The following is a 288,358-nucleotide window of genomic DNA, read 5'->3' on the forward strand; positions in this document are numbered from 1 at the left end:
TGAAAATCCTCAATAAAAAAGCAACTTTTTTCTAAATGAGAATTCAATTAACAGATGAAATCTATACCTAGATCTAACACATTATCTCACGCTTCAGCCTTCCAGATTTTCACAGATGTATCTGGTCCTCTGGCACAAAGTTTGGCCCATTCTTGCTATAGGTTGTAAGATAAAATCCTTAAAACAGATTTTTGAGGAATAGTGTGAAAAATATTTACCTTTTTAGTTTCTGAAATGGTCAGTAAATTTGGATTACTAAATCCCCATGGGATTGGGCCTTTTCACTTCTGGCTCCCCATATACTGTGCTCTAGGTGGTTTTTTTAGAGGTGATAGTTACAGTTTGCTCCTGGTTCCCTTAAACTGCTAAGCGCTTCACACTTTCTGTGTTTAGGCATTTTGTTGCTCCTTTCTTAAGGAATGTGCACTGAATGCAGTACAGAAGTACCAGAATACAGCTTCAGAGTTTGTTTACCATGCAAATCCCTTTTAGCTGGGTCTCCCCTAGGTCTTGTAGTGTTGGTTATCTCTGGTTTCTATCCTGAACTGCCAAGTTTGAGGATAGAGGTGTTCTCTCCCGTAAGACACCCCCTTGACGTGTTATTTGTAAGCATTATTCTCTGGGAGCAGAAGTTACGCTTCACATGGTCAACACGATTTTCACTAGCTGTAGCTTTCCATGGAAGTAGAAATGCGGGAATACCATGGTTTTGTTGGGAGGGGTGTGTGGTGGGACTTAGTGCACCAACTCTTTCTTCCTTCCGTGTGAGCTCTGAAGGTAGGAGGGACGAGCCAGCTCTAAGCGCTTTGTTATCAAGTAACGCTCCCTGCCACGTACAGCCGTGGCTGTCTCTAACGCGCCCCGCGATTTCCTCCTCCGAGGAAGGTAAGGGAGTTGAGGGGCTGAGGGGGGACAGGGTGGCGGCAGTAGCCTTGGTCCCCCCCCGGCTCTTTCCCCTTGCCAAGCGAGCCGTTATCTCGTCGCGTTACAGTGTCATGGCGCTGGCCGGACCCCACGAACAGGCCCCGGCCTTGCAGGGGGCGCCGGGGCGCCGAGAGTCCGTGGCTCACCATACACCACCCCCACCTCCGGTGCCCGGTGGCGCCCGGCGCTGCGGGAGAGAGAGCGGGGGCGGAGCCGGGCCGGGGAAGTGTGGTGGTCACGTGGCGGGGGTCACGTGGCGGGGGAGTCGGGCCCAGCTGCCGCCGCCGCCGTCGCCGCCGCTGCTGCTCTGCTGATCCGGTAGCGGTGAGAGACGGGTCCGGGACAGCGGGAGGGGGAGGCGCGCGGGAGCGAGCCCGGGGTGCGCGCGCGCGCGTGTGTGTGTGTGGGGTGCGAGTGGCCGCCGCCCGCTCCGCCGCCGCGCCGAGGTGAGTGCGGGCAGCGGTGGAAGGGCCGCAGGGTGGGAGCGCCGCCGGGGCCGGGATGGTCCGGGACTAGTTTGGCTTCGGTTCCTTTGGGCACCTGCTAGGCCGCTGTGCGGGAGGTTCGGGGCTCCCGGGTGCCGCCGCGACGTGCGCCTCCGGTGTGTGCTGCGTCCGCGCTGTGGCAGTTACCCCTAACGGACACCGGCCGGGATGAGCCCCGGCGCCGTTCCTGCCTCCACCCCATCGCCCCTCTCCTTCCCTTGTACCTGCAGCTCCGGGAGCCGGGCGGCGGCGTGTGTGTGTATGTATGTATGTATGTATGGCCTTGGCTCCAGCATCACCTGTGACTCGCCGGCACTGCCTGTAGCGCTGCGATTTTTTAGTGTTATTTTCTTCCCCCCCACCCCCTTTTTTTTATTACATCCCCCCCACGGCCCCGCCTTTGTCGGGGTGGGGGGATACGGAGCAGACGGTCAGGAAATGTCCCCGGCGATGTGGTAAAATTTGCCCAGCGAGTGCAACTACTTCTCATTCTTTTGTGTTGTGTGTTCACGTCATGCAGTCAGTAAATGTCTGCGTGCGAGCATGTTCGAGCACCTTGGCTTCCTGAAGGTTTCTCCCAAAACGTGTAGGAATCGGTTAACAATACAGTACTTGAATTTGACTGAAGCATTAAAGCATGCAATTAAAACAGCTGTATGGGGTCAGATCAAAGATCCGTCGAGTCTGGATTCCTGTTTTTGCAAGCAGTACATAGCAGATGCTTAGGAAACACCATAACAACAGGGTGAGCATGCTGTGAAGCTTTGGGAAAGCAGCCAGGCCTCCAGCAATTTGAGGTTAGGGGACTTCCTGAGTCAAATGTGATGGTTTAGTATTTAAGAGCCCTTTTTCTTCCATGCCTTAGATATATATGTTAAAAAAAAAAAAAAAAAAAAGAAGACAAAGGCATCTTAAAGGAAACGTTCTTTTCTTTGCCTCCTTAAAAAATGTAATTGTTGTCATAGGTAATTTCATTTTGCCAGGATGAAATTTGCCTTGCCAAGAATTACTGGTTCATGAGTAACATATTGTGTTTTAAATAGGTAAAGGGTATTTGCAGTGGGTATTTTCTACACATATTGGAGCTGTAAATAGTAAAATTGTTCTTTAAGGTCTGTTTTTACTAATCATTTGTGAAATTTAAGTCTTAAACCCCAAAATAACTGTTTAATAAAATGCAATGTAGTAAGTACTTAGTCAAAAGAGTAAATGTTTTACAGTAATATAATACTGACAGCTTTGAGGATGATTATATGAATATGAACCACTAACATTCAGCTATTTCTATTTAAGCTTAAAGAGTTAACTTGTATAAAAGGATGAGGTTTGTTAATAGAACAGATTTCTCATTACATCAAGTTTCTGATAAAATTATTTCAGTAATACCATCATAGATTTATTTTTTTTTCCATAATGGCAAAATCATGGCGTTCCCTAGGGATGATAACTATCACTTGATCTTGCAATCCTAATTCGAGAAACAGCTTCATGCCAAGAGCTCCTAACCTGATTGCTCTTATAAGTAACATTTGCATGAGTGGGCCTCATTTTTCACAGGCAATGTGAATGTCAAGTGAAGTAGAGCTATTTCAAAACCAGCATATCCCCACACACTTCCAATGGAGTTTTATAAGAAGGTCATTATCAGCTTCTTGGGGGCTGAAAGGAGGTAGTGGGTTGGTGTGTGTGTATATAGATAGATATTTATAAGATTAAAAATAGCTTAGAAAGCTGACAACTATAACTTGTGAATGACTGTCATGGAAAGATGCTGGGGTATTTTTTTTGTACATCACATCACTGCTTCTGACAATGGACTGTGGAATTTGCTGTCACCTAACCAACAGATGTTTATTCTAGAACCCTCAACATATCTCATTATTCTATAAAAGCCCTGCACAAGTTGAACTATACTGAGCTCATGATGGACAGTTCAGATTACTCAATCCATTTTCTTCAGTAAGGGATGAATACATTTCCGTGGGTCTATTGTAAGCTTACACCAAGGAAGCTGTTGTAGTGCAACTTCCCTTAGGTCACTGAATCATGTTTGTCATAAAAAAAATGATTGGTTCAGCTGAACTTTCAAATAAAAAGTTTTGTTTATAACTAGACTCTAGAAAAAGTTGTACTTGTTTTATGTAATGATTAAGCATATCTATAGTACACAGCTTTTAAGCAGTACTTTTCATTAGTAGGTCTCAAAGCACCTTACAAAAGAATTCAGTGTAATTATTTTCTTCTTATCTAAGGGCAATTATTGTTATCTTATCTAGTGCTCATAAAGCGATGATTATCTGCCTGTGATCTGTGTAAGAAAATCTATAAGGTCTACCAATAAAATCAGACTTTTTATTTAAATATCTTACAATTTAAACACCCCCCCCACACACACACACACACTTTTGTGTGTGTGCAATTTTATGTTGTAGCATTTTTATTTCACTTGATGGTGCTTGAGGTCATTTCATACTGTACCTCCCATACCAATGTTGTAATCTAAGCCAGTACTTTAAGTAGAACTGACTTTTCTTAGTGTCAGACCTTGCTGAAGGCTTAACCAAATTCATTTATGAGTTAGAGAATGATTCAGGACAGTGTTTAAGGTGATCAAAGTAGTAACGTGGCACACGTCTCCAGTTCAGTTACCAGGGCTTGACTGCTAAGAGAGCTTGTACATAATGTCTCTTGGTATCTGTCAGGAAAAAATAGAAGTGTGTGCAAGTGAATGAGTGAGTTACATGGCCAGTATTCTCATATCTGTCTGGTTTTCATTCATTTCCATCTTGCAGAGCTGTTAGAAATGGTACAGAATCTCGCATTCCTTCGGTGTCACATTTTTGTAATGCATCTGGTAGCCGAACAAACCTCTGATGCTAGAGGTGCATGAAGTACACATCCTTAAATTGTTGTTTTCTGGCTACCTCTATCAATTGAGGTGCACAGATAATTGTCACTCATTTTAGTAGTTTAGTTTGTGCCTTGAGATCTTCTAATGTGTTGGTATTTTCCAAAATAGGACAGAAAGCCATTTATTTATTCTAAGACAGCACATTAAAGCATTGTCATTTAGGGGTAACATGAAAGTTAGAAAATGTATGAAAGATGGACAATGGAAGAATTACAATTTGGGAACTGTATAGTATACTATATACCAAATAGAATAGGAACTGTATTCCTAGATATTGTAATGCTGTCCTGAGACATGAGTTCATATAATTTAGATCTAAGTTGTAAACCTTTTATTAAAGAGGATGAAGGCTTAGCTACTGTAACAAAATGCTTGCCAGCAGTCTTACAGGTATAGTCAGTGATTTCAGTTGACTCTCTGTATACTTCAGTTAGATTGGTGTAGATTCAGATGATTTGGAAAAATGGTCCAAGAGGAAATGTTCTGAGATGGCCAGTTTCAAGAAAAAGTTGTCTTGCCTATTTCTGTCCTCATTGTTTTTGTGTGACTCATGTTTTGACACATACTTTTGTATTTGATCCATTATTTCTGTGTTGTGTTATTTTAAAATAATGCCTTCCTCTACATCATTTTACAGTACTTAAAGCTTCGGTATCTTTGAAATGGTCTATAATAGTTCTCACTTTGTGGTAATACCCATGAAAGATCTTAGTATTATTCACCTGCACATCATATCCTTGATTATATTAAAGCTGGTCTGGAGAGCCTCCCATTGGAAAGCTGGGCTCTTTTTGTAGTGTGGAGGTCCTGATTAATTTGTGTTTGTTGCCTTCTGCATAGTTTCAGAGCTGGCAGAGCCAGCCATACACTTTGTGAGTACCTTAGGTTTGAATAGTATCCAACGTCCTTGTCTGGTGCAAAGTACTCTTTGTCAGGCATGTACCTGAAGATTAACTCTTCCATTAGAATATAAAGATCTAGCATTTCTCAGTACTAATATCAATCCATTCTGTCAGTTCTTCTGCTGCTTTTTGCATGTGGTGCGATAGATTCCTCTTGTTTGAAGACATTCTTCTCACTAAGTATTTGGTGAAGCAAATCCTGCAGCTAAACTGATTCCTAAATACAATCTTCATATTTTTCATTTCACTAGTTTGAGTAATATTTGCAAGGTAAAATTTGGAAGAAGGCCAAACCCATTCACACAGCCATTTAAAGAAAGTTACTGCAAATACTTTACCAATGGTATCTGGCAACATTTAAGCAGCCAAAAAACACAGGCAGGACCCATAAATGTTTGACACAATATGAAAGAAAAGACTCTTTCTGCATATGTATTACAAATATGATAGAAGAGCAGTTTTTTGAAGATAAGTAGCAAATAAAGTCATTGTGAAAAAGGTTGTCTGCCCACTGTGATTATGATGGATCACAGTCTGCAGGAGGCTCTTTAGTTTGGAGAAACACCATAGCAAACAGAATTCTTAAACTGGGAGAGGAACAGAGTGCTCTCAGTTTTGTTATGTTTTGGGTTCAGTGTCTAGTACAGTGAAAACTCTGGTCTGTCAGGCATCCAGGCATTACTTGCAATGTTATTGCTGCCTGTGCCTGATAAAGAACAGGTCTCCCTATTCTAATGGAATGGTAGAATGACTTCTAGGAAATTCTTTCAGTTCTAGAATAACTAAAAAATAAACCCCAAAAGAGCTACCTCTGTAAAATCTGGATAAAATACACGAAAAGGAGATCGACTAATGCAAATCCTGTCTTGAAGATAACATAGGCTGTGGATAATAGTTGATGTTGTATGAAAATACCAAAAATGTTACTCATAAAGCTATTTAAAGTACTAAACAGAACTCGAAAGGGGGAGTGAATTCAGCTACAGGAAAAGGAGGAAAAGTTATATATTTGTGGTGTCTTCCCCAGCTCTTATGAGTGATGTAAGTATATTAAGAACTGTTACTATATAAATATCTTGGCTGCCATACAAGTGCCCTACATAGTGTTTGGAAATGAGGGAATTGAAGAGTGTAGGTGTTGAACCAGCTTTAGATAGTTTACCTTCCTTTTTCCCAGGCACAAAAATAGGGACCTAAGAATGGTGTGTCAGCTCAGACCAGAGCTGTTTCTACATCAGTATCTTGTTTTTAACATTGAATGATATGCCTAGGGAAGAGTATCATAGGACATGCAAATAGCTGAGTGTCTGAAGGGCAGTGTTACTGGTTTCTAGCAGGATGCAGTTTAGGGGCCTGAGGGCAGATGATTTGGTATTTAATCATTTGGGTTATGATGAATTTGTGCAGTCTTTTTGAACCCTTAGTAGCCTTAGCATCCGCAGTATCATCCTATAACACAGGAAGTGTCTGTTTTTAGTTAGACTGTTGCCAGCTTAAAAGTTACAATACTCCACTCCTGTAATTTTGCATGATGTACACCCCTGTTTTAATTTGTAAAATTTGATATGAAACTTCTCTGGATAAAGTTGAGAACTTTATGTGTACGTATGGAATATCAGGTCTTGTGTGCAGACTCTTATTTACTGAGAAATATAAAAAAAGAGCTGTTCATAAAATCTTCTCACTTCTAGTAACGTCCAGCTTGTTTGTGCTGTTTCTCTCAAAATGAAACTTGAGAACCACTTATAGCCAGTTTTGCTCTTAGCAGTGTATCTTTTTATAAAGACTGTGGTGTTCCTATCTGTGTATGAATTTTATCTGTAAAAACATTGTGAGTGTAAAAAGCTTGCTTTTGAAAAGTTAATTGCCAAGCTTGTGATTGTTTATTAGATTGGGGAAAGTTTTAATTGCGATTTTGGTGTGAAGTTTCTGAAGTTAAGTAGCACAGGACAGGTATTAGCCACCTATTTATCGTATGCTCATCCATAAAAACCCATAAGACATTCAGGAATGATATGGAAAGAGAACAGTGTGTCAATGAAATGGCTCTTTCCCATGGTCAATACTTGAACTTTCATTTCATCTATAAAGAAATGGTGATATTAATTAAATGTGTTTGATTTGCCTTTCCAGACTTGGATTGCTCTGGAGACTGCTAAGCATTTTTCCAATTTGATATGGAATTTTCCCTGGCTTGGATTCCTCCTTGTGCCTGTCATGTGTTAGGGTTTGATAGCAGTTCCTTAAGGATGCTTGATGCCTAAGGCAAAGGATCCTTTATGGCAGTGTGTACATGTATAATTTATTTATTTTAAATTTGTCAGATCAGAAAATGGGGCTACAGCTCCCATTGTCTGGTAACTCTTAGTGAATTTAATTAGATAAAGCAATGAAAGCGGTTGAATTGTAGGAGAGAGATTTAAATAAACACATTTTAATCTCATAATGATGTGTCTCAAGCTGCGCCAGGGGAGGTTTAGTCTGGGTATTAGGAAAAATTTCTTCACCAAAAGGTGATCAGGCATTGGAACAGGTGGCCCAGGGAAGTGGTGGAATCACTGTCCCTGGAAGTGTTCAAAAAACGTTGAGATGACGCCCTCAGTGACTTGGCTTAGTGGTGGTTTTGGCAGTCCTGGGGTAATGGTTGGACTTGATGATCTTAAAGGTCTTTTCCAGCCTGGTTGATTCTACAATTCTGTGATTGTATGGGAAACTATGCAGTGAAAATCTGCTATCTTGCATGAATGATGAAGGGATAAAATTAAATTAGCTCATGGTACAGGTACATGATTTGGAACCATTTGCAGCTCTTCCGAAGTGGAGATGAAGATTTAAAAAAAAAATGATTAAAAATATGAGAGGGACATGGTTCTTCTAAAGATACCTATAGCAAGCCCTGTTATGAATTGTAATAGACTATGATGAGCAATAATTAGTCTGTTTCAACAATAAAAAGTTTAGTGCAGCAACAGGCTTCTATTAAGAGCAAACGGAAATCGTAGGATTAAGTGTTTAAGTCCTTTTCCTCTGAGTTACAGACCTTTCAGAGATGGATTCCTTGCAGATTTTGCCAGCCTGCTGAGAAGACCTTCTCTCTTCCTTTATACCAGTAGAATAACCCTAGGGAATAGGTCTTAATACCAAAATCTGTTATTTCCCAGTCTTGCAAAGAGAGTTTTTGAATTCTAAAGTCTGTTCACTGGACCTTTAGTAAGACTGAGGAAAGTATACTGTGTAAGAAAGTATAATTTGAGCTCAATACTAGTGCGAAGAGTATGCCTGTATAGTTTTAGACCCTCCCTTGTATTTCCGGGTTAAGTACTTCTTGTTATTAATTGAGGAATTTGAAACGTCTCTTTCTTCCAAGGGTTTAAATGAGAGACCACTTGATTAGGGAATGATATAGCTTGGGAGATGAGGAAGATGATTATATGGAAAATTCTTATAATACAGTTTCATTTTCAGTTCTGTGTTGGTGGGGTTTGCAGTCATTACTCATGCAGAGAGCAGATGACCTGAATAGTGGTTGTTCTGGGCTGAATGACCTGTAATGCCAAAAGATTTCATAAAAGATAGTGTCCTATTTTCACAAGATGTGGCAAGAAAGTCTTTTGTCACTGTCATAGAGAGATTATATTCCAAAGGCTGGGTAGTCATTTAATTCAGTCTCTCCCTTCCCCCTTTGGAGTTTGGTTTGAATACTTCTGGTGTGAGGAAGCTTCTAGTTGGTTTGGAGAGAAAATACTTGTGTTTCAATTGTCTAGTGCTGTGGTGCCAGAATGAGCTTTTGCTGATTTTAACATAACATTGCTCATTGAGACTCCAGAAATACTGGGAAACTTTTTTCCCTAGTTTGGATTTGAATTTGTGTCCTTTGTTGTCCAAAGATGAGGACAAAAATCAACAAATGTCCAGCATTTGCTTTATGTTGGGCAGAGAATGAAAAAAATCTAAGACAATCAAATGAGCTCTGCATAGCAAATGATAAAATGTTTTTTTGTAGTGTCTCCAGGAGTAGATCTGCTACTAGTTGTCCATTTTTGGTTAAGGAAGGTATAGTGGGACGGATGTGTCATGAGGACTTGGATCATGATGATTCGCCTCCAGCTGCGTTGTCACAGTTTTGACAAATAACGTGGCTGATGACTGAGTTTCCGTACTGATGTGCAACTGTTTTCACTTCTGTTTACTTCTGCTTTGCTTTGTTTGTGTATAGACTAAGAGCTCATTGCTTTCTGAGCTTAATACTTGCTCAAGCTCTTAGCATAACTTCTCTCCCTTTGAGTATCTTAAGAAGTTTAGGTTGTTGTCTTCTTCACTGACGGGACTAGTGTGGAAGCATTGAATGAAGGATCTCTAAATGCTGACAGTGCTCAGTTCTGTTACTCTTTTGATTGCCCCAAATGGCATTTTTGGGTGTACCTCTCCATGTGTGGGCTGATAATACTATTGATAAGAATAGGCCTGAGGTAATGCGGGTTGAATGGAGAGTGCTGGAGAGTGTGCTAAAGAATACGTGATTTCTTTGAGTTTGTGTCCTTGATTAGGCTGTTTTTTGGGGGTGGTTTATTTTTTTGGGGGGGTGGGGTGGGGGGGGAGGGTGTTGTTTTTACAACTTTTAGCACAGTTTCGTCTCATATTTCTGGTTAAGAGTTGTGACTGTATTTCCTGGCTGATACTGTTATTGTCTTTGCATTAATTGAAATTTAAAATTTTGCAATTTTGTAGTATGTGAGGCGAGACTCTGTTTTGTTACTGCTCTCTTTTTGCCTCTACATCATCATAGCAAATATAGTCAGAAAATAAATCTTGGGTTTTTCTTTTGTTGTTGTTTTTGTCTTTGTTTCGTTCTAAAGCACTTCATTATGGTAGCTGATCTAAACTATCTGGAGAATCACCCCAACTTTAAAGTAAATAACAATTGCATGCAGACATACTTGGCTGCACAGCAAAATCTACATTTAGAAAAGTGTTGTGTCCTATTTTCACTTAATGATCTGGAGTTTTACCTTCATTTAAGAAATCCTAATGAATTTTGGCATCTTTTCCAGGCCTCCCTAATAGGTAAATGAATGAGTTCTCTGGATCAGATTTCAGAATCATTGTGTAAGGGAAGCCCTGCTTACCTGTCAGATAACCTAAGGTATTCTAGTAATTCGTGGTGTGTTCAAAGTTCTGCCTCTGCTTGTTTGGTGTTTACTCTAGCAGGGTCTTGTGGTTAGAAAGATGAAGTAGGCTGTGGGAGGTTGCTGCCATATAAATGCAACATCTTAAAAAGCAGCTGCAATCCCATGTAGATGAGTGTTCTGTTGCAGTGCTGGTTTTGATTTTTAAATGAAACTGTGTCAGTCTAAGTTAACAGTTACATTTGAATTTTATTTTTGATGTGCAGTACTTGATGAGTACAGCAGCAAACTGGGAGTCAGAGCTCCTGTACTTCTCTCTCAGTTCTGTCGTGAGCTTCTGTATTGAGATGATTGTGTTTTATCCAGTGTACTGGGAATAATACTATTTTCCTACTTTTCCTAGGATCACTGAGGCTACTAGAGTACTTCTAGGACACCAGATAAAAGGTTCAAAGTTCAGGGTCATGTTAAATAATCATGCAGTTGAAAATGAGTCAGATGTTCACTCAAGTGAAGATGACTAGGCTAGGGAAAGGTTAAACTGAAAAAGTTGCAGAAAGAAGGGCTAAGCTATAAATATTGTGTGACTCATTATTTCCTTGTTTTCTTGTTGATTCTTGAGATTGTGAGCTCTTGGCTTATCACTTGATATCTGTAAACCATCAGACACAGCAATGGTGCAAAGCAATGCTACTTTAACATAATAAGGTTGGCTAAAGGGCATGTCTGGATGAGGTATCTGTGTAGGGCACATATTCAGACATATCCACATAAAGCACTCTTGTAGCTGAAAGATTCTTCCACTTGTTTGTAGCAGACAGTGAATCACACGAAGAGTCCACAGTGTTGCTAAATTAAAATCTGTTGTGTTGAGAGTTTTGGGAGTTAGCGGCGACAAGTCTGTATCTCCTTCATTGGTAAGGGTACATTTGTGACAAAAAGGTTGATTCAGCAGCTTGGTGCATTTTTTCCCCTGTGTAATAGAAAATACATCTGTAGACTATTCAGCTTTATCCATAGCGGTGGTTTTCGGCCACATATCTTTGAGTTAGCTTGTGGGATTTTTCATTTTCACTATCTTGTGGCAATGTCTGTGTTTACTGAAGCAGTATGAATAAAACAGGGGTACTCTTGTTGAAAAGTCTCATCCTACCTGTTTGGGATTGTTTCTGGAAAACAGACTGCTAATCCCCATAATAACTTTCTTTAATACTTAGCTACTATGCCCCAGATTTATGTTTGAACAGTGTGGCGTACAATATGGAAAATACAATTTATCCATGTCATAGATTTGTTAGAGATGAGAATTAAACATTAAAGTCATGTAGCCTAAACTTCTGCGCAGCACCGTCTTTGCATTATATGTGAAGTTGGGTGCTTTCATCAAACTAAAGCACTGTTCTTTTCAGAAGAAGTAAGACTTAATTTCATAATACAGGTATGAAGCTGGTTCTCTCATGAAATCAACTGTTAACAGGGCTGTTCTCTTCTTGCATCTAGGTATAGGTAGAGACCTTGTGAAGAGGAGAGTTATACTTCAAGGCAAAGAGGCAAATACAAAATTCCTTAGGTCACAGAGAGCGGGAAGAAAAGTCAAGAGGGTCCTTGCTTTTTGTTTGGAGGCTTATCAGTGTTCTGTTGCAGATGTTTGTTCAGAAATTTAGCTGAACAAATGAAAAATGCCATGAAAGATGTGATAAACAAAATTGCATTCTTTCATGTTAATTTTCTTCTCTAGGTTTCTCAGGTTATGCTGTGAGGCTTCCTGGAGGTCTCACCTTGAGCTGCTTGCCACCTCTATATGTAATGTTCTAGTTTACCTGTCTTTTTCCTTTCTATTTTTTGAGAGACTTATTCTCTGTCTTCGGAGGTTTACTTGCCTTCTTTGACTAGCTGAGTAAATTCAGAGATCTCTCAGGGATTTACATTTGTCAAAAGATGATAATGCTGTCATGTTTCTCTGCAGTTTTGAGCTTTCTTTCAGGACAAGTTCCTGTGGCTATGTGATTGATACCATACATAGTTGCTCAAAGAGAACCTGTTAAGGTTTCTGCTCTCCAGACTCTGATGTTTGTTATGTGGTGTGTACCATGATATTCAAGCCTTCTTTTTCAAGCTTTTCTTGTAGATTATCTCAAAGTATGAATAAGTGGTAATAGGGAGGGAAAAGTTGTGGGAGGTGCTGGTTTCCATATAAATAAATAAATAAATAAAACTCACGGAAGTACACAGCTTGTTTGGCAGCATTAGGATATCTGGTGCACTTTGCAGCATGCTTGCTGAGAGCTGAGAGCCAAAGACCTTTTTGTTCACTGTTTTGGAAAATTTCAGGTCCAGAACTGTGGTCAAAAGACTATTCAGACAAAAAATGATATAAAGTCACTGCTGGGAAAGTCGTAATCTCTCTTCTTATACTAGGGATTTCAGAATTGATGTTAGATGTCCCATACTCTCCACTGTGTGAATGATTAAAGGCTTAAGAAATGTGATACTTCAGATTGTATTTTCCCTAGCACTTATTCACGTGGAGTAGTTTCTGTAGATTTTTTCTAGTATTTACCAACAAAGTGGGCAAAAGCTTAGATTTTCTTTAAGTAGGTTTATTTAGTCTGTGCTTTTGTGTTTTGGTTGGTTTGGGGTTTTTTTCTTGTCCTCTCAATTCTGAAATCCTTACTGGTGAGTCTGATTATAAACAAGACACTCCCTCATGCTGGTGGTAAGTCGAAATCTGCCTTGGGACAATTACCTCTTTCTTAGCATGATGTCAGTGGAAAGCCTGAAAATGCTGCCACACAGCAGCTTGCTTTCTCAGCTAGAAATGTTTATTGTCAGTGGCTTGTTAGATCCTGAGTATTATAGAAATTGATTGTGTCGTAATATCCTTCAGTCAAATGCCTTGACTCTTTGTGGTTATACCCACAGTCAGCAGGGTATCACAGTGTGTTCATAGCTTGAGCATGTCAAGACATATTTTGCTGAACCTAGGCCTTGATCAGCTGGAAAGGTTGCTTTCTGCTTTCCATTGCTGGTTTTTGGTGCATGTTTGTGTCATGCAGAAACAAAAATGAAACAAAGGTACTGGTATTATATACAGGTTTTGGGCTGAGACAGGCGTACGGGTTGTCAAAGAGGTGATTTTGTGTGTCATGTCCTATTGCCCCAGCCCCAGTCAGGGGATGTGATTACAGTACTAGCAAACAATGTCCGGAAAGAATCTAGCATGAGGATAGTACTCTCTCTTCTCTCAGGAGTTTGCAATCTGTATTAATTTTTATTTTTATTTTTTTTAAGGCAAATGCCTATTGTGTACTTCTGTCAGTTGCGTCTTTATGGGAATAGCATGAAAAGAATCACTGTCATCCTATCTTTGTCATCAGCATTTTGTCTGTTTAATGTAATTGCTGATTGTTTTTATAGCAGCACACTCCTATATCCTTATGTGAATTTAGTGTGAAATATATTGAGACAGGACTGTCTTGTATAGTGGATTTTATGAACATGTCATTTCTCATGTCAAATATTTTAGCATTTAATTGTCATGCTAATAAAAGCATAAATAACTTTGGGTTTGTTTTCAGGGTTGAGCTTTTTCTAAGTGTGTTTCAGGTATGCTGTTGCTAGACTGAAGGACGCAGATTCTCCCACCCTTCTCCCCCAAACTCTCTATCCCTACTAAGCTAATTAAACATGCCTTGTACTAGATGGCAGATGATGCTCTGTAGTATGTATGTACGTGCTCTTGGCCTGTTTTACTCAGTCCAGGAAGCTGATACCATGCCCAAAGTCTGATTTGGGCCTTTTGCCCAAAAGCTGTAGCACTATGGCTTCAAAATAAAACTGCGTGAATTCCACGTTTTAATCCAGTGCCCTTTTTGCACCTCCTGCCTGTTCTCAATATGACCTTAATTCACCCCATCTTCCCAGAAAGAAACTTGCTCCTTATGTTTCTGTTTTTCTCTTAGAAGAATTCCTTCCAGCTCTGTCGTTGCATGATGGGGATAATGTTTGTCATGACCTGCTGTCAGCTGGAAGGGAGGAGACCAGGCACTGGTCAGGTTTAAGCACTCTTCTAAAGATTGACCTGCTGCTCCCGTATGACACTGCAGGGTTTGGCAAACAGTAATGATCATTTTTCTTCTCATGTGTACATATATAGATGGCTTGGAATGAAGGGAAGTAGAAATACTAATTTCTGCATAGCTTCTGTATTATGAATTTGATATATGCATTGTTCATGCCATATTGAATCTGTCTGAAATCTTGTGTATGTTGAGATTCAAAGTATGAAAACTTGTATCTAATCATGAAGTTTTGAAGAAATAAAACTAGACAAAATATGTTGAAGTCTGGCTGTGACTGTTTGGCGTGTCTTCTGTTGCTGTACCTGGTAGAGACTATCACCAGTCCCCTGCTGAAAGATTAGAAGAGAATGTGTGCCTCTACCTCATGCAATTTATTTTAGAATTTGGCTTTTTAGCTTGGTTTTATCTTCAGTGTCACCTTTGAAACTGAGATTCGGGACCTTTTTGTGATATGATGGGAGTGCAGATATGGGTCCATAGTGGAGGAGAAGCCTTTCTTACAATACAATAGTCAAAAGTCTTTTTTTACTACAATATGCTAGCGAGCATTTACATGTAGCTAAAAATGGATATAAAAAGATACTATTTTTAAGTGGAGCTTTTTGTCTAAGTCTATTGTAGTAAATTTAGCCTTTAAATAAGTTGTCAAATTTAAATAAAATAGCTTTGCTAATAGGTAATGTGAGTACATAGTGCTTGAATATTTTTTGCTGAAGTTTTAAAGTACATCAGATCACTGAAATGAGGGAAATTGCTGGGTAAATAATTGGATTCAGTTTGCTGAAGGAGCAGATCAGCTTGGAACAGATTTTCTTCAGTAGGCATAGATGGAAAATTGTGTGTTCATTTCAGTATAGTTAATGTCAACTATTTTTTTACAAGGAGAAACTGAAAAGGGTTGTTTTTCTCTTACAAAATGTAAAAAAAAATGAAATGTGATGCTGAGATCAGCTCGCTGTTGATGTAGTGATGCCAAATCCAGAAAGTCAGCTCAGTTCACTAGCCAAAGGTAATGATTCTTTTTATTAAAAACACCCCAACAAATTTCTTTTTCAACGCAAATGTGATTAGCAGAAGCATATAAATCCAAAATATCTAGTGTAGTTTTATCAGTAACTTTCTCTAATCTTGCAAAACTTGGGAGATATATAAGTGGAATTCCAGGTTCCTTTGAAACTAACTTGATACACTTGTGAGTTTGGAAGATAATGCTAAAATGTAATACTGCAAAATATTGCAGCTTTTTATTTGCTATACCCAGCAACATTGGTGACATGGAGTTGCCTATTGGCAGTAGGACTTCTGTTCTAAGCTGGGTCTTGTAACTGTTCAGGGTATCTTGTGTACTTGCAATGTTCCGTATGCATGTACTTTGTGTCACTTGCGCATATATGATAGCTTGGAGAGCATTTGGTCCAGAAAATGAGAAGGGCTGTTTATCATTCTTAACATCAAGTATGAAAATCACTGATCTGAATAAATGTGTTTAAATTATGTAATTGCTCCAATGTGAATGTATTATAGCATTAAAGTTAGCAAAATGAAATATCAAATACGAGGTATAAGCTATATTTACTTGCAAATCAACATCAATTTAAGATTATCTCATAGCAAGCTTTCTTTCAGAAAAGGAATAGAAATGCAAAATCAAATTAAAACTGTATATTAAAATCAAGTTTCCTTGCTTGATGATTTGAGATAGTAACTCTTTGTGGTTACTATAAATCTTTTTGAATTAACCTGGCCTGTGTATCTGTCCATCTGCAGTGAACTGCTGAGGTGTTTTGATACAAGATATGTTTCACCAAATGTTGATGGATATTGTCAAATACTATCAAACAAAAAGTGGAGTGTTGGTTATGGCTTTTCCTGTGAACCCAAAACAGGTTAAGTGTTGAAGCAAGATTGAAATGGACAGAAAAACGTCAGATGAGTGAATAGGATCGTGGCACAGACTGGAAGCCATTAATGGTAAATTCTTCACTCTTATTTTGGTGCATTCTTGTCCTTCAGTATTAAGGAGGGTGCTCCAGCTCTCTCATGGGGAAGTTCCATGATGCAGCTGAGCTGGTCTAGCATCTTTCTTGTTTCTAAGAGGTCTCCCTGCACCGAAGTCTTGTGGGTCCTGCCTGCTCCTTTGCTTCAGCTCCAGCACTCATCTGACCCTTGAGTTGATCCAGAAGACCACAGAACACTCCCTGCCTTTTTAATATTTGTTTTTTTATGTTTTAAGAAACTGAGTTTGCCTAAGGAGATGTCAGAACGACATCCAGCAGTGGACAACCAGATCTAGGAAGGCAAATTGGAGTGGGTCATAGGGGCGGTTTGCTTGTGCTGCAGGCCTGTACCTTTAGTTTCTTCATCTGTTATGACAGAGATTGTAACTTACCTGTCTTACAGGGTTGCTAAAAAGACTTCAATGTGTGCATTCAAGGCATTGTAATTGGTGAGAAAGATCTTGTAGAAGCAATCCTGCCTTACTGTATATAAGTACTGAATGTACTGCTACTTTTGCTATAAAAATTTATTTTTCTAGAGATGTCATAAAGCTGTTGGATTACCATTGATAATGATAATTCTGCCAGTCACATATGAGTTTTTCTATTGAGGAATGATGCTGCTCTCTTAGTATTAATAATTTTGTGGGAAGAACAGGGCTAGCAGTCTGAATCATTGAAGGCTGCTATGAGAAACCTGATAGTGTTTCAATAGGGCATACCAATGTAATTATAGAAGCTTCTTTGGAAAATTGATAGTGTCAGTTATTTGTAGCTCTTCTACAGAGCAAATAAAACAATAACATATGTTGAACAGAGTGGATGACCTGCTTGTATGCTGATTTCCTTTGCAATTGCACGTGGCCTTTCAGGAGATAGGTTTGGGGTTTGCATTTAGCCTGATAGAGCTCTGGCTGCTATGTGTATAGTTCTGAGAAGCAGCAATAAAGGGCATTTGCTGTCAATCCGTAGAGTGGCTTTGTACTTTGGCTTTTGGCTTTTGCAAGGAGAGCAACAGATCCAAGAATCACAGAACACATTGCATGGGGCATTGTTATGAAACTGTAAGTGCCTTGCTATGCTCTGCTTAAGAATTTCGATAAGTTAAAATGTTGAAGCATTGCGAGGGAATAATCCTGCAACATTTGTAAGGCTCTATTTAAGAAACAAACACTTTTATTGTAGAACATCCCTGTGTATGTGCTCTCCAGCCCAGTGGGAGACTGACTGCCTAGCAGCAGATATTGTCTGTAATCAGATCCGTGCAGCTCTGCATTGCTCTAGTACATCTGTCTAGAATCTTGCAGTGTCTTGCTTGCTTTCACTGTTCATATTGCTCTCTGTGAGATGGATTTCTTCATCTGAAGTGAAAATTTGTAAACATGTAAGTGCAAACTAAAGCATGGGAGTTGCATTTCTAAAACATTCCACATTACTGGTTTCAGTCAACTGATACATCAATGTAACTTGTTTTTTGGATGTGAGCTTTAGCTTCTCAAGCTGTAGTCAACATAAGACATGAGATGATAGTATTAGCTCACCAGCCTTTTTTGCTTGCATCTGTTACAAGACTTCAGAAAGTACTTTGCTTCAGATGATAATTGTAGTTAAGAAGCTAAAAAGAAATCTGACGGATTGGAGATGATATTGTTTTATGGATATTGTTCCCTGAAGGGGGATGGGGAAATCTATGAATCTTGTTAATACTGTCTCCTACCTACTTGATATCTGGTAGAAATAACAAAAAAATTAGTATATGCAAGATAATTAAATGGACCTGATAGGCATAGCAGACAATTCATAGCTGTCTTGCAGTACCGAGGGTAGAATGCCTCTGTCTACATGGATGGAAACAGGAAAGAAGTTTTAGAGAGCTCCTAAGACTTAATTCTATACTTTGATCATTCTTGAGAGCAAGGGGAAGAAAATAAGGTTTGTTAGCATCCCCTTTAAATACTATGTTTGCTTAGGACCTTTTGGGGTTTAGTTGCTTAAGGACTTTGTGTCCAGTAGGGATGGACAGGAAAGGGTGGAATATTTGTTTTAAGGTTTTAGTGGTTACCCATCAGTACAATGTAGTTTACTCCTGTTCTGAATGATAGATTTTTGATGGGTTACTGTAGGAGTGATGTTGTGGGGAATACTTGGAAGATACTGACACACTGCAAATCTGTCAGGTACATTAATTTGTGAAATTATTTGTTCCTGTATGATAATCATCTTTGGGGACTTGCTTTTTTCAAGATTACTGTGGTGACACATTTATCCATTCACCGTCCATGTTGTAGTTACTTACAAGTATATTTAACGTGTTTGGAATGATGTATAACATTTCCTTATGCTCTGTTACGGCTTTGCAGTTTTATGCATGCACTGAAATGCTCATGCTGGGAACATTATGAGTTGGTTACTCATCCTTCTCGGAGATAATCCTAGTAGACTTTCCATATTCACTTTGACCAGCGGCACCAGCATTATAGAGCTTCTTGTATGAGAGAAATACATTACAGTATGGACACAGGGAGAAAGAGCAGAGGCAGCAATACAGCCATTGCTGTGATGGCCTACTGTTACAAGCAAGACAGGATGTATATATATAATGTCTTGTTTTGTATCTTTTTAGAAAGAGATAGACTGAGTTCAGGCAAATGTATAATATTTGGATTACGTATGAAGTATAACAGATTTTTTAGTTTGTTTGTTTTATATCTTGCATCATTTTAATCAACAGCCTAGTACAGAGTTGGTAGGTTGACAATCCAGTGAAGTCAGCATCTGTATCAGGCATTATTAGTTTTAGAATAACTAATTAGATTTCCCCATATTTAATTTAGGGGTTTTTATTCTTTTGATAATTAGGAATAGAGTTTTTGTATTCTGATATTTGCGTTCATTGGCTTTGTTTTGTACTGTCATTCAGTAGAGCAGTCAGTGAATATAATAAATCATTTTAGTTATTGGGGTGGAATTTTCTTATAATGCCATTGTTGAGTTACTTAATTTCAGAAGCTTTGTATCAGCTGTATGAAATACTGTATGTTTTACCTTCTTACTGAAGTAATGTTTGTTTTGTGCATCCATCTAGTGCAGCTCAAATGTAATGGCTGTTTCAAGCAGACGCTGCAGTGTTGATTTTGTTGCAATTAGCTAGTATAGACAACAAGAAAGCATATATTTTTCTTCTAGTGAACTCCTGGTATTCTGTGGTCTGTGCATAATAGCCAGTTAATGGAGAGAGCATTGAGGTGTTATGGCAGCATTAGATACTGAAGTAGTATACTGTCTTATGTTCCTTGAATCTAAAAAGAAACTAGAATATACTGATCCTCTTAAGCTATAGAATTGAGATCCTGAAAAAGATGTTTTAATGTGTTTGTTTTAATAGACTTTGTAAACTCAAGGCGACCACTGACACTGCAAGATTACGATGTTATCTTGCCAAGCTGCTTACCAGGAAAAGCAGCTGAATTTTCCTTGAGCAGTTTGCAAGCAGACTTTTTGGACACAGAAGAACCTTTGGTACAGATGTTGAGTTTTAGAAGTTTTATAATCAGGGTGGATTACAAGTTACCAGTTTTGGTCATAGTAGGTTTTTTGTAGGTATGGAGGTTTTTTGGGTTCCCCCCCCCCCTTCTAATTGTTCCACTTTTTCACCCCTTCATGTAGACATACAGAAAAATAGCACTTACTATAGTAAATATTGGGCTTTTATATAGCTCTGGAGGTACTTTGTGAAGTACTTACTGAATAAAAAAATGATTGTACTAAACCAAGTTTGTCTAAATATATAGTAATTCTAGGCACAGAAGGAAAAAAAGTGACTGTATGTAACAGCTTTAAAATTTTAGGTCAAAATTTTTTATTATCTCAAACTGCTTTTATCTTCTTATTGTTACTTTTGGCTGGAATCTGCAAACATGATGGAACCCTAAGTAATTTAGAGTCATGTTCAAAAAAGAAGGCATCGTATGCATGAGCAAAGCATGAGTGCCGCAGGGGTATGACCTATATTTGTCAGATTTAGCAGAAGAAACCTGCTAAGTACCACCTCATCTACTAAATGCAATCATACTCCTTTCCAAAATCCAAGTTTTCAAAATAAAGTAGGAAATATATGAAGCTGACATTCTTCAGTCAAGTCAGTCTTTCTCTGGCTGTTTTGAAAAGTTTCCCATCTTCATCTGGAGATCCTTATTCTCCTTGGGAAAGGCAGTAAGGTGAAACTTGGCAATGGCAAAGAAGAAAATCCAAAGAATGACAGTGGGTATTTTTTTTCTTGGTTAATCATGGATAACTTTATCTTTGTGTGTATGTGAATACATTAGCTCTGTGTGAATATTTATCTGAAAGGTATAGATTTAACTGTGGTAATGTTTTTCAGATTCTGAATCTGAGCTTTACCAAAAGAAAAAAAAAGAAAATCTCATAAGTACAGGTTGGGTAAAGATGCACTTAAAGAGGCATTGAGAGCTTTGTGTTGAGGAAGAGAAGTAATTTGGTCCAAGAAGTTTGAGTTAGTGCATTAATACAGCTTCCTGAGAGAAAAAGGTAATAAAATCAGTGACAGGGCTAGCTGGGAAGTAATGAGAATATTACTTTAAAAAACCCAATATGCAAATTTACAACATTTGTTTACTTTCTTGGTGAAATCTGGATATTCAGCGGAAGAGCATTTTCGTAACTTCATAGAGATTATAATTAGAAGCAAGCACTGTCTGCTAGTTGTGCAGAGTTAAATGAGTTACACAAAATCTGGCTGTCCTGAGAAGCTGCCATGTTAAGAAATAGATGTATTAATAGAATATAAAAAGGTCAAATTTTGTATTTAAAATGATACCTTTCAAAGGCTTGCTCTTTCCAGATTGGGAAGAACTGGCATCTCAATTAATTTTTAGGTAATTATAGAAATGAATTTTATAAACAGAATTTGAGTACTCTCTTTTTTACATAGACAGCATTAAAGTGGAATGTTCAGAATTCCTAGTTAAAATAACTTGTGTTGCTCCATGAATATACTTTTCCAGAGTTTCTGAAAATCTGTTTCTGTTCATTATCATGTGTGATCATTTTAGCACTTACTTTTGTATCATATTTAAGAAAACAGAAGGCACAGTCCTTGATAGCTGTCCTTCCATTGAATACCTCTGTAATCAGCAATTTTTGCCTATTACAGAATTCTTACTAGAAAGGTGATAGTGTCACAGTTATGCAAGAGGAATGATAGAGCTGTTTGCAACTACAGCTTACTGCTGTTTCTTATCCCTGCCTCACAATTTTTTGTTTTATCTGTGTACATCTTGCATATGTCTAGAAGTAGCATCTGCCCAGGATGAAGAGAGAATCGTGATGGTGAAGACCTCTGCAAAGTAAAGCTATTTGACAGAAGACTGCTGTGCTAATTTACTTACGGGCAAATCTGCCTTCCTGCCTTCAGCTTACCCACTAGAACATGACTTTCCATAGAGTATGCCTGCTTCTTGCTAGCCTCCTTGCTTCAGTCTGTCCAGATGACCTGTCAACTGTTGGCATATAATTTAGACAGAGCAGCTTGGAACCATCATTCACGTAATGGGGCACATACGTCTGCCTTCTAAGCCTTGCTGGTGAAACAACTCACTTCTGTACAGAAGTCTTTACTTTGCTGCAAGCGTCCATTTAAAGTTCCTGGTTTTTACAAAGGCCTCTTCAGTGGCACTTACTTGTCAAGGTTGCATCTAAAGCAAATCACTCTTTGAGTCTTTATTCATGATATTATATGCCTCTTCTAACCCAGAAACCTTGGCACAACCTTGAGGAACAAACATGGAACTTGAAACAAAAGGGGGACAGGTATGGGAAGGAGATGAAGCTGTTCATTAGCTTTACATCTCCTTATTGTGGGAGCAGGAGTATCCCTCCTCTGCATCCAGACTTCTAAGCAGTGGTTGTGGGTTGGGTGCAAGTCCTCCAGCACATGCTGAAATCTTTAGTTACATCACATAGGAGGGACGGTCAGGACTAGAGTTAAGTTCTTAATCCCGAAGCCAAAGACTGAGAAACCCGAGTTCTTTGAAAACTGCAACTCTTGTCTTTTTGCATTAAAAAAATATAAATATAATAATTAAAAGAATCCAGCCCATTGAAGGTCTCCTGCACAGCTCTAGCCAAGCAGCCTGTGGTGAGCAAAGGGCTGTGTGGTGGGAGGCTCGTACTCACAATCTGCTTCACACCTGTAATGCGGCATCACCAGGAGCTCCCTCCCTGCAGTCTGACGCAGTGTCCTTCCCTGCTGCAACACACCACACTCAAACTGCTTCACAGCAATTATCAGATTTTTGATTGAAATATGGCTTGCTGTCCGTCAGAAATAACTCGTTTATGAGGCTCTTCTGAATTATAAAAGCTGGTGGCTTCTGTTATTTTCTCCCTTCATATTCCCCTCCTTTTTTATTTCGTATTTTGTTTACAGTGTTGCAGTACCTATGTCACATACAACGGTGTATTGGGATTTTGGGGAGGATATCCAAACTTCAGTGTATGTTCACATGAGAAGTATTCAAAGAGCCTGTGGGTAGATATTGGAGATAATTAGGAACTAGCTGGAACTGCTGCGGGCTCAAGGGATGTTTGCAGGCTGCAGAGCGTTCCTATGGGAAGGAAATTGCTCTGTAATTACAGGCAAGGTCAGTGCAGTCAGTTCAATGGAAAAGATATGGTAAGAGCTGGGGCTCCTTCCCTTGAAGATCTTTGAATGTCATTAATGAGGCACAGTTGTTACCACTTTCTAAGCAGGTGTCCCCTGAAGTATACATTGTGGAGTGCTGTGAGGATTGCAGCTGTTTCTTGCAAGAGAAGATTGACACTTGTAAGAGAAGGGAATTTCTTGGTTGCATTTTACATTTCTTTTAATCTCTAAAGATTTTGAATGTGTGTTTCAGTGGTGTAAATGTCCAATTTATTTAAAAGGCTGATATATGTTATTTGTACATTTGTCTTTTCTGAAACAGGACTTTCAACATCTATCTGAAGTGTTTCCGCCCACTTCAGTTTATTTGAAAATGAGGCATATTTGCGTGGCTGATGGGTGGCTTTGGCTCCAGGATGTTGTGACAGCCATCTTAAATTCATCCTCAAAAGGCAAACTCTGCTTTCCTCCCTTCTGAGGGTTAACCCTTGAGTTCAGAAGTATTCCATGCCCAAAATTTCTCGTCAGAAGCCTTCATGTGCCAGTCGTAGTTGCAAGTACTCCTCCCTTCTGTTCCTCATTCGTGCTGTACAGCTTCACCTTATGCATTTTGCCAGCTGAATGTGGGGCTGCGCTGGGACTGTGTTGGGGTTTGGTTCAGCTTACAACAACAACAAAAAAAAAGCTTTTGAGCACAGTTCAAAGTGATTGAAATCTAGGCTGCTGTGGTACCATGCCTCCCACTTGCTTTCTTACATTGACAATAGTGATGCTACATGTGCATGCTGAGTTCATGAAGGGAAGCTCCCTTAAAACTGATTGCTGTTTTGGAGGGTAAGTTTTCGTCAAGATCAGCTTCCTGAACTGCGTGATTGGAAGGTTGCTGACACTTGTGTTAGGAGAGGCTGGAGGGGTATGGCTTGTCACAAGGGAAGCTGAGGGTGCACCTGAATTGGGCAAAGCAGATTTATATTGTGAATCTTCATTTTTGAAGTTTTTAATTGGCTCATTTCTCTGATGTAGTTCAGAGTGTAGCATCCTTGAATAATCATCCTAGTTTAAATGAGGGGCATGGTGTGATGTGCTAGGTGTTGAGGAAGAAGTGAACAGAGCTGTGGGAGCCAAAATACTTTTATTTGTCTTGCAGCTGAATGCTTTGTATTGTGAAGTTCAACCTTCAATTATTTTTCTGGTTTGCTTCCCTGACATACAAGCATAACAGATCCAGCAGTATTTGACTCAGAAATTTCCCATGTGTGTTTGCCCAGTAGCTGATTAACTGGACTTAAAGCAGTTCTTTCACAAATGGACATGACATTTATTCACCTAGAGTATACGCTTTCTAAAGAAAGTGTTTAAAAACCCAAGCTAAACCAAAACAAAACCCCACATCTAAATTAGGTTTTCTCTTTTGGTAGGTTCTGTTTAGCTCATATACCCTTAGTGTGGAAGTTGAGTCTGCTTGGCAGTGCTTTTACCTTTTTTAACTTCTTTCCCTGTGAACAGCATAATTATTTACCTCACTTCCTACACTTCTAACAATTTACTGAATTTCATGTCTTCATGCCTCCATCTTTTGGAGAATGTGTCTAAATTTGACAACTCCATTAATAGCTTCTGACAATTTTCTTAAGGATCCTTGGTGTTTTTCTTGAAAATATTTTTCCTGAAGGCATCTTAAAATTTGTTTCTTGCTCATTCTTCTGAAATGTATTTTTTAATTTAACTCCCATTTAATTGGATTGTGTAGCATCAAGCATTGAAAGTGGAGTATATATAATAGTTCCAGAAATAATAGAAGTATTTCCCTTCTTTTTTGTGTAGGAGCTATACAGGGAAAAAGACCTCGCGCTTTAAAAAAATGTAAACAAGATATATACATTGCCTTCTTCCCCATTACAAGAACCCAGGAGGGTTTCAGCACATCAGAAATACCAATCAGCTACTACTGTTTTTTATTTTCACTTCTCTGAGAGCATAATTTGGTGGAGGAGATGGTTGTACGCTTGTCAGAGTATTGCATTGAAATAAATTTTGTCAATATTCACAAGGAATGTCTGCTGAACAGCCACTAATACAAGCTTCTCTTCTATCAATATGCCAGCAGATACATTTTCTGTCAGTTTTATTTGCTTAACAATATATAGGTGCATATAACTAGCATTACAGTGCCTGTATTAGTGGGCTGGCAGTTACTATCACAGTGCCTAGGATTACACCTTTGCTACGTGTCTCTTTCTGTACAGCTATAATGGGGTTACAGATTTCTTTATGTCTGCTCAGCGTGACTGACTGTCTTGCCCAGGCCATGCAGCCATCCCTGAGTAGGGGAAAAGCCTCCAGAATTACTCAAGGACAAATGTGGAGAGAAAACCATTTAAGAACAGACAGAACAAAAATCAAGCATCTTCGAACTTTTTTTTTCCCCAGGGGTGCAGAACAAGCACTAGTTAACTTATTGGTATTTATTTAGAATCATGTCCTCCAAATTAATTTTGTATTGTTGTGTAATATGAAAGAACGGTGTTAACCTCAGTAACTTATACCACAATGGAAGGTGAATAAAGCAAAGATAATTAGAAGATATGAGTAAAAGAAGAGGAAAACCAGTACTCATTCAGGTCAAAATTACATTTTCTCCCTATGGAATTGCCCTTTTTTAAAAGGAAATAAACATGTTTTTGCTTTCAAACTAGTTATCTTTTCTTGTGTGTACTTTAGCCGTTTAGGAAATGAGTAGTTAATTGTGTTAAATGGTTTTCTTTCCCTTTGGATAGGATTATTTAATAATTTATGTTACTTTATAAATTGGACTAAATAAACAACAAAGTGTGTCATCTCGCCAGCTTCTACTCTTTAGTATTTAGACTATAATATAATGACTGTATTGCAGAATGTGCCAATTTTGTGGTATAGTGTTCAGTAGCAACATTGAAGACTACTCCCACAGTCACCATCTGATAGCTGATGGGATCATCTGATTGTGCAGAACCAGCTGTGGTTTGATCCTTCAGAACAAAATACAAATTTGTGGCCTCTCAGTTTTTAAAGTATCTTGCTGTCTTCTTGGATACTGGTTTATTTTTTTTTTCCTTTTTAGACTATAAAGGGAGGGAAAACTACAATTTCCTTTGACCTCATGCAAGTCTGACAGGAAGGAAATCTGGTTAGGCTGAAGAATCCTGGAATCTGGTAGCCTGACTTTTCAAAGACTCTGTAGCTTCCATTTCTTTCCATAAGATGTTTGGGCAGTCAGAATCTTCAAAGTGCAGGATGTGAGTCCTTTTTTGTTTTGGTTTTGAATTTTTTGAGGATATAATTTAGAAATAGTGCGTGCTCACCTGAATTTTCCTTCCCTGCTTTCCTTCTTCTCTGTGTCTCCTTTTATCCTCATCTTCAGATACTCTGCTCTGGAGCCTTGATGAGTAGGGTATTGAATAAACATAAAGTACTGAAGAGCTTGCTGCAGAATTGGTACACTTGGCTGTGCATGACTTCTCTCTGTCGACAAAAGAGGCACTTCAATGAAAGATGCATGAGAACAAGCAAATATTTTCCTGGTTGTCCAGCTGTGGCTTAGCACGCTTTATATGAATTAATGGAAACAGGAGATAAAAATATTGACATTAAAATATGGCAACCACTGTTAATAAGTTCATTCTCTTTTCTTAAAATGAATATCTAAGTTTATTTCTGTAATATGGAAACTTCTTGCTGGTTTTGCATTTGAGAAGAGCTACGCTTTCAAAGCAAAATCAAATGAAATATTTGTGTTTCTTTCCTGTGTTGCAGGTCTAATATGTTTTTGTCTCATTAGGTGCCTGTGCTTAAGAAATGTTTTACAACACAGGGCTTAAATTCAAAACAGTATTAGAGGGTGAGCCCAAGAAGGATCTCCTTTTCTTGAAGGGAAAATCGAGAGCAAAGATATTTTCAGCTGCTCTTTTAAGTGAGACTAAAAGCAGGTAACTGCAATGTGTTGATATTTGGTGTCCTAGTACTGCTAGAAGTAATTTAACAGCAACAAGGAATATTTTTTCTGGAATCCAGTATACTTGTATGGTTAGCCCTTGCCCTGCTCTGGAAGAAAAGATGCATAAAGTTTGATTATTAAAAAAAATGCCATTAAAAATTTAGTTGGGATGAGTTTCATCTGGAAGACCAAGTTCTCTTTATGTGGGAAGCCCAAATTGAATTCAGACTAATGGTCAGATTGTGCAAATAGCTCTTCTAAAATGCTTTTTATCCTCAGCTTTTACACATGCTTTACAATGGATGTAGCAGCCATTATGCTTTTTTTTCATGGCGGGGAAAAAAATGGCAAAAAGCCTGTTTAAACATGTGAAAAAGAACGGAACTGTGGGACTGCTGTAAGGGCAGAGGAAGGAGGGGGTGGCTAAATTAGTTACTGATTTTCTTGAGGGAAGACTGGCATTCGAATCTTTTAATTATTTCTTAGGAAATACTGAGAGGGTAGAAATGAAAGAGAGGGGAACGGAAAGAATTAAATCTTAATGTATAATATATGTAATTTTAATACAGCCTGTCTTTTGAGTGTTTGACACTTCAGTTTTAAAAGTATTTTTTAATAAGTGCAACATAAAGGAAGTGTTGACCCTCAGTGACTTAAAGATAAAATAATCCTGTAGGGTGTACTGTGGAGGGAGAGAGAGAGGTGTTTGAATAATGACTGACTTTATTCCTTTTGTAGCTATTTTAGATTTTCATCTCTCCCTGTTCAGCATTCCTAATGCAGCTGGGATATTCTTATAAGAATATAATTATTTTTAAGGAGCTTTTGGTTTGTCTGATCTTGAAAGTGATGGTAAATGGGACTGAGGTGAGAGAGGATTATTGGCCAAGATGCAGAAGAGTCCTTTTCTCAAACCTGTTAATTTTATATGCAGTGAATAAGGACAGAAATTGCATACAGATTTTGTGCAAAACCACTGCATCTACTGTTGTCTGTATTTTAAAATCCACTTGTGAAGTCATGGTACTTGCACAGTTCGAACATTTCTGTTCAATGCTTACCTCGTGCTGCTCTAACTGGTGTTCCAGATGCTTTCTCTTTTCTCAGTAAACCATCTTTTTTCTGTTTCTCTGTAGGCTTGCATCATAATAGACATGCCACTAATATATAATGTCAACATTTGAATGTAGATGTTTGTTAGTAAGGCTCCAGTGGGTATGGAAATAATAATGCTGATACTTGACAGGATCAAGTTTGTATATAGGAGAAGTGCAGAAATTCTTCCTCAAACCAGTGTGTTATGAAAGTTTGAAAGTTTTTCTGACATTTCCTTTATAGGAACTTTCTTAGGACTGTAGTTGAGAAACAGCATAAATCTGGAGAGTACAGGTGACATTTCTTATATGCTCGTCATGCTACAATGAAAAAAAATGGTAGCAGCCATTACTTTTAAATCTTCAGTTAGTTGTAATGCTGAAAAGTTCTGGCGGTGACTCACCAGACCTCATGGGCAGTGCTCCTGATAAGTGTGCTAGCCGAATAGTGTTGTAAACTACTTTATGACTTCACCTTTGTATCTGTGAGTTTTTCTTATAATTTCCTCTTTTTAAAAAAGTCTTATTGATAACCCTCAAAATGTGAGGTTAGTACAGTGCCATATGTAGTATAAACAAGATGATTTTTACAGCTTTGAATATCATGACTGCAATTGTAAATTAAAATGAGCTCTCTTTAGCAGTAACCATATAGATGCGATAGCTCTGCGTATGTATGCACTTTAGATACAACTTCTGGGATACCCTGGACAGCCTTTTGCTTGGTCTCTTCTACAATATTTACACTCTACTGTATATAACTGACTTTAGGGAGTTTCACTTCTTCTTCAAATAGAGACTTTTGAAATCTAGAAAAGTCTTTTTAAGAGTAGTCTTTTTAAAATTCATCCATATTGAGTCAAACTCCTAAAGCTTTAATTTTGGAGTACCTTAGATCCTTTAAAGCAGTAATTTAAGCCCTGGAGGAAACTTCTCAATCTCCTTTGAGACTATTAGCACTGTACTTTCATGGTTTGGAGCATCTTTCATATGAGGAAAATCTGAGAGAGCTGGGACTGTTCAGCCTGGGGAAGAAAAGGCTCAGGGAGATACTTGCAATTTGCATAAACACTTCATGGAGGGAATGAAGATGAGGGAACTAGGACCCTTGCAGTGGTGCCCAGTGGCAGAACTAGAAGCAGTGGGCACAAACTGAAACACCGGAGGTTCCCTCTGAACACTAGGAAACGCTTCTTTACTGTGAGAATGATTGAGCACTGGCACAGGTTGCCTGGAGAGGATGTGAAGTCTCCATCCTTGGAGAGATTCAGAAGCTGCCTGGATACAGTCCTGGGCAACTGGCTGCAGGCGACCCTGCTTGAGCAGGGTGGTTGGACCAGATAATGTCCAGAGGTCATTTACAACCTCAACCATTCTGTGATACTGTGTGCCTTGGGGTCTGACTCTGTTTGCCCTGTCACTGAGACCTCCCTTCCCTACCCTCACTCCAGAGTTGTGGAATCTTTGTTTGAGAGGTTACCCCAGTGACTGTGGCCAAAAGAAAGTTCCTTCTCTGCCACTGCCCATGCCCTATTGTATCCTTTTTGTATGCGTTTCATTAGTTATACATGTCAATTGTGAAAATTTGGGAACATTGGAAGTGTGTGTGTCTGAATATTGCATGTGTCTATATTTAATGCAGGTGTTTTATAGGAGTCCAGTCTAAAGTCCTTAATCATAGTGCTTTGATTACTGCAACAGCAGTCCTTGTATCTTTGTTTTGTGGCTTATTAACTTTTTTCTTCTTTTTTATGTGTGTGTGCGTTGTCTTGCAGAGTTGGAAGAATCCAGGGATTTCAAGCTTTGAATAACAGGCATCTTGCAAAATCACCACAGCTAAACTGAAAAGGCAGATGCATCTCAGAGTACCTGGTTGAGTGAGCTGGTGTGTGCACCGCATGTACATGAAAACGCACATGTTTTTGTCATCGCATAGACTTACTCCTGCATATTCCTGAGAGCTTTGCAATTGATGAAAATTAATTTGAGAACCAGATGGAGCACCTTTACAGCACAGCAATCAGTAACCCATGGAAAGACACCTGCTAGTAATGTTCAACTTCCCACATGGTCTTCACGGGTGAAAACAGTTTGCAAGAAGAGGAAGAAAAAACACCCTCTGCACAGAAAAAGCCTAACAAATACCTCCACAATCTAAATTATTAGCTGTGAGGAAAACAAGAAAAATATAGAGGGCAGAGGAAACTGACTTTGTTATTGCAGAGGAATAATGTATGGTCTTTGGCACGTTTTGCTTTGGGCTCAATAGATTGTGAATGGACTAATAAATCGTGACCACATGTTGAGTAATGATGACTGGAAGTAAATAAGTTGAGGAACTATGGGACAACTCTGGGCATTGAACTGAGCAAACCTCATCGTCCTTCTTGAGTTAACCAGTTCATCAAACTGGTGCATATTCTTTCTCCCTCTCCTTTTTCCTCTTTTCACTTAGTGTGGTATAAATACTAATTAATTGAGCTCATAAATGTTATTCAAATAAAACGATTGGAATACTTCATATGTTTCCTTCTTGTACAGCTGCAAATGTTGTGTCTGGAAATATGAATCTGTGCTGTAGACAAGCATCAAGAAGGAAAGATCCGATCAAAGAAGCAAGGAAAATACCTAGAGAAATAGCGAACCCAGGAAGTCAGATTTTTAATGCTGCTTCTCTTTCTTTTTTAGATGATTATATTTCTTCCTTCCTTGAATTTTAGAAGATTTTGAAAGAGTGCTTACTTGATGTGCTTTAACTGTGGCATTTGTTTTTTATGATAGGAGGAAAAATCTGTGATTCCTTGTAGCAGAAAAAAGGGAAAAGTGAAGGAAAAACAGCTTGACATTTTAGCCTGTTTCAGAGGAGAGAGAACTTCATGGTTCACCTGAGGCAAACTTATCTGCTTGAAAGCTAAAAGTTTTAGAGCATTTTTGATTCTGCTATAAATGAAGAGGGGGTTTCTTTTTCATTCGTGTGTGGCAGCAAAGAGTGGGAAAGCAGGCAAGATAGCGTCATAAACAGTTCAGGCTATGTTGGGTCTCTGGTGGAAAAAAGTGCTGCAATGAAAAGTGGATTGGCTTTGGATTGCAAAAACTTTTGAGTCCAACGAGCGGTTCAGTACCAAGAGGGATTTCCCAACTGGCCTGGCACACCAGTGTCTGCACAAGTTCGGGTCTGTTGTTTCGCACGGTTTGTGTGCCTTTTTTTCCCTTTATGCAATCTCTTTCAGCTTTAGCAGCAGAAATACATCAGATGGAAAAGATATGCCAGAGGGCAGCTTGGAAAAGATGAATGTCATATATATACATATATATGTATGTGCGTGTGTTTAAATTTCTGCAACTGAACTTTTGAAGAAAATCTGTCTGGAGGAAATCTTAAAAGCCTTAAGTTACTTGAAACCTACACATTTGCAACTCTTTGTCTCTGGAATTGCATTACGCTAAACTGGAATCTCAGGCTGTATAAAGATTATATCAAGTTGAGCAAAAAGATGACTTAACCATTTCTTGAGCGCCTCTTATGAAGTAGCTGTTTCTCCAAAGGATAAGTGCACCCTCACTCTACAGACTCAAACAAAAATGAACGTGATTTTTTTTTTAAGTGTTACTTTTTCTTAGCCAACTGCCATCATCTTTTATAGAGGAATTTTTCACTATGCATTTGGTGGATATTTATAAACACTGACCCCATCCTCCTCCCTTTCAATGATCTATCCCAGGTCAGTCTTATCAATAAAAAAGAAAAAAAAAATTGATTTAAATTTTGTGCACTAGACATATTACTTTCTTATGTCAAAAAATAAAATCTTTCAAAAGCATGTATGCAGCAGTGGAACATGGGCCTGTTCTCTGCAGCGATTCCAACATCCTCTGCCTCTCCTGGAAAGGGAGAGTCCCCAAAAGTGAGAAGGAGAAACCAGTGTGCAGGAGGCGGTACTATGAGGAAGGCTGGTTGGCGACAGGCAATGGCAGAGGAGTTGTAGGTGTCACTTTTACTTCCAGCCATTGCAGGAGGGACCGGAACACCCCTCAGAGAATCAACTTCAATTTGAGGGGCCACAACAGCGAGGTAAGCAAAATGTGTGTTACGCTTTGAAGGAAATGATGGCAATGTTTTTTGTGTAATATTTCTACTTTAAATCTGACGGGGTGGTATGAAGGAGGTTCAAGACTAATCCAGATGTGATTGGGGTCTGTTGGAGTCTTTCTGATGAATTTGAGCACATGAGGCTGATGATGGGGAGGTTCTCTGGAAATTAGTCTTGTTTTGGTCTGGCCTGTTTACTCCTTCATTCTCACGGCCTCCCACTTTCCAGCCAAATTGAACAAATGTGCGTTAAGGCGGTTAAAATTTGATAGTTGATTGCTTTTACACAGTATTAAAGTTGGGCTTGGAAGACTTATGGAAAGGCAGGGGAGTAGAAGATTTGTTCAGTAAAGTCTGCCAAGTTTTTTGGAGGCTGCAAACTGAGATGGCATGCGGCAGGGGATAGTTGTCATCTCTAGAAAAACTTTTAGTTTTGTCAGGAAAAGGAGTAAGAGGGACTAATCAGAAAAAACGTTAAGATGCCCTGCAGTGAAATGCTGTAACTTCAGAGTGCAAGCATTGTCCTGATTACAGTGATGCAAAAACTTTTCCGTTCATTTTTTCTGAAAGGGATGAATAAGTTGGTAAAAGGTTGTATTTTAGCTGTGCTTTATCATCATCTTGGTACCTGTCTTTCTCCACATAATGCTTCATGGAAAGTGCAGGTGATGCCCAGTAGCATGCAGTGTCTCAGTGAGGACTTTATTTTTGCTTTTTAGTTAGGCTGCGTTTGGATGTGCTCCTTGAAAAGAATCTGTCCAAATCAGAGCTTTGTTTTTTCGTTTAGTGGGTGGAATGACATTGTATATACTGAAATTAAAACCAAAGATACAATGTGGTTTTTCTTTTATGATACTTACTTGTTGGACTCTTAATATATGTTGCCCTTTTAACATAAGCTGCACCAAGGATTTGGAAGTAGGTGGTTTCGGTTCTTTTCTAATATTAGTAACAATCTTCTTTTTAAGGAAAAAAGGGAGCAGAGGATAAATGTTTAGTCTAAAATAACTGCTTCCACAGGCTTTTTTCTATATGCAGGCATGTGGGTGTATTGCAAATTATAGAAACTTTTTATATTTATAGATGAGAGACAGATTCATGTATGTATCTGTATAAGGCTCATTCAAGAAATTACAGCCGACTTTTCCCGAAGGGAATGATGATGTTTGAATCCAGCATTTTGTTATGAACTATCTCTAGTGGTCAGCATAATTTTCAATTGCAGATTGCATTTTGTGTTTGGAATGTGGCATCACAGTGATCACTTTTCTCCATGTTTTGTTCTCCAACTATTCTGGGAACCTGGGCACCCATTTTTCCCCTTTTACATAGTAAGTATCTTGGAAACCCTGGAGGAAGTGGGAACCCTGGTCATGGGAATGTGAAGTCTTGTTGCAGAACGTGGAAATATGAGACTAGGTTTAAGAATGTGCCAGTTAAATGGAGAAGATGCTGATGTGCATGCTGCTCTTTGGTTTTGGCTAGTTTGCTTTGTTTACTCAGTTGGCCATTAGAGTCTCTTTCTGGGTCATTGCATCATTGCTGTGTGGATTGAGCTGTGCTGTTTGTGCATCCTTTTACTTACCAGTGATTGGTATGAGAGAGACTCTCAGATGAGAGGAAACTGTTCTATTTGATGTGGGGAGCACTTAAAATGTGTAGGGTCAAGCTTGTCATTAATAAAGAGTTGTGTTTCTGTGAAGAACTTTCCTGATAGCAGAAAATGTGTGAATGATCAGAATAGAGACTGCCAATTAATTCCTCTATATGGCACTAGAGAATTGGTATGGTTGGATCATATGGAAGAAAGAAGTAGTTTTAGTGCAGCTAGCTTTCTGTGGTGAGTGTGGCTGCTATCAGACTTTCCTGCTGGCATATTTTTTTGAGCATCAGTGTAGATGAAAGTTCAGTATTGTAAGATGGTGTGTTATATAACACTCTTCACCAGGCTTACTGAGTGCAATCCTTTTATAGGAGAATCTTACTGATTTTGGTAGAAATGAAACTGTAATACAGGATTTGTTTGTTGTTAAAGGTGAATAGTTGAGTTTTTAAAATATTTTTTTTCTTTAGAAAACACCTTCTAAATCTGTCTGCTGAAAGATTTTTTGAAAGAAAGAAAACATTGAACAGCACTGTTTATTGCTAATATTTGCATAAGAAGTAGTAAACATTTTGTTTTCCTATTCTCATGTTAAAAAGCAAGCCAACAACAACCTTGTCTCCTCTGTGTACTGTTACACAATGGAAAATGCAAATTTTTCAAACATATCCTGCTATATATATAACTGATTAATGTTATGTTTGTGGCACAGAATGTGCCCAAAGGGATGTGATTGAATTAAAATTTTAAGATCCTGTGTGTTTCACATGTTATATTGCCTTCTTCCCAGAAATGGTCATTTATACCTTTACATATTTTGCTTTGGGATAAAGCTAGGGTGACAAGTCGAGTTTATTGCTTTTCTGACAAAGATTGCTGCTTTGATATTAGTATGCATTTAATTATAAAGTGTGAAATGCTGTAATGAACAGAGGAGAAGAGTGAAAATACAGAAGCTAAATGCTTTCCTCTTGGGGTATAATTAGCAATATGCTGTGGGCAGAGCAGTACATTGTATTTCAGTTTTAGGGTGAAAATCTGGAAGAGGTAATGCAGCAGTGCTGTGCTTTTGGCAAGAACGTGAGACTATTTTTGAGTCATGAAGGTGGATGCTAGTGATGTATTTTTGTGATGTTTTTATGATTGCTGAAGAGAATTCAGCTTTTCCTGCTGAAACTTTTTTTTGTACACAGGTCCTTTTTGACATAGCACACCTGTAGCATATCAGAACAAATAAGAATGAAGAATCTCCAGGATTTAATTACTGACACGCATATTGCAGCGGTGAACTTGAATGACTCATCTCATTGAACAATAATTGAGAATGAAATGCTTTGTAGCATGAGCCAACGCTTGTGTTTTTACAATTGCTTCAAGTTTGGTTTTTAGAGTTTGAATGAGGAAGTGGCTGCCATATTATTTTAATTAACAACCTCAATTTTTTGTAGTTTCTAGGGATAACTACAGTGATCAAAATAAGTGTATGCCATTCTGTGGCAAGAGGTAAAAATACTGCATTTGGTGATAAATCCTTTTTAACTTTGGCATTGCAGTTACAGTCCTGAATCTCATTTGTGTAAATCTCAGCATTCTAAAAATGAAAATTTAAATGGGCATGTATCAAAGGCAGAAGCAACTATGATGCAGAAGGAAGGGGTAACCTGTGTTGCACAGCAGTGACCTGTTTCAAGTGCCATAGGAACCTGTTGCATTTCTGACTGTGACGTGGGAGGTGTCTGTATGGGTTAGTAGTGGATGGAGCAGATGTGAATGACTGCAGAGGCGCATTGTTCAGTTTGGCTTTAGAGCATTCCCTTGGTTTTAGAGAATAAACTGACGGGCTGGATGTTGGGTTTCTTTCTTCAATGTGGCAGAAAGGTTAGAAGGCAGGAAGATGTGCTGTTGTACTACAAGGTGTGAATTAGCGTCTAGGGAGCAGAGTTGCGGTGGTCTAAAATACCTTTCCCTCCACTGCATGTGTAAACGTAATGCGATGCAGACATTACAGAGTGAAATTTAGAAGTCTTTGATTTTGGCCTAACTTGACTTTCCTTGGCTGCACTGGGAAATGGTGTTAGGAAAGTAAATGAACACATTCCTTTATGACTCTTACTAGTTCTGTAATAAAGGATTAAATGAAAAATACCTGGTCACTTCAGCAGGGTCAGGGTTTAGTGCAGCTAGCAGGCTCTGGAGCATGCCAGTCTATTTGTAATACCATGGAGACACTGGCTTTCAGCTTCTGGTCCATCCTGAGATTTCTGGGGAGAGATTTTCAAGGGGATCTGTGAAAGGTAATGAGAAAAAAAAGCCCCAACTTATCCTCAGTGGGCTTTAGTTAGCCTTACAGGGATCTTCCCCTTCCAGTGAAAAATTTACAGGATGCCTGCAAATCATATTGGTTGGACGGTGCTGCTGTAGGTGTTGCTTTTAATGGGTTCTGTTGTAGCCAGTATATTAAGATGGTAACAGTTTCTATGCCACTTAATGTTTCTTACATTATTAGTGTTTAAAAAAAATATTTTGCAGGTGTATATTTTCACTGTGTTAAGTAAAAAGACATCTTAGATATATTTAATAAGATTCAGTATGTTAATTGCTGGACTGAAGCATTAAAGAAAGAATATGCAAATTCAGATGCAGTGAATTAAGTAACATGCTGAATACGTTATTGAGTATGTATAATGTTTTTTACTGTAAACATAAATAAATTGCTCATTTATTTACATTTGGCATTATTTAAGTCTAATAAGTGCATGACTACAGCTGCAAAAACCACCCTGTTTTGTTTAGCACAGGATTTAGAAGTAGATACGGATGTAAACATATCTCAGCTGGACTGTCAAATGAATTAGTTACAGCTTTTCAAAGGAATGCTGTGATTTAAAAATACTCAATAAATGTTGGCTTTTCATACTACATTAATTATGGAAGGTTGCACAGTTCTTGGTTTTGTTTTGTTTTAGAGTGGAAGGACATTACAAATCGTTTTTCCCCTTTTAAAAAGAAAGCTTTTTGTTATTCTTTCTGCCTTTCTGAGCTTGTATATGAAAGTTCTGAGCAGTTCTGGCAGAGCAGGTTATTTCCAGAAGTGTACTGCTTCTGTAGGAAATAAATTAAAAAAAAAAAAACCACCCCAAAACCAAATAAACCTTTTCAGTAGTGTTTCTGGAAGTGTCACTGGAAGAATATAGGAAAAATACAGAAAAAAAACTTTTTTTTTTTTTTTTTTTTTTTTTTTTTTTTTTTTTAGAAAAATCTTTGTCTCCTTTAATTGTGAGTGGCATTTGAACCTAAATGTGATTTTTTATTATGATTCCTGGACAGAAAAAGCAAGTCAGCATCTGAGTCTTGGCAGCATGTGTTACCTCCTGTCAACTGTTGCTTTCAGACGCAGCTGGAACAGTTGTTACTGGTGAACACTTAAAAAATCTTGAGGTAGAGTGATACAGTAACGATGCCTTTTGGCTATAGAAGCCTCAGTGGTACAAGGCATACACTGATGTAAACTGCAGTGGTACTGCACATCTCTCCTCTTTCTTTTCTGTCACTGCACACAGAAGACAAAACATTTGTCATTTTTAAAAGCAAGGTTCTGAAGGCAGACTTGTGTTTCTGAAAGCTTGCCTGATTTTCACAACCCTGCTAGCTGATACTGAATCTGTCTACAAACCATGCCCTTTCTCTGTCCTTATGGCTACAGAAAAATAGTGCTGCAGAGAGAGGCAGAATTAGTGCTTCTGTGGGAAGTGACTTGTAGGAGGATAGGTCCTGTATCCAACTGGGCTGGCTCTGTTAAATTTGTGTTGTGACTAGTATTGCTAGGCTCTTCTGACTACTTACTTTCAGAAAGGAGAAACACATTGAAATTTCATGCAGGCTCCTTATTATATCTTCTTGACTGTCTACTCTGCACTTGGTCTGGGTGCTTGAATGCTTTAATTTCTTAAAGGAAGTATTAAGAGAGCCAAAATAAATTTAAACCTCTTTGTTAGTCTTTTTCTTACCAATGCTCTGGGGATGAAACAAGTATCTTTCATAGCCTTCTCTTAAGAGAATTAGTAAAGAAAATTAAAGGAGTTGGAAGGGATTGGTTCTCTTCCCTTAAGCGACAAATAGCAGTCCTCTGCTCACTATTTCTGTGCCCTGTATCAGTCTGCAGCCCTGAAGGGATGGCCTAAACCCTACTGGAACGCCTTCTGTATAGTTTGTTCACTGTTAAGAAGTGTGACCACTTTCAGTGTGTCTTTTCTTTGTTATACTGTTGTGGGTTTTTTTTTCCAGCCACATTCAGTATCTATTTCCACAAATATTTTGTAGAATCATAGACTGGTTTGGGTTGGAATGGACCTTAGAGGCCATCTAATTCCAACCCCTCTGCCATGGCAGGGACATCTTCCACTAGACCAGGTTGCTCCAGGCCCTGTCCAGCCTGACCTTGAACACTTCCAGGGATGGAGCAACCACAGCTCTGGGCATTTGTCCCTTTCTGTCTATCTGTCTATCCGTCTTTCTCAACTGCCTTGGCATCCCAGCCCCTCTGTGAGCTCTCCAAGTTTGGGGAGGTGGAGGGAGGTTAGCTGTTCAATGCACCCTTCTTTTACTAAGGTACAGGATTACATTTGTGCTTGCATTGTCATGCAGTTTTGAAGCAAACCATCCAATATTGCTACAACTATTGTTGATTAGTGAGAGTTGGTAGTGCTGCACTGGTGTGGTTCTTGAAGGTTGCTTTTGTAGGTCAAATGTACACAGTGTGTTTCCTGCAAAGGATAATTTTAAATTACAGTTTTTCTGTTTCATTCTAATGAGCATCTAGAAAATCAAGGCTGGGTAAAAGAGGAATATATGAAATGGGAACAGTATTTCCAGCTTTTAAGAAAAATTAATAGTACTTGTAAGTGGGTCATCAGTGCGGTTCTGCATTTTGCCATCCTGTAACATGTGGCTACAGTTTTGTTGTTAGATAATTCTCCTCAAAATGTTTGAAGTGGAATCAAGATCACCTTTATCAGAAATGAACCCTAAGCTTTTATTCACATTAAATTGTTGAAAGATAGCAACATGCATATTACAAGATAATGATATGCTCAAGGGGCCTTCTTGCCTTTTGAATTAGAGCAAAGATACTCTATTGCTCTGGATAGGATCAGTTGTTCAGCATGATAATTTGGTTGTTAAAGGAAAATAAATGCATTTTCTTTAACAAAAGTTTAATGATGAGGACTTACAGATGTAGTGAATAGGTGAGATTGCTACTGACAATTGATGCCTAAGCCTGGAATATGAGCACCTTCTGAATAAGGAAGGTCACAACTCCATATGCAATTCTGAAGGCTGTGTATATGCATAGTACATGCTGAGCATTTGAATAGTGGAGAAATCAGGTTTTATGATGGCATTTTTGAGCCATAATAATCATTAAGGACACTGCCTTGGTTTAAGCAGTTCCCAGAGGAATTAATTGAATTACAGATAGTCTGAACAGATAAGACACTCATTACAAACCATAAACATTTCACAATATAATTGAAAGTAGAGCACCAAGTAATTGCTTGTCAACTACAGCTAGAATGTAGTAGGACAGACAAAAGAAATGTTATAGGCACTTGTCCTTGGGCAACCATCATCTCTGCTCTGATAGTGATCTTTTATGTATGAACATGTATGAACTTCTGAGGGAGTTCTTAGTGTTCTCTTTGCATTAGAAACTTCTTTAAAGAGAAGGAAACCACTTGTAAATGAAAAGTGTTACTGGAAGTAACAAAAATGAAGTGGAATTGGGGATTATTTTTTTGTGTGTGTGTGAATTTTCAAAAAGTCTGTTTTCAAGTATTCAAACTAGAATTGTGATGTTCCAGTTCTAGAATTATTTGACAAATTAGTGCATTGGAAAATAGTATCCTTATGCATTCCTCAATTTTTTGCATTTTAACAAAATGAAATATATGTGGATGACTCTACTAATGAAGAAAATACAGCTTTGTTTAGTCTGGCCAGTAGGCAATGAAACTGCAAAGTACAGTGGTATTTAAAAGGGACACTCTGTCAGGAGGGAACTCACATCCCTTGCCCTGATTAACAGCACGGTTCTCAGGTTGTTAAAAGATATGTGTCGGTGGAGCCTGATTTGGCAATTTTGGTTGTTCTCTTCAGATTCTTACAGACAAGCTGTTGATGTACAGGATGGATAAGCAGACAGTGAGGTGTATTGAAAAGTGGTTGAATGTGTGGTCTCGGAGGGTAGTGACCAGTGGCACAAACTCTATTTGGAGGCCAGGGCCAGTGATTAATGGTGTACCCCTGTGATCAATACTGGGTCCAGTCCTGTTTGACATCTTTACTGATGATCTGGATGATGGGGCAGAGTTTACTCTCAGCAAGTTTTCAGGTGATACCAGACTGTGACAAGTGGCTGATACAATGGAGGCTTGTGCTGCTGTCCAGAGGGACCTTGACAGGCTGGAGAAGTGGGCTCACAGGAGCCTCATGAAATTCAACAAGAGGTGCAGAGTCCTGCACCTGGGGAGGAAGAACCCTAGGCACCAGTATATGGTGGAGACCACCCAGCTTGAAAGCATCTTTGCAGAACAGGACCTGCAGGTCCTGGTGGACGCCAAGTTGAACATGAACAAGCAGTGTGCCTGTGTGGCAAAGGTAGCAAATGGTGTCCTCAGCTGCATTAGGAGAAATATTTGCCATCAGGTTGAGGGGAAGGATCCTTCCGCTGTGTGCAGCACTGGTGAGGCCATACCTGGGGGACTGTGTCCAGTTCTGAGGGGCTTCTCAGTACAAGAGACATGGACATACTGGAAAAGGTCCAACAAAGGACCACAAGGATGATTAAGGACTAGAGCACCTCACACATAAGGAAAGGCTGAAAGAGCTGGAGCTGTTCAGCCTGAAGAGAAGGCTCAGGAGGGTCTTATTAATGTATATTTCTATGATTCTATATAAATACCTGAAGGGAGGGTACAAAGAAGATGGAACCAGGCTCTTTTAAATGGTGCTCATTGACAGAGGCAACAGGCATAAACTGGGCTGCAGGAGGTTCCCTCCGAACATCAGAAAGTGCTTTTTCACTGTGAGGGCTACTGGCCTAGGTTGCCAGAGAGGTTGTGGACTCTCCATCCTTGGCAATATCCAGAAGCCATGTGAACACAGTCCTGGGTTCCAGAGGTTCCTTCCATCCCCCAGCCATTCTGTGGCTCCATAAATCAAAATCCATTGCACCTAAGCCAGTGCAGCAACATCAGAAAATATGACTCTAGAAGGCAGGCAGAAAGTGCTAAATATGCAGAAGTGTGGAAGGAAGCCTTTCAAGTTTGGCTAAAGCGAGAGAACTGATGTGCTGGAGGAGGCAGAGAGCATTTTTTCTGCGGATAAATCCAGATGATATTCCAAGTAATCAAGCAGTTAGAGGTCATAGTCATATTCCTCATGAGGAGTTATAGGCAGAGATAATTAAAATGCAGAAGAAGATCTGAGCTGCTGGATGTGAGGCTAACTTCGCAAGAGAAGCAGAATTTGGGAAAGAAAGTTGTCACTAAGCTGAAGAGGAGAGAAAACTGTTTAGATGGCACAAGCCATGCACCTTGGAAAGAAGTTTTAGAAGAAGCTGCACAGTGTAAGTCTTGTGAGTGACAGAAGTCTGCAATTCTATAGAAAACAAAGTAATAAAAAATGCTAACTGTAGACAGTGAAAGATAGACTTCTGAAATGACCTGCAAGAAGTGTTGAAGTTAAGAAAGAGGGAGTATTTCAACCTGTTGAAGAAGAAATCTGTCATCTGAGTAAGACTGAAGAAAGAGAGGCAGAGGATTCTTCCACCAAGGGGAGAGACAGCTCTAAAGCCTTTAACCTGAAAAGAGCTAGGGGTAGTTGTGTTTCACAGAAAACTAGATTCCACCAAAAGGAGTCAGTCAAGGTCATTCTTCCAACAGAGACACAACAGAGAATTGTGTAAATGGAAGAAGAAAGGTAGGAAGGAGACTCAAATAGGCTTGATTATTCAATTACAAAATACTAAAAATAGACATGTTTGTAATTTCTAGCTAACCTAACCAGGACCTTTCTCTAGGAATGACCTCATTTTTAAAGGGTGCACATGTGAAGATGCTGTTCTGAGCATACAGTGAGACAGCTTTATGATGTTTTGCTGTTGGGAAAAGGAATGCTGGTTGCATATCAGAGAGGCTAGTTTATAAAGGATACAAGCAGACCTTTACATTAGGATTATTGTAAGAAAAAGGGATCCTATTTCTTATTCTTTTAATTTCTCTTCATTCTCATTTGGTCCTGTGAAATATTTCTTGAGCCTGGTAATACACACATACCTTGTTCTTCAGAAGTATTCTGAGAGCATATGATGAAGCTGTGTTTTCTGCTGCTGCACAGAATTTAGAATGTTAAATGCCTGGTTGATTGATAAATAGTATTGCTGGGGAGGGGGTTGCATTTACTGTAGGGAATGGATGCTTAAAATGTGGTTCCTTGAAATAAGGTGTCTTAAATGTATGCAGAGCACTAAGTGGCTACGAAAGGCTGCAGTTTGAGAGTACCTGCCACTTCTTGTTCTGGTAATATCTTGCGTTAGGCATATACTTCGTGACCTAATTGGGACCAATACTGAATAAAGTGTATAAAATGGAAGAACATTGGATGTTACAGTTACAGGTGCAGATTGCTTTACTGTACAAAGTGATCCATAAATAATGTTTATCAGTGCATAAGATAAATGCTTTCTCATGTATGTTAGCAGTTCTACTTTTGGCCACAAGACACCCCACTGATCACAGATTAACGTTAGAGTAGGAATTGCTGGTTTTCCATGGAATGCCATGAATAATCTGCATGTTTCATTTAAATTTCATTGCATTTCCAGCATTCTTACCATTTCCAGAATGATACAATAATACCCTCAATGGTTTCTTTAGATTTAGTAGGCCTTTTACGAATTAGGGAACCCGGGCCCTGCACTCCACTTGTGAGGGAAGTCTGTGTGTTATAAGCTTTCTTGAATATTAGCGATATTTATGCAAGTTATAAAAATGATCAACCAGAACTTGTTTATTGAGAAATATGTATTGGAATTTATATAAGTTGGTTTTGCTTGAAGGAAATTTGAAGTCTTTTGAAGCAGTGTTTCAAGTTAAGAGTAGCTGTTAAGGAGAAGATTTGTCCTGCTTTATGTACTTCTTCACAAGAAACAAATCCAGCAGGGAGGTTAACAAGTTAGATTAGAATATTTTCATTTTAATATGTACTACTTATGCAACCGATTATACCTTGTTATTATGTCTTATGGCTGCCATAAAGTCATTCTGTTGGTTAAACAGATTCAAATTAGGCTTTGACACACTGTTATTAGGTATCATTAGGCCCTACCTGGAGCTGGAGTTTCGTTGGGTTAACTGTGGTAACAGTTTCTGTGGTCACTGGGTATGTGTTAAAATGGTCCTCCCTCAGCCAGCTTCCTGCTCAGTACTCTCAGAATGAAGAAGTGAGATGTGGTTGTGATTACACTGGTCAGGAAAATGACTGTTTAATGGCTGGCAGCAGGTGTCAGTAATTACAGGTCTGGGTCACTTCTCCATCCTGAAGGTCCCAAGTTACTGCTAACAACTAAAATGCTACCAACTAAAACCTTATGCCTGAGATGGGAGAGGGAGATGCATTCTCTAAAAATAAAGAACCTAAACTACCATTTGAGGCAAATACATGTATTTTATTCCTGTACTTATTTTTATACATGCCTAATTTTTATTTTAGTTGCTCTTTCTGCATCTTTGATGTATAGTTGTGACAATAATTGAAACTTGTTTGTAAGACTTGAAGGACGTCACCTTGTTCATACGACTAGAAAACCTTATGTAAAGAAGTTTTATTTTGCATGTGTATATATGTCTTAGGAAAGACATGGACCTGTTGGAGGCGTTCCAGAGGAAGGCCACAAAAATAATCGGGGGATGGAGAATATCTCTACGAAGAATGGCTGAGAGAGCTGTGGTTGTTCAGGCTGGAAAAGAGAAGACTCCAGGGAGATCTTACTGAGCCCTTTCAATACTTAAAGGGGTCTTACAAGAAAGACGGGGAAAAACCTTTTAGCAGGGCCTGTTGCGACAGGACAAGGGGTAGAGCTTTTAAACTAAAAGAGGGTAGACTTAGCCTAGATACAAGGAAGGAATTTTTACAATGAAGGTGGTGAGAGGATGGTGCAAGTTGCCCAGAGAAGGTGGTAGGTGTCCCATCACTGGAAGTGTTCAAGGTTAGGTTGTACTGGGCTCTGAGCAACCTAGTTTAAGATGTCTCTGTTCATTGCAGGCGGGGTTGGAGTAGATGATCTTTAAAGGTCTTTTCCAGTCCAGTTGGTTTAGTGTGAGGTGTCCCTGCCTATGGCAGGGGGTTGGAACTAGATGATCTTAAGGCCCTTTCCAACCCTAACTATTCTATGATTCTAATCCAAATTGTTCTATGCTTCTGTGATTGATGTATACGTAAACCTTAAAAGGTTTGTAGCATGTATTGCCAGCTAAAATAAATTATTGTAAGTAAAGCTGTTGAAAAAATAATAGCTGTAGAAAAGTTCTGTTCCACAGAAAAGGAAGCTAATGAAGAATTTAGCCATTTGACCTGGGGCCCTCATACAGTCTCCTAATGTTTTATACTTTACTTTCAGCAGACTTCACAAAATATAACCCAAATTTTCTATATTGAGCTGAAATTCATATGGAGCTTGATAAATGTGCAAATAGATGAGACATACCATACCATAACATATGAAACTATTTTAAATGAAAGCATAGCATTTTTTTTTATAGTAACCTTTTTTGAATACTCTGATTTTCTAACTAACAATTCTTCAAATCTGTTATGACTAGGCACGAATCACATACTAACCAAAGAATAAGCTTTCTGTCCTTATATTTTGCCTGTTCAGCTGTGGTTTTTGAATGAAATAATGTCAGCTTTTACTATGGCTGTTCATGTGCTTTCAGTGTTTCTTTCCTACAAGTTCCCCATTTTTAGGGCCATGAATACTCAGTGATAATAATAGCTGAAACTAAACTATATGCACCTTTTTGGTATATGTGCCCAAGATAAAAAGTCTTGCTGTGCACTAGGCATTTTATTATTTTGCTTGAGATATCTTTTCAAGGTAGTTTCTGAGCATGACTTCTGTACTGAAATACACAGAGCTTTAGATGCAAGTGTTTCCCCTGTGAAAATAATAAGATACAGATTTAGAAGATTTTAAACTTGATGTTTTGGGGCAGCTGTTCCTTTTAAGTTTCTTGTGGCCTTGCTTGTAATCTTCAGGACAGAAATTTGAAAGCTTTTTAGTACTGAATGCACTCCTGTTTCTTAGGTTTTTTTGTTTTTTGTTTTTTTTTTTCCTAGTATTAGTAGTAGTGTTAGAAACACCTTGCAATTAACATTTCATTTTTAAATTACTGTTGCAAAGTGGTAGCACCTGAATTGTTAGCCTTATTTCTACTCACTCTCTAAAAATGATAAGCTTTCCAATACTGCTATTTTACTGTTGAAAAATAGATAATTTTACATGAGAAACATCCATTATTATTTTTACTGGCATTTATTCAAGGAGAGGGGTTTCCTAATTTGATGTAGGGATCTAGTACGTAATTAATTACATGTTGAATGGTAGCAGCATCCATAAGACCAGGGGAAGCACTCAGATTTTCGGCTGAAGTGGGAATGAATGGGCTCTGGGGAGCAGGGCAGCCTGAATGGTTGGGTGGGAGTTTTGGCTGTTTGAATGCAAGACAACAGGAGTACCTGGAGGGGAATTGGAGGCAGAGAGACGGCAAACCTGCCTGCCGCTTTTCTAATGAAGTTTTATGCCAGGCCCTGGGGTTGGACTTACAGTTCTGAGGTCCTGAATTCCCCTTCATTCATAAACAGCTATCAGATGTGGTCAAAATATCTTCATCCTCTGCAGTGAGTGATCCAAACCAGAGATGACAACTTTAATAGCTGTTAGTTAAATGTAGATAGTAGATATCAGTCCTGCTTAATGTTTTGTGAATTGATGGTGGGTGTCAGGAGCAACATGCAGGCTTTCCTATTTCTTTTGTAAAGCCTGAATGATTTGACAGGCAGCCATTGTGTATCAGAAAAAAAGATTAAGCTATCAGAAGTTGTGAAATGTCAGTGTTACCTGCACTTGATTTACCATGTCAGTTCCTTTATTTGAATGTGTTGGTGCATACATAGTATGATTCAGTTTTCAATTACCTGAATATGTACTTTCGGTTTTTTTGACTCCCTGGAATTCTCATCACTTTGATGCCTGTGCAGTGCCTGTGGATGAGGGAAGGTTGCCTGAACAAGCTCTATATTACTTGTTTTGGAAATCATGAAGTATGCAGTGAAGGGCACGAAGAAAAGTGAAGTCCTACAATTGGGCAGTGGAATGTTGCTGTGGAAGATTGTGTTACTTTAGGGTTTTTTTACTGAGTTTTTCACCATAACCAGATATATTTCATTTTCTGAGTAACAGTAGCAATCATTTTACTATATTTGGAACTGTGAAGATGAATTAATTAATTTTCATTAAATGCTCAGATATGATAATTCTCCACAGGTAGCCAGCATTTCTTGGTCTTAAAGCATTTGTTTTTGTCAGTCTGATCTTGATGTTCTTTTGGGGATCTGATTTCACAAGCCAATTTAAAAATATTCATGACTCATCCTCAGAGTTTGATCATGAGTAATATTTGGCCCCACAGCATGTGGGCAACAGTGCAGTCTTTTTTTGGTATATATCTAGCTAATCTTGAGGGATTCCTTCTTCTTCAGGTGTATCGCAGTTCAGGGGATTTTTAGTTGTGTTTTACATCCAGCTTATTGTGGTTCAGCCAGTTCGTCAGCTAAGAAATCACCTCTTTGGAGTTTCAGAACAATTGTAATGATGTGGACTGTGCTCAGAGGATATATAATACGATTCCTGTTAATGGGAGGTTTTAATAATTGAGTTCAGTGTTGCTGATGATAGCAGTAGAGATGTTAGATCTGACTTGTCCTGTCGAGCTTGACTTTTAAAGTGTTCTAAAAAAATTCTGTGATGTGCTTATATGCTGCAGTGATTATTAAGACTGAGAATCACAGGCATTTAATTGAATCGTGAAACGTGGTTGTGTGACTCCCTTGGGTAGGCGTGAAAGCTAGAAGAAAGCCAGATAATACATGGAGTGAAATTTCTTATTGTCAATTAACTCCAGAATCGCTTGAGAAATGCAAACAGTTCCTCAGCAAACTTAACTGTAGCCTCACCAATACTGCAAACACGACTGCAGTCAAAGGCAAGTTGAGCCTTTAATCCTCACCAGTAATCAGGGTTTTGTAGGTTAGCTCTCCTGTATCATTTGTCCAACATAACAGCTCCAGTAGGTTTAAGTGGGTATAATGGAATGAACTGTTGTATTTATGAGTAAAGATACTCCTCTGGTTGTGAAAGCAACAATAACATGTTATCATTTCTCTTTGCTATGTTAACTCTGCAGTGTTAACTTTTCATCTTGAATGTCAGCAGTGAAGTTTGATTACATATGGTGAACAAATTTATTGAGTAAAGAGTTGCCACTGTTAAACAAATCACCCTGAAGGCTGCATTTTAAAGCCCTTAAATATTGCCAGAAAGAGGCAGAGGCCCTTAAAATGCCCTGCATAAGGTGCACAAACTGTAAAGGAGGCTTTAAAAAGGGGTTAAAATGTCTTTTTAAATGCCCTTTATACTTCCAGGTGGTTGCGGAGAGTGCTTTTCTAGGTTCACTGTTCAATGTGATGATGAAGAATAATCTTCCAAATTTTTTTAAGTGTTCTTTAGCAACAACAATTCCATCATATTGACAACAATTCCATCATACTGTACTGTGGTACTCAGAGGTACCTTCTCTCAGTATAGATTTAGCTGCCGTTGTGAAATTGAATTTTTCCTTCATAGTTTTCATTATAGCAAAAGACAGACTGTTATTTTTGAAAGTATTTTTGTGGATGGCACTGGTTTTAGTAGAGCATGTTAGATTATGTAGAATGTTAAGCTAGTCTGGTGATAATGACTACTCTCTATTTGTTTGCTTTGGGTTTTTGTGGTTTTTTTTCCTAAATTGAAAGTGTTTGAACTTTTTCATATAATTTTCAAAAGCCATTTTGCCCACTGCTCTTAATCTCTGTAATTCTGTTCTAAGAAAGTAGTCTGCTGCTTTCTTCATTCACCATTTGGGATATGTGTGTAGGGAGGGGAAACCTCAAAAATCCTTCAAATGAAACTGAAGACACAGATTTTCCATTTTGTGAGGCAATATTGGTCTAAGTTGAAAATAAGAGGCTTGTTTTTCAGGGGTTTTGATCAGCTGATTTTTTTTTTTTGGAGCACCTCTAATCACGACAATCACATAATTGTTTGACAGAAGGCTGCTCACTGATTTGTATTCATTTTTACGTGGTTATTAGCAAGCTAATAACTCTGGATGCTGTTTTGAAATTTCCTGTCACTTCTTGTCAATGTCACCGGAAGCAGTGGGTGTCATTCCAGGGGATCAGCCTGGCATTTTGTACCACATCTCTCACAGGCAGTGACGAGGAGTGCAGTGTATCTAAGCTGGTGATGATCAATCTTTATACCCAGATGAACTGATACCTTATTCAAATGTTAAGAGAAAATTGTGTGCTTTGGCTCCTCCTCTGCCACATGAATGGACTTTGTGTAGGGCACTATAATCATGTACAGTCCAGATGCAATAAACAGGTAACTTGTACCAGTGGATTGTATTTGGCCCTCAGAGAGCAGCAGCTGTAGAATTTGCTCATTACCATGTTTTTCTGCAGGTGGTACAAATGAGGATAGCAGCTGCTTTATCATGGTTGTGCTTAAAGGAGATTTGGCTGCCCTTCTGGTTTGCTTTGTTACCACCAGCACTGATAAATTGTTTTGCCTTACAGAGCTGCAAGAGACACTGCATGTTTATAGGGGTAGCACTTTGTGCAGGTAGCTGGAGCTGATCTGTCACTGGAAACGGGCTGTTCCTGAAGCTGATTTGCAACATAAGCTCTTCATCCATTTCCCCTGTTTTGCAGGGTTTTTGTCAGGGAAGGATCCCAGCAGCAGGAGACTTAGTCATGCTACAGAGCAGAAAAGGCAGAGGCAGGATCACAGTTACAAGGATGCCAAACCATTTGACATCAAAAAGCTGTAAAAACTTACAAGTATATGACAAACTGTAGTACAGATAGCATGCTGGATCATCTAGAATATTTATCTATTTTACTATCTCCCTTTTATAAATAAAGTTACATAATACAGTGCTCCAGGGTACTTTCAGATGAAAAGCATTACATAATGGCCCCTTAGATGTTTACCTCTTGTCTGGTCTGTTAATCCGTTTATCACTGAAATGCTTTATATCAACAACTCTGTTCTTGCCTGTGTGTGGTATGAAACCATTTGAATGTCATCCTTATTTATTTTAGTTCATTTGTGAAGCATCTATGGCCTGAACTAAACCAGTATTAAACACTAAAACTAAGTCTCTACATAAAACCACCAAACAAAATACATAGCCAAGCAAGATTATAAATAAATAAATAATCAGACGCAAGGGCAAGCCCAGCAGACCTCTTGCAAACCACCCACAAAGGGATTAACTCCCAGCTACTCAAAGGAATGGGAAAAACATGGGTAGCAGATAAACGAGCAAAGAGAGGGGACCCAAAAATAGATGAAAATAGCTCAGTTGAAATAAACAAGTCCAGCAGTAAAGCCAGCCAGAAAAGGGCAAGAAAAGAAGTAAATGCTGAAATGTTACACAGAACCATGAGTTGTTATACAGGGGTGGTATCCTGAGCCTGAATCTGATCCAGAACAGGCAGTGCCTTGCTGGCACGAGGCCTGCAGGCTTCTGGTTGGTTTTGCCTGCCTATTTCAACGTGCCCATGAATAACCAGTGTCAAGGAAGGGGACAGCAATGCTGATGGAAGTCAGAAGGCTGCTCTTCCAAAACACAGGTTTGCTTTCTTTGGTTGGAATTACAGTGTCAGGGCCTTTATCTGTTAAGCACAGAAAACCCAAGTACTAAAATGTTTTTTTTGCAGGATGAGGTCTAGAATTTGTAAAAACATGTGCATTCTTTTGAGGTTGTGGGTTTTACTGGCTTGAGTGATTTCTTCTCATCCTTCCCAAGAAAAGCCTGTTATAGCCAGCAGAAGGCTATAGGCAAATGGAGACCACCAGCAAGGGCTTATCTAAACCACCCCCTTTTAATAGTGTTTTTCTCTACAAATGGATCGTACTTGTTATAAGAGCATTTAAATGAAATCTTTGTTTGTAATCTGAACTGTAATCCTACATGTGTGCCAAACTGTTGTCCCCAAACAGGTTAAATTATTGAGGGTGGGAGAAAAGTCTGACTTGTGACTTGGCATTTTTGGTAGGGTTCACCCATGTTTCCAGCTCTAAACTTCAAGAAACACACCTTGAACGTGCTGCTGCTCTTTTATTATACCTTCTGGCAACCTGTGGTTGGTTCTGCTTTGCATAGCTGCCACTTCATGGGATTCTTATTGATGGTATTTTTTCCACTTGGCCCATTTGTTTAAATGGTTCAGATAATAATAACAATGAAGAAAATATATCTTTAGTTCCACTGCTGTCTGTACAGCCTTCTGTGAATTTGCCTAACTGCTTTTTGCATCTATGTAAGATTTTGACCAATCCTGTATAGTGAGTTGTGCAATTTACCTGCGAGTTACGTGGAAAAGGTATGTTCTTTTGTTATTTTATAATCCATCCTTCTGATTTCATTCAGTGACTTTTTTTTTTTTCCCCCTACACCGGAAGAAGCAGTAGCATTTGTTACCTATTTACTTCATGCCACTCCTGATTCAATAGATCTGTATGCTACACTTTTATAGTAATTTATTTTCCTGATTTAAATAGTGCTAGTCAGTTGCTCATACAGAATCTAATCTATCCATACATTTGAATCATCTTTTTTTTCCTGTCCTTAATGTCTTTTCAAGTTGCCTTATATGCATTTTGAGACTAGAGGAGCAAGAACTGCACAGAATAGAAATGAAAACGCATACAGTGGCATAATGCTGGTTTCTGTTTTCTGTTTTCTCCTGCCCTTGCAGTTGCAAATGGTGGCCTACATAATAATGGCAATTGCCACTTGTTAAGGCTGATGAGTTCCCTTGAAAGAAGGCCTAGCAGGGGACATTTCAACGGGTGATGGATAGAGGCCCTGATGTGGAGTCCCAGTACAATTCTTGCTTCTTTGTTCCATGTAGTATTTGTCAAAACATTGGCGATGCATGATGATACGTATTCATTTTTTTTCCATGTGAAGGATGGCTGCATTCAGCTTGCACGCACGCAGATAAAAGAAGTTGAACAGCTTTAAAAGCTGTCTCAGTCAGTCTGTCAAAATCACTTTGGCAGACCTGGATTTCTGTAGGTACAGATGGGACCTGCAAGTGAGATCTGTTTGCTGATGGGTGGAAAGGGAGCTTGGTTTGACAAGTTTTCCACAGAGAGCTGCTGGCTTCCCTGGCTGTGACCCATCTTCACACGCCTTGCAAGAGGCTTGCCCAGAATCTTTCATTTCTGCAGGCTCTGTTTCCCTCCTGGAGGTGTGCAGCCTCCGTGCATCATGTCCTCCCTGGGGCACCAGCCACCTTTGTAGCCCCAGCCCTGCTCCCAAGGGCTCCCTGGGCCACTTGCTCCGCAGGGGGCTCACACAAGGGGTGAGCAGGCAGGAGAGCTGCTGTCACAGTTCTGCCTTTGCCCGTGTTCTGAGGGGTCCGCAGGGAAGCTGTTGAAGGAACAGAAGCTACTTTTCCATGTCAGGGGGCTTAGGGAAGAAGAGCGCAAAGCAAGCAGGGTGCAGGCTGTGAGTCCTGCTTGTTCTTTCAAAATAAGCCTTCCCTGGGACCTGCATTCTGGCTGCATTTTGTGGTGAAGAGGTGAGTGCATGTGCTCAGGAAGCCCGTCCTGAGGAGAAATGTTCTTAAATTGCACTGAGCCTTGAAGCTAGACAGAAGTTATTTACCTGTTGAATAGAAGGTTGGTGTTTTTTTGTTAGAGGGTTGGCAGTTCAGAGTAGCTGTTCACCTGCTGAGTTAATGGAAAGAAGTGTGTTTGAAATGCTGGGACAGTCTTCTTTCTGGCAGCCGTAGTCTTTATGTATTTGAAGTTTTCATGTAATCGGTCATCCATACCCTATATTTTTTGTCATGAGAAATACAGTAATATCTATTTGATTTAAAATGTGAGCATTTAAAAATTTGCTCATGTATACAATATACTTAATTCATCTCTCTTGACCATGTCATAGATATGTATTATTTTGCGAGGCTGGCTCCACAGAAAGCTCTCAGGCATTGAGGGAAAGACTTGTGGGTCTTATTAGAGTTGTCTACCTTCCTGACTTTTACCAGGTTGCATACTGTGGCCTAAGAACTGTATTTCATGATAAGGCTACTTCAATTTCAGCTACCAGATCACTTAATTGAGTAACATTTGTCCACCTTGAAAATGGTGGATATTTTTTAAAGCTTTAGTGAGGAAGATACTAAATGTCTAATACCTGTATTGTTGGAGTAAAATAAATATATGGAAATGATGCATGTTCCCTTGGGAATATACTAAAATGCAGAGTAAGTGAAGGACACGGGCATCTACAAATGAGATCAAATGTACAAAGTAAAAAAATTCTCATGAGACAAAGATTTGGAAAGGATAGAAGAAAGCTAGTACACAATAGTAGTTGGAGGGCTAAAACCTATAAATGAGTTGTTATATTAGGAAGTGGAAAAAGAGAAGTTTAGCGAGTGAATGCAAACGTTTACTTAAATGGCAGTCTTGCAGCCGTTAACTGTTACTTAAATTTTCTTTATAAATTCCAATTAGGCCTATGTTGTTATAGATGATAATATTCAGAAACAACTTTGGTGGGAGGTTGTTACAGCACTGGGTAGGTATTTGGTGGTTATGACTCACTAATGTATTCTTGGGTGAGACTTACAGACTTTTGTCCAAAAAATTATTGTCTGAAATAGAAGCGCAAAATTAATGAGAGACCAATTGTTACTCAACTTGGGTTATTTGGCAGAGCTTCATGTGTAAATCCACTGGCATCAGCACTGTATGTAAAATGATGATGGCATTGATACTAAAATGTAAAGCACTGGCATTTTAAAATGACTCACTTTAGGGAGAAATATGATTTTAAAATCAGTCCTTCAGCCTGAGCTGCAGGCTGGGGAGAATGGTATTTACTTTTGATAAGGGATATGAAAGTAAAACACTGATTGAAGGTTTACTGAGAAACAGAATTGTTGCAGGCATGCAAAGTTAGACAGGGTAAAGCACTTTGGAGAGGACTGTAGAGGAGAAGCCTACTTTCAAAGAGACAGACTAGGCAGCATGATCCAAGAGAGATACAAGCTAATTGGCTGACTTTACCATATTTTCTGTGAGGTTCGGCTTGAAAAGGAGAGACTTAACTTTCAGTGGAAGGAAATTTTGTGTCTAATTTGAACTTCATTCTGTGACTTGCATTTGTAATTATTGATGTAGCTTGAGCTGAATTACAATTTTTGCAATAGCACAGAGTTGTTTGGGGGTTTTGTTTGTTTTTTGTTTTGTTTGTTGTTTTTTTTTTTTTTTTGGTGGGTTTTTTTGTTGGTGGTGTTGTTTTGTTTGAGTTCATGTTTTCCCAATGTTTTTAATGTAAGAAATGCTATATAAGTGCAAAGTGTTGTTATCTCTTTGGACTGCTTAATTTATTTACTTGCATGAATTTGTGCTCCAATTCCAGTCTCCTTGTGGTTTCCATTTATCTTCTACAGCTTGTGTTGCTTGGGATAGATGTTTTAGCTGAGAATAAAGCTGAATTTTTCAGCATTTTTCTCAGAATCACTTAATGAGTCTTTGTGGCACTGGTTTCCTTAACCGATGTATTTAATTTCTTTATTAGTAGTATTTATTCCCTTTTCTAAGAGTGTTCAAACCTTCAAGTTGCTTCCCAATGTCTAAATCTAAATTTTAATATTTCTTTACCTTTTTCTGAATTGCAATGGGTATCTTTTTATTACTTTAAAAATAATCCCCAAAAAGCACACCTAATATCAAATGCTGCCTTAGTTTCCTGATATGTGATGCAGCAGTAATCAAATACATTGTGTGTCATTCTCTGTATCAGAGATTTGCATAACGCTTGAGTCTTCTGTGACTGAGAAGCTTAATAAAATTTAAACTGCATCTTTGCTTTGATGCAGAAGTTACTGTTTTTCAAGATAGTGGATTTTGTTTCTTGTGCTACCTCCCCATATCACTTCAGCTGATGGATGCAAATCCGTCTGCAGTTCAGCTGGCTGACTGTTTTGCTGCATACTGCAAGATAAATTTTATTTCTATGAAGCAACTTGAAATAATACTTCAATAAAAAAAAAAAAAAAAGCTTAGGAGAACGAGATTGCTTTTTCTGTCCAAGAAACCAGACTTTTATCTTTGTAGGTCTCTTTGAAAGAAAGAAAATACCGTAGAAGCTGAAGTTCTTAACAGTTGAATAAATCAAGGGAAGGGAATTCAACTTTCCATTGGATTAAGCAGGAAATTTCTTAATATTTAACAGCCTGTTTGGATTTCAGTATTTATGGGAAAAGATGCTGTGTACAGTTTATAAAAGTGGAACCATCCAATTGTGAATTCTCTACTGATTAATAAATGGAAAAAATTCAAATAGTTAACTGCAAGTGAAACTAGTCAAGTTGGGATTAGATTGCTTCAGTTGGTGGAAAAAAGAGACATTTCTGGGGAATCTAACAGATGTTTACTTAGATAAAAAAAAGTTGGTGGTAATAGTCATGTCCATTAGCCAAAGCTGTTAACAGCAGGAACTTCACTTAGGAAGTCTGGTAGCAAGCACAGTCTAGTTAAATGCAGTGACTTGATGGAGGAGCATACAGGATGCTATCTCTGACTGCCCTGCAATTGCAACAGTGTTTGAGTGTGGTGAAAGAAATGAGGTGGAAGAACAGAGCAGAGGGAGGAAGGAAGGAGATGGAAGCTGAACCTCTCACTGTAATAATAATGAGAAATTAAATATCCAGCAAGAGCCCCTTTCTCTTTGTCCCTCCTCGCATTTGATGGTGTTGACAAGTAGTGTTTTCACTAGAGCAGGGAATGGCCTGTCTTTTCAGCAGATGTCTTCCAGGAATTTCCGGTAGAGAGTAAATAGATCTGCTTATGGACAGGAGTGGGTGTTTTCTTTTTATAGGCAGAATCTATTTTTGTTGTGACCTATTTATAATGCTTTACTTTCTTTAGTTCACTGGAGAAAGCTAGCTCGTTTTTCATCTGTGTTGTCTTTTGGTAGTCACTTTTTCTGTGGCTTTGGAAGCCTCTGCTCAGCTGTTTTGAAAGTTTGGGTTTTTTTTATTTTTGTTTGAAGACTTGAAGCTGCAATAACTTCTAGTTAGAAGGCCGAGCCGTTTCGTGGTTAATAGGCTTGTTTTAAAATCAGGTGATTGTAATTTTCTTGGAAGATCTGTGATGAACACTGCTGTCTAATTCTCTCACTATTTGTAGAGCATGGGTTTTGAACATTTTCTTCCCGGAGTCCAGTGGGAAGTAAACTAATTGGCAACTCTGATTTTTTGCAAACATTCAACATTCTTATTTTAAAATAAAAATAAAAGTTTGAAAGCTGCAGGAGAATGCAGATGTACTTTAGAGATTATTTCATCAGGACAAAATTGGTACTAGTATTTATTTCCAGCTCTTTGTATGTCAATGCAAACAGTGATAAGTTCTTCTAATCCTCATGTCAGTGTCTGCATTGTGACTTAGAAGAATGAGACTCTTCAAATCTGTAAGAGCCCAAGGAAATAGGGGAGCAGTGCAACATCTAGTCTGGCCATCAGTAGGTCACAAACAGTAATACCAAGCTCAGTGCAGAATTCAGTAACTTGAAAATCTGGCACACAACCTGTATCAGATAAAAATCTTCTCTTGGGGTTGAAAAAGTACCTTCCTTTTGTCCCGGATGTTGCTAGTTTCTGTTTCATTGAGAAAATGAAAATTATAAGCCCTTGCAGTATTTTTTCTTACCTCTAAGTAAATATCCAGTGGCAACATTATTGATAATCTGTAAATGCTTCGAAGTACTATGGAAATACTAACCTTCTCAAATGTAGCTGTCAAGAGAAATGCAGAGTACTGCTTGAGGCAGATTAATTGGTAGGAGTTAATGGGACCTGGAGGCAGTCTGGTCGTAGCGGTGCACAAAGATAACAGGATGTTCCTCTCCCAGTATTGTCTTTCTCATTACTGTTAGAAGTCTTTTTAAGTGTCTGTCACTGCTCTAATGAAAGACCACAGAAATTTAACAAAATCACAAAAAAATTTTAGTCTCTTCCTTTGGGGAAAAGGGAGACCGAAGTACTGTTTCATGCTATTGCTGAATTGCTACCAAAAGTGCCCCAAATCAGTCCTTTACATGAAAAAACTTTTCAACACATGCTTTCATTTTTCAGCTTGTGTATGGACTGTGGAGAGATGAAAGTATAAGAGCAATGCAGCCGAGTTACACCTTTTAAACATAGAGTGTGAAAATCACTGAGGTTGTTCTAAATTCCTAGAAAATGAGTGCACTCAGGTTGGATTATGAAAAAGAAAAAACTTGTCTGCATAATGGTTGTTCTTGGAAGCACGCACTTGGGTGAAATGGTTGGTTGGGTTGGGTTTTTTTATGTTGCCTATTTTCTAGAGCTCAGTACAGATATGGAGATTGTCACCTATGATATTTTTAGGTTTTAGGGCACATTGTAAAGGAAACAAATATATAATTAAATCTGAGCAATAACGTAATTTGTGAGGAGCTCAGTGAAAATCTATTCAGTTTTTGCTCATCCTACTTAAACTTGATTTGTATTCTGCCTGTAGGGGAACAGTTACTACTATGCATTTTAATAGTGTAAAATAAGTTATTAATTTTGGAGTGTTGACTTACAGCATTTCTATGCAATTACTGTTTCTTACGAGTTGGTCGTGGTTCTTTTTAATATCTCACTCTAGCATTGGGATGGGACTTGCTTCCGAGCCTGTCATCAGTGGTTCATGTTCAGGCAGAAGAGTGGCAATTGAGTTGAGTGCTGGGCTGAGAGTGCAGTTCCATAGCCGTTCCAGCTCCCATAGTACCAGGCAGACGGACTCAGAGAAAGGGAGACAAATTTTACTCTCGGAAAACCTGGAGGAATATCAGTGAAGCCATTTGGACTGAAGGGGCTGCTTCATACCTCTGTAAATTAGGTTAACTGTTCACATGTCTTCTTTTGGGCCATACTAAACTGGCCACTTCTGCACAGTCTGTATGTTGACAATTTCCACAGAGAAGAATAAGAATTGTATTTCTAACTTTCTTGCCATACATTGCCCAAGCAAATCACAGGAATTGGCTTCAGAAGCGCATGAAATTTTTCAGCTCTCCAGGAGCTTTGAGGGAGATGTGAACCTCAGATTTTTGGGTCAAATCTTGAGCCCACTGAAAACAAAGAAAATTCTCTTCTGGTTACAGTAGAATGAGTCATGGTTTTAGCTTTGAAGTAAATAATGTATTTGTGAAAAGGTACATATCCTTAAAAGTTATTATGCCTAGCAGTTGTCTTTTATGTATTTTCTTCAGGAAAATGAGCTAGTAGTAAAAGAAATGTTGCTATATTATTATATGATCTTTTATTGCATTCACCATATGAATGACAGATGGCAATTCTCACTAATTTATTACTACTGAAGAAACAGCTCTGGAATGAACGTGGGTTTTTTTTTTTGTTTGTTCTTTTGTTTGTTTGTTTGTTTGTTTCTTCATTACCTTTTATTCTAACTGAGAGGGAAGTCCAATACCCAAATTGTGTGGTGTATTGAAGGTGAAAGCATCTCTGCTGGTAAGCCGTCTTCTCACTCACTAAATGCTTTCATTTCATCTAAAATGGGATTGTACTGGGCTGTTGCCTGGTATGTTGCACCTGTTCTGGTGTTGAAATGAGTGGGTATGATATATTTAAAAAATTGTGAAAGAACACTCTGACAGATGAAATATTGAGTGCACAAATGTCACAAAATCCCTGAATTACATTCGGCTGTGTGACATCAGTTCTCTACTTTGTGCACAGGCATCAGGAACAAGTCTTGAATTACACAACCACATAGTACAGTTTCCTCTCTTTCATACTACAGAATACCTGGTCTGCTTGCATTGACTCTGGAGCCTCCAAAGACAGCTTGGTGTTAAAGCTTTTGATAACAGTTGGTGCTCAAAAGTAAAAAGACGTCAGAAAGTCTAGACAGGAGAGGTGCCAACCCATGTTAAGTGCTAAAGTCATTACTTGTTGCCTCTGATAGTGTAGAATTCCTGACAAGCTGTTTAAAAATTAATGTTTGAATCCCCTGATAGGCACGCATTAAGGGGTTTGTTAACAATGTTTAAAAGCTGCTAGGAGAGTTGTAGCACATAAGCACAGAAAAATTTCAGGTGATTTGCAGCTATAAAGAGCCACGCCCGTTTCACATACCAAACTGGAAGGTGCTCAGAAATAAGAACGTGATTGTTTTCTACTCTGTCATATTTAGAGAAACTGAAATCTAAAAAAATATCAGTACATGCTAATGCTGAAGAGTGAACCTGAGTAGGTGTTAAAGGGTTAGAATTGCACTGCTAACAGACAATAATAGGCTTTATTCCCACAGTTGACCTCATTTTGAAGATACTGGCAATGATCTCTTTTCTGGAGCCCATTAGCAGGCTGGGGCTGTATTCCCTAGGTGCTGCAATGTGGCAAGCCTTTGCACAGGCTCCAACACAAGCACATTAGGGGAGATGAAGAGTTGTGCAGCTCTCCTATTTACGGTCATTTTCTGTGTGCGTGTTCTTAGCCTGCAGCAAGTGTTAGATTATTTGTGTTATCTCATTGAGCTTCCTCATAGTGACTGAAGTTATTTACTAATGCTGATCTTGGACACTAAAGCTAAGATGATCTTAAGGGGCAAGGAGGCAGTCGTGATCTCACCAGTTCCTCTGCATCAGATCTAGTGCTTAGCAGCTCCAGGGAGGGTCATCTGAGCTGGTTGAGCCCACAAAAAAGTAGTTTTCTAGAGGATTTAGTGCCACTTCTTCCCTTTCTGAGGTTGCTGTCAATTCTACTTATTAGGATTATTGTGTATATGAGCTATTCTTTGTTTCTTTCTTTCTTGGGGTTGTGCTTAGCAGTTTGTCAGCATTTCAGTTCTGCACACTGTAATCTGCTAAGCTCATCATATGGATTTTATGTGGCAGTGGTTGAGTTTTAACATAGCCTGTGTTAGTTCTGAATGCTATTTGAGGAGGAAAGGAGAAACACAAAAATCACTGTATGTTTTAGAGGGAAACAGGAAAGGAACTGAAAGAAGGCTGCTTGTGGAAAGCAGTTTTATAGAAGCTGGCATTTTGCTTGCTCTGGCTGTTGAGAGTAAAAGAAAAAATGAACTTCTGTTGCTGCAGCCTGGAAAACTGAACTTCAAGGCTGTGTGGGTTAAGAATGCAAGAACAGTTAGTCAATAAACTAAATTGCCAAGGGAGACAGTAAAATTGTTAATGTAAGCCCATGTAAGCATATGGCAGATCAGGCTGTCATCCATTAGGGCTGCCTTAAGGCCAGTGGCAAAATTTCTGAGATGTGCCAGAAAAATATGTGGTTGAGCACCTGTGGAGTTTTAAAACTGAAAAAATAAAACATTAGATATTGATTGTTTAATGGCTGTAGTAAATATAAAGTAATATAGATTAAACTCCTGTTGATTTAGATGCTGTCATCTGAGTTGCATCTTTGGTGCCAGTTCAGCCGGGCAAGTTTGGCTTGTAGGAAATGGAGAGGCATTGCTTTCTCCAGTCTCAATTTTAATTTTCTTTTTGTGATTTGTTGAGATGTTTTCTCCGTCATTTCCTTGCAGTGAATTGTTCCTGCTATTTTAATTTGCGGATAGGATTATATATGAATAAGAGGTTTGGGTTCTTTCAGTCACTTTGAAACCTTGTTCCTTTGTGACCAAGAAAGCTTCTTCCTGTGTAGTTGGTGACTACAAGCTCTCAGCACCTTTGGTGTTCCTCTATGAAAGCTCACAGAGGAGGAGGACAGTCTTGCAGTGAGCAATAGCTGGTGATTCAATGCCAGCACCAACTGTTCAATCTTTTTTAAAAGACTTTTGGCCAGTCATTTAATCTTTTTCTGCTTTGGTTTTCCCTTTGTAAAATGGGAGCAATACTAGTTCTCTTTTAGCACCCTTTTGTTCATATGAAGATTCTAAACTTTTAGGACTCTTTATTATAGCATATTTGCACAAAATCTGGCACTGTTGGATCCTCATTTTAGCTGAAGCCTCAGAGGAGTATCATAAGTAGTGGCAGGAATAATAAAGCTCCATTTCCTCTTTATCCCAAACCTTAAGACATGTAAGACAGCTCTTGAGATTGGAACTTAGCATGAGACCCTGCAGATTGGTGAAGGTTTTAATCAGGAAATTGTTATCATGTGAACTCAGCAGAACAAATTTTAAACTTATGAGGGAGTTAATTTTTCAACCTTATATTCCTAGTGTAAACCCTCATTCAGATGGAATTCATGTTCAGAACATATGCAATTCGTTCAGGTGAATTTACAAAACTGTTGTGAAGACTGGGAACAGTATAGCCTCAAGCTGTACATAGTTAAAATGCATGAACTACTAGTCTTCCTTCATGCTCTTTAGTGATCAGCAAGTTGTGACTGTGAATAATAGTATTGTGTTCCAGCTCAAATCAGGCTGATTAATTAAAACACATAGAATCTGCATTTTCTTTCTTGTTTATCCTTAGTTTATAGCTAGAGAGCAAAAAGAAAGCCTTGCAGGTTGAATAGCAAAGCTTTCTGTGTGGCATAGTTTTTCCCTCATGGAGGGTGGTGTATGTTTTTGAAAGAAAGGGGCCATCATCTTTCCTAAGGCCATATTGCATCACTAGTCCTTCAGGTATACGGGGATGTAGCTGTCCCATTGCGGTATGATTCTTAATGGAATTTTCTGCTACAGAGCAAAAGTCATCAGTCCCTGTTAATTTAGAAAGAGTGAGGAAAGATGGCATGCCCATTAATCCTTAAGCAGATAAATAGGCAGAATTTTTGAATGATGCATGAGATTTCAGGGAGCTTTTACAGTATGTGAGAGAGTCTTGCATTAAAATCCTTTGGGACACCCAGATGATTTAAAGCAAGACCTTCAGCATTTTAGTAACCTGCTTTTAATTTAATTTATATCTAGGCTTACTGCTGAATTCTGTATTTTGTGCAAGTATTGGACCTGCTGATGTTGGTATATACAGAATTATTCATATGCAACTGTGGCTGCATCTTTGGTTACTTAAAAAGCCTTACAACATGTAAAAATGGTAGTTGGTATTTCTGCAGCACCAGGAAGATGAGAACTTGGCATTTGTACTTGAAGATAGATAGCGATATAGATACTGTCTCCCCATCCCCCCAATTGTGTTGTTATAGACGAATCTTGAAATACTAGCTATGGTTAGCACCTGCTGAGGAAAAACGTGTTAGTAAACATTTCATTTTCTGATTATTAGCCTTTTCTTATAATCTACAATTCATAAATTTGCAATCCAGTTTTGTTTGCTTCATTACCAGCCTCATTTCTTGCTTTTAAAGACACTGTCTCCAGCTGAGTTAAAATATCAATTGTCCAGGGGACAGAATTGGTTAGGCAAGCACCTGGGCAGACCTTCAGTGTATCTACTTACTTGAAAGACAGAGGCAATCTGCTGCAGAAATAAAAATAGCATCTGAATTATCCAGAGCAGGCACAGAAAGAAGCTACTGGATTAGAATACTGCTCATTTGTATGCAGATATGCTCTCTTTCTTCCTGAATTTGATCCTTCAGATCTGTTAATATGGAAGACTAAGGGATGAAAAACATTCTTGGAATGTTAGTGCTCTGTGGCTAAGCCATGATGTACATGTTGAGGATTATCTGAAAAAAATCTGTATTTGAAAAAGCCTTGGGAAAACGAAGCACTGCATCTATGGTTACTGAGGTTAATGGTCCTACATGACTTCAATCACATGAAGACTTTCATTTGATAGAAAATTTCAGTGCCTAGAAAATCAAGTGGTGAATGCCTGCATTTTTGCTATTAGACATTGCTGATTACCTGTGAATAAACATTATCCAAAAGAGTGTAAATATTTTGGTGGAAGGAAATGCCTTCCCCCCCCCCCCCCACGACTTGATATGGGGGTTTTTTTCTGCAGAAAATTGAGGGAAAGAAAGGAGGGGAGGGAAGAGACTCTGCCTTAGAGGCTACGATTACAGATAAGTCTGCAAATAGCTATTTGTATATTTGAATCTTTACTGCTCTATTCAGTTATCTGAAGTGTAGGCTCTGTCAGCTAAGTTCCACGCACTTTCAGTCTGTGGTAGAGTTTGTCATTTTGTAGATTTGGTGGCAAGGAAATGTGTGTAACTTGGTCTACACACTTGGCTGTGTGGGCTTTACATTGCATTCTGTCCATACCTAAAATTATATAGACTCAGGGTTTTTCATTTTCCATGTTTTTTCTGCTGTCATGATTACCCATCATATCAAGAAAGAGCAGCTTTGTGTTTTTCTGTAGCAAGAAAAAATAAGGAAGTAAAAATGAAGGAATACAAAACTGTTCACTTGAAAAGAAAGCAAGGATATGAGATCAAGAAATTGAGAATTGATGGTAGAACTAAGGTTGTTAGTCTTCCTCAGATTATTTCTGCATGTATGTTATGGCTATCTGATCACAGAGATACTACATTTCATAGGTTTTGTTCTCTGGGTCCTTTGCCTTCAACAGGGCACATTTTGAGTGGTACAGGATAAGAGAGAAAAATTCATGAATTTATGGCTCTAGACTGACACTGACAGGCCCAGCAGTGTGCCTCAAGACACTTTATGCCGTGTTGGGCATGAAGGAAGTGTAGTGCTTAGTGCCCGTGCACAGAATAGCCAGGAGAAGGTCGCTTGCTCAGTTGTGCTATTCCAGTGGCAGGTTTCCTACAGCCAGGGAATGACACATTCTTTCAGCTTGGAGACTTTTTTTTTCCCTGAATTTATGTAACTTTTACAAGTTGAATCTGATGTTCTGAAATTTTGTGAGAGAGATTATTTACAATATTTTCTGGGTGCATTGGACAATACTATTTTGTCTTACAGCACAGAATACTAAAAATACGTTATTAGGCAAACGACAGGGTCAGAACTCTTTAAGGGCTTGGCATTTCCTAATGCCTGCATTATTATACATTAGCTTAAAGTTGTAGTCTTTTTTGCTTTTACCCATGCTTAATCTGTTTAATGAATAGCATTTTTTATAACTTCCCATGCAGTACTTGCAACAGTCAATCTTTAGCCATTATGCTCCTTGCATAGCCTCCATGTTTTGCAGTATGTTAAAAGTGGTTATTGATCTGTAGCACCTAGTATAAAATTGAGAAAGGTCATCTGAAAAAAATTGTCTTGGAGGAAGAAAGTGTGCTATGTATATAGTTGGTTTTTTTGCTAGTGCTCTTCATAGTCTGTTATCTCTTCCATTTGTGTGACTTATCTCCCACTTAATTTCATCTTTCCTTTTACCTCCTCGCAAATGCAATAAGCCTCAGCTTAATGATGAGCAGCAGCAGCAAAAGTGAAAACAAATATATATGTATTTATATATATATATATGTATCTTCTTTCCTACCTTTCAAATTTAGAATGGAAAATAGAAGCTAGTTAATATCTACTGTTCAGAAGGAGAACAAAAAATACGGTTTGGGTAAGAAGTCTGGATATACTTCAACATTTTTCTATATTATGCTTTTCTGTAGTATGGAAAGAGTTTTGTGAAATAATTTTGGAATTATACTGTCAAGAAAAAGATAAGCAGGAAGATAATTAGCTCCTGGAAACACTTTATATATAGCTTTTATTTCAGTGAGACTTCAGAGGCTCAAAGCTAAAATATGCTGAACTATTTGCAGGATGAAATGTGTGGCACATTAAAAGCAACATAGTGCATGCAGAATATTTGGAGCCCATCAAGGCTTGAAATAACATATCCACCTACTGCTGTTTAATAACTCTGCCGTCAGTGCAGAAGATAGCCTTCTGGATACTGCAGCACAATTTTGTGTTTCCACTGTCACTTGGGTGGGAAAACTGGAATATGTTGTCCAGAGAGGCTGTGGAGTCTCCATCCTTGAGATACTCAAAACCTGACTGAACACAGCCCTGAGCTCCCTGCTCCAGCTGACTGTGTTTGGAGCAGGGGATTGGACTAGGCGATCTCCAGAGGTCCCTTCCCACCTCAACCATTCTGAGGTCAAAGAAGAATAGCTTTTAGTAGAAAGTGCTGAAAGTGTTATGTGCACAGACTGCAACTAAAAAGGGAGCTGGGCTTATCTGAGGGCAGCTTAGAAAATGCTGGCAGATCATGGCCATGGATGTTTCTGCAAAACATCTCCAGAGCAACTGTAGAAATAGTACTGCTAGTAGGTATTCACAAGGGGGAATGAGGAGCCCAAAGCTAACTAGGGGATGGATGTGACAAGGGTGTTAATAATAAAAATTATCTGCTCAGGAGCAATACAAACCAAATGTAATAGAAGAGTTGATTCAGTCAGTTGGGAGCTGCCTACAAGTTTTGAAAATGAGGAATTGGTTCCAGATTGTTCATGGTTGGAATTTTCCATATACCGAACAGTGTTTTTACCAAAGTGAAAGGTGAGCAAAATGGTTGTCTTAGCATTGCCTTAATGTCCAAAGATCGAAGGGTTTTTATTATTATTTTCCCCTTTTCTCTTCTGGAAAGCCAAGCAGGCAGGGTGGCAGCAGAAGCAGTACCTTGCAGTTGGTACCTTATGCTCCCCTGACAGCTGCCTCTAGGGCAGCAGCATGATGGGGAAGCCAGCTCTGCAGGGCAGCTGGTGGTAGGGGCTTGCTGGTGGCAAAGCTGGTTGCATCAATGGGCTGGGAACATGGGCTATGACAGTTCTGTATCCAACACCACCTCCCTCATCCGTCTCAAGGGAGAAACTGTGAAGGTTGTATTTTCTCTCAGGCTGTTTCTTGGCTAGAAGTGCACGGACATTTGAGGTTAGAAAGGACCACTGCAACCACTGCCATCTTTTGTACTCTAGGCCTTGGGGCATCTTTCACTTGCTGTATTAATGAGCTCAGACATGGATTATCTGTTACGAGGAATTTGATAGATCAACTGTAGTTTAGCCCATAATAATCATCACTATTACACATATCCTACTGATTTTCTTGCCTGAATTTAACCTGTGTAGAAATTGGCTATTGCTTGTGGATGTTTAAATAAAAAGCTGGAGGAGAAAGTATGGCAAAATAAAACATACATCCAGGATTAAGTAAGTAGTTAGAAAATGCTTTCAGGAAAATTCATTTTGAGAGGTAGATACATAATTCTATAATCCTTTACTATTTATATTCACAGCCATGTAATTCGAAGGCCTTATTGAAGAGATTTAGGCAACAGTGGTGATGACATCATGATTATAAGATAATTGTCTACAGTACAGTGACACCAATCTAGTGACTGATTACTGCCACAAAAAGCAGGCTCCTCTCTCCCCCTGACTTTTTTCCGTTTGTTTTGGTTTGGGTTTTTGTTTTCAAATTTTTATTAGGTTTCTTTTCTTTCTCATGGTTCCTGCCAGCTTAGCTGCTAAAGTAGGGGTTATATGAGTGCTAGGAGAAGAGGTTTTGCAGCAACCACTTCTTTCAGGAGTAGCCCTTGGTTAGATTGGCTCGGCAGGTCATTCAGATCTAAGGGGGCGTGATGGACCCTGGCAACCAAGGGAACACTTGGAAGAATATTGTTTAAAAAATTATCTTGCAACATATTTGAAAAGAAAAAAAATATGTATATTCTGAGATTTGTTAAGATTTAAATGTTCTGGCTGTAAAATATTAAATTTAGAATATAGAATATGACCATATTAGGGTATTGCTGTAAGAATATGTTGCTGGTGTGAACCAAGCACCACCACTGAAGTTACAGACTTGACATTGGCATGCACATGAGTTGACAGCACCCTCTGAATAATGCATGTCATGGGTATAGGTGGTTCGATGCACTGGTGTTACGTGATTGACATGTACATGATTGAGAGGAGAAGTTAGGGCACGAGGTCAGAAATGCCCTTTTGCCTCTTCGGCTTCACAGTCTTACACATCAAGAATTGCAAGAAAGAGGAGAGAAAGTGCTATGGTGCCCTTTGGGTGTTGTTAACACCTTAATGTTGTATATGTCTGAAGCAAGCTTTGTCATCTTGTCTCATAAAGTGTTTCGTTAAAACTGTGGTGTGCTTCTACAGATGCATCTGTATTAGGGAGTTTGGTAACACAGACATGTTAAAGGCAGTTCTGCATCTAGGCTTTTTCTAAGCAAGCTATTGGCCTGAGCTGGACCTTTCTTTAGAAGATCCTGTAGGAGAGAAGAGAGCAGAGTATTGCTGGGGTGTTTGTTTTTTCTTCATGAATATATTCCAAAGTACCTCATTGTGAAATATGTTTAAGACTCCTCTCCTTCGAATATACTTAAAAATGTTTATAGAGACGCATAATCACTTTTTTCCTTGCTTTACTTACTGATTGCATTAGAGAACCATCTAATTGGCACTCTTTCAAACTTCTTGAAAAGTAGAAATTGCCTGAAATGTTAACAAAGAAGGGTTTTCTCTGGAATATTGTCCAGCTTGTATTTGACTGCACTTTATCAGTAATAAATAATGAAGAGTTTTATACACTGGGGAAAAAAATAATCTTCCCTTTTCAGTGTCTGGTGCTCATATGTAGGTGTATCATTTATGGTGTTATAGAAGGCTTGGTAGTTCTGATATAAAAATGTGTGGGATATTTTAACAATGCAACACCTCGCCCCAAATAATGCTAACCGTGTTAAAATCAAACCACTTCATATTTGTGTGCATAAATATGACATGTATAATTATGTTTATAATAGAGCAGAGTAGCCGTAGTGGTTTTCTTCATGTCTGTTCGTATTTCTGAGCAACGAAAAAAATAAACCCACAAAAACCACCCAAACCAAAACATCCCTCCCCGCAAGAGGTCCCTTTAACCCCTGATCACAGAATAATCAGGGGGGACCTCTGGGTGTTGTCTAGTCCAACCCCTGTGCCTAAAGCAGTCTCAGCAGGAGCACGCCAGGACTTTGTCCAGTTGGGTTTTGAGCATCTGCAAGAATTGTGACTCCACAACTTCTCTGAGTCTTGCTACAGTAATCAGTTTATGTTTGGGTTTAGGTGCAGTACTCAGCTAGAGCAGTTAGCAATGTTTATTTTCATGTAATGGTGCTTTTGGTATTCCTCACAGGTATAAAACCTAGTTTTCAGTCACAGAAATCAGATGGACAATTGTCAGTTCCTGCTGTCTTATTGCATACGCTTTTAGTTTCCTGATGTTAGTGCAAAGAGCTGCCTTTGAACCCAGGTACTACTGTGTATCGCTATGAGCTTTGGTCAGTTTTATTACTAGTGAATAGGACTATGTTTTCATTTTTATTACTACCATAATATATAGAACTGTAGGCATTTATAATGTTCACACACGAAGAGGTGTCATGTTATTTATAACTGTGTGCAGTTATTCTTTTTTTATGCCATAAACCATCTACAGAAAGCCTTTGAAAGAGTGATAAGGCTGTAGCAGGCATGTGCAATAATTTTGTCACCCTTAAATTATTTTTGCAAAGCCTTGCTTCTCAAGCTGTCATGAGGGATACTTTGATCTCTTGCTGGTGGCATTCACTTTGTCTGCTTTCAGGGCAGCCACAGGCAGACCTCTTTAGAAAAACAGATGAAGCAGTTTATATGTTATATAGGCTGGAGAGTATGGGACTCTGTCTGGGGACAGGTGATCAGTCAACAGAGTTTGTGGGGGTCAGGGTTAAAGGGAGAACAGCGATGGGGGGGACATCTGTTACAGACCGCCTGATCAAGAGGATTCTGTGGATGAAGTGCTGTATAAAGAGATAGGAACAGCCTCGTGCTCGCAGGCCCTTGTTCTCATGGGGGACTTCAACCACCCTGATACCTGTTGGAGGGAAGGTACGGCCCGGCACAAGCAATCCAGGAGGTTCCTCGATTGTGTGGAAGACAACTTTCTTCTGCAAGTAATAGAGGAGCCGACAAGAAGAGGTGCCATGCTTGACCTTGTGCTCACTAACAGGGAAGGGCTTGTTAAGAATGTGGTACTACAGGGCAGCCTTGGATGCAGCGATCATGAGATGGTCAAATTCGAGATCCTCAGGACAGTGAGAAGAGCTTGCAGCAAGCTCACTGCTCTGGACTTCAGGAGGGCAGACTTTGGCCTCTTCAGGAACCTGTTCCATGGGATATAGCCCTGGAGGGCAGGGGGGCCCAAGACTGCTGGTTGATATTCAAGGATCACCTGCTTCAAGTTCAGGAGTGTTGCATCCCAAAGAGAAGGAAGTGCAGCAGGAGGGCCAGGAGACCTCCTTGGATGGATAAGGAGCTGCTGAGGAAAGAAAAAAAAAGAGGGAAAAAAAGAGGCTTATAAGAGGTGGAAGCAAGGACAGGCGGTCTGGGAAAAATACAGGGATGTTGTCCAGGAAGCTAGGAACCAGGTTAGGAAAGCTAAGGCCCAGTTAGAATTAAACTTGGCCAGGGATATTAACAGCAAGGGATTCTGTAGGTACGTAGCAAATGAAAAGCAAACTAGGGACAATGTGGGCCCTCTCCAGAAGCTGTCAGGAGAACTGGCTACCCTGGATTTGGAGAACGCTGAGGTTCTGAATGACTTCTTTGTTTCAGTCTTCACTGGCAAAGGCTCTGACCGCACCACCCGAGTCTTGGAAGGCAGACGCAGGGACTGTGAGAATGAAGACCTTGGGCCCACTGTAGGAGAGGATCTGGTTCGAGACCATCTTAAGAACCTGAACATGCAGAAGTCCATGGGATCTGATGAAATCCATCCACGGGTCCTGAAGGAGCTGGCGAATGAAGTTGCTAAGCCACTGGCCATCATATCTGAAAAATCATGGCAGTCAGGTGAAGTTCCCGACGACTGGAAAAAGGGAAATATAACCCCCATTTTCAAGAAGGGGAAAATGGATGACCCAGGGAATTACAGACCAGTCAGTCTCACCTCTGTGCCTGGCAAAACCTTGGAGCACATTCTCCTGGAAAGCATGCTAAGGCACATGGAAAACAACAAGGTGCTTGGTGACAGCCAGCATGGCTTCACTAAGGGGAAATCCTGCCTGACCAGTTTGGTGGCCTTCTATGATGGGGCTACGGAACTGATGGACAGGGGTAGAGCAGTTGACGTCATCTACCTGGACTTGTGCAAAGTGTTTGACACTGTCCCACACGACATCCTTGTCTCTAAATTAGAGAGACACCAATCTGATGAATGGACCACTCGGTGGATAAAGAACTGGCTGGACGGCCGCACACAAAGAGTTGTGGTCAATGGCTCAGTGTCCAGCTGGAGACCAGTAACTAGTGGTATCCCTCAGGGATCGGTGTTGAGACCGGTCTTGTTCAACATCTTTGTTGCTGACATGGACAGTGGGATTGAGTGTGCCCTCAGCAAGTTTGCCGATGACACCAAGCTGTGTGGTCCGGTTGATACGCTGGAGGGAAGGGATGCCATCCAGAGGGACCTTGACACACTTGTGAGGTGGGCTGATGCCAACCTTATGAAGTTAAACCATGTCAAGTGCAAGGTCCTAAACCTGGGTTGGAGCAATCCCAGGCTCAGCTACAGGTTGGGCAAAGAAGAGATTCAGAGCAGCCCTGTGGAGAAGGACTTGGGAGTGTTGGTTGATGAGAAACTTAACATGAGCTGGCTTCAGTGTGCGCTCGCAGCCCAGAAAGCCAACCGTATCCTGGGTTGCATCAAAAGGAGCGTGACCAGCAGGTCGAAAGAGGTGATCCTGCCCCTCTACTCTGCTCTTGTGAGACCTCACTTGGAGTATTGTGTGCAGTTCTGGTGTCCTCAACATAAAAAGGACATGGAACTGCTGGAACAAGTCCAGAGGAGGTCCACGAGGATGATCAGGGGACTGGAGCACCTCCCATATGAATACAGGCTGAGAAAGTTGGGGCTGTTCAGCCTGGAGAAGGGAAGGCTGCGTGGAGACCTCATAGCAGCCTTCCAGTATCTGAAGGGGGCCTATAAAGATGCTAGGGACTGTAGTGATAGAACAAGGGGTAACAGGTTCAGACTTAAACAGGGGAAGTTTAGATTGGATATAAGGAGGAAGTTCTTCATTGTAAGGATGGTGAGGCACTGGAATGGGTTGCCCAGGGAAGTTGTGAATGCTCCGTCCCTGGCGGTGTTCAAGTCCGGGTTGGACAGAGCCTTGGGTGGTATGGTTTGGTGTGAGGTGTCCCTGCCCATGGCAGGGGGGTTGGAACTGGATGATCTTAAGGTTCTTTCCATCCCTAACTATTCTATGATTCTATTACAGAAACAAAATATACAGTGAGAAGAGGCAGAGTATGGAAGTGGGAGAGACATACACTGATAAAAGAAATGAAGTGTCACAGCCATTAAGTAGAGGAACAAAAGTGGGGAAAATACACATGCTGTAGAAAGTAGAATTTTAAATTGATACCAATTTATATTGCAATGTCAGGGTTATAATTTATAACTGGAGCAAGAACTCTGTCATAAATCCAGAATAATCTGTTTGGTCTGTAAGTAATGGGCTGAGGAATGACTCACTCCCTGTCTGAATTTATATGCTGTTAATACAAGAATGTGTTGCCCATTATACTATTTGTAAATGCAAGTGTTTTCCCAAGTATTTTGAACACCATGGGACTTCCGTAGTCATGATTTCCAGTGAGGAGGTTTTCACTGTCTCATGCTTTGAGCCCGCTTCCTGGAATACCCTAGAAAATGTGTTGAAATGCTGTCTGCTACCTCCCTTCCTAGGCATTCCTTTAAGTTGCCTTGAAATTCTCCTTAAGTCAGGTTAAGGTAACAACAACATTATACAATACAGCTCAAAAAATGTGAGCAATGTAAAAGAAAGAAAACCACACAATTATCTGCCTGCTAGGTTGAATCAAGATATTCCTCCTAGCCTGTGTGGAGTGGCTTACAGGGTGCTGGAAGCTGACGTCCCTGTGGCTGAGGAGACATTTTACAAGGAAGTCTCTGGTCTTAGGTTGTAGCAGTAGAAGAAGGTTGAGGTAAATATAAGCTGTTACACCCCAACCATTTTTTTGTTGTTTGCTTGGGTTCCATTTAAATCTCCTTTACCTTCTCCTTCATTCCTACGCTCATGTAAGAAGTACTGATTCAGTTTTAGATGCCTTCCGAGCTGTTAAATAGTCTCGCTTTCTGGAAATACCAGCATCCCTTTGGTTAGATTTCCTGTAAGGCAGCAGGCTGCCTTTTTGGTAGATGATTTCCTGCACTTGAATAAACTGTTACTAAAATGTTAATTTATTGAAGAGGAGAGCTGTCCTCATCTTGTAAGGAAACACAAAAATCTCAGATTAAAGCCTTTTCATACTCTGGATGTTGCAAGCCTACAGATACATAAATCAAGATTAATGTGAACATTCCTGGCTCTTGAATGAGTCTAGATGTGACTTTCTATAGGCCACTTTGGGGTGAAAATGGGTTTGGGATGACTGTCCACATTTTCTTTTTTACTCTTTAGAGAAACTATTTACCGTTTTTTCTTTGCTCATTTTCCTCAAAGGCATAGGTCTGAGCCCATTGCCTCTCATGCAATGGCAATGAAAAGCTGTGATCCCAGTTGTAGGCTTGGGTTCTCAGTCTGTGATGTTGAAGCTTTTCTGATATAATGGTGAGTCATCTCTGACTGTATTAACATATGGCCAGAGCAGTGGGTGGTGCACTTGTATACTAAGCTTTTGTAATTAAGGATACCAGGTTTTATGTGGACTGAAGATTGTTAGAATGCCACGGTTGGTTTCCAGGGGCCTTGTAGGAGATATTACCTGAAAAATGTGGTGTCTTTGCATAGCTACATGATTGAATTCAGTAGGTTTGCCCTTTGCACTTTGAAGGGAATAATTCTCGGTTTACTATTTTTAATCTTGTACAAATCTTTTGATTTGCCATTGCCTTAACTTTAGTAAAGTAGAGCTAATTATAACTACTCCTTTGCAAGGAACCATTATAATAATTGAAGGGGGGGGGGGGGGGGGGAAGAGACTGCAAAGTGTATTGCCACTCTGAGCTATAAATACACTATGTGTATGTGAAGTGTCATGCATAGATCTGTAGTCCTTCAGGGTAATACTAGCCTTTGATGGGTCCATTCAGTGAAACTGCATTGTGGGCAGGTTTTTAAATTTAAGATTATGAGATTTTAAAATAGATTTTAAAATAGAATTTTAAAGTAGAATAGAATAGTGTTTGTAGTAACCATTCTGACTGAAATGCTAAATTCATCATATGTCAGATTTATTTTTAACACCAGTTTGCTATCTGTAGCAAGCAAGTCCCATCTCCTGATATTTCTTAGGTGTCTTGCTGAATGCATTAGTGCTTTATGTGGTTGTGTTTTGATATGTTCCCTATCTTGTCATTTGGTGCTGTCTTGAAAGGAAATGGCTGCGTGCCTCAGTGATCCACCTTTGCCAAACGAGTCCTTGCTCTTTTGCTCACAACCGGTGTGGTGAGGGAGTGATGTTGGTGAAGGAAAGCAGCTGCTGTTCTTGCTGTTCCCTTGGGAAGTGTTACGTGTTTCTAACAGTAATGCTAGAAGGCAAGCAGGACTTCTTCAAGCCAACAAGTTTTCCCCTCCATTAACTTGATTGTGGGCTGTCCTATAGTAACCCCAGTGTGCTGTCTTATTAAGAAGGGCAGTATTGCTGAGTGTATTTTTGCTATCTGGAAAAAAACATCCCACTTGAATGACTGATGGATTTGTTTGTTTATTTTTAGGCACACTGTTGAATGAATGACTGCCAATGTCTCAATAACTGGCTCAGCAAAAAAGCACCCATGCAGTTATTTGCTTAGTTTTGGAAAGGGAGAATCCAGCGTTGTTTTATTTATATGGTTTAAATCCAAAGCCCCTTTACTAGCTTCATTTGGTGTGTCTTTGAATGTACTTTTTCCTTCTGAAGGTTTCTGAGAGCAAATCACAGCCTATAATTTAACAACAGAAATACCCTTCTGATAAAACTTTTTTAGAATTAATTCACTGGCATTGAACTGGTAAATCGGGACTTCTTTACATTATTTGGCATAGCTTTTATTTTGATCTACAACCAGTGAATGCTGGAAGTTACTTAATACTTATGCTAGCAAAAGGCAAAGAATAAATCAATAGCTTAATAATTTCCTCCCTTAATTACTTTTTGCTCTCTTTTTATACTTAATTTTACATTGAATGTAGTGTTCCTTAGAGTAATTCAGATGTTGATTAGTTAAATAGATTATTCATGATGGAAAAAAGTTTTAATTGAAGTGAAAGCAAACATCTTTGCGTGTGTGTGTACAAATCCAAGCCCTATTTTTTCTTTTAAAGCTTTAACTTTTAAGCTGATTTACAACAGGAATATGACAGTGTTTGCCAGTTGAGGAGATGCCTCTAATAATGTTTCTCTTACTAAAGCTACACTTGCTTGATTGGAGATTTCAGTTGGACTAATAGAAATAATAATTAAGCCATACATCTTCCTGAAAATCTGTGACTTCACTGTCTTCAAACTGTCTAAAATAGTGGGCCAAGTGGGCTTCACACACGGTTTGTGCTTAGGATTTAGTGTAGATAAGTGCAGAAAGATCCTGTTTACTAAAGGTTTTCTCTCAATTTCCAATGGCTGACATGAGCTGAAATGCTTTTGTCTGAAAGTAAAGCATGTAGAGTAAATGGACCAGGTACTTAGATGTATGTGACAGTCCATAACTTAAAGCTAGGTCTGCTCACAAGGTAGCTTTTGTGATGTGTGTAGCTACTGTTATTACTTGGGAACAAATTTTCTTGAATTATTCTGGTATATGGTGGCTTTGCAATAGCTGCTTACTCGAGAGGAGCTGCTGGGGAATAATATGAGCAGGATTGAAAGCCTCTGATTTCTTAGCACTCAGCAGGAACACAGTCTAGGAAAAGAACTAGTTATACAGTAGATGATGTAACTGCATCAAATGCTTAACCTGCCATGGGATCTTTATGGTGATTTTTCAAAAGCCTTTCTTTCTCTACGCCAAACTTTTGCCAGCAAAGAGGGGTCCTTGCCTCTTCTTTCTCCTCCTCCTCTTCTCAAGATCTGGTTGTTAACCTACCTGGAAGGCAGAACTAAATAATTTTAATTTCAGAAGGGTTTACTGTTACACAGTTTTACAATTAATATGTCTAAAGACTGACAGTTGTACAGGAGTAGTGCGTGAACCAGACACTTGGTACAGTTGTATTTAGCCTAGAAAATCTGTATTGTGAACTTTATGTGCAGACGATCTATTTCAGGAGCAAAGCACGCGTGGAATTGTTAGGTAGCATGTGAATCACAGAGAGGAGAGGGTGCAGCAGACATGCTCTCTACTGCTCCTTGGAGTAAGTACAGGTAGGGTTAGCAGCATAGATTTTGCTGGGAGAATTATATCTTAGTGTCCTGTGTAAAGCAGTAAGGTACTCCCTTAGGTAAAAAGCCCTGCCTGTTACTGAGGTTGTCTGACACCTCTCGTTAGGAGGCTGTGTTTTACAGTGCCTACAAGTTTGTCAGCTGGAACCACTTTGGCTGCAATTTTTACAAGTTGTTTATCTAGCTCAGTATGATAGTTCTTTTTTTCTTTGAATGCTTCTGTTACCTCTGTATTGTGGAATAGGGATTTCTGTCTCAGTATTCCCCAAGTCTGCTTTTAGACCAATTTATAACTCCTTGAAATGACAGAGGCAATTTAAATTTTAGCAGTTAGATCTTTGAAGATTTCTTCCTTATTGAGTATCTTCTCATCTTTCCTCTTGCTGGTCAAATTGCACATGCTCCCATCCCACAAAGTGGCTCAGTATGATGGTGCCTGATCCTACGGGGATGAGATTGGACTGGTTTTGCTTCATCTACGTCTGCACTGAGACAGCCAAGCTGAGAGTGGGAAAGCAGAGATCACAGGTGAGATGGAAGCATTGTGGACAAAGTGAAGACAGGAATGGGTGCAAGGGGAGAGCAGAGTTTGTCAGGAATCGCTGTGTGTGGGAAGAGAAGTGAATTTGTCTGGGAAAGGAGATTGGAAGGTGAAGCAAGGCATAGCTGAAGGGGATCTGAAATGGAAAGCCCACCAGGGAGGCTAAGAGTGGGAACTGGCAAGGAGGAAATGGTCGGGAGATGGTTCTTTGCAAGGACATGAGAAAGGAAAGGAAAGGAGACTAGAACGATGTCAGACAAGGATCTGGTGGTGGGGAAGAAATAGGGTGGGCTCAAGGACAGTTTGGATAGAAAGGGGCTAAGGAAGTTTAAAGGTGGTGTAAAAAAGCAGAAGATAACAGTATTAAACACCATGGCCTGCCACTGCTGTGATAAGACCTACATTCATGAGTCTGTTGTTAGCAAGTATCTGCAAAGCCCACTGGTAAAATCTCCCAGAACTGTGTAGGGAAGGGGTCTAGGGGGACAGCAGGCTGCTAATGTTACAGGTTGCTCTGACAGTTCATATGCCAGAGATACAGGAGATCAACATAGAGATGTCATAAGGTAGGAAAATCAGGTGTGCAGGGTTGTCAAAATGAGAGAATTCAGGTGGTTCTTTTGACCCAGTGTGACATACAAGAACCTGAAAATATCAAAGCAGAATCACCACCACTTTCTCTACTCAGTGCCATTTAAAGGCCAGCGTTTGCCCTCTGGTACTCTTAAGCAGTGTCAGATTTTCCTTATTCTCCCTGTATGGTTAATGTAGGAACCCATCACATTTTCTTTGGATCACTTCCTCTCATCTGTTTTGATACTGATGGTTTGGGACACCAGATGAAGAGGTTTTAATCCCAGTTTGGCTACTCACAGGCTGTATGGTCTTGGACTAGTTAATTCACCTTCATGTGCTCTGTTTTTCTCACCAATAATTTGGGGGTAATAATGTTCTCTAACCACCCTCTGCAGAGGCCCTTGAGCTCTCTGAATGCTGCAGTTCCAACAAGAGTTGAGAGATGCTGGTCGTGTTATTAATGACAATTTCTTTCTGTCTGACTGGTGACTGTTTCATTTTTCTCTTTGGGTCATTGTGTGACTGTGGTATGACAGAAATTGAGGAGAAAGAAAGGAACTGCTGGGGATGATAGGTACAGCATAACAGGGACAGCTTTCTGTCTGTTATCCAGACCCACTACTTAGCCAACACTGGATGCATTTGTGTCTGCAGCCATACTGACTCAAACTTTGTAGCGAGTTGTTTCAAAGACATACGCACCTCCCTAATGACACTCATTTATATGAAATAATTTGGAAGAATCTGGCTTTAGTAAGTAACTGTGAGTGACTTAGAGCGTGGTGCTGAGTACTCGTTTTGTAGCTGGTGTGATAATGCTGCTCGTGCTGTGATCTTGTGGGCTGTGGGATCAGGCAGCACCACGGGAGCATGGCAGGGTGAGAGACAGGGCTAGGGAGAGACAAACTGCAGAATAGCACATTTATTTTCATACCTTTCTACCTGAATGTTTTAAGAGCTTTATACAGCTGCCATTCATTTCAATGAGATGGCTTTTTATCTCATGTTTGTTCTTGCTCTTGCTATTCACAGTTCTCTTTGAGCATACAGAGTGCCTCAGTGCTGGAGATGGCTCAGATGCTGTTTTACAGCGTATATCTGTAACTATGAATTTGGAATTGAATTCAAATGAGAATTTGTTTCGATGTCATAGGTATCTATCATTGACAAGCAACTGCATCTCAGTGTTTTGGGTGCTATATTTAGTACAGCTGTTATGAATATCTCCAACCCTTGTCATTCTGTCAAAACTATCATTGAGGAACAAGCTCAGGTCATAAAGTTCTTGGTATGTTTTATTGTTAGAGGAGAAGATGCTATCATATGTGGCATAGAGATAAAGAAATGCCTCATTTACTAGTAGATTTTGAAGTAGAACTCGGTGCATTGTCTCAACCACAGGAGTCTATGAAAGCAGTCATGTTCACAAGGCAGTTGGCTGAGGAAAGTGCGGAGTTAATTGTTTCAAGCTCTTGCTGTAATACCACCTCTCCCATTAGATTAAAATCTTTCCTTCTTTCCTGATTTTTTAATTGTTGTTTTTGTTCTTGAGGTTTAGTGTTTGTGAGAGTGAGCCCAGCTGGAAGCCAGCAGGCTGTAGACTGGCTCTGCAGCCCAGCATCCATGCTGCTGCTTTGCTCCCAGAAACTATTCCAAGTTTTGTCCTCAACCAAACCTCCAGACGCTGCTGGGAAGGCAATACGGGAGCAGATTAAAGTGCTCAGATGTTCTTTTCAGGAATAATCCCAATTCAGCTGGGTTTGAAGAGCCAGATGCTTCTGGACTTCAGAGGCTGATACCTTTCTCAGCTGCAGTATTCCTTTCAGCTTCTTTCTTTGGTTGTTTCTGCACTAGCTGCTGTTGTGTAACCTGTTATTGTAAGGTTACGCAAACCAAGAGTTGGATAAAATTATTTTGACATTTCTTTTGTCTGAGATCTGGATGAAGAGGTACAGATACAGATTTTTTTTTTTTTTATTTTTTTTTCCAGGGAAAAGGAAGTTCCACAAACATTATATTGGAAATATATACAGTAAATCCCATTTTATACTGCATTTCCAGATAGTGTTGCATTACTTTGAGAGTGGTGTTGTTTATGTGCTGTATGACACAGTTCTTCCTTACAAGCCTGGCTCAGTGGCTGACATTTCTTACCATATGCCTTCAGTTATGACTTCTCTGTCAGTTGATGTGGTTGCTTTTGTGATGTTTAACTATCGTTATAATACTTATCTCAATGCATTGCAGCTTGAAATAGTCCCTAAGCCACTCCAGATTGTTCAGTCCAGTACTGTAGAACGGTCAGCTTTGTGCAATGACCTCTTATTACACTAATGTTTTTGTAGGATCACCTCCTCTCATCTACTTAGAGAAAAGAGAGGGTGGTAATTCCTGAATGTTATTAATAATTCCCAAATTGAGAACTTCTGTCCAAGAATAAATACTTCCAGTGACACTCTAATGCACTGTCACAGGAGCACTGTGTTGCCTGTAAGTCGGTTGTTATCAGTCATGAGATACCCTGAGTAGTGAACAAATACAGTGCTGTGAATTGTGGATATTATTACACAGTGGTGATACAAAGTGGATGCCAAAGTGTAGATAGTATATGCTTCAGGAATAGAGATTGTAATTAGAAAAGGAGATTTGACTGCTATAGATTTGTTTTGGTAAGAGGAGGAAAAAAATCAAGAAGAGTAATGAAGTAATCTTAGTCTGTGATCTATAGAAGCCTTTTAATCTTTGTTTTTCTTCTTAGGCATAACATTCCTGTCCTCTTAGTGTAGTGATATCAAATAGCAGCAATTTAAGACTAAAAAAAAAACCAAACCAACAACAACAAAAAAAAACTTGTAAATTTTATATTTTTGTCAATTTTACCCTTATTTATGGAATTCTTTTTTCATTTGACTGGATGCTGATAATTCCCTGTGAAAAAAAATAAAGTTACTGATGTCCCACATCCAGAGAATCAGGTTCTAGACTCTGAGATTAACCAGAAATGGTTAAAAGTATCATGTACACTTCAAATGCTTGGGCTGTATAAGCAGGGATGAGTCTCAGATGAGAGCCTTGTTGAACAGTAAGAGTATGCACAGCTTGAGTCTTAGAGCAGCGTGTACTTAGCTCACAGAAAGTCAATTTGGAAGAAGAGTTCTTTACTGTGGATGAATTATCATATCCTCTAGATTTTGGGTACATGCTGGGTGGGTGGATAAGTTAACTTGGAACACTTAGCTGCCCAAAAAAAAAGTTTGGGGTTTTTTTAGGAGCTGCTTGTGGGATATATATTTCTGGCCTTCAAACCTTTTTAATTCACTTTACATGGGAGTTGTGCATTATTTATAGTGAGTGTAGGATATGGAAAGAGTACTGTGGAAGAAAGAAAATAAACTTTTCAATCATGAATTTTGTTTTTGACCGTGATGCCAATTTGGGGTAAGATTCCAGTCATTTTGCACCCAAAATAGAAGTGCTAAAATCCCCCAAAATTCACCAGTCTCACTCATGATCTGAATATTTTCTCAAATTATAGTTAGGAAGGAAAGCGCAGAGTCTTGAGGCAGGTGTCAGCTTCATGATGAGAAGAGCAGCTCATCCTCTTTTACCTCATTAATGTCTTCCTGCTGCTTTGAATAGGCTTTAGTGGCCAGAGGTGTGACCTCTGTGTTTTGATGTTGTCAAGGTTGCTGGGCTATGAAAACAAACGGCAGGCACGCATCTTGGGTTTTGTATTCGCATATGCTTGGTGCTCTGAGCTGTGGGCTGTGCATTGGCAGCAGGCTTCCTCTTGGCTCGGGTAAGGTGTACCAAAAGCTCCCCCAGAAGGTGCCCAGGTTTTGGTAGCAGTGTAGTCTTTCTTCAGCTCTAGAGTTGAACAAGCCAAGTGAAACTTGTGCAGGAGCTGAGCTGTGTTGGCCACCAGAGGCCATCACAGTAAGATGAACGTGTGCCACTGTGCTGCCAGCCTGTTTCTGTCACTGCAGTGGTACCAAAGGGGCATGAATGCAATTTCATGGACAGTCTTTTGGTGTCAGAACTTATTCAAGAGGTTTATTTTCCTGCACCGTAGTTCAGCAACATTTAATCATTGAGAGAGATTGGTTCTGTGGTCTGATTTACCAAATGTAGCCACTCACACAATTGCACTGGCACAACAGGAACAGTAAGATGGGAACCAGGCTTGGGAACAAGCAGGGAGTTTTGCCCACTGAAGAAAATGTATACAGCAGCTTTCCTGGGTCTCCTACAAAGCACAGTGCTTAGCAGATCTGACTCAACGGACCTGGGGGTGTTTGTGTAGGACCTAAACACTGCACTGGCACTGCTCAACAGTATTTTGTTGAAAGTATCCATACGTACCATTTCACGCATGCCTTGTTTCACTTACAGCTGAACCACATTCATTTGTGGTTTAGCGCCACAGTGAGAATTACTTCAAGAGTCACAACCTTGTTGTTCAGAAAACTGGAGTATTGCACAGTGCAACTGTCAAGTCAGGCTACTTTTAAGGGAAGGCAATGCCCTGGATTGTTAAAGGAAGTCAAGTATCGTTTATTTTGAGCCTGGGAACAGAGTAGCCTAATAAATACTTGTTCAGCTTAGGTAACACGAAATGAACTACATGATCTTTAAGGTCCCTTCTAATTCTAGCCATTCTATGTGTTATACATATAGCCATTATATAAATGCAATGAGCAGGGCAAAGAGTAAGAGGCAATGATTCAGCCTGAATCTGCTGTGAATGTATTAACTTGTCTTGTAGGAAAAGGTAAGAGATTAAGGGTCCACAGGCAATCATCTCATTAACTGTCTTGTGTTTCTTAGTTAAGGTCTTTAGTGTTTGTTTATACAAGCATTTGAAAGTCATGTCTCAGACCCAGAATTTATTAATTATTTAAAAATATGGAAGTTTTTCAGCTTTCTGTTTTTGAAACTCTTAGTATTTGTGATTCTACTCTTGATGACTGCAGAAAAATAATTTTTTGTGTATTAAACTATAAATGAGATTACTTTGTCACCTTCTGGTGTGCTTTGAGCTCTGACAAACAGGGATAAAGCTACAGTAAAAATGATCCCTTACACAAGCCCATGCACCAAGAGCAGGTTTTTTCCTGTAATTCTGCAAGTGAGAGAAGCAGGTAAAGGAGAGGCTTGGCAGTTCTCCCATCATCAGCAGCTCCCAGGCAATGCCTCTGCCCTGAGACCCTGTAGCCGATCCAGTAATCAGATGGTCTTTTGTGTGCACCTTGCCTGAAGAGAGCCACTGTCTTCATAAGGTGCTCAGCTGCAAGACTCTTAAAGGAAATTAAGCCCATACAGTAATCCTACAGCAGATAAAAATGGACCCAAAAGACTGAAATGCTGATAGAGGAGCACATGGCTGAAGGAACAGGAACAAATTACAGAGAATGCTTTCAGTGAATGAGAAACTAGAAGTTGGTGAGACAGCTGGTGGACTTGCTGGGTGGTTTACCACATGCAAAGGGAGCCACTCAGGAAAACAGAATATTGCAGAGTTGTTAAATTATTTATTAGTACTGGTCCTCACTGCAGATACACATCCAGATTTGTTGAGAGTGCTCAAGTGTGAGATGGATGAAGTGTTAAGACAAATATGTACAGTTTTATTAGAAATAACAGTGAAAAAGTGGAACTGCATGTGTTAGAAGGCTCTAGGAAGCATCTGGAGAATTATAGCCCAGTAAGCTTATACTGGTAGTCAGTAAATTAGCTGAAATAGTAGTTACTGACAGGTCACAATTCGGAGATTGCAGCCATCAAAATTGCACAGAAGAAAATTATGTCGGTGTCATGCCAAACTGAAGGTGAGGAAGGTGTTTTGACAGATGGAAAATCATTAGATTTAACTGATGAAAGCTTTTAGAAAGTTTTATTGTCCTTCACAGATGGTTATTAAGAAACATGGCACTACTAAAATGAGAGTCAGTTTGTTGGCACGATTCAAAACCTGTACTGGAGACAAAAGCAAAAAAGCACATTAGCTGGTTAGACCTTCCAACAGTGGTACGCTGATAAATCCCCACTTAAAACTGGTGGGCACTGTTCTGTTCTTACAGGCATGAAGCAGCACCAGTGTGGGATTCTTCCTGCCCCACTAGCCCTGCCAAAAGGCAGAACTGGAAATTATCTGAACGGTGTCTTATCCGTGAGCATGGAGAGCTATGAGGCTGCAAGTCCTACACCCCTCCATGGACATCTCCGTTTAGCAAAGACCTGGACCTGAGAATAGCAAGCTCTTTCTTGCTATGCAGCTGACTTGAAAAATACAGTAGTAAAAAAAAAAAAATCACAGTAATTTTTGAAGCATATGAGTAAGAATAGGAAAAATAATGAAGAATAGCATGGAGAATGTTACCAAAAGTAAAAGCTGATACATGAAGAACGCCCTCATCTCACCTCACAATAGCATTCAAGAGTTAGTGGGAGTTCTGGGAACACGAGATGAAGCTGAAAAAGGATCGGGGAAATCTCGGTTGTGGAGAGTGGCTGAAGAATGTGGCTGTTTACCTTAGAAAGCAGTGAGTCAGAGAAGAGATGTGCTAAAACTGTGTAAACCAGTAAATGGTAATAGAAAAGGTAGATTGGGGTAATTTCTGTTTTCCTTGTCTTAAGGCACTAAAGTAGGTGGGTATTTAAAGGAATGAGAAGGTTGCAAATTCCAAAACTGATGAAAGGAAATTCTTAATCAGATCTGTGACTAAGTTATAAAAGTCACTAAAGCAGTAAGTTGTTATGCTGATGAATTTAACAAGGTTTTAAAAAGATTATTTTGTTGGATATCAGAAATATTTACAGCTGCCATAATCCATGCTGAAAAATTTTGAGGGGGATATTAACCCTCACACATGTGATTTTAAGGCAATCTTGAGCTGCTAGAGGTATCTTTCTGTTCTTTTGCTGGTTGTTCTTCCTTCCTAATGTAAAGTGTAGGACTTTAGTGGTGTAATTTGTATAATATTTGTATAAAAGGTGTGAAATCAGTTCTGATTCTCAGTAACATCCTATAAAGAGCATTCTGTGTGCGTGATACCTGAATTCAGAGTCCTACAGTCTATTTTCAGGCACTGGCTGAACAGCGTAGCCTGGGAGGATGATTAAGGATGGTTCCCAGCATCTCTTGAAGTCACCAAGGTCTGTGGCTAAATAGAAGTGTGCATGTATGAATTCCAGAAAGTAATAACATCAGGAACTGATGCAATTGTAATTCAGGTAGAAGGTGTTGGGTTGCTTCTTTTTGGTCATACATCCATTACGTATATGAGTAAAAGATCTTCATCTCTTAAAAGTGCCGTTAAAGCAAGAGCACTTTCTGCACTTGTGTTCTGGAGTTCATTTCCCTTAGAGTGACCGGAAGGCATGATGTAAGCCGCTGCTGTTGTCTTCTCCTGATGTCTTCAGTTGAACTGTTAAAATAAAATAGGCAAACCTAAACTAAGGGAAAATTTGTTTGCCTACAAAAGCACATCTCCTTGGTGTGGTTCCAGTATGCATGGCTTTCATGGATATGCATGACAGTACATGATATGTATGTGATACATACGTGAGTACAGGGTGATGAGCCGTTCGTCTTTTTTGATAAGGTTTTGGTGGTATTAAATTACATTTGTCCTTAAATGAATTTGACACTGACACTTAGACAGACATCAGACAGTTCATGTAGTCCTGCTATTTCACATGATAGTCCCCTCCTCGGGAATTGTTCTTGTGGTCTTACAAGTGTGTTCATCTTAGTGTTGGTGTATTTATTCTGAGTTGTGCCTCTTCTTAGGTGACATATTTAAAGATAATTCGGAAACCACCAAACAATAATTAATGATGTTGTCTGCAGATCTGACAGGTCTGAGATAGATACTTGAAAGGACTTTTGAATCGAATCCTCTTCAGAAGGGATAGCTATAGATACAAAAAAAAAAAATAATAATAATTTCTGTGTAATGGCCAGAAGGTAGGGTAATTCCAAAATGGGAATGGAAAATATTGATGTTTGGCCTTCAAATGGCAAGCGTAACACAAACCTAATGATTGGAATCGGTAAAATGGCATGGAAAAAACACGCCTTACTGGAGAGTTGTAGGAAATCATGCATATGCCTATGTAGTAATAATAACAGAATTTTTTAAAAATGAAAAAGGCTAGCGTGATTTCTGTTAAAATAGTATTAACTAATTGGATTGTAGATGCAAATAAAGCTGATAACTTTAGATGGCTGGCTCATAGTTTGCAGTATCTCAGCTATCATGGTTTCACTGCATAACAGCAGTCTCTCCAGTGCATGAGTCTGCATCACGTGGTTTTATTTTTAGTATTGATAAATCCAGTATGTCAAGATCATGTGAGACTGGGAGTCATGCTGGGCACCAGGGGCTGCTCAGTAGCCGCCTCTTCTGCATTCCCTTGCTCTCTGCTGAGAGACAGACTGTCCAGGACTCCCCAAATTGTGCTTGTTCCCCTCTACAAAGGTGTCAGCTTTGGCAAACAGCACATTAAGACCAAATCATTCTTCTGAGTTTGAGATTTGGTGATGCATGCAGTGCCAGAAGGGTTGGGGGCATGATTGCAAGCCCGGCAGTGTGCCCTGGCCATGGCTCATACAAAGCAGTGGGCAGGTGTCAGCATCATGATACCATGGGTATAATAAGGTACAACAATGGAAAAATGGTTTTGTTGGTATTTTCCACAGGAACATACTTTGAAGGAATTACTGTGTAGTAATGGTAGCCAAGTGGGATATAACTGCAAGGATGTGGTAGGTGCTGACATGGAGGTTTGCTGAAAAACTTCTGTCTGTACAGGTGGACCGCAGAGCGGGAGGATGCAGTGATGGCCACAGGCCACCTGTCCACCTTCCAGATGAGGCTCTGGAACGGGGGATGGTGCTGAGAGCTGCAGCTGTGGGGTCCCTGTGCTCCACTGTTTGGTGATGCTTAGCTGGATCCTTCTCAGCCAAGCTTCGTTTCCTGCCCTGTGCTTGGCTGCAAGTCAGCTTAACAGGGCTTCTTCATACCTGTATCTAAACACTGTGCTGCTTGATGGTCTACGTAGTATCCTTGAGTTCTCCACAGAGTGCTCTTTGGTACTAGGTAGAGGGCTTTGCTTGGTGAAAATCAGTTCTTGTTGGATCTTGGGTCCCATTTCTGACTCCATGCTTTTGATCTGTTACCCTAATGCTCCATCTCTTTTTTTGGGGGGGAGAGTGAGACACTCTCACTTCTTTGTTATATGATCCAGAGTCAGCACCACCTCATAAAATCAGGTCAGATCACTAGCTGCTTAATAATATGAACAAGTAATTTCCAAATAGATCTCTTTGATCATCATGCTGGTGCCGTAACTGCTTTGTTACTAAAGGTTTATGAAAAAGTGAATGACACCCAGCCTGTCTCACCCCATCTGTTGTTTTTTAGGGAGGCGCTGTACTCTGCAAATGCTAGCGGACTAACATTTCAAAGTGTAACGAGCGTACACAGACCAAAACTTACTGGAATGACTGATTGCTTGCAGATCTGCATGCAGACGTGAAGATAGCTGCAGACCATCTAGGCAGCCATCACCTCTACCCCCAGCCTATAGACAGACACAAAAATTGTGATTTAATCATAGCTATATAGAGACACAGATACTCCCCTTTACCCTATGCACAGAATAGGACTGTATCTTTCTTTTTATCACATATTTACCATATTGAAATAATGTGTTTATTCCATATATGCGCTACACTTCAGCACTCAAGTGAGCTTTACTGTGATCCTGTTCTAGAAAACAATAAGAAAATGAAAAATGGTTTCTTGTTCTATTTGTTAATAAAACATCATTCTTATTCCTTAAGTCTCAGTTAATGAGTAAGAAAATACTGTTTTAATAAGAGAACCACTGAACTGCAGTAACCTCATGTAGTCAGGTAACACACAGAAAAAACAAGTAAATCTCTTCAGTGTACATTCTTATGCTATGTGCAAGTTTGTATGAAGTAGTTCCAAAGGCTGGCTTTATTCCACCGTTTCTTTTAGAAGACTGTTCAATCATATCTTCCAATGCTGGAAGCTTTACTTGATATTTAAATGAAAACGCAGCTTCCTGAATTCTATACTGTTACTTACAGTAACATTTAATAATGTTTTACCTTTCTTTTCTATGTCATTCCAATAGTTGCTGACTCTTTGCATGACTCCACTTTGCCGGTATGCTTTTTTTTTCAATTGTTTCTCTTTAATCTATCATCTCAAACCTTTAGTTACTTTTCTTGATTTTCTAATTCCTTTAAGAATGTTAAAAAACGTTACTTTAAAATCTGCCAAGTATCTAAAGAAAAGAAACCAAAATTGTGTGTAGAGTGAAGACAAGTGTTTTCTTCAGCCCAGTGTGAAGTAATGCCATTGCTGATCGATAAGGGGATGTCCAGTGGCAGTGTTTTCTGCTTTTGAGATTGAACTCCATGGAACCAGTCAGAAAGCATAACCTGTAGCACTTGTGGGTAACCTCTTGCATATTGTGTATTTACAGTTTTAAATTCTTCTGTGATGTTTGTTCTAGTTTCTTGCAGAACTGTCTCATTGCACAATTATTCTGGTTAATATAAAGGTGTGGGGCTTTTTTCTCCTCCTCAAACAAAGGCATCAGAAATGATGCAGATGAATAAATAGTAAAAAAACCCCAAACAACAGGGTTTGTAAGGAAAATGCAGAATTGAGGGCAGGGAGAATCAATTTACACTGTTGTGTACACAGTCTCAAGCCCTTCTCTGGAAATACCTAATACATAGAAATATAAGACTTAAGCATGGAGAGTGTGTTGGCCTGAAGAGTAGGAAGAAGGCTTTGTGATGAGAGGAAAGCTGCAGTGGCTTAGTGTGGAAGGCCTGGTAGCACAGACATGGGCAGGCTCTTTAGGTAGAGTAGGGTAGCACCTGGTCATATGTAAGCTTACTGTTTGGAACAGTTATCAAGTTGGTAACTCTAACTTTTCAGGGTGTTTGACAGAAACGTAGGAATTATGAAGTCAAAAACTGTTTAAATACTAATACCTTTGCTTTGAAATAAAATGGTCGAGAAGTGTCCTTTTTAATTTAGATTTTTCACTTTTGGAAAGATTTGGTAGCCATCTGCTTCTGCTTCTTTGCTCTTCCTAGCCAGAATAGCTCTCGTTTTACAGAAGACCTGAAAGGAGACACAGTTGCATTGAGACTTGCACGTGACAGGAAAGAGGGAAATGATATCTGGATAACATAGCAGCAGCGCACAGGCAAACATGCTTGCCTTACTGTTCATTTCTTCACTAGGTTTTTGTCTTGGTTGTATTCCAGATGCTTGTTGACAAGAAAGTGACTTGGGATAGAAAACATCTGCTTATTTTGCCTGTTGAAACTTTAAGGATTTTACTGGGGGAAAAAAAGAACAATGTACTGCTTTTCCTCTCTCTTTTCTGAGCGAATTGAAGGATAAACTATCTAAACTATAAAAATTGCTTTCCAGTGATGCAGTGCTTATAAGCTAGCTGGCTCAGGCTCTTGGATGCAGATCAGACAATCTCTCAGTCTGTGTTCATATACTGGCTGGGTTGTTAAAGGTTGAGTATTGTTGCTCTTTGGTCTCTTAGAAGCAAGTAAGTTTCAATTCAGTTCCTTGAAAACTGCTTTCTGTACCACAGGTAATTAATGTCTGTTAATATTTGCATTAGTTGAGGCCAAGTGTTGTCCTAGACAGTCAGATACGTGTTTCCTATCACCCTTATGGCCTGTGATCTGGTAGCCTCATGGTGATTCTTACATCCCATTAGGGTGCCTACGCATCACTTTCCCAACCTATAGTTCAGCCCTGTAGAGTACACTGAGCAAGTACAGCCATTTTACAGTTCTGTAGAGCTAATATTCCCCGCAGTGCTTCCCTAGCCTGCTTTTAGCTTTGTTTTCAAGGCTAAAAACTTCAAGGCATGTCGTTGTTCATAAACTGTGCAGTTCCAACAACATGAGGGTCTCTTCTGGTTAGGACTTCTTTATGCCACAGTGTTAAAACACAGCGGTAAAAAGGAATAGTGGGATTTGTGCTTTCCAGGGTTGTCCACTTTGCGTGTTGAGATCCTTCTATCTAACTGATTGAGCCCCTTATTTAGAACTTCCTCGTGCCCTGCAAGTCAAACAAGTAACATTATTGATCACTCCGCAGACTACATCGTGGGACAGTTTTTATTTTATGAAGAACTGAGAAATTTAGATAAAAATGCTTACAGGGGTTTGGTCTGAATACAGTCTGTGCAGAATTGCAGGCCAGCCAAATCAAGGATGGCATTTTCAAAATGTGCTCTTTAGCATTTCGTAGGGTATGGCATTTCTCTAGCTAGTATTCACTTTTATCAGAAGTTTGTATTGCATCGCTTGCAAATTAGGTGGGCCAGTGTGTCTCAAGCCTGAATAAGAGCCTTCATGGGTATAGTATACACATTAACAATATTAGGGAATATTAGGGAAGCCTCTGTGAGTCATGCAAGGCCAGTCCAGGCAGTCCAATAAAGATTATACTCACAGAAACGGAGAAAAGAAAGCATTTGTAATTTACGGTCACCAGTGTTCCTCAGATGGCGAGCAATGTTCTACAATTGAGCGGCAAACAGGTTTTACGTTTGGATGTGATGATCATGATAACAATAGTTGAGTATTTCTTTGGGAATTTGGGATAGTACAGTAATCCCACTTGAACAGTGAAATGCCTGGCTCTGCCATTTGTCTGGAGTCTGCCTTATAACTCATCTTAATTAGATTGATGCACAGGTATTATCACCTGGGAAATGTTAATAGATTTGAAGGGCTGATCTGTTCTCTTACTGAAGTTTGGATTATTTTTACTTTCTTGTGTTTGAATAGAATAATTAAGGCTGAAGTGTTTATAGCCATCAGAGAAATAATCATTTTTGGACAACACTTTTTGACACACTGAATTTTAAGATCTTTCCGGTTTACATCGCTGATGAAAATCAAGCTTTTACCGCAGTTCAGTAACAGGGGAAATTCATCTCCATGGAGAGGACTTGCACAAAGCTTGTGCTGCAGTCAGGTGCCACATAAGACTTGTTTGAGAGACCGTTACAGTGATTTCAGCTAAGCAGGTGCAAGCTAAGTTGTAGTCTACCCTGTAAAATCATCAAGAGAGTCATTGCTCAGCTTCTGATTATAAAATCTCTACCACAAATGCTAATGGAGATGTTCAGTAACTGGGATAATGTTACTGAATTGCAATGCTGTATGAGTTGTGTCCGACCAGCAAAAAATTATTTGTTACCTTAGTATATTTGATGCAAGCAGACATAAGTATACTTATGTGGTCATGAGACACCATTATTTTTCTGGCACTTCTCAGAATAGACACCAGAAGGTGAAGATCTTGGGTTGCCTCCTTTGCATGCGTTTAACTAGCACAGTTCTATAAAATAACATCTATGTTACATTATAAGAGTTTCTGTTAAAGCATCCTAGTACTGCAAGTGGTTTTGTCTTTTCTTGACTGTTCTTGTGCATGCATATATACGTGAAAAGTTATGAAACTATATTTCACTACTACATGAACACTTCATCAGGAATTTTTAGCCACCAAACTGGGAAGATTGAGTATGACGGAGGGCAGCTCTGTCATAGTCACTTCACTGACTTTTTCCAGCAATTCATTACCCTGAGGGTGTTTCCAAACAAGATTTTTAGCATTTACAAGATCCAAAGATACTATAGGAATTCCTAAGTAGCTGCTGTTGAGAAAGCAGAGTAGAGCTAGTTCATTTTGGGTAGGCATGGGTTTTCGTTAGTGTTTTTGTTATCCTGTCTCCTCTGGGTTTGGGTTTTGGGGTGTTGTTTTTTTTATAATTATTTAGTTATCCATCTTTTAGGATATAATAACTAACCAGTTAACCAAACAGCATTTTGTCCTTGCTTGTGTATTTTTAAAAAGAAGAGGCAGAATAAAAACCATAGGCTCTGCTACAGGGTGTCTGTGTCTCTCCGTCCAGTATATTTCTGTTATTTTAGCCAGGGGAATAAAACAAACAAAAAAAAAAAGAAAAAAAAGAAAGAATTTTAAATCTGTCTTATGTAGGGAGTTTTGGTTGTTTTCTTCCCCCCTCTCCTTGGAGCTTCAAACAAAGATGTTCATGGTGTTTAAATTCATATATGGTGATGATGCATATGTGGATGTCAGTGAGTGTTATTCTTGTTTTTAAAGTTTGACTTGATTTTACACTGAGCTTATTATATGCAGCGCCAAAGTGAAATGTAAATGTGGAGGTTGTAAAATGGTCCTGATTTATATCATCTGTAACGTCATTTTGTCAGACCTTAGTGAAACGAGCATTAGGCTCATGTACTTTTAATTTAATGTAGGCTAAATACCAGAGAATTCTAAATCTGGTGCTTTTTTTTCTTGCGGGACATAGATGCTCAAACCCAAGGAACTTCCAGCTCTGCAGTGTTTATTGCATGCGTCTTAATTTTAACAGCAATGGATCTTTCTAATGGTGCTCAGCAGCGATTTGAGAGGAAGAACTATTTTGCTCTGAGTATTTTGATATTAACGCAAAATGGTTGCTCATCTTTAGCTAGAACAGTCATCCCTCCTTTCTTTATTATGGTGTTTTTATCTGTATGGAAACTAGAACAAAGCAAAATCTTTCTTCTTGTAAGGAAGGTGGTGAAAGTACTATTTTATCCTTTGCTCATCCTTATCGACATTGAAGTTTGATTTATTTTTAGTGAACTTGGGCTTGCCTCTCCACTTCTAGGGAGTATGTATGGGCAACTAAACAGAATTATCCTGCAGGGATGCTTAAAAACAAGAAGACTATCAATAGGAGATGGTGGTAGTAATGTACATGCTATAAAGGAAGTGAGCATGGCACAAGTCTAAAAAAGATTCTTCTGTGGAAAATGTTCTCTGTGAAAGAGCTTTTGGGACTTAAACATCCTTGTGAAGGGAAGGGATTCAAAAGCACACCATACTCTCTATCACTGTCACTCTGTTGTCTGTGAGATGAGAGATGAGCAGACCTCCACCTGTTTCCCTTCTGAGAACATAGCTTGCAGATATCTTTGCATATGGGTGATTGACTTCAGGCCTTCACTCTTTTCATGCCTTAATTTTTTTCCTTCAGATTACACCCAACTATTTTCCTTAATAGCCCTAGAAAGGACATTAAGAAATACATTCAAATGAGGACTGGTAACCAGATACCAACATCTTATCATCCACGTAAGGTTCATATCGCCTGTCATTTCTGTTTCTCACGTGCAATTTCCAGTGCTGACGAGTGACCTGTCAAAGATTCTCAGCTGCCCAAACACATTTCTCAGATATACTTTGGATACAGCTTATTTCTGGGGTTTGTTTTGTTTTATTTTGTGGTGGGGGGTTGTTTTTTGTTTGGTTGTGGGTTTTTTTTTTTTTTAATGTTTGCTACAACTACAGTTATTTGAAGCCACAATTAAATGTCTTTTTTCCAAAGAGAAAAGAGTAATCTCTTTGGAGCTGGCCCTGTGAGCCACTTAGTTTGTAGGAGCATAATGCTGTTTCTTTGGTACCTGTGAGGGTGTTGGGGATGCTTTCCCCTAAGGTAGGTGATCAGATGGTGTGTTTTGTGTTCTGTGAACATATAAAATGGTTACATGGCAAATCCTTGGGATTAATAGACTTTGGGAATGGATTTCTTAAAATGAAGTGTATGACTTGAGGAACATATGAAGATTCGTAAAGCTTTAGAGCCTTTCTGTGTCCTTGTCTTGGCAGTTTACTATCAAGGCTCCTAAATGTATTCAGTGAGATGTTGACAGTCTAGGTATTTTTAAGATGACATCTTACTCACGCTAAATACATTTCCTCTTGAAGTAGTTAGCAAAACAAATTTTCCTTGCAGTTGCCTATTTGCCAAAATCATCGCCTAAAGCTCTGAAAGGTCAAAATGCCTTCCCTTGAGGTTTGGATATCAACCATATAAAACCTTTCAAAAATAGGCATATGTGGTGGTATATATATAGCTGTATGTGTGCCAGCCTCAAGACACCTTTTAAATATAGGCATGTGTGGCGTTCATTTGCAAAGCAAATAGACAAAACTTGCTGGGGAGCATCAACACTCTTCCTAGTGGGTGAGCCAACCACACTGTTACTTGCAGAGGGTACCAGCCGCTCACATGGAAAGTGAGCTCTGGGTGAACGGTTACCTCTCCTGCAATAACTCAGAGGGTTATTGCTGGTCAACTGCACTGCTCCTACCTAGCATTTTCTAGCAGATGATCTGAGTCTTTGTCAGTCTGATGCAAGTTCTTAGCACTATGAAAACAAATGCGAAGGAGAAAGGGGAAAGAAAGTAGAGCAAGCATATTGAACAAAGCAGCACAGAGCTTCTAATGTATTCCTACATTGTACTTAACTTTAGACCCTTACCTGAGGTGTTTGAATTAGGGATATAATTGCTTTGGAGTAGGTTTTCACATGAAGGCCACAGGGAAGTCTGTGGTCAGAAGAAAGTACAGAGTTGGACCTGGACTTTTCAGATCTGTTAAGGTCAGCACCTTATTACTGGTCCAATCTTACCTCTGATTTCAGTTAGTGCAAGGTTAGGTACCCAGATGACACAGATGTCATGCTTAGCTTATTGATAATGTTTTACCATGAAATCAGATTTCCAGTTTAAAAAAAGGTGTGGCGGGAGTGCTGTTCAAATTGGCCCTTACATGGGTCTTTTTGTATCTTTAAAACCCCATAGTTAGTAGCTTTTATGTTCTCTCTCACAAGAATGTTGTTATATTCGTTTAAATAGTATTTATAGAATTTATAGAAATTGAAGCTCGTTTCCAAAGAGCAGAAAAAGCAAGATGACAGCTGCTGGCAGAGTAATACATGGTTTTCAAGGAAAAAGTAGCATCATGGGATAAAGCAGCAGACCTCTAATGTACAAGTGGCAGCGGAAAGGGCTGCCCGTGGCAGCAGCAGAACCCCCCAGGAGCTGCGAGCAGCTGCAATGCCATTGGCGCACATCACCAGTGACCGCAGCTTCTCTTGTGGCAGGGGTAAGGGTTATTAAAGAACATCCATCCCTGAGATACCTGGAGGCTACTCCAGTCCTTCCATGAAAAGAGTTTATTTTCTTATTATTTGGACAAAAGAAACATGACGGATTTGCACAGTGTTTTCTGTCTCCAGAACTCATTCGCCATTCATTTACCAACTATGTAACGTGCAGCCCCTGTTGTGAATTGGCAGATTTTCCTCAAGAAATGTAGACACAAACTATTATAAATTTGCTGATCTTTAGCTGCAGCACAGTGTTTGTCATTAATAGGAGTACTTTCTTCTTGATGATTCCTTGATGGGTATCATAACTTGGAAACTGACAGCTCTGTAAGTAAACCCATGTGTAATGTTGCTGGTAATAAGAAGTCAAAGTTCTGCAGGTGCGGGAGAGACAACAAGCTTATCATTGGAGAATGCGATGAGAGACAAGTAGGACAGGAAGATAGGTGTGCAAACTAGCTGTCTGCCCTGTCTGCTGATTTTTTGTCTACTGTTGTTAGTAGGAAAAATACTTAGTATGATGCTCTTTGTCTGCGGGATTACATTAGTTTGAATGGAGAGAATTATCCTCACATTATTGTCATTCATGAAATGAGGGTCACAAGTGAAGTTGAAAGTAAGAACAATTGCAAACAATCTGCAGCATAAGAAATTAGGAGAGACAAACTTGATTAGCTTTTATTTTAAAAACATTAATATTTTTAAAATAGTTAAACTTTATGTTTCATTGAACTAAGCATAACCAGAACCACTTAGAACCAAGCGCTGGTTATAGGGAAAGTAAAGTGAAAAGCAACAGCTTCTTAACTGCAGCCCTCCTTCTTATCCTGAACACCTGTTGCTGCTTTCAAATTGCATTTTAGTTCAAGAAATAGCTTTAGTAAAGTAACTTAAGTCAGCAAATGTCCAAAGTTGGCATGGTTTCCGCAGGGAACTAACAGGGATGTGTATTCATGCACACACCCATGTTATATGTATATAATTTGTGCGCATATTATATGTGTTTACCTCTGTAATGAGAGAGACACTGAACTGTATTAGCAAGTCAAGGTGGTTAGTGGTTTCTCTGGTTCCTTTACTTTTATGTTTCATTTCTATTCCTCGCTACACACTATTTTTTTTCTTTTATATACTTACACATCTCTTCATCTTTTTTGCCATTAATAAACCATAATGTGTGCCACATATGTGTGTATGCACATATTTCTCTGTACTTGAAACCATGAATTAAGTTCAATCTACTTGTTAGGGATTGCATAATAGGGTTGCTTGATACAGCAGATAGGTGATGCTCAGTGATCTGAGGTAGATTGTCCAGTCCCCTTTTCCAATGCTTTTTTCCAACCCTTGTATGTCCCATTAAAAACATAAATACTTTCAAAAACACAGGATTGAAACAAGCCTTCAGATAGACTGTCCTGTACTCTGCTACTGTAGGCAACAGCCTAATCTCCTTTATTAATTTTTCTGTTTCTGTCCTAGGAACAGTTCAGTCTTTTGCCATCACTGCCTGGAAGGTGGATTCACATCAGTGCTTTCAGTCACATTAGAAATGTAGTACGATTTTTTTTTTTAGGGAGGCAAAAAAGGGCAGCAGTTCTGTAGGTTGTTCAGTATTGTAAATGCTCAATGGAGTTATAATGCATCACATCCTGTGCACCCTGCAAAGATGGCTAGTTACTTGTAGTTTCAGAAATGCTTATGCCAGATAAAGGAACGTGACTCTCCAGATGTAGCAAATCGTGCTATAATCAGATAGTTGCGATCAAGTATTCTCTACTCTCTATTGCTGTGAAAGTCTGTCTGCAAGCACATCTCCATAGCATATGTGAAAAGAAATGCTGGAGAAGACCTCTCTTCAGAGCATATGCCTGCTCCTCAGTAAAATGGATGGAGGATCAGAGATTTAAAAAAAAAGACTCACTGTGACTAGCTACAGTGTTTCAGTAATAAATCTACCTAAATTTGGCATGGAACTCCAGGAAACAATTGTCCTAGTTATTTAGAATCATGGAATCATAGAATAGTTAGGGTTAGAAAGGACCTCAAGATCATCTAGTTCCAGCCCCCCTGCCATGGGCAGGGACACCTCGCATTAAACCATCCCACCCAAGGCTTCATCCAACCTGGCCTATTTACCCATTTAGTTTTCCTAGATGTTTGTCTCTCGCCTCTATAGGAATTATATACTGTATGTTTTAGGAGCTACAGAGGTAGGATTTCAGTAATGACTGGTGAGCTGCACCTTGAATGCTGTGTTCAGTTCTGGGCCCCTCACTACAAGAGAGACATTGAGGTGCTGGAGCAGACATAGAGGGACCAGAAAAAGGGCAGCCAAGCTGGTGAAAGGTCTGGAGAGCAGGTCCTGAGAGGAGCAGCTGAGGGAACTGGGGTTGTTTAGCCTGGGGAAGAGATGGCTGAGGGGGGACCCTATTGCTCTTTACAGCTGCCTGACAGGAGGTTGTAGTGAGGTGGGGGTCGGTCTCTTTTCCCAAGCAGCAAGCGACAGGACAAGAGGTGACAGCCTCCAGCTGCACCAGGGGAGGTTTAGATTGCATAGTAGGAAAAAATTCATAGGGAGGGTGATGAGGCTTTGGAACAGGCTGCCCAGGGAAATGGTGGAATCACTGTCCCTGGAAGTGTTCAAAAACCATATAGATGAGACCGTCAGAGATATGATTTAGTGGTGGTCTTGCCAGTCATGAGGTAATGGCTGTACCTGATGATCTTATAGGTCTTTTCCAACCTGGCTGATTCTGTGATGCTGTGGAATTACCAAACCTGTTTTCTGTTGGGAAGAGGTCACATTTACCATAAATCTCATATTTGCTACTCCAAAGATGGCAGTTACTCAAAATTTCTCGTCTAAGATTTTAATAAATAGTATCATTGCTAGCTGCATGATGGTCTTTCTGTGGCAGCGTCTTTCAAAGAAACGTGATGAGCTTCCAGGCCAGAGTCTGGTTGGACTTTGTTGTGTTATTTGCATTAGTGGACCAAAAAGCAATAGTGAATGAAAATGGAAATTTAAAAGCATAACAAAAATTAAATTAGTGTCTGTTGTGTACAGCTGTTTCCTTGCCACAAGACTAGGCCTCCTCCAAATGGAGCATATGTGAGGATAAGAAGCACAGGGAAGTAACTGTGGTTCAAAAACTGTAATTGTGTACTGAGGTTCATAAGATGTAATAACTGCACAACATTTTTAATTGAAAGAAAAAAAAAATATAAGAAGGAGCTCAAAGACCCTGATGTAAAAGCTCATTGAACTTCATGGAAAGCATCCTGTTTGGGGGCAATACATTGTTGTTTACATTGTACTTAATATATTAGGCCTGGAGTTCCTTAAATTTTATAGGCGGGAGATCATTTCCTGTATAAGATAGCAGTTCAGAAGCTGATTAATGTCTGGGATACAAACACAATTTGTGGTTTTTATAGTATTTAAAAAACAAATAATAAATGAACCAAAATGATCAAGCAATATACGGAAACTATGTGGACCATAAATGGGTCACAGACGACTTTCTCTGGCACACCAACATTTTTGCTCTTTCAATACAAAACAGCTTAGTCTTTTAGCACTTTGTGTGAAGATGCTAAGTAGAAAGCAGAGAACCAAAAAGGCAGAAGTAAAAATGAGTCCCCTGTGAGTTGAAACTGTTAGTGAAAGTAATGATAGCTTTGCGTTTATGGGTTAGCAATAAAATTCCTCTTTGCAGAGGAGTAATTCAAGCTTATGCATTATTTAAGTGTGCTATCAATGGGGTGTGTTTTCATATGCTTTACATTTTAGCCAACATAAAAGCCAAAAGCCATCTTAATACTTAGGGCAATCCTTCTTCCTTTCTTCTCTGCTTCAGTATGTTGTTCTAAAATGAAATTGGACATAGTCAAAGTAGCTGTGGACTGAACACCTGTAGTCAGATGTTAAATGTAAATGCTGGAAGCATCTTTAAAATGACCTCATAAAATGATAACATTTGCTCTGTGCTTACGTAAATTGAATTTTCAAATAACAAATTTGCTTCCTAATGAGGCTGTTATCAGAAGGCATATAAAATCATTTTTTATTTTCATTTGTGATTTTTATTTTGAAAGTTATCAATTTGTATCTAATGGGGATGGAGGGAGGGAGGCTTTAGTTTTGTTTACATTCAAATGTACGCTTGGATGTTTAATCTGAAGAAAAAACAGGTTGTACAGAATTTGAATCAAAAGTTATCTTCAAGTTTTAACAAGATTCCTATTTAAAATAGGAAAGAGCCAAATTACATCAAGGTAACTGTTGTCACTTTGCCATAATTCGTATCATTAAGTGAGCTGGTATGGCTAATCTGTAAATTCATATGCTGTCTCAAGTCTTCACGAGATGAAGTAGGGCTATTTTATAACAGGTAGCAGCACCTTTGATGGTGGTAGCTAGAAAAAAACCCCACTATGTTACTTGAACAAGTATCTTTTTTTCCTAAATTTTCTCTAGTAGTTTGGTCTGTGTGATCTATGAAATGTCCAACATGAGCAGTGTCTAAGCATTAAAGGTCTGTTTTTTAGTGGTGATTAAGTACCTTCTACTCCTCAATAGTCATCGTAAGTCTTAGTGGCTCCTAGCCTTTGAAGGTGAAGCTATTTCAGTGTTATCCTCGGGATTTTCTTCACTTCTTTTGTAATATTGTTAGGCATGACTGGCAAGTACAGTTATGTTGTTGCATTTTGCCTCAGGGTGGGTGAAATGATGGCTCTGTGCATGGGAGTTACATCAAAAAAATTTTGACAAATCTGTGCTATTCTTGTTTAGGTGGAAAGGACAGAGCAAAATCTCTGCCAGAGTACAGCTGCGTGTATTGCTATGATGGAATATTTTATTTACTGCTCTTCCAATAAAGTATTTCTTTTAAAAAAAGCAATATATGATACAATCCATCTAGTGGCACGATATAATCTACCCGACTGGAGACAGGACTAGTGACTTGGAGTGCAGCTGCAAGGCTATAATCAAGTAGAAGCAAGTGGTTTTTTGCAAAATCTTAAATGGGATTTTTAGCTATGTAATAACAGAGAGGTGGTTTGTCATACTCACTTCTCCCCTTGATCTTTGTGCATGCATGAAGAAACAGTTTGCTTGTGGTTGTATAATAATTCGGAGGTTGATGATTCAGGATGACAAGCTCCACTCATCCAAATGTTCTGAAGTTCTGACCCTAGACTCTCTGTATAGGTGTAGCACTCGCTAAGTAAGTGTAAGATCATATTCTTCAGCTGCAAGTTTAGGTTTCATGTATGCATGCTTATATCCTAATTCTGAAAATGACTGCTGATTTTATTGTGAAGCATGGACCGTCTACTCAGAGCCCATCTTAGGACTGGAGTCCATCTCTGTGGGAAGCGTATTAAAAGAATATCTTCTCTGTCTCTTTTAGATGATTATTTATCTGTTTAGGGTTATGTAAAAGCACTGTTAGATCTGGATGCCCATTAAGTAATTAATTTAACACTCTACTGATTGACTAATGTGTTTTCTTTGTTTGTATATGCTTTTGTCTCAAGGCCAGGTTGGACAGAGCCTTGGGCTATATGGTCTAGTATGAGGCATCCCTGCCCATGGCAGGGGGGTTGGAAGTTGATGATCTTAAGGTCCATTCTAACCCAAACCATTCTATCACTCTATGAAAACAGCTAGGGGGAATCTTCTTGTGTATGAGTGTAAGCATCCCATATATATCTGAATGTTTTTTAAATCAAACTAATGAGGAAAAAAGGTTTTTAAGATAAAGTCACTAATGGTAAATGGTTTTGCTGCTAATTTCTGCTGCAGGCACTAGGATGACATGCTTTTTTCAGTTTTATACTGAGGTCTCAAGAGATACTGTATTTGTTAAATTGATATTAATTAAAAATCAGAGGGCAAATTGGTAGGTTTAGACTTGATTAGTTTCTCCAGAAAAAAAACCACAGATAGTTCTAATGTGAAGAGAGGAGTCTAAAACCTCTTTGTCTTCCTTCTACACTCAGTAGCAAAGCAGCCTTGCTGTGAAATTTCTATTTTTTAGTAATTTGGGACTCTCAGTTTTTGTTTTCATGTCGCTGTTGATATGAGTATTCAGATTCAACCTGATACCAGTGCATGCAGCTTCATTTGAAGACAGCAAGAGGTGATGATTTCACGTACAGTCTGATGGTCTCTGAGATTATGGTGGGGGAAATAATTGAAGAGTGTTGGATGGTCCCATTCGCTACTTCTGTAATGAAGTCCTGCATTCCAGTGTAGAGTGTGATTTTACTGAAAGCATGCAATGCCTTCAAAAAAAGGCCTGATGGGTGGGAGATGGTGCATTTCCTGACAACCATGACAAAATGATTCCAACTGTTCCTGAGCAGCACCTAATGCTGTGCTGAAAATTGCTGGTTTGTACATCTTTAGGATTTAAATGCAGCAATGCCTGTTTTGCAGTATTGTTTAACTGGTTCTTGTTAAGTGTTTGTTAGCACAACACACAGTTTTGGTAATGCTGTTTCTGTTTGTAATCTTTTGAGGTTGTGCTGGTGAGATGGAATGAACCATTCCAGAAATTAGCAACCTGCGATGCAGATGGAGGAATATTTGTTTGGATACAATATGAAGGCAGATGGTCAGTGGAGCTTGTGAATGATCGTGGGGCACAGGTTGGTATGCATGTTTTCTCTGCAGTCAAGAGATCTGTCCTTATCAAGCACTGAGAGGCAAAATAAAGAGGAAATGGTGCTTTATACATTTCAAAAAGCACAGGAGAAAATGAAACATTTCTTTTTCAAAAACAATATGCAAGAATTGTTACAAAGACACTTTGCAGGGACAGTTGCTTTATCCTATAGCCATGACATCAGAGCTGCACCTAGGCTAATAGTTGCCCTGTCAAGTCCTGTGCAGTGCTACCTTTTGTTAAAACAACAAAAAAATCCTATATGGCCCATATATCTATTTTCTTATCTTTGATATATTAAGGTAAGCGACTTTACATGGAGCCATGATGGGACTCAAGCACTTATCTCCTATAGAGATGGATTTGTGCTGGTTGGTTCAGTCAGCGGACAGAGACACTGGTCTTCAGAAATAAACTTGGAGAGTCAGATCACCTGTGGCATATGGACTCCAGATGACCAACAGGTAATGGCGCTTTTAGAGGTATTAATTGTGTTGCATATATATGCTATAGAATACATCTCTTAAAAAGTTGTTAAGTGGTCACTTTGTAAGAACAGTTTCCCTCAGAACTGGTGCTCCCAGAGATACCAAAAATTTAATTAATCCTGTCATTCTCATTAGGCAGATATGGTAATGTACCAAGTTATCATTACTTTTCACCCCAATTCACATGCAGCCTTATTCAAAGTTAATTGTTTGAGGCAGGAATCTGTATTTCTACCCCTAATTTGTTGATACAGCTATCTTGAAACTGTATTTGAGCAGAGATACAGCCTGGACTAGTAAACACTTGACTGGTCATTTCTGTATACAGCTGGCTAGTCTACACTTGCAGCAAAAGCAGTTCCAGTGACAGATACGGTTATGTTTTGCCTTCACATGAGCAAACAGATCCAATTGGTTGAGTGTCAGAGGCACCTCTCAGCCTTATGCAAACAACATAATTCAAAAGAAGGCCATTTTTCCACTGCTGAGCCTAAAACTTGATGAGCTTTGAAAAATACGGTTAAAAAAATCTTTAGTGTTTTTCTAAAGAAGCTTATGATACTGGTCACATCACCATTTATAGTGGGGCTTCAGCTAGCCCACTGGTTTCGTGTGTAGATTTTACGATGGTCTTTTGCCATTCACCATTGAACTTACTGGAATGGTCTTTCCTTCCAAATGCTTGCTGCCGATATGGTTAATGTGTGTATAATGTTCGACTGAAAGAAAGTATGGGGGTAGGATAGTGCAAAGAGGGACTGTGTTGCGATCACAACGGGATTATTTTCTGTCCTTCCTTTTACACCGCCATGAAAAGGTGCTGGTTCAAGATCCAAGGTACCACTGACTTTAATGTAGAATACTATAAATCCATCCAAGATAGAGTTATTTTTAGAATTGCTAGTGGAATAAATAGCACTAATAATACGCATTTTTGCAGCAGCATCTCATAATTTTAGAGCTGTGCAAAGAATAATGAATTAATTATTGTAACACTACTCTTTAAAGCCAGGGAGCCTAACTGCCTCTTTTTGAGTCTGGGGAAGTGTAAATAAATAATTTACTCAAGATCAAGAGGAAAAGACAAGAAGCAGAAGCAGGAGGAGAAACTAAGATCTAATAGCTCTCAGTCCTATATTTTAAACATGAGGCTACCCCATTTGTGTGATACTCAGTTGTTGCTGCAGTATTTGGAAATATCTTCGCTTTGACTGTTTAATTTGGGGTGACTGACTGCCTTTAATTCAATTTAGGCAATATGTTTGTGCTTTCTAAACTGGATGCTTTGTAAGTGGTTATTCCGGGGAACACTTGTTAGTGTCCAGAAAAGTACATTGAAACATAATGGCCAATTCGAGAGTTACAGACTCTGCTGCTGACAAACTCACTGAAATAGAGACCAAAATCAGCTAAGAGCTTAATGTTGCTCTGCACCGTCTCGTAGCTATGGGGTTTGCATGTTAAGTGACAAGGGATCTTGGTACTGTTCTCCCGAGTTGGTGCAAAGAAGTGGTCTTCTGAAATGTGTTTAGATATATTTGCCTCTGGAGGCACAAGGACATACGATTTACTGAAGCACTAGGTAAGAGACTATGCCCAGTTCAAGCTAGTCAGGCAGGGGGGGAGGAAGGACATTGCATATATTGCACACAAATAAGCACACACAGAAATGGATACCCTTACTAACTTACCTCCTGATCTAATTTCTCTATTGATATGTAACTGTGCAAGTAAGAACAGAATATTATTCTAGCCTAAAATAGCTTCAGCATCTTCCCTATTGCCTAATGTAAGCTACTTGTCAGTACAGCAAACGAAAGATAAATGTCAACATTTAGGTTTATATTTTCATATATTTCTTTTTGCCACCCCTTTCTGGCACTGTGAAAATTGCTAATAAAAATATTCTTGGAAAATGTCCTATGACCTTTTAATACAACTTGGAAAGTTAAATTTCAAAGGGGAATGTATTGTTCAGTATCTGTTTTCTATTGTCCTGATTAAAGTTTACTCACTGTAGTCTGTTTACCTCACTCTTAACTTCCTCCCTCAGCCCCCTGCTGCATCCGTCCTCCTCTTTTCTTCAAATTTCATCTTCCATCTTTTCTCCTACCTGTCTCTTCAATACCAGTAGGCTATTACCTCTGACACTCCTCACCACAGCTCTGTGGCATCTCTGCCACAGGGGAGGGTAATTTCCTACAACCATCTTTCTGTTGGAGGCAAGAAATGGTTGGAGCTACATTATTGCCAGCCAATTCTATCTTGTTTGATAGGATGTTTGTGGCCTCTGGGTTTGTGTCCTCGTTGTGCATTGACTCAGACTTCTAAGTAAAGCATCTGAGGTAGTGGCTGATGTCACCTGTGGTTGAATCCCCATAGTTAATGCTTCCCAAGGTCTTTTAAGAGCCTAGACATGGGATGAGAACTAGAGAGATGGCCAGGGTGCAGCACAGTCCTGCTGAAACTGGGCATATAGTTGTATCTTTTAACTGATTGGTACGCACTTTGCCCGTATGAAGTTATTGGCTGATTTTATTAATACTATATGCAAGTGTTCTGCATTTTCTTGTAGGAAGAGAGTGGTATCATTCTTCTTGCAGCTCTGCCGTTTTCAGGATCTCTTGAGTTCTCCTTATCTCCTGGGGACGAACTGATCATGAGTCATAGGACAGTTGATACAACCTGGTTGACTGCAGTGCTTTCTTTCTCAGCATCCTATGTCATCAGATGATCTTCTTGTAAAGGTCATTGGCAGATTTTTACTGTGGTCAGAACCAGGTCCCGAATCTGGACTTCAAGCTGTGAGCTTCTTCAGCTAATTCAAGACATAGGCTTTGTGATTGTGGTTCTGCATGTTTATTGTAGAGGACTAGAAGTTAATTTTCTCACTTCAGTGTGTGTCTGTAGCTTCCTCATTTAGGTGTTTCCTGCTCCTGTACAGTATAACCAAAGCACATGTCTGGCCAAAGCAGAAAGCCTTGTTATACCAATGACCTCTTGAGGATAATAAGTAAATACACACAGCAGGAAGACTCTGCAGGACTGAGTCCTTCCTTTCACTGTTTTGAAATGGGGTTTTTTTAGGGCTACAAGAAGCTGTAGTAGAGCCTGCTTCCTCAGGGTCATGTGAAGTATTTTTCTGGTGAGAAGACTCACCTAGGATCATGTAGGGATAGGTGAAATGTAAATTTGAAATATCAGGGAATGCTGTACCCTGTCTTGAGACAGTTCTGTGGTTTCCAAAGAGGGACTATACATACCAAGTAAACTGAATGACTTCCCAAGTGAGAAAAACTCAAGATTTGGCTTGCCAAAGGGTTTATCATTATACAAGCAACATCAATAAGTAATTGAAGATTTTTCCTAAGCCCACAAGTCCTGTAAAATATCTTTCCAGTGCTTCATGTCCCCTCCTGTGGGCTTGCTCAGCTCATAGTGACATTTTTCTAGCGCCTTCTGCCTTTGTGCCATCCTCTTCTTCTCCCAGATTTTACCTATTAAAGAGGCTTACCTCCATTCACGATGGGGAAAGGCACAGTGTCACAAGAACTGGGTAAAAACTGTAGAGGGGTCTGATTATCCTCTTGTTTATAGGAATATAGTGCAACTCCCTGAACTTCACTGATGGTGTTTCCGTTGTTGTTCCTGTGTGTGAAAAAAGAATCAAAAGGAAATCACTCTTCAATAGAGGGAAGCCTTGATGAAAAATAAAGAATTTAATTCATGGATATCCCAAGAGATGCTATTAATCTGTATTTGTTTCCTCTATCTTATGTAGTGTAAATTACTAGGTTTTTCTGACAGCTGTAACAATCCGTATCTATATTCCCTGCTCCTCTTTCCTGTTGTAAGCTTTTCTTTGTGGAAATTCAGGGACTGGCCAGGACATGACAGACTACAGGTACATGTGAACTTTGCCCACATGTTTCCTTCTGTTTCCTCTGAAAATAGGCATACCTAATTTGATTTGCATCCTGCTGGGTACAACATTAATTCTTGTACGTGGTCCCATTGCAACATTTCATGCATTAGTACTAAGAATGTGTAAATACAGGCCCCCAGTTTCTGTTCTGTGTTTAATCCTACAAAATTCTGCTCATGGCGGAAGAGAAAAGCAGTACTGTGTTAGGAACAGATACTGTGTATACTGCCGGGTCTTACAAGACGCTGGAAGAAAACGATGAGACCTGTAGCAGATGAAACTGCTGTCTCAAAACACAGGGGGTGGGAGGTGGATGTTGTTCGTTTGCTTGTTTCTTTAGTGTTTTGTAGTTTGTAATAGCTGTGCAAGAAGGCAGTTTCTGTGCTATTATTCACTTCTGCTCCCAGCCCTTGCCATCCCTACTCCCATGGCAAGCACAGATGCTTCAGCATCCTTTTACCTGACAGGCACGAGGCAGGGGCAGGCTTCAGCTCCTTCACCCTGCCTGCAGCACCCTGCCCGCAGTGCTTCAGGGTGTAGCCCAAGACCCAGAAAGGATTTTTCCCATGAAGAAGGGGATGCATACTACTTTCTATGTTCAGCAGTGTAGTTTGATGGGATCTGTGTGCTGGTACCGCATTTGGAAATAGTTGTTCTGAACAATTCTAAGATGAAAACAGGGAAGGTAGCCTCACCTAGCTTCCAGAACATGGCTTAAAAATAAGGAATTTGTAAACATTTGGAAGTGTTGCATCTGTTTGGGCCATGATGTCATCTTCTCACCTGTGTCTTCTCATCACCTGTAACTCTGAAAGGGGGCGTTTGTGCTTCCATTCACTCTACTGTTTCAATCGGGCATGGTTCAGGCAGTCCTTGCTATTGTGGTAGTCACACTGATCAAGTTTAATTATGCTCAGACATCTAGCTGTGTGGAAAAAAATCCTGAAGACAGCCTTCTAATGAGTTGACAGAATGATAAAAGGGAGCTACAAACAGGCAACTGGGGCAATACAGGGAAGGCAAATATTTACCTTAATTATTATGAATGGAAGGAAGGACAAAATGAAGAAAAAAAATACAGCCTGTTAAATTTGAAAGTGTAAGCAATGGCTTTGGTCTTTATTAGAATATTTCTTGTCCCTATGCAGTATCTTTACAGGTTCACATAAATGAGCCTTTAAAATGCCACGGAATGTCTGTATTTTTGTGTCTTAACATATAAAAATGCTTCCTTTCCCCCCATTAGTTCTGAGTGCAGAGACTATCAAATTACTTATGTTTACAGTGACTAGGGACACTCAGAATTGCACTGTAAGGTACAGTCTTTGAGGAAGAACTGAAAGACTTTTATTGATGGATGAATTACTCAGATTACTGGGAAAAATGGCTAGAGGCTTTTTATAGCATTGAAGAAGTGTCATTAATTAACTAGGCAGTTTATTCAAACCACAAGGGCTGCAGACAATGGTTAAATCGCATGTAAGGATTTTAACATTGCATGCTGCATGATTGAGCAGCACAATTAAAATGCAAAATGAGAACGGGAAAGAGACTTCAGTTGTCTTTCAAGATAAATCCGCTTGTTATATAAACCAAACAGATAAACAAAACCCACCACAGCTTAACTGCCTTTAATATTTTGGGCTATTTTTAGAAGCATTTCAAACCTTTGTGGCAGACTTGCTATTAAAATTAATGATTTCTGCTTGCCTGTGCTAAGGGTTCTGTGAATGTTTACTATCCTATGGTAGACTATCCTTTTATAGACAAAATATGTGGGGCTTTATATATACTTAAAAAGTTTAAATGTTTTTGCGTAGACTATGTATTCTTGTTTTATAGGTTTATACATGCTGTTAGCCAGTAACACTTTGGTTTTGTTTTTTGCTTGATGGCTTGATTTTTATGATGACACATAATATTGACAGATTTTGTGTGAAAAAGTAATGTGGATTTTAAGTGCTAGTTAACCTTTCTTTTTCCCATCTCTTTTTATTATGTTGGTTTAAAGCTCCATTATGCAGCTATTTCTGAAATAATGGATTTCTCTGTTTTTTCCCCCCTAGTGTCTATACATAGTTTTATTAGCATTTTCTTTCCTTTGCCTTTTTCCTGCATCATTCTGCTGACAGAATGTCTTCAAGAAGAAGGCAAGAGAAGAGTTAAATATCACGATGAAGTGTGCCGCTTTTTAGTTGTGCTCTCCTTTTCTCACTAGCAGTGAGCAGCTACGCTGCAGATTTCCCTACTAAGAGGAGGACTTTGTAGGCTTTGCCTTGAGTTTTGGAGAGGGTAGAGAACAAGGGCATTCTCCTTGGAGCCTCAGAGGTTCACCCACAGCTTCAGGAGCTGTGGCATCTCTGCAGATTTATTCCAGACTTGATTATTCCTGCCAGAAATCCTAGCTGATACTGTGCAGTTACTGAGCCAATAATTGGAAGGAGCGAAGCAACAAGGTGATGCTTCAGTATGCTTTCTTCTTCTCACTTGCTTCATCTGTGCCTTGCCTAATCTTTCCTTTGATGCTCTTCATCCAGCCTGTAGAGGCAAGAGACTAAGAGAGCTGATGAGATGGTGCCATTTGTTTCAGTCATGAGGGCTGTAACATAGGGGATGTTTATGGGCTGACAGCATCATAGTAGCTCCCACAGTGTTTCATGTCAACGCTGTTTCAGATGAGTCTTGCAAAGAAGTTTTTCCCTTTATGACTCTGAAAGGAGTAATACAACTGTTTTAATGTTTTGCTTATCCTTGTAGACAGGGTATTTTGATATTTGTTGCTGTGAAAAACAAATGACTGAATGGATTTCTGCATCCCCCTGGATGCGAAGTCTACTAGGACATACAGATCACCTTCAGCAGTGTATCTTATAACTCTTCACTTTGATCTGATGTTACGCTAAGATAGGTTGCAATATTCTTATGTTAGTGGACCAGAATCTGGGGTTTGTTAAGCTCTTCTCCACTCTACCACATCTTCCCTTCCTTCAAGAAAGGAAGGATGTCAATGGCAGTGACAAACCAGATGTGGAGAGAGAGCTGAAGACTTGTGCTGATCAGTTAATGTGTCTACTTAGCATTTTTATACCCAGTGCTGTTTTGCATTTTGGGGGTGTCAGTGTTTGAGTCAGCAAAGATGAGCACAAACAGCAACGCAACTAGTCTGTGTGTGTGAAGTGTCAGGAAGAAAGAAGCTGTTTGCTTCTCCTCTCACCTTGCTGGCACTCACACAGTAAGATTTGTTCATATAGCCTGAAGTCTTTAGTTCTCTGGAACAGGAAGTAGTAACTTGAAACTGTTTCTGAAAAGCTCTGTGTTACGCTTTGAGGCAGATAGTAAGAACAAGGTTTTGCAGTGCACCTGTGGAAAGCAGCAGAATGTACCTGGGCTACTTTGGAGGCAATGCAGGAAGAAACATGGATCCTCTTGCATGGAGCGGCTCTCTTTATAAGAAGTCGTATGTAAGGTAGGAAAATTGCTTTAATTTTTTTGTTCAGATTTTGCATTGGTCAGGAACGGGCATGTGACTGGGACTGGAATTCTTAGAGAGGGAAACCCCCCTGAACTGTCAAGGCTTTACAGCATTTTTCAGAAACAGTCTGTGTTATTCCATTGCCAAAGCCACTTGGCTGAGAATGCTTCGGCCCCAGGGCCCTTTTGATTCATCCAGAGCTTTGTGGTCTGTTCAGTTCAAAAGAAATGTAGCTTTCAGAGTGGCTGATTTAAACTTTATTATCATAGGGACTTGATCCATCAACTTTTTGGAAGTGTAGTAAGACCAGGAGCCAAATGAGGCCTTGAACTTGGATCAGATGTGTTCAAGCCTGAGAATAGTCTGAAACGTTGGTGCAAGGAAGGAGAATTAAAGGGACTGAATCCGGAGGAGATTTGTGGATTTCTGTGCTGGGTCTTTTCTGGGAAAACAGGGTGGCCAAGTTTCATAGTAAATTGGACATGAGAGGTGATATTTCTGGAAAGAGATATGACATGATTTTGTCAAAAAGCGATAGTATGCCAATGGAAAGTGGGAGCAGTATCTCTTTATTCTCCAAGACCTTTCCCAGCAGCATTTCATCCTGTGTGGTTTCCATTTGAGCTCTCTGCTCTTTGTCCAGGAGCCAGTTTCTTGTCAGTGTTTGGATGTTGTTGGCGACTGCATTGGCTGAGAAAGGGATTACTCCTTCCCTGTCTTCCTTGCTTTTAGGAGGATAGTCATTCTTCTTCAATGCCTCTTTTGGTAACAGTTTATTAGTCAGCCTGTCTCCATGTTGACACAGTTACACTTGACCTCACCCATTCTTCATATTTCCTGACCAAGCTGAGTTACCCCTCTCTGCCAGCACCCAAGACTTAGAAGGAGAATGCAGAAGTTGAGAGGCTGGCTTCCATTAGCATATAGCTTAACCCAGGAGCTTCTCAGTTTTCCATCATGAAATTCAAAAGAGCAAAGACATTGCTTCTAAGCTCCTTTGTGTTGCATTTTCACTGGTCAAGAGTGCAGTCCTTGTTGCTAAGGAATACCGTTTTCAATTAGGAAAAAAACCAAACCACAAAACCCAAAAAGAAACTTTCAGACTTCTGAAACTCTGAAGGAAATTTTAGCTTCAGCAGTCAACATATCTTTCAGGAAATAACTGAAACCTGGCTTGGGAACAATGCAGAAGACTGCCAAGTGTATCAGTTGACTTCTTTGCTTGATTGAGTGGTTGTTGTTAAAACTGACTGCTTTTTCCCGCCTAACAGTACCAAACAGTTGTTTTTGTTGCTATATATAATTGGATACATGTGAAGAATATGTGTTTTTGTAGACAAGTGTGCACTTTCCTGGTAAAGTTTAGTGAGAAAACTGTAGTGCTGCTTGAAGAGCATTCCAGAATACTCCGTTGTGGGAGCTCAGTGGTCCACACTTGGAGTCCTGTCCATGTTAAAAGCCACAGATGTTCCTCCAATGTATTACTTTGTCTTCTTACTTGACGGCTTTGTAATAGTTTTCTAGACCTTATGGACTTCGTAAGAGAGAGAGGGAACAAGCCTGAAAGTAGGTAACTAAACCAGTGCTGCTTTTGAAAGTGTTAATGGCCTCAAATGAGAATTTCACTGCTGTGTATATATACAGTTAGCTGGATGATCTTGTGGTGTATCATCCATGTGTGCGGCTGGTAACTCCTCATGTCCAAAGGAAACGAAGACTTTTCTTAGTTGTTTCAGGCATAAAGGCAGTCAAAGAAAACATAGTACTTCCCCCCTGAGCTCGTGTGTGAATTGTGGTGAAGTCTTTTTGTGTCAGTTCAAGAAATCGTTTTACAATGGCTGAATTTTTAATGGAAATAAAAGTATTCAGCAGGAGAGCAGCTGTCTCCCTCTCTCTGGTTCTCTCTCTCTTTCTCTTTGCATTTTGAGATTAAAAGAAGGAGAGCCACAAATACCACACTGACAAAAAAACAAACTTTCAATTTTTAATGTATTCTAAGAGGCAGCTGCTTCAGTGTCTCCTGCCTTGTGATGGAGAAACAGTAAGGAATTCAAAATGCTAATATCACAACAAATGGACTGTAAAATGTTGTAACTCAGCCTTTGCAAGACTGGCTTTTTTTTTTTTTTTTGTTAGACTAATGAAAATGTTTAAAGGCAATAATTTTCCACGTATTTCCTATGTTACTAAGCCTACCTGCATAAAGAGAAGGTTGAGCCATCTTTTTGTCTATGAACCAAATTTTAGTTCGGTTAATTTTGAATCAGCAATATAGATTTATCTCTATTAGTATGATGGCATTATGGTGACAACTGTGAAGGCTGTTCCTATCATGAATACTAATGTTTGTCCAGACATCTAAATCAGGGCAGACAGAACTAATTCAGCTTCCTTGAACTGCTCAGCATCTTCTGACAATGCAATCGCAGTTGGCCTTGTTAGCATTTTTGCAGAATGTGATTTCTGAGGTACTGTGCTGACTTTGTCCTTTGGGGTGAGAAGGGGGAGGAGGCTGAAGGAAAAAGTGTAAGACAGGTCTAAACTTTGAAAAGGGAAATGTCAGTGAAACAGAACATCAGACGAGGTGGTTGCAAATGCAGAGGTATGCAGAGTGAGTTGTTAGTGGCAGCATTCGCGCTACCTGCTACAAGGGCAGTGAGATTTCAGCAGATGTGTGTGCCAAACAGAAAAGTGGAAGAAAATGTAAAGATATGCTGAAAGAGCAAGGACTGGAAAGTGGGTAGGTGGAAGAGGAGTCCTTCAACTTTGGAAGTGCAGCTCCTGAGGATGATAAAAAATGTAAGTTTTTGTGAGATCAGTCATGGTTTACTTGGTCACAAGATGCTGGTGAGATATCTGCCCTGAGCTACGACTTCACTGTTATGAGACTCCTCACTTAGTCTGAGGAAATTAAAAGGGTGTCCTAGAAAAGGTTAGTTTGAAATCAGCAAGCCGCTCTGTCTGACTGGTACATCCAAAGATTATGAAGGATCTTCAATATGAACTTAGCTGCCAGCCCACATAATCACATCTCTCTCCTAGAAGAACAACACTGTTTTCCTGCAGTACATTTAGAAGAGGGTTTAGGAGCATTTAAGAAATGCACAAACGAAGTTTACATCTGCAGATGTAAACTGCTGCATAAAATAATTACCTTTGTGAGATAGCAACATTTACATCTGCAGTTGTAAACTGGTTAAAGCAAAAATTGAACATGGTTTAACAACTGGTTAAAGCAAAAACTGAACATGGAATAACAAAACACCTGTAAACTGGGTTGAAAAGACCTAGGTAGGTTGATTCTTCCAGAGGGAGATCATGACTCACTGGTCTCAGAAGTCTTTGGATGTGTCATTAAAAGTGATGGCTAGAATAAAATAACCAAAGTAGTGTATGTAGTTCTGAAAGTTGACACATTGCAACACAAATAGGCCCCCCCTTAGGATTTCCTGACAGAAATACCTGCATGTGCACTTTGGCATAGTGGGGATATATCCTCTGCTTGTATGATTTGGCAGGTATAGAAACCCCAGCAAATTTAAACTATACATATTTTACTTCCGGTGTTTGGATGGATTAGCAGTGCAGGGAGAACTAGCCAGGAATCAGTTGTGAAAAGGAAGACTAAGTAGTCAATTTGCATTAATAAGATGGGGGCAGTGGATTTGCCTTTATGTTACACTCAGTTTTAAATATTTGTTCATTTATTTATTTATTAAGTTTAAAATATTGCTGCATGAAATAATTACTGTTGTGAGATAGCAGCATTTACATGTGATGTACAATTATTTGCATGACTCGGGGCTGTAGAAGTCTTGAGTATTTCATGTCCAGTAGTGTCAGTTTGCTGGACTGGTCCAGTATGCATATTCTAGGAATAACTAAGAATCACCACAAGCTTGGGTTTCATGGAGAAACAGACACTTGTGTTCCAGGACTGATCCTAACCTTCCGCTCTTGGTATGCTTATAAAACCTGTGCGGGAATTATCCCAATGCTGTTTATCAGAGTTTTCCCTTCAAAGTATACAACATCAGGGCTACTGGAGACTGCTCTGCATTTGTATGACCTTTAGTCAACTACAACTTCACTGACATTCAGGGTTCCTTATGTTTAATATGTTTTGTAAAGAAATACTGTATTCATGTTGTATAACTGACTCACACTTTGAGTGCATTGAGTGATTTTAGGTATTGTTTTACCAGACTATGCATAATCCTACAAGTGGTAATGCGTGTAAATACAGATGAAATAATGAACAGTACAAATGGAGAGGAGATGAGAACAAAACAAGGGGCCAAAGAATCTCTTCCAAATAAGTACTTGGGATTTTTTTAATTACCATTGTTATTATTTAGCTTTTGTATTCAGGAGATAAAAAAACACTACAACTTGTTCACTGACTTTTTCCAATATTCCCTTAGACCTCTTAGATCTGCAAATACCCCCAAAAAATGAACTTAGGCATCTAAAATACCTTTTCATTTCTTCACTGGATCCTTCAGGCATACCCTATGGCTCAACCTTTTTTTCTGAAGGTCAAGAGAGTTTTATTCATCTGGCATAAGTAGTTTGAGTGTGGCATTTATAACTTGAGTAATGTTATGGATAATAATACCATTAGACATTTCTACAGCTTCAGCAGGAGTTCAGCCAGCAGGACTATCAGCCTGATAAATGCTTTAATCTTAAAGGTTGTATTGCTACAATAACCCTGAAACTTAAAGCTGCTCCTTGAAACTATAGCCTGGCTAAAGAGATGAAGAGTGCCCTCTGACATTTCTGGGTTGCTAAAGAGCTCTCAGGCTCCACATGCAGCTGTTCTGATTTGGAAATTACTGTAGTACTTCATAGTTTTAAATGAATTGGGGGCAGTTCTACTTAAAAAAATTAACTTTAGATTGAGATGAGACTGGACTCTGGGTAATGAGTCCCAACATTTTGTTCCTACCCAATTATAAAGTGTTTCTACAGGATTTTAGGACTCATACTGCTATTTTTAGAAACAACAGTGAGTTTCATCTCCTCTGTTTAGGTATTTTGCAGTTATAAAACCGCTACACGACTGCTAGAAAAACTAATCTATAGAGTAGGCTGAAAGTGGTGTAAGAAGCTAGCAATGATAAGTGGTACGATTTTGGCTTTCTAGAAGAAGTTTGTTTTCTAGAGATCTGAAAGAGTAGTTATGTTCTAAAAGCAGATAGTGAAACGGATGCTTTTAGATCCTGTTCACGGATTATGCATGTTGAGTAGTTAAAATAATGGACAGTGTGAAAGGAGGCGGGATGATACAAGTGGAAGAATAGAATACAGGACCACAAGGGAAGGAAGTTTGAGATGAACAAAGGTCAAGTTACAGCTCTTATATCTAAAAATAGTAATCTGAGGGTTGTAGCAAACTTTAGCGGCTGTTTTATCCCAGCAGCTATTTAACACAAAAATATTTGTAGCATATAACAATTACAGTTAAGGCAGCCAAATACTGTTTTTCCATCTCTTCTGATGATATGAAACAGCTCCATTGATTTTAAGATTATAATGACTTATCTGGAGTTCCTCTGTTAAACTGCTATTCTAGTTTACAACCTTCTGTGTTTCCTGATATCACCTTGATCATACAAAAAATTTTAGTGCTTCTTGTTTTCAGTAAGACCTTTGAAGCCATGTTTCTTTCTGAAACTTTCAAATGTGCAGCCATGACAATTGCTTCCTAGCTGAGTACTATTGTGTAAGTGTGATACAATGCACAGTCTGAATGCTTCAGACCTGGCGTGACATCTCAGAAGGAAGATAGAAAGGAAGACATCTGACAGCAGAGGTCAACGAGTGTGATTGGAGGCTTTGAACAGCAACTGTACAGGGAGATGCTAAATAGGCTATGATTCTTCAGCTTGGAGAAGAGATGACTAAGGGATTAGGTAATAGAGGTCTATGAAGTTGTGACCAGTATTGAGAATGTAAGTAGGGAACAATTATACTGTATTTCTTTTAGTGTTAAGAGGGAAAGGTTACCAAGTGAAACTATAAATTATCAAAGAAGAGGGAATACTTTTTGTTGGAAGCTACGGAAGTGTGCAAGGGAGGTGTCTGCTCAGTGTGTCATGTTCTTTTACTCTTCCCCAAACACTTCACCACTATTAGAGGTAAGATACAAGGCTAGATGACTTTTTAATCCAGGCATATAATTTTTAGAATCGTAAATTTTACGAGCACTGGAAATAGGTATGACTGAAGGGCAAGTATAAAATTTGGCCTTCCTTTTAGCTTCATTTTTAATGCTGGCTAGTTTTCAAGTTGATAAGTGCATTTAAACTTGCTTTAAAACATACTTGCTTCATATGAAATTACGTGATAGCAGCAGCAGCCATAGCTAATGCATTTGGTGTTTGGTGGGTTTATTAATCCTTATTTCCTAATGGTTTTTTTAATTCATCAGGTATGCAGGATCTTCAGTTGCTTAGAGCCTCAAGACTGAATATGCTTATAAAAAGAGAAATTGTAGGTTCCAGTCAGTCTGACTTCAGCCAGAGTATGCTGGCTGCATAGTAGCTTGCATTATCCATTTTGTATTTGAAATGGTGGGTAGAAGCTCTTCTTCATCTCTTCCTGAATGTGTAAAATATTGCCTTCCTCCTGGGCTATAATAATCTACTTCCAGTTGACTGATCATATTGCTTTATGCCTCTGCTTTTGGAAGATGTTCTCCCACCTTCTCTCAGCTCATGAACTGAATAACCTGTCTTCCTCTATTCAGCTTTCTATTTCTCACAAGCTATTTGAAATCTCTGCTAAGACCTCACTTTTGTCAGCTGTTCCTTTTTGATATTTTGATATTGTTATGACTGACACATACCTCAGTTTCTGCCACCAATTTTAGAAGTTTCTGTATAATCCAAGAATACTTTAGACTCTGTGGTAGCTCTTCTGCCAGCTTGCTTTAGTTGTAGTAATGGCCAACTTCAAATAAAGAGTAATGTGTCATATTAAAGTGAACAAAACACACCCCACTGTGGAATGTTACTTGCTCACAGATTTTAGGAACTTAAATCTAGACTCTTCTGCTTTAACTTTATTCTTTGTGTACATCTTTGGGTGTAGCATCCTGTTGCGGCACCGTTTCACTTCCCTGACCGCTTTGCTTTCAAGGAATTTGCAGCATAGCTAGTTAATTACAACATGTGTTTGAAGGAGGGAGGGTCCATGTTTGGCTGATGTTTGGTGGGACTGAGGTCTGCTCTGGTATTTTCAGGTACTGTTTGGCACTGCTGATGGGCAAGTTATCGTCATGGACTGCCATGGCCGAATGCTGGCCCACGTGCTCCTTCATGAATCAGATGGCATCCTCAGCATGTCCTGGAACTACCCTAGCTTCCTGGTGGAGGACAGCAGTGAGAGCGACACAGACTCTGATGACTATTCCCCACCACAAGGTAGCGTTACGTGCACATCCTTCTGCTTCATCTTTGCAAGCACTCACAAAGACATCTTGAACTCCAGGGAGTTTTCATGCTGTATTTAAACAGCAGGATGGCCAACGTTTCAAGCAGGTACAGTCTGAAAGATGGTGCGTTGCTGCGGAGGTAGCATGGGGAATGGAGCAGAGAGCTGGTACAGGAGAGTGGATTTGTCTCCACCTCTGCCACCAGCTTCACTGCATGGCTTACTGCTGCTCATACCTCATCTGTGCTGCTCTGCCTCCATTTGCACAAATGAGATAACAACACAAAGCTCAAAGCTTTTAGTGGGGGTGAGTGAAAAAACACTAGATAGCAGGTTTCACTAATAAGCAGATGTTGTGAGGTTTTGCAGTGGTCCATATGTAAGAAGGTAGTCAGAGTGCAGCTACAGAAGTTAATGCATTATTATTTAGATTCATGTGAAAAGACACCAGTACTAGACATAGTGGAAAGTACTACATGTTTAATTTTGTCTGTTGCATAGGATTTTTTATGTTTCTCATAATAGTCCCATTCTTGAGAGTTCTGACATAAAAAGCTCACGAAATTCCATAGAAGGATTGGAAAGCAAAGTATTTCCTCCAGTTACACAGTGTAAGAAGAAAGATGACTGGTGCTGTCTGGAGTTAGTAATTTCCATGCTTAAGAGCACATTGACAATTTGAGGGTCAGGAAGAAATCCTTCCTTCCACTTAAGTATAAATATAACTCATTGGGAGATACGTTTTTGTTTCAAACTCTTTGGAAATAATCAGTGGCAAAAACCTAGGAGTCATAGGTATCATGCACAGTCAGCCCCATCCTTCTTATTCGAGTAATGCTAATACTTCTTCTTAATGGTGTTGATTAGTCTAGAAGATCTAGGTAAGATGTTTTTGTGTTCTAGTGTATAAAGTTTGAACTAAATTAGTATCTAAATTAATAAAACAGTGATTGTACAATGAAAATTTAAATATAGAATCATAGAATACCAGGTTGGAAGGAACCTCAAGGATCATCTGGTCCAACCATTCCAAGCAAAGCGTGACCTGAACTAGATGGCCCAGCACCCTGTCCAGCCAAATTTGCAAACTCTCCAATGCTGGGGGATCCACCATTTCCCTGGGGAGATTATTCCAATGGCTGAATGATCTCATTGAAAAATTTTCCTCTTTTGTCCATTTGGAATCTCCCCAAGAGTAACTTGTGCCCATTACCCCTTGTATTTTCCATGTGACTCCTTGTAAAAAGGGAGTTTCCATCTTCTCTGTAGCCACTCTCTAAATACTGGAACATGATGATAAGACCTCCCCTGAGCCTTCTTTTCTGGATGCCGAACAAACCCAGTTCTCTCAGCCTTGCATAATAGCTAGAAATAATTCTGAACTACCATCTTAGATCTGAACTGCTGAACTGAGAACTCTTGCAGTTTTAACTGTAATTTGGATTCAGTCCAAAAATCTTCCTTGTCCAGAATCGTGTATATATGTCAATAGAACAAGCATAATAAGCATATGTATTTAACAAATAATGGTAGAAGATAATGTGATCATCTGATAAAACGGTAATGTATTTTAAAACTGAGTTTTGGTTTGGCATTCATGCCTCACTTTTGGTACTGTGTGAGATTTCTTACCTTAGAGGAAAAGAAACAAACTTCAAATTTCCTAGCAAGCTTCTAAAGCAAGACAGAGGACAGCATTAACTTGATGTGTTCATTGTTTAGGGTTTTTTTTAAATGCTGAGTTTCCAGTTGGAGGGTGGTGAAGTTGCAGAGTACACAGATGAGAACTTAAATGATCCAAATGTGCTAGCTCTTTCTGAGTCAGTCAGGGGTGGGTGGACTCGTTACAAGCCTACAAGCCTATTTTAATAGTTACCCAAACATGATGTGTTTTCTTTAGAGCAGATTGCAGCATAAACTTCTCAAAGGTGACAAGCCTTTGACTCACACAGGTGTGTAGGAAGGACTGGAAGTTTGATGGGTTTTTCTTACTAAATTATATACACAAAGAAGTGGTAATTACAAGACGTATTTCTCCAGAATGCTTTCTGATCAGCTTTTTTGCAAGTTCAGGAAGCTATACCACTCTTAGCTGGCTCTGCCATTTTTGTTGACTGAAAAAGATGCTGGCTGGGCCTTGAGGGGTACTTTAACAGGGCAGCAGCATCTCCCGTCAGAAACTGTAAACAGAAAGAGTTAACTGGCGAACACTAAAGATGATGATACTGTTCATGCAGTATTTGAACAAGGGAATTTCAGGGAACACTGAAAAAGAAGCCCAGAGGAGCAGAGATTTTGTATAAGTGTCCTGTCTTTAAAACCAGCTGTTCCATTTGGGCTCACCTTTACATGCGAGCGCACTGGATTCTCTTAAGCAGTATCCAATGCCTGTCTCTTAACATTTAGAATACAGTGATTTGTGAAAAGTCAGTACGTTCTTTTAGAAGTTCTTATAATGTCCCTGTGTGACTCTAGGAGGAGTCCCCAGCACTTGCCCAAGCAGAAAGTGTAACTAACAAATAGCTTTTAATGTGGTTATATTGTTTATTACACTGGTTTTCAACTTGGGTTCCAAGGAAGCTTCCAAACCACTGGTTTTCAATTTGTGGACACTTTGAAGAATTGACAGTGGAGACAGATTGAAAATCCTCACTGTGTAAGGTAATAGTATATGTATAAATCACTTTGGATATACTGTGGTAGAAATTCACAAAGTAAAAACACTGGGGCTTCACAAAACCAGACAACTCACTGGCTAAACCTGCTTTCCTTTTGCCCATTGACATTGCAGCAATAAAGAGGTAGAGTTTGAGGCTTGGAAGCACTCCTGATGGTGGCAGCCTGAAGTACAGTTATTTCAGCCTGAACATAATTCCTTCTGGTTGGTTGCCTTTTGCTCACTCTAGAGCCTTGTTTTTGCAGATGGACCAGCTGCGTATCCAGTCCCAGTACAGAATACCAAGCCACTACTTACTGTCAGCTTCACGTCGGGAGACATCAGTTTAATGAACAATTACGATGACTTATCTCCTACTATCATCCGCTCAGGGTTGAAAGGTACAAAAGGAAATCACTTCATCCCCCTTCCCTATTTTCTGCTTTTCTTGTATTTTTAATGGTGTGTGTCTCTCCTAACCCAGAAGCACTCTGCCACCGTTATTGCCGTTTCCAGCAGTGACACCTGCTGGTGGGAGAGCAGCGCTTGACTCATGGAGTTTTTGTGTTTAAAATAATGTTTCCATTTTGGGGTGGGGATCGTGTGTTTATGGCAGTTTTGTAGAGCAACTGATCCATTTGCTCTTTTCCAGCTGAATGTGCTAATATATTTATGCTTCTTTGTGTGAATGGTTCTGCTACATAACACCTCCTTTGCACCTTTAATTTGCAAGGTCTCCCCCCATGCTTTTGGTAACCAGGTACGAATTACAGTGCTACTTTGACTTTCACAGATATTGAAAACTTGCTAGAGTTATTAATTATCAGGAAGCAAGTTATTCTGAGAGAAGGAAAACTTTACTGATTAATTACTGTACATCTTGCTAAGTGATGTGCATGAAATGCATGAATGTTTGTACAATCAGTATTCCATGTAAAGTCTTTAATTCACATTGAAATTTTTACTGTTCTTACCTATCAAAAAATCTCTTACTTTGCCAGAGCTCTCAGTGCAATTTACAGTTCCTTGCCTGCAGAGGCGTTTTCATTCACTGCAGCGCATAAGCACATACTTAAATATAGGTTCCACTGATTCTTTTTCAGCTCCACAGGTAAATTAGTTTTATATTAGATAAAAAAAAAAAAAAAACACAAAAAACAAAAAAACCAAAAACAAACAAAAGATCTTTGGAGCAGACTCTTGCCTGTTTTACAACAGTGGGATATTTTTGGTGAAAAAATTGCACTAACACTATCCTGATAGTTTCTGTGTAATCCATTATGTAGGGTAGTCTTATAGCATAAAAGAATCACCTTTGAGGTTTCTTTTCCACTCTTGCTTCCATCTGTGCCAACACAAGAAGTGCATCGCTGGCAAATTATAGCATCAGAAGGCAACCCTATGATCCAGAAAAGCTCTTCAGCCAAAAGGACACCTAAATTGGGAAAATTGAACAAATATGGGAAGCTCATGTCACATCTACCAATGGGTCTGCCCAGCATCTTCACTGTATTATAGTAGTTAGGGTAAGGGTAATCTTGAGTGGTCATTTGGTCTAGCTTTCAGATGGAAATGGTAAGAGAAACAAACCCCATCTTACTATCTGTTTAGAGTTGCAGGGCTCTGTCTTGCTGGGGATGTCTGTCCTGTTTCTCTTTTCCCCTGACTGTCACAAATGGAAAAAAGATTTCTTAATTGCATCACTCTCCTTTAGGAAAATATTAATGTGCAGCTAGAATAGAAGTATTGTTATGAATTGTAAACTGGACTACGTCGTTTTCATCAGTAGACAAAGAATGAGCAACATCTTGCTGGATTGGGGGTGTGAGATGGAGACAAAAAAGGTGATTGGGATGTCACTGTAGTTTTGAAGCATTGTACAGTGGAAAGTATTTTACGTATAGCTTTATATAGTACATATTTTCTGTATCTGCTTGTAAAATTTTTTTTAAGAGACTGTAATTTTACTGGTTTTATCACATGCAAGAATTTGCAAAACCACCCAGCTCAGGGTTGCCATCCTTTCCAGCCACTTGGTATTCTGCTGAGGGTGAGTGGTCTTCACTATTGTCTGCAAGTGTTAATTCAAGTGGCTTTGTCTGAAATCCTGAAGTATTGCTTTCTGGTCTCTTCAGCAGATGTCCTTGTCTTTATGGGGTGCTATAGAGTTCTCAATGTATTTTTAAATCAGGCAACTGTAAAAATATTTTGAACAATAACTGTATTATTTTTGTTACTGTGCTAGCTGTGCAAAGCTGTAATTTACTTGAAATATTTATATAAAATTGATACAGAAAAACTTTTGCTGTTGGATGAGAATTTGATTACTCAAATACAAGTTCTTCTTTTCACCCAGCTTGAAAACTTCTGGACATTTTGTCAGTTCTAGTAGAGGTCCTGAACTGTTCAGTTGTATCCTTTCTTTATTTGCACCTTTTAATTCAGTGATTCACAGTGCACTGCTACCTGCGGAACTGCTGAGCTACATCTACTAGTTATATTAGTTAGCTACAACTACTGCCTGCAGAGCTATTACATAGTTAGAGAGCTCTCTTCAAGGTTTACTGAGGGATGACTCTGATCCACTGACTGACTTGCAGATCATTACCTCATTTTTAATCTCTGTGCTTGCTCTGAGACCAGGTGATGAGTTGAGCTATTTTACGTCAAGGTTCAATAATCATTGAAGACACTGTTGGCAGTGTAAGCGTGTTGTAGAACCATGCAGGATGCTGCAGCCCACGTTTGCCTGTGCTTTACAGCAGCCCCCTTTACAGCAGCCTAATTCTACGAGTTTTGTGGGAGAGAGAGGGAGAAAACTGTTGGAAACAATAATCACTCCTCTCCGTATGGGGATTGACTGAAAGCTTTACCTGAAGTCATGTATCCAAAGACATGTATCATTTTGGTAGCTGTGTGGTTAATCCAGTTACCAAAAGTGGAATTGATTAGCTTGCCTCTTTAGCTTGCCATTAATGGAGTCATTAGCGTGACTACCATTATACTCTCTGAGAAAGATGAATTAAATCTCATCGTAGACTACTTAGAGAGCTGAGAGCTAAGAGAAAAAAAAGGGCCATACAGAGCCTAGCTGAGGAAAAATTATCTTGAGAAACATGTGTCTTGTCTCTGATATGTGCAGAAGCATAATTCCCGTGAGAAATATCAAAAAGTTGAAATAATACAAAACCATTTTAAATTGCACATGAAAGTCCCAGAAAATGACAAGTTGACAACTTGAAACAATTTTGAGATCCTTCCTGCCAACTCTTATTTCTCTCCTGCTTCTTCATTTGAAGACAGCTTCTCGCCCACAGATGTCTTCAAAAGGTTCTTGGCAGATTGAGCATCCCAGAGCACAAAAGTTTTGTCTTTACCTTCACTTTGTCTTAGCACAAAATAGCTGCCTTTCACCTCTGGTTTAAGAGTAAAAAGGTTTAAAGACCAGCTCAGTATTCCTTGCATATGCAAATCCGCCTCTGAAACACAAGCAGAAACACAAAATACTGTCTTAATGCTTTTCTTGAAGTCTGACAAAGAGCCGGAAGATGTAAGGGTTTGAAATTAGAATCCCCAAATTAAGCTATGGGTGTTCCCCACCCTGAGGTGCCTTTAGAAGTACCTGATCATATCTGTGTATATGAGAGACTAAGTAATCCCTGCGTGCTTCCGCCAAACTCCTGCTAGGCAGATTAGTAGATTTTCAGAGGTCAGGTGTCAAAAGAAAACCTATGACATGGAGACCATATGTAATTATGGACAAAAGTCCAAAAGTATTTCTAGTTTGACATTAATATTAAACTGTAATTGAGTAATGCCAGTGAGAACACGAGGCACCGACAGCTATGCTGCTTTTTTTCACTGTAGGCATTTCCAGACAAATAGTCTTTTCTGCTCTCTTAGTAAGATTCTTCATATAATCATAGAGTCATAGAATAGTTAGGGTTGGAAAGAGCCTTAAGATCATCTAGGTCCAACCCCCCTGCCATGGGCAGGGACATCTCACACTAAACCGTGCCACCTGAGGCTCTGTCCAGCCTGGCCTTGATCACTGCCAGGAATGGAGCATTCACAGCTTCCCTGAACAGCCCATTCCAGTGCCTCACCACCCTTACAGTAAAGAACTTCTTCCTAACATCCAAATAATATATCCAAATATATATAATATATTTATATTATAATATATATTTATATTATATATATATATATATAAAATATCCAAATAATATACCCAAGCTTCTTCCTTATGTTCTTAAGCTCTGTTATTAACTTGATTCCACTTACTTATCCCCAGAAGATGTGCATAGGATCTTCCACGTAATTTTCAACATCTCTAATAAATTTTTGTCCTCATGTACTTAGGAGAAAACACTGATTACATTCTAGACTCACCATAGAGACAGAAAAATGTATGTGTTTTCCACATTTTTTACAATGTACAGAATAAAAAGACTCATTCTTGGAACTGCAAATATGTGGCATATTTGCTACTATTTCAGTGAAAGGATTTAGGTACTTAAGTAACTTTTGAGAGCATGATTTAGTTGTCCAACTCACTTTGCAGCATCTGGAAGTGCCATTCCTACATTCTAAGCAGTGATCATTGCAAAACATCTTTGTGATTTCAGATGTGGTGGTGCAGTGGTGTACACAAGGAGACCTACTGGCAGTAGCAGGCATGGAGAAGCAAAGCCAGCTGGTTGACCTAAGCAATGGTTCCCTGTTGAAAAGCGCACTTGTCAAGTTCTACAATGTGCGTGGGGAACATATCTACACTCTGGAGACACCTGTGCAGGTAGGAGGTATTTTTTAAGTCAGTTCTCAATGCTTTTCCGACATGTTTTTCCCACATTAGCTGGTTGATGTAGACCTGTAATATGAAAACAGTTGCAAAACATCCGGAACACACTCTAGTATACACTATAGATAAAAATGCTCTATGAATAATTATTGTTTGCATTAAGGTAGACATCCAAGAGTGCATCTGAGTCAAAAGACAGCTGTGCTAGTTTTTGTGCCAAGTATATGAGAGAAGCAGTCTATTTCCCAAAATCACTGGGCCATGAACGCGCAGGATAGAAAGAGGAAATTCTGTTGTTTTGGAGTGATTAAGGAGAAAAAAGCTAGATAACTCGCTTGATGTTGAAGTAGAGCCAAGAGCTAGACAAAAATATTCTAAGTCCAGTGTCACAACTACAAGATTAGTCTCCCTTTGTTACTGCTGTAATTTTCTAATGCACAACCAGTAGATCTGATGCAGTATTTAAATTTTTTATGGCATCAGATGGAGAAGGTTGAATCGGAAGATCTTGTTTCTGTTCCCGCTTTCTGTACAGACTTTCACTGTAACCTAGGTCGTTCGATTGACAAGTAAATGTCAACACATGGTCTGTGTGCTGCTCTAGGAGCAGAAGCTTCATAGGTCTTTGCTGGTATTTCAGAACGCAGCTGAATGTATCTCTACAGCTTATTTCATTTTCTGCAAAATAGGGATGACTGTTCTGATTTCTGACTCTTACTAGTGAAACTTAATGAATTTATGATAGTTTTGAAATCTAAAAGTGAAGGAAAATGCTGTAGATATATTTACTTAATTATGTTTAATGGTGATACCCTTTATTACAATTTTTTTTCAGTACCCTGATCTGGGATGAATACAAAAGGATGACGTAGTAAACCAGCTGCTAAGCTTTTGTGTTTGCTTATATTTAGCATTAACCCGTGCTTACTAACATTAGCACTCTAATTTAGATAGAATTCTTTAATTTTGTAATATTTAAAGTTATGATCTCTAAAGCCAACCTAAATACGTACAGTGACATCTGATGTTGATTTAGGTACTTAAAGCACAGCTTTCTTGTCTTAAACATAGCCCTTTGAGCAAAGTACTGCAAGTCTTTCCTCTCTGGATCAATTTTGGAGAAAACGTATTTATACCAGTGTTGCTTATTTCCAGACCAGCTAAAAAGCACACCTTGTTCTCTTCCTTCAGTACCAGAATACAGTATGTCCATATTAGCTGTTGTAGCAGTGTAACACTCTAGTGTCAAGCTGTGAAGTCAAATTGTGGTTTAAGCTTCCGTTGTGGTTTAAGCCCAGCCAGTAACTCAGAACCACTCAGCCACTTGCTCTCCCCCTTTCCCCCTTCTTCTCCCTCCCTCTGGTTGGGATGAGGAGGAGAATTGAAAGAATATAAACCCCACAGGTTGAGATAAGAACTGTCCAATAACTAAAGTATAATATAAAACAACTACTACTAATAATAATGATAAGGGAAATAACAAGGGGAGATAATATAAAACTAAAAAGGGAAATGAAAACAAAACCATACAATAAACACAAGTAGTGTACAGTACAACTGCTCACCACCTGCCAACCAATACCCAGCCTGACCTGAGCAGTGAACTGGCCTTCCGGGTAACTCCCCGCCAGTTTATATGCTGGGCAGGATGTGCTGTGGTATGGGATACCCCTTTGGCTAGTTTGGGTCAGGTGTTCTGTCTCTGCTTCCTCCTGGCTTCTTGTGCCCCTCCTCACTGACAGAGCATGAGAGACTGAAAAGTCCTTGATCAGGGTAAGCGCTACTGAGCAGCAACTAAAACATCGGTGTGCTGTCAGCATTGTTCTCAGACTAAAGACAAAACAGAGCACTGCACCAGCTACTACCTTCATCTCCTCTCATTTCTCCCCATATCACTTCAGCTTCTTTTCATGTTTTCCGCTCTTCTGAGTTCTTCTCTACTTAATCATCTGGGAGAAAGCACATACTGTGGCATATGTAAGGGCTAATTATTCTGCCATTGTATAAGTACTTTTAGGACAACTGACAGATCATACAGAACAGGTAACTGCCAAGTCCATACTGCAGTGTCTCTCGTAGTGGAAATATTAACATGAGCTTCTATGCTTTTTCCAGCTGCTAATTTTCACTGAAAATGCAGTATTTTAGTATCATGAAGATTTCTTTCCCCATTGTCAACTTGAGGTGAAAAGCCAGCGGCTTCGGAAGTTGTAAGCCAGGTTGGAAGTGAAGGAGAGAGGGGCCAGGGGGTAAATAATCACCCCTTTAATAGCACCATCATGGAGTCTTGTTTCTTTGGGAAAAAACTGTGCATAAACCTGCCTAAAATTAGAGCCACTCCTCTTATTAACTCAGTGTTTATTCTCTCTATTAGTGTGCATAAGTTCATATTTACTTAGCTTCCAGAGGAAGTGAGGGGTCTTTCAGAAGGACATGTGCTTCTGCTTATGTGGACTTTATGCTTCTGTGTATTTGAGTGCTGGTCTGGCAGCATTACCAGCTAAGTGACAGGTATGCTAGAACATTGCTAAGTATTTGATTTACTAAAATAAAAATAGATAAAAACCACTCTTGAAAAAAAATTGCTAGTAACTTTGTTATGCTCTGCCTCTACTCCGAAGATGTGTGTGCAGAGATGACAGTGAGTCAGTGGTTCCAGTAATTCGTCAGAGTAAATTAATTAGTTTTCTGTACCATGATAGACAGCCTTGTAATGGGATTTTATAAAAGTCATCACTGGTTACTGAAGAAATTAATTGAAGAAAATAATTTCCTCATCTCAAATTCTTCCTCCAAAACTGTTTCTTCTGAAGCAAGCAAATGTGACTGGAAAAGCAAGTTTATTCTAAATGAGCATTGTTCTGAATAGTCAGAAAAAGTAAAGGAGCAACAAACATAGAAAGTAGTAGGTTACAGATGCACAACTGATTTTCCGTGTGGTCCTCTGTCCCAATTCTTTGATAAAGCAGATGTCTGAAAATGTTATCGGTAAAGTATACTGAACTGGTTTTGATTATGCTGTTTGTCTGTCCTGTCTTTGGTAGGATATTCAGGAAACAAGAGATTTTACTGTTTATAGCAAAACTCAATCTAAACTGATGTAGGATTTATATGCAACTTGGCTGGAATGTTACCTAACATAAAGTCAGTGCAGACCCCAAGGTAGAATAGATTTGGGTACTGCAGATTAGTCATCTTGATGATGACTGTTGTCATGGTTCCCTTCAAGGTGTTTTATACACCATCTTCCCCTCCATCTTCAAGACAGCTTTGGCATCCTTTGTCTCATTTGATTAACTCGCGTAAGCTCTTACCTTCAGTATAGGAATTTATAGTTCATAAACCTAGTTTGCTGACTATAAAACCCTAGATGGGGAAATCACACTTTTTTAGAAGTATCCAAATGAACAACGCTTTGCATGAAAAATAACATTCATAAACAGAGTGGTAAAGTTATAGTATTACAGCCTCTCTTCTTCCCTGGTCTGAGGCATCAGTCTCCCACCCTGACATGCTGTGAGAATGTATTTGCAGAATGTAGTAGAAAGAGCTGAAAAAGCTGAAAGAGATGGAAAAAAGGTGTGGGTTGGGCAAATATGGAACTTCTGCCTCATGGAATCAGACTGGTTTGAACCTTGAAAGAATGAGGAGAAGTATTCAGAAAAGTCTTCAGAAAGTCACACAAGACTTTTATCTTATAGTGAGGGGTGAGGCACTGGAACCCACTGCCCAAGGAGGCGGTGAAAGCTCTATCTGTGGCAGTGTTCAAGGCCAGGTTGGACAGAGCCTTGGGTGGCATGGTCGAGTGTGAGGTGTCCCTGGTTGGAACTAGATGATCTTAAGGTCCTTTCCAACCCAAACCAGTCTGTGATCATATGATTCCATGATCCTATTGGAAGTAGTTCTATAAAATTGCATCTATATTGTGATTCCAAAGATTCCATACTGGTTACTTATTTAATACGAAGAGCATATCTTAAAGGCTGTTGATCAGCTGTTAACTATTCAAAAAATATAGTATCAAATTCTGTAAAACTTAGCTCTTACTAAACTCACCCTTGCGTACGTGAACACCAACATGATGTACCAAAAGTATACCCATTTCTTGTAGCTGGCAGTTTTTTCATGATCCTGCTTTTTCAACGTTTAAAATTGTGATTACAACAGCATTATTATTTTTATTGGAGGTATGTTGGTTTCTTCCATTATTTGTTAAACCCTCACAACCTTTCCCTGGCATCAAGCAAGGATGAGAATAATCAACTCATTCAAGACTGTTTTACAGTCTTGCTAAAATGCTGTGACCCAGTTCTGTCACTTCAGAATTTCTTGTCAGATGTGCAGGCAGGTCTTTATTGTATCAACTAACTGTACCTGCTGGTGGTTCTGAGTGGATACAGCTGCTTCCTGTCTTCCCATTTAAGCTTTAAACAGAGGAGTTTCCTACAGGATCACTTCAAAATTACTTAACTGCCAGCTTTAATAAACCTGGGAAATTTTTTTGTCTAATGGTTCAAAGTTGTAGTTTATATTTTGGTTCCTTCTTCATTTTTTATGATTTCCTTTTTTATATGTCCCACGGAAGACCAGGGGAACCAGAACATGGATTTAGAAACTGTGATGCTGATCAAATCTGTACACGTATAATTCTACAGTATATTTACATTAGCTTATGATTTTATACCACTATGTAACTGATGTAAGAACATACTAAACCTCAAGTGCAAAGAAGGATGAGAGTGAGCTGAGCCTGGCATGTTCCGGAATCAGTCGTATAGGCAACAGGATTAGATGCAGAAAAATTGTAATTGCATTTTTATCACTGTAATATTTTTAAACCCTAATTCGAAGTGGTGTACCAAACACTAAATCTTTATTCGAGATGTCTCCAGGAGTCTTTGAGAAGACCCTCTTGCTCTAAACCTGCTGTTCTCAGCAGCAGCCTTCACAGCATTTCACGGCTGCTTCTCAGCTGGAAATGTCCCAGCATCTGAACGGATAGATTTAAGATGATGTGATCCTGCAGAAATGTGGTAGTTGTGTAAAAGCTATTTTATTAAGGCTGAGAAGGAGGATGCAATTTCAGGTTAAATTCAGATCAAAAAGCTTTGAGATAAGAGGCTGCCTTTTATGTTAACTAGCTGAGCTGACCTTGCTTATTTTCTCTTCATTTATTTCAGATAGAGTATTCAGGTTTTGTTGCTTCTGAATTAACATTGCCTTGCATTTGTATCACCTGAAATTAATCCTATTTAGTTGTTATTGGATGACAATAAAGGTTCAAGAAGAGTTTATTTTCTTACAGGAACAAGAGCAACCATCTAGAACTATGTGGTGAAACATTCTTTGGGATATCAATAAGGACTGTGATATTTTCCATATAGGCCATAAGGTCATCTCTGATTGCTGCAGAAATGGATTGTGATGAGGACTGGAAAATGGAGACATTTGTCTAAGCAATGACTCATTTTGCTACAATGGGATCTCAATGTTGTATTAGAATCTTTAAAAAGACCCAAAACAAAAAAAAACAAAAAAACCCCAACCAAACAAAAAAACAAAAAAAAACAAAAAAAACCCAACCAAACAGAGGCTATAAGAAACATCTGCATAAAAAAATCAAACAAAGCCACAGAGCAGTGTCATTTCTGACCACATCACAGCCTTCATTGTTTTTAGGACCTTCAATCCCTAGTAGTGAATATTATTCCCACTGTTAATGTGGGGAACAGAAGAATGAAGAAGTTACGTTACTTTTCAGCAGCCAGCAGTGAATGCTGTGGCAGTACAGAGATGTGCATGCGCAATTCAGAAGAGCTGTGTGGGCACTGCAGCTGTTGTACCTTCCAGCTTCTCTCTGGGAAAAGGAGAGGGAAGAATGTTCATCTCCACATCAGCAGTCTAAAGTGAGAGTGAGCAGGCAACAGATACCAGAGTTTTACTTACACATACCATTCACTACATACTATTTTGCAGTTGGGTTCTTTCTCCTGAGAAAAATCCCTCTTGTTGCTAGGCTTTCTGCCCTGGAATACCGTTTTTCTTTCATTACCAGTGGGACTCCCAGTGTCAGAAGATAAGGGATTAGTTCAAGCAGCAGCAGGCCCTGTGGCTCAGGATTTCTGAGCTCAAAGCAGGCAGCACAAATCAGCTTGAACAGTGTTTTCATTGACTGAACTGCATACAAGTGATGAAAGCCATATAAATTGTGTTCTCTCCTGAAGAGAGACAGATGAGTGAATTATGAGAAGCAACCACGGAGCTTTGAGCAGGAATATCCATTCCCACGTGCTTTTCTAAAGGGAGTCAACATCCCAGCTGGGGGTAAAGATTTGAACAGATGTAGCTGACTTTCAAGCCCACTCTGAAAGAAAAGGTGAAAGAGCTGCCCGTTGGCCACTTTTTGAGATGGGTTTTCAGTCAGCATTTCTCCTGATACAACATCTCATTTTATTGTCCTTTAGCCAATTATTTCTAATATATAATTGTAATAGAGCTGAATCCTATCTGTATGTAAAATTTCAAGGGGTTTCCATGTCTTTTTCTTACGTGTTTGTATTTAAACCCAGGAATTCAGGTATATTACAGTTTGTGCTGAGATTTTTGAAAATCTGACAAGATATTTATATGCAAAGTGAGATTAGAAATTCTCAGTAGACATTATATTTGTGGCTGCATTTCCTTGTTCCTAGCAGAAAAATAAGTGTGCAAACATGGAAAGTAATTTGTTCTGTGCTGGGATCTGCTTGTTCATTTTCTAACAGATACAGTATGGGTATCAACAACTTTTTTCCTTCCTTTTTTGCTTTGCTAAAACAGTGCAAATAAACGGATGTTTTATGTTGGATGTTGGAATTCAATTGTTTTTTCTCAGCAGAGTCTGGAAGGAAAGCTGTGGCCAGCTCATAACTGACTTGCTGCAGTAATTGATTCATACCCCTGTCTGTCAAGGGAAAGAGTGGGAAGCATAGTTATTGAAAAATATTATTTGAGCAGTACATTTAAAGGTCAGGCGAGATCTGGCATTTGGGTGATCTTTTCTTTCCCCAAGCCTGTAATGACAGACTAATTTTCCCTGAACCTCATCTTAAATCTTAGCCCTTTGCCATAAAGGAAATGTAGCTGGATGTTAAGCTTGAGAACTACTGTGGGTCCCACCATCCATAGAAAAGGTAGGCAAGGCATCTCTGAATCAGTAAATGAAGACAATCCAATATGGTACAAGTGCTCTTTGATGAGATTGAAAATATTAAAACATGTGAGGTGTGTAAGAAGCCTAAATATAGAGTAGAGATGCCATGTTTTACAAACAGTACAACTCTTGTAGGTATTGTGTGTGTGTGTATTTAAACATGCAGCCACTGACATATTGTTTACATAAAAATCTGTAACCAAACATAAGGGAATCAGATATTCAGAAGCTTAAAAGATGGCTGAACTATGGTTGCTTATGGTGAAATCATGTAGTGAGGCCATGTCTTTCAACCTGTAACTTTCTACTCTTCTGAGCTCCACAGTGCTGTGTTGCCAGAGGTGCTACCCAGTGTTTCATAGCTTCTGAAAAACCTCTTCCTTGGGAATATGTCTAAGATTGCAAATGTTCTTGCGCTGGTAGTATCTGCATCTCTGCTGTTCTCTGCATGCAGCAGTAACCTGAGGAGAGACGTGGTTTCACTTGACTCTATTTGGATGAAGAGAGGCCTGCCTGGGTATGATATATTGGGTTATAGCAGCTGCAGTACTAGACTTCATGGTAGGGCTCTCTGGGTGTGCTATATTGGATTATGCTAGCTGGGATATTAGACTTCTGGCATTAGACTCTATCCAGTAATTAAAGATTTGTGTGTGAAGTCACATCCTTGTTTGTTCCTTCACTGTACTTTTAGGTAGGCTTTACTTGATGCAAGGTGAACAGAAGGATGCAGCTTGGATCCCATGGTAATGATCAGGTCATAGTTCTGCCTGTGCAGAATTCAGTACTTGGAGAAATCAGGGTCACTTCTACTAGTGCCTTTATCAGGCTGTCATATATGAGATATGGCAGGTACCTAGCTTGTGTCAGTGCCTTTTCAATTGCATTCATTTTGCAAGCTTGAACTGTCTCATTACTGCCCAACAATATGAGGGCTGAGCCAAACTCTCAAATCATGAAAATACCAATCAGTAAGGTATCCCTTATGTGATCTCCCATCAAATTTAAGGCCCTGTCCCATAGATTATGGTTATGAAAAACTGTGTAATAATTATTGATGGTACTCAAAGGATTTCTCAGTTCTTTTGAAGTTCTCGACTACAAAATGCCTTTAGCAATTACTGTGAAAATCACATGGTTCACACGTTGCTACTTTCTCTTTGCGTTATCAGTCAGCCTGATGGTTTGTGCCTCCATGGAAGTGTGTGTGTGCTGTTGCCTAGATGCAATAAAAATGAAGCTTCTTCATTCCTCCCACTTTAAAACCAGTGTTTTCCTTGAAATATATATCTAGGATAAGATGAGGGAGGGAAGGTCTTTTCTCTCAAAAAGTTATTTTTTCCAATCCTGTATCTTGATGATATATATTGATATAGTACTGTGCAGCTGCATTTTGCTTCATATCATTCACATAAAAACATTTTGTCCCAGTTTCTCACCTTTAAGCATCTTGAATTTGTTACTGAAGGGAAAGCTTTCTTCTCCAGATGAGATTGATAACTTCTAGGCTGATCTAACCCAGCTATCTGGGTATCATATTATTAGAGAGGAGTGGATAAAAGTTGCTCTAGATGGTGCCTTTACCCTTGTCTTCTGTATAGTTAATTCTTGGTTTGTGCATCTGGTGAAGAGCAAACATTTCGAAGAGACCTTGACCTTTCAGTAAATACAGTTCATAATTCAGATTAAAAACATGTTTGGTTAAGATTTGGAGTGTCACGGATTATGAAAAGGAGGGAGCCCTCTACAGGAAAGAGCAAACCTTTTGTAGTTCACTGATTAGAACCTGCTGCACAGTACTCTTCATGACATGAGAGTTCTTTGTTTATTCTGTGTTGTTTATTTGTATAGAGGTAGCAGTTACGGGATTGAAATTCCATCCAGTTTCTGTGTATATATGCAAATGCAGATGCTTTGTAACAGAAAGCAAGAGATGAGAGGTGGATGTAGCTAACACTTATGAAGGGCAAAAGTAATAGTGTAGTAAAAGTAATAGGTTGTAAGAGGTCACAACAGACTGGTGCTTTACATGAAAAAGATGGGGTTTAGGAGGAGAGGTTAAAGAGCTCCTTGCAAGCACAGCTCAGTATCCTCACATGAACTATTGATGTTCATGCAGCAGGGAATAATGTCCAGAACAGCATTTGAGTTGTTTATTGTTAATTCTGCTCCATGTTCTGACACTTAGTACCAGTCACTCCTGACTGGTTTTGCTGTCATGAATTTAGACATTTCTGAGTGTAGCAAGCAAAAGACAAAAGGCCATTCTCTCTTTTGTTCCTGGTGCTTTTCCACATTTCAATTCCTCTGGGAATAGTTCAGAAGAGATACTGTGCAGCGGAAGTCTCAGTGTAAGACAAGAAAGCTGTCTATATTTTGTCCAGTAGTTTACTAAGTGTCTCTGGGTATATAATTTAACTTTTCAGTTGTAAAATGTGAGCCATTACCAATGGATGAGGATTGATTAGATGAACGAAAAAAGTCATCTGGTTATGGCATCAAAGGATTCTGCTTTTTAATATCGTGTGACTTGAAAGTCACTTATCATAGAATCATATAGTGGTTAGGTTGGAAGGGACCTTAAAGCTCATCTGGTTCCAACCCACCTGCCATGGGCAGGAACACCTTCCACTAGACCAGGTTGCTCATAGCCCCGTCCAACCTGGCCTTGAACACTGCCAGAGGTGGGGCAGCCACAGCTTCTCTGGACAACCTGTTCCAATGGATTTGATAGACAATTCCTTGTGTAAAGGGCTTTAAGCCTTGTGAGTAAAAAGCCCTGTATAAACATCAACCACTGATATTGATAATTTCAGATGTTTACATCCTTCTCCCTTGTTTTGGGCAATTGTATGCATTTTTAAGTTTCTGTAAGACTTGGGGTAATGTGGCTGGTGTCAAATTCGTGGGGTCACTTGCTGTGTGTGCAGCTATCTCTAAGCAAGTACGGGCTCTTTTAAAGTGGTATCCTTTTCCTTTCCACGCAGCGTCCCATCATCTCCATCTGTTGGGGTCACAGAGATTCGCGCCTGCTGATGGCTTCCGGACCTGCATTGTACGTTGTCAGAGTGGAGCACAGGGTCTCCAGCCTGCAGCTGCTGTGCCAGCAGACCATTGCTAGCTGCCTTCGGGATGACAAGGATATCAGCAAACTGACCCTGCCCCCTCGGCTCTGCTCATACCTCACCACTGCCTTTATACCAACAATCAAGGTAAAAGGAAAGAAATGTGTGTGTGTGTGTGTGTGTGTGAGGAAGAGGAAAAGGTTGCTTGCTTTCCATCCCATGGTGCTACTAAGTGGCAGTGGCTAAATGATATTACAGTTACCATAATTATCATTTTAAAAGCTTAATTAAGGGTCATTCCTGTCCTCTTCAAGAGCCCACTAATCTATTTGGTGCCTATTAAAATCTCAACAGAAGGCTCACACATGCTGATCTGCTTTATTCCATGGGGGATGGACTGTCCAAGGAGATCCCAAGGGTAAAATATGCTGGTGACTCAGAAAAACTTCTGAAGCAGCTCACAGTGATTGTAAGGCTGTGTCACAGTCATAGGAGAGATACACAGCTGTAAAACTGTTGCTTTCCTACTTGTTACATGAGTCCTTATGTTGCCAGGAAAGTTACACTTTGAGACCTGTGGCTGCCCAGACATTTCTGCTGACAGCGAGCTCTGCTAAGGGTACTCTTACAACAGTGTTGTGGAAAATGAACTGGATATTATGCCTTTTCCTGTACCACAGGCAGAGCCATCTGCTCAGCCCCTTTGTTTCATGGTTTTGCCTGCAGTCGTATCTCAGGATTTCTGAACTCTTTATCACAGCCTATAAACCAGAGCATTAGCTGGTAAATGCCCTACATTCAAACATACATTTTTGTGTTAGGTATTTTCTGTATATGTGTTAACAGCATTCTCCTGAGCCAGTTTCAGATCCTTGTTAAAACAAGGCAGAGCTAGAATAACTAATTTGAAATCAGTGGAGTTGGCCCAGCTAAAATGAGAATAAATTATGCCTGTAAAATAATGATCCAGCACAGTTCCATTTGGGTACTGCTAATGAGGGCAATTTGTGCAACTGTGAAACATTTCATTTGCCAGAGAAGAATAAATGCCTTGTTGTAACCGTAACTCCTCGATCTTCAAATCAAATGCAGAGCATTTAACACACCAGTGGTTCTCAGTTCTTTCTAGCATGCCTGTTTCTCCCCAGGATGCTTTCCATGTTGTCCCAGAGCCAGCCCTGAAGCTCTCTAGAGCTTCAGTGATGCTTGCTTGGGTGTTGGGGAGGAGATGGATGGGATGGGATGGGATTGGATGGGATGGAGGCAGCTGTTGGCTGTAGCAAGGCTGGGAGCCATGACAGAGCTCAGAGGGGAAGAGGCAGTACAGCAGAATGTACTTGCCAACAACCCTTCTGTCAGCTCCTAGAGGGGGGCTGCATAGCTGAGAGGCTGATGCAGGGTTCCCAGAAGCCACGTGCCCCTCCCTGCTGTTTCGTGGGTGTTTCTGGAGCCTCCTCAACACTGATCCATACTTTCCCTGGCTTTCCCCCAGGCACATACTCCCACCAACATTGTCGGCTGTGCCTCCAGTGCCTGAAAAGGCACTGTCTTCCCTGCATGCATTCCTCTTCCACCTCCAGCTTGAGCACTACATCATAGATCACTCCTCAGCCTATATCCATCTCAGCAGATTAAGGAGGCTCCTTTTTTTCCCCTCCTTTTTTTCCTTGTACTTTCATTTTGAAAGGAACTGTGTTGACTTATACGCATTAGTGCTATTTGTGTCACACAGGCACTATTGTTATAGACAAAAGCAGTCTACTGCTTTAGGACTGAGCTTTTTATGGATTAATACAGTGTGTAGGCAAGCAGGGCAAAGTAACCCACCCTGAGCTTTGTGTTCTTATTTCTTCACGTTGCACACAAATAGGCCCTCAGCAAAGGTGGGTCATGTGCTTGGAAGTGATATAAGAAGTACAAGCTTCTTCCACAGGTGACATTGTAGCATAGTGGCTTAGCATGTACTGGTGCTAACCAGGAATGGGACCTGAGTGGCCAAGTTCACTTGGAGGACCACCAAGAGACAAGATATTCTGAGACTTAGGCTTGACCATATTACCCAAGTTAAAAAAGAGAAGCCAAGGCTTGAAGACACGTTTTTTGTCTAATTCAGTGATCTAATCACAGGTCCAACCTTCCTTTTTCATGTAACTAGTTCCAGTTTTCTGTGTACAGCTGCTTTTGGCCTAACTAAATAACACACAGCTACTCTGTCTTGGATGTGGGTCCTGCATAACTCACGCAGTAACCTGTACTAATCTTGAACTGCCAAGTTAGAGATGGGTTCATATTCAGTTAGTTGTGTTGGGATTAAGTCACCACAGGAAAAAAACCACAATAACCTATAGGAAACTTTCTCTTTCTTCATTTAATTAAGCCTCCTATCCCAGACCCAAACAACATGAGAGATTTTGTCAGCTACCCAACAGCTGGTAATGAACGGCTTCACTGCACGATGAAGCGGACAGAAGATGACCCAGAGGTTGGTGGTCCATGTTATACTCTGTATCTGGAATACCTCGGGGGACTGGTGCCTATACTGAAGGGACGTCGCATTAGCAAGTTGCGGCCAGAGTTTGTCATCATGGATCCTAAAACAGATGGAAAAGCAGGTATCACTAAATTGTTGCTCTGTATAAAAAAAATTATGTAGAAAGACTTAGATATTAAATCCTCAATAGTTAAAGAAAATCGTAGCATGACCTGGGCTCAAGCCTCTGAAATTATACTATTGTCTCTTCTGTTTTACAAAAGGGAACTTCATCTATTTTGAACAGTGGGGAACAGATTGATAATCAGCAGAAAATATTCTTTAATATCAGTTTTGAGTTAAAATTCGCCCCTCTGAATCATGTTCACTTAGGTTCAAATCATTGTGAATTTAGAATTTATACTAGGCAGGGTGAAGAACGGCAGGGTGAAGAACGGTTCATTTTTCTCTGCATGGTTTTATCTCAACTGCTGCCTCTGGATTGGATTTATGCTTCTGATGGTTGATGGTTGCAATTGATATCAGTTTTCTGAAGCACCACTCACATTTTCTGGGGTCTGTCTTGATAGATGAAATCTATGGAAACAGCTTGATTTCCACTGTGATTGACAGCTGCAACTGCTCTGACTCCAGCGATATCGAACTGAGCGATGACTGGGCAGCAAAGAAATCTCCCAAAATCAGTCGAGCTAGCAAATCACCCAAACTCCCCAGGTAATAATTCCTTGGATATTTCTTCTTCTTTTCCCCCTGGTTTTCTTCCTTCCTTTTTTCCTTTTTTTTTTTTTTGTTTTTTTTTTTTTTGTTTTTTTTAACACTGTCTTGACACCTCATAAAATTAAAAGCAAACTCCTTTAGGCAGATAGAAGTCCTCTGAAGGAGTGAGGTTCTCTACAGAGTGCAGTTCTGGGGTGACCTCAAGAGATTGCTGTTGAGGTGGTCTGTGGGGAAGGTTCTGGGGCGAAAGGTGGTGGGTCATGACTTTTCCTTAGACAGTGTTAAACAAAGATTTTATAAACTCTCCCACCTCTGCCTCTGCCACATGTGAACTTTTGCCACCGTGGAATGTATTTTGTCCTTCAAACAGTCTGTGTTTTTATCTCTTCAGTGCTTAGTCTAGGTAAACCCTTCGCTTTCTATGGGGTATTTTGAAATACAGATCTATGCATAGGTAGCATAGATCCTGGCATAGACAGCACTGCTGCTTTGGTGACCTTGCAAGGGAGCCTCTGCAACCAAATCCTCCTAAACACTAGGCTGACAAGGTTCTGTAACAATATGCAAAACAAACTTCTAGGCTATTGATTCATCTTGTTCTTTTCCTGCTGGCTCTTCATTATGTGCATAGACAGAACCCCCCACAAGCACGGAGCCTCCCTGATGTCTGATGCTTCTCACTGACATTTATCTGCCAGCTTCATGTTATGGGATTGAGGCCCTGATGCCTTCTAGCTGCAACTGACACTTTTCCAAAGACCTTACATTATGAGCATGCCCTACTATGAGGCAAAGCAAATGCATCACTTTATATATGAACACACCAAAGTTAAGTAGTAGTACTTGACAAAAGAAAAACACATCAGTTCCTGAGCTAAAACAGAAATGGCTCAGGAAGAACAACTATATTGCATCCTTCATTTTCTAAGAGTGTACTTTTGAAATCTAACTTTCATTCGCTATTTTTCCTACCACTAAGTTGTTTCAGGTGCTTAATCTCTTATTCATAACCCACCTTTTATAGTGGGAGGTAGGAATAACTTTTGGCTTAGAGTTTGTCTCTAAATTTGGCTTACAGTTTGTCTCCAAATTTTAAAGTTTGTCTCTAAATTGGAGAGACATCAATTTGATGGATGGACCACTTAGTGGATAAAGAACTGGCTGGCTGGCCGCATGCAAAGAGTTGTGGTCAATGGCTTGGTGTCCGGCTGGAGACCTGTAACGAGTGGTGTCCCTCAGGGATCGGTGTTGGGACCGGTCTTGTTCAACATCTTTGTCGCTGACATGGATGGTGGGATTGAGTGCGCCCTCAGCAAGTTTGCTGATGACACCAAGCTGTGTGGTTCGGTTGATACGCTGGAGGGAAGGGATGCCATCCAGAGGGACCTTGACATGCTTGTGAGGTGGGCTGATGCCAACCTTATGAAGTTTAACCATGCCAAGTGCAAGGTCCTACACCTGGGTCGGAGTAATCCCAGGCACAGCTACAGGTTGGGCAGAGAAGAGATTCAGAGCAGCCCTGCGGAGAAGGACTTGGGGATGTTGGTTGATGAGAAACTTAACATGAGCTGGCTTCAGTGTGCGCTCGCAGCCCAGAAAGCCAACCATATCCTGGGCTGCATCAAAAGGAGCGTGACCAGCAGGTCAAAGGAGGTGATCCTGCCACTCTCCTCTGCTCTTGTGAGACCTCACCTGGAGTATTGTGTGCAGTTCTGGTGTCCTCAACATAAAAAGGACATGGAACTGCTGGAACAAGTCCAGAGGAGGGCCACGAGGATGATCAGGGGACTGGAACACCTCCAGTATGAAGATAGGCTGAGAAAGTTGGGGCTGTTCAGCCTGGAGAAGAGAAGGCTGCGTGGAGACCTCATAGCAGCCTTCCAGTATCTGAAGGGGGCCTAAAAGGATGCTGGGGAGGGACTCTTCATCAGGGACTGTAGTGGTAGGACAAGGGGTAACAGGTTAAAACAGGGGAAGTTTAGATTGGATATAAGGAGGAAGTTCTTTACTGTAAGGGTGGTGAGGCACTGGAATGGGTTGCCCAAGGAAGTTGTGAAAGGTCCATCCCTGGCGGTGTTCAAGCTCTACTGATGTGAAGATCTGCCAGTTCAGGTGTCTTGTTTTCATTTCTTGAGACATTGCTCAAAGTCTTCATAGCTGAAATAACTCAGCCCTACACCTTTTTATGCATCAGTAGAGGATATATTATATCTCACAGAACTGCTGTAAGCTTTGTGAAATGAATCGGACAGTATCCAGTCTGAGTTATTGCAAGTGTGTCAGTTCTCACATATCTTTACATTTGACCTGTAACTCTCCATCCTGTAGACTCTAAAGACTTCATTAGTCACTTAGAGGACACCATACCACTTGTCTCCATTACATCTTTACATTGAAAGACATGAATTTTGTGCATTTTTGCATTCCTGTTGATGATTCCAATTATTGCTTTATCTGCAGAATCAACATAGAAGCTCGCAAATCTCCAAAGATGTCACGAGCTGCACAGGAGATATCAAGATCACCAAGGCTGCCAATAAGAAAACCTTCTATTGGTTCACCAAGCCTAACCCGAAGAGAGTTTCCTTTAGAAGATATTACTCAGGTATTTTGCACATTGTTACCAGACCTGAGTCCAAATGCATCTCCTTCCAGAGGCTGCATGTTGTGATATTGATCCAGTGATCACCAATGAAAACTTTTCATTTAATTACAGTAGCTAGATGGAGCAACTAGAATTGCATCTTCCAGTTCAATATTAATGTTTGAAAGAGTCAATGGAATATCAAGTGTTGTCTGGTAATTCCTGCTACCATTGCCTTCTGTCAGTGTGAGTCCATGTGAGAGGTTTTATTCTAGGTGATGTTGCTGGCTGTTTGAAAGTGTATGTAAAAATGCTTCATCAGTTTCTCATAGTTGTCTTAATGCTACCACAGTTCTCTGCTTTGCTAGGGATTGCAGTTATAAGCAAATGCTTGCTTCAGAGAGCCACATGTTCTCTGTTTATAATTAACATGTAATGGCCTTAATTGGAAGGAAGGCAAGGAATTAGTACTTCGTGCTCTTTATGGTGTTTGCGTCCTGTGGGGAAATGAAACTTAGCAGGTTGTAGAACTGTCCGGGTTACGTATTTTATTAATACCAGCCAGCATTCTTTTCATTTTGTTTTGTTTAATTTCAGATGGGTTTTTTTCCGCGCTATCATTTCACTTCTTCCTTTACATTGAAACAGTCTAGATCAGTTACACAGCAGTGGTAGGTAGGACTAGAAGTCCTTTGGATAGGACAGGAGACCAGAGGCTTAGATCCTGCTCTTGGCAGGATCTAACTCCTATTCTCTGCCTTTGAGAAAATCTCTTGATCTTTAAGGCCCATAATTTGATCACCATTGAAGCAGTGTTTTGGGAAGCTGCTTTAGAAACTCCAGGAAAAATATGTTTGTCTTTCTGAGTAATTAATTTCTGTCTTATTTATTTTTCTATAAAGTGATTCATAAGCATAGAAGCAAAGGGCAGGGTATATTTACAGAATAGCCATGCTGTTGTGCAGGAGAAGCAAATGCCTGACAATAGGCCTGTTCTCACTAAGCTGCCATCATGTTGGTCAGTCCTTCAATAGCTTTTATCAGCCAATGTGGCTGTTGTATACACAATATCTGATGGTGTTCAGATATCAAAATGAGACTTCTTAATGACTGGGTATAAGAGTTGCTACATAAGCACATTGGGATGTTTCAGTAAAATAAAAACAAGAGGAACTGAAATTGTATTATCATTTGCAATAGCCTGATTGCTGTGCAGTTTCTTGTTAGAGCTCGATACAGATTTTATCAGGTGAAATGATCTTGTTTTGCTTTGCAGCACAACTACCTTGCTCAGGTCACATCTAATATCTGGGGAACCAAATTTAAAATCGTGGGTTTGGCTGCTTTCCTACCAACTAACCTTGGTGCAGGTAAAAGTAAACTCTATTGATTTTTTGCATGTCAAACTCCTTCTAACAAGCGACAAACTTAATGCCATTTGATTCTTTTTAAGTGATCGGAAGGCTTCTTTAACAAAGCATTTATTTTCTATGGACAGTAGCAGTTAGATTTTATAAAATTCACTGTAACTAAAAGAGGTTAAAATCTATACAACAGTGAGATGACCAATAAAATATTAAGTCTTAGTTGCAACAAAAATATTAATCTACAGTCAAGACCTTTATTTTTACAGTGTATTTAAAAAAAAATCCCAAACAAAGAATATTTTTGCAAGAAGACTATAATGAAAATCACAGGTTTTAAGCTACTGTAATAGAAATATTTTTCAAAGTCAGATTTTTATAGTCACTTGGCTACTAATTATACCAAAGTAATGTTTAAAAAGTTATTACAGCATCATGCTCAAGATTCTTCAAGTCAGTGCATAACCTTATCATATGGTTCTCTTTCTGAAGCATCGGTAAATTGGTAGCCTTCATTAAAAGTAGTATTTGTCTATGTTCCTTATCTTTTCCTGTGTAGGCCAGTTCTACCTAGATAGTCCTGTTGAAGGAGTAAGGCTAAGTAAAGAGCAGAGTATTAGTAGAAGTGAGCTCTGAATTGAAATATTAATGCAAGTATAGCAGTCTTGTGAGCTCTTCAGAAAACTTTTTTTTCCTGTGTTTCATTATATAGTTAGATCACAACTACAAAATTATGCCATTGATGCAGAATTAGTTAAATAGATATCTTTTTTGGCTATATTGACTACTCTACTATCAGACAAGAGATGGACTCCAAACTGCTGGGGAGAGGACTTTCTCTGGCCCAGCCTCCAAGCAGAGGTTGTCCTCTCTGGATCTTGTCATCCTGGGGACAATGAGTGCTATTAAAGGGCAGTGGCACCTTCTACTTAATGAAATGTTATGGAAAACCTCAGGTTTTTTCCAGCTACTTGTTGGTGGGGTTTTTTTCCAAGTAATGTATGACTTTTTGACATCTGCATGTGCAATGACTGTCAAAAGATAGTGTAAGAATGACCCTACTGGGTCAGACAAGAGGCCATTCTAATTTTCTCATTCAGTGACAGATAGGTAGAGAAGGATATAAGTGGAGAGTAAGTGTGTAGTGACACTTCCTTCAAATGTTCTCCCTGTCTCCAGTGATTAGGGTCCCAGGGAGTTCCTAACCCAAGAGGAGTTCCTTTGTATGTAGTAACCCTCAACAGATTTTGTTTCCTGAGAGCTTTCCAATTTTCCACTAAACTCATATAATTCAGTAACATTCTTTGGTGAAGAGTTCCAAAAGTAGAATGGAAAAATTATCTTCCTTCCATAAAAAATAAATGTGAATACAAGATGACATAATTCATTATTTCTACATACTATTTAACTACAGAAATGTCACTTTTGTTTAAAGAGAAATAGCTGAAAGTAACAATATCTTTCAACTCTGTTTATGCAAGGTGTTGCATAATGATTCAGCTGTGAGTGGCCCATACTTGCAGTTGTTCATTAATACAGTAAATAACAATAGTCGTAGCCCTTCCTTCTGCTTTGAATTGATTCTTTCTTAGCTTTAGATGCTCTTTATGTAGCAGATTATTTATTTCCTGTTAAATTGTCTCTCCAGTAATATATAAAACCAGTTTGCTGCATCTGCAGCCCAGGCAGATGACAATATATCTCCCAGAAGTGCGGAAGATTTCAATGGACTACATTAACCTGCCTGTCTTTAATCCAAATGTTTTCAGTGAAGACGAAGATGATTTACCAGGTAAGGAGAAGCTGGAGGTCTACCATGTTATGGGTTAAGCTAGATGGAGGGCAGATCACTTGTGTCATTAGTCCCCTCTGGTAAACACACAGACCAAAATCTCTTAGTCTGATGGGGGAGGTGGTGGTGTTGTAAAACTGAGTTAGAATAAGGCTAATATGTATTATGGACACTGTTTTCTAAAACATTGGAAAACGTAATCCGTATGGAGCTGCTAAGTTTCAAGTTCATTGGAAAAATGATCATCTTCTCTTTAGTTCACTAAGAATTCTCCAGAGACCATTATTCCATAGGATTCTCCTTGCATTCTGCACCTTTGGAGGGCAGAATTGTAATATATTGGAAGCCAAAAGGGTCATTCTCGTGACCTGATGGCAGCAAAGTACAGCAAAGTACAGATAGGAGCTTGGCTTGGAGGGCAGGTTCCCATAAAACTCAGCCACCCCTTGAGAAGTGATAAACATCCATTTGGATTTTTATCAGTAACAAGTCTTACAGAGAGGCTAAAATAGTGAAGTAGTTTATAAACAAGGGGGATCAGGAAGAATTTCTCATTTTATAAACAAGGGGGATCAGGAAGAATTTCTCATTTTATAAACAAGGGGGATCAGGAAGAATTTCTCATTTTATAAACAAGGGGGATCAGGAAGAATTTCTCATTTTATAAACAAGGGGGATCAGGAAGAATTTCTCATTTCACTGGGATATGAGGTAGCAGAAGACTCAAGCAGTGCAGGGAAGGCTTGGGTGCAGGTCATATGAATGTGGCAGGTAAAAGGACTGGAAGTACGCAGGAGCTACTCCAATAAAAAAAAAAATCATGCCGATAAAATTAACAAACAATAAAAAAGAAGATAATATATTTTCAGAATTTTCAGATCAGTGAGGGATTCCCGTTGCCAGGTTACAGGTTTTCAGAAAGGAATAGAAAAATAAAATAGAAAAAAAAAGAAGTTAATACCAAGTTTTCGTATCCCTTCCTGAAAATTGGATTAGATCTGCAATATCAATTCCTTTTATATTATTAAAAGAGATGAAATGGTACTCAGAATTGCAGGTTGGTGAACACCACATGTAGGCAAATAGTTGGAGAGCTTTGTTACAGCCCTTTGAGAAGGCTGGCAAAAGAATCATCCTATACTGTCCTCAGTAACAGCCTTCCTCTTCTTGTCCACTTTTTTCTTTCTACTTTTTTCTGAAAATTGATTTGTGACTTAACAAATGGAGGCTGCGTATGTCTCCAGAAACATTTTTGTGGATATCCTTTCTTAAAGCCTGCATCTGAAGGAAAAAAGTGTCATGTACTAATGGGAAAAAAATATTGCAGTGTAAATAATGATTACATGTTAGATAAAAACAAACCCTAGTACAAAGCTGCCCTTGGGAAATGGATTGTTCATAGTGAGGTACTCTTAATGTAGTCAGTAAAGATTTGGCAAGGCAAATGGAGAGTGAATTGATTTAACTTGCAGATTATGCAAACAAATAAATTAAAAAATAAAAACCAAATAACATTGGATTTAAACACTGTGGGATATTAAGCAACACCACAACGAATGAGGTTTTGTTTGACAAGGCACTTAATACCCATGACAGCAACATTGTGGGTTGCTCAAGCCAAGCTAACAATTAAACCTCAAGCTCTGGTGGATAAATTGCTAACCTGAAGGCATCAGGATGAAAGCATTGCCTGCCAGCCAGGCATAGAGCCACGCTGCCTTAGGGTCAATTAAGTTTAGCTGTCAGTCTTCTTCTAAAGGAATGAACAGAACTACCATAAAAATTAGCCACAGACCTAACTGTACACCTACTACATTCAGACTGATGCTGATAAAAGCCTAATGCCATTGAAAATGTAATTATAGGGCATAGGTAGATGACTAGAATTTTAATTAGAAATTAATCAGGAACTGGCAGCAACCGGAAGAGTCCTGAGTAATGGACCTCTTGCCTGATCTGGTCTTGCAAATTCGAGGTCTGCACACAGTTTAGCATGTGTAAATGATCCTGAATATGACTGTAGGATCCTGGAGCGTAATCTCTTTTCCTCTCATCAACCTGATGTTGCAACTTGCTTGCCATTTTCTGTGGGTTGCATGCAGAAAGAATCTGCAAGATTATTAGGGGGTTTAATATACTATATAGTGTTTCCCCTCGTTGTATTTTGTTCCTTCTTATCTTTCCTTCTGCACCTGTACTTGGTTCCAGTGTCCTCATTTCCCTGCCCTGCTCCAGCTTTTTAGTGGTAGCCTCTGTTGCAGTCACTCTTACCACTTTTTGCAGAAGGAATTGCAAGCAGTTGATAGCTCCATGCTTTTGCTTATCATCATCAGAATTGCCTCTTACCTCCCCCTCCTTTGTTGCCAGCACCACACGTGGAAAACTTTTCCTGTATACATTTACTTCTTTTCACATTTGTGATTGCAGCCAGTCCAAATGTTTATGCTGAGATTGCCCTGACTACAGCCCCCACTTGAATCTTTTTGGCTTCCCATCTATTTTCTCACATCTTCCCCTTACATTTCTGTTCCAGCTTCCCATCTATTTCCTCACATACTTTCCTTACAAACCATCTTTCAGGAACTTTTCTAAATTTTGTCTGTATTTCATTCCATTATATTCCTGTCTCTATTTGGTTCAGCTTCCTTCTTTTTGCATTACTGGTTGCTTTGTCACCCACTATACTCAATAACACTTTTCCTGACTGCTCTCTGCTTTTCATGACAACAAACGTCCAAGTTGGAGCCCATATCTGTTGTCGGATCAGGACAGGCTTGAGGACCATCACTTCACCTTCCTCCCAAAGCTCGGTTCAGCATGGCACACTGGCACCTGAATGGCTCCAGAGAGTCATCCTGGGCCAGCAGGGACTTTTCTGTGCCTTACCATTAGGAAGCAGGAGCCCTAGAGGAAGTCAGAAGTTAGTGATCCTAGGGCTAGGGGCAGAGAAGAAGGTGCTAGGATCAGGGGCAGCCATGGGTTTCTGAGTGGATTATCCCTTCTATGTTTTGTTGATGTATTTACTATCAAAAGACTTTCCCATAAAACTAGTGAGTCTTGATTCAGCAAAACTTATACTGATTTAGGCAAAAGTAGTTAAAATTAGGTGATGAGTCAGCGGTAATTCAGATTCTGAAAGTCTGTGGGAATCATAATGTAGACTGAAAGCAAGCTCTGAACTTCACCTCTGAATCGTCACTCCCAAGAAGTTACTTTGAAGTGGATCGCCAGCTATTACAAACAGATATTGCGCAGCGAGAATCAGTGGAGACCGGCTGGCTGACTTGTTCAAACTAACCTCTGATCCATTGACTTGGGGCTCTGATAGAAATCCATGCGAATGCAGCAGAGTTGCTTAAGCAAGTTACGTAAAGGTAGCGAGTAGTTTAAAAAGTCAAAGATAAAGTGTAATGACAAAGTACAACAGAAACCTCCAGTTTCCAAATTTGTCAATGCTGCCATGAACTTTTCCCATTAAACATTTTTTAGCAGCCCTCATGCCTTCCACAAGTGCTGAAGAAAACCCCAAAATACATGAAGCACTGCTTGAGGAGAATTCGCTGTTTTAGGGCTTGTTAGCCAACCCCTTGCCCAACTGCTGCAGCCAGCACAGGCTTGTGGCCCCTCATCCCTTCAGGCAACCCCACAGCACAGGCCTTGCTGTCATTGCACGCAGGGGTCCCCTGGGGGCTCCGTGGGACGCGGTGCTGCGGGTGACGGGCTGTGTCTGTCGTTGCAGTGCCGGGCGCGCCGGGCGCCCCTGCCAGCAGCCCGCCGTGCACCGTCAACATCCCCATCGCCCCCATCCACAGCTCGGCACAGGCCATGTCGCCCACCCAGAGCATCGGCCTCGTCCAGTCGCTGCTGGCCAATCAGAACGTGCAGCTGGATGTGCTGACCAATCCGCCGGCGGAAGCGGGGGGCGAGGGGGCGGGGCCATTCCCGGGGCCGCCGGGCCGTTTCCCGGCGCCCGGGGCAGGGCAGCTGGCCGGGGCTGCGGGCGATATGGGCCGCGCTGCCCCTGTGCCCCCGGCCCTCGCCCCGCCACCTCCCGCGCCCCCCGCCATCACCCTGGCCGACCTGCGGGACCATGGCGACCGTGAGCATGAGCCCCTGCCCAAGGCCAAGGCCCCACGGCCGGCGCCACAGCTGGTGGAAGGGGACGCCGTCATCTTCGGGGCCACTCCAGAGCTGCAGCTGAACAAGATGAACCCACCGCCACCCTACCCTGGCACCATCCCCACCGCTCCTCCTGCTGCCCTGCCACCACCACCTGGCCCCCCGCAGCCGCCCCTCGACCTCTGCCTGAAAAAGGGGGAGTTCTCCCTTTACCCGGCAGGGCACTACCAGACACCACTGGGGTATGAGCGGATAACCACGTTCGACAGCAGCGGCAACGTGGAGGAGGTGTGCCGGCCTCGCACCAGGATGCTCTGTGCGCAGAGCACGTACACCCTGCCGGGGCCCGGCAGCTCCGCCACCTTGCGTATCACCGCTGCTGAGAAGAAGATGCAGCAGCCCTGCACCAGCGCCACCCTGAACCGACTCACGGTCCCCCGTTACTCCATCCCAACTGGGGACCCGCCGCCCTACCCTGACATCGCCAGCCAGCTGGCCCAGGGCAGAAGCATCACGCAGAGGCTGGACAGCAGTATCATTCACGCGACTCTGCGGAGGAACAGCAGAGAGGCAGCCTTGAAAATGGCTCAGCTGGTGGATGGTCAGAGAGCCACTTTGCAACTTCCCCCGAAAGCCAAGAGCAACGTTGTGACGGCACAGTACCAGCAAAGAGTACCCACCGCCTTGTACACCTGCAGCCAGTGCAGCAGCAACAACGGCAGTGGTGGCGGCAGCAACCCAAGCGCTGGTGGTGCAGGCAGCATCGCTAGTGCCAACGCTAGTAGCAGCACTTCCAGTGTCGGTGGCATGAGATCTGATCTGAGCACGGGCAGTGCCTCCCAGCACAGCTCTGTCATGGCTCACTCCGTCAGTACTTCGCCTCTGGCCTCCCAGTCGTCCTACAGCTTGCTGAGCCCGCCTGATAATTCCCGTGACAGAGCGGATTATATCAACTCCGCCTTTACGGAGGATGAGGCTCTATCTCAGCACTGCCCAGTGGAGAAATCAATACGGCACGTGCCTGTGTCCCTGGCGGAGGCTGCCCTCAGTGTAAAACGGCCACCGCCGTACCAGTGGGACCCTATGGTGAGTGAAGAGATATGGGTTCCTCAGGAAAGGACATCTCAGAGCTCAGTGCCCAACCCTCTAAAACCAACTCCTCTTATCATTGGTCAAGCTCAACATCTGGATATGTCTCGAGTACCGTTTGTTTCCCCCAAATCTCCAACCAGTCCCACTGCCACTTTCCAGACGAGTTATGGGGTTGGAGTACCTTACCCAGGAAACTACAGTGCCCCTCCCCTTCAGGGAATGCAGCCTCCCTGCTCCCCCAAAGAAGCTCTGGCTCCAACACAGTTTGCACAGCAGGAGCCCGCAGTTGTGCTTCAGCCAGGTTATCCATCCAACCTCTCCTATTGCCCTTTGCCACCCATGTACCCGGGAAGTAGCGCCTGCTCTAGTTTACAGCTGCCACCAATCGCCTTGCACCCATGGAGTTCCTACAGCACCTGCCCACCCGTACAGAACCCCCAGGGCACGTTGCCCCCCAAACCGCTCCTTGTGGTGGAGAAGCCAGTAATGTCTCCCCCGCCAGTAGAGCTGCAGGGCCATGTGGGCACAGAGGTGATGGTGGAGACGGCAGACACCTTCCAGGAAGTGCTCTCCTTGACAGAAAGCCCCGTTCCTCAAAGGACAGATAAATTTGGCAAGAAGAGCCGGAAGCGCTTGGACAGTCGAGCTGAGGAAGGAAATGTGCAGGCTATTACTGAGGGCAAGGTCAAAAAGGAGGCAAGGACGCTGACTGACTTCAATTCGCTAATATCCAGCCCTCGGCTGGGGAGGGAGAAGAAGAAGGTTAAGAGCCAGAAAGACCAGCTGAAATCCAAGAAGCTAAACAAGACAAATGAGTTTCAGGACAGTTCAGAGAGTGAGCCAGAGCTTTTTATCAGTGGGGATGAACTGATGAACCAGAGTCAGGGCAGCAAAAAAGGTTGGAAAACCAAAAGGAGTTTGAGGACAGCCAGTGAACTGGATGAATTCAAGTGCCGGAAGGCCAGCGAGAAGGAGGATGGCAGGCTGGGGAGCCAGGGCTTTGTATATGTGATGGCCAACAAGCAGCCGCTCTGGAATGAGGCAACACAAGTCTACCAGCTGGACTTCGGAGGGCGGGTGACCCAGGAGTCAGCAAAAAACTTCCAGATTGAGCTGGAAGGACGACAGGTAGGAGGGGTGGTACACGAGGGCCCGCGTGGGGACTGGGCGGGGGAATGCCATGCCAGGAATGAGCTCTGCCTCTCATGCAGTGAGTGCCTCCCGCTTGTGTGAGCTGCTCTGCGAAGAACAGCTTTGTCATATGGTTGATAAAAAAAGCAACCATCAAAGGTCTGGATTCAGAACGGAAGGTAAAGTTCAGTTGTAAAGCAAATGTACAAAATAGGTTTGGTTTTACTGCAGTCGGACACGAGAATAAGGGCCTCATCTGGTGCCACTGGCTCTCACTTCTGGAGGTGGGTTTTGTAATAAACACGTCTCCCCAGTGGTAGCTGTGTTTGCTGTCAGTGGTTGTGGATGGCAGCTATCTGAGTGAACGCTGCAGTGCTCATGAAAGTTAGCCAGTCAGAGGACAGATAAGACAGAGGTAATGGATGAGCACTTAGGTTCCCTCCATGCCAAAATTTCTCCTGTGGGTTACCAGGCCTCTGGTTCTGGTTCTTAGTGCTAGACCCTTCCCAGAACAAATCATTCCTGAGCTGCTTCTGACCCACTAATGGGTAGAGGGGTCTGTGGATAGTTCAGAAAACCCCATGTTTAATTTTAGGCTCTCACCTTGGCCCAAGTGGGATGTTACTGCACCAAACCCAGGCTATTAAGTGGTTGTAATCATCAGGACATTAAGACTTAGGAGACACATACTTATTTCATTGTCCAGCTCTCCCATCACTGTAAGTCACTTTTGATTTATTAAAAGACATCAAGGCTCTCGATTCCCTCTGATTTAAATGGGGAGTTGGATGTCTTAAATATCCAACATGCATGACTGGTGATAGTCTCTTGATTTCATTCCTCTGTAACAACAGCTCATTAAAAAGGCAGTCATCAGAGCTATTTATATTCCTTTCTTTGGTTAAACGGCTGTGGGTACATGCCCATGGGCAGCTGTGCTAAAACACCTTGCTGCAGGCTTTATTGGTTTGGGAGCAAAGCCTGACTCAGCTTCCGCAGACAGCCCTTATTATCTCTGGGTTCTTCACTATAGAGCAAATATGATCTGGGCTTCTCATGGAGCAAATGAAAAAGCAATAGTAATAGGCCAAACTTAAGATATTCCCTGTGGAACAACACCACTACCTGACTAGCCTTGCTTTACATTTCAAACAGGTCCCATGGTCCCTCATTCTTGGTGCAATTACGTGCTCGTGAAGCTTATGCAAAGGAAAACAGAACTGCTAAGAACATGCAACTTACCAGTTACGAAGTGCTAGAGTCAGGAGACTGGTTATTCCCCTTCCCTGAAAGCTTCTTTCTTTGAAAAGAAAATCTGTTTTTCTGATGGGCTGATGATTGGATCTCTCCAAGGGAGAGAATGGTATTTTACTGCATGAAGCATGTTGCTGGTGTAACTCATATCTGCTGGAGTAGTTGATGACAATCTCCTTACATCAATGCTGTATACAGTCTAGTATGTTTTAAAGCTCAATTTACTCTATAAAGTCAAATATTGTAGTCAAATACTCCATACAGCACAACAGTACAGTGTTGTTACTCTTCCTTGGCTTCGTACCCCATTCTGTGAGTAGCCCCATTCATATTAGCTCAGGAGAGGAGGTGTTTGTGCAAAGGAGCAAAACCATTTTGCTTTTATTCTTCTCTGGTTCTTTTCCTGTGGATCACTTTTTTTGACCTTGTTCTCTTTTTCCTTCCCTTCTCCTCTTCCCCTGCTTCCCAGGTGATGCAGTTTGGAAGGATTGATGGCAATGCTTATATTTTGGACTTTCAGTATCCATTTTCTGCAGTGCAAGCCTTTGCTGTTGCTCTGGCTAATGTGACTCAACGCCTCAAATGAACAAGCAGAGACTGGAGAGAGGAAATTGTTGACCTTCTCAGAAAGTCCGAACCGGAAAATGTCAGGGCAGCCTGCTTTAGGTGTGCAGAGGTGCCTGGGAGCGAAGAAGGCAGTAAAACTGGAAAAGTCTCTTGGTGCCCAACAGAAGGGCATTAACTCTAATCAGTCATGGGGTAGAGGGTGGGGGGCTGTTTTCTGTTTAGTTTGTTTGTTTGTTTGTTTGTTTTCAGGTGTTTGGTTTTTTTCCTTTGAAGCATTGTGCTGGGTCTCAGAAAGAGCAAAGGGTTGAGAGCCATTCAGTGTTACTTGGAGAAGTGTGGCTTTTGGCTTGTTGTGGTGGTTCTGCCGTGTTTGCTACAGTAGCTCATGTAAGCTCATAGGGGGATTAAAAAAGACTGCTCTTTTTGATAGACTGCCTTATATCATGTTGTTCTTTTTAAAACAGGGAACGTAACTTTTTTTCTGGTCCAGTTTGTACTACTACTACATCAGTGATAGCAGCAAAAAAAGGAAAAAAAAAAGAAGCTATAATACTTGAAGACACATGTTTCTTCTTTGATATCTGATAGTAACTGAGCATCACAGGTTCCAAGGAGGCGTATGTAGGTCAATGTTTAATTTATAAATAATGATGTATTATTAAGAAGAGAAACAGTTGTTACCAATGGGTGGTTTAAAACCCCACTGTATTGAAGAAGTTGATGTTTGCTTGGTTTGTGTGCTGTTATTGGGGATAAACATCTTTCAGTAGGTGACGGAAGTTAAAGGATTAATTACAAGCATTGCTTCTTTTGTTATTGGGAGATAAACATCTTTCAGTGGGTAGCAGAAAATAGGGGAGGAAGTAATCATGAGCACCGCTTCTTTGCTCATACTGATCAGCAGTATTCTCTGATTTGGTAGCTGGGAGAGGTACAGTGTGAGCAGGTGTACATCTGAGGCCACACCTGTACGTGCTCCTCATTTAAACGTGTTTACACTTCATAAACAAAGCAGATGAGAAGGCCCAGTGTATTCAGTCTTCTTAGCAATCAGTATGAATCAAGTTCCACAACAGTGTAGAGGAAGGAGGCAGAAGTGTAACAAGTCATGACAGGCAGCAATTTCATGAGGAAAGTAGTTTCAGTACAGGAAACAACATCGTGGCTGGCTGGAGAACAAATGAGTTGAAAGAGGAAGATAAAAACGGACAGAATCATCCCTCTTATCATCTTGCTACTTGACTAGTCTTTGTGACTGTGGTTTGAGAATATAATGCTCCAGCTAAGAGCAGGAAGCCAAGTTTATGGGGAGTATTACAAAGGAAGGGTTCACAACAGTAGTATGACTCTCTGCAGTTCTTTCTGGTGGACATGCAGACCTGTTGTGCATTTCAGAAGGGTTACTTGCACAGAAGAGTTTCTGTGTTGTCAGTGTGTTGTGCACATGCTTATTTGCTTTCTTTTTCCTCCTTGCCTGCATTTTGATATGGAAGTAGTTTGCCCAGTAACACACAAACCCCAAAACTATTGATGTTATTATTTGGACATTAGATTACAAAATGTAACTGCAGATTTCCTTCAGAAATTACTCTTTTCAAGTGAAAGGCACACTGAGAAAGTTGTGTTGGTTGAGGTGTCAATGACTGCTTTGTCTTTCATCCGTGGTTTAACTTCTCACTTGAAAAACTTGTTATAACTTAAGATGAATAGGTGTGCTTTTCTGTCTTTACTTAAATCCTAATGGTAGGGCAGGCGTGTGTTCCATTTGGTTCATTCTAGAGGAACATATAGCATAACATACTGCATAAGACCCTGCTGTATTAGAGGTTATCAGCATGCAGTGAGTTTACACCTGCTCTGCTGAGGCTTCTAGAACTGTACAGCACACAAGGAGTAACGCCAATCAGGAAGGAGTTTCAGAGGGTTGCCAAGGGGGATAATGAGGCAGATCATCCACAGGTAATGTGCAGCAGGGTAAGTCCAGGAAAAACGACATGCAGGATTATTTCTTTAGCGAGAGGAAGTAGAGGTAGGAAGGGGAAGGAGTGGGGAAGTAGATGGTACCATGCCTGTATTATCCCAAAGCTCAGCAGCTTCTGCTTGCATGTAGGAGTGGTCAGGCACGACATTCCCCTTGGCATCTAGCTGATTGTTGTTTGGTTCAATTAAGATTTTTCCATCGGTTGTCTGGGCCCATTTGTTTCTCACATGCATGATTTATTCAATAGTTTGAGTGCTTGTGTGTATACTGTGTGTGGAACAGAGGAACCGAAATGGGTTTGGTTCCAGTCCCTTTAAAATCAGTGGAAGTGTTTCCCCTGTATTTTTGTCGATGAAGCAGTATTATTAAGCCCTTTATATTGAGTTACACACTGTACAAACAGTAGGTTGAATTCTCAGTCCACTGAATCCAGTCAGTACACAAGGAGGAAAGTTGGCTGATGAGAATCTTCACCTGCCCTAACGTCTGTGGTAACCAGTCATACCCTAATTAGAGTATAACAGGCAGGCACTGAACACCGTAAGAGAAGAAACATACCCTGGCTTGCTTGCTGAGGGAAGGGCTGCTCAGTTACGTGCTAGAAATCTTCAGCTGAAAGAAACATTGCCTGTATTTTCAAGCCAAAATTGTTAATACATGGAACCAACATGAATGGTTTGTTTTTTTTCTGAACAAAATCTAGAACAAAATAGAAGGACTTCTGCCTAAATAGAAGGACTTCTGCATATGGTTTCTTTAACCTTCCAGGGAACAGTATTCCTCTTCACCTGGTTCATTCCAAATTTTTCCAGTTACCAGCAGTTTTGTGCAAATGAAGAACTGAGAAATGAAACCTGATACAATAAGTAGTAGAGTTAGTAATTTGGTTTCACTGGCCCAGGTCATGATTGTGTCCTTCTGATGGCACTTACAAGGAGTCTTGGCGTAGAAAGAGACCTCATTTCTGCCCCAGCAAAGCACAAGGAATAACTATCAAAAATTCAGAAAATAAATACAATTCCCAACATACTTCCCATTTACTTATCAGAAAATGCTATAGGATAAGATAATCTTTATCTTCTTGAAAATCATTTAACAGAGTCCCTTTAATTGAGGATTTTAATAACGTAGAGAATAGCCCATATTACAGAGAAATATACCGGCAAATATATAGAATTTTAATGAAAGGAATGGAATTTATGCAAATATCTGGGTATGCAACTGGATCCTGAATTATACAAAAAACAAGTGAAAGTGACAGTTGTTTCATTTTTCTTTGAGATACAATATGGGAAAGAAATTTAAAAGCCTCTTCCAAAATAATCACTTAAATCCTGAAGATTGCTATTGCATTCAGCCAAAAGATAGATGTTACATTTTCTGTTCTATTAGTAAATCCCTGGTTTCCTGTGGATAACTGAGTTCTTCTAGGAAGAATGTAGCTGTGTTCAGAAATACCTAGTTCTTTTATACATACAGTAATTCCCAGTAGTTAAGTATGTTTTTCCCAAAGCTTTTTTTCAGTTGTGCAATAATTGTGACAGTCTGGGGGTTTTACTTTTTGTTTGTCTGTTTGTTTGTTTAGGTTTTGGGGTTTTTTAGGGATTTTTGAGTGGGGTTTTTTTAAGATAATTTAATGCAGATTTCCTGTTAATGTCCAAAAGACAAATTATTTATCTTGCATAATGTAATAAGCGATTTAGGGATTATTTTATTACTATGTATCAGTGAGTTATACACACTTTCTTATTTATATTTATAAAGCATCTTTGTAAGTAATTGCTTGCTAGCAGGATGTTTTGCTGCAAGAAGTTAAAAACGCATATAGGAAGACCTGTTTTTGCTGGATAGTGTGCAGAATTTCATAATGCAGGCAGGCAAAAATATCTGGTGGCAGCTGAAAAGACAGTGAGTTTGCTGTGAAGGACTGTGTAGATTACAAAGAGTTTAGATGACTTCTTGGGACCTGCAGAAATTTGTCCTTCTCCACTGTTTTCCTCTTTTGTTTCTAGCTTAATTCACTGGGGAGCTTCCAGCAGAGTCTAAAAATTGATAATTGAAGTCTGGTATGAAGTGCACCATGCATGGAGTGGCAAATTTTAGCTTGAAACAGCGAGAATATCATGTTTCTGCAACATGGTAAGAAACCGTAAGAAGGAGGGGAGTGAAAGAGGAAAAAGATGAATTATTACATTAATAATTTTGCACTCAGTTCCAGAGGTAGCAGCAATATTGTGCCATGGGCTGCCTGAGTAGCAGTAAATCTGCACAAAGCTTCATATCAGTTAAATAAACTTTTTGTGATGCAACCACAAGTAAAACAGCTCCACATTTCTCTCTTCAGTTTTGTTCCATTATTTTATGAAGATGCGTGAAAGTCTACCGGCATCAAAGATCTCTGATGTGCTTTGAGCCTAGGCTTTCTGTAGGACCAGGCTTTCCATGATGTGACTTTTTAATGTCCTCTCATGAATTCCAAACAGATTTTGGAGGTTGCCTGATCATTGCCTTAGACATTTTCTGTGCATTTGCTTTTTGCAGCCTTATGTCTGTGATCCTGTGTTATGTTGGTGCCCTATTGCCTGTCAGAAACAGTTTAAGTCCGCATATGAAGAGCGCAGCACATGCAAAAACTGATTTGATTGAGAGAAAAGGGAGAGAAGACAGAGTAAGTTTTCACTGGCTTTTCTTTAACTTTTATGAATGTTTCCCAGAGCAACATGTTGGAAACTGCACATTTCTGGAGAGCCCAAACCACTCCAGACCAGCAAGTCTGACTCGAAGATTAGTAACACATGAGCCACTTGCATGGCATGCTGACAGAGGGCCAACTTCTAGCCTCACTACATGGTTACACCAGGATACATAAGAGAGTAGAATCTGACCCAAAATATACTTTCCCATTACTATGTGATTATAAGGAATGACTTATATGACCCATGTATCCACTTAAGAAAATTATAAAGCATTAGCCAACAACAGTTGACAGTTCTGTATAACCCTTGAAGAATGCTAGATTTTTGCTTTTTATTCCTGTTTGTAAGATTCTATCAAGGAGAGCAAGGTGTTTATGTTATTTAGAGATAGATATAATAGATTTCCTGGCATAAGAGAGCAAATGTTCTTATACTGCTGACAAAAATGGAAAAATTCTGGTAAATTAATTTTCCCATTTTCTAGTCCCTTCACCTTCAAGGCAAGCACAATCCGCCATCTGCAAATACCAGTTTAGAGTCCTGCTACCCTCAGGAGTAGTCCGCAGGTAGGCACCACAGGTCCTCTTTGCAGGACTGGAATTCACATGCACCATTCTTCAAGGAATAAGATTAATTACTACTTGTGAACCATGGGCTACGGGAATTACTTTATCTTTGTGTTTATTTAATTTTCATCTGAAAAAATCCTGCAGAGAAGTTCTAAGATTAAAAGGCTCAGCTTTGTATGTTGCCTGATATCTCTGAAGATGTATCAGGAGGTAATTTCTTTGGCATTTTGATTGCTGCTGCATCTAGAAAATTAGATTTTTAAGACAAAAGCAATTAACCAAATAAAAGAATGAAACGGGATTCAGTGAAGCAGTTCTTGCTAAGAAGATTAAGAACTTCATCCTTCAACTTTTGATTTTACAAACTGATCTATAATGAGAAATTTGTGCTTCAAGGCAAATTGATTGTTGTGGAGAACTATGCCAGTGCTCAGGTTTGCTGATCCAGAGCTGACTGCAGGATGAAAAGAAAATGATTGTGTGAGACTTAAAATCAAATAAATGAAGATAACAAATACTTACCTATCCAGAGCATTCAATAAAAAAAATTAGATGGCAGAACGTTAAAGCCTGCCAGTTTATTCTTAATGCTTGCCCTCCAGTTTACACTGTTACAGATTTAAAGATAGGGTCTGATTCAGCAATTTGGAATCCTGACAAATATTGTCTATATGTGGCCTGTTTATCTTAGTGGCCAAGTAAATGGTTTAAATAATGGGTTAAGATTAAAGTAATAATAAAAGAGAAACATTTTCAAACAGTGTTCAGCCACCCAAGTTTCAAGTATTTCACTGGCATAGTGCTCAGCTTGTAATTCCTACTTAGGTTGTTTCAAGCTATTTGTTCACAGCTTTCCTGATTTTCCATTTGGTTCTTTTGCTTGCTTGAAACATGTTTTGCCTTTGGTTGCCTTTTGTTTCACCATTTCTGCATTCACTGCTCTTTTTTCTTTCTGTGTGTTGTGCGTTTGGGGAAGGGTATGTCTGTTCAAGATCTCGTTGTTTATTGTAGATAAAATATATGGTGTTGTGGAATAGCATGGGGATGCATTTGATTGAAAAGGCACTGTAGTGTTTCCTGAAAAAGAAGGGGAGTTGCATTTGTTTCTAAATGCATTATTCTGGTACTATAACTTTGAATGTGATTTGGGATATTTTTTTCTTTTTTTTTTTATTTCCATTTGATTTTGGTTTTGGTTTTTTGTTTTTTAACATTAATTTAATGAGCATATCATGCAGGTGCATGTGTTCTTAAGCCAGCAAGCCCAGCATGTGTTTTCTTCCAGCTGTTGAAAATCTGGTACACGCTTTGTGTACTTTTACATACCTGTCCTATTTTTTAAATACATTTCTTGGAATCTCAATTTTTTTTGTTTTGTTTTTTTGTTTGGGTATTTTTTTCTCCTCAGTATAACATGGTATACTTGGTTTCCATTGTACTTAAAAACTACGCTGATATGCCTCTCCTTTTATGTATTTTGTGTAATAGATTTTGCAGGAGGTGCCTAGAAAGCATTGTTGGTTTCCCTATAAAAATGTGGTTTGTCCAGATTCTTTACTGTCTACATGATTGAGAGATGGACTGATTGCCCTATTTTTCCTTGATGATTTGGAGTTGTAAGAGTTGTCCAGCTGTTGCTTAATAAAATTTTGCAGACTAGAAAATTCCCGACTTATTTTTGTTGCATTCTGTGTCTTGTCAAGCACCTGAAAGAATTTTAAAGCAGATACCAAATCTGCGCTGGAAAGACCTGAATAATGAACAGCCAGATGCCATTATGCTTTGTCTTTTTAATGACTGTGTCCACAAGTTCCACTGAACCTGATGTGTGTACCAGCCCATCATACTTTGTGTCATTCATATGGGAGGATGGATGGCAAAGATCTCATGGTAATAACATTCCTCTTTGCCTGGATATCAGCCAGTTCTTGTGTACTTCATCTCTACTTTCTTTCCTTTTTGAGGAAATTACCTTTGGGGTTTGTGGTACTTCTCATTTTGTCATTCATATAGTGAAAAGTTTAACATTGCCATGAGGGATTCCTCTGTTCTGTCATCTTTAACCACAGAATAAAATGCAGTGATGGCCAGTGTTCATTTTCTGGTTTTTAACTAAAACAAGCATTCTGGGGGCTGAGAAAATAGAAAAGGTAGTGAAGTGGCTTACCTCACATAGCAAACATACCAGTTATGGCACAAATGAGAGAATCCTGGTGTGGATTCCTCATAAGGACCCAGAGTTTTGCAAGGGTCTGTGCTGGATCCTCACCTGTTCACCATATTCATGGGTGGCCTTGAAAAGAGTTTGAACCTGGAGCTACAAAGTTTGCTGATGATATGAAGTTATTCAAAATACTAAATGCAATGGACAATTGTCAAGAATCTCAGAAAGTGATTCTATGAAGGTCTTTGTGAAGCCGCGCAATAAAATAGCAGGTGAAAGTCAGTGCAGGTAAATATGAAGTGATACACATGGGGAAGAAAAACAGTCCTAACCTCACACTTGCAGTAATGGTCTCATTAGTGAACTCTACCACTCAGGAGAAACCTCTTGAGAGTTTGACAGGTCTCTGAAAACATCACATTTCTTTGATGCTCAGCAGCAGTCAAAAGAGGAAAATAAAATATTGGTAATGATTAGGAAAAAATTGAGAGCAAAGCAGAAAATACAGGATCACTGCATAAAATTGCAATTCACCACACTGCAGATACTGTGTGGTACTGGTCACCTTGTCTCAGAAAAGTTAAAGATCTAGGGAAGATTCATGGAAGGGCAACATAAGGCACAAATCAACTTCTACATGAGGAATGACTGCAAAGGGTAGAACCCTTCACCCTGAAAAAGAGATAGCTTAATGGGATTGCTGGAGAGACACCAAAACAGGACCAGTGTGGAAAAATGGGAAGGGATAGTCTGTTGATAGTCTCTTCCTGTGGAAGAACTAGAAACTATAAGAAAAAAGTGAAATAATAGTGGGGCAGGAAATCAAACAAAAAGAGGTGGTTCTTCAAAGAGGTGGGTAGCCAATGCTACTTTGACAAAGGATGCTGCAATACAAGAAGTTTACAGGATTTCAAGCGAGACTGGAAAAGTGTGTGAAAGAGATCCATTGGGACACTAAACAAACTACAACAGGAGCAGAAAGCTCCCTGAGCTGAAAATACTCAGAGGCTGGGAGAGTATTAGGGAAAATACAATATGAGCTTGCTCCGTTCTCACTGTTCCTCAGGAATCCACATATGGCTATTGTAGGAGACAAAATGCTGGGCTTAAATGGATTCTGTTTGTGAGCCAGTGTCACCAGGACATGAGCTTAAGCTTCAGCCTCTGGGAATGAGGAGAAGGGGAAAGAGTCCCAACCTGGTGTCTGAATGCTGTGCACTGCATCCATGAAGAACCCTCTTCTAGTACTTGGGGGTCTGCCAGCATTCCTGAAATCTCCCTTAGCTCTAGATGAGTTTTCAGGGCTGCAGTAAACAAAAATGTAAGCTTTTACCAAAATATCCTGGAAATATTCCTGTGATCATTGTGTGGCCCTGTAGAGGAACTAATAGCATTTACTTGTTCTTTTTGTATATGACTGTGGTTGTTATTGGTAATAGTGCTATCTTAGTTTTACGATTTAAATGAACACAAGGGCTATTTGTTCCCAGTGCCCTCTATTTAGGCTGCCTGGTTTAAAGGTCAGGAAATGTGCAGTGAGGGAACAATGTTTAAGCAGGGTTTTTTAAAAAGAAGCTGGCAATGCATCAGCTATATGTATCATTAAGCTTGTACATATGATTTAATAAATACTGGCTGGATCAAGAGCTTTTTCACCAAGACAGGTTATTGTTGTTCTCTGCTCAGTGACATATTCCATTTTTTATTGGCATTGCTACCAAAGTAACTATCAATAATATAAAACCAATCTGTACTTACTGCTAATTTTTTCAACAGCAGCTCAGCTTTCATTGTACAGTCTTAATGGGATAGGCTCAGGAGCCGCCTAATTACCTGGTTGTGAGGGAGTCGTACAAAACTAGGAGAAAACCCTGGAGCACTTCATACCAACTGAGATTCATCTCGGACCTTTCATCTCACTCCTCATCCTTTATCACTGTCTGTTGCATATTCTCATTTTGTGTTCTTTTTAAAACAGACACATTTCAAATCTTTTTTTGTTGTTGCTGTTTGATCAAAGGGAAACTTATTCATCTGGGGGAATGTTTTGCTTTGTTGCATCTCCTGGTATTTTTATCCTTTCCAGCTGTTCCTATTGTCTTCCATTTCTCACTTCCCCATGGATAAGGAGGAAAGTTAGATTTGGACTGCAGTGAGTAACATTTCTTTGTTCTCCTCCTTTCTCATTGTACTATGTGGTGATAGTCCTCTCTCTTAAAACAAGAGTATCTTTGTTCCCTTTGTTGCACAGTTTTGGTGAGATTAATTTATTCCTTTTCCTTTCAAAGCCCTTTAGGACTTCTGTACTTTTTTGTAATCTGAAAGGATGTTTATTTTAGAGAAGAGTCTATATGGGGTGGTTATAGCAAAGGGAAGATACTAAAGATGATTTAAACATCAGTGAGCCTTCTAACTGCCTCATGTGGAGGCAACCAAATGCAGTCTCATCTTCAGAAGTCACATAACTGATCTGACTTCTAAGTGACTTCTCTCTCTCATGATGCTTTCTAGTGAGGGAAGCATCCTTGTTTTGGTCCAATCTATGAACATGCCTGAAGATTAGCTAGTATTGTCTGAGGTAGCAAACATTAACTTTCACAAGCTTTATTTGTGTAAACCAGGATTCCAGTATTGTGCATAAATCCACTGCTAGTATTCCTATTTATATGATACTAATCATATTATCTGCAGTTCAAATATTATACAGGCTTTTGCAGATCTGTATTGTGTCTCATCAACAGAACATATCAGAGAGTGTGAAACAAAGAGTGGACATCTTCCCAAAAAACGTGACATATGTAGAATTTGCACTGGAAGTTCTGCTGTGAACTTCAGAAGTTCCAGATGCTGATGAAGTGTCCCCTCAGGCCATAAATTTAGAGAGCATCATTGGGAGAGCTGCCAGAATCCACGATTAGGTTCCACTTCTGGAGATCATGGAAAACTTGAGTAGAGAGTAAAATGCCACAGACTGGGTATCATCGGAAGTACTGCAGAACATGCATGATGGAAAAGTTCTCCAAAGAGCAAGGCTGTAGCAGTCAAGAAAGGGGAAGCGTCTGGGAAGTCAGTGAAGCTGCTGGGGATTTTTGGGGGGGGGGGGGGGCGGGGGTGGTTGAGGGGCGGAGGAGAGGATCGGCAGCATAGGAGACAGAATGTACGCTGCTTCAGAAGTAAGGACAAAAAACCTTACGAGCTGATGCATAAGTCACTTGCATTCAGATATATCAATGGAAAATCTACAGTAATGGTCATCGTTGCCATCATTGCTACCAAGATAGTGGTCTTTTTTTTATTTGGTGGAAATTTTTACTATATGAATATTAAATGTGAAGAGAATCAAAATAAAATGGTAGATGGTGAGAATGATGACCTAGCATTGAAACATTCTGAAAATGTTGCACATTAATAACAATTTACATCCTCAGAGCAATTCACATGCATTAGGAAAACATCTTTATTTATCCAAAAGCGAACAACCTCATAGCAAGATTGCTTGCATCTCTGAAGTTACAAGCATGCCAATGAAGAAAAGATCCAAGATGTGTCCTAAGGTGGAGGCCGGGTCTGAAAGACCAAAACATGGAATTCATGAAATTAAAGCAATATTTATCATGTTCTCAGAGTTGATTGTTGTTGCATTAATCTGCTATGTGTAGATGACTGACTGCAAGAGACAAAGTTCAGAACAATTTCATCAAAACAACAGATGTTCAAATGGTTTTGAGTAGAGTTTTACAGACAACTGATGACGTCAAGTGCCTTTAAATTGGATCGTTATGTTCTGTTGGAAGAATCTTAGTGTAGCAGGCAATTGAGAAGTAATCAGCTGAAGAGATTGTAAGAACAGGATGTACAATGAAATTTGTTCTCAAAATAGTCGTTAGAGTGTAATTATATGAATGAGTTGGTAATCCTGCAAAACTACTGACAGCCATGATTTAAGTGATTAATTTCAAGGTAACTCATGAAGACCTGTAAGTACCCATGGCTTTAAAATGTCTGGTGGCTGATGAAGCTTTCTTTGAAAGTTTGAGGGCATGAGATAAATGCAGTCAGTGCTAACAAGGCAGCTACTGTTTGTCTGTTAACTGCTTGGCCACTTTCTGATGTTGTTGATAACCTCTTGAAGTATGTAAAGTTAGGTAAGAAGCACATAATGATATCAGGAGAAATTGTTTTAGATGTGATTCACCTTCATAGAAACATTATGACTAAATGTCCAAGTAGAAACATAAAATATTTTTAAGTACCAGCAGAAAGAACGGAGTTGGTATATGCTTAGGAAAGGATGTTGAAGGAATTTCTTAGGAAAAACATTAGCTGTTGTGCAACACAGACAAAGGAGTTCCTGTGTATTACCCAGGCACTGGTGGCATTGGATGGGTTACAAGCGTGACTCCTGCTGAGATCATCGTTGTCTCTGTTACCACAGAATGAATTTAATCCAAAGAATGAACAATGTTAATTATCACCGACATCACCAGGTCATTAGCACTATCCAAATGATTCAGAAGCTAACAAGATTTATGTAATGTTGGATATTTCCAAAAGATGGCAAAAAAAGGCATAGAGGGATGCAACAGAGGATGCAAAGTACATATTCATTTCAAGAACAATACTGTGTAGCAACAGGGAAGGGTATTTTTTGTCCCATCAGTAGCTCAGGCCTCATCAGATTTGTGGCAGAGGAGATTATGTGATAAATTCTCCATGTCACGAGTGAGTCCCTGGGCTAATCAGTGACTTGAAAAACACTCAAAACTCCCTAAATTCTCTTATGAAAAGCTGATGGACTTGCTTTCATGCAGTCTCTGTCTCTAGGGATGGGTACAACTCAGCCACAATTGCCCCTGAAGACCTAACTATCCTTGTGTTTAGTCTTGGCTGCAGCAGTTTTGTATCAGATGATTGGAACGCAAGCCTGGACAAGATTCGCAGGCATCCATGAAGTCAAATGCTTCCATAAGGCTGATGTTAGTGAAGCTGAAACAAACCTGTGTGTCTTTTGTGATGTTACCACTGCTAGGTGAGGGAAAGTTGGGAGATAAAAAACTCATGCAGGTGTAGCTCCAAGTACTGGTGATTTCATCAGATGTCACGTCAGTGACATGAAATCCTGTGATGGGCAATACACAGTGTCAGGAAGTTTCTTCTATTAGCCTTTCTTCCAGAATGAATGAAGTAAGTCCCAGCTGTCTGGGCATGTGCTGTGTTGGTTTGCACTGTGGACAGGTAGGCTGGAATTTGCAGTGCAAACCTCTTTTGCTCGGTCCTGCAAGCTGTGGCTGAATAATTGACACCCAGAAGAATCTTCGACACCATGTGGACATTTGAATCATCACAACCACAGCTGCCTTTCACATTTATTATCAGGTGTTTCCTCCACAGTCATTGCACGTCTAAATCAGTAATGCTTTTGCTTGAACAAAGAGCTGGAAACTGCAAGTGTCTGCCTACCAAAAATTAAAGATGAAGAGAAATACTGGGTAAAATCATTTCACTGAAGATTTGTAAGACATGGAAGTGAATTATTTTGTTTGAAATAGAATCTTACAGGTGTTTTATAGTAGATGAGCATGTTAAGGGAAAATATTTTGTGCTTTTAAACAATGAATATAAATTTTGACTGATAAATATGTAGAGCTTAAATGTTACAGTGCAAAAATATGTCACAAACAGGCAGGGCACCGCTTTTAGAAGCTTAATCATCACTTTGAAGCTACTAAAGGCTGTAGGATCTGAACAAAGTCCAGCAACACCAGTGTTGTCAAAAAAGCATTATTAAGCTTTGCTTCTTCAAATGACACCAGCAGCTGAACTTTCTGACCTTGGTTCATTGATTCCATGAGCTGAATGCTACTCCCAGGAGCTTTACACACAGCAAGCTCACCAAGTTAACTGGATTTTCCTCCCAGGAGGTTCCTGACAAAGATTTTTCTAACACAGTGACACAGAGATGCCCTATAACAAGTTATCTGTGCCTGACTCAGAGTAATTGAAAGAGATACTGTTTCAGCTCCTCAGTGTTGCATTCTAATAGCTTCCCTTTTATCACCCTGTTCTTGACTTCCCTTGATGTATTCATCAAGCCAATTAAAAGGGAAAAAACCCAACAAAACCCCAGCTTGAACACAACACTACACACATAAGCAAGCCTCAAAGGAAATTGATCAGTGATGATAATGGTGTGGTGGGGTTGCAAGGACTTTACATAACAGTGCATCAAAAATGAAGAGGGAGCATCCACAAAGCAAACACCAGTTCCTGAAGTGCACCTGCAGTAGGACTAGGAAAGCAGGACAGCTCACCCTGTTTCATCATGTCTGCATGAACTCACTGAGAGGGGGACATTACTATGGAGCAGGTGATGAATGAACATACAGACTGCAGCTGTAGGGACCAAATACGATATTTGGAAAGCCAGTGATCAGGGAACTTCAAACTGCAGCAGTGTCGTGGTTTAAACCCAGCCACAGAGCTCGTTCACTCACTCCCCCCACCTTTCTCCCTCTTTCTTTCCTCTCCCCCCCCACCCCACTCCAGAGGGATGGGGAGGAGATAAGAGCAGCCCAGTAACTAAGGTATAACACAAATCACTGCTGCTACCACCAGTGATGATAAGAGAAAATAACAAGGGAAGAGAATATGGTATCACCGCCAAACGAGTTCGACCCCCCTGAAGAGAGCCTGTGCCCTTCTAGGTAACTCCCAGTTACCTCCTGGGCATGACGTGCTGTGGTATGGAATACCCCTTTGGTCAGTTTGGGTCAGGTGTCCTGTCTCTGCTTCCTCCCGGCCTCCCCTCATCCCTGGCAGAGCATGAGGCTCACAAAGTCCTTGGTCAGAGTAAACATTACTGAGCAGCAACTAAAACCATTGGTGTTATCAGCTCTGTTCCCAGGCCGAAAGTCAAAACACAGCGCTGCACCAGCTACTAAGAAGGAGGAAACTGACTGCTACTGCTGAACCCAGGACAAGCAGTGTCTTTCGGTATGTCACAAAAATAAAGGAAATGTGAAACACAGATCCTTGCTGCAACAGAAATCACCCAGGATTGCAAAGCATTTGAGCAAACTAGCAGGAGGAATATTCACTGTAGTTCCCTGAGGAACCAGACAGTACACCCACAGGCAGCTAGAAGAGGCAGCTTGAATCACCGAAGAATTGAAGTCTTGAGAGCAATGCAGAGATGCGAGAAAGCAAGCTGTGTTCTGTCCAATTCCTCATAGTACAGATGCAATGAATGGTACCCAGGAGGTGGATTTAATTTAAACTGATCCCAAGAGCTGTAACTTTAATAATTCTCAGCTCTCTCTTGTAGACAGCAATAACTGGATGGAACCCTATTATAGCTCAAACTTACTGTACAGCCCCAAAATAAAATGCTTCTAAAGAAATTCATTTCTCCCACAAGAAGGCAACAGGTACAGAGAGGCATTAGGCACTGTGTCAAAAGTTGCCAAGCTCCAGAGCCAGTTCTGCAATTTTAGCTCCAAAGAAAAACATCTCTCTTCAAAGTACATAAGCTACAAAGTACATGAACTAACTTTAAGAAAGAATGTGGGAGTCTACTAGCTGTACTTTGCCACCTTGAGCGATGCAAGATGGTATCACATACTACTTACTGCTGGAGAACATATTGCTGGAGTTGAGCACACTCGACACCTTCCTTCCCTTTCTGCTAAAATAGATGGGTGAATCAAAGTGCAAAAGCAAATGTGCTGCCAAACTTGTTCCTCAGACAGTGCAGTTAATGCCTTACAGTAATAACCAGCATTGACCTGTGCCAGTTCGTCTTGTTTCACTCTTTTTTCAAAAGGCTGAGGCTCGGCTACTTTGTCACCAGGAGTGGCGTCGAGCAGGCTGAAGGGAAGGCCAGCCAACTGCTGTGTGTTTCGATAGAGTTTTATAGAGCCTGAGAGATTTCAGGAGCCTCAGAAAATGCTTAGCTAACAATATTGGAAGAAAAGGAGGAGGTAGCAGGCCAGCCATGCTGACCTGAGCAGCAGGCAAAGTGATAAAAAGGATGATATAGGAGTCAGTTAAACACTAATACAAGGATGTAAACCATGAGAAAGTAATTTTAGGTTACACGTTCTTATGAAGAATTAAAAAGAGATCTTATCCCACTGTGTCTTTTGACACCATTATTTGATGTTATTACCTGAATTTGTAGATAAAATTCCATTCACAGGCATTTGATATTTTGATATTTGATATATTTGATTTTGATGTATATTTGATTTTGATGTATTTTGATATTTTACATTTTGATATATTGATATTTGAAATACTGCCTGGGTTCCAATAAAGAAATTAGCAACAAGTAGTGTGAATGAGGTGTGCTTCAAATGGATTATGAATGAACACGAGATCTCACAAAGTAGCCTGCAGGATGGATTTGTCACTGAGTGGAGTGTTTCTAAGAGGATTTTGCAGAGAGGGGGACTAGATCTGACAGTAAACGGGACTGTAAAGCAAATGCAGGACTGTGGTTGATCAAATCTGGATATGGCACAAAGCTGCCAGAAAAGCAGATAGCAGTAAGGACAAGGCAGTGAAGTGCTGCAGACAAAATGCATTTTTAATAGAGGCAAATGCAAAGTTATACATTTAGGAACAAGGAATGTAGACATAACCTTCAAAATTTGTAACTGAGCTCTGAAAGCTGCAGGTCTGATTTGGAGGCACAGGTCAGAGCAGACAAGCAACTCCATGTGCTATGTGAGAGATCTTCTTGCAAAAAGAGCTAGTACAGTCCTCAGACTGGTAAGTGGCGCAGTGGAAGTAAGTGATTTCACTTGATAAAATACTGGATCTGCCTCTGCTGTCCAAGCTTTTAAACTGTCTTAGAAGAAGGGACAGTGTTGAAAAACTATGAAGTTCAAAAACTGAAGAAAATGCCTCACAGCAAGAGATTTGCCTGTTTAGCTTATTTCAGAAAAGAGCATAATTAAGTAATTCTCGCTATGTTAAATTTAACTGAACTAAAATACTGGTATCAAAAGGCACTTTAATTTAGCAGGGAAAGACACAACAAGCACTAATGACTGGGGGCTGAAGAAAATTACTAAAAGAAGCAGGAGACATGTAATGATGAAAATTATTAACACTGGAACAAGCTCAAAGAAGTGGATTCTCCATCTTGTGAAGTGTTCCCATCAAGACTGCTTTAGTTAAGTGCATCCGGATAGATGAAGAGGTAAATGTGTGAAACATGCAATGACCAAAGGCAAATTTGCTCTGGAGGTGTTGGTCAGTATTTGTCAAGGTCTTGGTTCATGACTTAGCCAGACATATGCCCAGGCCCAGGAGCTTAGAAATATGCCCAAATCCTGCAAATTAGCTGGAGTCCTAAATGGCTAGAGCAGGAGACGCACTTGTTGGTTTGTGCAAGCAAGAGCTAATCCACTCTAGTGGGCTGCAAACACATGCTGCAAAACCTGTACAATTGATGTTTTTCTATTATTTGAAAAAAAAAAAAAAAAAAAAGTCACATGCTATTTATAACTGAGTATTCAGCTTTGTGGTTCAGACCAGAAATGATTGGCTGAAAAAGGAGATTCCCAAGCACAGAGCAAGACCCTGGTGATGCTGCATGTTTCTAGTTAGACCTAGCAGTACCCAAAGGTTCATACTATTAATGTATGTGTGTCTGTGCATGCAGACAATAAACTGCTTCTAAAAGGAGAGGTTTTCCAAAATGTCTGGTGCTTTTCACTATTTCCATGTTTGTTTTAATTGCTTCCCTTGAGATGTACAGAAAACAGCTCAGAAACAGAAGTATTATAAATGATGGGAAAGTATAATGAAGTCTTCTATCTGAATAATGACATGCTGTCAGGGGTGCAGAATAATGACACGCTGTATGATGGGGTGCAGTGCCTCATGTGCAGTGATGAGGGTTTCCTCTTTGCTACCCTTGAAACCACCTCACAAGAGAGTCTTCTTAAATTTTGATCAAAAGAGATTATAAATCTGATTTCATTTTCTTGTCCTCACACCTCTTCAAAGCAGGATCAATTCCAGGAAGATTCATCTCCAAGAATACAGAGAGAGAGTGATGAGGCTTTCCTTCTGTTGCTGTGAGGGTCAGGACTGCATCTGCAGCCAACTGTGTCGAGCTTTATTCCTCCCAGGGAGGACAAGAGCAGCTGTGGCTCCAAAGCCCCTGTCAGCTCAGAGATGGTTTGTTATGGATGGTCTGCCAGGAGATGTCCCAGCTGATGTCTCTGTGTCACCACTTCAAATAAACGAGAAGCCTTGCTTCACAGTGAGTGTTGTGCTCCCGCTGAGCTTCCCCATCTTTCCATCCCCAGCACGCTGCTGTGATCCTCTGTGTGCACAGCAACCGCTACGTGGCAACAGTTGTCATTACATAACTGGTTGGTTGTGACAAACCAGTTTTCTGACAAGAGGAGACAGTCAAACCATGCTGGCCTGGGATAAGGCAGGGGTTATTATCTTCCAAAATCAAGGAAGCAGTGATGTGAAGAGGACAGGGTGGACCAAAGGCCTGAGGTTCCTGCGGGGCTCAGCACAGTTTCTACTCATGCGATTCGGAAGCAATCAGTGACAACTCCTGTATACGGTGAGACTCAGAAGCATATTTGCAGCTGTATAACAGCAGCACAGACTCTCTTGTCTTGTGAGAGTCAATCTGGATATGTGCTGGGTTATGTGCCATCTGATATGCCAGGCTTTAACTCCATTCAGAAGGGAAAAAAAGGCAATTGCTCTTTCCAGGCAGCAGCTGCCACTACTGTCCTTCTCCAGCTCAAAACAGGTTTGAAGAAGAAAGTATTTGTCAGGCAGGTGGACTTCTGCTTGTTTGTGTGTTTTGTTCCTTTGATGAAAAAGGGGGACTTGAGTTGGCAGCATTTATTCTGTTAACTTCTCAGCACCAGCTACAGTTGCATAGAATGATAATCCTGGTGCTTTTAAGTGGATTGCCAAGCTTTTTATTTAGCTATGATCCCAATTTACTATGTGTGGCTAATGTTGCAAAAGGCCAACTACACACAGCAGGAGGGGGAAGAATCAGGAAGAATTACACGGGGGACTTCTGTTAGGCACCACACTCAAAACAAACTCTGTCCTTGTGATGTGACACAAGTGCATTGAACAGATGTTGACTTTGATCATATCTTAGTCTTAGACTCTTGGGGCCTTTCTTTCCCTTGTGAAGTCCAGAAACACTTGGGAGAATTCACTGGGGGATGAACTGAGTTCCAGATGCTTAAATTCTAACTGAGGTTTATGGGCCTGTTAATATTAGATTGGTTTGTTCATTAATGCAGTCAGATGCTGCCTCTCTTTTATTATGTGCTGTGAAAAACAGGAAAATGAGGTTGACACAGAAGGTGCTGGGCTTTGATAGGTGAGTGAAGGTGCCCTGAAATTAATGGGGCAAGTCGTACCCTAGTGCAGAGTCCCACTGCAGGTGAGTTGTTGGTTACACTCACACCTTGTTTGCAAAGCTGTCTGTAAAGCCTCGTCTTCCCTTTGCTTTTACTAAAGCTGTGCTTCCTGCAGAACCAAATGCTTTTCTGTGCCAGCCCAATCTGTGCTGTGACTGCTCTGGACAGGAAAGGGCAACCAGTAAACGTGGAAGTGTGATCTGTTGGCATCTACAGGGCTGTGGGTGAGTGAACACCTAATTGAAATGTTCCATTCTTTAGGTTTTGACAAGAGAAAATAGATTGGCAGTTTTAACAGGAGTGCCTATTTAATGTTAGAAGTCTATTTTACTAATTTTCTCATTTAATAAAAAAAAATAAAAATCCTGAAATTCCTTTAAAGAAAGCATTTGGATGGAAGCTAATTGTTTTTAACTTTTAAAATGTTACCTAGAATTAGTACTACGTACCAAGGGCAGCACTTCTAACAACAGCAAACAAAGCAGCAGGCCAGACTTGTAACTGCAGTGTCATTTTCTCAAAGTCACTTTCTGGAGGCTGAGCTTCAGAGACCACCAATATCTTCACTCCTTGGGTGTTTCCTCGGCTGCAGGAGGCACGGCCAGGGCAGCTCTGCATGCTTTCAGTGCCTAGTCATTGCCCAGGCAGAGGAGGCTGTGCACTGAAAATGCTTGATTTGCATGCTGGTACATGCATACAGCTCTGTGTGTTGCTTGTTTTAGCAACATGTTAAAGTGTTTTGGAGACTCAAAATGAATTCTTGACCTCAGAGTATCTGAGTGTTTAATCTGGACCACAACGGAAATACGCAATCAGCTTGCTTCTTCACACAAACTTCACTATTCACAAGCCTAGTAATTTTAATCCTGTAATGTCTGGTAAGTGTTAGTTGAAACACTGTCTATTTTGCTGAGGTTTTTTAATAGCTGAAGTTGGTGGGTTAATATATGGCCAGAGCTAACACCTTCTCTGTGCGAGCAACCTGCAGGCCTGATTGTCAGCCTTCCACAGTGGGTGTGATTTCCTCCCATGGCACTCACGGTGTGGGGGACAGACACAGTCTGAAGCTGGTCTGGATGATGTTCAGCACAACACAGGAGAAACCAGACTGCATCTCTGAAATGGTGATGCTTTGGGCCCTCAGGCAAACCCTGGTTTGGTTTTGGGGTTTGGTTTGTTAGTTGATTTTGGTTTAGTTGGTTTAGGGTTTTTTGTTGTTGTTGTTGTTTGGTTGGGTTTTTTAATAGATGCAATAGAGGTCACTTAGTTGCAAGTAATTAAATGGTAGTAAGTTTTTAATCATTGAGCCTATTTTTTATTATTTTGCTGTATAACTGCCTAACTCCCGGCAGTGAATGCTTTTTACTCAGCTCAAGCCTCAGATGTTTTATTTTCTCCTTTTGGTAAATATTTAAAGATCCGATTTATAATTCCTACCTCTGAGGCTGAGAGCTGGAAGCAGCATATTCATCACACATAACAAAGAAATTTAATTCTTGCTTTGAGGGAAACGTGGGTAAGTCTCAGTCACAAATGAAACATTTACCATGAAATAAACACTTCCAGGAAAACCCTACATGAGTGCATGAGCCACAGGTACTGTAGCAAGTAGGGTCATAGCTGATGGGTTGTAAAGTACAGTCACAGAAGTGTGAGAGGCTGAGCCTGTCCCCAGGTTTCATTCAAAGCAGCCGCTCAGAAGCTGGTTAAGCTCTGCCCTAATGCTGGCTGGGCCCTTTGCTTCTCTTCGGAGGCTGCTCCTGAACAAGAGTCCCGTGGTTGGTAGGAACCTTCTCTTATCCAGCTTAAATGTGCATGTGGTTTTTATCCTGCTGCTGCCTCTTCCCAGGCTTGGAAATACTCAGAACTAGGGAAGAGAAAGTCTCAGTCAGAGGTGACCCTTCCTCTGTCTCTGCCCCACCAGGACCAGCCTCTTGTCACCACCTGTTGGTGCCATACTGAAGGGGGATTATAAGTGAGAGTGCATGTTCCAGCCTTGGTGTGTGATGAAATTCAGACTAGGTGGCAAGGCTGGGAAGTGACCCAGCCAACTTCCTGGACACCAGCGGGGAAGATATTTACATGGGAGGGGCAGAAGACTTCTATGTTTATGTTCTCTAGAAACAATTATGACATATCAATAGTAAAGTCGTATTTTATACAGACACTATCGTTTCCATTAATTCATGGGAATTATTAAGGTTTGAATTGACAGAATAATTTAAAACAGGGTTTCAATGTGAATTTGTTCATGAAGAAGAGCTTAGCACACGCCTGAAGCTGGCATGACACTGTGCAAATCGGCTGGAGCCCAGCAGGAGCCAGTCTGAAAATCCAGACAGCTTTATTCCCGACGCGGGAGCACTTACGGCGTTATGACCATGAGCAGCAGATTGAGCACAGGATGTCTTTTACGCGTATACAAACGGGCCCATTTGGTTGGGTAAAGCAGCCCATAACAACCGGGACACCGATTTTAAGCACTGCTGGGACGTTCAACCTGCCCCCGCGCCCTGCCCGCGGCGGGGGGGTTGGTGACGCCGCCCGCCCCTGTCCGTGGTGCTGAAGCGGCTCCCACCGCCGCGGCCGGGGCCCGCCCCTAGCCGCCGCCGCGGTTTGTGCGCCGCCCCCGGCCCGCGGCCGCGCAGCGCCGGGCGTGCTGCGGCGGGGCGCCATGGCGGCGCGCGGGGCCTGAGGCGGCGGCAGGGCCGGCATGGAGGCGGATTTCGCCGCCTTCGGGAGCCCGCTGTGCGGCGAGGTCAAGCGCTTCTGCCGGCGGGTGCGGGAGACCTACCGCGAGATCAAGGAGGACCTCACCCCCTACAAGGATGACCGTTACTACCGGTACGGCCGCGGTTCTCCCCCGGGGGCCCGGGGCTCTGCCCGCCCGCCGGGGCTCCGGCCGGCTTCATGCGGGGTGTGCTCAGCGCCGCCCGGCCGGGGCTCCAGAGGGGAGCGGGGCCGCCTCGGGGGGCGGGCGGGGACCAGCAGAGCGCGATCTGCGGCCGGGCTTCATGCGAGGGCCGCCGCCGTGCACCCGGGAGCAGCCGGCACAGGGGCCCTCCCCGGGCGGGCGGCGCAGCGGGCGACCGGGCCCCGCAGTGTCGGGCGGGCGGCAGCGGCCCCGGCGCCGCGGGTGGCGCGCTCTGCTCGGCTCTAGGGGGAACGTGGTCCGGCAGCGCCGCGGGCAGAAAGCCTCACACCTTTGGGCTGCTCCTACCCTCACGTACTCATTCATACCCGTGTGTAGGTGATAAAAGCAATGCTGGTCTGCATCCATCCGTGCTGCGCCTCTTCCGCTGCCATAGCAAGCGACGGGAACGTGGTCTAGGGTGGCCGTGAAGCAATTCTGGAATAGGTACAAAACTGGCTGGGGAATCGGAGCAGCTGGCAAAGGTTGAGGTCACAACGGACAAATGCACCGGGTGGGCTGCACCCGTCTTTCCTCCACGCCTGGCCCGGTCTTGTGTTTTCATGAATGACCGGTGATGGCTGAGGAGTGTTAACGTGAGATGACTCAAGGCTAGGAGAGACTCCAAAGGTGTTGGAGGACTGGGATGTAAATTAAAAGAATTTTTGGATTGGAGGAAGGGTCTGAAAAAGGAGAATGAAAATCATGAGAAACAAATGTCATGAACTGCACAGAGAATGAATGCTGTTCAGCCACACACGGGTGTTTGAAAAAAAGGTGGTAGGAATTATAGTGCTTTATATACATATACGTACACATATACATATACATCATTGTTTTAGGAGGGTCACAAAGATGATCATAAGCCTGGAGCTCCTCTCCTATGAAGACAGATTGAAAGAGTTGAGCTTCTTCAGCTGGGAGAAGAGGAAGCTCTGGGAAGACCTTATAGGAGCCTTCCAGTACCTAAAAGAGGGCCTACAAGAAAGCTGGAGAGGGACTTTTTACAAGGACATATAGTGACAGGACAAGGGGTGATGGGTTTAAGCTGACAGAAAGAGATTTAGAGTAGATACAAAGAAGAAATTTTTTGTCATGAGGATGGTGAGGCACTGGAATAGGTTGCCCAGAGAAACATGGATGAAGTTGTAGCTGCCCCATCCCTGGCAGTGTTCAAGGCCAGGCTGGATGGGGCTTTGAGCAATCTTGTCTAGTGGAAGGTGTCCACAGCTTCCTTGGGCAGCCTGCTCCAGTGCCTCACTACCTTCATAGTGAAGAATTTCTTCCTAATATATAATCTAAATTGTCTCATTGTTCACAATAGCAAAGACCATAGAGAGTTACAGTGTTTGGAGATGCTGCCTACCAGCTGGTCAGAGTTGAACACAACCATGGCCCTTCCTATCAGGACAGTGGCTCCTTGTTGCTGAGCCTGAGAGGTGTGAGAAGCCATGGGAGGTGATAAGGAGAGATGGCAGTGTACCTGTGTGCATCTGGCAGCGTGATAATGAATACTGGCACTAGAACATTCAGGAGGGGAGACATAAGCTTTGAATTAACAAATCAGAGGTCCCAGGAGAGGCATTTCTTCAGCTTTATTTCCAGAAGAAACTTGAGCCCTCCAAGGGGAATTGTTATTAACTCAGTTTTATGACTTAAAGTGTGTACAGAGGGACTTTCTGTATTGAAAAGGGAAGATGCTACTCCACCGAATCAAATGAGCTTGTAGAGTAGTGCTAAATTGCCCTCTCTTCAGTGAGAGTATCCTCAAGAGAGATCAGCTGCAGAATGAAACAGAGAGATATTGGGCTTTTGGAAAGAAAATGACACTCCGTGACGTAGAAGTCATGCTGGTACTTCTCTGCGTTGCAAAGATCTTAACCTAAGTGACCTGGCTTAAAGTAAGTTTACTGTTACTGTCACTGCATACCTGCTGTTCTGGTGAGTGTTTCTCATCAGCGTTATGGATGGATGTAGCAATGGCACTTGCTTTTTAGATTCCTGGTAAGGAGGAGGGTTTCTCGATCCTACCGTGTATTCTTCTCATAGTCAACTCTGACTGGTGGGAAGCAGAATTAAACACTTCATCCTCTTCTCTCTATATTTTATTCAGTATGTTTGGTCAACTTATAGATGAGCACATTTATGGATGTAATGGAGATCGTTACTGGAATTTTGGAAATTTGACCAAGGAAATGCTGGGTGGCTTGTCTTTACTTCAAGGAGGTTCTCTAAAATAATCAGGTTATTAAAAGCAAAGAATATCTTATACCAGACTAACAAAATCAAGAGATGGTAAAACCATATAAAGCATGGTCTTTCCCCTTCACACACTGTATTCACAAATGGGAGGCCATCAACCACTCCAGTCTCCCCTTCTGCTGGTTAAGCAAAGCCATTAGGCCATCAGCTGGTGGTTTCCAATACCCCTTTGGAAATGGAGCAGTCTAGTCCATTAAGTGGTAGAGGAGAGGGCTGGGGTGGGAGCTTACAAGTAATATTTTCTAGAAAAAAATCAAAATTGGCTGCTGCAGCCTTACTCATGATTTCTATATGGACATCCTTCTCTGAGTGCCAACAGGGAAGCTCAAAACTGGAAAGCCATGGAGCACAGTTGATACAGAAATGGAAAACCAACAAGCAGTTCCCTTTGTGACTGTCAGGGAAATGACTTTTCTTGACTAGGGGTGCTCTTTGTAGGCAGTGTGGGTATGTGGTTGTCCTCAGCAACAGGATTTGGTGCGAGAGGATGACCTATCTCAGAGACGGCTGATGAAGCTGTTGCCCAAGTAACTGTCCTGTCGCTGCATGGATGGCTGAGTCACTTCTGATTCAGCTCGGAGGCTGTCCCAGTTTAGTGACATCTTTTGGCGATGGTTTCCTTTAAAGCACATTGCTCTTGAACATGTGGTTCAGCAGCTGTCCGTGAGCAGCCTGTTCTTTGCCCAGGGGCAACAGTTGACGGTGGCAGGCTCCTCAGCCACCCGAGGCTACACTGTCCTCACTCTGCACAGCCCCAGGGCATTCATCCACAATAAAGAAATGAGGGGATGTCCATGTCGGTGAGTTTGTTCTGCCCAACAGCCCAGAACAGTCTCTACGTTGTGCCTCCTGGGGTATTTCCCCCTGCTTATTCACCCAGCCATCTCGGAGAGATGTGAGAGCACGGTTAGCCATGGCTCAGCACACTGATCAATGCCATCTGTCTGGGTTAATAGTTCCCTTAGGGAGACATGGCACCTCATGGGAAGCTTGTAACAGAGACTGTGTATTTACAGACTGATGAGTGCAGTATTAATAACCTCACTGGTAGCCACAATACAAGATTGGTCTGGACTTAGCATGCCTAATACTAGTTTGTGGTACATGAGGAGATGCTTGGTGCAGTAGATAAGCTCAGAGAAGGCAGAAGGGAAGAGTGTTACGCTCTCCCATCAGTCCTAAGGGCTATCGCAAAGTGTATCATATTTATTACAGCAACTTCGGGATTGCTCCAAGTAAGCCACTTGAATGAGCAGTTTGTTGGCTGGTATCTCTCCCTCTCACTCTAATGTATTCCTCTCCCCACTAGCATGCCTCTTGGCCAAGATGGCAGGGCAGGTAATGCTGATGGAGAGCTCCCTTACTGCACTAGGCAATTTGAAGTAAACTACTGGTATGAAAACAGCTTAATATCAATGTTTCTAAAATAGACACATTTTTGTCTCTTCCATGTGCCGTCAGTGAGATATACAAAGCTTACCAGAACACACCAGGCCTCCCAGTAAGAGTTTCATAACTCTATCCCCTAGCTAACATCAAAGAGTTAAGCATACTGAAAGCATTTTGGTAGGAAAGCAAGCAATTAAACCTGATAGAGATAGGAGAGAACAGGAGGGTTGCCAGATTGTGGCCTGACAACAGGGTTGCATAACTATAAGTAACAACCTGGTATTCTTGAAAAATCAGTTTCTAGGTTAATGAACACATCCCACTGGCCAATCAGCTTATATGGGGAAGCACAATGTTGATGCTGAATTTAGTAATAATGCCCAGAGATTAAGATAAAAGACCTACAATCCGCCCTGCTTTAAATAAGGGATACATTTTAAACTCCTATCACGCAACTATGAGATTTTGTACATCAAAAAGAAAAGACTATATATTGGATATCATGAAACATATTATTTAACTCACAGTTTTAATTAATGCTTGATGTTCCTTATATAGGTAACAGAAGAGTTAAGTATGGATGATACCAATGTTCTTATTTCCCCAGCATCTTTTATTAGTGTTTCCACTTCATTAAGATACAGCTACTTTTCAAAACATTTGGGAAAAGTTCATTCACAGTGGTTCTGCTCCTTTGGCAAGAAGAGAATATTGCTGAGTCAAATGATCTGCTAAAGAGAAGCTGTTTGTTTTTCCTTAGAGAAACTAGTGTTCACATGCTTCAGAGAAGAAAACTTGAAGCTTGCAGAGAGGACTGCTGTGATAAGGATAAGCTTCTTCCCACCTTCTTAAAATTTTTCCCAAGTGCTCTAAGTGCAAGTCTGTGAGCAGCCAAGGGGTCAGCAAGACCTCACTGGAGAACTGCCGTCAAATTTCCTGAAGGCTCATGCCACTTCCAGCCTAGACCCAGGTGGGATCTTCAGTGGCTGCCCCAAGCCACAGCTGGTATCCTTCCCTTGTTTTTCTAGGGCGCCCCGATGGGTCTGGCAACTGGAGGAGGAACATGAATGACTCCAGCGTGAAGTGCACAATGAGGGTGAGAGGGTGTGAAGCAGCAGGTGGAGGAGACTAACACCTCAGCTCCATGATTGCTATAAGCGGGCTCTGCAGCTAGAATCCATCCCAGCTCTCTTTCTCTAGCCACAAATTTCTGCTCTCTTCCTTGTCTGCCCACAAATATTTCTGTAGCTGCACAGGGACTGAGCAACCAATCCAGCAGAATGCCTTTTTTTTTCTCCTGAGTGACTTTTAACGCAAGTAATTTCCATTACTTAGTTCATCACACTACTGCACAAATATTCACGCTGGCAAAACCCAAAGAGCTGCCAAGAGGCTGCATTTCACCTTTTGTCACTAAAGGTGTAGGTATGAGCCAAAAAATGTATAAAGTGGTCATGAAAGTATAGCGTTGATGCTAAGGTGGTTAGTGTAAATAGAATCCCAGCTGAGCTAGCATTCAGCCTGCTTTTTCACAGATCAGTCTGCCTCTTCTTGCAAGCCTCCTCTCTACACCATTTGGTTTCTACACTGGATGAGGCAGACAGTAGCTTCTTGCACTATTTCACCCCTGAGCACCTTCTTGCAAGTAGGAAAGCAGAGTGAGACTCTGACTGACTCTGTGTTTGTGGAAGGAGTGGGGTTTCACAGTGCCTTCCCTCAGAGTATTTAGTTTGTAAACTCAATGGCACTCTTTTCACAAAACTTAAGAGGGTGCAGAATCTGTGCTTACAATGTGTTCACAAGCCTTTGAAAGTTGGTAGAAGGCAAAGAGAGATGCATTCTCATCTGTGTGGCTAGTTGAAGTGAGCTGGATTTCAAGCTTTTTCAAGCATGTTTACGGGCTGGAGAGGGTCCAGAGAAGGGCCACAAAGATGATCCAAGGACTGGGAAACCTGCTGTATGAGGAGAGGCTGAGAGAACTAGGTTTGCTCAGCCTTCAGAAAAGAACATTCAGGGGAGACTTTATTTCCAGGGAAGACCTTATCACCATATTTTGGTATTTAGAGGGTGGCTACAAAGAAGATGGAGACTCCCTTTTTTACAAGGAGTCACATGGAAAATACAAGGGGTAATGGGCACAAGTTACTCCTGGGGAGATTCCTACTGGACAAAAGACAAAAATTTTTCACAATAAGAACAATCAGCCATTGGAATAATCTCCTCAGGGAAGTGGTGGATTCCCCAACACTGGACATTTGTAAGGTTCAGCTGGACAGGGTGCTGGGCCATCTAGTCTAGGTCATGCTTGCCTAGAAGGGTTGGACCAGATGATTCTTGAAGTCCCTTCCCCTGGTATTCCATGATTCTGTGAGTCCATGCCACCTACACTGTTCTCCAAATGTCTTTTGACAAGACTCGGTCTCTCTGTGCTTCAGTTTCCTACCCATGCAATGAGAATGTATTTTTGTTTTGAGGAGAATAATGTCATTCACCTTAGTGGGACACCTGAATGCCAGAGCCATCATCCAAATAGCTCAGACGTGTGCACAGAAATGGCAGCAGCCTGCACCTGTACCTCCTAGAACACTGCAAATGGCCACAGATGCTGTAAGCACCATTCTGTTGTTTTCTGGCCAGGGAGAACTTGTTGGAGAAGCCTGAAGTGTGCTGAAAGCTACACAGTGCATATCATAGTCACCTGTGACTTAATGACCTCAACTTGTGACATGCAGTGATGTCTTGTTCTGAGCAAATGCAGTTTGTTTTGTTGCCCTGACTACTCAAAGCTTTATTTTCTGCCCTACAGCAGTGATTCTTGTTGATTTAAAATTTGTAAATGACTTTCATCACTTCATATTATGCTTGTCTCAAGACAGCCTTTTTATGAGATCACTAAGTAATCATCAGTGCTATAAATCGCAGACCTAACTGATGGGATAAACACCAGTATCAATGACTGAATTAATTCCCAGCATATTTCTTTTGGCTTCAGGGGTGTTACACAAGAGACATACTGCATCCCACCGATCACCAGGGATTATATGAATTACCCATAGGGCAACTGAATGAAATGAGTAATATTATTAATGTGAAGTACCTTTTAAAAGTAATTGCAATAAAACTGTCTTACCATCTAAGTAAGCTTTTAATGGAAGTATTCGATTGTTGAAGAGCTGAATTTTTAAATTACATGTTGACTGATCTATCTAAATATTTCTGGGGTCACTGAGATGGCTCCACCTTATGTATATGACGAACACCAAAGCCAGGAGGTCACTCTGAATTTTATCCTCAACTAGGCACCAGGTATCCCCACATTTAAATAACTAAAATGCTGACTTTCTCTAAGAGCTATCAAAAATTAATACAAAATGTAACTGTGCAAACCCCTAGAACTGCCTGGTTTTCACCATCACTCACCAGTGGATGGGTTGACAATCTTTGTTGCTCAGTCTCGGGACGTTTAATAGGAAAGCAGGACAAACTTCAACTTCATCTCAGCACTTGTGCGCCAGTGAAGTAGTGTGAGGTGTGATCTGGGGATGTTCATTAAATAGCGCATTTGAAGTAGTAGCTTACTCCTAGCATTTCATGTCCAGTGCTTGCAAGCTGACTGGGTTCTCTGTGAGCAAATTGCCTCTTGAATACCACTAAGCTGCATGCAGGTGACTGCAGTGATGGCATTTTCATTCCATGAAAAGGCATTGCCTTCTCCCATCAGGCCGTGGAAAAAAATCGTTTACAAGCCAGGCAGCTCTCTCCAATGGGCACTGAACAAGCCAGGCAGCTGTCTCCAATGGGCACTGAACACGCATGTTGGGTGTGGGTGGGTCACATCAGTCCTTACGCCTGAAAGGGATTGAATTTTGTAACGGTTTTTTTCCTCCTCCTTTTTTGTTTAAATCGGATTCAGAAGCTCTTCTCTTACGTATTTTCTAAGGGTGAATGTCCCTCTGACGAATGTGGTCGCTGCTACTACAATACAAGCTGGGAAAAGGCCCTGGTAATGTGTAAATCACAGCGGCCCCCCAACAGAACGGGGAGTTCAGCGGCCAAGGACGAGCCCCACGTTGGCACCACTGGTCGCTGAGGTGGCGCTTCAAAGAGCCGAAGCTCAGCGCCGGGGCCAGCTGCTTCCAGAGGCAGCTCTCTCTCCCCCCGGCGGCAGTCGGGGGCCCGCGGCCGCGCCCCTTGCCTGCCCCTGCTGTGGAAAAGCGGCGGCTCGCCGCTCAGGCCGCGGGCCAGGCCCTGGCCGCCGGGGCCGCTCCGCGTCCGGCCGCGACCCCCAGAACACGGCCCGTGTCCCCTCCGGCTCGCCGTAGCGCCGCCGCCAACAGCGTCGCCCTTCGGCCCCGCGGCGGAGGAGTGGTGGGGGCTGCCGTGACGTCTCCCGGGTCGCGTGGCGGCCGGGTGACGCACGCGGAAGCCGCCGCGAGGCCCCGCGCGCGATCGTGCCACGGCAGCGGCGGCGGCAGCTCCCGGGCGGGGGGCGGAGGAGCCGCCCGCTCCGCGCATGCGGCACCGGGATGGAGCCGTGAGTGGCGGGCGGGAGGGAGGAGGGGCGCGGGGGCGCCTGGGCCGGGCCGGGCCGGGCCGGGCCGGGTGGGCGCTCGCCCCTCCGCCCTCCCGCCGGCGGCGGGACCGGCCGCGGAGCGGTCCGCGCGGGCTCGGGGCGGGGGGGGGGGGGCGCGCACCGACCCGCGGCTGCCGGGGCGGGGGGGGCTGCTTGGCTGGGTCCGGGTCGGGGTCCGGGTCGGGAGGGAGAAATGCCTTCCGCTGGGCGGGCGCGGTGGTTCCAGCCTTTTCTCTGTAAAGAGGGGAATGCCGTCCTTCGGCTTGTGCACGTTAATTCGTACCGAGGAAATGAGAGCGCAGAGGGTTCAATCAGTGTGTCTGAGGCTGTGGTTCGGCAGTCGGAACCCGAGAGCGACTGTCCGCTTCAGTAGGATAACGCTGTGCTTTTTTTGTCTTCTGCGGTGAATAGCCCCTACTCTTACCTCCACTCTCGTATTGGATCTGTTAAGGAAAAGCAAAACTTGTTTTCCCGGATATGTCTTTGCTTGGACAGAGCCATAGTCGTGACTAATCATTCAGACTTCAAAGAGTACAACGAACAGGACACGTAAAAAAGAAAAGCCAAACTCACCCCACGCACACAAGCTGCTCAGCATAGTCACGGTTAGCCGTCTGTTGCCCTATAAAAGTGCTATGTAGTATGTTAATTATATACATCTTTTTATGTAGTCATGTCCTGCCTCATTAGTTACTAACCATTGGGGACTACATCTGCATGAAATTCAAGGTCTCCCAAGGGACAACAAAGCAAGCAGTGTCTTTGAACAGTAAGAAGGTGTGGTGTGTACAGACAGACCCAGTACTATGGTTGTAGGTAGCATATGTAATAATTCAAATCAGAGTGGTTTTGATGGTTTTATTTGGCAGTGAGCCTAACATAGAAAAGAGCATTTGGAGGCAGCATGACAGAGAAGCTGCTGTGCGTAAAAGTAAGTTATTTCTGATTTTAGTATGAACTCTGTGCTACCTACTGTTTAATCCCAATTTTGTCACAGCTTTCCCATCTGTAAAGTGGGAGTCTTAAGTGAAAACTGTCGTATAAGAGACTCTCTTTTTCTTGATGGTCTTTACTCTGGTTAAGCCCCGCAGAGAGGGACTTGGGGGTGTTGGTCAATGAGAAAATGAACATGAGCTGGCTTCAGTGTGCGCTCGCAGCCCAGAAAGCCAACCGTATCCTGGGTTGCATCAAAAGGAGCGTGACCAGCAGGTCGAAGGAGGTGATCCTGCCCCTCTCCTCTGCTCTTGTGAGACCTCACCTGGAGTATTGTGTGCAGTTCTGGTGTCCTCAACATAAAAAGGACATGGAACTGCTGGAACAAGTCCAGAGGAGGGCCATGAGTATGATCAGGGGACTGGAGCACCTCCCGTACGAAGACAGGCTGAGGAAGTTGGGGCTGTTCAGCCTGGAGAAGAGAAGGCTGCGTGGAGACCTCAGAGCAGCCTTCCAGTATCTGAAGGGGGCCTATAGGGATGCTGGGGAGGGACTGTTCATTAGGGACTGTAGTGACAGGATAAGTGGTAACGGGCTAAAACTTAAACAGGGGAAGTTTAGATTGGATATAAGGAAGAAGTTCTTTCCCGTTAGGGTGGTGAGGCACTGGAATGGGTTGCCCAGGGAGGTTGTGAATGCTCCATCCCTGACAGCGTTCAAGGCCAGGGATGAACACTGAGCCTTGTGTGGGATGGTTTAGTGTGAGATGTCCCTGCCCATGGCAGAGGGGTTGGAACTCGATGATCTTAAGGTCCTTTCCAACCCTAACTATTCTATGATTCTGTGATTCTAAGACTGTGTTGTGCAGGCATGAGAGGTGATTTGAAGATGAGGAACAGCCTAAGAAATACTTTGCTTATCCATTTGAGCCAAAGCTTTACTCATAGAGCAAGAGTTAACTTACCTCTCCATTTCGTGTGTGAACGGCTGCTGGAAGACTGCAGTTGTTACGACAGTGCATTTCCATAGTTCATTCTAGCACAGGTTGTGTTAATGCAGTTGAGCCTTTACTGACTACTATTTGAGATGTCCAAGTATAATGTTTTTCTCTTTGTAGCTCAGTGCTTTCTGCTCCTTTGCAATTAGTTTCAGACATACCCAATTTAATTATAGAATATTTAATTCCTGTCTGAGTTAGGATAAAACTCAGTGCAGGTGGAGGAAGCTGCCTGACAAATCTGCAGGCGCTTGGATGGCCAGTCCTGAGCTTTGGACTGCCTTGGCCAGGCCAGATAAAGCATCTTCTATTGACGAACCAAAGCACAGTTCTTTACTCATTTGAACAGGTGCTTCCAGAGTGAGTAAACTTCTTCATTTTTCCTGTAAATGCCTTTCAAATATTATATTCCTTGTTAGGCTTCTCAGGTGTCAGAAAGATGGGGATCATCAACTTACACTTATGTAGATTAATAAACTTTATATAGTCTCTTTCCAAAAGGCAGATGTTAAACAATGAATGCACAGGAAGATAATTTAATCTGCTTGCTTTGTCAGCTGGTGATAGGTTGATAAGAGACATTTAAACCACACAAGGAAATTCTGTTACTGTAGCAAGGAGCAATCACCCCATGGGAATGCTTTAAGTTGTTTGCTGTCATGATAAATGCAGTTAAGACTTGGCTGAGTTCTTCCACTTGCTTTTACAAAAAGTGGCCGTGTTGTCTTACTGACCTGTAAAGTAGCACAAGCCATCAGTGGCTTAAATGAGACTACAGGAGTTTCTCTTCAGAAAAAGGGAAAACACAATGTTTTCTGGTCTCCTGTCTTTGTTAAGTGCCAGTATGACTGTTCTTGGGTGGGTGTGCACCTACCCATTTTGACTTCTAGGTGTTGCACTGCCTGGAGAGGAGTTGGAATAAAGAATGAGGCAATGTCTGGAGCATGTTTCTTCGAAAGCTTGCAAGCACATCTGTGCTCTGGCATATGAGTAACAGAAGGTGATAATTACCAAAGGCTGTAACACTGTGTTGGTTGGGTGGCAAACTCTGGTGACTTTTCTGTAAGGACTGTTGGAGGTGAAGCTGCTTTTCATGTTCACATTACGCATTTTGAAATGTCTGTAAAAATTTGGAATTAGGAATCTTATCAAAAGAACTAGGAATATGTGTAGCAAGTCAGAAGTGTCCTGCATCGGGCTGTAGCTGTTGATGCCCTGATGTAAGCTGTTACAAACAGCACAAGCATATGTGATACTTCCCTCCATGTATCTGATACTCTTCCAGTCGTCAGCAGTTCTCGACCCATGGACTTTCCCATCAAGACCTGGTTCTGTATATTGAAAGTGATTCTCAGTGCTCTCTCACGAAGCATTTGGTATGCACTTGGACCCTTACAGTTAATTTAGGCATATCAGCATTTTATGTACCATTTTTATATATGAAGGATTTTCTTGTTAAGATTAGTGTTTTGGTCTCTCAAGATACATCTTGATGCATAATATCAATAGGTAGACAGCAGATACCAGATCATCTGGGGAACTGAAGGAGCCCTTGGAACAAACAGGAAAATGTACCTTAGTTAGTTAGTAGTTTAGTACTAGTACAGATGTAATAGCTTTAAAGAAGTTTAAATGCATGAAGGCTGCTGGGATTTTAAGATGTTGATTTAAGGAAAATACTGTAGTTATATCCCTGGTAAAGTTGTACAGACGAGTTCTGGTTTGAAATGCCTCTATTAACTGGCATTTTTCAAAGTTAACTTTAAATAGTGTACTTAGTGTCTGTGAGAATTCTGTGTGATGATCTCTGTGACAGAGACCTGATCTGTTCCTGTTTATGACTGTAATAATTTAATGTACAATTTACCTTTTTTTGCCTATGTAATCAACTGTTAGGACTTCATAGACTGCTGTGTTTTTGCTGTGCCTAACAGCATGTGCCAAAGCAAGTTACACTCTGCAGGTGCTATGGCTGGAATTCTGTACAGCCAGTTTGTTCAAACTTGTAACATTTACAGTTACTTGCATGTAGTTCTCATTACTTCTGTTGAGGTTTCCTCCCTTCCTAGTCTCCTTCGGGAGCTAAATTAAGCTTTGTGTCTTTCAATCTTTATAGTAAAGGAATAATGTAATTATTTTTATAGTGCCTCCTTTGGAGAGAATGCAATGATTCTTAGAAAACAAAAGGTATTAATAAATCTTTTTTACTGGTTTAAAGTGAACTGTTTGCCTTGCTTTTAAGGGCTGCCAGACATGCAGGCGTGCGGTACCTTGTCCCAGAATTCAGGTTGGGCTTATGGAAAGGGATTCCACCACCTTTTCTGCATTTCTTCATGATGTGGTTAATCAGGAAGAGCACTATTCAGCTAGTGAAAATAAGTTTTATTCCAAGCTGCAAGGGAGAACTGTCATTAAAGTCTTACGCTTTCATTTCTTTCCATGATGGTGCTCATACAACTTTATCAGAAAACAGCCCCACCTCCAATCCTGTAGCTTTCCCATATAAACTGTGCAGCTTCCTGTGATCATGCCTACTGGAACAGCAGCACAAATAGCTATCCAGTGGCTCAGTTATGGTGTAACTCGAAAAGAAATGTTGGCTGTATTTTGAAACATGGGGGTTTGTTGTTTTTTGAACTATGCATTTAACAAAAAGGGAGATAGAGGAGGGATACATTATGTAGGATTAAGTCTTTGATCAGCTTTCCTTTAAGCTAACAGGTCTTTTCTGTACTTTTTTTCCTCTCTTATTTTGTCTTTAACTTAAGGATAACCACCAAACAGCTGTGGAAGAGATGTCATTGCTTTTATGTGTATTTGTATTTAAGTGTCTAATAATGAACTTAAGTTCAGGTTTCTGTTTTCCAAGCTTTGGTAGCCTTCAGGCAGGAATGCAGGATCTGAGCATCTAGCAGATTTGGGGTTCTGCTTTACTCCGTGTTAGGGGTGACCCTTCAGGGAGGAAGTGTAGTTATATATATAGGGTGCAGAAAACTCATCAAGACCCTGTGCAGGTAACTGAGTTGTTAGTTAGTTACTTCAGTCACTTTAGGTTAAGCTGTCATTGCAGGAGACATATTATCTTGGATGTTGAAATTATTAATGTATGAACTAAAGCCACTTTTCCTTGCTCTAGAAGTACTGTTTCAAGCTCAAGTCCTAGGACAGTAGAAAACCCTGACATAAAAAGAGTGGGCAACATTCATACATTCTGGGGCATGGGCGTGCATGTGTATACGTATGTCTAATAGTTCCTAGCAGTTACCCTTGCTCTATAAAACAGCATTACTTTCCCTCCCCTCCCTGCCTCTGTGTTACCTCAGGGTTTGGTTTAATTTTCTGTGTGAGGAATGAATGGAGCCTGTTCTCTCCGTCCTTTTAAAAGTATGACTGACAACTAATTCGTTCCTTTCTTTTGCTTCCTGTAGGCTGGCACCCATGCGATTATATACACTGTCCAAACGGCACTTTGTTCTGGTCTTTGTAGTATTCTTTGTTTGTTTTGGTCTGACAGTCTTCATAGGAATAGCAGGTAAGGATGTTGTATTTTTATAAGATTACAGTTCTTGTATGCTTTGTCTAAACCTGTTAGTATTTACAGATGCATTTAAATGCTAATGAGCTTACTGCCCCTGGGGTGTCTGAGGGAGCATTATGTTTCACAGGGAGGGGGAAGTGTTTCTTCCATCTCATTTTCTCATAGGAGTACTACCTACACAGATTTGGTGTTTGCAGCTGCCTTGCAGGGAAGAGTCACTAAAGTAAAACAAAACCAGCCTTATTGTAATGTATTTTTTCAGCAGGTTGCCACGTTAATTTTCTTCCGTGTATTTCAATCTGTAAAATGGTGGTGCTAATAGCTGGTTTCCTGTGAGGAAATTGATAACTGTTTGTAAAGCCTTCTATATGTTTGGGTGATAAATGCCACAGAGACACAAAATACTTTAGTAATGCAAAAATACCGATTTCTGTTGTCAAACCAGAGCTGAGGTCTCTGGTTTCAGAGACCTTTGTGGCAATCATGAGGCAATCTGTGAGGCTAAGCACTTAGTCCCTGGATACTTGTCCTGGGAGATCAGAGGTCAGTGCCCGTCTGGTCGATAGAGATGCAGAGTGTCATTAGATGGAAAGCGTGGGAGCCCTCGGTATTTCACGCCAGAGGGCTTCTCCACCTCTAAAACGTACTTGCAAAGGAAGTCAGCGTGCTGTCCCTGTTGGTAAGCTAATACTCTGCTGTCAGGGTAGCTTTGTCAGCACAGAAGTTAGGGAGAGAGGGAGGGATTTGTACTCAGTAAGCAACGTGCCCCCCATGTAAGAATTATAAGGATGTTACCACCTCCTCCCACTTTACTGCTATTTTCACATCACCCAGCATATTCTCCTGTGCCACTGCCTGATACCTCTTGGCCTGTCTGTAAGGTTGTCTCTGCCACTGCCCTGTTCTTCACTTCTTTCTGAATGAGGCAGGCTGCCCAGGCCTGGGGCTCATCTGCTTCTGCCTGCCTCGGAAAAGGGGGTTAATTGGAGGCAGCTGTTTGGGCTTTTTGTGCCCATCTGTGCCTTGTAGGCAGTACATTCTTCATAACAGCATTAAATAATGAAATTTGTCTGTGTTTGATTTATTGTAGCAAACTAAGTTCCAAACAGACTTCCAGTTCATAAAGGTTAAACAGTAATATTCCTGTGATTTTCCTAAGGATGCTTGCTGAGGGAAGTTATTTGGCCACTAAGATACAGTCTAAACACATTTGCAAAGATGCATTTTATATGAATGATAAAGGAAAAAAAAATCCCTGGAATAACTTGATTTAGTGCCATTTTGCTATTTGGCTTAAAAAGTGAACCATATTTATACTTGTGTATTTATACTGCTCAGTTACAAGAAATGCAAGCAAGTTGTTTTATGTAAGGCTAGGCAAAAAGCAGTGCTCCTGGAAGAGAAAACTGAACATTTAATTCTTAACCCGTAGGAGAACCTGAAATAGAGCTATGTTAGTGTGTTGCATTGTGTCTGCGTGCAGCTTGATCTGATGATGTGGTTACCCTTTGTCCAGGGGACTTGACTGCTATAGGCAGCTCATATGTACCCTGCTGCTAGGGTCCCAGGATTCACCTGCAGTCCCTTTCAGGAATGGATGTGGGATTCTTGTCCTTGTAAGACTGGTTTGCTCATAGTTTTGTTGACAGAGCATGAACACAGTTCGTTATTATAGCTTAATTATTTTTAAAGTAATGCTGTTTACCTTGGGAGAAGACTCACTGAATACTTACAGTGATGTTTTCTGAGGCTTTCATTGACAGGTCCTTGCTGCCTGTGAATAGAGGGAGGGGCACTAACAATAGAGTCCTCCCTCATTAAAGTGTGCAGTCTGAGCAAAACTCACCAAACCCTCTTAAATAAGTGAAAAAGTGGGAGATGCATCCATATTTACTGTGCATATTTACTTGAATATGCAGTTGCCCTTGTTCAGCATCTCTATCTGCAGTTTTGTGAGCCTAGCAGAAGTCTTGCTTTTCATCTGAGAAAACAAGACAGTTTAAGGTCGCTGTTGTTTTTCAGTTCTTGTAACACAAGACAGATGCAGACTTGTTGGTTTGTTGTTTTCAGTGTTTTTTTGGGGTTTTTTTTCCCTCCAAGTTACACTTTTCTGTCCCTTTTCCCAATGGGTCTGTGACAGTTTTGGGGTAAGACAAGTGCAAGGAAAATCCAAGGTGCAGAGCTCATTTTCTGTACCTGTGTAGTTCTCCTGTTCACCACCTCAGTGTGGTTCTTTGCTTTCAGATGTCATTCTGTTAACTGAACAAGACTAAAAGAAAAACAGTAACAGTGTAATTAAATCACCATATTTTAATAATATGACCACAGCATTGTTGTGATGTGTTGCTTGCTAGAGGAGTAGCAATTACAGCAGTAGAACCTCATAATTTCTTTTGTTTTGGTTGCTGCTCTTAAAAACTGGGACTGTGATCTCTTTGCCCCAGTACTGGCTCATGTCTTCTGGTAAAAACCCCCAACTTCTGAAAAAGGCTCATTCTGTTGGTTTTGTTAAGACTTAATTACTGCAATATAATGAGTCATCAACTATGAGCACTTACTGGATTTCAGTTGTACTTTTCAAAACAAAAATGCCATCCAAAAATTTGCCCTCTTTATATGTACTCAAGAACTGGAAAGTTCAGTGATGTGGAGCTGGCTTCATAGCGGGTGGCTGTTAGTGAAGTTGAACTGTAATTCTGATACAAGGCTTTGAGTGTGATGGGTGAAATTCTTCAGTTTTCCATTTAAAGTTTGTAAGGTTGTTAATATTGTAGTCGAGTGGTTGTAGAAGCCCAATCAATGCTGCATGCTTAGAGCTGTCATGGCAGCTAACCTGAAATACTTCTTGCACAGAGTGATCTCATGTTGCTCATTTGTAAACTTCCTTGTTTTCCACAGTTTCTCTGTAGAAACTTTGAAGTTCACATTTTTTGTGAAAAATTGCTTGTCTTGATATTCTTTTTTAATACTAAGTTTGTGGCTGAAACAGCCTGTTTTGAGGATTAATAAATTACATTAAATTGCCAGACCAGATACGTAAGGGGAGAGACCAGTTAGGCAGAGGAATCATACTGTGGCTGGGAAGCCTCTAGACTGAGCCAAATACACACACATACATCCTGCCTGTGTCTCTATGTGCTATACGTCTCTTCCCCGTCTGTTCACACTCCGGTATATAGATGCAGACCTTTTCCTCCTCCATTCCATTTTCCTACTGCATTTAATTTTTCTGGTTTAGACCTTTCATATATATTCACAGGCATGCATGAATACTGTTGTGTATGTACATACGTGCATCCATTCCTCTTCTCCCACGTATCATGTGTTCTTGCATACCTAAGGGGGCTAAGGGGAAACCATACTGCTGTCTACAACAACCTTATCAGAGGGTACTCAGAAGATACGGCTAGACTGTTCTCAGTGGTGCATGATAATAGGGTGAGAGGCAACAGACAAGCTGGAACACAAGAAATTCTAGGTAGATACTGGGAGATTTTTTCTACCATAAGAGTGGTTAAATACTGGAACAGGTTACCCAGGGAGGCTGTGGGAGTCTCTGTGCTTGCAGATGTTCAAGATTTGATAGCACCCTGAGCAATATGGTCTAATTAAGCAAGATGGTGGACTAGATAGCCTCTGGAGGTCTCTTCTAACATAAATTATAATTTTATTGCTTCCCATTTAGTGCATACAGAACTAGAGGTAGGGTGTGAGTGGATGGATGCTGTTGATGAGTATGTGTTAAGTGTGTTGTCTGTATGCAAAATGATTGAAGGAATGGTTGCATAAAAAGTCTGGTAGCAAGCTGAATATCTCCTACTATAATTGGACATGAAACTCCATTGATTAAACAGATTGTCTGTTTCAGCAGAAATTGTTTATAGAACTTTTCTGCAATTCTGTTTATTTATGCAATTATATACGTTATATATTACAGCCCCAGATTTCTGTAGGAAAGGGGGGGCCCAGCCTGAGTAGACTGAGAACTGTTCCCAACCAAACACGTGGGTATATTGGCTTGTACAGACTAATGCGATGAAAACCCAACACTAGGCAGGATGTACTGTTGCTGTGATTGGACAGGTGTGGTACTCATACATAAAAAGGTACTAGCATCATGCACTCAAATACCATGAGACGTGTTTGCCCTGGTACGCAAGCCTTGAATGCAATGCATTATGAATACAATGCTCTCTGTAGGTCAGGTAACAGCAGTAGTTTAGCTGTAGAAACTTTATAGTGTGGTTAAATATGCTGGTTTCTCAGGTGGGTTTTGCAGCCCTTGTTGAGCTTCAGGGTGCTGTAACAACAGTGTTAGCTAGCTTAGCTAACTTAGCTAGCTTTTTCTGTAGCTGAGTACTTTCGTGACTGCAGTATACTGCTTAGTTTGGGAAAAATACTGTGTGGATTGTAGTAGTAGTTTAGAGTACATGTGCAGGGCTTCTGACATGGAGTTCTTGATTTATAATTTACTTCCTATTTAATCATGACTAGAAATCCCATGGCGGAGAAGCTTAAAGGAACATTCGGGCCAATTTTATTAATGATACTGAAATGTCTTAAGTGATTTATTTATCCTTCAGCTTAAATACCTGAAAAGTGGGATACTATTTACCTGCTTCGCATGGAGATGTTTTTGAAATCATGTATGTACATCAATAACATGAATACTTCAGTATTGTTTTCTGTCTTCTTATATGTTGTGTAGGTCCTAATGTAATCGAAACTTCTGTAGCACGAACTGATTTAAATAACAGCCTAAAGGTAAGAGTTAATAAATATCATTGGATTACAGGAGTGGCTTTATTTGATGTCAGTAATGTTAAACATTTCCCCCATTCCCCAATTATTGTAAGTATTTAATTTTTTACTGGGAAACTTCTTGGCCACATGGTGCTTTCCAGTTTGAAATTGAACACGTAATACTGTACTACCACTCTGTTATTTCATGAGTGGCCAGCAGCAGTTTCTAGTCTCTTACCTTTGTTAGCTGGTAAGGTAGAGAATTCTGTGAATTTTCTACACAGTACTTTCTGATAAAGTAGCATGGGTGTTGATAGGATTCCCTGGGGAGTTCGTGCTGGAGATCCTGGTAGGGGGTCCAGAAAGAGAAATTGAGAACATAAACTGAAAAACAATGCTCTCAGTGGCAACTAATGATACTCCTCTTGTGATCTTCCTTCCCATCAGCTGGGAAGGAACGTTTCTTTTTCCTGTTAATTGTCCACTGTCACTTGAGCAAGACCTGGGATCTGGCTTTCTAACACGAACCTTCACATTTGTTTTCTTGAAAGCTCTCGTAGTTGGGTTCTCACTTCTTGCATTTTTGTTTCTGTCTAGCTCTTTACTGTCAACCTAGTATCTGAAGGAATTTTGATGAAAGTGAAGGTTTTGTTGCTTTGTTTTGAGGGAGTTTTAAGTAATTTTTCATTAGATACACTGGAACATTATTTTTTTTGTCTATTAGCCACCTGTATGTGTTTGGCTTGATATTACATTATGGGCGGATTTTCTTTTAAGCGTATTTTTATATCAAATAAGAGAAGTCATTCCTGCTTGTGGGTTTGATCTGCTAATGATACCTTCTGTGCTTTTGAAATTCATATGCAATTTTTAGAAAATGTAGTAGAAAACAGTTGTTATTTTTCACAATTATAGTATAACAGGCCTAAAACTGAGTGGTCACAAACCTGACTTTTGATGTAAAGTGCTAGAAACAACTTTTTCTTTTCAGGCTAAGTCTCAGGATTTTGTTTTTCATATCTGAACCTTTTTTGGCTATTGCTGCTGTTTTTATGTGCTTTCCTGCATGATGTGCAAAATGCATGTGCTGTTTAAGCTGCTTCTCTGTAAGACTTTTATTTGAGCTGCTTGTTGTACTGTCCACAGAACAGCACCTATTATATCTATTTCCAAATACAGTGTCACAAACATAATGAACATGTCTTTGCTTATTGTAACTACAGATATATGATGTAACAGAACAATGGATGGTGCTAACCAGGTGGGTTTTTTTTACAGCTGAAGCCATTTAATTTAAGTTCACCACCACTGTCTACTTACAACCAGCAGCTGTGGCTAACCTGCGTAGTTGAGTTGGATCAGCCTGATGGTGAGAATTTTACCCAATTCTGAGGAAACTGCTATAGTAACCTGTATATTGTATCTTCAATTTCATCTGTCACATAAGTGATCCTGTTGCTTTCTGGTATGGTTGGTGGGTTTTTCCTCTGATACATTTTCTTCCCCCTGCCCCAGTAAAGACATGGACAACAGCTTGGGAACTGGAAGCAACAGGTATATGGGATAAGTTGTTTGTTATTTATGTGAAAGCAATAGTATCTAGAGAATCTGTGTCTGTCTTCTTTAATTTTGGAGGGAATTAGATGTGTAGATTGTAATGATATTAATTTTTTTCTATAAGGCTTCCCTGTAAATATGTGAAAAATACAGTATTAGTAATTGTTAGTCTGTCAAGATTCAGTGCAGAGCATCTGTGACTTACTGCCTGAGTATATAAAGAAAAAAGTTTTGTGGGTTTTTATTAATATACTGGACCTCTACTCTAGTAAAGTATAACTTAATAACTTTGAGTAATCTTTGGATATCAATATGTGTTTTAAACTGTATTTGGAACTCTGAATTTTCATTTCTGCACGTAGCAATAGCTTAATGTTTTCTCTTTTAATTACAGTATCCCTCAAAAAGAATGTTACTATGACAGTCAAAGTACTTGGAGTGGTGAAGGATGGAAGCACACCCTATGTTAATAATCAAGTTCACAATCGGACAAGATTACTCAGTTGTTCACAAGTATGTGCCTTTTTAAACAAAACTGATGCAGTACATTTTCTTTCAATCTGTTGTTTGTGTGCATGTTACATTACATTGCAAATGAGAAAAATATATCTGTTAAGTTTGTCTCAGGAAAGTATATTTCTATTTATAATTTATAATTTAATTTATAATTATAATTTATATTTATAATTGCAACCTAGCTAGTAATTCTGACCAAGATATACCTACCCATCCATCTTCTTTTGTTTACTTCTATGACTTGTGTCTGTTACCCCTTGAAGATGCCTCTTATTAAAGTAGCTCCCTAAGCAGTGAGCCCTGCTTAGTCACTTAAGCAGATTTAGCAGTGCTGAAGAAAGGGATATTGTAGAAAATTGGATAAAGGGCTCCAGAGGAAAGAAAAATTCTCCTCCAATACCTAGCAGAGAGTCTGGTTGAAATCAGCTGGTGTCTGTGTTTTAAAAAAGCCAGATTTCTTGCCACCTGTGAAGAAGTGTTTAAGGTTTTGGATTTCTAGTTTAATTTTCACTGAAATTTTTAAGCTCAGACATCCAAAATGGCTTTTCCAGGTGCAAGTCCTTTAAGGAAGGGCAGAGCTGAAGTTTTTTGTGATAAGCATATAGGGTAAATAAAATATTTTGGGTTTATATATGTATACACATATATATGAAAGCTGCAGAAACTTATGAATACGGTTCCTTTAGATTTAATTACACACAGCCAAGAGAGAAATATGCTTGGGTTTTCTCCTTCCTCCTGTTAACTTCTAGAAACAAGTTACTACAAGATAGCCTCATTTCACAATCCAGTGGTTTAGAGCTTGACTGACAGAGTTATTCAGATCCTTCCCAGTACTGCAAGCAGCTGCTGTCACCAGCTTAAGTGAAAAGCTAGCCTTGTTTATCAGTTCAACCTCTGATCCTGCTGACTGACTTTATCAGTTCATTCTGCTTTGTCTGGTATCTTTCAAGAAGTTTGCTATCTGTGTGTCTAGTTTGGGTCTTCTGATGAAGATTGTCAAGGCATGTAATAAATATGATCAATATCTGACTGTCTAGAAACAAATTCTCAACCTATACTTATAGTGCATATTCTGGAATAAATTGAAGGTTTTTACGTACTATTCTATGTATGCATTCACAGAAATGCAGTGAAATCATTGTTGCTCACCTTGGCTACCTGAACTACACTCAGTACAACATATTTGTTAGCTTTGAAGATCTTAACAAGTTAACGTACATCCAGAATATTACTTTCACAGTAAGTATAAAGCTTTATATTAGCAAAAGAAATCTCTTTAATTACTAATGCCATGGAAGTCTGCTTTAATTATAAGGCCCTCAGTGATATGGTTTAGTGGAGGACTTGGCAGTCCTGGGGTAATGGTTGGACTTGATAATCTTAAAGGTCTTTTCCATCCTAGTTGATTCTATGATTCTATAACAAAAAGTTATCTCATTTTTGAAGATAAAACATAATGATGCATGTCCTGGGTTCAGCAGTAGCAGTCATTTTTTCTCCTTCTTCATAGCTAGTGCAGTGCTATGTTTTCATTTTTTGGCCTGGGAAGAGAGCTGATAATGCTGATGGTTTTAGTTGCTGCTCAAGTGTTTGGTCTGACCAAGGACTTTCTGAGCCTCATGCTCTGCCAGGGAGGAGGGGAAGCTGGGAGGAAGCAGAGACAGGACACCTGACCCAAACTGACCAAAGAGGTATTCCATACCACAGCACGTCATGCCCAGGAGGTAACGGAGAGTTACCTGAAGGGAGAGGACTGCAGGGTTGGAGGAGGTATCGGTTGGTGCTCAGCTGGGGGGAGTGGGACGAGTTATTGGTCAGCTGGTGTTGAGGTGTTGTATTCTTTCCTCTTGTTATTTCCTTTATCATTATTATTACTGGTGGTAGCAGCAGTGATTTGTGTTATACCTTAGTTACTAAACTGTTCTTATCTCAACCCGTGGGAGTTGCATTCTTTCGATTCTCCTCTCCGTCCCTCCAGGAGCAGGGGGAGGGCAAGAAGGTGGGGGGGAGTGAGTGAACGAGGTTTGTGGTTGGGTTTAAACCACGACAGTTCTTGTTTAAACCACGACAATGCATCACAATTAATATTCAATGGCTGAACTGTTACAGTGTTTGCAGTTAATAAGGGTCTGGATCAATTTTTTTATAAGGAAAGATTTTTCTTCCAGAACTGTTAATGCTGTTTTCTAGAGGAGATAAATTTAGTCTGATTCCTGGGGGATATTTTTAACACTAGGCAAGCTAGACTAGAACATCCAGTTTTCTGCATTTGCTTATAAGGATGTTGGCTCTCTAAAGCACGGTATCTTTTTCAGCCTTTCCTGGAGGTGCATTTGAATTAGCAACATTTTCCAGCCTTTACAAAAGTGTGGGCTAGAAATATCTAACAAACCCAAAGATACATGAATAGTTGTTTTGGTTTATTTTTGGCTGTGCTTATGAGGAAGAGAAAAATGTTTATGTAGCTAAAATAAGCAGGCTATTAAAATAATTCACTAAAATAATCCCTAGTGAAATAACTAGCTCAGTAGTGCTAAAGATTGCTTCTAAAGCAGTTACATCATCAGTGTGTGCTGGCTAGCTTCAGAAAGAAGTTTAGAAACATTTATATTGGGAGACAATGGAATTAAACACAATTTATAATGCAGGTTACTATGGTATAATCTACCTGTATGCAACATTTGGTGTGTCAGAGCAGGTAGCAAGCAAAATATCTTACTGTAAAGCAAAAGTGTTTTTCATATACTAAATGAACTTTCTGAATAATAATGTTTGTAATATTTCCAGCACATAATTAAAAATAAGCTCTAAGGAGAAACAAACCAAATGCACAAACCCTTTGCTTAATTGCAGATTTCAAACAGGACAAATTGTATGGTTTATTACCTTGCTTTGCAGGCCGCCTGTAAGGCAGACTTGTGCACAACCCCCTAAAAAACCAAACCCAAAGCTCTGCTTTCCTGCAGCAATTGAAATTATCAGTTTATTTCATCATTATAATGGTTTATGGTGAACTCAGTTGAAATCATAGTTTGCCTTCTGTATAATGGATTCTCTACATGTAATTTTCAGTCTACATTTGTGATTTAAAAAGACAGAGATTGACAGATATAATACATTGAAAGGTAGAGCTTATTGTTTACATCAGCAGAGCATATGTTGTACCCAGGAGTTTATGTTTCAAAAGTGGCTTCAAAAGAGAAGTGTGCCCGGTATGAGATAAATTATCAACAGAGCAGAGTTTATGCAAACTGACATGTTATAATTAGTGTTTGTGCCCTTCTAGTGATTAGAGGAGAAGGAGCTCTTCCTCCTTAGCCTATGAAAAAGTTTATTTCTGGTTGGGTCATTTATTCTTCTGTTACTTGATTTTCTTTTTTTTTTTTCCATTTCTGAATTAAGAGAATAATCTTTAAGAAAACAAACCTATTACAGAAAGCATGCCTGCACCTTGTCAACCTCTTCATCATCCATTTATGCATCTGACCGTGATAATAAAGAAGAACGTGCTGGATTTACTCAATTATTGGCATTCAGACTTCTAATGGAAGTGTAATTGAAATCAATGGACAGTACCCTTTTTATTCTGAAAAGTGCTTTAACATGTGACAGCACACTTTGTTACGAAGTGGCAGGGTAAAAGACAAGCAAGGATATCAGCTGCTTTGGTTATCTTTTCATCAGATAGTCCTGTGGTATGAATTTATCTTTGTCTTTCCATGGTGATATGGTGGAACTTGGTTAAACCTTTCAATTTTGAAAAGCCAGAGAACTTTTCAGTATCTGCAGGATGCTAATTATTGATGTTGTATGTACTGTCTAAACAGTGTTCATTGGGCTATTCTGTTTTCTTGTAGTGGAAGACCTACAATCCAACTTTTTCACAAGTGGAAATATGGTTCCGATTTGTCTTTGTTGTTCTTACTTTCATGGTCACGGTAAGATTTTATTTCAGTTTTTCTGGAGTATATTATGTAGGCAGCTGATTACACTGCTTTGTAGTGCTGTGTTTAGTAACTTAACCCCAGGCAGCAGACTTGAGATACCACTGAGTGGGTGTAAAAATATTTCTTCAATACGTATATAGTTGCTTTTATGTTTTTACAAGCGGCATTGAAGGGACATTAAGAAAATAGGATAAATGGGAAAACTTCTTTTTCTAAACTCTGATTTTGAATTTAACAGAATTTTGCTTAAACAAAGGAAACTGATTAGATGCTAAAAAAAATATTCTTTTGCAGTGCAGGCAGGCCTGGAGCTTGGGCTCTCTGTCTCTGAAAATGAGCAAAACTCAGCTGAATATAACCTTGATCCAGCTTTAAAGTTGTAACTGCCTTCAGTGTGAGGATAGGCCAGACTACCTCCAGAGGTCCCTTGCAACCTAAAGTATGCTATGATTTAGATTATCTCTCCCCTTCAACCTGGCTTGGCCCCGGAAAAGAAGCGTTTGTGGGAAAAACCTACAAACCCATAACGTCTAAAAAGCAGAATTTTCGGAGTAGGGACACTGAAGCAATGAAAACTTACATTGCATTTTCCTCACATAGATGTCCCTCAGCAGGTAACTGTGAGTGTGATGTGGAATCTGTTTCTTTTAAAAAGTGAGTTTAAGTGGAAATTGTTGGTACTGTGTGACCAGTAATCGGGCAACTTTTTTTCACACACTGTTGCTTTGCACAGTACTAGCTGGTTTCCTTCTCAGTTTGCTTCAGAGATTAAGTAATCTGCATTGGGTAAGCCACCAAACTTGAAGCAGAAGTAGAAGAAATGTACCTTCTGGCTTACAGTGTTGTCCGTGGCAAAGTGAAGTAGCTTTTGCAATGTGCTGTGTTCTGTCTTTACTCTGATTAAACTACTAAGGCTGTATTCTTTCCTTACAAATCTGCTGTTTTATAGTGTCTGTTTGCACATTCCCTGCGGAAATTCTCCATGAGAGACTGGGGTATTGAACAGAAATGGATGTCCATCCTCCTTCCCCTCCTGCTACTTTACAATGGTACTTGTATCCTGGATTTTTTTTTTAGAAAAGCTCCTTTTTTTAACAAAGGAAAATAAAAATTAAAAAAAAAAAGAGTGCATGAGAGAGAGAGAGGGAAGGTAAAATGAAATTTGGCTTTGAACTTAGAAGCAGCTCTTTATAATGCTTCAGAAAACTGATTAAAAACCAACCAACCAAACCCCTAAACTTTAAGTATATCAAATTCAAGGGCATAATGAGTAGGTGGATTTCATTCTTTCCAGTCATGTGAGTGTCAGCTTTACCTGTGTAAAGCTCCAGCTGAAATAGGTGGCTGCAACCATACTGAACCTTTCATACAGCAACATGTAAATGCAGTTTCTGTGTTTGCTAAGTCCTTTTCATTTTTCAGATGCTTGTACTATAGTTAAAATTGAGGCTTCTTTTAGTCCAGTAACTACATCAAATTCTAGCACTCTCTAGCAGTACCAAAATAACATTTGCCTCTCAGTCATTCTGTGATAATTTTTTAGCTCATCACCAAAAGTGATTTAGTAGAAAGTCTAATAAAACCTGAAATCTTGTAGACATGTTGGGACCATTTCAGGTTATTTCTACAGCACAGAGGATTGCTGCTGGAGGCACCATTTTCTTTGTAAATTTCTTCAAGACACAGCAAATTTCAGTTTAATTTACTGGTATAATTTGAAAGACCTAGGGGGTTTTGTTCCTCTGAAGTACATTCTGCTTTACTTTTCATAATGGAAAGACTGTGCTTTTTCCCCTCGTTTAACTTCTTGTTTTGCCCTTATTTTGTTACAGATCCATTTTTCCCCCTTTCTTTTCTGGTGAACAGCTGGTTTCCTGGGATGCTGGATGATCTATTCCAGTCACTGTTTCTATGTGCATTGTTACTGTTCTGGCTTTGCGTCTACCATGGTATAAGAGTACAGGTAAGAGTACTTACTGAGAAGACAGTACTTGTTTTATCAGTTCTCTCAAAAGGTGATAAAAATGAAACCAAATTTTTAGAAAAGAGACATTTATTTGATTCTTAAAGTACAGTGTGACACATGAGGCTTTGGAGTTAAAAGGATTTGTGATGAAGTAGCTTGTGGGGCTACCATGAGATAGATGGTATAGTTCACTCTAAACTGTTGCGAGACAGTCTTCAGAATTATGATGCCATTATGCTTTGTTCTTGCTGGAAGGGTTTTGTTGTTGTATATGGTGGTTGATTGTTTAGCTTAAACCACTTCACTGCATAAGATAAATATGAATTTTGGAGCATATTCCCATATTGCAGTTTCAGTGAAATACGTGGGACCTTATGAATAGGATGCTCCAAATTTGCAGCATCTTGCTTTCACAAATGATGATACAATTTTGTATCTTCTGTAATCACCTGTGCAGGTGAAATGAGTCTCTTAAACTAGTTCATGTTGAATGAAACAAAGATGATAGTTACTTTATTCTGTCAAGAATGAATGTAATATCAAATGTGGGTTCGCTCCTCCACCACGCTGCTGTTTTCTCAACAGGGAGAAAGGAAGTGCTTAACTTTCTATCTGCCCAAATTCTTTATTGTTGGACTATTGTGGCTGGCCTCTGTTACATTGGGAATATGGCAAACGTAAGTAATTTAAACTTTAGTGCAAAAGGAATGAGCTGAAAGTGTTCAAGAATGAGAAGATTGTTTGTAATTAGTATCTGTTTCTTAATGCTCCGATTGCGATGTTGGAAGAGGGTTCAAATCCTTACATCTTTGTTTTGCAAATTATGACTGGTTTGAGAACAGCATTTCCCATTGACAGTCTAGTAGTACCTAATGTTATAAATCAGTGTGAGATCTAGAAATTGCTACTTTGACAATGTTGTGAGACCCCAACAATACCGCCTCTAGTGCTATGTCCTAATTAGCTTTTAGTGTTTGAAGGAACAGTTTCTCTGTAGTTAACTTACACAGTTTGACCAAACTTTCTCAACCACTAAACCTGCACAATTGCTATTGACACTGCTTTGTCAGGCTATGCTACTGATCCTCAAAACTCAGTTCTTGTGTTTGGTTTAGTGTTTCTTTCTTTTTACCCAACTTGTCAACAATATGTTAACATACAGGTATCATTATTCCTCAGCCAGAAAACTTTCTCAGTTTTGGTACATTTGTAAGTTCTAAACTTCTTTAATCTCCAGTGTTTGCCTCTTATGTCTCAGAAGGAAAGATACCTTCTAACCTTTTCCATGCAGCTGTACATTATTGAAAACAGTGCAGTTGGAGGCAATGCTCGTGCTAGTGACCTATCAGGAGAATTGCTGAAAGGAAAGGACTTATACCACAGTTATTTCTTAAGTATAATTCATATCACCAGGCTAAAAATTAAACACTAAATCCTGAAGGCTTGTAGGAATTTGCAAGGTTATACATTTTCTAAAAAGTAAGTGGGGAGATTAGACATGCTTACAACTGAAGTCCTCCATACTCCTTCAAAACTGGGTTTGGGAAGGAGGATGTTATATACTGTAAATTGTCATGACTTCATTGGAATCAATGCCATTGCACCAATTTCTACAGCCAAAACCCTTAGTTATAAACTCTGTATGGTAACTTCAAACATTTCCTTTGTTAGTGGCTTTCTTGGTCAGTATAGCTTTTTGAGCTTGTCTTCTGTAATAGTGTAAGTATCACTTTCTCATTTTGAATCTTTCTAGTGTTAATGAAGTACATGATCCTACATACCAATACAGAGTTGACACAGGTAATTTCCAGGTAAGTCAGAAATGTTTTCTTCCTATTAACTTGTCTGGTGGAGTTAAGCAATGCAAGGAGGTATGGTTTGTCCTTCTGTTAAAATCTGTAACACAATTGAGAAAATAGCAAATGCTGGTCAGATGGTGTTATACTGACTAGGATACTTCCAGTTTTGCTTTAGATGGCGTTAAGGCCATATGGAGTTCCATCCCAGTGAAAACAGTAAATTGTCTTGCAAACCTGGAGACTCAACACCACAACTTTAGTGCAGGCTCATGACTGTTGTGATTTAAAGAAATTTTTTAAGCCTCTTTGTACATCTTTGCTCCTGCCAAGATCCTCTGTCCTAGTAAATCTCAGACTTTCTTGTTGTAAGGAAGATCTGATTTATACAGGTCGTTGTACTGTTCTCAGGAGCTGTGCTTTTAGAAACTCATTGAGATTCAGCTCACTGTGAACGCAGTGAACAAAATGATGACTTCTATTAAACATCCTTTCTTTACATTCCCCAAAAACCTGCCTCAGTGTATAGCCATCCTTATTTTAATTTGTAAGTCTACTTTCCCTGAATAAACAGACCATTGTATGTTGTGCTTTGGGAAATAATGATTACTGTTGAGGGAAGAAGGAATAGATTATATCTTGTTAAATAATAAAAACTAGCACTCTTCTTACAGGGAATGAAAATCTTCTTCCTTGTGGTGGCAACCACATACGTTCTCTACCTTCTGTTCCTGATAGTGAGGGCATGCTCAGAACTTCGTAACATGCCTTACGTGGGTAAGGAGCGTTTCTTTTGATCCTTCCCCAGACAGACTTGTTTGTCTTGGATGGAGGTGTAAATTCACTAATAACAACTTTTCTCAATCTTTTTCAGATCTCAGGTTAAAATTCTTGACTGCATTAACCTTTGTAGTGCTTGTCATTAGGTAAGGCTTTTCAAAGTACATTTCTCAGTACTGTAACCTTTATTACACCCCCCCCCCCTTTTTTTTAGGGCTTTGAATGCATTTTCTTAATGATAAAATTGTCAGTGGAACTGGGGAATGTCTTTTGATATGATTGTTACGGCAAGCATTTCTCAGTTTTTTTAATGCTTCTTGACCCTTTTAGAGCTAACTTTACATTATCTTTATTACCACTGCAAAATTTAGAGGTTCACTTAGCAGAGATGTTTTCTGTACTGCTGAGTAGTCTGCAGTGCACCCTTCATCTCTTTTGGAGCTCTCTTGAGTTTCACTTAGTCAAAGCAGGAGTTTAGAATTGGTTGCTTAGATTATTATTAAGCAGTTTGTTCAAATTTCTGTTGATTCTTGGATTGTCTGTAGCAGATGAAATCTGAGGGAAACAGACCATGAGGATTTTTTTTCTCCACTTTCTCAATTGACTGCTGACTTCTGATCACAAAAGAATCATTCTTAATTTCAAACTATGAAAGCAAACGTGTCTTAAAATAAACAGCATATTAACATAATTATTTTCTCATGTACTCTTCCATCAAGCTAGTATTTCAACTTTGCAGTTTAAAGGCACAGTACACCTGTATGCTTTAACTTTCTTCCACAGCATTGTTATACTGTACCTGCGCTTTGGAGCACAAGTTCTACAGGACAACTTTGTTGCTGAGCTGTCAACTCATTACCAGAATTATATCCTTGTGTTGTGCTGCTCAAGTAGGAGTATTAATCTCTTTTCATGTAGAATGTACTTTAAAATTATGTACCTAAGAACTGAGATCTTTGACTTTTAGGTGAGCTTTTGAAGTTCATTTCATTTTGATCAAGGTTTCATGTCAGCACTTTGTAATGGCTCTTTGTAAAGATTATGAGTTGAGACAGTTTCAGTCTAATTTGTTTATATCACATAAATCACAACTGCATTTAATACTCTTGAAAGGAATGCAAGCCTAGATACGCATGCATTCAAATAATTTTAACAAGTTATTGCAACAAATTTGGCTGTATTTGCTGTATGAATTTAGCTTGCTCTATACCTGTTAGTTGGCATGGGGTGTACCAAAGTATTTGAGAAATTAACAGTTTAGAAGTCACTGAAAATGCATTTGTGTATTGGTCCCAGTCTACCTGTGGAAGATGTCATGGCAGAAAACTGTAACGTGAGAGAGACTGTTTCTGATGTCTGTTGGTAAGAGGATTACAAATCTTATTTCTGGACCTGAACCATGAGGTGCCAGTTCATTCTACTCTCTAAAATTGCCTGTGTAACTGCAACCGCCCTTACCGATAAGCATAGATATGTGATGGGAGCTAGTATAAAACAGTATGTAAAGCCTTTAGTATTTTCCCAAAAATGAAGGCAAGAAGCCTTCTTGCTCAGCTTTCGTAAGGCACCCACGGCAGAATTATATGCTGCACCTCTCAAGAGCAGAACTTATCTCAGCAAAAGTTGCTTGTGTTAAAGCTTTGTCTTCAAGTGGGAGCTTTACCTTGAAATGGCTTGAGTGCATTAGTGGGCATTGAATTTAAAACATGCAGGTTTGTTTAGCCATTCTTGCTCTCAAACTTTAGTAAGGTGAACTTCCTTTCCACTGAACCAGCTTATTTAGGTATGGTTTGGGTCTTGTTTCTGAAGTTAATATGTATGGAGCTATATTGAGCAATATCCTTGACACTTAATACCAGCAGAATTCTTATCTTTTTATGGTTTATTGAACTTTTATCTCTACACATTAGCCTTCGTGTATTCCCCCTCAAAGAATGCACTGTATGGTAAGTGTAATTGTCTGGCAAGCTTAGATGATGAGCTGGCATATTAGCAGATACTGTGTAACACCTTTATATTTTGGTTGTCTTGTTACTATTTGAATTTGCAAAGTTTGAATACTGTTTGAATTTGAAAAGTTAACTGAAGCAGAAATTAATTTGCTCAGGAGCAGTGCAGCATTGGAAATACGACGGAACACATAAAATGTATGCAACTGATTAGCTAAACTTGAATTCTTATGCACTTAGATCAAGCTCATAGTCAATATGATGTTTGCACATGATGCACCAACTTCTGCACTGACTCAAAGACAATCTTTAAGGAGCAACAATACTTCATTTGTACATTGTTCTAAGAAAGGTTAACATATGGGCATGCTGACAAACGGGACTCTGAAACAGGTAACATGATGTTGGAAAAGGAGTGAAGCTGATCTCCAACATGGGAGGAATTTTGGGGAACACAGTTGGGCTGCACGGGGCCCACTGAATCAGTGGCACTTTTTTTAATTATTATTCCTATGTAGAGGAGGTAATCTGCCTCACGTGGTGCTTATAAAACATCATCCCTTTCTAACTGAGAAAGATATATATGGTAAATATTTGTACCGAGTCATTTAAACATTGAGTTTAAAATACATAACCATAGAACAGACCAGGTTGGAAGGGACCTAGAAAGATCATGTGGTCCAAACTTTCATGGGAAAGGCAGCCTAGATGAGATTATCTATCACCCTGCCCAAGACATCCTGTGTGCTGACAGGTATGCAGGGGGAAGGCTGCAGTGGAGCTGGTCCTTTCTCTGAACATTGTAGAGGTGATATAGGTAGAACTGTTACGGAAAAATATTATTTTCACGTTAAGAAGATGAGAAATGTCTGGATGAGAATAAAGTTAAACTTGCTGTTGGGTCACAAGAAATATTAGTTTATAGAAGGCAGAAGGTAATGCCAGGAAAAAGATGTTTATGGCAAGTTGCTGGATTGAATTTTATTTGCATATAATTATGCACTCTAGCTAAGCAGCACAGATTATGCAAGAAATAAAGGCCTTAAAACAAGGTAGAGGGAATCATAAATAACCAATGGAAAGTTATGTGTTTCCTTTCATCTCACCATAAAGGTACAAGTCCTTCTTTTACCTATTACAGGGGTGAAAAATAACTAGCTAATCATTGACTTGCATACAAGGGATTACAGCCTTGGTCTACTATATTTGTAGCTTAGAAATAACCAAAAAGTCAAAGAAGTCTGTGCTTTTCAGTAATGATTAATAATAATGAAATCTGACTTAATTACTCTTACATGCAGGTTGAAATAATATGACATAGGAACCTGCACAAGTGAGGAAATCCACTTACACCACATGGAGAATATCTATCTAAAAATGAGATTGTTACATTATCTCTTACGAACACCATGATGTGGATGAAGGGTGAAGGATTTAATAGAGAGAATTCCTGTTTGGGTATAGTTTTGTTGAATTGTAGTCATGACTGCCTTGGGAATTGTCAAATCTGTTGCTACAGCACTGAGTTAGAAATACAGCCGCATTTATGTGTTTAATTTATTAACTCTTATTTATATTTTCCAGAATCACAGTTGAAAGACAATCCCGCTTTTTCTATGCTGAATGATTCAGATGATGATGTGATTTATGGGTAAGATTATAAAATACCTATGGAGAGTTACTTTAGGTGTGTTATTTTTGTAATGTTCTTTTCCATGTTCATTAAATAGGTGAAGGATTTGTAGGTTGTTAGTGAAAGTATTCTGAACAGAATAACAGTCTTATTCTGAAACAGAAATGCAACAAGAATGCATGTTATCTTGTCTTTTCTGTGTTTTGTTTCTAAAAGGGATTGCTATGACACTGATACAAACAGGTAAGAAAGCACATGTAGGGTGCTGGTAGGTCATGGGGTGAAAGCACCAAGAGCTATGAAAGGAAAGGGCTTCCTCTGAAACCAGGAAGGAAGTCAGGTGGAGCTGGCAAAGGGGCAGCTCGTATGTAAATGCTTCATGGAAGGAGAAGGGCTCTTCTTAAGTCCATCACTGACTGAAATAAGAATAATCAAATCTAATAAAAAGTCCCAGACTTGTGTGAGTTTCTGTGATAAGAGAATTATAGTAGTACTTAAATCCCACCCCTGTCAGGTGTGTCTGTGTTGGACGCTGAACAAATGCATTAGTTGCCCTTGATACTTTCACCTTTTTCCAAAGACACTGACTGAAGTGGCCGGAACAATGAAGATGGGATTAATACTGGGGTGAACTGAGCAAATTTGTGCTAGACTAGCTATATGTTTGTCTGAGCTAGCTTGCTTTTGTTTAGATTGATGAGTATCAGCTTGATTCTGTTGGATCCTTATGAAAAGTGGCTTGTAGTTGCTGGAATAACTTCTATTATGCATCATCCTCTAAGGAAAAGTCATATATTGTTCATACCTCCAACAGGGAAGGAAGAAAGAGACCAGATTCTTACCCAAATAACAATTTAATGCTTCAATGCAGTTTATAATTTTCCTGTTTATTTTGGACTCCCCATCTAAACACTGTGTTCACAAGTTTTCACAAGTATCTCTTTCACAGGAGTGACTATGAAGAAATGCCGCTTCAGAACGGCCAAGCTATTAGAGCCAAGTATAAAGAAGAGTCGGACAGTGATTGATTGATTCTGACATAGACAGACTTGTTCAGCTGAAATTAAACCAATTTTGAAGTTTTCCTAGATGGACAACTTCTTAGCTTCCTTGCAGTCTGCTGTCAATCTGAACAGTGACTCCCAGGAAGGACATCCTGCTTCTGTTTCTGTTTACAAAGTTTAAACCGAAGAAAAGAATGCTTGAAAAGGTTCTGGTGAAAACTTCAGAAATCAAGAGTTTTACCTGTCTTATAAAATGCCTGATAGCAGGATGCCTGTGGACTAGTCTTTAAGTCTCTTTCCATTCACAAGTATCACTGATTATATCCTGATTTTAAAATTGCTTCCTTGCTGCTTAGTTTTTTGGGTCGGTTTGGTTTGAGGGTTATGTACGGCATACTGTCATTGCTCTGTTGCATTTGTGTTGGCTCCTTTGTATATTGTCCACGTACGTGCCTCGTTTCGCTTCCGATTGCCTACCTTAGTCTTTTGAGCTGGAGGCGGGGAATAAAGTGTCTTAGGGCTTTCTCTCTTTTTTTGTTTGTTTGGGGTTTTTTTTGTTTTGTTTTTTTTTTATGCAAGAAAACACAAGCTTTCCATTCTTCAAAGTGATACAGACTTAAAATCATTTTTGTAATTCATTGAAATGAGTTTACCAGACTTATAAGTGCTAGGTATGTGCAAATAGTCAAGTTTGAGTGAGACAAATAGCCTCAGTGGTGCAAAACTATTTGCCTAATGTATGTTTTATATCATGTTTTATTGCCATAACAGGTCTGGTTTGGGTTTTATTTTGCTTTTCTAACCACCCTGTTCAAATGGAACTACTCAGGCAGCAACAAATCCCAGAAGGAAGCCAGTACTCCTCTTTCTGGATTTTTGTATGCTGGGGGCGATTGTTACACTTACAGAGAATACAGTATGAAAGCTTCATAGCAAATTAAAATTTGCAAATTCCAAACATTTCATTTTTAGAGGCTTTTTCTACATCAGGATTTTTCCTTAAGATGTATTAGTAGATAGTTAATCTACATCCCAGGAACAGTCGTGGTTGCTCATGTATTGAATGTGCATCAGAGTTGGCTTTTGAGCACGTTCTGTGCAGTTCAACTTCTCTGTCATGCCACAGTCACCACCTATACTGGTCAGAACTTTTACTAGCACGTTTCGAGATTATCTGTATTGCAGTCTGTCCTGGAACAAAGTTAGATGGGAATTAAGTATTCCTAGTACAATGCTGCTTCTCTGCTTGAAAGGTGGTTTTCTCCTCCACCATTGTTCGGATCATTATGTAAGTGGATGCTGTTTGTCTCTAAATACTTTTGTTTTCAGGTACTCGACTACAGGTATCTTTCTTTTCCATGAATTGTAACTGTGATTTACTCTTGTAAAATTTCTCTACCCTGCTGCTGTAGAAGACTCTAAAGCACCGTAAGGTGTTCCTACAAAAAGTGGTGCTGGCTTACACTAGGAAATTGTGCTCCTCACTGAAGTAGTTTAAACAGGAGACTGAAGTCCTATTAGATTTGCTGGATTAGACTGGGGAAAAATCAGGTTTGTTCTGCTTTGATGCAACAACTGTTATAGACCATTCCCACATTCCCACTGCAGGAACCTCCTGGCAGCTGTTCAGGATCATGAAGGGGAGACTTCACAGGACAGTTCCAAGCAGTTTGCTTAGAAAGGACCAAAGGAACTGCCTCATGGTTGCACACTTGCTATCATGGAGTAGTTCACATTAAATCGGTGCTCTGCTAAAGGTTATTGTAGTAAGATACTGCGTGTGTGTGAGAGAGAACTCTAAAATAGGTAGAGCTGTAAATAGGTAGAGCTGTGAAATGTTTTGAGGGTATTTGAAATTTAAAACCAGGGATCACTTACGTGTTAGAAGCCAAAGCACTATTGTATGGCTAAAGCAAGGAAACTGCTGGGGAGGAAGGGAAAGGTTTTCCCTTTGATTTCTTCATGAATTGGTGTCAGTTTAGTAGAAGAACACATAGGAAAACACTAAAGAAGTGTCTGAGTGGTGTTTTGTTTCTCCAGTGATCATAGTAAGCTGTATCCTCAGTGCTTCCTCATAGGCTTGTTTTTTAACAAGTATGGGAGATGATCTTTGTATCCTAAAATCAGAGGGCCCATTGTCACTCTTACTGTTCCCCAGCCACCTCTCCTGAGACTCACAGCTGTTTGGATGTGCAGAGTCAGACTTGGAAGCCACCTCGGCATCCCTCACATACCCCAAGTCCTTTTGACTTGCATTTGGAGTGAGTACAGGAAGTGGATCTTCAAACACTGATTTACATGATCCTTATGTATTCCATCTGTTTGGCTCTGACATTAATTCTGTTCTAAATTGTTCTGAAGAGATAAAACATTTGATTTGACCAATGTGCAAGTGTATTCCTATTTCGTATCACAGTCTGCACTAATAGTAACAGTTAACCCTGAAATACAGTGTCATGCTCTGGGATTTCATCAACTAAAGAAGCTATTTTTAATCTAACTTTCGAGATGATGATTTTTTCGTAAGATGTTCTCCATTTCACTTGCTGTGTTGTTTGCATTAACTTTTCTACATCACTACATTCGAAGTGGAAATAGGAAAGTTGAGGATGGGAAATGTGTACTTCAAATAAGGCTCTCACTATGAAAATAGTGAGAAAATAGTTTCCTTGTTAGTTTTTAGAGATTATATTTAACCAATGTTTGCCATGCAAAATAGCCTTGTACTGGGGAAATTGCTAGCGTGTAGCTGTAAGCTTGGTTGAATGAAGCACTGTCACATCAAATTCAATATACAGTAAAGGCAAAAGTAGTGAAGCAAGTGAGGAAATAGTTTTGCCAATAAGAAATCTCAGTTTCACCCTTCTTATTTTCACAATTGGAAAGCAGAGACAGCATTTGAGGAATATTACAACAGGGACTGTAAACAGCTTGGGAGTAGATGGCATAAATTCACCTCTAAGTATTGTAACTTAAGTGTGAAACAAAAGATACCTGGCTAAGAAACGAGCCTGGCTGTCCTTTCATTACTGTTGAAGTAATTATTTCCATCAGTAGTGGAGCTCTATAAAATGAGACAGCTATACAAACAGGCCCCACAGCACATGGTGTTCCTGCTCTGAAGGAGATGCCGTCACTTAACTGCAAGACTTCCATGAACACAGTGGAAAGAGGGATGTTTCAGACACCAGTAACCATTGAGTGCAAGCCATTTGTGGCAGCCATTTTCAGTAGCATTTGCTTTAAAAATTGCTGGTGTTGGAAAGGGTGGGGAACTTCCCCAGGCCTGGCAAAGAGGTGTAACCCCAGCGAGAAGCAGGGACTGCAGCGGGGCCCATGGCACTCATGCTGGGGAGGCCCAGCTATGGAAAGCTTCTGTCTGTTGTCTTTCTCCCAGCCAAAAGAAAACTTGGTATCTACAGCCACCCAACTCTTCCCCGTTTCCTTTTGCTAATGCCAGTAATAACAACCTTTGCATTACTGTAAGACTTTTTTGAGAAGTTTGTAAATATGTAAAATGAAAATACGGAAAAATTGTGTACCAAAATGGTATCAAAATGTGTAAGATAAATGCTCTGTTTAATGAGAAGCTGTAATTAAATGCTGCTTTGAGACAGTGTGCATGAGGACATGTGTTGAATATCCTGTGTATCTATCTAGAAAATGTGTTAATGACAGCAAATTATCCATTTATGTTGGAAAACTTCATGCTAATATGGAATATGAAGGAAAAAATAATATTTTACTTTAAGCAGAAGTTGGGTATTGAGTTTCTTGGACAACTTCATGTGCATAATCATTGTTAAATATGTTCATAATAAAATTTTATATCTTTATATTGTAGCTTAGTTCTATTTTCCTTCTAGCACCATTTTCATAATTTACATCTATCTATTATTTCAGTTTATGCATATCTAAACTTGGTTAATTGCATAAGGATGAGATTCAGGAGGCTGTGGCAGCAGAGATTAACCAGTATCTACCTCTGGAGTAAAACTTAATGTTACCAGGTTTTTTCCTCCCATACAGCTCTTACACTGATAAGCATCACAAACATTTTTGTCTGTGCTTTAGCACCTTCATGAACCAACAAACAGCAAAAAGAAAAAAAACCAACATAAAATCAAGGGCTTTGCTATTATTGGCATGAACAAAGGACAAGCAATGTCTGAATAGCTTGACCAAGAAGTGAAGTGTTTCTAAAAGTAAATAGTGACTCAAAGTGCACAAAACTATTTCTTCTAAATGTAAACAAGCAGCTAAGGAGGTGCTTCGCTACCAGCCACCTTCTGGAATGCTGATGGAAAGGAGACAAAGTATCTAACCATCCAGATCAAATACAAATGTCCTTAGCAATTCAGAGATTAAAGATCTATTCTTTTTATAACAAGTTTCTCTCTCACCCTGATGACTAGTTCCAGGCACTTTATTCAATCTTTGTTTTCATATTTTCTTTTTACAGGTGTTGTATCATTTCTGACACTGAATGCTCAGCATTAAGTTTCTTGTCAAACTGGTGCTAAAGCTCTCTACTGTATTTATACACTTTGTATAGCTCCATCACACTCCTTAGGACATATGCTGGAATAAAGTGACCTGTCATAAATGAGACACATCCACAGGTATGTTTTGAAACTTGTACATTAACAGAAACATGTCAGCCTTTAAACTGTATTCAAAGTCTTGATGGTACAAAGTCCAAACCTGCTGACAGCAGAAATGGGTAGGAAGAGTCAAAGCCTTGCCCAGCGTGGAGTGGGGGCGGTTCTGCAGTCTGTTTGGGTACACTGAGCAGTCAGCAGAGAGAAACCCCTGCAGCCAGCACTATGAAAAGCAAACCCTCTGCTGGCACTGGAGGTTTTGGCACTGGAGTTTTCAGCACTGCATCCTTCCAGATGATGGAAACACACTGCATCAGCAGTGATCTCATTGAAAATGGCATCAGCCAAGAACCAGATTCTGAAAATGTGTGTTGGGGCTTCCTAAACATAAGCAAATGCAGGTCACTCACACTGCCTCCAGCCTGGAATCCTCTCCCCCACTGGCTTTGTGAGTAATTCTTTCAACTTCACCAGCACTGAGCTACTGCTCACAGCAGCAGCACAGCAGTTCATAGGGGTAGTCCTGAAATTTACAGCATGCTCCCATTTCTTCAATTAGCTGACAAAGAAAAACTTACCCAAGCCTATGCTGAAAACAAGTCTTACATGTTCCTCCTCTGCAGCTTTACTCTAGAAGGCAGGAGACTTATTCACATGTTATTTAGTCATGTCCCCCTGAGGCTTTTTTTTCCCCCTTTCAGAAAGGTTCATGTTTTACCAACTATCAGAACTCATCACACACCACCACCAAAACCAACAGCGAGGATAACAGGGAAGTTCAAGACCTACTCAACACCCATAACTGGCTGTGGGAGTGAATGGTTACCCACGTACAGCTTCCTGAGCACTCCTAAAATGTGAAAACCTTATCTGCCCTTTTTCGCTGAAGATAGTTATTTCTGTTATCATTCCATGCCTTCAAAACCATACAATCAGATTAAACAGGTACTAGAAATGCAGACAAATTACTTCCTAATAAACGTCATCTAGTTTTCTTGCAATTTTGTAGTGACTTGGGCAAAACTATGGAAGTGCCTTGCATTCTGGTATGTGCCTCAGCTACCTTGAAGAGAATGAGAAGATTTGGAACTTTTTAAATATCAAGAGTGAAGTTTAAATGAATCACACCAATGGTTATGAATTTCAATAATTTAATGCTAACCAAAAGTACAAAGTATGAAAATCAGTGTCTCATTTAGATTGGTCTTAAAAAAGAAATCTAGAGAAAGTGTGTGCACTGCAGCAGATTTCAGTATTAGCACCTTGAAGAGAAGTTCTTGAAGTGTTAAGACAGTGTGGCAACACTGCTAGGATACTAAGAACAAACATAAACCATGTAACAGCATGTTTTCACACTTCTACAGTTGAAAAAAAGCTACTAAAAAAGTACATTAAAACCAGAAGTTGTTCAGTGTATTCACAGTTTGAGTAGAGGTGGACTTAGGTGCTGGAGTAGAAAAGAGAAGGGTGAATGATTCCAAGGCAATCAGATTGCAAGTCCAAAGGCACTGACAATACAGTACACAGTCTTATTCTCCCATCTCACAGTGCAGGTCCCTACAAATACAAAAAAGGGTTTCAGAGACAGAAGAGTGTAACAGTGATTACATGCACACCCTTATGTGCAGGTTTGTAATTTACATTTAGAACCTTAAGCATGCAGCTTTCAAAACAGCTAAGCAGTTCATATGTAGCAAGGCTGGCACCACGGCCACACAGAAAACACACCAATATATTTACTATTACTCCAGAACTACAGCACTTGGGAAAACACAAAAGTATGTTGCCTAGGCTTAAGGGGATGAGCTGAAAAGTCCAACAGTTGTGTTTCTTACCATCACTGGAGTTGTCCCAGAAGCAAGAGCTTGCTGTATGTAGCCCAGCACCATTCTTTTGCATAATCACACAGGTCACTGTTAGTAGAGAAGCTTTTATTAATCTATCACTGACATCAATTAACATTTAGCTCAATTTTTACTTAGCATAGCACACACATACACACTTATGAGTAGTTTACAGACACAGTTCTTGCCAAGATCTTCCCCCACCCCCACCCATCAGTGCACTTGTCTGTACCAGCTTTAACAGCAAAGAGAAAACTGAGCTCACCAATATACTTGAAAGGCTTCCCCAGCTTTGTGAGTTGGCTCAGCGTCTGCTCTACCACACTGGTTGTCCACTGGTTCACCTTGCTGTGCTGGTAGGTATTACCACCTATTGCACTTTCTATGGCCTATTGGCAACAAGTACACACAATAAGCTTCACAGGGCACCCTTTAGCCCATTCCCCATAGCCACAGAAAAATTCCTAAATCCTGCTTGTCCATACTGATTGTTTTACGTGTTTTCAATTATTACAAAAATTTAACCCCAGCTCATTCATACATATTTCTCTATAGAAATTATATTCAGATTTGTCAGCAGAACCATTTTTGGGAAACAAAACCCCAAATTGAAACAAAAGACCCATGTGGTTGCTGGTTACTAAGACAGCAGTAGCCTTCAGCCAAATAGACCACTTTTGCTTATGAGGGTAGTTTCCCCTTTAAGATACAGGTAAGTACATTAAAGCTGCATGGTTTCATTGACACATTTTTTCCTCACAGAAATTGTTTTTAAAAAATAGCCACAAAATTATTTCAGATTCAGAAGAGACACGAGCATGCACTGAAGCATGTGCATTCAATTTACAGAGTGACCAAAACGGCTGTTTTGCAATGAGAAAAAGACTGCGCTAGTTTAGTCTACAAGAGGAATTCTGGACATAAGAACCCCACCCCAAATCCCTCTGGAAATTTTCTAGACAGGAAATTAATGTTTCTTAGCAACAAGAACAGTTTAAACATCCCAAACAACCAACTCATTTTGGAGGGAAAGCAACTCAAACACACACAGTTACATGCACATAGAGACAGCCTAGAAAAAGCCCTGTACGTTACTGAAACATAAAATCTATTTCCACAGGGTTTAACCTAAAAAATTCTAATAAGGATACACTGCAATGAGAGAGAAGCATATGAAATTACTTTAATTATCTTCTGGATTTACAATGTTTATCACAACTAAAGCCGGGTATCAATTCCACTTAAAGTATGTACACTGGTTAAATCAGCAATTATACTTCGATAGCAACCTAGCTAGAAATCTATCACATCTCAGTTATCACATTTTCTTGAATGCCTTTTAGCACACAGCATATGATATACTCTACTTTCACACCAACAAAATTAAAGTGTTAATTTACCTCTTTAATGATGGCACTGACTTCATCGACAACAAAGGAAGTCTACAAAAAAAAAGCAGAATTTTAAATAATCAGTGGATGCACTTCTCTGATCTGAGAGTTCAAGCTTTGTTAAGAATACGCACAAGAAGCTTAATTTATGCTTGTCAATCTCTTGCAAGTCAGGAGATTGGAGTCTTCCTTTATTTGCCCACATGTCCTTTGTCCCCCTGAACCCAGGCAACATTCTTAGCAAGCTAATGAAAAGTAACAGGTGAACTAATACTGGCTGGCTCTTAGAGGCAAAGTTCTCAAACTTTAACTTGGTAGTATTTTAGAACAATGTATACAGCAATTCTGTAAATGTATATTCGCATATTACAACAAGAATTAATGTTCACAGTTTGCAGCAGGGTTGCAGAGGTAAGCTCAGTGTGCAAGCACAGCTTACAAAACAAAACCAACATCTCCAGGGCACTGACACATACAAAACATTGACAGCTTAAGGAGAAACTGCAATGACAATCTCAGCTGGGGATACAAAGAAAAGTGCCTTGGAAACAAAAAGGGAAATCCAGTTTGATGTCCTTCCCACCACCTCAGCCTTCTCCCAGGCTCTAGGGAGCAGAGATTAAGCACAGAGAAGGCCCCAACATTTTACTAATCTTAAAACTACACTTGTATGGTTAGTATGTTTTCCTGGTTGAGTGCCTCGGCTATTGCTGCCTCCCATGTAAGGCTGTTAAAACAAGCGGGACCCCACACAGCATGGCAGCAACCCATGCACCTTGGTTTTACTGCTGGTATCTCACCTCATAAACCAGAAGAAATGAATCAGACAAAAGAAATGCACATAACAAATTAATTAATTTCAGAAGACTGAATAAGGATTTCAAACTGAACTTCATGGAGTATATATTGTCTGAGTTTTCACTGGCAGGTCTGTCAGCTTCTCCAGCTGGCAAATACGAATGACAGCGTAACTCAGGTGTGCAGGCAGGACGTAGTTACGCCTGCTCAGAATGTCAAGATTCTATTAACAAACCTTTGGCCAGAAGGTTTCAGAACAGTCTGGCTGGCTTCAGTGACATTCAGAAAGATGTGAATAGCTGAGTGTTCTCTGAGAGAAGAAACAGCGGGATACACACAAGCAATGCCTTTTCTCTATTTGGAGGCACCAACCTGTCCCCACACATCAACATTTGTAAAAGCTTTCATGTGCTGTGGCAAACTGGCTTTTATTTTCAGCTTCTTGACTTTGATTTAACTTTAATACGCCTCATTTGTTTTCATGGTACTAAATTTTACAGGTGCTTGTGTTTTAAAGAGCATGAGTATATTTAAACGAAAAAGAGCACCAATTATCAAAATACTCCTTCCCTAGAGCGTACGTTAAGAATATGGATGCCAGACATGCTGGCAGACATGAAACATACTGTCAGGCAAGATGATAAACTGCATATAGCTTTTTTCTTTGTGAAGTCGAGAACTCTGCTCAGAAACGCCTTTGAGTGAGCACAAACAAGGTTCACCAAAGCAAACTGAATTAAATTCAACCCAATTTCAAATTCTCAAAGGTATTTTGAGGACTAATTTGTACTGAAACAAGCGGGAAAGAGCCATACAGAGATTTAAGAATTTGGTTCTAGAGTTGCTGTTCTTCTTAACTGTTTTCCTTTTTGGGGATCACAGAGTATATGGGTTTAGCTGCATGACAGAACGCAAAGTTCTGATATCCAACTTTGTGATTCATATGCTATAACTGAGCTGCCAAATCACACAACAATACCAGTCCATCTTTTAATACGATGATATAAGCACTTTCTGTATTAAATCAGCAGCTTATTCTTTACCTACACTGCCCATCTGGCACAAGGAGATCAGATGTGATGTTTCCAGTACCTTGTTTAAGCAGGGCGTTCCCAGGCAACAAATGCAAACGGCAAAGCAGCCTTGGTTTTTAATCACTCTGAAGATGTTTTTGGAAACAGCTCTAAGAAGGATGTTCAAGTGTGTTAAAGAAAAAACCCCAAACCTGTAACTGTATAACACAGGCCAGACCCAGCAATGAGAACAAGGCTTTCAGAACAGCACAAGCCTGACCCACCTTCACACTGCTTTGCTATTGTCTAACCAAGTCACAGTGCAGCTGTTTAAGAACAATGAAGCAAATCGTCACAGCTCACAAAAAACTGCCCCTCGGCAAGAGCACCACTTGCTGGGCAGTCACTTACTGTGATAAAGGCCCTTGATTTATCCGACTCTTTATCTTCGTTAATGGGGTACAATGTCTCACTAGTGCCCCTGTAACATACGGACTACCTGGCTGAACTTTTCTTTCCTCACAAAATTAGCTTATGCGAGTCTTTCACTGATGTAACCCGTAAACCTTCTACCACAGCACACTGCCTCACCCCGCTGGGGGGAGGGGGGGCAGAGGCCACGACACCCCCCGGAGCGTTTTCTCTAAGCGATTTTCAGCGGCAGCTTTCGGGGGAGAGGCAGGCGTGGGTCACTGCCAGGGAAGGAGTCAGCCAGCTTTCGAAACACAGGCAACGGGTTGGCCCACCGGTTACCGGCCGTGCTCCCCGGAGGAGGAACAAAGACTGGGCCTGCCGCCAGCCGCTACCCGGGATGCGCCCCTCAGAGACGCCGCCAGCGCCCGGGGCCACACCAGCGGAGGGCAGCAGGTGACAGGGGCGATGAGGGGTACAAGCGGCGGGCGGGTTTGCAGAGGCCCCGGGTTCACCCAAGGGGTGTGGTCCGGGCAGACAGGTACCACCTGAGCCCCTCCGCCAGCACTGAAAGGGGAAGCCAGGAGAAGCCGGGGCAGCCCCGACGCTGCCCTCCCGCTGCCCACAGCCCCGTTACCTCCTCCCCCGGCTGGAACTCGTCCATCTTCCCAGTGGAGCCCCTCACGCCGCAACCGACACCACCCCCGCAACGCTGCGCCCCACGCGCCAGCCGCTACCCGCCCTGCGCCTGCGCCTCCCACCGGCTCCGCGGTACTGGAGAGCTTGTGCAGTGCGCCTGCGCACACGCACACCCTACTCGCAGCCGCTCCATTACGACTTGGGCGCGTAGTAATGGGAGGCTCAATAGGCTCTGCCCAGCGCCCGCCAAGATGGCGCGGTTTCCATAGCGACAGCGCGGCAGTATCAAACGGCTGAAAGCCTGAGAGAGGGAGAAGCTGCCTGTCACGGCTAGCTAGCTTTGCATACAGACAGCTCGCCGTCTGTGTCCCGCAGGCGTGCCTGCCGAGAGGGAGATCCAGCAGGTCCTTCCCCAGAAAGGAGGATCTGCATCTTGTTCCTGGAAACAGAACTTGAAGACCTGGGCATGTCATGTATGCACAGGAACGATTAAAAAACCAAAATAGAACAAAACAACCCCAAACAAAACCCCACAAACAAACACGTGGAAAGACATGAAGAATGCCTGAATTCTTACAGCTGGATGTTAATGAAATTAAAGGGCACGCTTTTCACAGTTCATGGATTTTGTGTGTTTGTGCAGTGTTATCAGGTTGTGCCAGTGTCTGATGATACTGACCTCAGAGAGCTGCTCTAGGCAGTGGGAGATGCTGTTCAGGGTCAAAGTACCATAGATGAACTAGAAATATAGCCTGAATGAAGGGAAAAATAACAGGGGGCAAGTGCAAGGTGTGCACTAAGGCAGGAATAACCAACTCTATAAACGCAGACAGGGCAGGACTGGCTCATTCAGTAGCTGTTCCATAGAGCAGGGAGTAAGGGGGTGTGGGAGGTACAATTTACCTAAATTCATCCTATGATGTGGTTAAAAAAGGGAAGACGCCATGCTGGGATGTGTAAATGGATGTATAGCTTGCGGGACATGGGAAGCAGCATTTCCATTGCGCTCTCTGTAGTAAGGCCTTGCAAGGAATGCTGTGTCCAGGTTTAGGCTGAGGGAGTTAAAGTCTCAGGGCCTGAGTGCCAACAGGCCCGAGCTGCCCTGACCAGCCCCAGCTGCGGCCTCCACCAATGGGCCCTCTGCTTCAGGCCTGTCTCTTTAGTGAACCTCTGCTATATGCTTTGCACTTGTCTGCAGTCCTGTGTCAGACCAGCGTTTCTTGAAGCAGAAGAGCTAGTCCCCTTGTTTTGGGAGTGTGTTGGGGCACCCTGCAGGCAGCACTCACTGCTGGATGTGGTGGGATTGTGGCTGGCTGCTCAGCCTACCCTCAACTCGTCTCTGAGCCTGTGCTTGCTGCTCCTGCCAGCCTGAAAGCAGAGATGGAAGGTGAGTCTATGGGAAGGCTGAACAAGTGGAGCTTGTTTAGGCATGTTCTTAGCAGGTATAAAATCCTGCAGCAGTTTTCCATGCCCAGGGGTGAGAGGGAAAAACACAATGAGGTGGAAGTGTGGTGATTAAGGCTGTGGTTAAATACTGGGGGAAAGCTGGTGGTAGGGTTAGTGTCTTTCAACCTGGATTTGTGATACTACACATCTGTTGCTGTGGGTAGTTACAGTTCCCAAGTTATTTCTGGGCTTTCACTTAGTTAAAGTTTCACCTGAAATGAAGGCCCATATCTTCCAAATATTCTTTGTTGAACATAACTATGCTCTACTAACAGTTACTTTCTCTTTGGTAATACAGCTGTAGAAGGTAATTAGATTTGACACGCACAGGTGGAAATGTCTGAACCTATTTAACTAAGAAGGACTGCTGCACTGTATATACAGTTAATCTGGTACAGCCAGGAGTGAGACAGGAGATTGATTTCCAGGAACAGCAGATTTTGAAATAACTTGGATGTAATTTTGAACTTTATCACTCCCATTTGGTTCTGTAATAGATTGAACTGGGATAACTAATCCAAATAATATTATAATTTTTAATCATTATCTGAGATCACATTTCTAGTTATGAGGTTTGGTTTGGTTTTGGGGTTATTTTTTTTCACAGGCACATTAAAAAAAAATAAAATTCTTTTAAACTTTTTTACATTAATTGCTTTGTCATTCAAACCTGAAAACCATTTTGTTTCCAGGAAAGGACTGTTCATGATACAAACAGTTTTTTGTGCGAGTCCTGGGGCCAATGAGGTTAGTAAGATTTTCACATGCATAGTGCCAGAGAAAGAAATGATGTAGAACTCAAAGCCTTCTCTTCCTGTGTGTGGCTTGAAGGCTGAGCATAGTTTGATGGTATCAGTCAGCTTTTATAGTCTTTTGTGCTCGCTCTCTTTTTAATGTTAGAAAAAGGAGTAACTTCTCTTGATTGCTTGTTGCTGATAACAAAACCAGACACCTGGGGAAAGCTGCTCTAATATTAGAGATGTTTGTTAAGTGTATTTGCTTTTAGCTGTTCTGAGGGTGCTCCTCTCTACATGAGTCAGCCTAATTTTGGTGTCCAAAGGAAGGAAAGGGGGTGGAGAACAACCACCATTTTTTTTTTTCTTTAAGGAAAGATAAGTAGAGTGCTACTCATCTCTTAAAGGCAGTTTACTTCCACCTGTTTTTCTTTGATGGCTGCTGAAAAGGTAAGGGCATTGTTTTAGTCTATTCTATATGACATTGCACAGGGGGATGCATTTTTACTTACTGGGATGTTGGGTTTTTTTAAACTGTAAAGATTTCATGGAAAGACCATAACTGGAGCTTAAGTGTTTGTGTTGGGTTTGGGTTTTGTTTGATAATATTTTACCAGAGTTATGTCTTGTGATTTTAATGACATGCCATGCCAGCACTTAAAGTAAAAAACAAAAAACAAAGAACTTTTAAGTAATTTCCATGTGCGCATGCAAGGATGTGAAAATTAAACTGCTGCAGCTAGGTAGTGCAAAGTAACACTTATAATTTTCTTAACTAAGAATAAATTTATGTGATTGGCCTCTACAGAACAGAAAATAGACACAAATTACAGTAGTTTTTGTGATAATTTTTATCTATATTCTTAATCTGTGTCCTAGCTACTGATGTATTACATCCATCTTCTGGATTAATGGATAGAAGTAGTCCAGTTATCTCAAGTCAATGAAGGCCATGAATTTAGAAGATTTATACTTATTTATACCTTATTTATACTTATTTAATTGTAATTATTTTGCTAATGCTTAAGGATCTGAATGGAGATCAATACATTACATGCAAAATCACTTTGAGAAAAAGCTTGCTAAGTTGGGCATTTTTAAGTTCAAGAACTTAAACTACCCTTTGCAAACTTAATCTTGTCTAAGGCAGGCCTTTTGATTGATGTTCAGTTATATAGCTGCATACTGTTTTAGCCTAATAGAAAAAAATATGGCCTTCTGAGGTTGCACTGTGTGTGTGCATCTCTCCCTCTTTTAAGGTGTCACCACATTGGTTGTCCCATCTTCTTTACAATGGCTTTGAGACTTTGCATGATATTTTTAAAAAGCTACTGATCCATCTGCAAGGTGCCTGATGCTGTTTTACTTTAAATACGTAACTTAAAAGAATGTTTAAACAAAATATTTCATCTGAGCTTTGTGGGAGAAGTGTCACTGTATTTACAACAGAGGTTGCTGCTGCTTTTGGTTTCATGTAGAAGACGCTTGGCCTTGAGGTTAGCTTACTACGTAAAACAGCTAGCTAGCTGGGTTCAGTGGGTAGATGTGAAGGGAGGGCACCTGTGGGGGTTTTTAAGATTATTTTTTCCTGTCAAGGAGGATCATTACTGAAAACACCACTTGTAGCAGTTGACCAACTAGTTATAATGATGGTGCTTGCAGTACCACTGATGGGCTGCAGTAGAATGCCCTTCTGAAGAATCCTGCTCTGGCTAGAGCAGAAGCCGTATCACCAGGGGGGAGTAGCTGTGTGCAGGGCAGAGTGGAAACAAGGGGGAGGCTCCAAGCTGTGCCTTTCCTCACACCATTTAAATTTGAGCAAGCTTGAATAGCTGAAAAAAAAATAAAAAAATGCATCTCTAAATAAGATTCTATATGCCCTCAATATTTTTCAGACAGTAAGATGCTATCTGAAACCCATTTCCCGAAATAGCCATGAAATGTGGAAAACTTTGTATTCTTCTATGAAGAAGGGAGATGGTCCTTTCATAAAGCATTTGAAGGAGATATAAGAACTATTCTGTGCTTACTTAACTGCAGAAGTTGCTCTTAGTAACTGTTTTTACTGTGGCACGTTCTTAGTAGCTTTCCAAGACATTCATACATTTTCTTTAAAATCATTAGAGTGTTTTTATGGGATCCAGCTAATAATGACTGTCACAAATTTGCTAGCTTGTACTGACTCTTCTGCAGGGTGTTCTGATGATGGTGTAGATATACTAGCCTTTGGAAATCGTAGGAGTTCATTGAAAAATGTATCTTGCCCTGTAATTAGTGTTTTTGTATTCTTCGTGCAGAGGTCGGTGAGTTTGTGCTGACTGCTCTTTCAGATTGTATTGACTTAAATTGAATTGAAGGCTCAAAACATGCTCATCAATCCTGGGAGGTATTTTTGAGGTAAAAGATGAAAGCAGGTAAAGGATGCAGGGGCCTTTGAAAATTATGTATACTGTGTTAAAAAGTTGCTCAGGCTTTTTAGCTTTCAACTGAGTAATTTCCTGTTAAACTGCAGTTCATAAGGAAATAAAATATGATTCTGCGTATCTCTGTCTCTTTTGCTTCCACAGGAAGCCAGTATTTTTTTTTCTTTGTTAACAGTGTTTCTGTGAAATGTGTTGTTCTTTATAAACACAAATTGTCACCTGCTGCCTTTTTTTTTTTTTTTATGTGAAATTAAGTAGCTTGATTGGGGCAAGCTGTATGTAAAGTAATTCCCAGCACTGCCAAAAACACATTGTCACTGTGTATCTGAAGTTTTGGTGCAGGGTGGGGGTTTTCCTTTGTTTTTTTGTTTGTTTGTTTGTGTTTTTTTAAACTTAAAACTCACAGTATTTTAACATAATGATCCAGGAATGCAGATAGTTGGTCAGATTCTCTGCTGAGGTCCATCAGTGAAGCATCAGTAACTGCTTTGGGAAAGTTCCCCCTGCTGTCCTACTCCCTAGACCCTCTGCCTAGAGCTTGACTGTGTGTATTTCATTTGGATTAAGTTTGAAACACCCAGGTTTTATGTATAAATCTTTAATATTTGGTGTACCATGAATGGAATGCTCTTCTATATCTTGTAATAGACACCAGACAGTAGTATTAAAACTGAATATGGTGTGTAAGCTGAATTAGATTGAGTAATCATTTTCTTGCTCTACTTTGCTGTAAAATACATTAAAATTATTTCCTATTTTACTGGAACTTTTACAAAAGTGAAGGTCACAGAATATGTTGTGATTCTGTTTTAATTTTATACTTCTTATTTATCTGTGCATCAACATCATCAGTTTGGAGCCAGAATTGTTAGTGCACTGAGCTGGAAATAATAGGTATCTTAAATCTTTAGTGTTTGTGTGTATTAACAAAGATAAACATTATTGGGTATTAAACTGTTTATTTAGACATAACAGACTGAGGTAACTGGTAGGAGAAACCCTTAGAGGGTTTCTTTCGCTCTTTCCTCTTAAACTTGATGTTTTACCTTTTCAGTAAGATGAGATTAGAAAGGGGTGTTTTTGTCTCAACCAGTACTGCTTTTCCAATTATGGGACCTGTAAACCTGTGTTCAAAACTAATTTAAGCTTCTTTATTGGTTGTTTTATGTTTACTGAATAAAAAATGTGAAGGCTTATGTCTGAGTATAAAGTGACAAATAAAGTAAGACTGAAGAACAGGACTGTATCAAAGCCTCTCCTGTATCTGAGTTACTGCATAAAAGGTCTGAGTATAGCAAAGTGTGGTCTTCACATACTACCTAAAATGTCCTGAAGAGGTGAAAAGAGATGATACCATGTTTGGGTTTTTTTTTTTGTTTTGTTGGGTGTGTTTTTTTTTTGGGGGGGGGGGGGGGGTTGGTTGTTTTTTTGGGTTTGGTTGTTTGTTTGTTTGTTTTTTTTTTTAATCCTGTAGGTCTGGAAATCCTAAATCTGCAAGACCAGATTAAAAAAAAATCCTTCCATTCCTTTACACCATCTCTTGGTGAATTGTCCGTCCTTCTGGTGACAGTTAAAGCCCAGTCCTGAGCCTTGCTGCAAGCTCTCATCTCTTTTGGAACCACTCTCAGCCACAAAAGAAAAAAAGAAAAGACCAAGAAGTTATTTTGTGTGAAACAGACAAGCTGCTGTGACCTTGCTAATTGTTCATATTCCCTGGGTAGCAGAAACACTTAAATGGTGACTTATGTGAAGATAGGCATGGTTGTTTTCCTCTTCAATGGTATGATACAGTGAACCGTATCACCGAAAATGTAAGAGTGCAGGCACTTATAAATACTCAGACCACTCAGACTACTCTATAAAGTAGTATCCATCGTTCCAGGTGCTGTAGAACCATAGGACAGGAGTCTACAAAAGAAGAGGAGTTTGGGGAAAATGGCCTGTGAATTCAATCTAAACTTCCTTAAGCAACAGGAACGAGAAGCTGTTTTAGAAGTCCTGTACCGTGACCAGATGGTGAGAGAAACAGAGGAGAAAAGAATAAGGTATCTGCTGTTCCCTTATTCCTGGATTTCTTCTGGGTTTTTTTTTTTTTTTTTTTTTGTATCGTTTTGGTTTGGTTTGGTTTTGGTTTTTTGTGGGTTTTTTTTCTTAAAAGACACTCCTTTGCTGTCATTCCAAATGTATTCCTTTTTATGACTTGTTAGCTAATGCCTTTTTATTCTTTGGGAATACTAAGGGTTATCCAGAGCCTCTTACATTTGCCATAATATACACTATTCTTCAGTAAAGATGAGCAAATACTGTTCAGTGAATAATCTACTTAGAGAATTTTACTTATAGCCTTCAGAGAAAAACTAAAGGCAGCAACTGAACATTCTATGAAGGCTAGCAGTAAAATTCTGTAAGTAGGTTATGGCTTTATGGCATTCTCCTCATGTTCCTATGCATGCCTATATAGGCCTAATAACACAGAGCATCTTCAGCTCTTTGGCTGCTTTATTTAACTTATGTTGTGCCAAGACTGGAATTAAGAATCACTGGATACCTGCTCATTTTGCTGAATCCATCACTGCACTATGCTGTCTTGGAGATTGCTACTAGTGTCAATAGGTGTCATTGGTTAGGAAAAGGATGCTATTTGGTTATTTTACGCTATGCAAATATCTTGGTTGTGAAGGCTAAGGGATAAATCCTCCAGCGTTTTATTTGCTTTACTTTAGGGCTACAGCAAGGATTTCCTTGCAGCTTGTCTACTTTCTCACACTGCGTCCTTGTATAAAACAGGGTACCTGTGTTGCAAAGTTGGAGATTTTTAGTCTCTTAAGTGTAGAAACTTAAACTTTGCTTACAGCAAATATTGATGTAAGTATTACTGGACATTTTAAATTATTATGAAAAGTAAGTAAAGGGTTATAAAGAAAGTTGGAATTGGTCAGAAAATATCTTTCACCTGTTGATGATTTGCTAACTCTTTGCTAACAGTTAAAAATTTAGATCTTGGTTACTGGTATATGTAATGAAAGCAAAGTCAATGAAAGGGAGAGGCTTTGATATTTTGGTCTGATATGGTTTTTAATTAACTTTCAGATGGTGTATTTGTTATTAATATTTTTACTTGATAGAAGATTTTATTCTTGGATAACAATGGTAAAAAGAATCATCTAATGACAGGGAGCACTGTTTAGTCTCAGTTTTTGTATGTGAATACATAATCACTTGCATACACAATTTCAATACCCTGGCCTGAGCATGCACAACTGACATAAACAGAATCCCACTTGTACCAGGCTATTACTCTATGCACTGTTGTGGTTGCTTACAAAGTCACAGTGTAGAATGCTGTGTGTAGATGCCTTCAGTAAGTGCTCAATTGAGGTCAAACTTGGAGGCATATCTCCCACTGGTAATGATATTGCACAACCAGGGTATTAGCTTGCAATTTACATGGGGTTTTTGGTCTGTTTAATTTTGTAATCTTTTCTTTTTGTTTGCCTTTCTTACCTGGGGGATTAGGAAACTGAAACTGCAGTTGCAGCAGCTTCGGTGGAAAGGGGCAAGAAATGCAAGCCATGAATACCAGGAGAGATCTTGTGCTCGATGTCAGAAATTGCTTGGGTTACTGATGAACAGAGGTGCAGTATGCAATGGGTGCAGTCATCGAGTGTGCTCTGAATGCCGTGTCTGCCTGAATCCCTGCCTTTGGAAATGCACTGTTTGTTATGCTCATGGGTAAGAAATGTTATTGGTTTGGATAAGTGCTGGTTTATACTGTTTACCCAGTGGATACATGCTGGTTTATGTTTCTGTTGCTTTAAACAATTAATGAAACCAAGCCTCTGGTGGAATGAAAATGTTGGATGGAGTCCTGGTAGCAGTGAAGGTGATGGGAATTTTGTGTTACACTTCATGTAGTCAGGATTTTGCAAATGTTCTTGTATTTTGCAAAATGAATCCTCAGGGTAGGCCAGAAGTAGTGTGACAATGATAACAGCAAAGCACAGGAACAGTTGTTAGTTTCTGAACAGCAGATAGATCTCCTTCCCCTGACCCAGTACTGAGCCAGTAGATCATAGCAAGTTGCTGAAGGGGTAACTAGTACAATATACACAGGTAGTGATTTTGATTTTTTTTTTTTATTTAATATTCCGCATTACTACTTACAAAGGTATATCTTAAATGCCTAAAATACCTTAAAATCAAGCCATTGAAAGAGCAAACACCATCCTACCTATAGTTTGTCTATCTTAACATAGAGTAAGGTTAGGTGTAAAGTGGCAGACCCAGGGATTTTGTGGCTGGATTTTGGTTATTGCTATACCTCTCATGTTTAGAGGTTTTGCTTTCTTAAGGAGGCAAGCCCTATGTAAATCTACTGTCTGCATGTTGTTGCCAATTTGAAGCAATTTTGTCAGGGAATGGCAATAAAGATGTGATTTTCATTAAAAAAAAAAATTAACTACTGGGGAGAGAAAAAGTTTAGTGGTACCTTCACTGAAGAAATTTTTGCAGTGGGACTTCATCCTATGATATGTGTCAGAAAATCCACAAGGAACAGAGATACTATATATGCCCTAAAAATTAGTAAGACATTTAGATGAGAATTTTAACCCTGAAAACTCCAGAGAGTCCTTTCTTCAGTTAAAATTCTTTTTGTCTCTTTAATAATGGATTAATTCTGATTGCAGACTTCATCTAAGTCTATTGGAGACAAAGTGCAAGAGTCAAATCTGCTGCAGACTGGCTTTTGACAGAGCTATTTGGTCTGATACCATTTTATACTTGTTAATCATAGCTTTCCTGATCCTTGTGTCTGTGTATGACATTGGCAGCACTGATGTTGGTTTCAACAAAATGGAGAGAGATAGACCATGAAGCCATCACACCATCAGGGTTGTGGAGCTTAATGCTCCTTGGTAGCCATCCCAAGTTCTGCTTGGGAGCACATCCTCTGTTGTTGACTTTCCCTGCTCTTCAGACTGGACTGCAACTGTAAGCAGTCAGCACACCAGGCAGCACAAGTACCTGGGCTGTACTGTAACTTGCTTGTATAGACTAGAGTGGATCCAGGACTCCTGGCTTCAGAGTAACGCCTAGAGTGGTATGCATTGCTTTCCATGGGCAGTCCTACATAGGAAAAAGGGGGAGGAGGTGAAGGAGAGGAGGAACACTTTGTTTGCAGACCCACAGCAAAATTGATCAATGGAGTGAGCAGTCATAAAATCTTAGCTTTGTGTTAGGATTAAAAAAGAAAGATAGTTGGATTGTTAAATAGCTACCAAACACAGGAATAAATGCACTTTGGAAAATGTTGATTCAAATGCCTTTTGTTTGCTTTTCAGAGATGTGAAAGTAAAGGCTGGTGAATGGTTTTTTGAAGAACGAGCAAAGAAATATCCAGGTGAAGGTAATCACTGACCATGTCATGTGTAGTCCTCATCTTTATGAAACATTGACTGTAGTTTGCCACTGTATTTAATGTTTTTTCCACTTGGTGAGAAATTTGTCAGAAATTACCATTCGGTGTATCTATCTATGCACTAGATAAAACATGAACACAAATTAGCAGAATGCATTTACAAGTATAATTTATTTGGTATGAGTAATAGGAATAAGAAAATTGTTGGCCGTATCAATTTGAGTTAATGAGCATGTAAGACTTCTGAGAAATACAATGACATGAAAAAATACAGAAACGTTAAAATACGTGTGCAGGAAGGAAATGATCTTGTATCCATTGTTTGTCAAAGTTTAAACTCCAGTTGTTTTCACTGAGAAAGTTCTAAGGCTTGAAGTGGTAACAGATTGGAATAAAGAAAAACATTCATAGCTATAAATCATAGAATCATAGAATAGTTAGGCTTGGAAAGGACCTTAAGATGATCTAGTTCCAACCCCCCTGCCATGGGCAGGGGCACCTCACACTAAACCATGTCACCCAAAGCTCTGTCCAGCCTGGCCTTGAACACCTTTCACAACTTCCTTGGGCAACCCGTTCCAGTGCTTCACCACCCTTACAGGAAAGAATTTCTTCCTTAAATCCAATCTAAACTTCCACTGTTTAAGTTTTAACCCGTTACCCCTTATCCTACACTACAGTCCCTGATGAAGAGTCCCTCCCCAGCATCCTTATAGGCCCCCTTCAGATACTGGAAGGCTGTTATGAGGTCTCCACGCAGCCTTCTCTTCTCCAGGCTGAACAGCCCCAACTTTCTCAGCCTGTCTTCATATGGGAGGTGCTCCAGTCCCCTGATCATCCTCCTGGCCCTCCTCTGTACTTGCTCCAACAGTTCCATGTCCTTTTTATGTTGAGGACACCAGAACTGTACACAGTACTCCGAGTGAGGTTGCACAACTGTTCCTTTACTTTCAGCCAGCCGTGCCACTGCCTTGTGTTCAGTCTTTTCAGTGCAATTACAAATACAAAGCTCTAAAGGAAATTATAGAGGATGTGGATGGGTTGCTGTATGGGGAATGTGTTTTGCCAGCCAATGGGTTGTTGGTCTTTGTTTTCACCTACAATGATTAATGAGGTGGAGAGGATTTCCTTCCTCCTTCCCCTCAGATAGGCACCTATTTCACTTTGTGCTTGATTGTAGCTAAATGTTGAAGTTTTACTTCCTGTATCTGCATCACATATAGAGTAGCTGGTAGATAGGAAGGCACTGAAACATCTCTTGGAAAACTTGAACAGGAAGAAGTTTATAAATGGAAGAATGTAGTCAGGCAAATTTTGGGTAGTAGGTGTTCACAAAAGACAATTGGTAGCATATTAAGAAACTGAACTACAGTTTCTGCAACAACAATTCATTTAAAATTTGAAAGATTTCATGGAATTCAATACTACCTAACATCATTCCTGATTTTTAACATATTAGTTTAACAGTCTCTTATTGGAAAATGCTGAGTTGTTCTCAGAAACTAAACCTAATACTGCAAGGTACTGACTGTCGCTCTTTCCAGTAAAATGAGTGAGTTCTCTCTCACCTTGCGTTATCAAAGTTTTGTGGGTGCTTGAAGCATTTTGCTTAGTTAGTCGAATAGTAATGCTGTTGAAGTCACAAAAATCTAAGGACATGCGGAAGATAAATTTCCAGGGAGAAATACGTTTTGTTTAGTTCCTTTGATTAGACCAACTAATGTAATTAAAGGGATTAAAACCGTCAAACTTTGAAACACAGCCGCCGTTGCAGTTGTGTCCTTCAAGCCTGGAGAGACAGTGCCCTCTTTTGGTTTGAAAATATAACACAAGTGGAATATTCCCTGGAAAAGAAGTTTGAAAAATATACAGGTTACAGTACAGTTTTTCTCATGTAAAAAATTATATCAGTATACTTTTTATTAATTTTGTGTAGCTTCTATCTAAAGAATAAAAATACTTTCATCAAAGTGATTGCCTTTCCTGAATAATGAATTAAAAATCTAAGAAATCTAACTTAATTCTGCAATAAATCATGATACCAAATATTACTTATTAATAACAGAGCTTCAGGTCTGGAGTTCTGATTGAAGTCTGGAACATCAGTAAGTTGATGTAAGTTGAAGTAAGCAATATGTTATAATTAATGACACCAAAGCACGGATCACATGCTATTTTCTGTTGTATTAAGAATGAATAGCAATTAAAGCCACCCCAGATATTTTCAGTTGGCCATTTGTTACACACATTTAGCTCTTCTTCCTGTTTTGCAGTCACTCAGGAGCTACATTTTTATAAGTCTTCATTGTTTCTGCCTGGTGGAGTGCTTGCTCCTTCATGTTCACCAGAGGAATGTGACATGGTTGCTATTTCCCCACAGGGGTTGACCTTGGCAAAGCGTTGTGAGCTAGTCATGTGTTTTCATGATTGTTCAAGGTCTCTATTGGGGAAAGTGAAAAGAATTTTTTTGTAGAGATGCAGGAGATGACCATGTGCCTACTCTTGTACACATTTTCAAGCTTTCCATAGTGTTTGAGTGTTATGGTTGAAGTGTCTTTTTGGTGCATAGGCCCTACCTGCCTCCTGGACCTCAGGAGGCTGAGAGCACTTCTAACCTGTAGGAATGGGCCTGTTAGCACCTGTACATCAGCTGAGGCTGTCCTCAGCATTTGTGAAGAGCTGGTCTGAATACGTTGCCTATGAAAGGTGAGGGTCAAATTGTGATGCGGTTTGTGATCCAGGAGAAACTTGCATGTTGCTTGGCATGTATGCTGGTATGTCAGGTAAGGGGTAATTTTTTTACTCCTGACTTGCATGTGCATGAGCCTGTAGATACAGGCCAGCTCCTGAAAGGCACTGATTTTTAAAAAGTATCATACAGATGTTAGTAACTGCTTCTGTTGCTAAATGACCTCTGTGTGGGTTTTTAGTTTGTTTGTCTTTTTTCTCCTTTGTAGGCAGACACGAAACAGTTGGTGCGAAGCTCTTGAAATCTTATCAGAAACTGAGGTAAGACTCATAAAAGGACAAATGGTCCTAGGACACTGAGAATTTGTATAGGTGATATATTGTATGTTAAAAACTAACCAACAGTTTGTTTTTATAATGAAAAACAGATTTCAATGCTTTCAGCATACAAATAAAAATCATAGAAAAATGCCACTTTTATCTGTCAGCAATACATAGGAAGGGAATAAGTATGTTTAGAATAATATGTATCTTATTTACTTGAAGGGACATATGTTGTTTTTGTCATATCTGCTTAAGTTTTTACATAGCTGCTTACACCATTATCTTTCAAATTTACACACTATGAGCAGAGATTAAAATTATTTATGAGTTATAATAGCAACAGCATCATTTTTTACTCAATGGGAGATACTGATAATCTGATAACTTTAGAATAAATAGTAGACAAGTAGCTCTCTGTTCAGTAAGATGCTTCCACTTACCATGCTTAAAACAACTAACAAATCCAGTTTACATGGAATAAATACTTTGACTAGAGGCCTAAGCATAACCCTATGTAAGTTATTACTGGTGATATATAATGAAATAAGTCTACTTAATATTGCATAAAAGAAACCCTCTTCCTGAAAAAAAGTTAAATAAGATACAAAGAGATAGCCTCAGTTTTATGGTAATTAACTGGTGAGGCATAGCTACATGAGACAGAAACTTATAGGTAGCTAGATATGATCCTAACTAGGGCTGCATAGGACTTGCTTTTATGTAGATGTGGTAAAAGACAATCAAAAAAGAAGTTCACTAGCTGCCTTTAGGGTCTGTGATTGTGCTGTGGTAGCAGACTCTGTAAGATGTCAGTTTTTCTCACAGACAGGGGCTATTTACAGGAATTGAAATGGCTGGAATGCTGCAAAGTGGCTTTAATAGCTTTGGGCCCAGGCAAGGAAATGTCCTTTTAGTATGCTAAATAAAGATGACTGTTTTCTGAAAACATCTCTGAAACAGGGATGGGGCATGTTATACAGGAATTGTGTTTTAACACTCAGGCACAGATTGTGATAATGTCAACCATGTAGAAGTCTAGAAAGCCTGTCCTAAGTTAGGTCTTCCTGATTGTTTCTAATCAATAATTCTGCCTAGAGCAGCCCAAGATTGAAAAGTCAGAAAGGTAGTCATAATTCTTACAAACAGGCAGTCAACCTGTGATGCAACTATTAAAGACACAGGATCTCAGATCTTTAGATTGCAGGAAAGGCAGATAGTAAAGATACTGTGCATGAATACAATTAATTTATCCATCTATTAGTATAATATATTAATTGTTGCACTGTTTATCTCTTAAATTTCTAGTAAAATTTCTGTCATACCTCCAACTCCACCTCCTTTCACAGAATCCACAGCAGGAAGTAACGTGACGGTAAATGTATGTATCTGCAAAATATACATATATATCCACCTGTCAGGGTGCCATTCATATGAACAGGCCAGCCGCAGAAATGCAGGAAATAGCAAATACTGCAGCATCATATTGCAATATAAATGCTGCCTAATGTTCCTTTGTAAGATTTTTTTACACACTGCATTGATAGTAGGAGGGAGAGGTCAGAGGCTGTCATGAGGGAAGTTTTCAGTTAGTTTTTTGGTTTGAGGGAAGTGATTAACCACACTACTTGGCACTGGGATACTGTACCTGGTTTTTGGTGCCTCATTACAGGAAGGCTGTAGCTCCTGAGCTTACCTCTATCCTGAAGAATCTCGTGATCCTTTGATATTCAGTAGTCATTTATAAAGCTATCGTTCCATGTGTTACTTTCATTACTGGTGAAACACAGTAAATTTGATGGTTGCCTTTGCATTACAATTTCTAGTGGACAAACTAGTAGGGCATGGCTCAGAACTCATTGAAATCACACTACATTACTATTTCAGTTAATTTTGGACTGGGTCCACAGGCCCTGGTTTGAAGCCCATTGCAATTCTGTAAACATTCTAATATGTGCTTACCTGGAGCTTGATGAAAGTTCTGATTCAGAGGCCCAGGAACATCTGTAATAGATAGGACTTTCCCACTAAGTATTAAATACATTACAACAAATTGGTGTTGTAAATAGTTGTATTTAAGAAACTGCTGTGTAATCTGCCTACAGAGCAGTTCCACTTCTACATCAAAGAGTGTGGAACTGAAAAGATTATTTTCCATCTTCATACATTACAATGACAGTCTTCAACCATGTTAACATATGTCCTCAGATGTACTTGTCTACAGAAGGGAGCAAAGGGCTGCAGCCTTACCATCTGATTGTTATATGGTCTGTAGATAAGTGATCATGGAAATTCTAAACCAGCAAATATTTTGTGATTTCTCACTTTTGGCATCCATCTCCCATTTGCAGGAACTTGGTCAGTCTAAAAGTTTTAACAGATCTGTGGAAAACTTGTTTCTGTCTCTCACAACACATATAAAAAGTAAGTAACTTCCATTGCTTTATTGTTCTAGGGTAACATAGTGAAATGTTTTTTGGTCCAAACTGTTGTTAAAAAAAAAAGTTACTAAAAAAGCATATTGAGAAGTGGCTGAAATTACTAATGCCAAGACTGAGCCAACCTGTAAAACAATACAGCAAGTATAGTTCTCCTTTAGTGTTGTGCTAATTGTTTAACAAGCTGATGATACTAACCCAGAATGCCTTTCTTATGCAGATGTGAAAAGACTGTATAATGTCATTTTTCAGTTTACTGGGTGTTCAGATGCAGCATTTTTAACTCACATTAGTACAGTGTAATAACCACTTTCTACTGTAGTGATAGTCATGTTGTCTCTTTGACTTGAACCCCAACTGACCCTGTCAAAGAATCTATCATGTAATGGAATATTACATAAATAAAAATATTTTATTGATTATATATATATTTATTACTGTAGTGGTTTAAACCCAACCACAAACCTCATTCACTCACTCCCCCCTTCTTGCCCTCCCCTTCTCCTGGAGGGACGGAGAGGAGAATCGAAAAGAATGCAACTCCCATGGGCTGAGATAAGAACAGTTTAGTAAGTAAGGTGTAACACAAATCACTACTGCTACCACCAATAATAATAATGATAAAGGAAATAACAAGAGGAAAGAATACAACACCTCAACACCAGCCGACCAATAACTCGCCCCACTCCCCCCAGCCGAGCACCGACCGATACCTCATCCAACCTTACAGTTCCCACCCTTCCGGGGTAACTCCCCGTTACATCCTGGGCATGATGTGCTGTGGTATGGAATACCTCTTTGGTCAGTTTGGGTCAGGTGTCCTGTCTCTGCTTCCTCCTGGCCTCCCCTCCTCCCTGGCAGAGCATGAGGCTCAGAAAGTCCTTGGCCAGACCAAACATTTGAGCAGCAACTGAAAACATCGGCATTATCAACACTGTTCCCAGGCCAAAAGATCAAAACACAGCACTGTACTAGCTCCTAAGAAGGAGAAAAATGACTGCTGCTGCTCAACCCAGGACAATTACATAAAATTATAATATATTTATATGATATTTATATTATGTTTTATATCATTTATCTAATTTATATATTATATTTATCTATTATATTTATATAATAGATTCATAGTATAAATATATAATATATAATTATAATATAATTATTACACAAATAACAATATTTTCATTCACTGGCAGTTTTCAAGAGGGCTTCCTTCCTCTTTCTCAGTCTGTCTAGTTGTGTGCTTTTGTTCAGTTCATACTTTTAAGAGCCAGCCAGTCCTAACAACTCTTCTTTCATTCTGATACTTCTCATTCCTTCCATTCACTCATACTACCTGCTATTCTTGAGGGTACAGACTGGGTATGCGCCTCTAAGGCTAACTACAGCCAGCCTCTGTGAAGAACAAATTAAAGGCATCAGTGACCAAAGGAAAACAACTTCTGAGCCTTATGAAGATTACAGGGGCTTGCAGATTTACATATATTTGAACAAACCTTAGTGTTTTCTTACTAACTTGATCTTACACAACCCCAAATGTGGGATTAGACCTGAATAAATTTGGCTTTAGTGCCTTTCAGCCTTTACCCCTAACTCTTGTCCTAGCTTTTGGTTGGTCTTTGCTCTAACTTTTTCCACCCATCCTAAAGGCCTGGTCTTTAACTAAACAAATTTAATGTTGTCCATGTGAATGCATATTAAAGCTATGCAGAGATTCAAGGGCTGCCTCTTCTGAACAGAAGTGTAGCGTAGGGTGGCATAGGACGCTTCACTGCTGGAAGCAGATAGCTGAGGTAGCACAGAATTGAATAAAAAGTAATTAATTCTGATTTCTGTTAGTCTAAAGCCAGGTCATACCCCCCAGTTACTGGTGAAGACTGTCAGGACTGCAGCAAGCTAATTTAATAGTTTACTGCTACCCAAAGAAAGGTCCTACTTCTGCCTGCCCACCCCAATATCTAGCTTCCCTGTTTCTGGTTTTATGCTGCCATCACTTAACTTGAATTAGGATCAGTGTTTCTGGACCCTTCTGGAAACTGATTTGGTTAATTAGAACGGCAGAACACTAGCCCAGACAAAGCACATAGGTGTTTTTCTGCTGGTTTACGGAGTTGAATAGGCTCAGGGTAGGCTATATATGTTGGAGCTTGCACAACAGAGCGTGCTGGGCTACATGGCCAGCAGCTGAGTAGGGAAGAGCAGTGGTTGCAGAGGAAAAAATGGCAGCAAGTTGTTAGCTCAGTTCAGCTGTATGTGGAACCCCCACCCAGGTGCTATCGTTCTCTTAAGGTAGAACCTTTTAATTTGTAAGGAAATAACTGGCTGTTACAATCACTGAAGTCAATAGTTAAAAAGTATAGAAAGTCTTACAGAGAGAAAGGCTTGGGCTTCTTGTCTTAAGAAAACAGCTGTTTTGGACAGAGTGGCCTCTTAATGCAACCTGATAATGTGCTGAGAAATGCTTTTGGTCATGAGTGTATGAAGTTAGTACTCTACCTTATCTAGATAAAAAATGTCCTGGTTTGAGGAGGTATTTAATACATCTAGCTCTTGTGTATTGCAGTAATAAACCTGGAGAACTTCATTATGCCTCTGATTCTGGAGCCTATGCGTGTGCATGTCTGAGAGCAGCAGGAACAAAGGACTATCACGTGCAGCGCAATGCTGCCTTGTACAGTCAGCTCTTTATGCTGTTACCTCCTGTTCCAGCATGGTTTGGCAGCAACGGGAGATTATAATCCAATGGCTGCCATTTGGAGAATATAAAACGAGGTGCTGGTTGTGGTTTTATTTGCGGTGCTAAATCACCCTTGGCACTAGAGATGGTGTCCATATTACTGATATTTGGGTAGAGAAGCCAAAGGAGGAATAGATATGAAAGCTGAACAATCTTTTCCTTTTTTTTTCCCTCACAGTAACCTGTTCTTTAACCTGTTCATTCTAGCAGAGTGTGAGGCAGGCTTGTGTTTCTGCTTCTCCTGCTGATCAAGCTACTCAGATTGTATCTACTCCATTAGATCTCTCACTCCAGTTCTTTTTATGATCTCTGATGTCAGTGTGTATTTTAAAAACCTGGTTTTGTTTACATTCAGAGATGACTTAATTGAGCCTGCCTGTATATGTCATGTGATGCCTTAATAGTGTGCATAGAGTACAGTAAACAGCTGAGGACTGATTGCTGCTAAGAACAAAACTAATCCAAAGTGGCTTTAAGAATCACACTTGAGAGTGCCATTGTTTTTTAGTACTGTAATGACCTGTTCTCTGTTGTCTGAGGCTCCTCCACAGAGGCTCATGTTATGAGAGAAATATTTGTTTCTTCTGTATGAATTAAACATGATAGCTATTTAATGTACATCTTACAAGTTATTAATTCTTCATGAAAGACTATCTAGGGCTTGCAATACAAAGTGTCTGCTGCTAAGCCTGCTAGTTTTCAAATTCAGATGAGTGCTGCCCTTCTCTTTATGTGGAGTTCTGACTGTACCCTGAGGAATAAGAAGCGAAAAGTACTGCGCTAAATTGTCCTATAGATTTATTTGACAATAAATTAGATGCTACTGAAGTGCTAATTCAATAAGCTACTGAAGTATGGACATAAACTTATCCATATGAGTAATATTATTGAAGTCAATGAGGGCTATTCATGTTCTTAAAATTGTATGCGATTTGGTACCTGAGTGTGTAATGGCTCTCCTTTCTGTATTTTGGATACATTTTTAAATACTGTCCAATATGCTCTGCTTTCTAATTTCCATTGTCATGTTGCTTTATGTTGTAGTGATCTTGCTTTTACTCTGAACCAAACCAAAGTGCTTTACAAGTGAAACTATATAAAGGGAATGTAGTAGCTACTTCTGCATGGAAACTATATTTGATAGCATACAATAATTCCTTGCAGTAGCTATAATAGTAGGAAGCAAGGACTATAATCTCCAGTTGAAACAGCAGGAAAGATTTGGGTGGAAAAAATATCATACAAAATGGGACAAGCACTTGCCTTCCTATCTGTTTTTTACTCTTAGGAGATCAATGCTAGAACTGCAGGATGAAAGTTTGAAAGCTACAGAATTAGCCTATAAATCTACAGGGTTGGTTGCAATGTTTGCTATAGTGACTCCTCTCTTCATTTTCACTTCAGAAATCTCTAAGTCCCAGAATGATATGGCTGACAGATGTCTCCTAACCACGGATCATGGGCAGAATTTGGAAAGAAGGAAGCAAAGAAGGAGCCAGTCTGACACTGCCATCAACATTACAAGCAGGGTATCTGTTATTATTACACAGTCTCTAACTGTAAGGGCTGTTTCAGGAATGGAATATATTTGTAAGAATAATGACTTACACATTGAAATTTTGCTTTCATTATACGAGCAGGGCTTAGCTGTTGTTCACTGACCATGGCCAGAACTCTGATTCTTCACAAGGTTTTTGACTGAGTCTGAACACTTGATCTCAGCCCACAGCTGAAATGTTAGACTGAGATTTTACAAACACTCTCACACAGGGTGGGAGTGGGTCATTTCACTCGCAGTTGTTCACAGTCTCTCCTGAAGCTGTGTGATTGTTAGGCTGCTGAGAGGTGCTCTGTCTTTTGTCCTCTTCCTGCCTCTCTTGCTGCTGCCAAGCTATGACCATCCAAAACCCATCCTGACAATTTCTAAGCCCTTTTTAATTTGGCAAGGAGAAAATGTTGCCTGCTGTTAGTTGTTGGGCAACTTTCCTTTTCCTTTTGCTTTGGTTACAGTCTCTAGCTTTCAGTGTTTTCTTGAGAAGTTTGAGAAGAATCCAGTCATCTGTTTTTCCACAAATCATGCAGGGCTGAAGATGATGTCACGTGTCTGCTTTAAAGTTACACTGAAGATTTTGTGTTGTGCACTTTTACCTCTCAAGTAACCGAATTTTTGCCGTACGCAATTTTCTGCATAGTGGGTACTTACTGAATTGTCTTGTTCACCTGATTGAGGTAAATGTGGTCTACTAAGTGCCTGGATTAGATGCTGAGAAAAGCTTTTGCTTTGGGCCAGACCTTGTGGTAAATACTCCTCACAGCTCCCTTGGTGCACACTTTTCACTTTCCTCTGAGGTGTTAGGTGTTGATAAATAGAAGAGACAGGATGTTGGACCACATGGACTAGTTGTTTGAATTGGCCCAGCAAGGTCTGTGAACTCTCTGAAATTAGTTCTGGTGGTTTTGTATGCAATTATACTGTAAACAAAACTGGCAACAGTTGTTAAGTACTGGAGTGCTGCTTTCATTGTGGCAAACCACATTTCAGTTTCTTTATTCCACTGGCAGAGCACTGCTTTCTTAATGCAGAAAAAAACATTGCAGTTGGAGATAATATGGACTTAAACTATGTTGCATTGCATGCTGATCACATGCAGCCTGTCATGTTGATGAATATGGATTCTTTGTCATGAATTTGATTCATGACATGAATTCAATATGGATTCTCTGTCATGAAGATGAATATGAATTACTTGGCTTGAGAAATGTACTAGTAAGAGATTACAAATTATTTGTGTGGCATTTTAATTGCTCATTTAAAGACCTGGTACTAAATTTATGCCCACCTTTGTGTTACAGAATTTGAAAGATAGATTTCAATGGGCTTTGTGTGTCAGAGCACTATTTCTCTGAGTCGTGGAGCTTTTGTCTCATTCAAACCAGTTAGACTATATTTATGCTAGAATTTTAGTTTTACTAGAATTACTGTTGATCTTTTTTTCTTGTAAATGCCATCTCTGACATTTAGAGATTTGGGGTTTTTAATATGAAGGAAATTTTACTCAGCTGTCCTTGCACTTATCTGATGGCTTTTGTGTCTTTACTGTGGTTTTAAAAATGAGTTTTAATTTCTGTCAATGGCAGTATTGCATTATTCTTCCATTTATTTTTTTCTTTTCCATCTTTGTTTTCCTTCAGTAAGGGTAGCTGTTTACATTGTTACTAAAAGTATGACTTCAGTTTAGAGACAGGACCTGGTTTAAATTATGCTTGTGAAACAACTACTCACATTTATAACAAAATATGATGTATAAATCTTACTTGCAATGATTTCCACCACAGAAAGAATTCTCATTTTCAGAGAATGCATCAAAACAGTGGGGTGGTTTTGCCTAGAAAGTATGCATTTTTCTCCAGGAATAGCTGGGAAGTAATAGCTGTAGCTCTGCCATTTTGAATGTGCAGGGTGTAAGACTGGGGCACTTCAGTCTCAAAAAGCATTATCTGTTTCTTAAGGAAGTTTTCCAAACATATTATCTGTTCAGAGCTTGATTCTTTCATTAAACTAGAAAGAGGTTATATTTAACTTCAGTAATAGTGAAGAAACAATCCCACTGCAAGAACTAGCAGCCAGTGTAAAATCCAGATTTAAGAAGTTAACTGAATAGTGTTTTTTAGGCCTTTCTCCATCAGAATCTCCAAGCTCACTAAAGGAACAGCCTCACTGGGGAAACAAGCAGATGTGTGGAAGCTTTGGAAGCTGTTTGTGGTGTGTCAGTAGCTGTGGGTTATCTCTCCTGTGACAGTGGATGCATGCTGCTTTAGATGTTAGAGCTGGGCTAGGGGAGAGTCTTGCTTGTGTGACCTGCTAATTTACTGTTGTTAGTTATGTTCCCTTGTCAGTTACTTATGTTCTGTTTAACACAATAGAGAAGTCTTTTCTGATCCAAGTAGAAGCTAAAATTCAGTATGTAGTAGGTTGTTTTGGTTAGCAAGTGAGATTCGTGGTGTTTCAGGCTTTATAAAGCAGAAGACAATTTCTCTACTGAGAAATATGATGGTTTGGTGGTGGTTGGGCATTTATGAGACTCTATTCTGAATGTGGTTTCTGTTTGTTTCCTTTTCACAAGAGAATTTAATGAATTCTTACATCTATTCTTAAAGTAGAGCAGTTACTACCTGTAGCAATTTCTGTATGTAATAACACACTAGTGGTTTGGATTTAGCACATCCTGTGGTTTATTTTTTTGGGGGGGGAGTTTGTTGTGAGGTTTTTGTGTGTGTGTGTGTGTTGTGTTGTTGGTTTTATTTCCCCAGAAGTAATGTCAATATATCATCTCCTCTGTTATCCTCATTCTTTAGTGCTTTCTGCTGACTGTGTGGGAGGGGTTCCCAGGTTTCTTAAGTGTATGTAGTTTCTTCTATGCAAATATGTTGCAGTCCTTTTTGTTGGTTCAATTACACGATGTTTTTTCCAGTCTTTCAGGTAATCCCTGTTATACATTATTTTTAAGAAATTATTTTATTAGCTCCTAACCGTGTAAAGCTTCTTACCTCACTCTTTTCCTACACATCGAGCTATGAATGTACTTTTCATAGTTTGTTTTATCCAGGGGTGATGGTGTGCCGGAATGAGCTAAAATCTATTTTCAGCTTATTTCTAGCCTTATGTATTAGTCTTTCAGCACTTCATTCTATAAACTGTTGTTACTTGTAACAGAGGTGGCTGAAGTTAAATCTCAGGGAGTTTTGCTACTATATATGTTAATTTTTCACAAATTATCAGGTATTATTAATGGGAAAATTGGAAAGGGGGATGGACTTAGTCAAAGCAAAGTCAAGAACACCTCAGAAATGTAAACTTTGTCTATAATCAAAGTTAAATAAGAACTTGTGAATCTGTTTCTATTTCCAAGTCTCTTTCATCTTGCATTCATTCTTGCATAGGTAGACATGGGCATGTGTCATGCCTATTACAAAATACTATTTTGAGTTTCCTGGAGGCAAGGTTGTGTTGGTTTGTTGTTTTTTTTTTTTCTTTCACAAAATTACTGGTTTGTTAAAGACTAATAAGGCCTTTTATTAGTATATTGCTACTTTTGGTCTGTTATTAGTAGACTGTTAGTAATTGCTGCAGTACTGATCCTTAGATTAGGTTGTGTTATGTTTGGAAAATTATGAATATACTACTGGCTGGGATGGGGAGAGTTGCAAATCAAATTAATAATTCAGTGGTGTTACTAAATTGTCTTTGAAAGTGTGCCAGCTGTGTGATGTTGATCAGAGTGAATTGCAGCAATTTACTGAATTTTCTTCTGATAGGATAGCATTCCTGAAGGAATCAGGGCATTTTTCTTAAAACAAACAAACAAACAAGACCACCGCACCCCCACTTCTACTCCACCCCTCCACCCCCCTCACCCCCCCAATTACTTGCTGGATTTCTTACAGATTAGAAGTACACCCAGTCTTCAACAGCTCATTACTGGGGCCCAAAATGACAGTGAAATTCTGACCAAAAGGAGTTGCAAGGAGGAAGAAGGCATAATAACCAGTCCTACCAGTGATGCAGTTTTCTGTGATGGCAAAAACCATGTAAGTTAAAGGGTGAAGCACAGAAGCCCAACAGAACAGGTGTCTGATGGGAGCAGATACAAAAGCTAAGATCTTGTGCAAAATGCTGGTGTATTTTGGGTTATATTACAAAACAAAGGAAAACTTTTACTTGAGTTTGTATCTGATGAAAGGCTAACTGCCTCTGGCACAGTCTCCAGAGTAACACTGAACTTTTTGAAGCAGAAGTCCAATCAAATTCATAATGGATAATTGATGGATATATCCATTAATAATGAATAATTGATAGATCAGCTTTCTCTGATTTTTGCAAATGCAACTAACATTCTTCCCATTTTATAGGGTTGGAATTGTGAACACTATTCTTTCTAACTGAATAATAGTTTTTTCTCTTAAAACTTTATTTAATGGAAGGGGTTTGTTATTCTGTAAGAGCTGTGGTAAAGGAAATGTCAGTGGAAATTCAAAAGTCAGAATGTCAGTGAATGAAGAGGAAACTGACAATGATGGAAGCCAGGGGAGCAGTTCATAGGTTTAGAGGATGGCACTGAATCATCCTCTGATAGATGGCATTCTGAATACTGCAAATGAGAGAGAAGGAAGCCAGCTATAAATAAATTCAGCACATGCTTTCAAGCCTCTATAATTGACTGTGGAAAGTAATTTCTATGTATTAGTGATGAGGTTAAGCAGGGTGGGGTATCCAAAGAATCCATGACTGATGTAAAGAAGGAAATGAAAAAGACTTTTAGGGAATTAAAATTAAAGCAGCCTGCTCACTTTATACTCACACTTGTGAGTATAAACCCTCATGCTCATAGTTTACTGCACTGTAGAGTCAAGGTGTTAAGCTGACAAATGGATAAGTTTTGGATGACAGTTGTGATTCTAATGACAACCATTTGATCTGGGCTATAGAGAGCCCAGGCTTAAAACTGAAATATTTTCTACTATCTTATAAGGGGAAAGGTCAAGTTCCATTAAACTTTCCTTATGGGTGTTGGGTATTGATGACTACTCCATGAAAATATATCTTCCAAAATATCAGATGAAATTGCTTTCAGTCATGCCAGCAGAAGTGCAATACATGAAGTCATTTAATCCCTCTTTACTGAACCAAAAGGATGAATGATTTCTGCATTGAATGTATGTGACTCCTGATCAGATGGAGACATATACAGTGATATTCGGTCCAAACATCATTAATCAGAACATACATCCAACCTTTCTAAATAAATAAGAGATTCAGTGGAATAAATACTGGGGACTTTGCAGAACTTTTTTTTAGGGCATATAAGCTAAGACAAAAATCTGTTTGCATTCCTTTATCATGAAGGATTTTGGTGGAAACTAAACATTTTCTCTTCAGATGAATAAAAATGTCAGTGAGTGAAAGAACAGAGCTGAACAAAGCTGTAAGGGAGATCGATTACACACTGATGTGCATCTCATGGAGGGAGCAATACTACATGCAAGAAGCATCAGGTCAAAACAGTCCTAACACTTCTTGTGACTTGCTCAGTAAGCACTGAGTGCTCTGACCATTTTTTTGTCAAGTTTGTATGTTACTTAGATCTTACAAGATAGCGTAGATAGCTGCTTTAAACTGATTAGGCTGTTGGTGTAAATTTTAAAAAGAATATTTGGCAAGCTGCACAAAGGAGGAAGAGCTTCTGCATGGGAGAGAGATATGATCTAAACACTACTCTGCAGTCTTAGCTGCTGGATTGTGCAATGTAGAGCTTGTTGGTTAACCTGTCCTGTGCAGGCTGGTGTTTATTTTCAGAGGGAGGAGTGATCTAACACATATCTTGGAAATCTAGGGCAGTATTGCTCTGAGATTAATCACAACAACAATTATGTCCTTGTGACATATGCTATGCGAAAGATTTCTAGGGCTAACTTTAAAGAATATCATTATAAATTAATGGAGACCAAACTATTTTGATTGATTTGATAATATGTTATGTTGAAGTCTAGATAGCATCATGAAGTTACATGTCTGTGCTGGGCCACAGAAAGGGTTACAGTCTCTTCCTTCCATAGATGCAAATGCTGTTTATCTATGGATGGACAGTGTCCAAACCTTTGCTGCATAGGTGAAAGTAGGTAAAAGGAGAACAGAGTGGCTGAGGTGAGCTAGGGAATACCTTCTGTATGCACCAACATACAACAACTGGATATCTTTGTATTTTAATATTTCCTGAACTGTCTGCTGCAGTATGGAGTATGTCACTTTTATATGGACTTGGGGCATATTGTAGAAAATTTACTCGGTGTGCAAGGCCACTTTTGTTTCCTGCAATACATGATAGAACCTAACATCTCGGCAGTGTACCATACTATGAGCTACATATTAAAAGCAGTCTAGTTCAACATTTTGTATGTTGTATTTCAGAGGTTTTTTTTTTTTCCCACTCTCTTCCTTTCAGATGCTTATCCCATTTTTCTCCTGGTAAGCCACATGGCAGTTTTATTTGGAGACAATTTCTAGATCTAGATATTATCAAAGAAAGCATTTTCTTAGCCTGGAGAGCTTACAGAGAGGAAAAAGCAGAGCAGCAAAATTGTAATTACAGTCATAATTTTCAGGGCTGTTGTGGAAGCAATAGGATGTCTTGTCAGATTACTTTAAATCTTCTTGATTTGCAGTAGCTCTACAGTCATGTCTGTAAAGATACTGACCTTTGAGGAAAATGCATGTCTTGTCCTGTTTGATCTGAAGCTATTTTCCCCAAACATTTGTCTTTTCTTAGGGCAGTTTGTATAGTCTTAACAGCACTTGCACTGAGTCTGGAAATTTTGGCAAAGCTAATGTCATGGGAGAAATAGAGTTTGCCATGAGATATATCTTCAAAGCTTGCATCTTAGAAATTTGTATCAAGAGATGCAAGAACCTGGCTTATGGAGAAGAGAAGAAGAAGTGTAACCCGTAAGTATTTAGTAGAGAAGCAGAAAAAAACCAAGGAAAATATTCTGGGTTTAAGATATTTCTGTATCTTGTGACTAATATAGCATTGTGTGCTATATTTGCACTTTCAGAACATTCAGCATATATACCAGCCCATTTTACATATACATACTTGAAGTCACCCTCACCCAGAAGGCACATGTTTTTTGTGCACCTTACAGAAGGTGTTGATAAAGACGAGCTTGGTGATTAAAGGAGTCTTTCTGGAACAACAGCTCGTGAAGCAGGGCAATTTGGGAGCACATCAGAAGTGGCTCAAGGTTCTTTGAGTCCACTGGTAACTAAGCCAGGCAAACAGTTGCAGGAAGCCTGAAAGGCAGTGTGGGAAGTGCTGTGTAATGAACATTACGCTCTCTGTTGGTATGTATTTATATACTTCTGTTGGTTTCCAAGCCAACCGGAAAAGTACAGTCAGTGTATTCACTTAACGCACTTGCCAGAAAGCAGACTTTTAGCTGATTTTTAAAACCTACTGAATTATTTAGCTCGTTGACTGAACTGGCTGCTTTTTAACTACATTGGTCTGGGGTGATAGAGTAAGAGTCTAAAACTTCTAGTATCTTGATATTTTAAAAAGTTATTGCCTATGGGTAAGTTTGGAAGGAATAGGGAAGATGTGTAAGCTCTGCACTGACAATATGAGGTACAGCTGATCTTACTTTTGAGTAAGTTAATCAAGAGGCTGTTTTAAAATTGGTTTTAATAATAACATCTGAAAAGTATACAAGCATAGTTAAAAAATACTTGGTATTATGTCAACAGTCACTCCTTTCCTGCCAAGCTGTGAGCAAGCACTCTCTGTTGCTAATACTCTTTAGGAATAGGGAAGATGTGTAAGCTCTGCACTGACAATATGAGGTACAGCTGATCTTACTTTTGAGTAAGTTAATCAAGAGGCTGTTTTAAAATTGGTTTTAATAATAACATCTGAAAAGTATACAAACATAGTTAAAAAATACTTGGTATTATGTCAACAGTCACTCCTTTCCTGCCAAGCTGTGAGCAAGCACCCTCTGTTGCTAATACTCTTTAGTTTTGAAGCAATAACACAACTCAAGCCCTCTGAACTCTCATGAAGGTGAATATTTAACGTTCACATGACCTACATATAAGAAACGTTGGGTAGGAATCATTGGAAGCTTGATTCAGCTTCCAGACATTTTTTACTGGGTTTCCTTGAATTAATGTTAAGGCAATTTTCAGCACTTCAGACGCTCTCCCACTTTCACTATAGTGGCTATTATAACAGGTAGCATTTGTAAAAGCCATAAATTATTATGCATTTTTTGTATGATTTTATACCTTTTTTTTTTTTTTGCTACATGGTACTTGATGTACAAATGAGATGTTTTCTTCATGAGCAAGCAGCAATGATCCTAAAGTTAATTGAGCTAATATTTTTTTTTCTTGAGTATGTAATACGCTGTTTATTTTTGTCACAAAATTGTCACTATAGCTGACAAGGTGACTACCTTGGTGGCAATTGTATGAGAGGCCAAGAGTATGAAAACAGAAGATTCTTATTCAGATAGTGATTCTTTCACAATTAGAATTGAAACATATTAGCTGAATGGTATACAGGGATCTTTATAGCCTCTGTTTTTACTGAGAAAGGATATAGATCACAATTTGCCATTTTATTGCTTGGAAAATTATAGCCAGGAAATTTGTTCAAGAATTAAGGAAAACCTCATTTTTCTTTGTTTGCTTCTCACCAACCCTTTTCTCTGGTTACCTTCCATATATCCTTCTCTCTACAAGGTATGTTAAGGTTTATTTACTTCCTGATAAATCTCCTCGGAGTAAGCGGAAGACAACTGTCAAAAAGAGAACAGTGGATCCAGAATTCGATGAGACTTTGAAGGTACTGTTTGCAATTGTGTGCTGCTAAGTGTGCTTTTCGAGGGTAATGTCTGTCTTTGTAATGTACAATCCTGCAAGTTCAGAATTGTCCTAATGGGGTGAATCTAAGAGTCACTGACAACAGTAATTGAAAAAAATTATGGTTTTCAGTCCAAATAAGAGAAAATGCTTTTGGAGTTACAATGGTAAATTGTAAATCATTAAAAGAGTCTGCCTTTGTCCATGAAAGCATTACTAATTAATTCCATGTTGTTCTGAGTTACCTTGTGGGAAAGCAAAGTGTCTTCCATAGATGCTTTTTTTTTCTTTTGTACATTTGGGGAGTGGGTGCATTGCAGAGCAGTATGTATTTTACACAAGTATCCCTTTCAATCAATACCCTTTGTCAGTGCCACTGGGAGTGTGTCTCTGCAGTTAGCCGAATGCTAACTGAATTCTACCAGCAATAAAACACTGTCTGCTTCCTTTTCCCTGTGCAATTGATGCCAGGCCATCTCTTTGTGGTTCTAATTGCAACCATTAAGAATCCCACCAGACAACAGTAGTTGTGCTTTTAATACTTTAATGCCTTGCAGTATTACTTCTTGCATCCTTGTAAGAGCTGTGTGTAGAAAATAGAAGCCATTATTTTTGCTTCATAGACACTTAATGAAATGTGAAGCTGAAGCTGAGTAATGCCACCCAGAAGAAGTTCATAGAATCATAGAATAGTTAGGGTTGGAAAAGACCTTAAGATGATCTAGTTCCAACCCCCCTGCCATGGGCAGGGACACCTCGCACTAAACCATGTCACTCAAGGCTCTGTCCAAACTGGCCGTGAACACTGCCAGGGATGGAGCATTCACAGCTTTCCCGGGCAACCCATTCCAGGGCCTCACCACCTTAACAGTAAAGAACTTCTTCCTTAAATCCAATATAAACTTCCCCTGTTTAAGTTTTAACCCATTACCCCTTGTCATATCACTACAGTCCCTCGTGAAGAGTCCCTCTCCAGCGTCCTTGTAGGCCCCCTTCAGATACTGGAAGGCTGCTATGAGGTCTCCACACAGCCTTCTCTTCTCCAGGCTGAACAGCCCTAACTTTATCAGCCTATCTTCATATGGGAGGTGCTCCAGTGCCCTGATCATCCTCGTGGCCCTCCTCTGGATTTGTTCCAACAGTTCCATGTCCTTCTTATGTTGAGGACACCAGAACTGCACACAATACTCAGAGAGGTCTCTTGAGAGCAGAGTAGAGGCGCAGGATCACCTCCTTTGACCTGTTGGTCACGCTCCTTTTGATGCAGCCCAGGGTACGGTTGGCTTTCTGGGCTGTGAACGCACACTGTCAGCCCATGTTAATTTTCTCATCAGTCAACACCCCCAAGTCCTTCTCCACAGGGCTGCTCTCAATCTCTTCTCTGCCCAACCTGTAGCTGTGTCTGGGATTACTCCGACCCAGGTGTAGGACCTTGTACTTGACATGGTTGAACTTCATAAGGTTGGCATCAGCCCACCTCACAAGCGTGTCAGGGTCCCTCTGGACGGCATCCCTTCCCTCCAGCGTATCAACCGAACCACACAGCTTGGTGTCATCGGCAAACTTGCTGAGGGCACACTCAATCCCACTGTCCATGTCAGCGACAAAGATGTTGAACAAGACTGGTCCCAGCACCGATCCCTGAGGGACGCCACTCATTACTGATCTCCAGCCAGACACTGAGCCATTGACCACAACTCTTTGTGTGCGGCCATCCAGCCAGTTCTTTATCCACTGAGTGGTCCATCTGTCAAATTGATCTCTCTCCAATTTAGAGACAAGGATGTCGTGCGGGACAGTGTCGAATGCTTTGCACAAGTCCAGGTAGATGACACCAAGTGCTCTACCCCTGTCCATCAGTTCTGTAGCCCCATCATAGAAGGCCACCAAATTGGTCAGGCAGGATTTCCCCTTAGTGAAGCCATGCTGGCTGTCACCAAGCACCTTGTTGTTTTTCATGTGCCTTAGCATGCCTTCCAGGAGAATGTGCTCCAAGGTTTTGCCAGGCACAGAGGTGAGACCGACTGCTCTGTAGTTCCCTGGGTCATCCATTTTCCCCTTCTTGAAAATGGGGGTTATATTTCCCTTTTTCCAGTCGTCGGGAACTTCACCTGACTGCCATGATTTTTCAAATATGATGGCCAGTTGGATTAGTTTTGTTGTTCCCAGCTCCAGTTTTGTACTCGGATCACTACAAATCAATTTTTTTTGTGTGTGTTAATGAGCTGCAGTAGTACATAAGATGATGACTTCTTCAGTTATGTGTTGTCTTGGAAAAGATAAGAAAGAGAAGTTAATGGAGGGAAAAACTTGTACTGTTGGTCCTTGAACTACACAAAAGCTTCAGTGTTACTCCCATCTTTTGGTGCATATGAGCAAGAATTTTTAGTGAGTAAAACCGGCAATATGTTTGAAAAGACCATTGTAAAATTCTATAGCAACAACAAAAAATTTAAGTAATGTACGGGATTCTTATATACCCTGAAGTCTGTATATAGGGTTTAAGCTGGGAGAAAAAAGATTCTGAATTTGGAATAACTGGTCCTAATTTTATAGTCCCTTTTCTATGCCGAATCGTGCAGAACTGAAAAAGGGAAGGTGAGAGCCGTACCTGAACTGGCTCTATGAACACTAAAGATAGTTTTGTTAGAAATCTTTTGAATTAGTTTAATTGTTAATTTTTCCAGAGTAGTAGAAATGGTCAGAAGATCACAGTGCTAGTGCAGGTAAACTGCATCATGACACCAAGATCCAACTTGGTGAGATTCAGCTGCAGATTAAGGTGCCTACATTTGAGTAGCTCCATGTGTGAGAGGTCTTTAAGTGCTCTTGAGAATCACTGGAGCCCAAGGTGATTAGTTCCACAGCTTACACCCAGCCTGTGATTCAGCAGCCTAAGTATGGGTAGTGATGTCCTTGCCTCCAGCTTCCAGCCCAGGTGGATGTAGGTTCCCTCTAGGCTGGGTATCACATTTGCCAGTCTTATGTGGGTATGTTAGGTACCCAACAATGTCTCAACAGGCTCTAACTATGTTTTGGGAGCAGATCAGGGCTGTAATCAGTGATCATCTGAATTACTTCTTTCTTCTTACTGACTGTATTGAGAAGATGTCCACTGACCGGAATGGAAGTTGAGCACCCTTGTTAGCACCTTAGTTCTGAACTGGCCTCCAGAGTAGCCGAATTCTGCTTGGAGTGTATAACAAAGACAGGGAGAGAGAGAAAAAAAAAACCAAAAAAACCCACCAGCAGAAATGGGCAAGAATTATTTCAAGTTCTGAATTAATAACCAGAATCTTTAGCAAGGCACATCAAGGTATTTCTGGAATGTGATTTCATATTTGGATGAGTGTTATTTAGCATTTAAATAGTGGAGTAATATGCAGATTGCAAAGCATGTTCAGACAGCATGGTTCTGTCTGTATCCAGGTGCCTTCAGCCATGCTGTAGCTGGCCTGGTTATGGGCATGGGCCTGCATTCACCCTCTAAATAATATTTATCTTTCCAGTACAAGATTGAATACTCCCAGCTGGGAAGTCGGCAGCTTCAGATCTCTGTGTGGCATGCAGCAGCACTCAAATACAGAGTGTTTTTGGGGGAAGTGGTGATTCCACTGGCAGCATGGGATTTTCAAGAGGACTCAATGCAGTTGTTCAGCTGGTACCAGCTCAAGCCAAAGGTGATTCTTAGTTTTTGTGCTTAGTTGTATCTTAAAAGCAAGATGTAGTAAAAGCTATGAAAAATATCACCCTTCTGAGACTGATGGAGGCAAAAATGCTGTCAATCCAGCCCATTAAGAAGGACATGTTGCAAACATAAATAAACTGTGAGAAGGACGTGGAATAGGATGTTTGCAGTAATGCAAATTTCTGTGTGTTCCTTTCTTCAGCTTGAAAAACCTGAACATGATCTTATCGAATACAGTGGTGAACTCCTCGTGTCTGCAAGACTGTCAGCACCAGCTCAGTATAAAAGTTTCCAGTTTGAAGGTATAAAATGTTTCAGCATACATCACTATGTATGCTGGATCCCTTGGCTAGAAAAGAATTGACATCAATGAGGGACTAGCAATGTGTCCATATAATATGCCTGTATGGGGTTGGTAACACTTACTGCAAATAGTGGTTTGTGGTGTATTATATTTCAAATTAATAAAGATCCAAACATTTGCCAACTTCATCTTTTTTGTTCTTTTCAATGCCAACAAAAGCTGCATATTATAGTGGTAGCAGTATGATGAAGCCAGCTGTTTGGGAAGCTTGTGCCAGTCATAGTGTTGCTGGTAGACCTTGTTCTGGAGGTGGTGCAGTTTTAATGCCCAAGGTGGAGTCTGCCAATTTGGGGAAAAGGTGAAAAAGAAATGGCTGCAAGGGTACCAACCAGCACCCTTAGCTTCCTCCAGTGTTTTCATTTAAGAGAGATTGTTTCACTTAGAAGGTGTTAGGTTCAGCATGTACAGTCAGGATTCAGGTTTTGGAAATAAAAGACTTGTAAGATACATTAAGTATTGCTGTAGTGTATCAGAGCAAGCACCTGCTGGTGGAGTAAAAGAAACACCTTGGGAGGAGGAGGGATAGGACATCCTCATTGGAAAATTGCCTCCCTAGATCACAGTGAGATATACAGAGGTTCAGAGCTCTAATAACTCTCTCAAGTGTCAGGACCACAGCACAAGGTAGAGGCCATTATGAAGATCTAATTAGCTGTTAGGCTAATTTTGTTTCCTTTGCTTTTCCAAATGACCTAAAAGTTACCAACTTGCTTTCTTTCATTTTTCCTCCTTGTGCATGCCTGTGTATTGGGTCTCTATAACTAGAGCTGTAACAAAGGAGCGGAATCGCACTGTATTCGGCTACTTCTCCTGCTTCTGGCTTTGTTTCAGAGAAACACTCCTGTAGGTACTGCCCTGTATTTACTTAATACAAATACATCAGAAAGCTCGGTCTTTGGAACAGGAATCACAAAGCAACCTGCTACTCATTACTTGCCTTTTTGGGGAGTGTGTGAGTCTTACCCTGTACAAACAGGTTAAAATCTTTCAAATGATCAAAATGATCCTGTATTAGCACTGTGAGTCCTTATCACAGTAGTACCACTTAGGCATTTTCCTGCTTACTGATAGCAACATCTTAAGCTTTCAGCTGAACTAACTGGTTATTTCATGTGATAAATGCTCTTGTTGCAGGAAGAAAAGACCAAGGCGTTCCCAGCTGCCAGCTTCAGGTTGTGATAACTGGGGCCAAGAACTTGCCTGTGCTGAGAGCTTCTGGAAAGCCAAACCCATTTGTTATAGGGTATGCACGAGACCTTAACACTTCAAACAGAAAATGTCATACACGTTCTGTGTGAATGTACATGTTAACATGTTTTCAGTAGGAGACTGGCCCCTGAAAGTGGCATTGTCCACACTCTTAGACATTCCTTGTAATGATGGCATTTGGGTGCCTGCACAACAGCCGCATTCAGCAATGCAGTGATAGGTCCCACTGGCTCTTTGGGTCCTGAATGGAACTTCAGCAGTGACTCATGTCATTAAAATTCAGAGGTTGCTAGTTCAAGTATGTGGTTTTAGATATTGGGGGTGGGGCTGGGTTAGTGCCAATCAGAGGGTATTTTAATTCTTGTTTTTCATGTGTGTCTTTGCAGAATTAAATATATCTTTGGGTACATTTAAAAGGAAACCTTTATCCTCTTCATTTTAGACATTTTTAAAGAAGAGGGACTGTTGTATGTGGGATCATCTTACTTTCTTACTGTCCAGCACCAGATGCCACTGGAAATATGATACTGGGGTACATTTCCACCATCACATAAAGCCATTTCATTGTTTGCAGCACCAATCTTCAGTGAAATGAGCCAGAAATTTATCTATTCAAAAGCAGGTTTTGGGCAGAATTAGGTAACAGAACAGGCAGTAAAGATTTCTTCAGCAGTCAGTGACAGCAAAAGGCGAACAGACTAGAAGAGCCCACTTGTACCCACAGTGAAGGCAGACAAGAAAAGGAACAAGTCCCAAAATAAACACATTGGGACCATGTTCTACCTTGCACTTAAGCTGAACTTTCACGCTATTTAAAGCAAACCAAAGGGCCCTGGTTGATTATTGCAAATGTTCTGTTTTCTGATTGAGAAATCAGTAACCTTGCTGAACTCTCATTGTTTTGGGGAAGTTGTCTTATCCTTCCAGACCAACCAGAGGTAAAGCAGAAGTCTCCTGTCTGGAAGAAAGAAGCCTATCCCCAGTGGAACCACTTATTTGTCTTTGATGGTGTGACCCCAGCTCAGCTGCAGCAGTCATGTCTACACTTGACTGTCTGGGACCAGTCAACTTCCAGCTCAAGCGATCAGTTCCTAGGAGGAGCTACACTTGGTGCAAGTAGGTTCTTTATCATGAAAAATCGAAGGCAATTTGGGAGAAATTCATCTACTTTACATTCTAAATAATACTTACACTGTGCTATTTATCACCTATTGCTGTGTGCCTTGCAGTCTTGGGCTTTGATCCTGTAAGAAACACTGCATGCGCTTTAGTTCAGGTCTTTGCAAAAGCTCAAGGTTGTCAGTGGGAATTTTCAGGAAAGCCATTTGTTATCATGGTAAGTTACAGGACTGAAGCCTAGCCATGCTAAGGCAGGCATAGAAAAGCTGGGTGGAGTTAACTCATCTAGAGCTCCATTAATAAATTTTGAAGACCGGTTCCTTGAGCTGTTTCCTATGCATTGGTTAATTTTAAATACTATTTAATATAAAGGAAGCACAAGAACTAATGACCTACTAGACTCCAACCTTCCTTATGTTTGTGCTTATCAGTTTACATCCACAAAACAATCCAGTCACTGGGAGATACAGTGAAACTTGCTCAGAAGGGGCTATTGAACATCTGAGTTTTGGGCTCTGTTCTAATGTATGTGCAAGTGAGGAAGCTTGCTCTCAAGGCTGAGAAGTTTTTGAGAAGCCCTCTTCTCACTGAATAGGCCGTGTTTCACTTTTAATTGAAGACTGCCCCATGGAGTCTGTCTTCTCAGAGGTGAAAGGCTCAAAAAGATTGCTCAGACACTGTGTTATGGTATCAACACGCACTTTAGGGGAGTATTATCACTAATAACTCAGTGCTGTGCAAGCTGCCTTGTGAACTTCTTTTGATTGTCCTACCCAGCATCTTCCTTTCTGCCAGAGCAGGAGCTACCTGCTCCTGAGTGAAGACAACTATTCAAGCTCTAAGCCTAGTAATGCATTAAAGTGACTGGAGATGAATCGCAGCATGAGACCTAGTGCCATGCTGCTACTATTAATAACCTGCTTGCTCCTTTGCTTTTAGTCGTAAGCAGAAACTTTTTCTTTGCTGCAGGCTGAATTCTTTAGTAAGTGATTCTAGTTTAACAGGGTTTAAATAATGCATCAAAAATATAGCTACAATTTATTGCAAGTAATGCCTTAGGAGCTACAGAACAGCTAAAGAAACAGGTTCGTTGTTGTCCAGTCAATTGGGTAAGACTACGTGAAAAGTAACTGTGCCCTTCCTTTTTGCTTTGTTGCAGTGGAATGGTTTGGCTCTACCACCCTTTCTCAGTCAGTGCTCCAATGGCAGGAAGTACTCTGCAGACCAAACACATGGATGGACTTTACACTTGTCCTGCATTCAAACAAGGAAAACTTTAAATCATAAGAGAACTGCACAACAGCTTTCCCCATGTGTGAAGCTTTCAATTCAAGTGGCATGTGCTTTTCGGGTCTGGGGGAAGGTATACTGCAAGCATACCTAGTCCAGCATTTGTGGAACATAGAGTTATACATTTGAAAGTGTGTGAGGTTTTATTGCTCCAAAGGTTAAGGCTTTGTTATCTGTGTGTCTATCTGGAGTATAAGGTTTCTTTGGGAGTGATAAACTCAGAAATGCATTGTGGTGACAAGGCAACAGTAGCCAGATGAGATGCAGGTCTGGGCATAGAACTGTCATTCTTTAATCACAGATAGGAAGAAGTCTTAGAGAAAAATAACTTACCTTAAAGTTACCTGCCTTCACTCTCATCTTGATGTTTTATATGTTGAAGGAATTGTCCTGCACTCCTCAGCAGGAGTGAGGGACAACAGTTAACAGAAAAGTGTGGTTGGACGACGTTCCTTGTTCTTATCAGCTGTAAGACAGTATTAACAAGTCTGATCCATATGGCACACAGAACAGGAGTTTAGCTGGGGTTATAATTTATTCATGTAAGCTTAAGGCCCAGCTGCTGTGTCAGTTCACTGTGAACTGTAGTTACAGTCAGCAGAAACTTTGTATATACAACTGTAACAAGTGCTGCTGTTACATACCTCAAGCCATTACAGATAGTACTCTCCTTTCTTCCTTCCCAGGTAATGTGGCTTTTAAGGAGAATTAAAAGACACAGGGAGTTATATGCTAAGCTCAGGAACTAGATGAAAATCCACACCTGATACACAATATGCCCCACACAAGAACCACTTGACTCCAAGTCCTTTGTTACTTTGCAGATCTTTTATTTAGATGTTTGCTGCTGCAAATAAAAAAAACACACACAATTCAACTCGAGTATAAAGCAGCAGAGATGGTGTAAATGGAAGAGAAGAACTGACAACATACTGTATCTCACTTTCTAACAGATTTTCAAGGAAAGGGGGAACTTAAGAGGGGAAGGAATGGTCACAGAAATGCTCTCTACTAGAGAGAATACAACTGTGATATAAACAAGCAGTCCCTTCATCTTTGGAGTCTGAAACTTTAAATCACATTTAAAAAAATTAGAAAATTTGTTAGAAAAATAGGTGCAGTAAAATTGTATCTATTGGATCATGAGTACCTAGTAAGTTTTCATTAAGTAAAAAAGTGATCTTTACAAATAATGCTTTGTAGCAAATAATCAGTTAATGCACTGTACCAGGCTAAGCATTGTTTAGGCATTTTTACAGATGCAAGTCTTATTTAATCTGAAAAGTAACAAAATATACAGAGCAAAACTATTTCCCTTTAAGCTACTGCAATCCACATATTGCGTGGTTTTAATATATATATATATAAATACTACACTATAACTGATCAGTAATGAAGCTGGAATGCAAACACAGGAGTGTATTAGATTCCAACAGCATATTTGCCTAGGTGTTACAGGAGGAGGGTATCAGTGTCCCTGTGCCATCACTGCAGAGTTTCTCCAGTTGAGAGCAGCAACCAGAAGAAGCCTAATTTCTACACAGAGCAGTTCTGAGGTGGTGTCAGTTCTTCTGTGTGCATGGGGTAGGGAACAGGCTGTGGGCATCAAGACCAAGGATAAAAACCAGGGTATATAAACACACATGCACACATACATACAGGGCTCACAAATTCTGAGTTCTACAACCTGTCTTTCCAACTGTTGGACTTTACACTGTAACTAATAATACAGAGACATATGGCACAAAATTTGCCCACAGTCACTTAGTTTTAGACCAAGCTGAATCCAGCACCTGCTTGCTTAAAGAGAGATGTGACCTAAGGCCTTTTGGCACTAAGCAAAGGCGTGAGCAAGTTACCAGGATCAGTGGTACCATAACTTTTTAACTATACCAAATTTAATAGGAGATACGGAATAAAAGGGAGATTCAAACACCTTGGGGTTTTTAAAGAACACTTGTTACGTCTCATACAGTGACCCCTCCTCAGGGAAAAAAAAAACCAACAAAAACACCCCCAAAACAAGAATACAGCATTAAGATCTGCCTTCCCCACAGTCCTTCCTTCTTGTTACAAACATCATTCATTACATTGCCTCAAACTCATCAATTCTCTGCTTGGTGTTGCCTTGCCGGATCTGCCGCAGCGTCTTGTACTTGTCACGTCCCTGTCGCATGTTCTCTGAGTGGATAATATCATTGTGGGTCCTCTTGTTTTCATCTCTAGCCTGGGCCAGCTCATCTGTCAATGCCTGCAATATCAAGGACAGCAGATACAGATTATACATGTGAAGCTTTCAGCTGGTGACAGCAGTGCTCTTTGGTGAGAGTTGACAGTTGTTAGATGACTGGACAGAGTGATCTAACAATGACAGAGATACAACACATGCTTTCCATAAACGCTATGGATAATGTGAATAAGTAATCTCAAAGCCTGAGCAATGACAGTAACCATTGTAGATCTTGTATTTAATTCCAACTGCCTACAGGAACTGTAAATGAAGAGAAACTATTGTGCTTTGTGTGCTTAACCAAGCAGTTAAGTGGTCTATTTTCCAGGAACAATTGTTTCAATTACTCCACTGTCTTACCCTCAGCTGCCTCTGCACACGCTCATTCTTCTCTGCTTCAGTAATGCGCTTCTCCTCGTTGCGGTCATTCCGGATCCCCTCACTGGAGAACTCTGCGCTGTAGGCAGAGTACTCAGATCCCTCATCTTGCAAGTTATCATGGACATGGTAGTTAACAGGCTCATAGACAGGCGGTGGGGGTGGAGGTGGAGCAGTCATCACCAGCTGTAGCTCCTCCTTTGTTTTTACCAGATCCTCTTGAGCTTCCTTGGCCTTTGGGCAGAGAGTGAAAAATAGTTTTAAATGCATTTCTTGCTTTACACCAGGCTTAATGAACGCTTTAACACTTGTCTCCCCGCTTTTTTCAATCTGCTATGAAAAGCAAGAAGAGGGAATTAAATCTCTGCAGTTGACAGATTGTTGTGGTCTTAAGCAAAACATTTTTGCTAGTGGTACTGTCATCCACTGTGTAATTGTGTAATGTGCAGGGGATCTGAACAAAGGATCTTCCAACACAACACACTCTAGGAAGAACAATTTTGCAGGAATCTACAATTATCTTCATCCTGCACTCCATTTGAAGAGCTGTAGGCTGTAGATATGGGTTCCACAGAGCAAGAACTCTGGTTCCCTGGTTGGCATTTTAATGCAATCGCATACTGGGCAGTCAGATTCCATGCTGCTTCAGAGGTTCTGCCCTCCTGTGCACTCTGCAGCACATGCCAAAGGGCACTGGGAGAACCAGGCACGCTGAGCCTGGCATGGGTTGGGATTGGTGCATCCAATTATTAAACTCTCCCAACCCAGGTGCCAGGAAGCCATGGACAACAGCACACACTCCTCAGGACTGGTACCTCCAGTGTGGCATCTTCTCTTGATTGATGTGATGTTTTCAGACATTGCATCATGGATTAAATACCTCATTTATACAATGTACCACTTCCTCCCCATGTCTCCAAGACTATAATTACACTTTTAGGTTTCATACAGGCTTCAATTTTGAATTTTGACTGAGGGCTTGTTGAAAGAAAGGTGTTTTACAGACATATTGCACATTCCTCACAAGTCTGCCCTTCGCTGTTGGCCTGCAGATGTTTGTCTACACATTTAGGGATGTCATATCAGGCTAAGCACTGTGGTATGCTCTGCTCAAGTGCAGAGCTCCAGAGCAACTTTGTAAAGCTGATACTCACTCTGATTTGCCACTCTTCAACCTCACTCTCTTTACGCCTCCTTGCCTCCTCAAGAAGTGCAATCCTGGCTGTATACTCTGCAAGCTCTGTAGCCTGTTAAATAATAAAACTGGAATTACAAGGACTCTTCAAAAAAACAAAACACAGAGCAAACAAACACTATTGACTGAGAAAAGACCCAAGTGTTACACTCCACTGTAATAAAGACTGAATAAGAATTTAAGACTTAAAAAGCAGACTGCTCATGACAGAAGCCAATGCCACAATGATGTTATCACAGGGTCTACTACTTCACCATGTTTTTCTCTGGAGAAAAAGGCTTTATTATATGTTAGTATGCCAAAGGGCATACTAACACGCCTGTATCTCTTACCCTCAAAAATGACTGGGTCTTACCAGCTGTTCCTGGCTCTTTATCTGGTCCATATTCTGTCTCTCCAGCTCTTCTTTGGCCTGCAGAGCTGCCAAACGATCAGCTTCCAAACGTTCTGCTTCTGCCTGGGCTCGTTTCCTTTCCTCCTCCAGCTGAATGGCTCTTTGAATCTGATCTGAGAGCTCTGGAACAAGATGAATCAATGTGGTTAGTGCATAAGCCTGGTCAAAGCAAAGGAACTACAGGCAGTCTCCTAGGTAACTGCAGAAGTCATGACAAGCACTTTACTCCTGCTTGCAATACCCCTTCACTGTGCACCTCAAAGTAATTATTCGTGTAACACATCAAGGAACTGAACTCAGAAGTAGTCAGCTGCACATGATTCAATTTTCTGCAAGATATATGCACTGAAGCCTGCAACACTGACATGATTCTGGTGCCCTTAATTGCAAGGACCAGATGTTGCTGTCTCGAATTGCATTGAAACAGAAGCTTCCTTTTCACTGGAAAGACCTCTTTCCAAAAGTACTTTTTCTGTTAGGAGCTAAGTAAAAAGTACTTGAGAGCTGAACGCTCACTGCCTGCTGGAAGAGGCCAAACTACTTAAACACTCTTGGCAACAGGGGGAAATACAGTTAGTGCCCTTCAGTTCCCAAATACAACTGGCAGATTGTATGCTACTTTCATACTTTGGCTGGTATCAGTATGTGCATGTATGTATTTATCCACATAGACAGGTAACAGTAAGCCTTGCCAAGAGATCCTGGTGTCACCAGGGTTTAGGCTAGGCGTAGGTAGTGACCCATATAACCCTCCTATGGAGCACAATACATATGGTCTGGTACAAGTACTTTACCTTTCTCTGCTTTCTGAGTCTTCACCTCATATTCTTGTAGCCTCACCAGGAGCTCCTCCTTTTCCCTCAACATTTGCTCTTTCTCCCTCTCAATTGTCTCCCTTTTCTTCTTTTCATTTTCTAGTTGTTGCCTGTTAGAAACAGATTTCATTCTTGAAGCTCACTTTCAGACCTAAGGTACAGCCAGACAAGAATGCCGGCTGGGCATTTCTCCAGGCAGCTCAGTGGGAAGCAACTGCCACAAAACAAAGAGCCAGAAGACAGAAATAGATACAGCTTGTTCCTTCATCACTTCAGAATTTTTGCTCAGTTTTGGATACCCCACTTCATAAAAACATTTCTATTTTAGTTGCCTGCCACAGAAATTTAGAACACCAAATAGCTACTACATGCGGAGAGAGAAAATCTGGACTTGGCACCGCAAGCCTGGACTGGGTATTGCAAATCTACTTGGTACAGTAGAGAGATAACTTTGTTACTTCTGATGTAAGGGAAGCCAAGAAGGCATAAGAACAAGAGCACTGAGGGAATGATAGCAAATAAGCCACAAACACAGGAGAAAAGCATCATGATTTCTTGAACCCTAAGCAACCTGCAGCCAGTAGTGGAAGTCCAAAGGAATCGCTAATCCTTTTTCTGTGCTTGTAACAGGTCTCCCAGTCCCCTCTTTCCTCTTCACAGCATACCCATGTGCACCCTTGAAGGCTTCTTCCTTACTCCCGACCATCCCTTGGTTTAACACAGAAATCGGATCCTAACACTCAGGAGGATCCAGGAGGAGCTCTCTCTGGGTGTGCACCACCACACAAGAGCCCACTGTGCTTTTACTTGCGTGTTTCCTTGCAAAAGCCATGTTGCTGCCAGCTGCCCTGCAGGTACAGCTGCCTGCCAAGCCCTGCTGTGGCACCGGTGGCATTCATCTCTGCCACCCCATTTCTGCTGATTGTATTTAAGCTCACCTTTCCAGTTGTTTCTGGTGCTTCTCCTCACGGGCCTGGGCTTTCATCTGTTGCACCTCAATGGTGTCGGGCTTCCTGCGCCGCATATACAGTTCATGGTTGCCCATGCAAAGCTGCAGGATCCTCTTGTTAATTCTCAGACGAGGGGCATAGAACACAAAGTCCTAGAAGAGAAACCTGACAGTCAGTTTTCCAAGCATGCTTTCTCCCAGCATCTTGTCACTAACTTCACTGCAATCAAGACACATACGTGAGCCACTTAAATATAGCAGTAAAGACTGACAGTATCATCTGAAGCTAAAACAACTTATTTATATTCTTCAGTTAAAGTCTACATAGAATCGACAAGTTACTCTTCTAGAAAAGGTATCTGTTAGAGAAAATTAACAATCTCCATTTAAAGGAGTCTTTGTGGAGATTGTCACAGAAGATTCTGGGTTGGCAGGTAACCATCTGGGCAACTACTCCTAGATCTCTAGTACTGAGTAATTAGTTTTTTCAGCTTGCAAGGTTTTGTGACCAGAAGATAAAGCGTTAAACTAAAAATGCATTACAGACTGTTAAAGTAATTGTAGAATTTCCTGATCTGCTTAAATCAATATTCAAGGCACCATCTGTGGGGTTTTGGGTTGTTTTTTTCCAGAGAAAGAGAAGAAACACCTTGCAATGTCATTCCTTCTTCTCCATGGCATTTCCTAGTTAAGCAGACCTATGCTGTTACTGGAATGTCAAATGGCAGCTCTTTTTTTGGAACCAGCAAACATAAGGATTATTTTGAATACTGGGTTGCAGGCAGTGACAACACACAAGATATTCCAAAATTTCTGGTTGGTTCAGCCAAAAGAACAGCTCAAATTTGTTATCTGTGTTTTAACCAGGCTTTTAGAAAAACTACACACCAGACTGAGCTCCTGGAAGTCAATCTGAGAAAGGGATACAGAGGGCCAAGGTCATCACCTGCCTGATGGTTTTTCCTGAGTCCACAGCCGCACGTTTACAACACAGTCTCAGCTTAGACAGTGAATAAACTCTGCATCTTTGTGCCTGTTCTTCAGAACTGTGAGGACGGTGATACGGGCAGTAGGCAAGCTGCCACGTTACCACCAGCACCCATTCCCCAGAACCACTCTCCCATGGATTGCCTTGCTGCTAGCAGGAGGTGGAAATAAGAAGGTGCACAACAGGGTGTCAATTCCGCATGACAGCGGTGATCATGTTTTTAAATGCCTGAGCTCACAAGCACAAGTTGTGGCTGTGTTTTGTCCTTGCTCATGGCAGGGGAGTTGGAACTAGATGATCTTCAAGGTCCCTTCCAATAAAATTGTAGAATCATAGAATGGTTTTATCTCTGGAAAAACTAGAAGTTACATTAGAAACAATGAAAAGCTCTTCAAGTACTCTTAAGATGACCGTGAATATGCTGACAATGACTTGTTTCCTTTAATGCATTTTTCCAGTTCACACACTGATGCAGAAGAGGCAGTCGGCATAGTGTGTTGTTTCCCAGCCTCCAAAATCCTGCAAGAGCCATTCTGAGCTGTACTGGTCTGACACTGCTGTACCTGTGAGCTATTCATCCAACCTCCTGACAAGTCATTTTGAAAACAGTTTGTGTACCTTGTGATGAACACGTTCTACCCTGAGGCAAGATTCACTTCTGTGGAGGCAAAGACTGAGGGCACAGGCGGTGGCTGCATTTATCATTTAAGGCCATAACCAAGGGACAAAACATTGATATAACACAGAAGAATCCCCACCTCCTTTCCTTACCCCCAGTCTCCCCCAGTCACACATAACTTGGCTTGATATTGTAATGATAATGTGCTGAAGACGTTGAAGTGTGTGGGCAGACAGGCCTAAAAATTAACAAGTTTACTCTAGGCAAGATGCCACAGGACTTTACCCATTACATTAGAGTACATTTAAACACTGACATGTGGAATCCTCCAAATTAAAGGGAGCTGCCAACCCACATCTTGGGTAGACTGAGTATTTTGTTGTAGTTATATTACTTGCATTTTTCAAAGGAGACACAAGCATATGAAAAGGCCCACACAACTTCCTGAGTGCTCAGAATTACTGTCCAGAAAAATTCTTCTTTCAGACATAGCTTGAACTCAACTCCAGAGGGAAAAGGGCAATTGAGGCAGAGGCAGGAAACATAATTGAGGTTTTCAATGTTAACACCTTTCTGTATCAGCTTCTTGCAAGTCTCTAATTTCAAACTGAGTCAGATTTACTGTTGGGGAGTGGATGCAAAGCTGTGATCCATAAACAGGAGGTTAATGCTTTATAATGTGCACAACACGCCCAAGAGGCTCTTCTATTGAGGAACGCATGCCTGACAGACCAGCTTCTTATCTCTCTGGAGTTTTTGTTGGCTTTCACTAACAGCATCACAGAAAGAAGCTCCTCTTCCTCAAAAGCCAGGTTATCTGGAGGAAAGCCCTGCAGCACACTGTGCATGAGTACCCTTTAAACTACTAGGAGGATCTTTTTCTGTTAAAGAAATTCATAAGCCATCACCCTTTGACAAAGCCAAACAGCTTATTATTTCTCAGGGGTGTACTCACCCACCAAGGCCAAGTACTGCGGTGGGGGAAGAGAAGAGGAGGCCTTTCTCAACTATTCCAAGTGTTTCACAAGACTGACAGAATGAGATCCACCTATACCAGTTATTCCACTTTATGTTCCTAACAGGTCAAAGTAAGTCCTAATTCTTTACTGCAGTAACTCTCAAACACATCTGTAAGTACTGAAAAGCAACATTCACAGGTAGCTACATTTCAGTTCTTCCACAGAAATCATATACTGCCATTTACCCTAGCATTCAGGGTCAATGATCACCATGGTCCTCAACTGGCTTTTACTCTTTCAGTAGTGTGGAAGTGAGCCATGAGCGGACAGCTCTAAATACTAACACTCCTTTTGCACCTAGAATATGTGCAGCTTTATCCTCTCCAAAGACTACTTTATTTTGAGATGAAACAGCATTAGTTGCTCATATGCAGTATCCAGGAATCCAGTCTAGCTATACTTACTGGTGCCTTCTTGTCGATAGGCTTTATAACAAACTTCTTGTCATTGAAAGAGATGTTTCTGATTTCACTCCAAGGGAACCCAATCTTTGGAGTCAGTCTGTAAAGAAAATAAGTATTTTTAAGGGATGCTGCAAGGAACTCTTGCATATAAAAAGCATCAAGCTATTCACGAGGTCAAATGTTTCTAAGCCACTTCAGTACTGCACCCTTACATATCTGCCCAGCTCTGCAGCAAGTTCTAATATTACAAGGACTTGCATCTTTGACTGTAACCAATTCCTTTAATTCCCCCAACAAAATATTTCCATGTTTATGTTTAATATCACATTGTTATTCTTTTGTTCTTCTTTTATCAAGGGAAGAAATATTCTCTAAAGACAGCAGTTAACAATTAAGAATTGTGTCTCATACGAATGGTAAAACCACCAAGCAATCTTTTTGTTATTATCTAACCCCTCCAATATACGTGTCAGACACACTGAAGTACTGACAGTTATTTCAAATAAATGAAGACACAAGTATTTAATGTTTAGCACTTACAGAAACATCTGTCACCACAGAGAGCCACTCAAACCCTGTAAGAAACCTTCCTATGGAGCTCATTGGTACAGGAAAACATGACAGTTTTGGGGGAATTTGACTCATTGTCACAGAGATGGAAGGTTACTACAAAGCAGGATTTCACTGGAACCAAGCATTTTTGTTTAAATTGGATATCAAGAATAAAATACACCCTCTTCAGAATTTACCATTACTCAGCCTTTAACTCAACTGCAAGATTACACAACAGTGTGTGTGTGTATATGTGTGTGTAACATTAAGAACTGCAAAGAAAATTATCTGATAGACTAAGATTAATTACTCCAGTCTCTGTTATATTAGCTTAAGGGTTTCAACCCTAGATAATAAAGCATGATGGACAACTAAAATGATTCACTTCTGTTAATGTAAGACTTATTGCAGGTTCTCCTCTTTAATGCAGAAAAAGTTTGAAGATACCTAGAAGCAGGACACTGACAAACTGCAGTACAGAGGCTCATACACCTATAGCATGGTCTCATGGTTGAGCTTCAACAATGAAATCTTTGCGTTTTCACCTTTGCCCCAGTCCCCAAATTTTGCACGTATAAACCAGAGGTGAAGTACACATTGCTATTTTTCTAGTCCCCATATCTGCCCAAAAGATTTAATTACATAGCAGCAAGAGTTACAGCAGAAACAAGCAGTTTATTCCAGCATGGTATTTGTTTTGCAAACACTCTTGATAGCTCTTTGCAGTCAATGGCTACACTCTGTCTGCTCCTGCAGCTCGAAAAACCTGTTTGTGTGACCATGGTTACATAGCAAGACTAGTCATTCAAGACTGAAGTATTACATGAGCGAAACTACTTTTCTTTCAAGTGACACTCCTTGTTTTCTGGGTGACAGCACGTATTAGCATTGCAGAAAAGATTGCATTTCTCTCTGCAGTCTTTAACAGAAGCTCCAGAGAGTTCCAATTAATATTTGGGTTGGATTCAAAGCTTTTTGGAAGCAAAGATATAGAATGGGCGAAATCCCTTCTGTATTACAATAATAGTCTGTTACAGCTTAGTGACATGAAACTAAGACTTGGAACATATAGGGCAGGGGGAAGCCACCTAGACAGCAATGCTTTGTCTAAAAAACACCTATTTTAACACCCCTTCAATCCTTCAGTTGTGAAGTATTAGAAGAGACTAGAAGGCTTAGACACAGCTATCCTCACCTTCCTTTTATGTTTATTTATAGAGGTAGTCTATCATTTCCCACCTACTATCCAATTAGCAATGGCTCTGTCTTTACCAGAAGGGCTGATTAAAACTACCCAAGACCTCAGCAAGACCTCATTTCATTCCTTGCTCACAGTAACTATAGGTTAACTCCTCCCTGGGCTCTGGGTGTTATCCAGCTTTGGTTTCGTGTCCACCCCATAATTTTTTTCAAAACCAGGCAGTTGTGCACACATCTGTTATTAACTTCAGTGTAGGAATGGCCTTGGATGTCCAAACACTCTGCAGATATGTTAGCCTATCTGGGTTCTCGTACCCAGTGCTGGCATACCTGGTAACCTGACTCAAGGAAACTCTTGATAAACTCCTTGGTTCAGGGTTCAGCTCTACAACTGTGCACGATTTGCCAGATGGCATTGTACAGCTAACATCTCTGTAGCAAGTCAGGCAAGTTATGAAAACAGAAATGATGTGAAAGCTCATTACCTAGCACAGCTTCACCTACTGATCCAAAATTGGAACATGAGCAAGTTCTAGGCCTTGCCTTGATAAATGAGAAACGTCCCTGGGCTCCCACACCAACCCTTGCTCCAGAAGATTAGAAATGAAACAAAAGCCTCACTTGTCATCCTTTTCATAGATGTTGAGACCCAAGGCATCGACTCCCAGCCAAAGCTCAGTTCCTTTTTTATTCTTTATTTCAAAGTAGTTGATTCCATACATCTCAAGGTCTTGAGCAATCTTGAGGTATTCCAGCATGGCATTCTCTCTGGTTGAGACAGGAAGGAGAGCACATTGTTAGCTTCTCATTTAGCTGACTATCTCAGAAAGCACAAAGCCATCAAAAGAAGCTTTTCCTAAATCCACACAAACACAGGAGTTAAAACTAAACATTCACCATTTGGGACTCCCTTCATAAATTAATGCTGTTACACCTATGAACACAAACAGTGCTCCATCTACCAAGCCATAGTATTTCCAGGCAGGAAATTCGCAACACCCATCTCTCTCAGCATTCACCCTTGTCTCAAGGTGCAGTCAGTGGGAAAGGTACAGAATCTGAACCTTCCCCATCTGCCAATGCAAAAGCTTCAGTGAACATAAAGTTAGACTTACACTTTTTCTTTTTTTCCCCACTCACAGTCATCATTGATACACTGTACTTAGGTTCAGGATCTTCAGGAAGCCATCCAAGACACTGTTCTCAGCACCAGTGCAAATATCCTACTGAGTTTTATTTACCACGTGATTCAGTGCTGGACTACAAGATATACACCAGGAGTTCTGAGACAGGCAACTCCTAGAGTCTATTTCAAAAGCTGGTTGTAGAACTGCAAGTTTAAGGTAACCAACCAGCAACAAAGTGACCAGCCTGAGGACCAACACAAAACACTTACTTGAGCATTCCACCATGTTCAGCATGCCACACCTGGATCCGTTCTTCCCACTGCTCTCTGGAGAGCTTATGCTGGTCCATCACCCTACACAAGCAAATAGACATTAGGAAGATTACACTTTATGTTCTGCAGTATCCATTGATGCTGATCTTTGCTACAGACTTACTGAAAAATCAGTCCCACCCATGAAGCCTTCCTGAAACCAAGAGGAAGACCCTACTCAGCCCAAAGATGTACTCTGTGAAGCAGAGCAATTCAGAATGAACAAAACCCCTTCACAAAACCTTTCTGGTCACTGACAAGAGAAACAAGCAGAATGCTGCCAAAAAAATAACACATACACTGTAGACACCAAGGGTTAAAGCAAAGCAGAAGTTGGTGTCATGCCTAGACTTAGACACTGCTGCACCAGGAAGAGTAAACAGGAGTCTTTTGTCTGGTAGCATACATTTATCCTTGTGGGGATGGACTACACAGCCTCAAGACATGCTTCCCAGATACAAGATTTTTAGGACTGCACATTAGAATTGAGTCCACACAACTTAACCTTCTCCAGGAATGACAGGCTCTTGACTGAATGCTTCTCTTATTGAAGAGAAGATATTCATACTGCCAGTTACCAGCATGATAGCAACGTTTAGGAAAGAAAAGCTGAATTTAGAAGTAATACTTCCTCTGCCTAACCAACCCAAGGAGCGAGCACAAAAGCCACACTCTAGTATGACACAGAAACAAAAGAAGGTAACCCCCCAAAGGCAGACAGTTCAATAAAAAAGGCATGCTTTCAATGAAACTCTGTATTTAACCAGAGTGCAAATTCTTGACTTTAAAATGTACAGAAGAAAGGGAGACTGCATCAACCAACTCCTTCACCTCTGGGGTATCAGACGCTCTGAATTGAGGTATCCAGGCTTGTGTACATCTTTGATGTAATCTCCAAATTTGGCCTGCACAGCATAGGAGCCAAGAAGAACTGCTGTTTCAGGAGGACAGTAGATCTCATCGCTGAGGATCCCTTCCTTCACCTGCAGGAAGAAGAGCTTCTGTGTGATGTCTTGGATCAGCTCGTCAGACACATCCTCTGGGAAGAACTTGGCACGGAATTTGAACTGGAGGGGATTCTCCTTTCTGATTTCTTGAGCAGAAACCTGAGGACAGAGGTGACACCACAACTGAGCAGGCTTGCAAACAGTAGAATAACTTGCTTTTACACAGAAAAAAGCATTTGGGGCATTTGCCTTAAGACGAGAGGGACTGGCAACTCATTACTGGAAATCCTTAATTCTGGCTGCTTACTGGTATGAGAACACAGGGGAGACGCACTATGTTTTCCAGCTAAGCCAGTAAAATTCCATTTGCACAGCAAACCTTGGTGACTGGAGAATGATTTACCATGCTGTGTCAGATGGGCAAACCCATCCAGTATTGTATGCATTTGACAGAGAACAGCTCCCTGTCATTGAACAGGAACTCCACTGACTGCCCAATTTAGAACAACAGTTCACACCCTTAGAAGAACTGCAAGCCTACAAACAAGAGCACAGAGGTACCAGTGCTCTGTTACAGCTGCCCAGCCTTGAAGTGACCTCTCCTTTCACCGTAACACCTGATCCTGCATAAGCAGAGACCAAAACCATTCACCAGCCCAGGTGTTCCCCAGTCACAGCAAGAATAGCTGCTTCAGTCTCAGTCAACCAAAGTATAATATCAAGCTGCCCCTGTGTATCTGACAAATGCTATAAAGGTTTCTGCAATTCACACAAAGAAAAAGGGTAAACTTCCACCATGCCACACCTCACCCAAACAGTTCCCATGGAGGTCACACCGCAACCTCTAAAAACAATCCTGGAGTTATGAGAATTAAGGAACAATTGACAACAGGTACAAGGTTTATAAAGTTGCAGCCAATAACACATCAGGAATCATAAAAGTGTTAACCTTTGTTCAGCAATTAGCCCAAAGTCTGTTACCTTTTTATCAAGCTTCAGCCAAGTCTGGAATCCTTTGTTGTCCACATACTGAAGACCAAAGTACCACACTTCTCGCAAGCCTATGGTTTTAACCACCTGCAACACAAAGGTAAAGAAAGAAAAAAAATCAATTATTGTAGGCAACGGAGCAGCTGAGGTGCAGGTATGCTCAGCTCCTGCACTACGGGTGCAGGCGACAGCCGAATCCTACTCGTCTGGCATCTCCTCTCTTAATTTCATCTCATGGACAAAGATACACAGCTGCAGTAGATGACAGCAATGGCACAGGCCAAGCTACTTGTCCCACACAGTTCCTAGGAGAAGATGATTCTGGGGAAACTGGGAGAGATGAATGGGACAAGTGACAGGCCACCAACTGCTAGACTGGTACACCAGCAGCATTTGGAGCTTCTGCCCCGGAAGATCTACTGTATCTTCTCAAAACTGTATTTGGTGAAGCAGACAAGTTACTTCTTTCACCAAAGCTTATGGTGAGATGGTCTGTAATGGTGTTAGTACTAACCATAACCAGGTAGCAGTACTCAAGTGATCTTGTCTGCCAGTCACCAAAGACTATTTGGCTGGAGGAAGCAACTATGGGATGCTTCACAGAGCTCCTGCAGTGAGCTCCCTGCGCAGGTCTGAGAATTAAAACAAGCTGCAAGTAGTCCCAGCCAAGGGAATTCTTTAAGATTCACACACTGGCTGGTTTTGAAGGACACAAACATAGGAAGGGCTCAACACCAGGACAGATTCAGTTTCACATAGTGTTAATCCTAACCAGATGAAATCCCTGGATACACCATCCGCTGACTGGATGGCACACTTACTAGTGAAAATAGTCCTGTTTGGAGACGTTCCTTTTCTTTAGTGGAGGAGATGGCCTAACAGGTTCCTGACTTCCTCCTGCTCTTGGACTGCTTGTTCTTACAGCCCAGTAGTTTGCTGTCAGCTCTGCTTCACTGTCCCCATTTACAGTATTGCTGGGCACTCCGTCTGGAGAGCAGACTTGAGAGAAACAATGATTTCAGGACATTTCATTAGGTTTCCCTTAAATTTTCCAGAAGTTTGTATCTGGAGGCCAGAAGCTTCCTGGGGTTGATAAGAGAGGTGGGGAGAAATGCACCATTCTGATTAGCGCTGAGACTTACTGTTTTATGACATTGTCCAACAACAGGCAATCTATAAAGTTTAGTGACAGGAGCAGACCAAGAAAATCACACGGTAGTATGAAAAATGCCACTAAGCAAATACAATGTTTTAAGGATACAGAAACTAGTGCCTAGTTGAGGAAATAGGACAGCTTCATAGCTACACTGTGGACTCTAGTAGGGTACCGTTCACACACTCTACTTCAGCAGGGCCAGTCGTATCTAACTAGAGTTTATGTTAAGAAAACGAAAATAACCAAGCAAACCCCACAGCCGCCCAAACAAAAGCTCCCAAACCCCACAACTTTAAGATCTAGGGTCTGAAAGCACTTTGGCCTTTACTGGACTAGAATTCCCCTCCCCTCTTCCCCTCAAGCGGCTCGTTTCCCCACAGAACAGACAGGTTTATGACAGCTACACCTAGTTTTAGAAGGGTCAGAGCTGGGCTTTACTCAGCCCAGCAGAAGAGCAGGGGTACTTCCTGTTGCACAAAAAGTGTGGCAACTTTGTTAAAATAGAGCTGCATAAATCAAGCAGTTACCAGGCCATTCGCTCTGAATGTCTCTTTCGACAGAAAAAGTACACTTCTTCTATAAATCAAGTTAGAAAACTTGCAGAAGTTGTAAGCCCTCAAGTTCTTCCCAAACCAAAAGGCAAGGGAGGAGAATGTATTAAGCTAAACGTGACAATTTGGCTGGTTTGAGTTCCAATACAAAGAACAATGTCATGAACATTTTCACCTATATTCTGGGAAGCGGTCTGTAAACCTCCTCTACAGCAAACCAAGGACGAACTAAGAACCAAGGCACAGTCAAGATGCGAGTCAACCTTTTCCCCCCAGCCCCAAAATGCATGAAGCAGCAAATCTTATGCCTGCCCATTCCAGCCAGAAATGTATTTACTGCCAGACACCAGCAGTGGCACACTCTCCCCCACTGGAATTTCTTTACCTCTTGCCCAGCTGCAGAGCCCACTGTGTAGGGTCTCAGGACACCTCAGATCACTGCAGCATAAACTCCGCACAGGTCTGGCTTGAGCAGAGCTGAACTCCATAGTTACAGCTTTCCACTCTTTCCCCTCTTCTATAAAAGGGAGCTATAACTCACCTTACGTGCAGGATACACTCATGACAGCAAAGCCTAAAGCTCAAGGGCACTGCCAGAGCAGCCTTGCTGGCTGACAGCTCAAGCCAAGAAATCATCTTGTGGTTTTTAAAAATAGCCTGCTTCTTCAATGCCCTTTTCCTCCCAGGGTGGTTCAAGTTGGGCCACTCCCCATACCTGTGGAAACCTGTTGCCTCCACAAGCTTTATCTGAGTGTAAACTCCATCCAAGATAAGGGCCTAGTAAAAGGCTTGCACAGCAGACGTGAAGAGGGGATGTCAGAACAGTTGCAGCTAAACACAGTCTTGACCTTCCCCTGTTTTGCTCTGCACTTCTACCTCAGTCTTCTCTTGATATGCAGAAGTACACCATAACAAGGCATGGACTATGGATAAGAACTGTCACTCGGAGGCTTTAAACCCAAGCCATAGGATGCAAGGAGCAGATCTTCGTGAGGTGACGGTCTATCTCAATAGCAGCAATAAGTGCTGCAACAAGCAGACCCCAGAAATGCAGAACTATCTAGACAGCAAGCTGGAAGTATCTTGGAACCAAAGCATCCCCACCTTTTCCCATGTTCTCAAGATCTTGTGCTTCACCTCTGGAGGTCAGGAAAGTAGTCTCTCTTCTGCCAGAGAGATGACCCTGACTCTTAACAGCTGTAAACATTAGGGAATATATGGGAGGGGGGAAGTCCTTGTTATAAAGGACATAGGACATACTTACACTGTCTGATCTAAGGTATTGCTTTTAAAAACCTGGCTTTTAGTAATTTGGATTTTTGCACTCTCAGAGATGAAACCAGAGTTGTCTGGTTTGGGTTAACGTGGAAGGGGCTGGTGGAGGAAGTTACGCTGATACAAGGGTGATCAGCAGTAAATGGAAAGTCAAACACAAAGGCTGGTTCCATACAAATGCACATTTCATATGCACTTCACCAAATTTCCAGTCGATGAATACTTTATGTTTATCCCATATCATTAATAAACCAAAGAAATGAAAGTTAGATTTAATGCCAGACACAGTGTGTAGTACTCTATTTTGTACTGTGAAGTTCTGCAGCAATTATAATTAGATTTCCTCCTTTCACTCTCTCCAAGGACCCCCTAAATGTTTTTCTTTGTTGTGGGTTTGGGCTTTTATGTTTGGTTTCTCTTTCTTTGTTTGCTGTCTGGTTTTGATAAGTACTTCTCAGTGCACAGTTCCCATAAAGCCTGGCAAGTTGTACCTAGCTCACTGAAGCAAGAAACGGTACCAACAAAAACTCAGAAGGAATGGACATTTTTAGCCGGTTTTGCCTACCTGAGTTAAAGCTTAGCCATCCCTTGCTATCAAGGCTATCAGGGGATGAGAGGAGAAATGCAAAGGAATTGCTGCAACATTTCATAAACAGCTCAATAAGTGTAACTGAAGTCTGCATAGCTCAGTCCTGGGTTTGGTTTTCAGGGTTCCAGCAGTAATAGCTAGAAGCAAGCTTTTTTGTTTTTTAAATTCCAGAACAGTAAATTCTGTAAACAGTAAATCTCAGCCTTGCTTCAGTTTTACGAGAGCAAGCTATCCAAGAAAAGAATAACAGTTTTACAGAGTACTGTTTATTTTAGTTGTCTTTACCTGACCTTTGTAGGTCCATCTCCAAACAGAACTGTATTTTGTTACTACAGCAGCAGGAAGAACAGCAGTATGGGAGGAGAGTCTTGGCTAATTCCTGCCCTCCACTTCCTTGCAAACCCCTGGGGGCAGGCTGGACAAGTCTTTGCTCAATCCTGCTGCACAGAGGCTTTTTACAAGGCATCTTGCTATAGGTGCTGTGCAGTGATCACAAATTCTACTGGTTTTCTACTAGTCTGGCAAACACCTGTGGCATGTGGCTACCTCCAACCCAGCTTCTGATGGGTCTGTCAGCCCTCTGAAGACCTGATTCCGGGACAACGTTTCAAATTCAGTAAGTCCCAAGCTGTATTTACAGTAAGAGGTGAACTTTTACATGCTACCTGTGCTGTGTAGACATTTTAGATCCCTTACGACACTTCACCATCCAACACAGCTAGAGAGACAGGTTTCACTGGAACATAACATACCTGCAAGGATTTTTGCTTTTTTTCTTTTATTGTGATGAAATTTAGAGCTCTTAGCTCAGACCAGGGCCCTTGGATTAGGAGGCAGAGAAGAAAGAAAGGTAGGTTTGGAATCCAGTCTTAAGAAAACACTATAGTCTGAAATGTACTCCAAGCTTAAACAAGAGCCCATACCAAAATCTCACTGACCTGGTCAAACAGCTGCTTTCCTGTAGTGTTTGGCTGGATGGCAAACTCCAGCTCTGCATCCATAGTAACAACTCGAACATTGATCTAAGGAGAAAAACAAAAAGCATTGTTTAAGACTTACTGGAAGCTATTTCTTGGTGGTAACACAGTACTTTGTGTACAGTACAGTCTCCACGCTTTGGTGCATTACCACAACCTCTTTAATATACACACTTAAGCCCCAATTAGGTTTGTGTTACCACACCTGCACACTTAATTGTGGACTGACTCTGCTGTGTTACCCAGATTGCTCTGCAGGTTTTCCCACTCAAAACAGAATTTCACTGAGCTTCTAGTTAAATGAGAGGGAATTTCTGACTTAACCATGTCCAGGCCTAAACCCCCTTGGAATAATGGCTCCTGCGAGCACACAACGTCGTTGCCTACAGGCCATCCCTTGGCTTACAAAAGGCCCTAATGACTAAATTAAATTTTAGACTTATCATTTAACTTCCATTTATATTAGAGCTGGAATTAATCTGAGGTTTTAAGGGCAAAAGGCTGCAGATTTTTCTTAGGAAGCAATCAGCATTAACCTGATACATGTTGATTCTTTCCCCTCATAAGAAAGTCTACTCAGCACATAAAACCAGCAGTTACAGGTACTGAATGATGCTACAGGGAAAGGTATTGCTGTTAGTGAGGCAACAACACAACCAGATTTACTGCAATGGCAGAAGTAGGCTGCAAGACAGAGATTACTATTGTATGCAGAAGGCAAGAGTGTTTAATGACTAGAAAAAGCCCATTAGCAGTTAATCAGGAGGCAGGAGCAGCAACTAAGCTTGCAGGGAACAGCATAAAGACCAGCAAAGTGGCAAATCAGGGCAGGACTACCTCCAACTGTTCTGACTACAGGACACTATACTGCTTGCAACGTATCTCAAAAAAACAACAGCAAAACAAATACAAACCCCCACTCTGGGATAATCACGTAATAGAGTTTACTAGCAAGTCAGATTGGTGGCTTGGTATTTTGAAGGAAAGAGAAGAAAAAGCGGACATGTAAACACAAGGCCAGATAACAGGAAAGCTACAAGCAGGTAAGGCTTCATGACAATTTCTCAACATTTTAGAAATGTACTGTTACAGAACAGCCCAGGAGAGTCTGTTACAGCTGCAGCACTGATACTCGGTGCAGGGGCATCATTTGAAGAAATGAGAGGAACAGGTAGAAGAGAAACAGAATCACTCACTACAAAGCCCTGACACTGCAGTGGTTTCCAGCCACTTACGTATATTTAAACTCTAGGATAAATGTCAGGTTAAATCAATGTTACAGTTAACACAGAACTGTGAACAAAACAAGTTGCCTCTGCTAGTTTTAGTCAAACAGAAAATTTTGCATCCTTTTTCAGTGAGACATGAAGGCATCAAGTGTCTTTCAGCCTTTACTGAACTGGTTCTTTCTCCTGCTCTCTCCCAGATGATGCTCCTATAGAAAGATGACTGAAGGCAGTTTCCAAGACTTGGAACCCCCAAACTGAATCAGAGAAGATGACTGCTTGGGTGCCTTGTCACTTCCAATCTGTATTTATAAAGCAGTGTCCTTTAAATTAGCATAAAAAAATAAATCCTCTAAAAGCAGGAAGAAAGAACAAGCAATAAAGGTTTTCTAAGAGCTCCTTTTCCCAACTGTAGCATTTAAGATCCATGCTCCATTTATTCCTCTGCCTTAAGAGCCAAAGGTTTCCCAAACAGTGTTTCCAGCGTAGGAAGGGAGGAGAAGTTCAGATACCAAATTCTCAGGGACAGGAAGGCTGCAATTTGAAAATGTGACCTTAAAAAGCTCCTGTTGCTTAATCCCTCTCAACAACAAATCCCTAATCATATTCTAATCCCTTTCTACCCCCTTTGAGAAAACATGCTTGTAATCCACAGTTTTGTTTTGTACAAGTTATTTGTACTCTGCGCTGAAACTCCACAGTGGATATAAAATAAGTATCACTTTACAAGCCGAAGAACTTGAGAGGATGTGCTTCCCATTCCTTACCAGAAAGCCTGCAGGATGTTGGCCAAGCACAGAATTCCAGCTGGTACTAGTACATTCACCTTTTACTCTGTGTCTCCTTAGCAGATATTTCTTAGCAAGAAAAGATAAACTCCCTAGTTTAGGGGAATACCTTGTATTACTCTAACCCTAAAAGACCCTTCTGGATGCAGTCTCCTTCCTAAAGGACAGGCTACTTACTGAGCTATTTAGTGCTAAAGCCATCTACCTCCTACATCTTTTAAGAATTATTTTAGCATTAAGACCAAAAATTGAAGTAATCCGCTTTCCACTTCAAGCATTTAAAGCCATAAACATGCAGGAACATGACTACTTGGTTATCCAAAAAGCCTTCAAGGACACTTGGGGCATGTGGTATAGGTTAATTTCTGCGTTCCCAAAGGGCTGAACAACCAGCAGGACCAAGACGAATTCCCTGGTGTGCCCTTAGACGAGCTGCTAGCCACATGACAGTCACAGCAAGGAGAGAAAGGGCCTCAAGCAGTTGTCACTTCAATGGGTCGATCACTGCCTGGGAAAATCCTTTGAGTCTCCTTCCTGACATATTAAGTCCTCTTGCTTCTCATCTCCAAACCTTTGCCTTGATTTACAGAAGAACAAGTTTAACAGTGTTTCTGAACAGATGTCCTACAACCACTCCACACAAGCTTTTAACAAGAGAAGCTGGTAACAAAGCAGGCAACCAGAGCTTAAGCCACCTGAAACCCTGATTTAGACAGTCTGGAGAAACCCTCATATATCTGTTAGGCTGACACACAACCAGTCTGGCATTCAGCTCAGACCACATAAAACTCCCCATGGAGCCAAGATAATGAAATCAAAACCCAAGGTGCTAACCAATTCAAGATACTGTTAGGGAGGAAAACAAGGAACTCTGACTTATTTCTGTCAGCGACAAAAAGAACAAGACACAGTTAAGATGACTTTCACAAGTGAAGCCCTGCTTACCCTGTGCAGTAGGCAGGGCAGGTCCTGGCAGTACTCCAGGACAAAACTGAAGCCATAACCGAAAAGAAAGCACTTTTTTTATTGTTTCAGAGCACAGGTGCGTGGAGAGGGAGCAAAGCACATGGCTGTTTTACATGAAATAAGAGTTTTCAAATGCACACAGCATGCTAAAAATCCTAGACAATAAGATGTAACTTCCTTCTCAATAAGCAAATCTCATGACACTTTCATTATACTTTCATGTCGAAGACTAACATACTTGAAATGAATGACAAATAGGGCCTTAGAAGGTTCTTAAGGAAACATTACAGAACGCAAGTTTTTCCTCTTTCCCTGTCCTAGGTTGCATAAATTTGCTAACAAATTTGATCCAGAGGGGAACAACCACTCTACTAAACAGGCAATGCCATTTGCATTTAAAGGAAAAAAGCTTCATGAATCATAAAAGACAACAGAAACACCAGAACTTACTACACCAATTCCACATTTCAGGGTGTTCAGGGTGGACTGTAACACGTTACATACATTTCCAACTAGGACAAGAGAGTGGAAGTAAGATGAAAGTTGAAACTGCAGTGAACTTCAGAATACAGTTTAAGTAATTGTAACACTATGGAAAGTTCTTGTAGTAGAAGTTATAGTAGTTAGAATGGGATCTTCCTTGCTTTAGCAATGCCCTTGAGTCATGCATTTGTTCTTACTTTCTTGTTGGGTTTTTTATCATTGTTAAAAATCACACCTATTCTAATGTTCAGTCAGTAGACCAACCTGTGGAGCACTGCAACCTTTCAGAGACCATGCACCATACAGTACCTAACTTAGGAATTTAAAGTGCCATTGGAAAAACATTCAGAAAACATTCGCTCTAAAGGAGGGAACACACTGCCAACTAGCTGAGTGGCAATATCTTCCCTGTGTAAGATCCAACACCTAGGTAGGAACCCAAGATGACACTGCCTCTTCAACCCCTTCCTCTCATACGTGCCCAGTTTCCAGGTGTGCTGGGCACTATGCATGCACAGGTAGACTTTTTTTCCCCCCTTAAGTTTGATTCCTGAGCTATATCCTGTTGGTCCAGAATTTGCCTCTAACTGCAGGCAACAGGGTATCTTTGACGTTATCTTGATACAACATCTCCACTGCAAACACTTCATCTTACACTGTAGGGGAAAAGGAAGGCAGAACAGAAAAAAAACCAAAACTCACAGCCCTCACACATAGTAAGCCATCATGGATATTCTGTACCCTGATGAGTGAAATTCAATGCCTCTAAAGTTCACTTAATTCACTATAATAAAATGGTTCAGTGAAACCATGAAGTTGTGTGAGTCATTTAAAATACCACACAATTTATTTCCAGTGAATACGTAAGATAAAGGGCAGTAAATACCAACTTTTACCCATACACACGAGATAAACCAGTACTTAATGTGTTGCATATCATCATTATGCAGCTCTAAATGCCTCAGACAATGCTCAGGAACATTTTCTTCCTCTTTTCAAGGAAGGATAAAGACCAGAGCCTCTTTAATAGCAGGTTTAGAAGTGCAAATATTAGAGAAGTATCTTTCCAAGTGGTAGCAATTAGCAGTATCACAGTGGAAAAAGCTAGACAGGAATGCCTTCTTTCTTCAGTCACTGGGTGTCTGGAAAGATCATGCAAGTAGCTAGTACGCGAAAGCAGACTATGCAACTGCATTTTGAAGTGCTGCGCCTGCTCTGCATGTACTGTGAAAACCAGCACGCAGGCCCGTTAGGGTTTCTTGCACATACATGAACTGACCATATAGCACATGGACATGCTTGTGCTGGAGGACTATGGCAGTCTTAACAACAAAGAGAAAGTGGTGCTATTAATATTCTTAAGAAAACAGTGGTACTAAGCTTGCATACACACTTCTGCAGGTCTACTCTTCTGCCACACAACAACTATTGTACTTGTAACAAACCACAGACAAGCTTTTTGCCCTGATTTGCAATGTACCTGCATGGACAAAATAATTTAATTTCAACCTTAGCAATCAGACCTGTTCATAGATGTGTGTAGTGAATCTGGGAACAGGAAAAGTGATTTCATGTAGCAGCATCAGAAGGACCCTGAAAATGCTCTTTATTCTTCCACCTTCCATGCATTAATGCTCTTGGGTTCCAGACCCAACAATAAAGGAAGATACAGTGCTAACTGATGGAGTACCTGTAACCACAGCTCCTGCAAACTATTCTGGGAAAACTTTCAACTTCAATTAGCAAAATAAAAAGAAAAAACAATGAAAAAAATCCACACCGAAACCCCAAAAAAACCCCAGGGGCTCCAGAGCTCAGAGCTGACCTGCTCACAGCTTCAGTGTCTGCATTTCTCTGTCCTCCACAAGTTATTTCAGTCAACAGCTAATAGTTCAGACACTGCATAGAGGGCAGTTCTGGGAGGGTCAGCAGAGTGAATAACCCAAGCAACCTCAGAGGTATTAGTTCAATGTATTATGCTATTCTTTAGCACTTATCAGTGTGTCAAGAACACAGCACTTAGAGCCAATTCTCTTTCTTCTCCAACAGAATAACCTGCCTGATGGATTGATCTGTTAACATATTTGATGGGATCCCATATGACAGACTAGGCATACAACAAATCTGAGCCATGTGAAATGAGAACTGAATGACAAGTTGCACAACTAAATTATCCATAGTTTCTGTCAAAGCAAGAGACGGTATCATGAATATCAAGCAGATGATTTACTGCTGCAGGACTGCCAAAGCATGACTTCCCTCCCAGTTAAGCTCAGCACTGTCACCTTGCTGGAACTACTGCAGGGACATGTATTCTGACCTTTCCATGGCAGACCAGGATCTTGAAAGGGGGATGGATGAGAGTGTGCTGGGGTGGAGGGAGTAAGAAAATGTAGTTAAGTATTGTCATGGTCCCAGGAAGATGGAGTGCATTTACAGATTCACAAACATCACCTAGTCAAGAACAAACCAGAAACCTTAGAAGGACAGCAATGGATCTCAAAGGTCTTGGTATAGTTACAGGTGTTACAGTTGGAGAGGTGAGAATGGACAGGAGGCAGACAAAGAACAAATTACAGGCTTGCAAACAATGGGCTACACACAGCAGGACTGTAGACAAGCATGTAGTCTACTATAATGCCCAGAAAAGCACATTTCCTGGTGCGATGCTATTGCATAGAAGAAAAAATTACATTCTTGAGTGTATTTGTCACCGGATGCAGGACAGAAGGTGACTATTCTGTTTTGTTTGCCTGACGACTTGCCAGTTGGAATGCTGTCACCCAAATTTGAATGTTTCTTTTGGAAGGGAGCAAGTTAATCAAGGGGAGTTTGCACTAATCTGCAGGTCAGGTAGGTTTGGGTTGGTTAAGTGTTTCAGGGCTTTTTGGCTGGTGCTTTGTTTTGGTTTTGAGTGTTCTTCCTTCTCTTCAAGGAGAGGGGCTGGTTCGCTAGCTTAGGGCTGATCTTTTCGAAACAGGAGCTGTCTGTAACATGATGTGTTTATAGAGAAGACAGGAACTTTTAAATCCAGAATGAGGGGGGAAAAAAACCAAACAGCCCCACCCAAAAGCCCTCTTATTTTGCAGGCTGGATAACAGGAAAAGAACCAGTAATTGCTGGAGTGGTAAGATACTGGGATACTATATAACCATTGCTGCAGCCTTCAGACAACTTCAGTTCAGGTCCTCCCCAGTGCTATGTTTTTACAATTTAAGGGCTCTCCAAGAATCTAAAATGAGAAGGCAAATGACAAACCTCTAAACTCCAATTGCTCTTCTGTGGGGAGAATATGATTCCTAAGGGAGTTGGAAAGAGATATACAACACAGCACCAAAGAAAGCTTTTAACCCATTCCTTTCCTGCTCCCATGCGAGGATCCTTTCTGAACTACCTGCCCAACACCTAGCATTTCAGAGGGCACAGTGAAATAGTCCCAAGCATTCCCTTCCACACTACAGAGCACACAGTTTGCTAACAAGGATGAAAACAGCTTCATCAGTTCACAAAACACAAACAGGGGACAACCTCGTTGGCATCCACTTGACTGACAAGGCAAGCTCATTTCTCCCATTTAACTGACCCAGTTTCTCAGCATACCATGTTAAATCAAGAAGACCTGACTGCGAACCAAAGGACACGCTCCATTTCAAATCTCATTGTGTTAAACATTGCTTCCTCTTTGCAAATAAATGGGAGCATTAAGTCACGTTCCACTGGAATTCCTGCAAGTCTATAAAGCAGAGTTAGGTGCTGCTGTATTTGCAACAGGTACAATTGGAGTTAAGTAGGCTGGTCTTTGTTTCTTAGAACCTTGCTCACCTTCCTGGAGAGGAGGAAATACCACTGAGGGTAAATATCATTTATACAATAATCTAGAACCTAGTAGTTACTTTAATATTGCCCAGCACAGTTGTTAGTCTTAACTGCTAGTCAGTAAGTACAATGTTAGTAATGCTAGTACTAATTACTAGTGCTTAAATGCTAGTACAAGCAACAGCTTGTACAACCGTATTTTTGATAGTAATCCTCAGTATTTATGGAGCAGTAACTATATCAGCTATACTTATCTGAAATTTCTTAAGCTTACTAAAGGCAATAAGAATCCAGGTATTCGCTGCTCTCATGTAAGGTGAAAGCACCTTGCAACAACTTACATAAAATAAGTTCTTCTAAGGAGAAAAAGTACTTTGAGTAGAAGCCAAAAATAATTTTGAAGTGAAATCTGAAAGCTAGACTCTTTTGGATGAAAGGCAGGGGGCAGGGCAGGCAGCAGGGCTCACGTGGGCAGGCAAACCTTGAACACCCAGATGTGGGGAATCATCCAGAAATTCCAGTTTTAGCAGCTTGAATCTTCAGGACAAACTTCCCTCTCCCTGCCAGCATACACGCACAGATCACAAGAAAGCCAACCTACTGCATTTGGTTTTGCAGCCAGGTCACTTGACTCTTCTTCGTGAGACAACATGAAGTCTTCCTTATAATTAAACATGAAGATAATCCTAGACTGTAAATTCAAGCCTTTTTAGTTTAGATAGGCATGTAATTTAGATGGCATCTTCTTCTACACATCTCAGGTTTCCTTAACTGAAGCCTGGGTATATCTTCTGTCAGCATATAATAAATGCATAGCAGGCATCTGTGTGAAAAGCTGAGAAGCACCCATAGCTGTAATTCAGTTCTTTATCTTCGGTCAAGCAATAATGTTCTGCATGCCAGAAGATCATGAAGATTTCATGCAGGTGTGGCAAGCACACGTGATGCTGCACCTTTGACAGCCCTGGTTCCCAAATGCCTCAGTCAGACTTCCAACATCCTGCACCCCTGGTCAGCTCTGTACAGTTAACATGAGTTGCCCAGTAAAATGGTAAAACCTAGGCAGTACACTTCCCTGAGAAAAATACTTCTCCATGCACCAAAGTCCCCCCAGCTCTCTCCTAACAAGCCAACTGCATCAGTCTGTTTCAAGTTAGAAGTAACTGGGGGGAGAGGGAGAGACAGAGGCCTTTCCAAAATTTTAAAATTCAAATCTCTTTAACATATAAAGTTACCTTGGGACAGCGTTATGTTCTGGCAAGACATAAACCAATGCAGCTTAAGACTGAAAGGCCCCAGGATATATTGCTCTTAAACAAAGCTCGGTACACTCAGGGAGCCCAGATGTTTCTCATACAAAACACCTGCTCTCACTTTCCAAGAGGGACATAGGAATGGTTTACTCTCAACACAGATAACGTTAGGAAGCAGCAGGAGGGTGTATGGTGTTCTGTTGAAATACATTAACATTCACTTTAAAGACTCTCTGATGCTGTATAATACTCTATTAGCATTGTCAGAGTATCTGTGTACAAGCAGCAGTAAGTTCTTTAAAGAAGGAACACAGTAGAAGCCAGTGACAGCAGGCTCAGCACAATACTGCTGCTTAGGTGAGCCATTTGTCCTCAACAGATGGATGTTAGGATACATTTAGGAACACAGACTGCAGGAACAAAGGTCCTTTGCACCTGCAGGATAAACACAGAGGGAAGCTACAGGCTACTGGATCAAAGTCCTTCATACACAGACTTTTATTGTGACAGCTGCTGTATCTAATTAAAAATAATGAAGTTGTGAGACTAAGGCTTTACACATGAAGTTTAAAGAACCCAGAACTAGTCCTCAAATAAGCTTTATCTCAAGAAGTCACCAGAGCACAGAACAATTAGATAATCTTTTGGGGTCTTCCATCAGAAACATCAGCATGGGGCCAAGTGTAGATAATACACAAGTTTAATAGCTCAACTTTTATTATAATTTCAGAGTCTTTTCAACAATTTAACATTTCCAATATTTATGTAAGTCAGTTAAATTAATGTGATCCTTCTGCAATCCTCGCAAGGGAAAAGAAAAAATTAGTATCTGACAGACTTTATCCAGAACACAAACACCATTTCATACCTCTGCTTGGCTTTCCCATTTGGAAACAGACGCACACCAATTCATGTAAAAGCTGAACTCCACACTACCAAGTCACAACAAATGGGCAGGGCCTGAAGGCATGAATAACCTAAATAAAAGCTGTAACAGCCTTGGAGCTTCCCCTGAATCCAAGCACCAATGCTGCTGCCTTTTATTCCAATGCTTATGCAGAGGAACAGGTTCTGGAGAGCAATGCGCGTGGAAAACTCAGAGGCATTCCAAAGAGTCAAAAGTCTGACAAATGCTCACCTGGAGACCAGGCAACACCACAGCCTGTCAGTACACAGCTCTTTACACTTTCAATAGACCCTGCATGAACAGCACTCGTGCAAGGTACAATGACTGTTGTTCTGAGGTGGAAGAAAACCACATTATACTGGAGCAGGGTGAGCTGTGTGAATACAAGGAGAGTCTATGATTTACTCTTTCATAGGATTATGCCCAGAGGATTTAAGGGGACCAAGAACAACTGTTGGAGAAATGTTCTCAACAACTCTGCTCTTCCCAGATGGAGATGTTACAGAATACAAAGCAGTATTTTCATAGATGTGAAAAGGAAAGGGCTCAAGGATGTTAAAAAAAAAAAAAAAAAAAAAAAGAATAATTTCCATGCAAGGTTCACATTCCTAAGCTAGTTAAGAACTTCTCAGTTTGGAAGAAAATTAACTGAGGCTAGGACATAAGAGCATACAGATTCATCAGTTACATGAATAGGGTGGACAAGGGACACACGCTCAGTGCTCTACCAACAGAATAACTACAGGGCATCACCACTGAACAAGAAAAAAGGTTTTCATGTAGTGCTATAGCAAAGAGTTTTGTAGATAACTTTATAAACAACCTGAAGGTTATCTAGGACAGCCTTTGTTAAAGCATACTGTGGACGTTAGAGTTCACATGGTTTCAAGGGGAGACTGGACAAGTTCTCAGAAACCCACTTAGTAACTCATTATATAGGAGCTTTCAATACCTCAGCAGCTCAGAGGAAAGCAATGGTGCATATCTCTGAAGTACTCTTCCACAGGCCAACACCAGAGCTGTACTATTAGGCTACAGGGGCTTTCCATCTGACCTACAAGGACAGCCATGTTCTTATAGAAAGAAATCAAAGTGCAGAAGGAACATGAACTCCATTTACTTAAGGATAAATGGCCTTGTGTAACTTGTTATGCTGCTCAGTAATGATGTATGTTCATTCTGCATTCGAGATACAAATCCATTTGTCAGAGGGATTTATTGATTCAATATCCCACCCTTGTGTTTTACCTGTCCATAATCAGTCTCTTTCATTTTACCTCATGGACTTTGGTGAAACGTATCACATGGCATTTGTGAACTTTATAAGTGTGATGATATGGTGTGATCACCTCTGATAGCTTAATAACCCGTTCTACGTCCAATACACTACAGTGCTTACACTTCCCAGTAAGGTACTTCAAATGGTATGCAACAAGCACTATTTGCTCCCAGATAAAGGTAGGTAGGTCAATGCAAGTCCTGGAATGTCACCTAAGCACAAAGATATTGTTCCTGAGAAGTTACAGATTGTACAGGAAAAGTGATTGGAAGGATCGGCAAAATACTCCTTCCTGACCCCTAAAATAGCTTGAGGGCTTCCGAGACAAAACTTTTCACAGGCCCCTCACTACAGATGTCTGATGGCAAACAAATACACACCAGTGACTCCCAAAGCATACCCAGAGCACAGTGGGGGCAGAAAACATGCCAATTTTTAACATGGAAAGCTACTCTCTTCCCACACTGACATCACCGAGTATCAATTATGCAAATCCACCCACCAATTCATACCACATACTTTGTGCACCTGGAGCTTTCTGTAACCACTTACCTCTACAAAAAGTGAAGCAAGCTAAGCTTTCACAATTGAAGTGTATTCAGCTAGATGTTAAAGAATTACTCTAGCTCCCACAAAGAACTCTGAAGTCCAGATGCTATAGCATAGACTCTGAAGTCCTCTACTGGGCTACACGGGCTAAATTCAGGCACACCGGTACAAATGTGAGATTCTTAAATCTCTACTTCTTCAGGTAGCAGGCAGCCCATAAATATCCTCTATGCATTTGCAGAATGGTGATCTGGCAGAACCAAGCAGCTCTAGACCCATTTCACAAGCCTACTCAAGATTCATCAGCGAGGTGACCATGCACTTGCAAACTCAGAGAAGCCTTTCTCACACTCATCTCACACTGGGTCTTGAACAACCACAGCAAACACTGATGTTTTCATGCCAAATCAAGAGATGATAACAGTGATGTCTCTGAGTCTTACACAATAGCTAGAGCACTTGCTCCTGAAAGTGGGATGGAGAAGCAAGTACACAATAACCCTCTCTCAAAAAGGGCAATTCCATACTCCCTTCTCAAAGCTACCGGGCAGCCACAGACCATGTGCAGGAGGTGCAAGCACCTCTTACATTGAGCCTATATAGTAGGTAGCCAAATACAAGTCCTTAGTCATCAAGAAACAGTTTCTGTTGCTTACTCAATTAGAAGATGAGAGTCCCACATGTTAATTCTTAGACTAAGGATTTTTACTTTGACAGCTGATAGTATCAGGTGCTCATCAGTCACAGCTGAGCACATGGCTGCTACTCATGCTCTCTCAAAGGTGAGAGCAGATGCAGAGAAGGCAGGTGACTTTTTCCCCACTATGAAATAGGAAGTAGAGAAACAAAATTTGGATTTGAATGATAAGCAATATGGAGCTATTCAATATGGTTAGCTGTTACACTTGAGCTATGCCTTGTTTCCAGCCTCACATAGTAACAATTTTCTCCCTTTCCTAAGGGAAAGGATCCCATATACTGCTTAGTAAAACCACAGATTTCAGTTGCTTCTGCAAGAAGCTGTACTTCTCAGCTCACAGGTTAAATGCTATCTAATTCTGAAAACAGGCTTCAAAGCAGTCACACAATGCAGCTAAAATACATTACTTAACACAGTATGCAGTGTGGTTCAGTGATCCTAGGCAGCACTGCCTTCCTTCAAGGTCAACTGAGTGATTATGGGATTTACAGCGCGCATAAAGCTCTTTGGACACAGAGTGCCAAACAAGAACACCACCAATGCGTGAATCTTCAGTGGTCATCAAGAAGTCTTACTCTCAAAAAAGGCCTGACGTACCATAGCTTTTTCATGCCAGAGGAAGACGTGGGCAGAGGGAGGGGGAGGAACAGGAAGGCTTATCTCCCCCCTTAAGAAGGCTAAGAAATTCTTTAAGTAGTGACTAACATAACAGTTAACACCCTTGACTTCTCTGCAGCAGCTAACATCCCAGAACAAACAGCCCTCAGAAACGCTTACTCAGCTCGTGTAGTAAATCAGGATTTTGTGAAATTGTGAGCTCAGTCTCTTATAACTTCAGTCATCTGTGAAATACTCTTTACACTTATTAATAGAATCCTCCACCTTCCTTTTGCAGCTGAGTGGAAGTTATCACATTCGGCAAATGGAAGCTTCCTTACATTTCCATTTTGCACCAGAGTATATTCCTCCTGGTATCAAGTACACTGCAATGGGTACTTACTTACAAGGAAAGGGTAAAATTTTATTCCTGACTAAATCTATAGCTACCCATAAGCTAAGAGTATTTTAATTAATTATGAGCACTTAAGGATTAAAAAAAAAGATAAAAAGATATTAAAAAAGATATTCTTACTTCAGTTCACTTACAGCAATCTGCTGTGAGGAACTTGGAAATAAGACTGCCATGCGTAGTTAGAAGATACGCAGTCAAAAATAAATTAGGAAGATCTGGGCACAATTATTAGTATGATTTTTTTTGTATTTAGAATAAATACCTATCACAACACCTGCATCTCTGGGCTGGCTTATCAGAAACTTGCCAAATTTTAATGATAGAATCTGTTCACAGACAGCTAAAAGTTTGGCTGAAGACTTGCATGCTGTCTCCAACTGGCTGTTTTTTTTTCCAGCATTCATGTATATTCAACATCAAACAGCTATGGAGGACTTCTCTAACCACACAATGCCTAGCACACACTAGCACAACATAGGGCAGGGAAAAACCTTTTGAGTCATCAGTTCTAGTTCCCCACTCCGACAAGCAGGAGCATTAAATTGTGTCCTTGTCAAACTTTATCTTAAGGGATGATAACTCTTGGAACAGTTCAATAAAAAAGCCACAAGAACAGGGGTTAAACAAAAATAATTAAAATCACCTACCCATAAAAAGCCCACCACACACACTTAACTGCTCTAATGTTTAGAATTCTCTTAAACCACAAGTTCTTCTTAAAGCAGTTCTTCCTCTTCTTTGGCATTTAAACTCCTTATATTTTACACAGGTGAAGGAAGAGCTAGCTTGTTTAATTCTACCAGGGCTAAACTTGCCAAGCACTCTTATCATGAGGGGGCTTTCTGCCTCTAGTCATCCAAAAACCCATCTCTAGGTTCTGCTTTGAATTTCTCTCTCCTGGACACAGATGATAAGTATGCAAGGCAAGATCTCAATAGCACCTTCTGTTAATACTTTCCATTCAAGAAACCCTATGCATTGCAGATAACACAGACAAGAGAGTCATAATACCACCATCCATATCCTCCTGTCATATATAGTGAGGGACCTTCTTCCCCCTACCCCTCTAAATTTAACTACTACAATGGGACCTTATTACCATCAATCCTCCAATCCCTTTATATGGTGGCCCCCCGTATTAATAATACCCCCCTCAATCAACAGCATGGCATTAGCAGATTTCATGAGCATGCTTTGCTTCCCGACCATAAGCCATTAATAAAAGTATTAAAAAAAAATAAATGGTGCTTCTGGATATTATTCACTTGTATGTTGTCTTTAGCACCAGACTGCATTTACTGCTGTCCTCTCTACAGAGTTTTACATACACGCACCTAAGTATTAGAAGTTCTTGTGTGACACTACAAACACTCTACTGAAAAGCTGACTTCATTTCTCATGAAACTTTAAGCTTTTTCTTCTAGAGAAAACAAAACAAAAAAACAAAAAACAACAAAACAAAACAAAACAACCCAAACCTCAAATAAAAAACCCCTCCACCTTCAATGAAGTAACAGTGAATGCAGCTAGGTGAGATCAAATGAACAGGCCTATAGACTAGAGATCATGTTTCCTTCTCTTTCGGTAAGTACAGTTCATTAGCCCACAGCCATGCTGTTGTAGACACAATTTATAAGATTGGCTTGTTTTGCAAAAGGATGTAATTCTGCTGGAACACCATCCATTCAATGAGTCAAACAGAAATAAGCTAGTAACATGCATCTATGAAAAATGCAGACGGCACAGACACTCCAGTAAGAAAAGATGCCAGGCTGAGTTTATTCACTGTTTCACTTCTTCCCAGGTAACGCAGTGAGATTTGGACAAGACGACAGCTCTTGCATTTCCTTGCATAGCAATTCACCGGCTGTAAAACCCAAGGAACCTCTGTACAGACTAGATAGAAATTATGTATCTGAACTGTTGATGAGCTCCCTCCCAGCCACAACCCCTCAGGAACTGGGTACAAGTTACACACTTACAGCTTACCGCAGAGACATCTCATCATTTTGTAACTGTTACACGTGGTAGAATGCCGGCATGAAATTACAGATTAACACTTGCCTATATTAACAAATGTATTTATTTCACGATTATTTTCTGGACTGTTACTAAAATTTGAGCATTGTAAACATGCATCAGATCCAACTAATTGTGATTAAATGCTGCCACAGAATCTGCAATACTGCTTTCTATACTTTGCTTTGGTACACAGTTAAAACAAAATCACTAACTTTCTACTGCTAATACGCTTACTACTTGTTTACTGTGAAAGAACAAATTACAAACACTATCTATAAGCTTTGTGCACGCATGCACAGTTTTTGTTAAAAGTTTCATATAAAGGTTTAACTTAGTAGTTTGGGGGTTGGGGGAGAGCTGCCAAAATACTGCTGTCATCTTAACCTTCACTTGTAAAGAGCAGATGACCAATGTGTCAAACTTAACCCACAGCAGCATGAAGACTGCCAAGCAACATCATATTTACTTATGCCATGCAGGCAAGACACATGTAAGCAAGCATAGGTAATAAATATTTACTACCCATGTCAAATACTCATCAGAAACTAAAACTGCATCACTGTGTGTCCCAAGAGTTCATGCCATCATTCCTCACACATGCCAAAGGCTGTTGTCTTGTTTGTCCTGAGCACAGTTCTGCCTCTGGAGCGACAGCTTTACATCCTCTCCCCTTGCTCTCTGCAAACTGACAGAAATCCTACTTAGCTGTATTAAGACCAAATGAGCTCGGTTGGGAAGGATCCAAATCCAGTCTCAGTCGGAAGCAGTGTGCTTTATTAAAATAACCTGTGCAAAACTCCTCCTTTCTGTACAAAGTGAGGTAGCAACTAGCCCTATGCAACAGTAGATAAAAAAAAAAGTGCTTATATTGTACAAACTATTGACACAGTGTGGTCCATGAATCCCAGCTAGTAGGTCATGTCTCACAAACCATTATCGAGTACACCTGTCCTTCCCCAACAGAAGGTGGTTTACACCATCCACCTAGGCTATTCAGCCAAGAAACAAACAAAAATCACCATCTAGGAGGCAATATGAACATAGCCATGTCACATACAAGGATGAAGGCAGCCATATGTTTTCCACAAGGTGAAAGAGATTTTCCACACCTCTCCATGGCTTCCAGTACAATTTAGACCTAAACCAGGATTTCAGATTATTCTGACCAGGATATTTCAAGAAAATACTCCACGATTAGCAAATGGATAATAAGGCAGAGAAAGACTACTCACACACAACCATTTATATCCATGTTTTGTAAACCATTTGCTTCTCCAGCTGCAGAAGGGTCTGTATGTATCCCTTCTGTATGTATTTTTATATGCAGTAATAAATCACCTCCTACTAGTAAAATGCACCTTAAGACTGAACAGTTCTTATAACGATTGAGCATCCTTTTCTTTTTTTTTTTTTCCTTAAATTTTCAGTAACTTTACAGAAACTGCAATGTTAACCTAAGCACTCCCTTGGGGAGGGGGGGTGGGGGTGGTGTAAGTTAACCCAACTATAACGTTATGGTGGTAAAACATCAACTGCTTATTACCCTTAAGATAAGCTTGTTTACTCTTATTTCAGAAGGTGTAGCTAATACTTATCCAAGTCCTTCACTGCGCTGCATTTTAAGAAATATTGCCTCTATCGAAAATGGATAGCAACAACAACCTGTTCTGATTATGCTCTTCAGAGTTCAAAAGTGGGTCTGCTCCAATGACGGCTCAGAGCTTTGTATCAGGCAGTTGGTTGCCCAAGGGAATTATCGTTTCTAACTGACAGAGGAGCAGCAGACTTTAAAACAAAACAAGTAAAAAGACCCATTAGAGGATGGGGAAGGGGGGGGGGGAGTGGTGTGTGTCAAGAAAAAGGAGGGATGAAAGACAGCCAAGTTTTTAAATTGAAAAAAAAAAAAAGCAACCAAAACCCAAACCAACCCCCCCCCCCCCCAAACAGAAGAAACGGGGCTTTGCTAACAGCTGGTGAAGAGCACTGTGGAGAACTGCATTACCAGTCCCTGTATTTAGCTTTTAGATCACAAAGCAAGGTGGGAAAAAAAGGTTTCTCCTGCGTTTACAGACACATAAATGTTTCCTGCACATAAATACACGGCCCATGCAAACAGTAAATGGGAGTCACGTCAGTTTTGCCGTCTCTCCCACAAGCGGCAGCGTGTCAGAAGCAGCTCTTTCAAGAGCTGCTCGGGAGGTCTGTATGCCCCCCCATGGGGTGCTGCAGAAGCCGGAGCCATCCACCGTTCCCCCTCTCCAGCACTGCTCCCCAGGCTCCCTGCCGCTCGCCCCGCGGGGCGCTGGGACGGGACGGGAAGGGAAGGGGAGGCGCCGCTGCCCCGCCAGCAGCCCGGCGCCCGCCCGTTACAGCTCGGCGCCTTAAGCCAGCCGCTCCAACTGCTCCTCCCGCCTAAAGCTTGGCTGGGTCTGGAGCGGCCGCGTAAGGCGCGGGGGGTGCCCGCAGCTCCCTCCTCGTACCGCGGAGAACTTCTGCGAGCCCAAAGGCCCCGTCCCGGTACCGGGAGCTCGGCGGCTTAGACTCGGTCCGCCTCAGTGGAAGCGGCCGGACCCCTCCGAAAGCGCGGTGTCGCAGCCCCAAGGGTGACAGCTCCGGCAGGCGCCCAGGCTCGGGCAGCCCCTAAGCGGCCCGCGGAGTGCCTTCCTTCCCCGTGCCCCGCTTACCGGCTTCGGCATTTTGAAGGCTGCTGCTGGTGCTTCTGCTCCCGAGCCGAACGTTCATGCAGCGGCTGCCTCGCCGCAGCCGAGTGCCCCGTGAGGAGGAGAGGGTGAGGAAGGAGCCGCTCT

The 288,358-nt window shown here is 40.5% G+C and overlaps 5 protein-coding genes across 36 annotated transcripts in view; 3 read left to right on the forward strand and 2 right to left on the reverse strand.

Annotated features, from left to right (window-relative positions):
- The first annotated feature begins 757 nt into the window (after nucleotides 1-757).
- TULP4 (TUB like protein 4) lies at nucleotides 758-156,471 on the forward strand. Of its 13 annotated transcripts, XM_065680641.1 has the most exons (17): nucleotides 1,172-1,248; nucleotides 26,192-26,366; nucleotides 26,909-27,056; nucleotides 29,934-32,230; nucleotides 99,266-99,394; nucleotides 99,714-99,875; nucleotides 114,546-114,726; nucleotides 117,659-117,793; nucleotides 122,021-122,187; nucleotides 132,373-132,597; nucleotides 134,828-135,062; nucleotides 135,511-135,655; nucleotides 138,119-138,263; nucleotides 139,519-139,612; nucleotides 141,255-141,398; nucleotides 145,138-147,737; nucleotides 149,464-150,119. In XM_065680641.1, exons 4-17 carry the CDS (start codon nucleotides 31,979-31,981, stop codon nucleotides 149,578-149,580), a joined length of 4,731 nt encoding a protein of 1,576 aa, XP_065536713.1. In that variant the 5' UTR covers nucleotides 1,172-1,248; nucleotides 26,192-26,366; nucleotides 26,909-27,056; nucleotides 29,934-31,978; the 3' UTR covers nucleotides 149,581-150,119. The 13 variants fall into 13 exon arrangements, 10 of the variants coding, with proteins under 10 accessions (XP_065536718.1, XP_065536720.1, XP_065536719.1 ...); XR_010613089.1 differs by lacking the exons at nucleotides 26,192-26,366; nucleotides 26,909-27,056 and adding an exon at nucleotides 153,555-154,167 and having other exon boundaries at nucleotides 1,167-1,248; nucleotides 149,464-149,948; XR_010613091.1 differs by lacking the exons at nucleotides 26,192-26,366; nucleotides 26,909-27,056 and adding an exon at nucleotides 153,555-154,167 and having other exon boundaries at nucleotides 1,167-1,248; nucleotides 149,464-149,660.
- Nucleotides 156,472-171,058: 14,587 nt separating this feature from the next.
- TMEM181 (transmembrane protein 181) lies at nucleotides 171,059-205,420 on the forward strand. 4 transcript variants are annotated; one of them, XM_065680651.1, is made up of 17 exons: nucleotides 171,059-171,238; nucleotides 184,888-184,991; nucleotides 189,706-189,761; nucleotides 191,019-191,109; nucleotides 191,692-191,810; nucleotides 192,939-193,055; nucleotides 195,674-195,754; nucleotides 196,713-196,812; nucleotides 197,596-197,726; nucleotides 198,315-198,406; nucleotides 199,483-199,540; nucleotides 200,200-200,302; nucleotides 200,400-200,451; nucleotides 201,089-201,171; nucleotides 202,162-202,251; nucleotides 203,839-203,905; nucleotides 204,837-205,420. In XM_065680651.1, the coding sequence occupies exons 1-17, from the start codon at nucleotides 171,108-171,110 to the stop codon at nucleotides 204,913-204,915; spliced, it is 1,554 nt and encodes a 517-aa protein (XP_065536723.1). In that variant the 5' UTR covers nucleotides 171,059-171,107; the 3' UTR covers nucleotides 204,916-205,420. The 4 variants fall into 4 exon arrangements, with proteins under 4 accessions (XP_065536723.1, XP_065536725.1, XP_065536727.1 ...); XM_065680653.1 differs by lacking the exon at nucleotides 171,059-171,238 and adding an exon at nucleotides 179,089-179,490; XM_065680655.1 differs by lacking the exon at nucleotides 171,059-171,238 and adding an exon at nucleotides 179,850-180,134.
- A 5,206-nt stretch (nucleotides 205,421-210,626) lies between these two features.
- DYNLT1 (dynein light chain Tctex-type 1) lies at nucleotides 210,627-215,720 on the reverse strand. Its single transcript, XM_065680656.1, has 5 exons — nucleotides 215,587-215,720; nucleotides 212,737-212,778; nucleotides 211,602-211,725; nucleotides 211,328-211,405; nucleotides 210,627-211,049 (listed from the first exon to the last, which is right to left on the reverse strand). Exons 1-5 carry the CDS (start codon nucleotides 215,611-215,613, stop codon nucleotides 210,979-210,981), a joined length of 342 nt encoding a protein of 113 aa, XP_065536728.1. The 5' UTR covers nucleotides 215,614-215,720; the 3' UTR covers nucleotides 210,627-210,978.
- A 1,108-nt stretch (nucleotides 215,721-216,828) lies between these two features.
- SYTL3 (synaptotagmin like 3) lies at nucleotides 216,829-252,015 on the forward strand. Of its 17 annotated transcripts, XM_065680660.1 has the most exons (20): nucleotides 217,197-217,341; nucleotides 217,727-217,781; nucleotides 218,142-218,218; nucleotides 220,066-220,182; nucleotides 221,666-221,971; nucleotides 222,074-222,236; nucleotides 223,708-223,923; nucleotides 225,534-225,598; nucleotides 228,568-228,619; nucleotides 229,928-230,000; nucleotides 230,971-231,043; nucleotides 235,199-235,323; nucleotides 239,240-239,383; nucleotides 242,119-242,294; nucleotides 244,095-244,197; nucleotides 247,724-247,894; nucleotides 248,105-248,204; nucleotides 249,401-249,509; nucleotides 250,386-250,591; nucleotides 251,754-252,015. In XM_065680660.1, the coding sequence occupies exons 6-20, from the start codon at nucleotides 222,127-222,129 to the stop codon at nucleotides 251,879-251,881; spliced, it is 1,851 nt and encodes a 616-aa protein (XP_065536732.1). In that variant the 5' UTR covers nucleotides 217,197-217,341; nucleotides 217,727-217,781; nucleotides 218,142-218,218; nucleotides 220,066-220,182; nucleotides 221,666-221,971; nucleotides 222,074-222,126; the 3' UTR covers nucleotides 251,882-252,015. The 17 variants fall into 17 exon arrangements, with proteins under 17 accessions (XP_065536737.1, XP_065536744.1, XP_065536733.1 ...); XM_065680665.1 differs by lacking the exons at nucleotides 217,197-217,341; nucleotides 221,666-221,971 and adding an exon at nucleotides 216,829-216,975 and having other exon boundaries at nucleotides 220,066-220,165; XM_065680661.1 differs by lacking the exons at nucleotides 217,197-217,341; nucleotides 221,666-221,971 and adding an exon at nucleotides 217,072-217,144 and having other exon boundaries at nucleotides 220,066-220,165.
- A 678-nt stretch (nucleotides 252,016-252,693) lies between these two features.
- Nucleotides 252,694-288,358, reverse strand: part of EZR (ezrin) — a 36,059-nt gene continuing 394 nt past the window's right edge. The window contains exons 1-13 of the mRNA XM_065680675.1: nucleotides 288,236-288,358; nucleotides 270,512-270,595; nucleotides 265,994-266,089; nucleotides 264,897-265,171; nucleotides 264,024-264,107; nucleotides 263,249-263,395; nucleotides 260,876-260,972; nucleotides 257,835-257,998; nucleotides 256,876-257,006; nucleotides 256,043-256,203; nucleotides 255,647-255,739; nucleotides 254,475-254,726; nucleotides 252,694-254,135 (exon numbers count right to left, since the gene is read on the reverse strand). The exon at nucleotides 288,236-288,358 is cut by the window's right edge and continues 394 nt beyond it. Of these exons, the coding sequence (XP_065536747.1) occupies nucleotides 253,971-254,135; nucleotides 254,475-254,726; nucleotides 255,647-255,739; nucleotides 256,043-256,203; nucleotides 256,876-257,006; nucleotides 257,835-257,998; nucleotides 260,876-260,972; nucleotides 263,249-263,395; nucleotides 264,024-264,107; nucleotides 264,897-265,171; nucleotides 265,994-266,089; nucleotides 270,512-270,595; nucleotides 288,236-288,247 (1,761 nt within the window). The 5' untranslated portion in view covers nucleotides 288,248-288,358 and the 3' untranslated portion in view covers nucleotides 252,694-253,970. The remainder of the gene's footprint in view (nucleotides 254,136-254,474; nucleotides 254,727-255,646; nucleotides 255,740-256,042; nucleotides 256,204-256,875; nucleotides 257,007-257,834; nucleotides 257,999-260,875; nucleotides 260,973-263,248; nucleotides 263,396-264,023; nucleotides 264,108-264,896; nucleotides 265,172-265,993; nucleotides 266,090-270,511; nucleotides 270,596-288,235) is intronic.

Source organism: Lathamus discolor, chromosome 5, assembly GCF_037157495.1.
Source record: "Lathamus discolor isolate bLatDis1 chromosome 5, bLatDis1.hap1, whole genome shotgun sequence".
NCBI classification, from domain to species: domain Eukaryota; kingdom Metazoa; phylum Chordata; class Aves; order Psittaciformes; family Psittacidae; genus Lathamus; species Lathamus discolor.

What these genes read in the sequence shown, in the direction of transcription:
- TULP4 (XM_065680646.1), top strand. Translation starts at nt 31,979, where the DNA reads ATGTATGCAGCAGTGGAACATGGGCCTGTTCTCTGCAGCGATTCCAAC. An exon ending in TGAGGGGCCACAACAGCGAG is followed by an intron (nt 32,231 to 99,265) that starts GTAAGCAAAATG and finishes TAATCTTTTGAG; the next exon opens with GTTGTGCTGGTGAGATGGAA. An exon ending in CTTTAGAAGATATTACTCAG is followed by an intron (nt 138,264 to 139,518) that starts GTATTTTGCACA and finishes TTTGCTTTGCAG; the next exon opens with CACAACTACCTTGCTCAGGT.
- TMEM181 (XM_065680651.1), top strand. Translation starts at nt 171,108, where the DNA reads ATGGAGGCGGATTTCGCCGCCTTCGGGAGCCCGCTGTGCGGCGAGGTC. An exon ending in AAGGATGACCGTTACTACCG is followed by an intron (nt 171,239 to 184,887) that starts GTACGGCCGCGG and finishes TGCTTCCTGTAG; the next exon opens with GCTGGCACCCATGCGATTAT. An exon ending in GATTACTCAGTTGTTCACAA is followed by an intron (nt 191,811 to 192,938) that starts GTATGTGCCTTT and finishes ATGCATTCACAG; the next exon opens with AAATGCAGTGAAATCATTGT.
- DYNLT1 (XM_065680656.1), bottom strand. Translation starts at nt 215,613, where the DNA reads ATGGACGAGTTCCAGCCGGGGGAGGAG. An exon ending in AGTTCCAGCCGGGGGAGGAG is followed by an intron (nt 212,779 to 215,586) that starts GTAACGGGGCTG and finishes TTTTTTTTGTAG; the next exon opens with ACTTCCTTTGTTGTCGATGA. An exon ending in TCAGTGCCATCATTAAAGAG is followed by an intron (nt 211,726 to 212,736) that starts GTAAATTAACAC and finishes TGTTGCCAATAG; the next exon opens with GCCATAGAAAGTGCAATAGG.
- SYTL3 (XM_065680665.1), top strand. Translation starts at nt 222,127, where the DNA reads ATGGCCTGTGAATTCAATCTAAACTTCCTTAAGCAACAGGAACGAGAA. An exon ending in GGTACCAGCTCAAGCCAAAG is followed by an intron (nt 247,895 to 248,104) that starts GTGATTCTTAGT and finishes TCCTTTCTTCAG; the next exon opens with CTTGAAAAACCTGAACATGA. An exon ending in TAAAAGTTTCCAGTTTGAAG is followed by an intron (nt 248,205 to 249,400) that starts GTATAAAATGTT and finishes CTCTTGTTGCAG; the next exon opens with GAAGAAAAGACCAAGGCGTT.